The sequence below is a fragment of the Peromyscus eremicus genome, chromosome 4, assembly GCF_949786415.1.
Source record: "Peromyscus eremicus chromosome 4, PerEre_H2_v1, whole genome shotgun sequence".
In the NCBI taxonomy this organism is placed as follows: Eukaryota; Metazoa; Chordata; class Mammalia; order Rodentia; family Cricetidae; genus Peromyscus; species Peromyscus eremicus.
This window is the reverse complement of record NC_081419.1, coordinates 48836742-49096927: the sequence shown is the minus strand read 5'-3', so window position 1 is coordinate 49096927 and position 260186 is coordinate 48836742. Positions and strand designations below refer to the sequence as shown.

Below are 260186 nucleotides of genomic sequence, written 5' to 3'. Positions count from 1 at the left end.
TTTTTTTTTTCTAATCTACCAAAATGGATTTGTTTTTTCTTGATGGAAAATTATTTCAACGGCTTTCACTGCTAATTTGTTTGAACTTCAATGTCACTGACCTCCTTTTCATTATGAAACCTACTTCATTCCCTGGCGGAGTGTGGGGTTGGATGTCCCACCCAGTCAGCCTTGCTCATGCATGCCTCTTCCTCATCCAGTTTATTTCTGTATGTATGGAAGGTTGAAGCAAGAGCCCCAGTGGAGAGTGCAGCACAGGGCTGCTATGTATAGTTGAGTGAGTTGTCTAGTCCACAACCAGGACAACCATATGTGGGAGCCATAAAAGTTGAGGCTTCTTCCCCAAGCTTGTCTACACATTTACATGTCAGTATGAATAGAGACTTTTAAAATGCACATTCCTTGGCTTGGTTAGCCGATTAACAGGTCATTTAACTTTCTTTGCTTAAAACCAATATTCCACTTTAAAAAAAGAGAAAGAAAAAAGAAAAAAAAAGACCTGGGTGATGGTGGTACACACCTTTAATCCCAGCACTTGGGAGGTAGAGGCAGGTGGATCTCTGGGTTTGAGATCAGCCTGGGCTACAGATGCAGAGTTCCAGGACAGCCAGGGCTGTTACACAGAGAAACCCTGTCTAGAAAAACAAAATAAAACAAACAAACAACAAAAAACCAAGAACAACAAAATAAGAGATGAACCCTAAAGTGCATCTTTTTATTTTGGACAACACAACAGAACACAAATGAAGTCACTAATATATTGGTAAAGGAACACACACACACACACACACACACACACACACACACACACAACACATGCATAAGCTCACAACCCTGGCAAACATAGAGAAATGGGGTGAAATCTTTGGCTCATACAGTCAGCTGCCACGGAAGTTCCACCCAAGAGCCACAGCTCTGGCACCAAGGCAGTCAGTGGTGGTGCCTGGAGACATCAGCCATGCTCCTTCCAAGTGAATGCTATGGTCAGGCATGCTGGTGGCAAATGACCAAGCCCGTGTCATTGTGTCGGTCCAGCCTGTTCCACCAGGATACCTCATCTGCCAACAAGCCTCTCTGTCATGTATTGCGCTGTGGCAGAGGCCAGCACAATCTGCTTCCCTGTCTCCAAGCCCATAATACAGCAGTAGTGATTGACAAAGAGAAGGGCATCCCCTGAAGCCAAGCAAGGCCAAGTTTGCTGTCTTGCATGATAGATGACCCTGAGAATATCAGAAGTGACAGAAACAAGTAAAGGCAACCATGGAACTACAGTGTATTTGCCATCAAAATGAAGTTTCAGCTGCAGGCAGAGCATTCAGGTCTCAGACACAGACAGTCTACACCCTGACAGGTGATTTCCCACTTGGCCACACTTTGATCTCCTACTTGCCTGTGCTTAGAGGACAGTGTCCAGCTGTCCAAGAAGGACTTGGCTGTGTTCTTCTCCAAGTCTATCTTGGCTGTCTATTCTGTGTGCCCTGTGGGTGTGTTCAGACCTGTCCCCAAAGATGGCACCCGTATTGTCATAGTGAAATGTCCACTGTCATATCTAGGTAACCATTGTGGTAAGCACTTAACACTGCCCTAGGTGCCACCAGAAGCACAGAGTCCCGGTCCTAGCTCTAGAACTCCGTTTCCAGCAGGGAGCCTGTCACCGGCTTGTTTCTCTAGCAGTACCTCTGCACAGGCATGGGTCTGGATGCTGGCTTGATTGGTCCCTTCACTGCCTGCCCCTCCCACTCCCCTAGCCCCTGCCCCAGCTTTATACTCAAGGCCCCTGACGCTATACTGAGAAATCCACCTTTGGAGTCAAGGGCATCTACCCTAGTACTGTGTCCAATTAATGACAAAGTCTCAAAGGCTTCATGGTCCTCCAGTTACTTCATTCTCAAAATAGCTTTTAAACAAACTTTCCAGTGCAGAGGGTCCTAAGAAGATTCATCCATCCCCAAACCCCAGTTTTTTGTTTTGTTTTGTTTTGTTTTTGTTTTTTGTTTGTTTGTGTGTGTGTGTGTGTGTTTTGTTTTGTTTTTTTGTTTTTCGAGACAGGGTTTCTCTGTGTAGCTTTGCGCCTTTCCTGGAACTCGCTCTGTAGACCAGGCTGGCCTCGAACTCACAGAGATCCACGTGCCTCTGCCTCCCGAGTGCTGGGATTAAAGGCGTGCGCCACCACCGCCCGGCTCAAAGCCCAGTTTTGACAGCAGTCTGAGTACAGGCTCTCACCACCTTAGTCCACTACTTTGAGATAAGGCAACGCTGAGCAGAGTCTGAGACTGAGCCACTTGAACAAGAACAACATAGCTATAGGGAAGGAGCTTGAGGAAGCCCTACTCCAGGAACACCTCCAGGTTATTGGAGAGATCCGGCAGCTGCCCGAAACACAGATCAATAAGAATACCCAGAGTACCACCCTTCTGTGAGCCCGTGGGAGAGAGCAACTGAACAAACTTACTGTCAGGCCTCTCTCCAACCCTCCTCCCCCATACGCTAGGGAAATCTTTTCTTGGGTGAATGCCCTACAGACCATACCTCCTACCTGGGTCTCACCAACCAGGAGCACTGGTCTGTCAGAGCCTCACAGGGGCCTGGTAGGCTTCACAGCCACAGCCTGGACCTCTCATGCTGCTCTCAGGCTCCCCAGCCTCATTCAGAAATACAATTTTTCAGTGGCAAGCCTGGACAAAGCCTTTCACACATGGCTACAGAAGCCATTTGCTTTTAACAGAAGTGCTGGGGAGATCCGCATGTGATGACCGGAGAACTTACTTTATTAAAGCAATAAAGAACACCAGGAGTAGTGGCCCAGAGGCTGTGATCCCAGCACCGGTCTCGGCTACACAGTGAGTTCAGCTCAGCCTGGGCCAGCTACATGCGACCCTGTCTCAAAAAACAAAGCAAAACAAGGCATGGACTCCTTTCTCAAAAACACAAACAAAGCAAAAAACCACCACCACCACCACCACCACCACCACCACCACCAACAACAACAACAACAACAACAACAAAACCCATAGGCTGGAAATGAATCTCAGTGGTAGAATGTTTGAGTAACATGGACAAGGCCTTGCTCATCTCCAGCCCAGAGAGAAAAGGGGGGGGGGGGGAGGTGGGCATGGAGATATATTTGATTTATTTTATATGATCTGAGGTGTAGAGTTTTGAGGTTTATAAGGTTCTAGTGGGAGTCATTCCACTCCTAAAGTGGGCCTTTCGGTCTCTCGTGGTGCTGATATTTCTAAGTGTGGCTGCGAGCCTCAAGTCTGTAATTTATGTGAGCATATGGTGGAGCGTACAGACTGCTTTGCCTTAACCAAATGTGTGGTTACCCATACTATCCAAGCCTATACCTGAGCAGAAGAGCTAATTTCAACACAAATTCTTATAAGTAAAGAAATGTATTATTAACTAAGGGAAATCAGCAGGATTTTATCATTTAACAGATTCCATACCTGAACACTAAGAATATATGTTAATGTTTATTGATCCATTGGGCTACTGATTCCAATTTCCACTATAATAGCATAGAAACACAAGCCTGTAATCACAACACTTCCAGGGCAGAAGCAGACAGATCAGTGGCTTGAGGCAAGTTGGAGGCCAGTGTAGTATATGAAACCTTCTCTCTTTAAAGAAGCCAAAAGAATAGTAGGCAAGATGTTAGACTTTGGGACTAGAAAGGTTAAAAGTGGGTACAGCTTTTGTAGATAGAACCACTCAGTTCCCAGCACCCACATCAGGCAGCTCACAATAGCTTGTAACTCCAATTCCTGCTGACCCCATGCCTCTGGCCTCAGTGGGTACCTACACTCGTGCCCACACTCTGACACACATACATGTCATTTAAGATCTAGGAATTTAAAGTAAAATGACCCACATCTTAAGCTCTTAACCAGTTTAAAGCCCATGTACTTTAAAATTTAGTGTTATGTAGATGAGGTTCTCTTGTAACCAAGAGCTTGCTAAAATCTAAGTCTTTGGGCTTTCCACCTATATGAAAATAATAATAGTTTGTCCATCTGTTTAGAGAAAAATGTCTCAAAATGGAGAAAAGATTCTGTGGTGAAATTAGATTAGGAAATGCTGCATCAGAGTTAACCTGCTTGTGGGCTTCTTCCACAAACCTTACCACCACTGTGTATGGGAAGAGATAGACAGCTACAGTATGCAGCGTCTCCCCTGTGTCCTGTAATGAAAATTCAGAAATCTGACAGGACACTGAGGGAAGTAGCCGACCTTGCTGTGTAAGCCCCTTCTCGTGCCCAGGTAGAATGACTGTTATGTGGGTCATTAGTAACAAGACGGAACTCTAAAGGGACCGTGGGACCAAGAGTTTTAATTATCAGTGGGAGGAGGAAGAGGGTTTAAAAACCCAGTTCCCTTTTTACTGCTGCCGCAGCCTCCGCCCACCTTTGGGTGAGAAGCATAGCATAAAGCCTTCCTTGACTTAGGAATACCAAACGGATTGCCCAATGGTGGATTGCAGGCGTGGCTCAGGAGGAGGGATGTGCCTCGGATGCTTCAGGGGCCAGCTCTGATTTTCACTTTGAGAGGACGGTAGCACTTCTCAAGTTCCAAGAACGGGAAAGCAACCCCAGAGGAACTCAGAGAGGCCTCTGAGCAGACTCACAGGGCTCTTGAGGTACACAGGCATGGGTGTGAAAATTACCCAGTTTGCAGGTAGAGAGGTAGAGGGGATTCGCTGAGAAAACAAAACAAAACACAAAATTAGAAACAAATGTTGCTGCTTTGCTAGGCATGGTGATACCATCTGCAACCTCAACACTGTATACTTTTTCATTTGTTTGTTTGTTTTTGAGGCAAGATGGCATCCTGTAGTCCAAACTGGCCTTGAATTTGCAGCAACCCTCCCTTGTCAGCCGGGATTATATGCAGGAATTATCAGGCACAACTAAGAGTTCACGGTTAAGAGATCCTTTTACGTAACATAGAAAGATAATCCAGATTTTCTCTAGTGAATTTGTTTTATTACTGACAATAATCTTAGAAAATCTTCTAAGTCTTTTTACCTTAGACCATTTATGTTGCTTTAACAAAATTCCTGAGGCAGGTAATGAATAAAGATAATAGACTTGTTTAGCTCAGTTCTCATCCTGGGGCGGAGCGCAGCATCCGCTTGCCTTCGGGTATGAGCCTCATTGCAGATGGCGGGAGTGCTTTTCCAAGTACAGAGTGTGTTTGTGGAAGAGACTAGAGGTTACCTTGCTTAGCCTTTAATCCCAGCAAGAATCTCTGAGTTCGAGGCCAGCTTGGTCTACAGAGTGAGTTCCAGGATAGCCAGGGCAACACAAAGAAATCTTGTCTAGAAAAACAAAACAAAAAAGTCTACTCCTAAGGAAATTGATCCAGTCCCACCACACCCCCAGACCACCTGGTCAGGCGCTCTACAGCCTAGTGTGGAAAGTCGTAGCCCAGACTCTGGAAAGACCCTCTTCTACTCATGAGAGTGCAGCCCGTTGACCTAGATCTCTCTTGACATCCTTACATTGACAATCAAATCTCCATGTGCGTTTTGGAGGAGATAAATCATGCACGAATCACGGCAGCATCATAAATTAATGGAAATGTCATGTACAATTTTCCAATTAATGTCAGACGTGGGAAACCTGATCAAGTTTCTTTCCTTTGTCAGGTTTCAGAGCATATTGAACACTCTTGTCAGTGACTAATGCCATCCTCTCTGAATTAAGACACTCACTTAACAGTTGCTACAATGTGCTCTTGCGGCAGCTCGCTAAGGAGCTTACGCTGAGCTCTCCACCTTCCTTCCATGGGGCCAGATGAGTTAACACAGTGGGCAGCAGGGATTTTCCTGAAAAAGATCCCGCCGCTTCCATGGCTGGCACTAACTCAAGTGTGCGCAGAAGTGACTGTGAACCTCCTAAATATAGCCCACTGAATTCAAACTGAATGTATCCTCAGTTTAACTTCCCCATAATCTAAGCTCCCAAGTAGCCTTTGTTGCTCCAATGGTAGCAGAGACGCTTCTGTGAAAAAGGAGAGCTTTGCTGACAGCAGTTAAAATGCCTTCGTTGTGTAAATTTTAGCAGGAACATATGACCTGTGAATATATTGCCAGAATCCTCCCCTTACTAAGTGGGGGCTTTTTTTTTTTTTTTTTAAATGGGGTCTCATGACTTGGCCTTGGCAAACCTGGAACTTTCTCTACATATACCAAACTAACCTCTAGCTTGTAGCAATCCCTCTGCCTCTGCCTCTCAATTGCTGTTGTACACTACTGCATCTGGCTTAATGGAAGCTTCTGATGGATCTCTCTTTCCCGTTTGTAGCTGGCACATATTTTTTCACTTTGTCGTTTCTTCCAGCTTGGAATTCCTGTGTCATACTAAAGATGAGACACCCATCTTATGACCGCAAAATGACAGTATGAGGGCAAAATGTCATCTGCTCAGACAGAGGCACAGGAAGCTGCTGGCCTTATGTCACTGTTTACTTTCCAACTTCTTGAGATGAGGGGGAAAAAAACTGTCATATCTTCTGTTATTTGCTAATGAATGCCACCACAAATTGAAACATTTCTCATGATAGAGATTTTGGATTAAGGCTCTAGGAACAGAATTTCTTTAGTTACCTTCCATGGGACTTCTAACATTTAGAAACAAAATTGGTCTATGCAGTAAAAAAGTGCATTGTTTCCATAGGTCAATCTACTTCTCATTGACATTTTCCAGTTGAGAAATGTTTAAAATCTTAAAATTATACCTCAAATATTTGAGTTAAATTTAATTTAAATTTCATTGCAATTATATGGTTGCATAGGGTTGGGAATGTAGCTCAATTGAGCGTTTGTCTAAGGCACACAAAATCCCAGCTTCAATTCTGACTACTGAATTAAAAGTCTGGTAACACGGAAATTTCACTTAGGATGTAATACTGATTGACTGAAGATCACTTTTACAATAGCTTTTTATTTCATATATCTTCACTTTCCCTCTTATAAGCTAGAATTAATTATTTTAAAACATTTTTAATAATTTATATATTCTTATTTTATGTGCATTGGTGTTTTGCTTCCATGTACATCTGTAAGGAGGTGTCAGATCCCCTGGAACTGGGGTTACAGACAGTAGTGCACTGCCATGTGGGTGCTGGGAATTGAACCCAGGTCCTCTGGAAGAGCAGCCAGTGCTCTTACCTGCTGGGCCATCTTACCAGGCCCCCTAGAATTAATTATTAGACACAAATGACATAGATGAGTTTGTTGTAATTTCTTCATATGTCATAAATAATCTCTTACATTTTTGTCCCAATAAGGTATATAGATATAATGTGCATATGAAGACCTTGTAAAGTAAGATTTTACATCTGTCCAGTCACTACTTAAGCCATAGTACTTTGGGGTTCTCCGGATGATGCTTTAGAACTTGTCACGACTTTACTGAGAGCCTACCAGATAGCTTCTCCTGTGTCAGCCACATGGATAAATGAATTTCACCTGGCTTTTCTTGACTATAGGGTGCTCACTAAAATTCAATGTTCTAAAAAACATTTATGTATTTAATGTGTTGCATGTAGGTGCTTATATGTATTTTCACGTGCCACAACACACATGTGGAAGTCAAGACAACCTGCAAGAGTTAGTTCTCTCCTTCTGCCATGTGAGTTCTCAGGATTGGACTCAGGTTGTCAGGCTTGGTGGCAAGCACCTTTACCTGCTGAGCCATGTCCTAGGGCTTCAGTTGTTTTTATTTCCTATTTCATGTTATGCTTTTGGATATTCCCCTAAAATTCTTGTGCTTCAATTCATAGTACTAAAATCATTTCCCCCCACCCTTTGAAAGAGAGTCTTATTGTGTAGATTATGTAGACTGAGCCTAGATGTCTGCCAGTCTCTGCCTCCCGAGGGTTGGGATTAACATGATACACCACTACGCTCAGCCTAAGAGAGTGCTTTTAAACTGTTGTTCCTCATGAATGGCTGAGAGTCGTGGGTATGTTTAGGAAAGACGTGTGAAGACACTGTAGGTTTTTAATGGCCCAGGTTCAGGGAGTGTTAAATTTGGAAGGAAGACGGTTTAGAAATCTTACCTAGAAGCCACCTGGTTTACCAGCTCTAACAACTGAGACCCCAGACTCTGAAGGAGTGGTGCATGAGATGGCGAAGCAAGGACGTCTGTCCCGCAGATGGTGCAGAGGGAGGCGGTTGAGGGCTGGGGTGTGAGAGTCCGAAGCGGACGCCTAGCAATGCGTGGACTGAGAGAGGAGGATGCCAGTGACGAGCTCGTTTGCTATTTCAGTTAGAATTAACCTTTCCCGGACCAACCCAACACAGAAATACCTCGATTTAATAACGCCTTCCTTTCATTATTCATATTTTATCAATTGTTTAATAGAGTGGTGTGGAAATTGCAATGAAAGGTGATTACAAAGTAATTGATTCTTTAAACCCCATAACTTAACACTGACAAGGTATTCCTGCTCCCATTTCATTGCGGTTTCTTCAAAGTGACTTTTCTTTTAGTGCTGGGCTTCTCTTAGCCCATGGGAAATCAAAGATAAAGTCTGATTTCTAATGAGGTCACTGCAGGCATTTTGGTCAGGATAGTTTTGTGCTGTACAGGACTCTTCTACACACACTAGGATACTTGCAGCATCTCTGGTTCCTACACACTAACAGGGATTCTCCTACATCATTATGATAACCTGAAATTTCCTGAAACACCCTTTCCAGGAAAGGGGACCAAACCCTTCCCTTGTTTAAAATCATAGGTAATTGGAGAGACAAAACTGTCTTCCTTTACATGTGACATGATGTGCTAGGCAGGGTATTTGTTTCCAGTGCTGGGAGAGCGCAGAGGGGTCCCTCCCTGAATCTGATGGCTCCTGCAGGTATTGAGTGGAATTTTCAAATAAAAATATTCCAACAATGTCATTCCTGCTGAAAACATCTGAGAACTTTCTCTCTCGAGTTTACTTTTAAAACCTGAGTCATGTGCCTTTGAATCTGTTCAACAGAGGGAACATTCTTCCTTTGGGACAATCCCAGAGTCACCTGTAGCCAAGCCTCGCATAAGATGAGTAAACAAGGCGGACGATATTATTTTTAGGTGAAAGCACTTTTTTTTTTAAATTGATCGTTTATTGGTAACTCCCTCACTCATACACTAGCTTCCTTGAGCATCTGACAGAACGAGGCAGTCAAATGATTATTGCAGAATGAATGGACCTCTCAAGTCAAGGACTTTGCGAACTTTTTCTAGGAAAGAGCATGAGCGAATTAGGTTGGATTGACCCAGCCATGTCTGCTGCTTGGTCCATGTTGTTATAAAGTTCTGGGACGGTGGCTGAAAGCACTTCTGCAGAACACAAACTTAGGAACTGACACCTAGCAGTTTTGAGACTGTGGAAAGTGCTTGGCTCAGGTTTTAATAAGAACCACCAGTCAATTATTTCTCATACTCTTACTATCCCAAAGTTGTTACTGTTGTGTTAGGCACCATGGATCTAGAAATAAAATACAGTTCCTGCCTTTAAGCAGGCTATTACCTGTTGAGGGAGCTAGACAAGGAAGCCAGTTATTGGAACAAAAACATTCGAGTGCAAGCTAAAAGAATAATATCATGCTGGGCGGTGGTGGCGCACGCCTTTAATTCCAGCATTCAGGAGGCAGAGATAAGTGGATCTCAGTGAGTTCGAGGCCATCCTGGTCTACAGAGCAAGTTCCAGGACAGGCTCCAAAGCTACACAGAGAAACCCTGTCTCAAAAAACCAAATACATACATACATACATACATACATACATACATACATATATATATATTGTTCTGTTGTAGGTACACAAAGGAAGGACACCAGCCCAGCCTAATGGGAAGCGAGGGAAGCTTGCAGATGGAAGTTGATATATTAATCTAAGTTTTGAATATACAGTTTTAATGGACTTTGGGAAAGAATGGACAGTATTCTAGGCAGAAGCAGAGACACACTCAGAGATAGAAAGGATTGTAAACACGGTATACTTTATGGGTTTCAGGTTGTTTGATGTCTGGAAGAGACGGTGCCTGTTGGGGGAAACAGGAAATGACACCAGCAAACAGGCACGGTCACTCACTCATCGCAGCACTTTCTTGTGAATTTGGAGATGAAAGCTGGGTGGCTGTGATGAATTTAAAGAGTAGAAGTGATGCTTGCATTTTCAGTAGTTCCAGAAACAGAAAGCAGAGTGATCCAGAGGAGGACGAGACCAGAGACCGCAATGAAGAAGTTAGGACAGATCCGGGAAACGGTGAGGTTCTAAAAGGCAGGTATGGAGAACGAGTGGAGGATTGGAGACTCTAAACACTTGTAGCCATCGAAGTACAGTTACAAATCAGGAAAACAAATCCGTTCTCCTCAGGATCAGTATAGAGAATTTGAAAACCAGCCTGAGTGTACAAATTCTACACATGGAAAGGTCGTATTTTAACTTAGTAGAAAATGTATGGATTGTCTAAGAAAAGGTGTCATTTAGACATGTATGTTTGTTTTCTACCTAACAAATATCAACAACCTTGCAGTTTGGGCTATTTGAGTATATTTGTAGTTCTATAGGTCAGAAATCTAATCAAGGAGTTAGTGGTTCATTCCTCACTGGATCTTCCAGGTAATCATCCATTTCCATGAGTTTTCTAGTTTCTAAGAGCTCCCATCATCCCTTAGGCCTTGGCCCCTCCTCCCGCTCCAGCTCTGACAGCATTGCATTGGGCCAATCTTTCTGTTGTCACATTTCTGTGACCAAGGCCAGCATAGGAGCTCTACTTCTGTGGACTCATAATTAGTTTGCCCCTCCTCAGGTAATTCTGAACAATCTCCTCATCCTTAAATACAACTTTAACCACATCTGGAAAAATCCCTCATATCAAGTAAGATAACAAGTCCATAGGCCTGGGGTCTGAGGCGTTGACAGCTTAGTAGCACTGTTAGTTTGTAGCTTGAGTTTTCTCTCCTGGTTCACCAAGCCCTGGCAGTCTGACAGCCCACTTATAAAATTAACACACAGACACTTATATTATTTAAACTGTTTGGCCTAATGGCTCAGGCTTCTTGCTAACTGTTCTTATATCTTAAATTAACCCATTTCTATAAATCTATACCTTGCCACGTGGGTCGTGGCTTACCGGCATCTTCACATGTTGCTTGTCATGGTGGCAGCTGGCAGTGTCTCTCTGACTCAGCCTTCCACTTCCCCGAATTCTTCTCCTCAGTATCCTGCCTATACTTCCTCCTGCCTGGCTACTGGCCAATCAGTGTTTTATTTATTAACCAATCAGAGCAACACATTTGGCATACAGACCATCCCACAGCATTAGTTTGTCCACGAATAGGCTAAAACAATCACATCAGTTTAGCACCCTTCCTTACATTATAAAGAATAAATTGATGATGATTCAAGTTTCTTAACATAGATGTTAATAAAACTACCAAGACAAGAAAAAAATACTGAAAACCTTTTTTATGATAATACCCATAATAGTTAAAGTATCCTCAGCATATTAAAAAAAAATCTATATGAGATAAAAAAAACTAGTTAGAAAAAATGGACAAAAGATAAAACAGATGATCTAGAGAAGAAATAAATGAACCAATAAACAGAAGGGGAGTTAAATTTCAGCTCTCACAGAATATAATTAAGAATTCATACAGATACAGTAGGTCTTTAAATAATAACAAGAGGTTCATGAAATATATTCAGAATAATAGTTCCCTTGGGATTGAGGTATTAATTGGAAACATTAATATTACTGATAAATATTTTTGTTTCTCAAATGGAGTAATAAACTCAGAGATGTCCATTTTAATTTTAAATGGCATGAACATGTGTTATAGTTAGTTTGTCACATTGACGTAAAGCCAGAATCACCTGGAAAGAGAGTCTCAGTGAGAATCGTCTACGTCAGGCTGGACTGTGGGAGTGTCTGTGTTTGGTGGCTTATCTTGATTACAGTAATTGTGTCAGGAAGAGCTGCCCATTGCGGGCAGCAACATTCCCTGGGCAGGGGATCCTGGACTGCGTAGCAGTGGAAAAAGTGAGTTCCACTCTAGTATGCATGATTTGCTGTTGTCTGTGCTTGACTGTGGATGTAATGTAACCAGCTGCTTCCAGCTCCCTCCGCTTGGCCTTCCTCACCATGGTCTGATAGACTGTGAGTCTGTTACAACCTCCTCCTACCACCTTGAACTTCCCATATTGAACCATTGCTAAAATAAACCCTTCTCCCTTAAGTTGCTTTTGTCAGAATATTTTATCACAGCAACAAGAAGATAAACTGAGACAATATAAATATTTTATTTATTTTTCTTTATGTATTCAAAGTTTGATGTTTCTAAATGGAAAAACAGGCTTTAAAGCTCATTTTGAAACTACTTACTAGAAATAATTTAAGCATACAGAAAAGTTGCAGAAGGATGAAAAAGAAATCTCATAGATTTAATTGTGTAATAAAGTTCTTTTGGGGGGAAATAATCCATTCCTAGTTCATGTGTTGTACCCAGGTGACATATTTTTCTAGCCTCCTTTACTTTCAAGTACCAACATGAACTCTGTTAAGACTAAAGGGAGTTTTCTCTAGGAGCTCAGAGAAGCCAGAGACTAGCCTCACTGGACTCAGAGAGAGAGCTTTCGGAGTTTTATGGAGGTGAACTGGCTTGACGAGGGAGGCTGTATGAGGAAGGGAGGAAAGCCAGCTGATGGACATGGGGGAACTGGAGAAGATGAGCCGGAACGGTGACGATGCCACCATGGTTGAGAATCAAGGACACTACCACACAACAGCGGTCAAGGCCTCGTTCGGGTCTTCTTCATTTTAGGTTTCACAGATGCCACCCAAAGCTACAGGGTCATTTCCACCACGTTGCTCAGTTCAGTGCACACGGAGTTCACACCAATCAAAGTCAGGACAAATCACCGCCACCTTCACTTTCGAGTCTCGTCATCTCTGGATGTTGGTGGCAAGGATATACATCGAAAACTTTGAAGTTTCATTTCAAGATTATGAAAGCAGTACCATGTTTTGCTGCAGACATCAATTCCTCTGGTGTCTCTGGAAACAACAGAACTGGCGGCAAGCCTTTGTAACCGGAAGGTCCTGACGCACGAGGTTTTATACAGATGCAGTTTACCCTAACTGACTCCTCGCTCCTCACTGTCAGAGCTAATCATGTTGTTAAGGCCTGAACCCTGAACTTGCAGACACTTTCATTAGGCTTACAGCTTTCTATCTCATGAATTTATCCTCTCCAACTTTGAACTTCATGTTAAAGCCAAAATTGCTTCCTCCTACCAATGTTTCCATGCCCACATACTCCCTCTAACACGGCAAGTGACTCATTTGCAGAATTTATATTACTAAAAATTTAGTTTCAAACCTTCATCCAAATAGTGGTCCCTTGTTTTTTCTTTTTCTGTGTCTGTAGGTTCGTGTGTGTGTGTGTGTGTGTGTGTGTGTGTGTGTGTGTGTACATGTGTACATGTATGCACAAATATGTAGCAGCCTGAGGACAACCTCAGGAGTCATTCCTCAGGAATCACCCAGTTTGGTTTTTCCTTTTTTGTTGTTTCTTGTTTTTGTTTTTTTTGAGGCAAGGTCTCTCATTGGCCAAGGGCTGTCCCATTCAGTTAGGCTATCTCATCACAGGACCCACCCCACCCCCAGGGATCTATCTGTCTACACTTGCCCAGCGCTAGCTCACCACATGATTTTTTACATGGCACCCCATATCCAAGAAGAAATGTTGCATGGATAAAACAACTCTGTGAGGGGCTGACCTCTCATCATCTCAGGACCCAAGTTTCTGTGATAGGAACTACCTCTTCTGACGCTGGCACCCAGAAGACAAGCGTGTTCGCTTCCTCTGTAGCGGCTCCTCTAGTATTCCTTACTCGTGAATAACAGAAATGGTGTACAGAGCCAAGAGGGCCAGCTTCTTTGTCTGTTCCTCTTTCCCTTCTTCCTTTCTTTATCAAATGAAATCAAGGTGCTAGATGCTTACACGTTAGATTCATGGCAGTAAAGAGTCTGTCTGCTTCAAAGGCTTAGACAGATGAGGGTTTGGGGGGCGGGTGAATCCATAGCTTCTCCATCCTTTTTTGCCTTTTAACCAAGATTCCAACTCTTGCCTGTCTGATTCTCTCAACCACTAGATTATGGAAAACTAGATCTTTGAAATAAGAAAGGGAAGAAAAGTCTTCATATATACTCATTTTATTTGGGAATAAAATGGTGTCCCATAATTTAGAATTAGAGAAAGGGATGCTTTGTTGTAACAATGAAGGTTATTAAGGCTAGGAACAAGTTGGTCACAGCACTCTGTCTGTGCCTGTCATCACAGTAGCATTGCTGATTTTCCTCCAGTTGGTAACTGCTGGTCCGAATCCTTTCATGTGGACCCTTACACATGTAAGAATAAATATTAGAATATCTTCAAATCTGTTTGATAACAGGTCTATAAAAAGCAATAACCAGAGGAGGGGCAGACTATCTCAAAACTCTGAAAAGATCCATTCAAAGCTACTCTACTGAAAATGCACTGACTTATCCAAAGTAATAAAGAAGTATATATAAAATTTAATAGTCATCAGTATAAAAGGCCATAATACTTGAGACGTAAGACTGTGTTGATCATGTTAAGTTAAATTGATAACCCAAGCCAGGAAAGTGGCACAAGGCTAAACTCACACTTAGGATTCTTCTGTTTAATAAGTCTATAAATGTTTAACACGATGAATAAAAGCAATATGCATTACGGCAGCTTTGTTTGACTGCATTTGGGCAAACAAGAGCTCAAGGTTCCCTTGACGTCTTCCTCACTGTTCCAACACTGGTTCTGTCTCCTCTTGAGCCTGAATTCCTCCTGATGCCATGGCTATGTCTTCAGCCCAGGCTCTCATCTCATGCTGAGGCAGTGAGAGGAAAGAGAGCCAGGGTGAACACGAGGAGCTAACGTGACACCACGTCAGCGCCTGCCCTGACATATCGGAAAGGCCATGGCGTCCCTCCAGATCCAGAGAGACATACCTGAAGAAACGGAAAGGAAAAGGCAGACGCAGAGCAGCTGAGAGCATGAACTTTGACCTTTAGTGGATTTGGGTTTCGCTTCTGGCGGACTTTGGACAAGCTCACTAACCCTGCTTAGCTTCGGTTCCCTTCGGTAGTAAATGAAGATAACAGTGGTACTATCTTCTAGAGTTTATTATGTCACGTTCGATAACATAGGCAAACACTCCACAGACAGTGAGCATTCAGAAAGCCAGCTAATAATACATCACTGACACTATCAATATAAAAATATGTTTGTTTAAAAAACACAATGTAGCTTTAGTAGCGAGTGCTTCCACATCCTTTATTATTCAGTAATGACCTTGACCCCAAAAAGGCTGTGTTGGCATCAGCTTGTCAGCTGAGGAGAGTCGGGTGTTAGACAAAATGGTAATGTCTGTCTTTGATGTCCAGAGCCGTATCGTTTGGTCCCTCTCTATCTCTCTGTCTAGGTCTGTCCACCCCTGCCCCACCCCCGTTCTGTCTACCTCTCTCTTCACTATTTCTCCCTCCTCTCTTATTTTATTATTTCTTTCTTCATCCCTCCCTCCACTCCCCTCTCTTTTTTTATTTATTTATTTTTATGTGTGTATGACATGGGGGACACCCATTTGGCACAGCACACACGTAGAGGTCAGAGGACAAGCTCGGGTGTCAGTCCTCACCTTCCACCTTGTTCAAGGCACAGTCTCTTGCTCGCCACAGTCTGGCTGGTGCATTAGCTCCAGGAGACCCTCCTGACTCAGCCCCCATCCCAAAGTAGATGAGCTGGGATAAAATCTCACGCCACAGCATCCAGCTTTACATGCATTCTGAGGATCTGAACTCTTGCCCTTATGCTCCCTTTATCTACTGAGCCTCTTACAGACACTAGGGAGGTGTCCTGTCGCTGAGCTACACATGCTAGCAAAATCATACTTGTTGTTATGTTTAGTTTTTGTGGCAGGATCTCACTGCTTCGCCCATGCTGGTCTTAAACCGGTAGGTTCAAGAGATCCTCCTGCCTCAGCCTCCCAAGTAGCTGAGACTAAAAAGCACATTCTATTACACGCAGTACAAGATTTACTTTTCCCGTAATTTAGGAGGTTGAGATAAGAGGACTGCCATAAGACCAGCCTGGGCTACATAGCAAGTTGAAGCCAGCAAGGACTATATATAGGCAGACTCTGTTTCAAAAACAGAACAGACAAAGACGTGACTTTGTAGCTATGGAAAGCAAAGGATCATTCAGAATCAAAGACAGTTCCTGAGATTCTGAGAATATTAGTAGATTCTAGTAGTGGGCCCACATACAGAGAAGGGAAAAAGAAAAACAAAACAGTGTTGAGTCTTAGATATAGCAGTCATTGCAAGGACCGAGAGAAGCTGATGAGAAGCAAATGGATATTTGAGGTTGGATCCTACACAGAAGTCTGGGCTAGAGATACACATTTTGAACTAATTTCTATGGAGGTATATTCAAACCTAAGTATAGTTCTCAGGGTTGGTCCCAACTGTTTGGTTGTGTGTGTGTGTGTGTGTGTGTGTGTGTGTGTGTGTGTGTGACACTAAAGACTGAACCTGAAACATGCTAGGTCTGTGTTCTACCACTGAACTGTATCTTGAGCTCTCTTTTTACTTTTGACTTTGACACAAGGTATCACTAAGTTGCCAGCCTGGCTTTGAATTTATTTTGCAGTGCAGGCAGGCCTTGAAATTGCAGTTCTTCTTCCCTGACCTCTGGAGGAGTGGGGTTCCCATGCCTGGGTCACTAGACCCAGCTTCGGTAGTCCATTTTCAAAGCTTCTCAGGAGATTCTAATGTGTAGCGGAGGTAGAGAAACAATATCCAGAGGAGTGAAATAGTGTCACTATTTAGAGACTCAGAAGAGGAGAGGTGTTGTGAGAGCCAAACGTACATTTTAAGTTGTAATTTCTATGCCTTAGAGAACCATGAAACAAAAATGCCTCTGATCTACAAGCCCCTTGCCCAAGGACAGATAGTTCCTGAAATGCTGCAGGCTATTGTTTATTGGAGATAACAAGCCATATATTTTCACTCCCCTAAACAAGTTAGTTTGACCCATCTGCACCAGATGTTCTTGATCACATGTGGGCGGGAGATACATAGGTAAGAAATATGTCAGGATGTATACTTGCCCCTGATTGGACCTGATGGGAAATGCAATGGATTATGGGTTTTCCTTCTTAAGCCCTTGCCATACTTGATTCTGGGCCATTTCCCAGGAACCTGGGTATGGACCTGGCTGGAGCCCATCCACCTGGCCAGTATTTAATTAAAGCTTCCTTCATATTAGTTTTAAACTGTGGTAGTGGTCTTATTCTTGATCGGTGGGATTAACATTTTCTGGAGTCCCCCAGTGAGATTCAGACCACCCACCCAAGTGTTAAAGCTGGACCTTTACTACGGAACTCTGGGCTGAGGGGCTGCTTCAGGAGGATTGTGCCTTGAGATGCGTCAAGACTCTGAGGCTGCCTTCAGTTCCCGGACTATCAGAGTGAATTCCATGCTGAGAAATGCAGCAAGCATCTAGGGAGGCCTCCTGGTGAGTCATAGTCTGGTTTTATTCTGTGGGATCCTTATCTGGGACATGGAGGGGGTTCAACGGGACTCTGATATTCTCCAGTCCAGGGCATATAGCGAGATGTCGCCTGGCCATCTGGTTCTGGTTCTGGTTCTGGTTGGAAAGTTTTGTTTGTCTTGTTGCAAAGTTTTGTTCATCTATTTCTAGAGAAAGTTGTATCTGCTTGTTTTGTTGGTAACTTTTGTTTGTTGCGTTGTTTGTCTTGTTAGAAACTTTTGTCTGTTTCTCACTAGAGTTGTGGCTCCCTGTTTTGTTGGTAAGTTTTGTCTGTGTCTTCTGGTGTGTCCACAAGTTTTGTTGCAAGCATGGAGCTGAGACAGAAATGGATCGGATATTTTTTGCTGTCTCTGCTACCGACAGCAGCCAGTCACCTCCGCTGCCATGACTGCATTTATGGCCAGGGCTCAGAATTTATCTCTGGTCACTAGATTTTGGTTAGTAGGAGTTTAGGTGTCTTTTGGGTATGGATAACATTAAAATTGTTTTATGCTATTCTTCTTCATTGGAAAGCTGGCTCTAGAGTTGGATTATGGCTCTCCCTTCACTAGACCCAGGCGTATTTTAAAGTTTTCTCTGTGTCCTGTGTCAATCTGAGTCACCTGACAGAGTGAGGGTGGGGGAAGAAAAGCAGAACAGCCAAAAAATTAGACTTGGTTCATGCGAACATTCTGTACCTTGAGATTTATAAGCTTATTTTGTTGGATATGGTTTAAACAATCTGTAAAATCTGAAAAATTTTTTAAAAAAGTTAAAAGTAGTAATGCTGGGAGTTGATAGTTAAAAATCTATGAATGGATAATTTTAAAGGAACCATGTGGCATGATTCCATTTTGGATTCCCACCGTCTTTAGGCAGCCACGTGTCTGTCAACCATCTTTGCTAGGTTTGGAGAAGACAGATGTCATGTGATTTTACCACCATCGTGGTTAAAGGTGGAGTGGACCTACCAAGGGGGCAACAACCAGTCTCCAAGGTATTTTGGATTAGGATGGATTTTTGTATGATAACCCATGTCCTATCCTGAAAACAAGATTTATGAAAGATCGGATTTTTTTAAGAGTTACCCAGGTGATAATGGGTTTAAAGACATGAAGGGATCACAGGGAACAGCTAAGGTTTGCAAATGTGTGTCAGGGCTAGAGTTTCTACAGGGAGCCCAGTTGCAATGGTGGACCTTAGCAGTTTTGGAAATGCCAGTGCCATGTGATAGTCACCAGAAGCACCAGCCACAATGAAATGGAGCAGACTGAAATCTAGAAGGCAGACTATGTATATGCTGCCTAGGGTGAGGCCAAAGAGATGATCCAAGCACTTTCCCATCACACAGAGATTAAACAAACAAATAAACAAAAAAATGCATCTAGCTCACCCACGACTTGACCATTACCCCAGTTTTCTAAGGGTCCCCTAGAGAAGCCGTGGCCCCACTGACAACAGGAAGCAGTCTAGAGAACGTGATGCCCACATTCCCAAGAGGTGGGGTGAGTGGTTTCTGGTCATTTGGTGGATGTTTGTCGTTGTTTAGGGATGTTGGCTGCAAGTTGTTATTGGTCATGGTTAGGGAGGAAGCAAAGGAAGTTAGATAGGGGAACTTAAAAAACGGGGGAGGGTATAGGAAAGGGTAGAATATTGAATCTACTTTTAAAATAAAATTGAAAAGATAAAAGGATAGATTATTGAATATACTTTTAAACTTAAAAAAAAACAACTACTGGTCTCATATATTTCACATTGATATAGATTTTTGTATACTGACACAAATTTAAGATTATTTTTGTTATACTGTATGTATGTTTCTACTCTTGTTTAAGGTATTGTACCTTTGCAGCTCATTTAAAAATGTAATGTATAATTAAGAAATATCGGTTAGTAGTCATCTATAATAATCAAACTTGTAGTCATGTTAGGTCTGTTTTCAAGGGTAAGCCTAGATTTGTTTAGCTCAGATATGCTTAATAGATAATGGTCCCCAAACTTGTCAGAGATCTGATAAATGTGGCATTTAAAATGTTTAATGGAAAAAGCTTACTATGACAGACAGAGACTCCTAGATCTTACCAGTGACCCTGAGGTCTCCAAAGAAGATAACACCATGATGTCTCCACCTGGATGGTGGTAATGCTAACCACTGAGCAAGACTGCCCGAATGTGGCACCTGCCACCAGGCCCCAACCCAAACTGTGGACAAGCAAGACACTGGAGGGTTGATTGTTCCACTAGACCTACACAAAGCAAGGTCAGTTCCCTCATGTTCAGCCTCCACAGAAAAGCCTCTCACCTTCTGGGCCTAGCAGTCAAAGACTGATGCTGTCCTGGTACCTCTGCCCTCAATGTCACGGAGACCACAGGAACCTGAGATGACCATCTACATAATGGACTATTCTCTGTCATTTTAATTGATACACAGGCCATTTGATTTGGATTATATTTCATGCTATAATTGTCCTTCTCAGATCTCTGATGGTATTAACAGCTAGGCTAACTATAGCTTTGTCAGCTTAGCAGCAGCAGGCAACCAGGTTCTTCCCCAAGGCTGCAGCCACCTCATTAGCTCATTTCATAAGTAAAAATCTAGCCTTGCTTTTTCTAGAGCTACTAGGCATACTGTAGAGAAAAAGGTAGACAGATTTGTCTTGCTAACTGGCCTCATATTAAAAGATAAACAGGTTTATAACAGGCTTAATATTAAAAGATAAGCAGGTTTCAGATATAACTTTCCACTAAAGGAACATGATTTGAAATGACTGTTCTCAGTAACAACTGCTTGTGTCTCTGGTAAATGATTAAATGGAAAGAAAGCATGTTAAAGTCTATGCAAGTTTTGAGGGTCTAGGAAAATGTTCTAAGGTATATAAAGGTCTGAGGATATGAGAGTCTATGTAAATTCTGAGGGTCTAAGATATATAAAGGTCTGAGGATATGAAAGCTTAAGTAAGTTCTGTGGGTCTTAGAAAGTGATCTAAGATGTAAATGCAAGTTGCAAAGATACATAAATGATTTAAGGTATGGAAAATATTTCAGATTTCTTTCCCCTTCTATGATATTGTTATACTAGGATTTCAAAAGTTCAGAGTTTAACATTAGTAAAGTTCTGATAAGCTGGTAGAGCAGTGACTACTTACTGTTTAGTCACAAGCTCAAGATTTTAAGCCAGGCGGTGGTGGCGCACACCTTTAATCCCAGCACTTGGGAAGACAGAGCCAGGCAGATCTTTGTGAGTTCGAGGCCAGCCTGGTCTACAGAGCGAGATCCAGGAAAGGCGCAAAGCTACACAGAGAAACCCTGTCTCAAAAAACCAAAAAAAAAATTTAAAAATAAAGATTTTAAATTTCCTTTGGCTGTCTTCTAAATATAGACTTAAAGGTGTTTCTCATCAGGCCAAAGACATCTCTGTCCAACCTGTATCTAGCTCTCTGGACAGAGGAAAAAAATGTTCATGCTTTTTTAACCCAAATCTAGGTTGCTAGGACTCAAAAGTGTGAGTCTACTCCAGCTGTTTTACAGACACCTGTTACCTGCTTTTTCTAAAGTGTGGATTTCAGTACAGATTGGTTTTGCTAATATTTTTAAAACTTTCTTGCCTTTTTGTAAACTAAAAAAGTCGTGTAAGCTTCAGAGAATTAAAGGAGTCATAAGACTTGGATCTGCCTCTCACAGGTCAAAGGGACTCCAGATAAATACAACCTACTCACAGATAAGACAGACCTTACCTGTCTATTCTTAAGCATGGGATCTCTTTCTCTTTTTGTCTCCCTCCTAACCTTAGGGCTCCTCCCCTCCCCCCCAACTTCTTGGACTAACGGGCCTGAAAGTTCTAAATATGATTTTTCCTTTAAGTTCCTAAATTTTAACTTCTGTCTCTAGTCTGTATCTGTCTGAGCAGATTTCTACTTGACTGACAGACACCATCCCAGCATCAGCTACCGACTACAATCTGCTCTGGATGACTGCGAGCCCTGGACTTGCTGAAAACTGATCTGGACCAATCCAGCCAATGTGATTGCTCCCTGTCTCCACAGCTGGGTCAGTGAACCAGATGCTTCTGACGAATGTCCCATTGCCTGAATTCCCTCCTTGCCTTTGACTAGCCTTCCAGTCTTCCTGGGCCCTGACAACAACATCCTAGTTTCAGCAGGAAGTAGTAACAACAGAGAGTACATCACCCTTTGTCCCCTAACAGGCTGGAACGTCAGATCAAAAGGAAACTCTCTGGCATAGGGGGCAAAATAGCTACCTATTGTGCCTATTGGCATACCAGGAAGCCAAATAGACCCAGATCTATCAACAGGTAGATTCATCAGCTGAAATAGTTCTATAGGGCTATGATTAGGGCACTCAACCTTCTCTATGTAAAACAGAGAGTAGTTTTAAGAGAAAAATCGTTGTTTCTATACAAACTACTCAGAAATCACTAGAAATAATCTGGCTGTACTCAAAAAATCATTCCAAAACAGGAACCTGAGATGAAATAAATAAGTGGTCCCCATTCTCATTTTCAGGTTTCTTCTAGATAGTAACTCTGTCAGCCATCACGGGGCCTTTGGCCCTTCTGCTTCTGCTAATTGTTGGCTCTTGCATCATTGATGCCTTAACTAAGTAATTCCTGTCTGGGTACCATTAAGCTGATGGTTATCAGATCCCAATATTAACAGGTACCCACTACAGAGTCAAGGATTTGACTCAGGACACAACTCAAGGGGGGAATGTGAGAGCCAATGGTTAAATTTTACGTTTTAATTACTGTGCCTTAATGATCCATGAAACAAAAATGCCTCTGATCTGCAAGCCCCTTGCCCAAGGACAGATAGTTCCTGAAATGCTGCAGGCTGTTGTTTATGGGAGATAACAAGCCATATATTTTCACTCCCCTAAACAAGTTAGTTTGACCCATCTGCACCAGATGTGCTTGATCACGTGTGGGCAGGAGATACATAGGTAGGAAATATGTCAGGATGTATGCTGATTGTATGTATGCTGTATGATGATTGCCCCTGATTGGACCTGATGGGAAATGCAATGGATTATGGGTTTTCCTTCTTAAGCCCTTGCCATACTTGATTCTGGGCCATTTCCCAGGAACCTGGGTGTGGACCTGGCTGGAGCCCATCCACCTGGCCAGTATTTAATTAAAGTTTGCTTCAAATTTGGCTTTAAATTGTGGTAGTGGTCTTATTCTTGATCAGTGGGATTAACAGTGTCTGACAAGAGGAATCCCCAAGGACAATTGATCAGGTGTGAAGACCATAGAACACTTTGTCCCAGAGGCCAAAGACAGCAGTGGTTTTAAAAAGCAGGGAGCAGCCACCTTGACACTTGTAAGTCAAGGACTGAGTTAACTTTTAACTAAGCATGACAATGTATGTTAGAAAAAGCCAGGGTTGGGGATTTAGCTCAGTGGTAGAGCACTTGCCTAGCCAGCACAAGGCCCTGGGTTCGATCCTCAGCTCCCAAAAAAGAAAAAGAAAGAAAGAAAGAAAGAAAGAAAGAAAGAAAGAAAGAAAGAAAGAAAGAAAAAGCCCTAGAAAGGGGCTTTTCTAATCCTTCTTTATTGTGTATCTATGCATTCCACAAAATTGGGAGTCAAGATATTTTACAAGTCAAAAATCATCTAAAATAATAAAGGTAATATGATACGACCAAAAGTTGTATTTAAAATTCACTTCTTAAAAAGAAAAAAACAAAACCAACAAAAACATCTAAGCTGGGTGTGGTGGTACACACCTTTAATCCCAGGATTTGGGAGGCAGAGGCAACCAATTTCAATGAGTTTGAGGCCAGTCTAGTCTACATGAGTTCTAGGCCAGCCAGGGCCATATAGTGAGACCCTGCCTTAAAAGAGAGACAGAGAACAAAAATCTAAAGAATAAGCCATAAGTACAGGATATCTGAGCAATTAAAAACAGGGAAAAAGTTATCCATAATTCTATTGCACTAACACAAGCACTGTTATCCATTCATTTTTATTTAGTGACTTTCTACTCTGTTGCCCCCTCTGTGCTGAGGATATGGAAATAAATTCAACTGAAGTCTCTGACCTCCAGGGATTGGGACAAATAGGGGAGGTGGACATATAAACACTTATAAAACAGAGTGATAAGTGATGTAGTAAGAATTATAGACAGCATTCTGTGCTGCCTGAGGAAACAGGGATTTAATAATGCATACTAAGTGATAATATGAGGTGTACCTTGGCAAACAGGAAAATTGCTCATGCTTTAATGTGAGTGATAAAAACAAGACGGAAAATTGGTGGGTTATACTACGTAAAATTCCCAGCCAGGCATAGTGGCACACAGCTTTAATTCAGCCCTCGGGAAGCATAGGCATCGCAGATCTCCGTGAGTTTGAGGCCAGACTTGTCTACAGCGTGAGTTCCAGGACAGCCAGGGCTACATAGTGAGACCCCCATCTCAAAATAAATACATAAAATTCCCCCAAGATTTCCAAGGCAAAGAAGACTTGGAATGAATTTTGGATCATGGGTCAGCCAAAGAAAGGAGCTGGAAGACAAGGAGGAAAGTGAAATCCTATCTAACCTGTTTGGTAACTGTGTGACTCCGGTGTGGTTGGAGTGTGGGATTTCCAGGAGCCAAAGGTAGAACTGGAAAGACCAGCAAGTGAGGATAAGATAAAGAAGATAAGGGGAAATCACACAGTGCGAAAGTGGTTGAACTTTAGCCAGTCACTTCGGGGTAGCCACGGAAGAGTGTCTCCAGTGGAAAAGCACACTCAGATGAGTCTGGCCAGGACAGCTGTACTGACAGGGCTCAGAGTCAGGTCAGAGAGGAGGGAGAGAATAAAGGCTGGGACTGAGGCCATGGCAAGAGTGGGTGGATGGGTGGGAGGGGTTAAATTCAAAAGGCTCTTCAGTAGGTAGGCTGTGTGAAGGCACAGACCAGTGAGGCATTCAGGCTTGGCGAATGAGGCAGGAGGGAACCCGCACTGACTGACTTCCAGTTCTCTCTGGTTTGGGTCACTGGGTTCTTGACTTCATTCCTGCTTCTGGCCCCGGGTGAAGGCTAATATTGGTTGTCAATTTAACTAGATCTGGAGTCAAGTAAAACCCAAGCTCTGCTGGGAGCCCCTATAAGGAGACAATTAATCTCTCTGTCTCTCTCTGTCTCTCTCTCTGTCTCTCTCTCTGTCTCTCTGTCTCTCTCTCTCTCTCTCTCTCTCTCTCTCTCTCTCTCTTTCTCTCTCTCTCTTCCTCCTCCCCTCCCTCCCTGCCTGCCTGCCTGCCCGCCTGCCTTTCTTTTGAAACAGGGTCTGTGTAGCCCAGGCTGGTCTAGAACTCTTTATTCCTGAGGAATTTTCTTAATCAGATTTTTGAAGCAGGAGGACACACCCTAAATCCTGGACACACCTTCTGGTGGCAGCCCTTGTTAAAGGAGCCGGAAGAAGGAAGCTTTCCCTCTTGCCTGCTAGCCCTCAGTCTCACTGGCAAGTTCTTCTCTCCTGTCGCTGCGGCAGTGTTAAATAGTCATCTTCTGGGTTCCAGTGTAGACTGAAGACCAAGAGCCCTCCAGGAACTCTCTAGGACTCCAGCACCAAACTGGGACCACAGAGACACCCAGCCTCAGGGACTGAACACCTACAAGATTTTTCTCTTTTCCAGATTTTTCTTTTCTGTATGGTATTCCTTTGTATAAATGTTCCACAATGCATCTGCTGGTGGAGGGAGAGGAGGTGGGGATTGCTTAAAGTTGTCATGAACAGTGCTGCTTAGGAATGTTCTTGTATGCATCCTTTGAATAACATACATATTTCTGTTCAGTGTCTATCTAGACATAGGATTAATGGGCCACAGAAATGTTTGTGTTTGGCTTTGGCTGTTAAGGCCACCCATTTTCCAGAACACCCATCTCTACTTCCAGCAATGTATGGGAGCTGCCCATGCTCCAATACAGCAGAAAGTTCACCCTTTTCATTTTAAAGTTTAAATTAAGGTCATAATCACATTTAGCCTTAATTTACATTTTTCCTGTTAACTAAAGCCAGTAACATGTATATACTTTTTTTTGACTGTTTGATTATTCTCTTTAATGAAGGAATGCAGTTTTTGTCCATTTTTCTACTTATATTGTTTAGTTTTTCTTTTTTGATTTATAAATTTGGTTTTTTTCCCCCTATGCTGAATAAAAGTCTTTTGTCCGATATATGTGCAGGTGTCTTTTTCTATTCTTTGCTCTCATAGGCTTAAAGTGACTCTTACTGATCGGCGAGTCTGCTTTATATAATTCAGTCAGGTGGTTCCCTCTGCTTTGTGCAGTCGATGCTCAGTTTACTAAATATTTGCCTAAACCAGGCATGCTTGCTCACCCTTGTAATCCCAGCACTTGAGAGACTGAGGCAGGAAGATTGCCTGCTCTAGGAATGCAAAACCAGCCTGGTCTAGAAAGTACGGCCTAGGTCAGCCAGGACTAGATAATTACATAGCCTGTCTAAAACAAAGCAAAACACATAAAGAAATCTTTGCCTAACTTAGTCATGGCCATGACAATATTTTTACTGTATTTTCTTTTAAAAACTTTGTATTTATTATTTATTTTATTTTTTTAGACAGGGTATCTCTATGTAGCCCTGGCTTTCCTGGAACTTGCTATATAGACCAGGCTGGCCTTGAACTCATATTTTAACATTTAGAGATGCCCACAATCCATCTGGATGGTATGTTTCCATGTGGTTATCATCTCACACAACCTTCTTATTGAAATGATTATTTTCTCCCATAAGTTTTTCCAATTCATTAAACAGAACACAGTATTTTTCTTGTTTTTTGTTTTGTTTTGTTTTTCCTTTTCTTGGTTCTTCGGGCAGTAAGAATCAAGGTAGAATAGGCTATACCACAAGGGCAAAAGAGGGGCAAAAACGTCAGAGGCTGAATGCAATACAGGTTCCTTTATACATACGCAAAGTCAGTGCAAGTGGGCCACATTGTAGCAGGAAATGCTGTCCGTGCAGTGATGGAGAGATTCTGGCCACTTTCATCTCTTTACCTGTCAGTTATGTGAGCTCTCCTGCTAACAGAAGAAGAGGATGATGGTCCTTGGCCTGAGGGACACAGCATCATTCTCCCATGTTCAGTTGTCTGTATCTCGTAGCAGGCCCCATTTCGCTGACTGAAAGGAAGCACAGTGTTCTTCCCGTTTGGGAAACGAGACACACCCAGGCACTCACTGGCTCTCCCTCACTCATGATGAGCTAACCGTGTTTTCCATTCTGTGAATTGTGTCAATTGCCATTTGTCTTTTGTGCGAGTATGTCTAATGTCTACAAACGAAGATCCCTTTTCCAGATTTCTGGCTTTAAATTCTCTTTTGATTTACTGGTGCTGTAATCTTGAACTTGTTGCGAGCTTGCGAACTCGCTACATTTTTACCTATTGCCGTCTTTGCGGTGTTTCGGTGTTGTTTTATTTGGATGCATTTTTTATGAGCAGCGGCAAAGTATTGGATTTAATTTTTAACACAATCTGAGAGGCTTTTTCTATTAATAGGGAATCTAAATTTAATAACTAAATTTATCATGCTCGGTCTCCCGCTGCCGGTTTTGTCGCTGTTTTTGTGTGTGCCCTGCTGTTTCTTTTCACGTCGGTTGCGTCTTCTACAGATTTTGCTTTCCTTCCCTCTTATCTCCCGGGATTTTGGAAGGTGGACTTTCCTCTGATCTGCTAGCAAGTTCCTGAGAGCTTTACATAAATTCTTTCTTTGTTTATTTGATCATACCAAAAAAAAACCCAAATGACTTCTACCTCTTTGTAGAAAAGGAAGCACCATGTTTTGTCTTGTTTTCCCCCCATTAGCTTCTCATAACCCTTCTTTTTGCTGTTCTTTATTAATTAATCTTGGGTGGCAAATCCAAACAAACAAAAAAGAACCACAGCATTTTTTTTCTCTACATAAAGTAATTGCTGTTCCAGTAAAAAACAAAAAAACAAAAAAACAAAAACCATTTGTTAAATACTGAAAAATACAAAAGTCAGCAACAAAAGCCTACGATCACTGTGCCCCACTATGAAAACAGCTCTGTGGGGTCTACTTCCTTTCCATCTCTTTATTATGTACTTGTTATAGATAAAGACCATGACAGAGGGTCGAGAAAGATGACTCACTGACTAAGAACACTTGCTTGCCTTGCAGAAGACCCAGGTTCTGTTTCCAGAACTTGCATGGCAGTTCACAACCACCAATAATTTCAGTTTCAGGGGATACAATGCCTTCTTATGACCTCCTTGGGACCCAGGCTTGCATCTGGTGCATGCAAAGACATGCAGCAGAGCATTCATATGTATAAAATAAGTAAGTCTGAAAAATTTGAAGACTATGATAGATAGATAGATAGATAAATAGGTAGATGATACATAACCCCCACAACACACATACACAGAGACTTATTTGCTGTGTTATGCAGGCTAGTCTTCAAACTCATGGGATCAAGTAACTTAAAAAAAAAAGATAATTAAAAAATTATTTTAAAGAGGATCTCACTACGTAGCTCTCACCGCCCTAAAACTTTTTGTGTGGGCCAACCTGGCCTCAAACTCACAGAAATCTGCCTGCCTTTGCCTCGCCAGTACTAGGATTAAAGGTGTATACCACTACACCCAACTTTTTAAAAGAAGTCTTGATCCATATTGAAATTGCTCCCAAAAGAAACCCCACCATTATAAATATAACTTAGGGGTCTAAGAAATGGCTCACTGGTTAAGAGTTCTAGCTTTTCTTCTAGGGAACCTGGGATCAATTCTCAGCACCCACATAGTGACTCACAACCACCTGGAACTCTAGTTCAGGGGATCTGACATCCTCTTCTGGCCTTCAAAGGTACACAGACATATATGCAGGCAAAACACCCATATATAAACACCAAATAAAATAAAAAATAAATACAATCCCAATATATTAGCATTTAGTAAATTGCATATTGTATAAATATTGTATTATACTACATTATGATCATGTTGTTAGCATTTTAGACTTAACACCACCAAATCACCTCTCATTATTAGTGTTTTTATTAACTGTCTCCCAGCTAACATGTCTTAGACATTCCCATCAACACTTTCCAACTCCAATCTTCCAAATCATGAGTTCTTTTTATGATTCAGTGAGTCATCATGTTATGATTCATCAAATTATGTCAAACCCATGGGAGAATGTTCCTGATATGCTTTTTTGATCACCAATAAAACTAATGCTTTATTTAACTTAATTAGGAGGTTTCTTCTCTGTATTTTGAGTAGTTAAGTGACTTAGTTTCATGGAGGAACACTACATCTTACCACTCATGTCCTTGTCCTCTCTCAATCTTTCCTATTTTTATTGCATAGATGGAAGGGAAGGCAATAGATATTTTAAAGATGCATTTCTAGAGGAGATTTGAAAGTGTGGTAAGGCCTCTGAATAAAGTTTAAAAAAGGTAAGAAAAAAAACCTACAAAGATTGAAGATTTCAGGACTACATAAAACCAAAAAATGTAATGAAAAATAGGACCTTTGATCAGTGAGTGCAGTAGACCCAGACTCTAGTGGAGAAGTGAGAAATGTTGGATTTTGAAAAAAAGAAATGATCTAGATTGCACTGATATTTTTCAAGGTCCAGCTGAAATTTTTCCTCATTTAGGAAGCTTCAAATACGAGCCTCTGAAATCTCTCATTCACCTATCCACATCTCCCAACTGGCATCATGTGACCCATCTCTGCATTCCCAGGGCACTAGACAAAATACTTTGCCCTCGGCGGGTGCCCAGCAAATATTTCCTACAAGTGTTTATTAGTCTATAACTGTTTGCAAGACCAGGGACTACAGAGGGTATAAGTCATTTGCAAACAAGTGCCTTCACCAAGTGCCCACAGTGGACACCAGCCCCGTAGGAAAAACATTAGCTTGAGGACTCCAACATGGCAGCAGTTGAAGAAAATTCATTGTGTGTTTATTATTTTTAAGACATTGGTTTTTCCCTCTCCTCCCCACAAGAAAGCACCATTCATTTCCACTCATATTAATAAGAAGGCTGTTTTAATATTTCTTTCCATTTTCTTATTGAGTAATTATAACAACAGATTTATTTCCTGGGTGTGGAGAAAAAAAAAAAACAAAACAAAAAAAACGGAGAACCATGGTGTCAGGTTACGTTTTCTAATTCCTTCTCTTATTTTTTTTCTTTGAAATCCGCCATTAGATGAATTTTTAAAACTGAACTTACACTTCTAACCTGCACCACATCCAAGGACAAACTGTCGCTTGTGGCCCAGACACCTCTCTCCTACTTTATGAGCGTTTGGACTGCTTCTCTGAGAGAGGAGCAGGAGGATCAAGGCGGGGAGGGGTTCTCGGTAACATTTGACATTCCTGCATTAATCCAGAGTCTCTAAATATATCTGTGGTTACATACATGTCCCACTTTGGTCTCTGTTGCTGCGATGAACACCATGACCAAACTCAACTTGGGGAGGAAAAGAGTTTATTACCTCTCCGAAGTCAGAGTCCCTCACCAAGGGAAGCCGGAGTAGGAACTCAAGGCAGAAACCTGGAGGCCAGAACTGAAGCAGAAACATGGAGGAATACTGCTTTCTGACTTGCTTTCTTAAGTTGCTGAGCTACCTCTCCTATACAGTGCAGGATCCCCCAGCCCACGAATGGCACTGTCAATAGTGGGCTGGACCCTCCCACCCACATCCACCAGCAATTAAGAAGACAGCTCCCACAGACATGCCCACAGATCAATCTACTGGGATTTCCTCTTCTCACATATGTCTAGGTCTGTGTCAAGTTGACAAAAACTGGGACAATGTTTCTTGTCATCTTTGCTATGTATTAAGATGCAGTTGTTGAAGCAGGCACTGTGGTATACATACCTGTGGTCTCAGCTATTTCAGTCTGCGTCAGGAGGATCGAGTCCAAGAGTTCAAAGTTCAAAGCCAGCTAGGTAAAGATATCACCTTAAAAAAAAAAAAAAAAAAAAGACCTTTTTCCTGGAGATTGAACTCAGGACCTTGAACAGAGATGAGCTAGTATAAGACTTGGGGGATTCCTGCCCACCCCCACAGTGTGATGCATTTGTATTTTGGTTTAATCAACCAACTTTAGAATGAGCCTGAGTAACTAACAACAGGGGCATGAAGTTGATTTAATATATTTTCTCCTTTATTTTTCAGATGGACATGCTTTGTTAAACCATGTGGTGTCAGTTTGCTGTGCTTTGTATCTGCAAACACTATGTAGTCCTAGTGTCCTTGGAGGGCGGCTTACAGGGCACTCTATGGGAGGGGAACATACTGTTCTAACGTCGGTTATGATCTTTTAATATCAGATGAGGCGAATCCATTTGGAGAATCTTGTAGTTCCAGTTCTTCGTTGTGTATGAACTTTGGTTCTCTCAACTCCAGTGAACTGATAGATGGGGAAAAGCATTTCTATTGCTAGAAGGGTCAGAGAAGGTGTGACCCCGTATCAAACCAGGGCCGTGGGCATGTCAGGCAAGGGCTCTACCACTGAGCTACATCCTAGTCACTAACCCAACCCATCATGTGCAAACTCTGGAATAATCTTTTTTTGAAAAAATTCATATATTTCATTATATTATATGTATTATATATTATTTATTATTATTTTATATGTTTGGATATTTTGCCTGCATGTATGCCTGTGTACCATGTGTGCGTGGAGCCTGTGCAGGTCAAAAAAGGATGTTAGATTCCCTGGGATTGATGATTTATAGATGATTTCGGGTCCTGGGACTCAAACCCAGGTCCTCTTGAAGAGTAGCCAGTGCTCTTAACCATGGAGCCATCTCTCCATCCCCTTCTAGAACAATCTTTGTAAAGGATGTGGAAGCCTGAACCTTCAAGCAGGGGCTTTGTGAATCACACAGTGCAGGTAGAACAAACCCTCTCATATTTGAAATGGGTGTGCTTCAGAATTCAACATGAATAGAGTCCTTTGTATGATTGAGGCATCTTATTGAGATGGGAGAACAGGTGCGGTGGAATAATTCCTTTGAACACTGTGAATATTGGTCTCTGTGATTGGTTTAATAAAGAAGCTGACTGGCCAATAGCTGAACAGAATAAGGTTAGGTGGGAGAGCAGAACTGAGAATGCTGGGAGAGAAAGGCTGAGTTAGGAGTTGCCAACCAGACTCAGAATGAGTTGGATACACAAAATGAGACAGAGCGCCTCAGGGTACCACATAGATTAAGTTGTAAGAGCTAGTTAGTAACAAGTCTGAGCTATTGGCTGAGCATTTGTAATTAATATTAAGCCTCTATGTGGTTATTTTGGAGCTAGTGGTCGGGACAGGAAAACACCACCTACAAATGGTGCTCAACATCCAGAGCTACATACATCCATATAAAGTCTGAGAAAGCTTTTTTAAAAAAAGGTTCTAAATGCACAGAAATGGCACCAGATGCAACTTCCTAGTCTTGTGTCTCATACCTGATGCAGTACAGAGACACATCTCCTGGCAACCGCCAGCATGCCATTAGCTAAGCCACATAGTGGATTCCTGCAGTCTCTCACACAGGCCATAGTACAGAAAGGCATCTCCCAGCCACATGCTGCATGGCAGGTTTAGGGGTTTTGCTCATGCAGACAGAAAAGGTTACAGATACACAGTGAAGATAGATTTAGACAGAAAAAGATCTCTAATCGGGTTACAGTGTGTTTAAAAATATGTATAAGCTTGGGAGAGAAAAGAAAAAAATAGGGAAAGTCCTTAAAAAAGGAATACTGTAAAAAAAAAATAATAATAAGCCACATAAAGATGGGACATACACAAAGCATCTGGATCCTGTATGTTATTGTGTTGTCTTTGAATTTTTTGGCTAAGAGACACTGGATTATGAAAACTGCTAGATTTAACCAACCTATATATTTTAAAAAATCTTGACTTCAAAATTTAAGTCAAAAGATGTGTTACTTTGTGGAAGAGGTTATGCTTTTATTTCCATAGGAAATGAGAGGCTGTAGATTAATTCTGGGTTAAAGAAAATCAGGTTTGATCAAGGAATGCCCCCTGAAATCCTGACTGCAGACATAAAGGAATAAACTTAAAAGAACTATAAGACATGTGATATATATTTTACCTGCTCAAATACATAACAAAAAAATCATCTTTAGCTGACTTGTGTATAATGCAGTCTTTATATTGATGCAAATACGTATGTTACCTTTAAAATTTATGTATTTTCAGAACAAGGGGACCAAACATTGATGAAAACAGATGGCCCAAGTGATCCAGTGTTTCAAAATGCCCCTGTTACAGTCTCCTCAGAATTCTTTATCCAGAACAGCTTCAAGGCTGCTGGCTGAGATGATCCAGCCTCACAGAATACTCCAGCCAGGACTTGACCATAATCTTGAATTTTCTCAGCGTCCACCAAAGATAACAGCACCCATGATCAACAGGAAGCAGTCTAGAGAACTACATCCACATTCCCAAAAGATGGGTTATGAATATTTAGTAGCATTTAAGGGGGGTTGGTTACAAGTTGTTATTGGTAATGGTCAAGAAAAAAGCCAAACAAAGGGTATCAGATTCAAGGATCTCTTTCTGAAAAGAAAAAGGGGAGATATAGAAATGATAAGATGATACTTACCTGGCAGGGGAGATACCATGATCACGAAGGTGGTTTTCCCAGGGCGAGGCTTATCCATTGCACTCCGGATGTGCTGACCCCTTCGATTTCCCCAAATGCGGGAAACTCGACTGCATAATTTGTGGTAGTGGGGGACTGCGTTCGCGCTCTCCCCTGAAAAAAAAAAAAAAAGAAAAAAAAAAGAAATGATAAGATGAAAGGGTAGATTATTGAATCTTTTAAACTAAAAGTAGATTCTGGAAGTAGATACTAGTCTTAAATATTTTACATTGGTATAGACTTGGTTTATTGTTACAAATTTAAAGTTAATTTTATTATACTGTACGTTTCTACTCTTATTGTGCTTATATAACTCATTTAAAAATGTAATGTATAATTAAGAAATACAGATTAATAGTCATCTATAATAGTCAAACTTATAGTCATGTTAGGTATGTTTTCAAGGTCATACATAGACATATCTAGATAAATAGATGGTCTTCAAAGACTTACAAGATATGGCATTTAATGTGTCTAATAACCTAAGGCTTTTCATGGCAGTGAGACACATCTGCTCCTGCCATCACCAGTCTACTTCAGAGAATATGATGGGCATCGAAGAAACTCCGTATGGAGTTTGTTTTCTGTATGGCAAAAGCTAGCCATATGGGCAAAGAAACTGCCCTTGCCTCAATTGCTGACAGATACTTGTAGACTGAAGTTTATTGGTCTCATCCAGTCCCACGCAGGCAGCAGCTGTTTTTATAAAATAATCATTTAGAGGCTTAATATGAATTACAAACTGTTTGGTCTGTGGCTCAGGCTTACTGCTAGCTATTACGTCTTAAATTAACCCATTTCTATTAATCTATGTATCACCACGTGTCTCGTGGCATTACCTGTGTTCTATTACATCTTGCTCCCCTGGAAGCTTGCAGCATCTCTCTGATTTCTTCTCCCTGTATCTCTCTTGGATTTCCTGCCTGGCTGTATCTTTTGCTGCCATAGGCCAAAACAGCTTCTTTATTATCCAATAGTAGCAATATATATTCACAGTGTACAGAAAGACCATCCCACAGCAGATACTGTCCAAACTGGACCAGCAGGGCACTGAAGAAAGTGACTGCCAAATTTGCCAAGACAAGGTAGGACAGTCTTTCAGAATTCCCTGCTTCACAGGAAAGTCTGTCAGATATGCTAGGCCTGTAGGCCAGAGTTGGATGCCCCAATGTTGCAGAGGAACTTGGGGTGACTGTCCAGGTAGCCTGATGTCCCTGTCATTAGGTAACATTTCATCCTTCTGGGGTCTTTGATGGAGTTAAAGACTAAATAGTTAACTTACAGTTTTCCTTAGTTATGATAAAAAGCAAATTAGGTATATAAAACTTTGGACTCACCAAAATAGGATAGATAATAGAGTGTTTTCTCTATTTTTACCAAATACAAATAGACTGGATATTGTAACTGTAATTCTTACTTGATAACTCCTTTTTTTTGGGGGGGGGGTGAGTTGCTCTCTGTAGTTTTGGTGTCTGTCCTGGATCTTGTTCTGTAGACCAGGCTGGCCTCGAGTTCACAGAGATCCATATGGTTCAGCCTCCCGAGTGCTGGGATTAAAGGTGTGTGCCACCACCACTTGGCTTGATAACTCTTTTTGTTGCATATAATTTTTACTATGCTAAAGTTAAAACCTTCCTTTTTAATTATACAAAAGTGGGAAATGCTGTGGGATAATCCCTTTGTACACTGTGAATATTTGTTGCTATGATTGGTTCATTAAAAAAGCTGACTGGCCAATAGCTGAACAGAATACGGTTAGGCGAGAGAGCCAAACTGAGAATGCTGGAAAGGAGAAGGGCGGAATTAGGAGTCACCAGCCAGATGCAGAATGAGTCGGACTTACAAAATGGAATAGAGGTAAAGGCCATGGTTAAGTTGTAAGAGCTAGTTAGTAACAAGCCTGAGCTATCAGCCAAGCATTTGTAGTTAAGCCTCTGTGATTATTTTGGAGCTGGAGGTTGGGACAGGAAAACTCCACTTACAAACAGGAGTCCCAAAGGGCTCCAATCTTTGTATATAGCTGGATAAAGAAAAGAGCCAAAAGGTAAGCTAAGTCTGTGTGAAAGAAGATCTACTGACATTTACCTTCCCTTTGATAAGGAAGAAGGCTCAGTACATCTCATTTCCTTGATATTCATTATGTAATGCTTCATACATATATGTATGCCAATTTAAGGGGGGAAAATCAAACACACTTCTATATTTTCATCTAACTTAAATATGGCTTCATTGAGGCATTTAATGGCACAATGGCTCCCCATGATCCTCTCTAACCCATTCTGTGATAAAGGTAAACCTCTCCTTTTGGTTTCTCACTCCCATTTTGTTTTTTTCCTTTTTAGTTTAACCACTGTATTAGGCAGAGTTATTTAGAAGCACAGAACAGTTAGAATGAATATTCATTATAAAACTACTTATCAGATTACCTTCCACAGTTCTGGCTGAGTAGACCAACGACTGTCTGCATCCTGCAGAAGCTGAGAACCCTACAGCTAGCTGTTCATTCCATGAGACTAGATGCCTCAGTAATCCAAGTTTATCCAGAAGGCCTGCAGGATTACTGTTAGTCCTACATTGGACTACATGAAGCTGGCTCTGATTTCAGTGAAAGATGGTAGCATCAGTGGCAGCAAGAAGGTAGCACTCACCAGGGAGAAGTTAAGGGGGCAGGAAACAGCAGCACTACTCCGCACTCTTTATACAGGGATACCTACTCTTGGGGAGGGTCCACCTACTTCAAGTCATCCTTCCAAGAAATACCGTTACAGTCAGTGCCAGAGCCAATCAAGTTGACAGCCAAGGTTAACCATGACAATCACGTATTTATCTATGAACAATATAATATTTAGTCCCTAAGGTTTTGATGTTTTATAAATGAAGTCAAACTGAACTTATTTTTCTGTAACTGGTTTCTTTTTCTTTTGATTTTTAACTTTCATTTATTTTTCATTTTATGGATTTGTTTATTTTGGTTTTTGAGACAGCGTTTCACTAGGTAGCTCTGACTGTCCTCAAACACTCCCTGTGGACCAGGCTGGCCTTGAACTCACAGAAATTCATCTGCCTCTGACTTCCTAGTGCTGGGATTAAGGACAAGTGCCACCACCTGAGGCTCTTTTCTTTTTTCAAAGTTTTTTTTTTTTTTAATTTAAATTTCTTTGTATGTTTGGGGTGGGGCTGCATCAGATTCTCTGGTGCTGGATTTACGATCAGCTGCAAGCCACCCTGTGTGGGTGCTGGGGAACTGAACTTGGGTCCTCTGGAAGAGCCGTGTATTCTCTTACCACTGAGCCATCTCTCTAGCCCCTCTCTTCTTGAGCTGGCTCTGTGTTGCTGACTCCAGACTCCAGAGACCTTTCTACATCGGCCTTCTAAGTAGCTGTCACCTCTCACCTGCTCTTCTTAACCAGCGTCCCGTTTGTGAGCATTCCGATCTTTGTGTAGTGTCTCTGTGTGTGAATATTCGGTACTCCATCTGTTCTCTTGGGTTTGTTTGGTTGGTTGGTTTTGAGACAGGGTTTCCCTGGGTAGCCCTGGTTATCCTGGAACTGGATTTGTGGACCAGACTGGCTTGAGTACTTGGATTAAAGGCCACCACACCGGCTCCATTCTCTTGTTGGTGGACTTTTGGGTGGTTTTCTGTTTAGGGCTGCTGCAAACAATTACGAGGAGCACATTCTTATCTCCTGGTGCACAGGAGCAAGGATTCCTGTGGTATCTATTTGGAATGGAATTGCCAAGTCATCCTATCTTCAACTTTACTGGGTACTAATTTATGGACTCAAAAGGGCTGGTACTGCCAGATTTTGCCAATTAAAGCCCAGGATGCTCAGTTAAATTCAAATATCAAATAATCATAATACTTAATGTAAGGACAGTTCATTCAAAATTTTTATTTTATAAATGAAATAAAACTGACTTCATTTTTCCATAACTGGCTTCTTTTTCTTTTCTTTTCTTTCCTTTCTTTTGGTTTCTCTTTCCTTTCTTTCTTTTTTCTTTTTTTGACACAGTGTGTCTCTCCATAGCCCTGGCTGTCCTGGAACTCACTATGTAGACCAGGCTGGCTCAAACTCACAGAAAGTGGCAGCGCCTCTGCCTCCCGAGTGCTTTGCAGCCCTGACAAGGTCAGTGAACTTTATCAAACCGCAAACGTTAGTCAGTGAAGAGTGTGTGAGGGGGAGGGGCAGTACAACACTTCTCTTCCTGCCTCTGCTTGGTGGACAACCCGGATGATTATGAGGTTAGTCCAGGGAGCTCAAGGGCTTGCTGACTAGTTATGTGTAGAACACATTGGCTCAACAAATATATAACACTAACCGTATGCCAGGCAGGTGCCAGATTCTGGAAATAGAATTGTAAACATGACAGACCAGGGTCCTTGTCCTTACTGAGTCTTAGAACAATGCAAAGGAATGGAAGACAGAGGACCATGATGAATACGCTAAGGGATCAGTGGTCTGATGGCTGATGCTTAATAACCACCAGCTCTGATGGGGAGAAGAAGCGGGCTTGTGGCTTTTGTTTACTTTGCAGGTGGGAATAGCCCCACCATAGCTGATTTGAAACTGCAGCTCTGACACCGTGGACCACTTGGATGGGAACTGAGGCAAACAGTCAGTGCTCAGGGAGACATGAACGGCTCCTCTCTCCGACTGAATGAAATACTTCCAAAGGACATCATTCAATTTGGCTCATTTGTTGCTGGCTTGGGGAAAAGGGTTCAAATGGCACAGGAATTATTTTTTTCCATTTGAATTGGGGAGGAATCAAATATTAAGAGATATGAAATGTATTTTTTTACATCTCTAATATTGGATCCTTTTAAAATAATTTTACTTATTTTAAATACAAAAAGAAGAGTCTAATAGACATAGGTGTAAATTAGAGCCACTGTAGATGAGGGCTCAGGTCTCCACTTGCTGTGTATGGCCTTCCCTCAGGAGACCCTGGAGACCTCTCCTGCTATGCTCCCTCAGCTTTCTATTGAGCCTCATCACCCATTTGTTCCACAAAACCAACAGAACCCTTGGTCTGGGCTGGATACCGCTCTAGAGGCTCCAGGACTCAGCCAACGAAGTGCTCAGTGGCAGGGCTCCTTTTCTCTCTTTCCTGTTCTTTCTAGGAAGGGTCCATGCCTTCTCTTACTTGCTATACTAACACCCATGTTCATAAGCTCTCTCCCACTCTAGGAATATTTCAGCCAGGAAGATTGCCCGAAGAACCTACCGGTGATGTGTCCTTGCTCTTGAGATCTCTCTTTCCACCCTCAGTGGCAGACGTCCCCTTCAGTTTGAATTTGGGTTCTCCTGTCGTTTCTGTATTTTTTTTCCTGTCATGCAATCTATTTTGTTACTGTAGTCATCCATCAGACATTTTTTTTATGCCCATGTATTAACAAATGTGTGAGGTATATACATGGTGAACTTAACCATTTATACATTTTTACCTATTTGGCATATGTTAAATTATCACACACACACATTTTCAAGACAGATTCTTTTTTTTATTTTTTATTTTTTTTGGTTTTTCGAGACAGGGTTTCTTTGTGTAGCTTTGGAGCCTGTCCTGGATCTCACTCTGTAGACCAGGCTGGCCTTGAACTAACAGAGATCCACCTGCCTCTGCCTTCCCAGTGCTGGGATTAAAGGCGTGCGCCACCACCGCCCGGCCAAATTCTTTTTAAAAAATATTTATTTATTTATGTATATAAGTGCTCTATCTCTATGTATGACTTTATGCCAGAAGAGGGAATCAGATCTCACTCTAGATGGTTGTGAACCATCATGTGGGTTTTGAACTCAGTACCTCTTGAAGAGCAACCAAATTCTCTTAACCACTGAGCCATGTATCTCTCCAGCCCCCTCGACAGATTCTTGAATATGTGACCCAGCTGGCCTTGGACTCTTATTCCTCATGCTTCAGTTACCAAGGAGCTGGGGGTGTGAGTGGGCATCACTGTATACTGCTTATAAAATTACTCATTTATATAACTGTTGTCTAGAGACATTTTATGCTTAAATGACTTAAAAGTCATTTAATGAACTTTTCCTGAATATAAAAATATATAATTTGGAGGCTGGAGAGATGGCTCAGCGGTTAAGAGCACTAGCTTCTTCCAGAGGACCTAGGTTCAATTCCCAGTACCCACATGGCAGCTCACAATCATCTATAACACAGTTCCAGGAGATCAGACATCCTCACAGACAAAACACCAATGCACATAAAAGAAATAAAATAAAACATATGCAATTTGTTGTACACAATTTGGGGAAGGACAGAGGTAGAAACATCAATTATATAATCTCATAACCTACACTAGTTATTAACTTTTTGAGGTTATTCCTTCGTCATTTTTTTTAAAAATAAACTTACAAATAGAGATCATATCCACCTTTTACTTACTGTAACATTGTATGAAAATTCTATCATTACCTTTTGGTAGTTTTTGAAAGCATGAATTTAGATGATGCCTGGCATTCCATTTTTAAGCCAAGCTAGTTTTTCTGATTAGTTCCTTATTACTGGAAGAGGCTTGTGTAGAAGTTGGTGAGTGCTATCTTTATCATAAACTACAAGAAGGCAAGAAAGGAATATGTAATTGTCCTTCTCAGGCAGCATCCACAGCAAAGTATCACTGAAGTAACATGTTTATGTATGTGTGTTCCTCTAGTCACCATTAAAAAAACCCACACCACATAAGACCCTACTCAGTTGGCATGAAGGTCAATTACGGCTCTGGACAATGTAGTCCCGTCTACCCTGGTATTCAAAGCAATCCTCCTGACTCAACCTTTCAAGTCCTGGGATTAAAGACGTGAGGTACCTTGCCTGTCTGGCTTTTTTTTTTTTTTTTTTTTTAACAGTTTATGAGGAACTGAACTCTGAGCTGAAGTCCTGGAATTGGTAGGAGTTGCCCAGTGACTCTAACCTCATTGTTATAGATGGGAAGGTTGAAATAAAGATTTTCCTTTTTTGCTTGCTGACATTAATGTCAGGTCTCTTAACTTCCTTCCTGTCCTATGTCCTATGTCCTTTATGATACAATCTGCAGACTAAGCTTGCTCTTAAAACCCAGAAAGAGGGGCTGAGGTAGAGTGCTTGCCTAGCATGTGTGACGCTCTAGGCTTGATCCCCGGCATACAAAAGACGAAACAACCAGAAAGAGTGTACATTTATTAACATGTCTTATACGGTCATAGGTATGTAACCAAGACTATGGACGGCATATGTCCATACAAAGACTTGTACGTGAATGTTCATGGAAGTAGTATAGCAAAAAGGGAGAAACGCAAATGTCCATCAACAGTTGAAGGGATAAAGTGTGATACATTCACACAAGAAAATGCAACCATGTGGCTATTAAAATAATTATGTTGAGAGACACCAGACAGAAAAACTGTACACTTCATCTAAAATTCAAATTACTTTGTAGCACAGAAAACAGATCTATGCCTCCGCAGGGGTGGGGGTGGGTGAGTGGGGGTGGAGGAACCTCAAAGGGATAGGTAGAGGTGGGTTGGGAGGGCAACAGATGGTCACCACTGAGTGTACAGGGGGCTTCAGAGCTGTATGCATGCTCCAGCGGGGACCAGAGACATGCAGTTTACAGTGAGTCCATTCTTCTTCAATAAAGTTGTTCAATTTGTGACGGCCCTTAGGTTTCAAAAGCAGACTGTGACTAAAAACAGAAGAATCTGAAGCACAGGAACACTCCAGTGACTCCTGGAGATAACTGACAGCCAAGGCGCTATTCTAGGATGATAGTTTATCTGAAGAAAACATTACTATGAGAAATGCGAAGTCATAAAAATAAAAAATAGAAATGACATTTTTGTCCCCCTGGAAATCATGTCATTTCCTTATGCCCACACAGTTGCTCTATAGCTCAATCTTTTTAGTGTTCTGTTCAATTTGGTTGTTTAAGGAGAGCAATAACCTTGTTGTATTTTTCCTGGACTACTAGACTGTTCTTTTATGAACAAGATGGCCAATCGCTGGTGTGTGTACGTGGGTGTGTAGAAAGCTACGCTCTATCGATAAATTTTAGCAAATGCTGTAATTTGTTTTGTGAATTTGTCGTCCATACTCAACAGCGGCACTAGAAGCTGGAAATGTCTAGCAACCATACCTTCTTCAAGACGAACACTATAGTTTTTTTGTTTTGTTTCCCTTAATGTGAATTCAGTAGTCAAAATTTCCTATTTAGATTTTTCCACTTCTGTGCAAACAAAGAACAGCCTCTACCACACACATGGGCTACCCCCACCACCGGTAGGATGTTCTCCAGTGCTTTGGCAGATTGTTTTTAACGAAAGTTTTCTTTTCTTAGGTCTTTTATTCCGTCACGACCCGTTCTGCAGACGGGTAAGCGCACACCGGTCTTTTTTTTTTTTTTTTCTTTCTTTTTTCCCCCCTCCTGATGGGCAAGAGGCAAACTCTCAACTTTTCAGTTCCATTTTGAGACTCCCGGAGCCGGGCGAGAGCAGAGGCGTCTCTCGGGCAGGCTGGGTGTGGGGCGCGCGTCGGCGGAGCAGGCAGGCGCGCCGCGGCGAGGCAGGGGGAGGCAGGTGGCAGCGGGGGCGCGCCTCCCCTCCGGCCGGCCCCGCGCACGCGACTCGCCGCCCAGGCGCCGCGCCGCGGGCCCCGCGCCTCCCTGCGCGCTCGCGCCCTCCCCGCCCTCGCCCCGCCCGGGCAGGGCCCTCCCCCCTCCCCCCTGCCGGCCCCGCGGCCGCCGCCGCCGCCGCCGCCGCCGCCGCTACCGGAGGCGCTGGAGCCTCGCGATAGTGTTTGCCTTGGCGGCGCGTGACGCCGCCGCCGCCGCCGCCGCCCGTAACTGATGCAGAGGTTACCCCGCCGCCTCCACCGCCGCCGCCGCCGCCACCCACCGCCCGCCGCTGCCCGGGCGACGCCGGGGCCCGACGCACTGCAGAGGTGCCCACGGCAGGTTCCGCCCGCGGAAGTGGCCTCGGCCGGCGCGGTCCGCGCTCCGCCCGCGCTCCGGCCCCGCGGCCCCGGCCCCTCGCCTCCCCTCGGCGCTGCCCTCCCCGCCTGCCCTCCGCCCGGCGCGCTCCCCCGGCGGCGCGGCGCTCCCCTCCCAGCCCTCGCGCCCGCGCTCGCCCTCCTCAGCGCGGCCCCCGCCATGACGGAGGCGGGTGCCGGTGCCGCCGCCGCTGCCGCCGCCGCCGCCACCGCCGCCGCCGTCGCAGGGGGGGAGTCGGGCTCCCAGAAAGTAGCTTGATGAGTGTCCAAAGTAGCAGTGGAAGTTTGGAGGGGCCGCCATCTTGGTCCCGGCTCTCCACGTCTCCAACCCCGGGCTCGGCGGCGGCGGCCAGGTCCCTGCTGAATCACACGCCGCCATCCGGGAGGCCCAGGGAAGGTAAGCGCCGCCGCGCCCTCCCGCGGGCTCCCTCGGCCCGCGCCGAGCCCGGGCTGGGGTGGCGGGGGGTTGGCGGTTCGCGGGCGGGAGGCCTGCCCTGGCTCCTGGAGCCTCCCGGCCTCGGGGCTCGGGTGGGCTTGCCCTCGCGGTGCAGCCGTGGCGCGCGAGCCCCCTCCCCTAGCCCGCACTCCTCCCATAGAGGCGGTCCCCCCGCGCCGCGAGCCGGGCTTGCCCCGGGACCCGGAGGATGCCCCTCGCCCGCCGCCGGAATGCTCTGGGCTGACCCGGATCCCCAGCGCGGCCCCTAGAGCGATCCCAACGGCGAGAGCGACTCGTGGGCAAGGCTGCCCCGAGCCACCCCCTTCCAGATGGTTGCAACTTTCCTTCCTTCGCCATCGGCTCCTGCGCGTTTGTGCGTTATGCTCGCGGGTGCAAGAAGGCTCGCGTGCTTCTCTGCCCGGGGGGTTGGTTGTGGGTGTTTTGTGGGAAATTCCTGCGTGGAGGTTTCTGCAAAACACGGACCGAGATCGGTTGCAATTGTTTGCTAAGTTTTCTGGCTTCTTGCATGCAAGTGTTCTGCCACCAGATGTAGCAGTCACACAGCTAGAAAGGCACCCAGAGCTTTTGACTAAAATTTAAACTTGCTGCATTTAACTTTAAGTATACTACATAAAATGCAATTTCGGAGAACACTCATTGAGCAGGGAAGAATAAATGTGCATCGGATCTGTTTTAACGCGCTTTTGTCTGGAAAATGCGTAGCCGTATTCATTAGCTATTGGTAAATGGGTTGTTCGCTCTCAGTTGTCTCACACAAGGAGATTATCGGCACCTTAAAAAAAAAAAAAAAGAAAAGAAAAGAAAAGAAAACGTTTGGAAGTCCGGCAGTCTAGTGGATCCCGTAAAGAAATTCAGAGCTTCGATTTATGTAGGAGTCGACAGGAATAATGTATTTTGTAAATATTTCTAAATTTATTATCCGGTGCCTAGAAAATTGCTAATCAAATGTTTCATGCCCGGATCCAGTGGTTCAGGCATAGCATTCTTTGTCATTTTGTTCCCGTGAGCATGTGTGAAAGTGACAATAGGCTCAAAGATTGACATGAATATGCTCTAGAAAATTCACGGGAAGGTTTGATTTATGGCATCCATTAAACACGCCGACTACATTGACAGACATTTTCCCCTTTCATCTCACCCCGACACTGATTTTTCATTAGTAGAAGGTAAAAGCTTGTTTATTGAATGACTACAATTTACTACATCAGAGTTTTCCTTTCTGCACTTGAAAATTTGTAAGATGTTTATGTACGAATGTGCACTTGAATAGTTGTAAGTACGTGGTTTAAAGTGTCTTTTGTAAGTAGGGCGCTTGGTGCTTGTAGCATATTTCCACTTCGTAGTTTCATTAAGATACCTAATGATAGTGTGAGCTTTGGAAAGACTATCTTGGTTTCTAAAGTACTACACCTTTAAAAAAATAATTCCTCATTCATTTCTCACGTGTTTATTGAGCCATTACTATGAGCCAGGACCTGTATTAGATAATCTGCTGAGGGCATGGTGTTGGTTTAACAGTTGACATCTGTTATCAGTACTAGGAATTTGGCAGCCACCAAATTCAGATGGAGTTTCTGAGGAAGGTCAGCTCTAGCTAAACTTATATCTATTCTGCACCCACTCCTGACGTTGAGCAGTTTGGAGTGGTTGGACTTACTTAGCTCAAACTTTCAAATAACCAGCCTCCCTCCCCCAGCATTTTTTGTTTTTTGTTGTTGTTAACCTAAAATAGGGAGTATCAGTTAATACTTAAAAATCATAGGATATGGTTTTGTGAAAGTTAAAACTGACACCAGATTTGCCTTCCTTCTCTCCTTCCTTCTCTGTGGGACCTGCCGTAAAGTGGGCAGGTGCTCTGCCGCAGGGCTGTACCCTAGCCCTCAAAATGATTAGGTCATTGTGGGACATTTCTTTTTTACTAACCAGCATGTAAATTAAAACTGTGTTAATCCCCCCCCCCCCCCCAATCCATTTTGAGACTTGGCACCATATTCTTAGATTTTGCCAGTGTCAACATGAACCGTCTATAGGAAGGAGCCCCAAGGATTAGGATGGAGACGTTTATCATTGAGTGGAGTCCCAGTTTTTGTTATCACGAATGTTAGCACCTTTTCCAGGTATATATGTTAATATGCTGCATAAATTAAGTTTGAGAACTTTTGGCTTCAAGTGAGGACTAGTAAGAAATGCTGATGGAACTTGATTCAAAATATTGAGTGAATGTATTAAGAATAGTACAAGCTTTGTTTCTTGAAAACCTGAGCCAAATTAACTTTGAATCACAGAAAAATGTGAAGTTCAAAAGATGTTAGATACATGTATGTTTGTGAACTTTTTGTCAGTGATTTAATTTTTAAGTTTTGATTTCATGTGAATGAGTGTTTGCCTGTGTTTGTGTATATGTACCATATGCATGCCTAGTGCCAGAGGAGGTCAGAAGAGGCTTTGGATCCCCTCTGACTGGCGTTAGGGATGGTTGTGAGGTGCCATGTGGTGCTCTGCAGGAGCAGCAAGTGTTCTTAACTGCTCAGCTGTAGCCTGAGCCCCTGGTGCACTTCTTTTTAGCAAATTAAACTTTGAAAGTGGTAAAAGATGTGTCATATGTGTCTGTAGAAGTTATTTTGAAGTTTTGACATATTTGACTCGAAAAATCTAAAGAAGGTAATCTGATTATCTTTAATGTCGTCTATTTGGCTCTCTTCCTACCTTTCTTGCTGTAATTCCCAAAATCATATTCATACAGTTTTATTTCATTTGCAAAAACAATATAGATAAGTTTTGGAATCTGTTAACTCTTCCGGATTTTAATGATAGATGTGGGATACACTGTTTTCTTTGCTCTGAGTCCCAGAGTTTTTTCTTTATTAATTTGGAAGGTTAATTTGCAGGGTTTCTGTTGGATCTTTAGAACCCGTACTCACCAACCCATTTTGTTTTCTATAATACTGATTTGGGGGGGGGGCTGAGGAATTAAGATTTCAATCCCTGCACTGTGGTAGTGGAGGCAAGAGATCTTCGCCTCTGAGTGTTTTACTGTGTTTATGTATATGTATAAGAGTCTACATAATGAGTTCTAGGACAGTCAGAGCTACATAAAGAGACTCTGTCTCAAACAACAACAAGAGAAAAAGGGAAAAAAGAAGGGGGGGCACATTTCAAGTAAAGGTCAGCATTGAAATCTCGTAACCTAGTGTCTGACCAGCTAAATAAGCAGACTTTAGTTCTAGTCCTTGCCTTTTGCATGTTAACATGTGGTCACTCTTGGAATTCATTATTGCTAAGAATCAAAGATCGATTGAATCAGAGTACCTTTTCTTTCCTCATTGATCTCGCTAGTTATGAGTAACCTTACCTTTCTGTGAATAGTGGAAGTATTAGTGACGGGCAGCAGCAGTAAGTTACTGCTTTCAGACAGGCTTCTGTGTTTGAAGACTGCAGTCCTTAGAAGAAGAAAGTGTTTAACCTCGGATGCTTAAGTACCTGGAGGGAGATGTTAAGAGTAAGATGCGCACTTGTAATTCCTTGAAATCACTAGCTAGAGGACAGGGTTGATGTTAGGGTTCTAGCTCAAGAGTCAGTATGTGTGCCATTTACACATTAGCAGAGCAAGAGAAAAGAAAACCCAAGAGAGAGGTCTGGAATTCTGAGAGAGGCTCCATGTTTACAAACTTTTTGGTCTCAGGACCCCTTTATTCTGTTAAACATTACTAAGGATCCCAAAGATTCTTTTTATGTTAGTTATTTATTAATGTTTGCTGTATTAAAACTAATCATTTTAAAGGTCGTCATTAATTTTAAATGTAATAAGCCAGTTACATGCTAAGTGAAAATTTTGTGATAAAAGTTCTAAAATAAAAAAATTAGTATAGTGGTATTGCTTTATATTTTTTTTGTAGGATTTTTGGCTTACCGGAAGAGCAGCTGATTTTGCTTCTGCTTTGTGTCTGTTGGAATGTTTTGACTGAGATGTAGGAAGTGCCTAGCCTTTCCAGAATGACTCTTCTCTGATACTACACCAAGATCTGCAAGTGGCAGAGTTTTTTAAAAAGGCTACTGGCACTGGGCGGTGGTCTCACACCCCTTTAATCTCAGCACTTGGGAGGCAGAGGCAGGTGGATCTCTGTGAGCCTGGTCTATAAATCGAGTTCCAGGACAGTTAGAGCTGTTAAATAGAGAAACCCTGTCTTAAGAAAAAACAAAACAAAACAAAAAAAAGGCTACTGGCAATGTGGGAAGTAAGTACTTTGTACTCCATAAGTGTCTGTGAGGATCCCCAGAAAGTCATTGGACCCAGTATTCAGCCTCGTGAGGACTAAAGAGTGGGAGACACGATTTCCAAAACATTAACGGAAAATAAATTCATTCTCCCAGTTTAGAGCGCTGATTCAGCAAGTGAATGAGTTGACTGTAAATTTTGGACAAGAACATAAGACCCTGTAGCTCCTGTGCTGCCAAGCTTGTCCAACAGTAGGAAGAAGTATTTAACTGAGGAATTTAATGCAGACTACAGAGACATGGGGTGGGATGTGGAGGTAAATTCAGTAGACTCTTAGATTGGGTGCTTTTAGATTTAACAAGTTAGGGTTCCATCTAGTTTAAATATAGAAACATTCTGACATTCTTTTTTCTTTAAGAATCCCTAAATATAGTTAAACCATACTTATATATCCATGAATGTTTTGGATGTTCTCAAGTCAGTAATAGGAAACTATTGTTGGTTTTATTCTTCTGCATTTTGTTGTGATTTTCCTCTGAGGGTTTTCTGGAGTCGACAGGATCAGTCTTGTTGAAATGTTGTTAAGTTCCCTGTAAATATAATAAGCTTTGAAGACATTTAGAGAGCTGAGTACTGCTAATGATACAATTTAGTCGAGTGTAATACACTGAGCACAGGATTTTAGAATACTTTGGGGGGCCAGTTTTCAATTTTGAAAGAGAAATTATCAATATAGTCTAGTCTTTTGTTTGTAATTGCTTATATGATTTTAGAAGTAATATGCTTAAGCTTTTTTAATGTTTTTGAAGATATAGTCAGAAATGAGGAAAATGTTTAAATTGCTCTCTCTTGAATTAGTGTACATTAAATATAACCTGGATATAAAATAAAATCAGCAATTTTAATTTTATATTCTGAGGGTTGTACTTGTAATATTACTTATAGCAATTCTTTTTTTTTTTTTTTTTTTTTTTGGTTTTTCGAGACAGGGTTTCTCTGTGTAGCTTTGCGCCTTTTCTGGAACTCACTCTGTAGACCAGGCTGGCCTCGAACTCACAGAGATCCGCCTGGCTCTGCCTCCCGAGTGCTGGGATTAAAGGCGTGCGCCACCACCGCCCGGCTAGCAATTCATTTTTTAATCTTATATGGAACATAATCTCTTCTGTATCTTGAATTTTTAGGTGTTGGGAAGTTAGGCATAAATTCTCGTGTGTGGCTATCTGTGTGAATGTTTGCTCATTGAAGAGGTGGGGGCAGGTGTGCACACACCTGTGTGTACAGAAGTCAGGGTATCCAGTTTGTCAGTTAGTTACTGACCTTTTCAAGATGCCTAGCTTGTTTTGTGGATTCTGGGAGCTAAACTCTGGTCCCAACTGCATAGCCATCTCTTCAGCCCGTCTTCTAACTTTGCTGAGGCCAGTTTAGTAAATATAATGACTCTTCTAGCTTCAGACTTCACTTAAAGTTCATTTTTAAATACATGATTCATTGAATCAATACTTTAGATTGATAACATGAAAATTTTTAGTAGTGGTATATTTTTTATTTGTTTGTTTGTGGCTTTTGGTTTGTTTGTTTTGACAGGTTGTCATGTAACCCATACTGGCCCCAAAGTAGCTGTGTAGCCAAGGATGAGCCTTGAACTGGGTTACCAGTGTGCTGCTATTCCTGGCTAGTGTTCTAAGTGGGAGAAGCAGTGTGGTGTAGATGAGGTGACTGACGTCTAGTCTCGTATTTGCTGTTAATTAACTGTCACTTTGGACAAGTTGCTTATCTCGGTGCTTCAGTTTCATAAAATGAGGATCACAGTGCTGCACGGTACTGTGGAAGCAATTTAGTACGTATCTTTCATTTTTAGTTGAGGAATGCAGATAATTTGCCTAGGCTTTCACTGAAAGAGAGTTGAGACCAAAATTCAGATTTCTTTCTTTTAAGTTGGTAGTTTTTCTCTTACACTTTGCAACAGCTTTTTAAATATAAAACTAGGGTAGTGCAGACTGGGATAGTGCAGTGTTTGGGGGTGGGAATTAGAGGCACTGATATGGCTCTTCAAAAATTCTCCTGAAGAACAAATGTTGTGTTATAATACACATGCAGTCTCACCGCTGGGCTACATGGTGGGACCCTATCTCAGTAAAAACAAGAAACTTGAAAGATAAGGTGTGGGGTGAAAGTTCAAGGTCAAGCTGAGCCATGCAGTGAGAGCCTTAGCTTGTCAGGGTGGTGGGGCATTGTTGCTAACAAGTTCTTACTACTAAGGCTGTGAGCACTGCAAGTAGTATGGGATGTAGTCTTGTTTTTAAAAATGACATATATTAAAACACTTAGGAATATGCTAAAAGTTATGTAAGTAAATATGCGAGGAAGACAGTGAGTTGGTTGTGTCTCAGGAAGTATTTCTGGAGTGTTTCTCAGCCTGTTCCCTGGGTTTGCCTCCGAGTTAGAGGGTGGCATGAGTAATAATAAAATAATTAAAGTTTGAGTCTGCCCATACTAATTCATTTAACCTCATAACATAGTTCTGTTAAATTACTCTAGTTTTACAGGTGAGAACATTGACGCAGAAATGTAAAGGCATGTGCCCAGTCTGACCTGGGTAATCAGTGGCAGGCTGGGATTCGAAGTAAGGCTTTGGGTTATAATCACTAGGTATAGTGCCTAAAAGGTGGAAATTTGGTTCTGAGTAATTCCACTGGTTTCTCCCCTTCCCCATTTTAATTACAAATGCCATCTTTTTGCTATCCTTCAGTTTACAGGTAAACTCTTGTTAGTTTTTTTGGCATGACTTTTATACGTGCATGAAGATAAGATCAAAACTAATCTTACATGCCATTTTTTAAAAAAGGTAAATGTAGAGCCTTCATGGAAATGCTAGAATACATTAATGGAAAGTATCTTCGTGTTTGATAATCTAATTTGGAGTTCAATTTATCTTAATTTTTTTGCCTTATAAACCCACTAGGGCTCTAGCAGATAAACATTTGAACAAAGCATTTTCCTTGTAAAGGGAAGAGGAGCGATCCCTTTGTGAAGGTTGGGTGATCTGGCGGCTGAGGCTGTGGACGAAGCTGTAATGCTTTGTGGCAGATCTTTGACTTTTATAATATTTAGTATGGGCAGAGAAAAGCTTGACATGCAGTCTGGATCATCTATGCATTATTAAAAAAAACACATAGTTTTAATTCTAATTTTGCTTGGCAAATTATTGCCAAAATTCTTTGGCAAATCTAATGAGAGGCTGAGAGGTTGAATGGGTTGATAGAAAATGAAAGCCTGGGGTAGAAGTATCTATTGAGCAAATCCAGGTGGTAGGTTAATTTTTAAGTCTTCCAATGTGGCTTCATCATTAGGTCTGATATTTGGTGACTTTCAAAAAGGGAAATTATTCTTTTACTTAAATGTCATAGTCTCCAGATTCATTACAAAGCCAAATAGTTTTCTTAAATGACTTAAAATGTTTGTTTCTTATCATCTACACAGATTTCTAAATCTGTACCTTTCCTTAGAAACTAATTAGCTGGAGAAAACACCAAGCTGCCTGTAGCTTTAAGTTCTGTAGCTTGTGTGAAAAGTGCTGGTATTAAGTGCAATTTCATGGTTTCCTACTCACAGTGTGTGTGCTTCCCTTGTAGTGTCATTGGGGAAGGTCAGAGAGGTTTGTGTGAAGCTAATAATAACCATCCTGTCTTAGGAGACCAAAGGCATGTTAGTTTTTTTCCCCCCTATGAATAGTGTTTATCCCTTAAAATACTTTTTTTCTATAAAAAAGTGTTTTGGTAAATATCACTGTAATTGGTCAAGTTTGTATACTTTTTTTTTTTTTTTGAGACAGGCTTTCTCTGTGTAGTTTTGGTGCCTGTCCTGGATCTTGTTCTGTAGACCAGGCTGGCCTCGAACTCACAGAGATCCGCCTGGCTCTGCCTCCCGAGTGCTGGGATTAAAGGCGTGCACCACCACTGCCTGGCAAGTTTGTATACTCTTAAAAATGACTTAATTTACTTAAAGATACCAGTGCTTCTCAGTGTTCTGGGCTCTTGTAAATCATAGCGCATTTACTTCTGACAGTCACAGTAAGTGAGTACTGTTAATATCCCTGTTTACAGAGGTTCAGAGAAATGAAGAACGTGCGTCTCTCTGTCCTAGTACACAGAGAGAGAGGTTCAGCAGAGCTGGACTACACTGAATGAAGTACAGGGTCTTAATGGTCACGTGTCTGACAACAGTGCTACTTTGTTTCGTAGATGGACTAGAATAGACAACTGTTCTTGCCCAGCTAGTGTGTTAGTCATTATGCTTAGAGGTTTGTTTTGTTTTGAGACATGGTCTCATCTTGTAGCTCTTGACCCGCCTGGAACTTGCTACATAGATGAGTCTGGCCTTGAACTCAGAGAGATCTGCCCTCTGCCTCCAGAGCCCTGGGATTAAAGATATGTGCCTCTTAGTTTTTGTTTTGTTTATTTTAGAGGCTGGCTTTGACTTTGAATCCTTTGTGCTTTAGCAGTTAAGTACTAGGATTATAGGCATATGCCACATTCCCAGCTTCGTCTTTTTTTTTTTTTTTTTTTTTGTTACTTGTGTTCACAACGTAACAGCTTTATTTCTGCAACTGGGAATTGTGTGTGTGGAGGAGTATGGAATGACTCTGGAAGCAACTAGATTCAAGAGCTCAGATATTATCTGTGGGTCTTTCTGTTTCCATTTCTGGATTTTTCTAGCTTCTTGCTTCTGGAATCCCAGGCATTTACCTGTAGCTTAGCAACCACAAATGAAAGACATCTTTTCCATTGTAATGTCCACGTGTCAAATTTTGGTTACTGCTCATCTATTTGAATTGCCAATTCCTTAACCCTCTTAGGACCTAGGAGGCGAGACACACTGGAATGGTAGTCAGTGAGGTTTCAGATAGCATAAGAAAGCTGTTATAGTCATTCTCTTGAGATCACATGGATGGAATGAGGTAGTTTTCCTGAGGAAGATGATAATAAACAACTAGTTAGGGGTTTATTCGATTATTTCTTTTTTATCTTAATTGTCACTTTGTGGCTATTAAAGACAGTGATATAATGACAGGGCAAATTTAAAAATTTTTTTAGAAGACTGGCTGACTTTGGGTAAATTGGCAAATTCTTCATTGTCTGTTTTGTCTGTTAGCTTCTGTGCCAGCAGTGTATGAGATGGACCTGTGTTTCTAAGCTAGGACAGGGTTTAGTACATACCAGGTTTAAGGATTATTAACACAGGTCTTGCACTTAACCAGAATTGCCCACTCAAGACTGTGCAAGTATACAATTCAGTTTATCAGTACTCTGTTAGAGTTGCTCCAAGTATTTCTTACTGTTTTAGACTCCATTTTACAGTTTTAAAGGCTAATGAATGGCAACATATTACAAACTCCCAGCCCCTCCTGCCCTTCCCAGTATTCCTGCTTGACAACGTCATGGTCATTCACCACATAATGACTTGATCAAGGACAGGTCACAAGTGTATACAACCCCTTAAGATTGTGTTGCCTAGATCTCTTTATCTCTGTAACTGCTCTGATGTTTGTATGAGACTCAGATTGCCCAAGGTGTACATTCTTAGTACATGCCTTAATATTAAGTGGTATATGAATATATATACTTTTTGAACATTGATACTATGTGTAAAAAGTATTTTCATGTAGAAAGTTAATATAATGGTTTTAAACATATACTTTGTGTTGAATCTGGGTACCAGTTAAGGTTTTAATACTTATTGTATTTTCTTTTTTTTACTTAACATTTTTAAATAATTCTTACTTTATGTGCACTGTTATTTTTGTTTGCATGTATGTCTATATGAAGGTGTCAGATCCCCTGGAACTGGAGTCATAGACAGTTGTGAACTGCCATGTGGGTGCTGGGACTTGAACCCAGGTCCTTTGGAAGAGTAGCCAGTGCTCTTAGCCACTGAACCATCTCCCCAGCCCACTGTAATTTCTTAATTTAACTAATTTATAGTTTTTCTCCCCTTTTCCTCCCCTTCCGTCTAGGTGAGTCTTTGTAGTCTAGTCTGGCCTCGAGTTCATGATCCTCATGCCTCAGCCTCCCAAGTATTGGGATATAAGAGGTATGCACCAACCATGCCTAGCAGTTCCTGTAGTCTTTTGTTTGTTTGTTTGAATGGCGTGAGAATTGATGACATTTGAAACATGGTTATGCCATTCATTACTAAGCTCTAGAGCAATAACCCTTAAACACAGGAGGACTGCTATCTCTTATTCATACTCTACCAGCAGAGTGTTTGCTGGGCCTTAGAGCCTTAGTTTTGTAGGTGGTATGAAGGGCTTGGTGTGTGGACCCAGGTTTGTGTCTCCCCATCAGTTTTTACCGGTGTGACCTTGGGCAGATCATTATACTGTTGTGAATGGTGAATCTTTTCTTTTAAGAATTTTTGTTTATTGATGTATGTGTGTCTGGAGAATTAATCCAGCACCTTTTTACCAGGTAGGCAAGTACTCTACCAGAATTGGCATTTTTTTTTTCCCTTTTGGATTTTTGAAGGGTTTCTCTGTGTAGCTCTGGCTGTCCTGGAACTCACTCTGTAGACCAGGCTATTCTAAAATCCACTTGCCTCTGCCTCCTGAATTCTGAGACTAAAGGTGTACACCACCACTACCTGGCCAGACTTGGCACCGAGTCAGAGAAGGTGGTGGAGGGTAGAAAGGACAACGTCACCTGGGAAGTGAACTTGTGCCCAGTGCGCTAGAGACCTCTGATAGAGCTGAGTGTTGGGTGCCCTTACTTGGTGCTTGCTCATGGACAGAGGTGGGGCGGGGGAAGCGCGTGCGCGCCCGTGCGTTCCAGAGAACAACTTCTGGACAACTTTTCTTGCTTTCCATCCTGTGGAGGGAGGGTCCTTGCTTCTCCTGTGCAAGTGCTTAGTGAAATCCAGGCTGGTTGGCCCCTGAGCTTCAGGGCACTTCTGTCACTGATGCCCATATGTGCCATCAAATCTGACTTGTTATGTGAATCCTGGGCTTGAACATAGGTTGTTAGGCTTGTGTAACAAGCACCTTTATCTGCAGAGCCATATATATATATATAATTCGTTCATTCAGCAAGTAGTTTTCAATCTGGAGCCTAGTTCTGAGAAATAAAGATGCATCCGAGTCAGTCCTGTCCTTGAGGAACTTGGGTGCATCTTGTGAGGAAGACTGACTTGCAAGACCTTTAGAAAGTGGGCCGAATATTCTGAGTTAACAGCTTTGACTTATGTTCTGAACATGAATTAATGTGTAATTGTAGTATATGTTATAGCAAGCTATTAAATTTGTTGATCATTAGGTTGTTCAAAGTAAACTTAAGCAAAAGAGATGAGTAGGATGTAGGGCTGGCTGCTGGAGACTGCTAGAAGCTGGCGGTTGAGGAAGCACAGCTCCCTTACAGTGAGGCAGGCAAGTCCTGTAACGCGGCGTGGGGAGGAAGGTAATTGAACTTCTGACACAGAGGTCTGAACAAAGTGCCCTCTAGAGAAGGGAAGTTTAACTGCTATTAAGATTATCTTGTGCCAGACGGTGGTGGCCCACACCAGGAGGCAGAGCCAGGCAGGTCTCTGTGAGTTTGAGGTCAGCCTGGTCTACAAAGCTAGTTCCAGGACAGCCAGGGTTGTTAACACAGAGAAACCCTGTCTTGGAAAAAACAAAAAAACAAAAAAAAAGGTTATTTTGTTTCAGTAGATCTTTACCACTAGAGAGATGAATTTAAATGATAGATACTTGTATCAAAATCCCATTGTCAGTTTTTCTTAACATCTGTATTTCAGACATTAGAATAAATGGTAGTGATGTCACATCTTGCTATATCAGATGGAAACAATTCCTTCCTCGTGTTTTTCCTTTTAGATACTTGTATACTTTCCATTGTATAAAGCTTTATACCCTTATTAAATTTAGTGCCAATTTTTATGACATTTTTAAGTGTTTACGCCTTTAAAAGTTACTGACCTCTAAGTTCAAATACTCTTACTGTAATTCAGTTCACTTTGTTTCTAAAGTTATGTAGTGTGATACCTTTCAGATAAAGCATAATCTACAGAAATGCTCACAAAGTAATGCTCAGTGAGTTGTTATGAACTCTGACCTGTGTAACTGCTACTCACAAAAGAAAGAAAAGCCCCTTTCCACTAGGTACCGCTTTCTCTACTGTGCACTCACATAGTATACAATTCAAGTCTCGTTCGTCCCCACCAGTATTTGTGAGATTTATCTGTGTAAAGTCCTGGTGCTAGCTCATATTTATTTCTCAAGTATTTGCATTGAGAATACTCGGATTTTGTGTACTATTTGTGGTGCTGCTGGGCAGATGCACACGCTAAGCAGAGCGGGCTACTGCTGAACTACATCTGCAGCTCCCTAGTAGTATTTCTGTCTTTGTTTTCTTGAGATAGAGTCTCACTACCAGGCCGGCCTTGAACTCACAGAGATCTGCCTGCCTCTGCCCTCGAGTGCTGGGATTAAAGGCGTGCGCCACCACCGCCCGGCTTCCTAATTCATAGTGTCTTAACACGTTTGTGCTGTCCTGTTTGTGCACTGTTAGTGTCTGCTGAATGTGCACCTCCCAGCAAAGTCACTGGATGACAGACAGGCTGTGTGTTGGCCTGTAGACGCTCCTGCCGTTTTTTTTTCTAAAGTGTGTGCACTGTTTCACACTCCATGACTAGTACATGAGATCTCCCACTGTTCAGCATTCCCACCAACAACTGGGGTCGCCAGCCTTACACACTAACTATTCTGATGGAGTGGAGTGGTATTTCTTTGTGCTTTTAATTCCCATTAATTTTTTTTATTGTTAAACAGACTTCATTTTTAGAATAATTTGAGATTCACAAGAAAATTGAGCAGAGCTACAGAGATTTCCCATACACCTGATTCCCCACCACATGTACAGCCTCTCCCAGTATCCAGACTCACGGCAGAGCAGCACGCTTTTCATGATTGCCGAAACCTACACTGCACACAGTACATTTAGTTTGCTTTGATGTAGAAGGGTGCCACCTTTTCAGGAACCCCATTGGCTTGACCTCTTGGATATCTCTAGGAGTGTAAATTTGTCTTTTTTTTTTTTTTTTTTTGGTTTTGATTTTTTGAGACAGCCTTTCTCTGTGTAGCCCTGGCTGTCCTGGAACTCACTCTGTAGCCCAGGCTGGATTTGAACTCAGAGATCCTCCTGCCTCTGCCTCCCAAGTGCTGGGATTAAAGGCTAATTGTCATTTTCATTGTGTTTTTTTTTCCATTTTCATTGTGAGTTGTGTGTATGTATGTGTGTATGTATTTTTGCATGTATGTGGGGCACGTGGGGAGGCCAAAGTTGGTGGGAATCATCCTCTTCCACCTTACCCATTGTGACATTTCTCAGTAAAACCTAGAGTTCTCCATTATAGCTGCTCTTACTAGCCAGCTTGCTCTGGGAATCCCGTCTCCAGAGGTCTTCCAAGGCTGGAATTACAGGTTAGCCACTGGGGGTCTGACTCCATTCCCCAGGCTTGCACGCCGATCACCTCCCTCCATTCCCCAGGCTTGCACGCTGATCACCTCCAGCACCTTACTACTGGTGGTGTCCTTTCACAGGGCATTTGAATGGGACAGAGGATGTAACATCCTTGCTAGATCACTCATCCAATATGTTGGAGGCCCTGCATTTGATTTTGAGTGTACATGTACGTGTGTGTGTGTGTGTGTGTGTGTGTGTGTGTGTGTGTGTAGGATCTTGTATTTTGGAGAACTCTAAAACATTTATCTTTTGACGGTTTCATACATGTATTTGGAATGTATCATCCCAAACCCTGTCTTACCCCTTTCCATTCCATCTAAATCTAAAAACTCATTTAAAAAGTTTTACTTTTGTTAATATTTTATATTTATATTTATGTGTGTGCCTGCCCACCCAGCACACTTGTGAAGGTCCGAGGACAGCGTGTGGGAATAGATAGGTTCTTTACTTCTACCCATGTGAGTTCTCCTGCCTAAACTCAGGTCATCAGACGTGGTGGCGAAGCACCTTAGCCTGCTGAACCGTAATACATCCCCCCCCCCCCCCCCCCCCCCCGTTTGTGCCTTTGTTTTTATCTTTATGGTGTTTAAGAGGACTTTTTTCTAGATTTATAACAACATTTCCTGTTGTTTTAATGTACTCATTTGTAGCTGTAAAGTTTCAACAAATCAATTTGATTCACATAACAAATTCTAATATTTATTCATCTCTATTTTCTCTGATTTCTTTTGACCCATTGGTTGTTTAAGAGTATGTTAATTTCCAGCGGACTGCGAATCCCCCAAAGTGCTTTCTGTAACTGATTTCTAATTTAGTTCCACTGTGGTTGTGGAACATTTTTTGTTTACTCTCCGTTTGTTGGTGCTTGTTTATAGAATATATGGTCTGTTGAGAGTGTTTGTCCTGGTGGTTCTGTCAACTTGACACAAACTAGGGTCATCTGGGAAGAGGGAACCTCAGCTGAGAAAATGCCTCCTAAGATTGCCCACAGACAAGCTTGTAGGGTATTTTCTTGATTGATGAGTGCTGTGGAAGGGCCTAGCTCACTGTGGGCAGTGCTGCCCCTGGGCAGGTGGTTCAGGGGTGTATAAGAAAGTTGTGAGGAGCCCCAGCCACAAACTTGTCTGCCCTCAAATCGTAGCCAAAAATAAAGCATTGCCCCCCAACCCCATCTCCCAACCCCAGGGTCTAATGTAGCCCTGGCTGTCCTGAAACTTACTATGTAGATCAGGCTGGCCTCGAACTCACAGAGATCTGCCTGCCTTTGCCTCCTGAGTGCTGGGATTAAAGGCGTGCGCCATTATGCCCAGCTTCATTGCCCCGTAAGTTACTTCTTGGTAAGTATTTGGTGACAGTTCAGAGGAAAGTAACGAACACATACTTCTTCGTTGGTTTTTCTGCACATTCGTTTGTTAGTTGTCGGAGGTCCAGTGTTGGAGTCTTGCAGTTATTGCTGTTGGTTTTCATTCCTCCTTTTAATTCTGTGGGTTTTATCATATCTATCCTGGGGCTTCGTTACAAGGTGGATGCATATCAATTGTTAAATCTTCCAGCTAGAATGACTCTTTAATTGCTATAAGGTATTCCTTGCCGCTAACATTTAAATATTGTGAAGAGCTGTATGATCTGATAATAGTGTATTTTATGATTGTTTGCAAGGTGTGCCTTTTTCCGTCCAGTTACTTCCATCCTGTTTCTTCTTTGAGTTTAAAGTGTCTTCTGTCCAGTATTTCATCGGGTCTTGTTCTTTTTAGTCTGACATTGTCTTCCTCTTGCTTGTATTATTGAATCTATTCACATTCAGGGTTATTTGCATGTTTTTGGTTTATGTCTGCCATTTTTCTTTTCCTGTTTGTTGCGTGTCTTTTCTGTTAATTCTTTTCTTTACTGGTTTAGCATTAAATGAATGTGTTAATAATTTAAAGGTTTTCTTTAGTGATCGCTCTAGGATTTATATTGTACATTGTAGTGTATCAGAACCTTTAAATATATTCATTCTCCCCATATTTGTTATATGTATTAACCCCAACATGCATGGTTGCAATTATTCATATAGTTTCAGTGCTTTTTAAAGAAATCAAGATAATATATTTATTGTACTAGGTTTATTACTAAACATTTTTACTTACGTTCATTTCTTTTAATATATTCGATTTATTACTCTGTATCATCTCCATACTTCAATAAAGTTTGTCCCTATGTTACTTTTGTTTGTTCTAGTGTTTCTGAGGCAATCTTATGGATTCAGGCTATCTTCCTGGATCTCGCTCTGTAGACCAGGTTGGCCTCAAACTCACAAAGATCCGCCTGCCTCTGCCTCTAGAGTGCTGAGATTAAAGGCGCGCGCCACCACCGCTTGGTTAAACTCAGGCTATCTTGAACTCATGGTGTAGCCAAGATGACTTTGAACTGATTGATCTTCCTGCCTCTGTATCTCCCAAGTGATAGGATTACAGGCATGTGCCACCATGCGTGCCTTATTAACACTTTTATATGTCAAGGATCTAACAACATAATTGTGTGTGTCCATTTGCTATTTAACTCAGATGATGAAGTTATACTTCGGCATTGGTCTGTGTAATTAACCTTTCCCAGCCCTCATGCTTTTTCATGGCGGTGTGAGTTACCCCCTGGGTAGCCGGAACAGGCCCGTTCCTCTGCCAGCTCCAGTTGACTGCTCATACTCTCTAGGAAGTTTCCAGTTATTTTATACTTAAGGGTTTTAGTTTTTAAATAATTCTGTCTTTTTGTTGCTGTTTTTCATGTAAGGACGTGATGTTATAGAAAACCTTCCTTTAAGTCTTTAAACTTGGTTTCTTTTCTTAGAATAGCATGGCCGCATTGCTCTTTGTTTAATCTTAACCCAATACTTGGGTCGTCTCACCGTTGAGTAGAGCTTACACTTTCCCTTTTCATTGAATGCCTCATAGTTTTCTTATTGAAAATTGAACACTTTGCGTTTGAAAACTCTGTATTGATGTCTCAGCCGGGGAATTGTTGCTGTTTACCTGCTCATCTGTTGGGGTGCTTGGCTGGAGTGGTTGGTCTTCTGTGCAGTACAGCCCATGAAGTTGCTTCTTAGAGGTTGCTCTTCTGGATATGTGCACAGTCTTCATAACTGAGATGGCTGCTGTGCTGGCCCTGCTTTGCTTGATCGGCTCTTGAGCTCTTCATTTAGTTTTGAGCTAGGTTACTCTTGTTGCTGGCTTGCTCAGCTGTCAGCTTCTACTAATTACTCTGTTTTCATCAACATCTTAGGGCTTAAATTGCTCCACAGTCTGACCCAATTAAATTTAGGCCTTTTGCAGAAGTCAAGCACTGCCAGGCGTTTATATTCTAGCTGGGCTTACCCCAAGAGCACTCTCCACTACTCACTTTGCGGAGACTTACCACAGCTCTCTTGTTAAACAGACAGCTGCCCTTGAGTTTTGCACTCTGCTGCTACTGTCATTGAACTGCCAATCTCCTTTTACCTGCTCACTCTTAAGCTCTCCAAAGATCATTTTTAATAGTTCCCTTAGGGATGAACTTCCTGGTTTGTTTGAAATGAAGGGCACCCACATGTAGCACTGCAGTGTCTTCTGGTTCTATGCATCACCACCTCAAACCTGTGCCTTCCGTGAAGCCAGGAGTGGAAACAGGCAAGTGCCACCACTCCTTGAGGGTCAGGGCATGGATGGGCATGGTGATCGTTGTCCTCAGCCTACCTCTCAGAAAAAGAAAACAACCTCTGCCCTACCAGTGAGTGCTTGGAGCCCAAGATTGCTGCTCTGTGCTCTGCTGTATCTGGAGTAGAATTTCTGCCTTCCAAGCGGCGATTGGTTGGAGAAAGGAATCCCATTCTTCTGATCCTTGTCTGTCTAGACTTTGCCACGTGAAGCTGGCCAGAAAGAGCAAGGTGGTAAGAGACACCTACAGCCTTGCCCTCCTCCAGGGAGATTGTGCCACTAGACAGGAGCTGGGGACCTTCCTCATGGAGGACTTGACTGAGTCAAGAGGGTAGGAACAGAGGTGGCTTGCAGCAAGTGTGTCATAGATGCTTTTTCATCTCACCTTAGTCAAACAGGGCTTGTCACAGTTCTGCCACGTTTTAGAGAGAGGATGGACTGAATTTCTGAAGTCACATTGCTGTCTTCAGCCCTGTTGTTCTGATTGACTTTTTTGTGTTGTGATGTAGGAGTAGTTTTTATTTCTGTGGGGCTATCCCGTTGTACCTGCTTCATTTCCCCTGCTGTGTTCCACAGTGCTGCCTGCTGTATGCATGGAATGTACGTGGCGGTTGCTGCCCCGGGCTGCGCCGTTTGTTCTTGTGTGAGTACCGTACGTCTTAATGTAGCTTCACAGTGATCTTGATGGCTACGGAAACAGTCTTGCCTTCTAAAGCCACTGCCAGTTTTCTTCTCTGGTTATTTAGTTGAATATGAATCAAGATATGCTGCAGAGGGATTTTGTGGTTGTTTCTGATTAATAGACTTTTTTTTTTTTTTTTTTTTTTTTATTTTTCGAGACAGGGTTTCTCTGTGTAGCTTGGTGCCTTTCCTGGAACTCGTTTTGTAGACCAGGCTGGCCTCGAACTCACAGAGATCTGCCTGCCTCTGCCTCCCAAGTGCTGGGATTAAAGGCGTGCGCCACCACTGCCCGGCTGATTAGTAGGCTTTTAAAAAGTGACATGATGAAGCCAAAGAGGAGAGCAGAATTGACCTGCAACATTAGAGGTCCGAAATCTAGTCTTTTCTGCTTTGCCCATGTGTAGTTTTGAAACAGGTTCCTCCTTTATAGTTGAGGCTGGTCTTAAACTGGCTCAGGAAGATTTGACTGAATGAACTAGAAATGAAGATGACCCACAGAAGATGAGTCCAACCCTCAGGTGATATATGGAAAAGGGAACCTCGGGTATGTGAACTGAGTTGTGCCAACATTCTGAATGGATGTGGAAGCAAATTATCCTCTGTATTCATGGCTTTTTGTCACCTGTGCATGGTTTCTGCTGCACAAATCCAATAGGTCGTACAGTAAAAAACCCGAAAAATATTGGGGTAAATGCTGAAAGATTAGAGAGACAAAGGAACAAGCTATTAGAGAAACTTTTCACCTCACCAACTCCTCAGCCAATCCTGTCTCAACAAATCCTCTGAGTCCTCAGCTGAAAGGGGTCCAGCAGAAAAAGCGCTCCTCAGCCAAAACGTTCTGTCTGCTCACGCCTTATATACATTTCTCTGCCCAGCCATATTACTTCCCTTCCTAATGCTTCCTAACTAAGGGTGTGTGTGCTTCTCAAACACTGGCAGCAAAGACATGAGATCTCAAGTGCTGGGATTAAGGGCGTGTGATTCCCAAGTGCTGGGATTAAAGGTGTGTGCCACCACTGCCTGGTTCTGTTTCAGAACTGAATCAATCTCATGTAGTCCAGGGTGGCTTTGAACTCACAGAGGTCCAGACAAATCTCTGCCTCCCAAGTGCTACGATTAAAGGTGTGTGCTACCACTGCCTGGCCTCTGTGTTTAATCTAGTGGCTTGTTCTGTCCTCTGATCTTCGGCAAGCTTTATTAGGGTGCACAGTGTATCACCAGAGGCTTCAGAAGATTATAGTCCATCATGGCGGAGTGGCTGTGCATGTGCTGGTAGGGGAGTGTGGTGGCCGCTGCTCTACCAGGTGGGCCTGAAGACTCCATAGCTTTTTTCTGGAGTCTGAGCATATGAGCATTGGGGGACATTTCAGATTCATCCTTTAATAGCTCTTGTGGCAGCTGACAGGGATATAGCCTATTTGCCAATGATATCATATTTGTGAACTCTAAGCAGAGAACCTTGTGATAATTGTAAATGTGACAATAGGAAATTTTTATGGACTTCTGATTTTCTTCAGGATTGTATTGGTCAGTTTTGGTTCTTGGAAATTCTACAAAAAAGTAAAAGCAAAACAAATACCATCAACCTATTTGAGATTACAAATTAAACTTATAGACAGTTTTTAAAAGATAATGAGTATTTCAAATCATATATATATAGACATGTATACGTATCCCATTTCTGTTAATAATTTATAATGTCTCCATTATGATCACATAATTACTGTTATGCTTTTTAGGTGTCTTATGCCTTTCAATATGATTATACTTTTTAGACATTAATTTTGGTTTATTGATGATGTAAAAACAGATAATTTTTTGTTGACTTGATAACTAAGCAGCCTTGCTAATAATTCTTTTACTTTCAAGCTTATTTGCATTTCTGTCAGCATATATGGGCAGTTTGTGTTCTAGATTTACTTCACTGACCTAAAGTTAGTGTGCTATAATGGACCCCTTGTCTTGTGTTTTACAAGCTTTTAGTGTTTTACAATTCAGTGTTTTGGCATTTTTGATCTGTCACCTTTAGATAAAGGAAATTTCTTATTTATTTATTTATTTATTTATTTATCTATTTATTTATTATGTATACAGTGTTCTGCCTGCACATATGCCTATAGGCCAGAAGAGGGCATCAGATCTCATTACAGATGGTTGTGAGCCACCATGTGGGTGCTGGGAATTGAACTCAGGTCCTCTGGAAGAACAGCCCGTGCTCTTAACCTCTGAGCCATCTCTCCCGCCCCATTAGTCTTTTAAATGAGGTTATGTGCATTTTTTTTCTTTTTCTTTTTGCTCACTGTGACAAATACCTGAGAGAGAAACATTCTAAAGGAGATTCATTTGGCTCATGCAGAACTTGCATCCCAGTCTGGTGTGATGGGAGAGGCGGAGAGAGAAGGCACTGTCCTCTTTCCCTTCTGTTTCTTCAGGCCCCAGCCTCTGGGATGATGCCACTAATACTCAGGTGGGTTTTCCTGAGTTAGTCCTCTTGGTACTTAGTACCAAGTACTTAGTACCTTGATACTCTTAGGACAGCAGTACCTTCCTTAACTCCTAGGCACTTCTCAACCTGATCAGGCTGACAAGGTTAACTCCTATAGTGTGGAGTTGCTATTGCGCTCTATTAAAACAACCGTACATTACTGAAAGCAGTCTAGTTTTGAAATTATTACTGCTTATCTGCAAATTGCTGAATAACTTTGCTTATCTTTTAAAAAATATTTATGTATATCAGTGATCTGTCTTCACAAATACCAGAAGAAGGAATCATATCCCATTGCAGATGGTTGTGAGCCACCATGTGGTTGCTGGGAACTGAATTCAGGACCTCTAGAAGAGCAGCCAGTGAGTGATCTTAACTGCTGAGCCATCTCTCCAGCCCCAGTTGTGCTTATCTTTTATTAGGTATTTTGTATCTATTCATGAATAAAGTGGATTTGCAATTTTACTTTAATACAATTTTTTTTGCCAGATTTTGTGTTTCGGTAACACTTGTTCCATAAAAATTAATTGAGTAATGATTTTACTTTTACCCTTATTGCAAAGAGCTTGTCTATAAGAACTGTGTTATATTTTCCTATAGTTTTGTTAGTTTACTGGTCAAGCCCTACAGTTCAGGACATTCTCTGGAGGAGTTTAAAATAATGATGTCAATTTCTGTTAATGGCTTTAGACTCTTTTGAGTTTTAATTTTTGTGTCACTTTTGACATGAGTATTTTTTGGAATTTCTGCATTTTTTAAGGAAAATTCAAATGTGTCTTTGTCAAATTGTAGTTGTTGCTTTTTTTTAAAAAAAATATAGTGATGTCTTTTCTTGAAGTCGTATGTGATTGCTGTGTCCTGTTTCTTTCTGTGAGTAGATTGTTAGTGGCTATTAGTCTTACCCAGGAATCAACTTTCAGCTCTGTTTTTTTTCCCCTTCATTTTCTATTTGAGTTTTGTTCTGGTTTTAGTTGAGAAGTTTAATTTTCATTTTATTCTGTCCCTGCCTCCCCCCCCCCCCAGATTGATTTTATTCCATTTTTAAGAGTCTAGGTCTTAGGGGCCCAAAAGATGATCCAGCCAAGCCTAGCCACCTGCATTTGATCCCTGTGACTTAAGAAGACTTCCACATGTGTGCTATGGCACACTTCCTCCTGCCAAATAAATAATTGTAAAACATTTAGAAAAAGGATACAGCTATTCACATGGGCTTTGGCTGGGATCATGGGGCAGAATCAGCAAATACAAATCAGGGTCCTTCCCAGCTTCACATGATCAATCCCTGCCCTTCCTGCTGTGAATGGCACAGTTCATGCGGTAATTTAGCTTCCCGTAGATGGGGACACATAAACATTGATGATGTTTCAGAAGTGTTCCCAACAGCAACGGCCTCTGCTGCATTCAAGATGATACACTTGTTCATGGCTTTATCCTGATGCACATGCTGTGTACAGCCCATAGTCCGACTGTTCTTTGTTCTCTTCTTGGTCATCATGGAAGCCAGGGCCCAAAATAACCTGTTCCCATTTTTATCATCGCCCTTCTTTGAGGTTCTTTGGATTTAATTTGCTGCACTTTTTCTAAATTGGGGTAAATGTTTTCTGAATTCCCCCTCCCCATATATATTTGGGGTTTATAAAGTTGTTGAAGTGTATCCTTAATGCCTCCCTCAAGACACAGTTAACTTTTAAGCTCTGAAGTTCAATGCCTTTCTTTCCCAGATTTTGATGGTGTTGTGCTGGGTGGGTAGGCGTAAGACGAATTGCTAAATGGTCTTATTAATAAAAAACCCGGAGCCAGATTTTGAGGTGAAAACTGAGAGATCTGAGGAATAGGACAAGCCACAGTCAAACTCTCACCTCACCAACTCCTCAGCCTCCAGAGAGAGCTCTTCCTGTATAGCCATGTCTATATGCCTTTCCGTCCCTGCCCTCTTACTACCTCCCTCAGCCCAGTTCTATCACTTCCTGTCTGTCTGTACAGACCTTCAGACCTCTCTGGTTAACTACTGCTGGGATTAAAGGCGTGTGCCACCACTCCTGGCTCTGTTCCCACTGTGGCCTTGAACTCACAGAGATCCAGATGAGTCTGCCTCCCGAAAGCTAGGATTAAGGGCATGTGCTACCACTGCCTGACCTCTGTGTTTAATATAGTGGCTGGCTTTTTCCTCTCATCCCCAGACAGGCTTTATTGGGGTGCACAAATAAAATATCACCACAGGTAGGTGCTGTGGTTTTTGTGTTTTGTTTGTGTGGGTATTGCATTTTATTCAGTTGAAAGTGTTCTGTAATTTCCATTTATTTTTTAATGAAATACATTTTTGTGAATTATTTGAGAGTTATATAATATATTTTGATGGTATTCACTCACTCACCACCCTCACTCTTTCTCTTAATTCCCTGTGGTAGTTTGAATGTAATTGGCTCCCATAAGCTCATAGGGAGTGGCATTATTGGGAGGTGTGGCTTTATTGGAGTAGGTGTGGCCTTGTTGAAGGAAGTATATCACTGTGGGGGTGGGCTTTCAGTGTCACAGCCCACTTCCTGTTGCCTTCTGATCAAGATATAGCCAGCACCATGTCTGCCATGCTCCTCACATGATGCTAATGGACTGAACCTCTGGAGCTGTAAGTGAGCCACCCCAATGAAATGTTTTCCTTATAAGGGTTGCTGTGGTCATGGTGTTTCTTCACAGCAATAGAACCCCTAAGACACTCCCTAAACTTACCTCAGTCCCTTTCCACTTTTTGTGTCATCATTTGTTGGTGGTTCTTTAAATAACCCATCAGTTCCAATTTGTGCTGCCCATAAACTAATGATGTGGGGCCATCCATCCTCTGTAGTGTGGTTGACCTGTCAGGTCCACACTCTTTTCAAAAACTGACTCTTGGGAGCGTGTGAGCCCCTCTGTCCTCCAGGCTAGATGGTGACTGGCTTGATCTTGTGCAGGTCTTGTGCAGGCAACCACAGCTGCTGAGAGTTGGTGGGTGCGGTGGTTCTGTCATGTCCAGAAGACACTGTTTTGCTTGGACTCTCTGAAACCTCCGGCTCGTAGACTCTTACTTCTCCTTTCTCATCAGGGACAGTGTGTGTGTGTGTGTGTGTGTGTGTGTGTGTGTGTGTGTGTGGTATTGTCCTATTTGCGGTTGAGTACTGCACTGACATTCTGCACTTTGAACAGTTGTGAGTCTCTGCATTTACCATCCTCCACTACACAAAGAAATTTCTCTGGTTAGGTCTGAGAGCTGCACTGATCTATGGGTAGAGAGAGAAAAGTTTAGAAGCCAACTTGATAAAATGTTAATTTAGCAGATGATAGTAGGTTCACTTCTGGGGTCTCTGAGCTCCCCAACCATGGGGTCTTAGTCCGATACAGTACCAGGGATGTGTTTTCTCTTTTGGAGTGGGCTTTAAATCCAGTCAGAAATCAGGATTTTTTTGGGGGGGGTTTCTAGGACTCCCCTGAACAGCAGCTTGAGAGGTGGTATCTCACAATTGATCCTGGGCATTTTATTTAGCAACCTGTGGCTTTCTTGGAGGAATGTTTTACCCTGTATAGGGTAATTCCAATTGAACTCTTATATGAAGACACACATGCATACACCCCCCCCCCACTACCTTACTTATAAAATAATTCTTCACTGCCTAATATACGGGAGCTGACTTTTCATGCTTCCTCAGTGAGAAGATTGGTCCAGTTTATTAACCACTAAAGGTGGGAAGCTACCACTTGTTTTTATTTTTAATACACAAGTTGGTTTTCAAATTTTGAATAACTTTTTTTTTTTTTTTTTACCATTTTCTTCTTCCCTTTTATCTTTTGTTTAGATTGGTTTTAATTATGTACAGACTTTGAATAGTGTCAGCTTGTCAGTATTTAGCTATCCGGAGTTGTAGATTTAATTTGAGATAGAAATACTTTTAATATCTTGAAGACATAATTGTGAAGTCTTTTGTGGGGCAACCAAGTTATGCCAATAAAATTAATTTGTGAATAGTTCTTTATGAATTAGTTATAATGAAGCTGATTACAGTAAAATAATATTGAAGACAAACAACGAATCATGTCACCTTCTAATAGCCATAGATTGGGTTACTGTCTAAAGGTTCTTGATCGAATTTGTTTCTTTGAAAATGAATGTGATGCATTACAGTCTTCATTCCTCGTCTTGTGAGTCTTTTTCATCATTCAAGAAGATGTGAAAGTGATACAAAGTTTTCATAAAAGTGTTTATCAGTTTTCCCTTTGTGTGTGTTTGCTGGTTTTGAGATTGAATCCAGGGCCTCTCATAAGTTTTTATCAATTCTGAGCTGAGTGTGTGTGTGTGTGTGTGTGTGTGTGTGTTTGATGTCATTCTGTATGCTTGGCATGCATATACCATTATGCTAAATCTTCACCCTATTGTACATTTTAATTTAAGATATCTTCTAAATTTGTGTAAACTAAAAATGACTTTTAGGCCTAAAATTTCAGATTTAGTAGTTAGTGTAAAGCCTGTATTTGATAGGACTAGTCCAAACTTAATAACTGATGAAGTTTAATCGTAAAGACTGTGAATTACCTCAGTTTCTCTAGGTATTAAAAATAAGGTAGGATAGATGTATATTCCACCATCTATGTATGCACAGACATGTTCAGCACCCTTAGCTGTTAGGTTGGTGTGAATGCACCTGGAATCCCAGCACCCTGAGGCAGTGGTAGGAAGATTGCTGCAAGGTCCAGGCCAGCTGGCTCTTCACACTGTTCAAACAACAGAAAATGACAATCACAAAATCCTTCCGTTGAGATTTAACCTGATCAGAGTGGCTAGCGTCAGGAGAATCAGCTCGGCCTAGTGCCAGAGGCCTGTAATCCCAGCTACTCAGTGAGGTCAAGGCCAGTCTGAGCAACTTGGTGAGACCCTGACTCAAAAGTAAAAAGAGCTAGGGGTATAGCTTGATGGTGGGGTTCTTGGCCATCATTGGGACCCTGGGTTCAGCCCCAGCCCAGCAGAAGAAAGAAAATGAGACAAATACTGGAGAGTTTGAGGTAGACACTGCTTATGGGAATCTAAATAGTTCAACTGTTGTAGAAATCAGCATGGAATTTCCTCAAAAAACTTGAACTGCCGTGTGATCCTGCTGTAGCACTTGATTACACACTTGAAAGAGTAAAAACGTCAGCATGTAATAGATACCTATTGTCTTAGTTAGGGTTTCATTGTTGTGAAGAGACACCATGACCACGGCAGCTCTTACAGAGGAAAACATTTAATTGAGTGGCTTACAGTTCAGAGAGGTTCAGTCCATTATCATCATGGCAGGACACATGGTGCTGGAGAAGGAGCTGAGAGTTCTATATCTTATAGGCAACAGAAAGTGAACTGAGACACTGGTGTGGCTTGAGCATATATGAGACCTCAAAGCCTGGCTCCATAGTATCATACTTCTTCCCACAAGGCTACACACACTGCAGCAAAGCCACACCTCCTAATAGTGCCACCCTCTTTGGGGGCCATTCTCTCTCTCTCTCTCTCAGTCAGTCTCTCTCTCTCTCTCTCTCTCTCTCTCTCTCTCTCTCTCTCTCGTTGTTTTTTGTTTTTGTTTTTGTTTTTTTTTTGTTTTTTGAGACAGGTTTCTCTTTGTAGTTTTAGAGCCTGACCTGGAACTTATTATGTAGACCAGGCTGGTCTCGAACTCACAGAGATCCACCTACTTCTAACCCCTGAGTGCTGGGATCAAAGGCATGCGCCACCACCGCCCAGCTTTGAGGACCATTTTCTTTCAGACCACCACACCTACACATTCAGGTTTATTAGTAATTAACAGTATTCACAACAGACAGGATGCATGGGATCAGCCTAAATGTCTATCAGCCTATGGGTGAATGAGGATGTGCCATATATGCACAGTAGACTTTATTTCTGCGATAATGAATTAGGTTACCTTATTTGTAAGAAATGGGTGGATCTGGATAGCATCATATGAAGAAAAATGAGCAAGACTAAAATACCATATTTTATATATAAACTCCACATAAAAAACCTACACACAAATGTAAGTAAAAGGCTTGAAAGTAGAAGGGGCTTTTGGGGAGTAGATTGGGATAGTAGTAAGAGGATATAGAATGGCATATGAGCAAAGTATATACATGTACAAAAATGTCATAATGCAACATTATTTTGTGGGAAGTTGTACATCTTGGTGATTAAAGTCGCATAAGAAGCCACATAAAAAAAGTAAAACTGTAACTTTATTTTTTAAAAAGGCATTGTATTGAATCAGTGTTGTAGATAGTGAATTTATTTCTGTTGTGCATCTTACCCCTTGCTTTGGAATTAGATGTGAGTTGTTGAACCTTTGTGGGGTGGAGGAGGTGAGAATCATAGCCATAGTCTTGTGTTGTACCACTGAGCTACACTTTGGATCCTAAAAACAGTTTTTTGTTTTTTCGTTTTTTGTTTTTTTGAGACAAAGTCTCCACTAAGGCAGTGTATCCTCAAACTTTAAGGTGTCCCAGGATAACCTTGAACTTTTACCTTCCTGCCCGCCTCCTGGATGCTGGAACCACACATATGTACCACCATGCCTATGTTATGTGATGTTGGCGATGGAACCCTGGGCCTAAAACATGCTAGGCAAGCACTCAACTAATTGCGTATGTCCCCAGCCCCCAAACTAGTTTTTGTAGAGTTACTGCACCTGCTCTTTGTGTTACAGCGGGATGCAGCCATAGATAGTTTGCAGATAAGTAGATTTGCATGTATAAAAATGAAATCTCATTTATGGACATGGAAACTTGAGTTTCATAAATTAAACAAAATGGTTGTCCCCTCCCAAGGCTTACTGTTAGTAAGCAGACGTTTGTCTTTTAATAGTTAAAGAAAAATCAATAATAAAAATTGTTAACCTCATTTTGGTACAGCAGTGCAAAGTATGATAATTGTATTAACACCTTTAATTGTGATGAGAAATACATGACATGCAGCTTACTCTCTTAATCATTTTCAAGTTCAGTACTGCTAAGTGTGATCTTATTGTTGAACAGCTACTTCCAGATTGTTTTTATCTTGAGAAGCTGTAATTCTACTGTCAAACCCATGACTTCTCATTCTCCTTTATCCCCAGCCCTGGCACCACAGTGCACTTTCTGTCTCTGAGTTTGACTGTAGCAGGCTTTCTTGTCAGACTATTTTTGGATCACCAGCCCCTAAATAAGACAACACGGAGACTTACTATTCAGCATGGAGACTTCTTATTAATTATGAAAGCTGGGCTGTTGGCTTAGGCGTGTTCCCAACTAGCTCTTATAACTTAATCAACCCATTTTTTTAAAATCTACATTCTGTTGTGTGGCTTGGTTCCCTCATCTTAGTATCTATCTTCACAGTGTACATAAAGATTATACCTTACATTTGACTACTCTTACTTGAGTGGAATCATACACCATACAGTATTATCCTAGTGGCTTATTTTACTTAATGTAATATCTTCAAAGGTTTGTCATGTTGCAGCAAATGTCAGAATCTCCCTTTGGTTAGGATTAGTAGTGTCCCACAGTATGTTTATTTAGTCATCTGCCAATGACATTTACATTGCATTGCTCCCACCTCTTGTAGTAGTGCTATTGTGAGGTATACTTTAATAGAGTCTTTCTTTGTACTCTTTAGCCAGCATTTATTTCCTCGACTCCCTCCCCAGCCAGTCCCATTCTGCTCTTTCTTGTAGTTAAACTTGTTTGACTCCGTGTGTATATGGTATTGTCTTTCTTTGCCTGGCTTGTATCACTTAGCATAATGTCCTGTTGTAGATTTGTTCATGCTTGCTTGTTGGAAAGGATTTTTCTTTCTTTCTTTTCTATTTTTTTGAACTCACTTTGTAGCCCATGCTGGCCTTGAACTCACAGAGCTCTGCCTGCCTCTGCCTCCTGAGCACTAGAATTAAAGGTGTGCACCACCACCATCGGACTGGAGAGGATTTTTCTAGAAGGCTAAATAGTATTTCATTATATATACACACCAGATTGTCTTTATTCATTTGCCTGTTGAAGGATACTTAAGTTGATTCTGTATCTTGGCTGTTACGGACAATGTTGCAGTAAATTTGGGAATGTAGATTGGCTTCCATTCCTTTGGATATATATATGTGGAATTGCTGGACCAGAATATCTTCGTATACTTTTAGTCATATGTATTCATCTCCAAGGAAACGTCTATTTAAGATCTTGGCTTATTTTTTAGGTTATTAGCTGAGTATATTTTTAAAACAAAACAAAACAAAAAAACAACTTTATTTATTATTATTGCGTGTGGATGATGTGTGGGGGGGTGTGTATGCCCTGGTGTGTGAGTAGTTGGAGGATTGCTTTGTAGAATTGATTTTTCCATCTCCCTTTAGTGGATTCTGGGTATTATTGGGCTTGTGAAACATGTGCCTTTACCCACTGAACCATCTTGCTGGTCCAAGGCAACCATATTTTATTCGTTTTTATGTTGCTGTTGTTATTGTTTTGTTTTAGCCAGCCAGCATTTTGCACATACTGTTTTTGTCTTTCCTCTTTCAGCGTGTCTGCAAAGTACAGTTGGAGAGAGTAAGATGGGGTTTGATTTATTGTAAGCGCCAGGAGAGATGCTCAACATCCCATAATCTTCCTGTTCTTAATTACTGCTGTTTTCAGTGTTGAGGACCCAGCTGTGCAGGCCCTGTGCACACCAGGCAAATGCTTTACCGCTGAACTATAGCCCCAGTTCCTGTTTTTGAGACTGTCTCACTTTGTAGTTCAAGCTGAATTGGAACATAGGATCCACCTTCCTCTGTCTCTTCAGTTCTGGGGATTATAGGAGTGTGCCACCACATCTGGTTCCATAATTAAATTTTAAAGTACACAAATAACAAGTTGGAGTGAGGGGCTGTTTCTAATGTTACAAAAATAGATTCAGGATTAATTTTTTTTCCCTGTGTCATGGAGAATTATTCAGTCATCCCTTGCCTGTGTAGATAATCAAATAAGGTAGGTAAATGATAAATTTACAGAGTGTTAATGCATCATAGTATTTTACCCCACATGTTTCATAGTATTGATTATATATGATATGTCCAGCCAAAAATCATCTCAAGTTCTTTCTTCTGCTTTTTAAAATCTTCATTCATGTTGTAAGTTGCAGCAACGCCTTGTCCTTTTGGCTTATGTGTGGTAGCATCAGTCATTTAAGTAGCCCCAGGAGTGGGTAAGTTTGATATGTAGATGGCAGTGAACAGTTTTCCCATCTTATTTATTACTCTTGTTCTATGTGCTGTGCTATGCTGCGCTGCACGTGAATCTTTCCTCCTCATTATCTTGTGCTCTTTGCTGATAACAGTTGAATCATTAGATTCAGTAGTCTGCCTTTGAGTCTCCGTCCTTACTGCTGGATCAGCAGGGAAGTCCTGACAGAGAAACTCACTAGTGTCTTTCTCATTCACACCTGACCAAGAGAGAAATCCCAGGCTGAGGAGGTGGATCAGGTTGAGAAGTGCTGTCTCAGAAGCTGAGGGCTTTGGTCTGGGTTCCCGGCACTCATGTGAAAGGCTAGGTGCAGCAGTGTGTGCCTTCTAGCACCGGGGAGCTGGAGACAGGAGGATTGTGGGATTCCTGGCAACCAGTCAGTCAGCTCTAGATTCAGTGAGGTATCCTGTCTCCCCCACCTCAAGTGGTGAATTCTTGACTGAGGAAGACATGTTCATGCCTTCATACACGAGGACATGCATATCCATTATGCAGACACCCAGAAATCCTGAGAGTTCTCCAAACCATGTCTACCAACTTTCTTTTCAAATTGAGTCCATCACTTAGTTGTTTGTTTTGTCCCCTCGATGTCCTTCTGATTTGCTGTTGTCACAGCAAGTGTCCTTAGGGCCACACCTAGGTGTTTGCTGAAAGAACTCTTAGAGCTCAGCATGTACATTTCCATAGCTGAGGTTTCCCACATTTTGGCATGTTTTCATGAAGACCATTTTCATGGTCAGCTAATACTCCTTTGTATTGGGTGTATGATAATAGACTGCAGCCAGACAGCGTCTTTAGTTCTGAAGTTTGTGAGTATCTCACCAGAAAATACAGAAAGTTTTAAACTTTTTATTTTGTAAAATTTCATGTTTATGTCGGGAATGGTAAATTTGACAATAAATCCTAATAGACCCATCACATAGGCGTGATACCTATCAAGGTTTTGTTGTTGGGTTGTGTGGTTTGGTTTGAGACAGTCTGTCTATGTAGTTCTGGCTGACCCTTGTGTCTTCAGGTACCAGTAGCAGCACACACTAAGAGCACACAGATACTGACTTTGTCATGTGTCTGAGAGCATACAGATACAAAGGTAACGCGTATTTGTGGCTTGTTTTTTTGGTGAGAACTGCCACTTCTATTTTCTCATCAAAAACATTGTTCAGGTTTTATTTTTCAAAAATGATAAGCTTCTTTTTTTTGGTGGTGGGGCTTTGGAATTTGCCAACTTGACGAGTTTCTGAACATATGATTGCTAGTAACAAAAAATAGACCCAAACAGAATTGGATAGAATTTTTATGCATGTTCTTTCATTTAGCAGTAAGTTAGCATTCACAAAATTTATCATATCATGAACCTCCTTTTTTTTTTTTTTTTTTTGCACTTTGAAGTTATAAATATCGGGAGCTATTGTAATGTATAATCTTCATTGTTGGAAAAAAGGGGCGGGGGAAGAGTCTCTGACAGAAAAATAAGCCAGAATGCTCACTTCAGGTGCTAGAGCTTCCAAGTGGGATATGTTTACTTTAATTAAAGTGCATTTTTTGCATTTTTCATTATTAGCAATTTTGTGTTATTAAGGGTTCAAAGAGAACAAAATGAAATTGCTTGTTTTTAAAATAAAAATACATACTCTTCATTTGGCAAACAAATTGGCATTATGAAATAAATTTTGTCAGAAAATTATGACAGTTGAAAGAAAAAATATTTTTAAATGATTGTATAGGTGTGCCTGTACCTTTGAGGAGTGGGGTCTAGGAGACAAGGAAGTTTGGGGGGCTGTTTGTTATTGTTTAATAAGTAGCTGTTGCTTTGAGAGTGAGGAAAGACATGAAAGCAGAAAAGATGGATGGATAATGAGTGCTTGGTGTGAAGACAGGACCTGGCTGACTTCAGTCCCGAGGAGAGAATGTGATGTGAGCACCTGTGTTTTGAAGCTTCACTGGAGGACGTTCCTCCTCCAGCACACTTGTGCAGTCACTCCCCCATCTCTCCCTTTGTCTCTGTCTCTCTACTGTCTCTTTCTGTGTACAGACTTCTTCTGGAACCTTCCTTTGGAATTAAGGAGTTCTCAGTTGAATGTCATAACCTTTAATAAATGACTGTATTACTTAACCTCTTTTTCAATTCCCTTATTTTTAAAATGGGACTATATGTTAATGTAGAAATAAGATCTAGTATAAAGTGTGTATCTGTATATTCATGTATGAATGCATGAGAGGGAAAATTAAAATTGTAAGCCTGAGGCTAGAGAAAAAGGATCTTGGTTAATTATCTTACATGACATTAGAGAAATTAAGCATTAAAATCTATGCTATTCTACCCATTAGGAATTTCAGACCCCAGGGAGAAAGCTGGAAGGAGCATAAATCATGAGATAATATGTTATATGTGCTGGTGTACACCTGTATATTAACAAGTGAATAGGTGCATGTTGTTGAATGAGCCCTAAGTGACAGGTTTAGTCAACATACAAACTTGTTTTTACTGTAACATTTGTATATATTTTATATGATTATTTTCCTACTTTATATGTAAATATAAATTTATATATGCTTAAACATAGATAGACCTGGCCTAGACAGTTTTAGAGAGTGTGTGTTGTGTGTGCCATGCCATGGGTGTGGAGGTCAGAGATCGCTTCCAGTATAGGTTCTTACCTTTGTCCTTGTCTCCTGTTGTTTCTGTTGCGTGGTCTAGGCTAGCTGGCTCACAAGCTTCTGGGGATCCAAACTCAGGTCTTCAGGCTTGTGTCTCAATGCTGAACCATCTCCCCAGCCCCTGCATGTGTGTTTGTTTGATGAAAGAAAGATTAGTCATCAGACATTTTTTTATTAATAAAGGATAAAATTTAAATTTGTTTTTAAAAGTCATGATATTAGAGAAACAGCAATCTAATAATGTGTTGCCTCTGATTCAGTCTGTGCAGTTTATTTAGTCTTAGTATATGTTAATCTTTTTCTGGGAGGGCTACAAGAATAGTGTTCAAAATGATACAGCCTTAGACTTGGGGTGAGTCTAGAGTAGACTGTCTTCTCACTACTTATATAATTGAACATACACATTAGATTCTGTGCCTGTTAAGACTGTGTAATCATTTGGGCAAAATACTTGGTTGGTGTATATGTTTATGTCAGTGTGTATGGCTCAGAGATGGTTTGCTAGAACAGAATTAAGTTTACAAGCAGACTTTGCTTATATGAAATGTGATAGATGACCAGAGAGACCTTTCAAATCAGTGGGGAAGGTTGCATTAGTGAGAAAAGTGTGACCTTTTTCATTTTTTGGGGAAAAACTAGATAGAGTTCTAACAAATTATTAGAAAAGTATAGAGTATGTTTTTATTATTAAACTCATGTGAAAGGAAGTTGTTAGGAAATGAAGACTTTTGATTGAATTTTGTGGTACTCATTTAGCATGTTGTGGTTTAACTGCCCCAAAATGAGAATATTTGGTTTTAAAATAGGGAATCAAATTTCAGATTTAATGACAGAATAAATAATGTAATGCAGTGTCAATAAAAATGTACTTATTGGGGTTGGGGATTTAGCTCAGTGGTAGAGCGCTTTCTTAGCAAGTGCAAGGCCCTGAGTTTGGTCTTCAGCTCCGAAAAGAAAAAGAAAGAAAAAGTGTGTGTTTGTGTTTGCACAGACTATGCATCACCATTCCACAGTCGAGGAATCGGGCTATGGTGAGTAAGTACTGGACCAAAGCAAGATTGAAACCCAGCAGAGGAAACTCCCAGTCCTCTGTCTCCATGTCTGATGGCAGAGGGCTGAGATGGCTCTGGCCTTCCAGCCTTGCTGCACACACAGTGTTTCCCTCTTGGGCTGGCTCTGGTCCCTGTGTGTAGCTCACTCTCCTTAGTAGATATGCCGGAGCTCTGACACCTCAACATCTTGGGGTCTCTGGAGACACAATGCAGGTTTTACTTTACAGCTTCACACAGCGACCTCTCAAGGCTGCTTGCCCTCTTAAGTAGGGCCTTGATGCAGGTACTGCCCCACCACACATTGCCTGGCCACAGAAGCACTCCTTAACCTCAGGAAGATTCTACAACACCCCCCCCCCCCTTACTCATGTATCCATATAGGCGTGGTGGGTGTAGTTGCCCATGCCTTTAATCCTAGCACTTGGGAGGCAGAGACAGGTGGATCTCTCTGAGTTCGAGGATAGCCAGGACTATTATATAGAGAAACCCTGTCTCGAAAAAACAAAAACAACAACAACAAACCCCACAACCTGTTCAACTTGTATAATGCTACTTGTATGTGTGGTTTCAGGGCTGCCCATTGGGTAACCAGGTGGTATGCACTTCCCCGGGACAGACTGTTTCTCCTGCTTTCAGCATTCTTTATTTGTCTGTAGGTTTTTATCTAGGGCCTTGTGAGATTTACCTCATCCATGTAAGCATGTCTATTCATGTTGTCCTTGCTCAGCTTATGTTTAGGCAGCCATGTTTTGGATACTTCACAGGAGTAGCTTTCTGACATATCTAGGAGTCCTACAGCAAACTACCTCTCTCTGGCTTTTAGAGTCTTTCTAGTCCCTCTTCTGCGTGCACCCTGAGCCTTAGGTTGTGTTGTAGATGGGTCAGTTTGGACTATGCTCCAGAGCTTTGCATTTTGATCAGTTACGTTTTTCTGTGATGATCATTACCTGTTGCAAGGAGAAGGCTTTGTTTGTGTGTCTAGTTTTGGGTAGGTGGGAACCACACTTCTCTGGCTAGACCTCGGAGAATGACCAACATGGATGTTTTAAGACACTACTCAGAGTTCATCCTAAAGTATTAGAAAAATGTTGCTTCCTTGAATTCTTGTTCCCATACTTTCAAGTACATTCAGATTGAAAAAAAAAGGGGATAACTTAAATGGAATATTCTATTTTATTAATCTGTTTTCTTAGCTTTATCCTAGTTTTCCTTCTTTAATAAAAATGTCCCTCACCTTATCAGGCATTATATGAAAAATATTAATAGAAGAAAAACTAACTTATGTATAAACCATCAGGTATAATATAGAAAGTAACACAATTTAGAATGAATTAAAATGTTACAGTGATGTCCTAGCAGCAGCAGAATCTGTTGGAGAGGTTTTTAATGAACAGACATACTTTCTTGACTTTTTGGTAATGGATAGTAACCGTTGAAGACATGTTTTCTAAGTATTTCATTTTATTTTGACTATCAAAGAAGATGAAGTCTTAGACAACTAAAAATCACACAATGAAAAACCTTGTTAAAAACAAAGGTGGTGTAATTGTAAGCGATGCTGATTGGCCATAAGTCCACCTTCTGTGATACTCAGGGGAGTCGTGTTTTATGACTGCTGGTATTTACTGAGTCTGTAGGCGTGTATGAAAGGCAGGCAGAGAGGACAGTCGGGCACAGCGCAGTGCTCTAATGGGTTCAAGTCACGTGCTTCATTTTTGCTCTCTGAGTCTATTTTCATCATGTAGAATGCTGTTGATCTCTAATTTGGGTAGTCTCAGCTCTTGTTTTTATTTGAAAATTGGGGTTTACAATTCTAGATGGGAGAAATTTAGGCTAATACAAATAATGGGATGTAGCATAGATAGTCAGAGGATGTTGTTTTTTGTTGATGGTGCTTTTTTTGAGGCAGGGTCTTGCCATGTAGCTCAGCCTAGCCTTAACTCATATGTGGCCCTGGTTGGCCTTAATCTCTAATTGTAGTATATTCCTTAAGAATGTTGATGTCTTTAATATGGTCTTTTTTTTTTTTTTTTTACAGAGTATAAACACTTACTGTATAATAGCTCAATGGGTTGTGGTGTTACTTTTTGTTTTGAAAGTTTCACCCCTTGTAATTGATTACTGAACACTTGAGTGTTAAATGACAGCTTGGATTAGTTTGAAATCTTTGAAATGTGCTCTCAGATGATAGTCAGCAATCCTATGTATTTCTGCATTTTAAATATGCTTTAAAAGATCAAAGGAAGAATAAATATTGAAACTCCAATTTCAGTGTCTACAAATAGTGTTAAATCTTCCCAAAATATATAACTTTATTTCTTTTTGTGTTACAGTGACAGAGCTGAGTAGTTGTGGCAGAGACCAGACATTAGCATTCTCATCACTTCATACTGCTCTTAGCCTGTACGTTTTAGTGATACAGTTACAGTGTTACAGTAGCTGAGTGCCATGGCTGTTGCTGGTCTCTGCTATCTGTTTTCTTTATTACTAGTTCATGTCCATCAAAACAAGAGAAAATAGACTGAGTCTGTGTGCACACGTGCTGAAGCTACCCAAGCGTTGTACATGCGAAGTGTACTCTACCACAGAACTATTCGGCCCCTAAATGGAGTTTGTATTACTTTGTTGAATTAAATATCAAAAAAAAGCAAAACATTGTTCTTATTATGCAGTAACAGTACACTTGGAATAGAAGAATATCTGTTGGCATAACCAGGGTAAACATACTACAGCATTCCCAACTTTTGGGATTATAATTAGAAAATTTGAAATGAAGTCTCATCATAGCATAATTCCTTCCTAAAAATAAAAATGAAAAAAATATGAAGTTACCATCAAAACGAGTTTTCAATGGACTCATTTGTTAGCTAAGAAGAGTCATTTACTGATGTTGAGTTAATTAAATTGTTGGATCACAGAAATAAAAAAAATGTAGATGTCCAGAGACTTGTTTAAAACTTGTAGCTTTTTGGCAAGAATAATTGTGTTTAACACTTAAGGACATTTGGGGTGGCTTTGATAGTCAATTAAAAAGTGGCACAAGGTATGTAGTGGTTCTTCTGGTGCTTAAGGAGTTGACAGACGTTATTGATGCTACTCTTGTTATTTACTGGAGAACTCACTGACAAGTTTAAAGTGGCAGAAAAATTAACCTTGTGAGTATTCTTTGTGGAGTACTTACAGACAAGTATTTTCATTGTCTAGGAAACACCTAAGCACAAATGGAAGTGGAATTCACTAAGATGTACTATAGTGAATAATGATAAGTATGTGTGGAACAGATAAAAGTTGTGCAAATTCACAAAACTGATAAAAAATGTAAGATGTTCAAAGCCTATGGTTGTTAATGTGTTATTCATCAGCAAATAATTTGCAGAAAATATGTCAGTTACTGTCATGAATGCCATTCTCTCTCATGGAGTTAAAGTAACATTACCTCCACAGATACTTGTTAAGAACAAATGCTGAGTATCCTGACTGGCTTGGTGTTGGTAAAATGTTTTGTTTGTTTTTAAAGTTGTTTAAAGGCTGAGGTTGAAATTTTTATGATCAAAGAGGATGAACCATTATCAATTACTATTATCAAATACTATTTACTTTTGAAAACTGATTTTTTCTTCAGATTTACAGTTTTTAAATGAATATGACATAAAATTTAGAAGATAAAATAGTGTACACATGCTGGGTATGATGACGCATGCCTTGAATCCCAGCATGCAGGGCAGAGGCAGGCAGATCTCCGTGAGGTTGAGGACAGCCAGGGCTACACAAAGAAACTTTGTCTCAAAAAAACAAAACCAAAAACCAAAACCAAAGTGTGCAGGTAGTGAAGTATGTTGTACCCTGGTGTACACAGGTGCCATCAGAGAAGGCACAACACAGATCTGCATGGGTAGACTAGTTTCAGGGGCATTTTCAGATGGTGTGGCAAGCACAAAGGAGACTCCCATGGTTCAGAATCTCTTTAACTGTCCAGCCGAGTGGCTTGTACTGACCTTTGATTGGTTCTCTGCTGTGGTGACACTGCAAGGCAAGTGTCAGCAGAGCCACCCAGTAGAGCTCCACATTGTCTTCCAAGTAATGACTGTCTTCTACTAAAATCACACTCTGGATTCGCTAACAGTATTTGGCTGTAACTGTGTCAGTGAAAGTAACAGGACCTGGGTTGAGTTCCCAGCACCCACAGGACAACTCACATCCATCTGTAACTCCAGTTTCTGGAGATATGAGACCCTTTTCTGGCCTCTATGGACACCTGCATGGAAGTGGTGCACATACATACATTAGGTACATACACACATTAAAAAAAACAAGATCTAAGAATGTGATTGATAGTGAAGCTCCTGGGCTTCAGAATGGCCATTCTAACTATGGACGTTCATTGCTGGTCTGTATAGTTAGGGACTGGGTGAGTGAGTGGCTACATTAATCTAGCTGGATCATATTTTTATTTCTGAGTTTGTTACAACAAAGTGATTTTATGTTAAAAGATTAAAAACGTTTTTTTTTTTTAAGATAAATACATAGTTATTTCAGATTAGCATTTATGGGTGAGTATTTGCAAGAGATTTTGGGAATAGGAAACCCTAGTAATGAGGTATTCTGTTCTCCCAAAGAATCTGTTCTCCTTGCTAACAGACTTGTATTAAGATACTATTTACAATGGCTATTATTTAAGTTTTGTCCATGAAGTTTGTGGAAGCCTTTTCTCTTGTTATGTAAATGTATACATGATTTTGCCTGTTGGCCTACAGAGATCGAAATACTTAGGATATCTCTCCTTAAATAAAGTTGACAAATCTTGTTTGACAGCAGAGCTTCTCAAATACAGAGTGCTCACAGGGCCTTATTAAAATGCAGGTTCTGGTCTGGGCTACAGAAGGCCCTAACAGTTTATACTGATTGAAAGCATCTTAGCTGATATGGTTATGCGCTAGCTAACAAGTCTCCAGTGTTCTAGGTAGATTTTCAGGCACTGCCAGTGCATTCTCTCTCTTGCCTTTTTTTTAGAGACAGGGTTTCTCTCTGTGTAGCCTTGGCCATCCTGGAACTCCCTCTGTCGATAAGGCTGACTTCAAACTCAGAGATCCGCCTGCCTCTGCCTCCCTGAGTGCTGAGATTAATGGTGTGCACTACCACTGCCCGGCTTGCCAGTGTGTTCTCTAACTCCTGTCAGTGTTAGACCTGTGCTGGGGTGCTCATATATAGTCTTCCTTTTAGAAGTCTATGAAGGTGTTAGATAGAAACTGTTGAAGTGGGACAGCATTGGGTGAGCATTTTGGCTTACTGCCCCTCTCCAGGTGCACACTTCAAGGAGCACATAGGGAAGGTTTAGGTCCTAGAGGAAACTGTACATTTGCAGGAACAGTGAGAAATAAAACACCTTGTTAGTGCAGGCTGGTTCCGGACAGAGAGGGCCTGTTGTCTCCATCTTTCTAAGTGCTGGTGCAGTATCAACCGGTTGCCAGGCCAAGGAGAGGTGTGGACACTCAGGTGCTTTGGAAACATGCTCTGCTCCTGCTTCTCTCTTCACCTGAAATATCTCGCACTAACAAACCTCTAAAATTTTGATAGAGTTCAATGCATTAGTTTTTACAAGGTTAAATGTTTTAATTGTGATATTTATATATATATATATATATATAATATAAATAAAATGTAAATTTCCCCCTTTTTTCTGAGGTGTTGAGGATTGAACCAAGTATGCTAGGGGAGTTCTCCCGTTGTAGCTCACCCCTTAATGCAGTAGAACAGAATTGATATTGTGTAGGAATCTTTTCTTTTAATTATGTTTTTGAGATGAGATATGTAACTCATGCTGCCTAGAGCTCTCTCTGTAGCCTAGCTGGCCTTGAACTCATGATCTTGCTGCCTTACCCTCCTTGGTGTTTGGATTGTAGGTATGTGCCACAGCAGCTAGCTTGTTTAGGTCTCTTATTACTTCCCTACAGTAGGCCAAGTATTTTGTGGAACATCTTTATGTTTGTGTACATGCCTGCATGCATGAGTGAGTGTATACTGAATTGGGTGTACTGTGGACTATAGATAGTCAAAAGTGTGAATCTGCTGTAAGATGCTTTGTTAAATGGGGTGTACCTTTTAAAAAGTTGTAAAGTGGTAGTTTTTTTCTGTTTATAGCATTCATTTGTAAGTTTTTATTGTAGTCTCCTTATATGTAATGTATGTATATGTGTGTGTACACACAAGCACATGTGTTGTTTTTTCTTCATAGGTGCAATGGATGAGCTTCACAGTCTGGATCCCAGAAGACAAGAGTTATTGGAAGCTAGGTTCACTGGAGTTGCCACTGGGAGCACCGGGAGCACTGGGAGTTGCAGTGTTGGCGCGAAAGTGAGTGAACTTCATCTCATTTCATGTCCTTACTCTGTAGTAAGTGGTCTAGAGCATGCTTGACGGAGCTGTTGAGACAGCTGGATGGCCAGAGTTTAAACCCCAGGTCTCTTAGGTTGGAAGGAGAGAATCGAGTATTACAGGTTGTCCACTGGCCACCATAGTGGCCACACACACACACACACACACACACACACACACACACACACAAAATATAAAACACCGAAACTACAAAGTATCTTTTGTGCAGGAGCCCTATATACATGCTTAAGGACAGACTATTACTTTTTTATGATTTTTATAATGTGTAGAAGAAAAGTTAGTATTTAGAAACTTGATTTTATTTGCTGTGCAGAATATTTCTATATTAATGCAGTTGTGTTTGGCAGTTTTTGCTATTAATTTCTTGAACAAAAGGTCTTGCCTATGCTTGTATATATGGAAGTGTTGCCTTGCTTTTCCTGTAGCAGTTTCTAAATGTGAGGTTTTACATGGAAGTTTTCACTCCATTTTGAATTGATTTTTTGCACAGGCTGAGAGAAAGGAATCTAGTTTCTTTCTGCATGTGGATATGTGGTCCCCCCCCCCCCCAAAAAAAAAATCTGAATAGATTCTTTCTCTCCATCCTACATTTTTAGCACCTTTGTTGAAAATCACATGGCTATCCCCATGTGGGTTTCTGTGTCCTCTGGTTGGTTGATCTGTGTGTGTTAGTCTCAGTAGCGTGCTGTGTCTGGTACAGGTATGTAGTATAATTTGAAATCGGGTCTTGTGATACCTGCAGCCTTGTTCTTTTTGCTCAGGGTGTCTTTGGCTACTTGGTGTCATTAATATTTCTATGTGAGTTGTAAGATTTTCTTTTCTTTTTCTGTTTCTGTGAAGAATGTGCTTGGCTTTGCTGGAGGATTGTGTTTAATCTGTAAATTGTGTTTGATAATAGAGTGTTGTACAGTATTATGCTAGTCCTGGAGATCTATCTTGTAGTGTCTCCAATTTGTTTTTAATAATTTAAGGTTTTCATTGTAGATTTTTTCACCTTCTTGGTTAGATATTTATATCTGTCCACCATTTATCTATCTTCACACGCACATGCACACACACACACACACACACAATTTTTAAATTTTGTACCATGCTATAACATCATGAATGAGACTGTGTTCTTGATTTCCTTCTCAGTGTTTGATAAATAGAAAAGCTACTGGTTTTGTATGTTGAACATGTATCCTAATATTTTGCTCAAAGTCTATCAAATCAAAGTTTTCTGGAGGCTTTAGAGCCTCCTGAGTAGGGAACGTATTATCTGTAAAAGGAGTGATTTGAGTGAGTTCCTGACCTATTCATGTCTCCTTTGTTTCTTTCTCTTGTCTATGTCTCCGACCAGCACTTCAAGCACCATATTGAATAAGAGTGAAGAAGTGGAAGCCTGTTTTGTTATTGATTTTAGAGGAAGGACTTTCAGTTTTTCTTCATTCAGTGTAATGTTGGAAATAGATTTGTCATAAGCCTTTATAATGTTGCAGTATGATCCCTTTGCTGCTAGTTTCTTCAGTGTTGGTCATGAAAGGATATTGAACTTTGTCCAAAGGCCTTCTCCACATCTCTTGAGACTGCTATGATTCTGTCCCTGGGTCTATTCATATGCTGCATTACATCTTCTGATGTGTGTGTGTTGAGTCATCCTTCCTCCCTCACCAGGTAATTTCATGGTTCTTATTTTGAGGAACTGCCAAACTGTTTTATATCCTCATCAGCAGTGCACAAGGAGTGTAGTTTCTCCATCCTTATCAGCACTTGTTATTATCTCTTGTAGTCTAACATTCTGGTTGGTGTATAAAGAAGGCAATGCCATATAGTGTTCTGGTTTACATTTCCTTGTTGACCAGTGATGTTGAACTTTTTGCCACATACCTACTTACCATTTATATATTTTCTCTGATGGGGTATCTAGTCAAATCCTTTGCCTGTTTTTAAGTCAGGTTGCTTTTAAATCTGGAGTTACAAGGGATTTTTACGTGTGATGGGTAATAGACCCTTGTAAGAAAAATGATTTGCTGATTTTTCTCCCATTCTTTGGGTATCATATCTGAGAAACTTGCATAGTTCAGTGTCACATAGTATATACCTATGTTCTTTTTTCTAAGACATTGTTGAGGTGTGAGTCCCTCACAGGCTCATGTGTTAAACACCTGGTCCCTAGCTGGTGGTGCTGTTTGAGGGGGATTGAGGAGGCCTCAGGAGATGGGACTTACTTAGTTGGAGGAACAAGGTACTAGAGGGTGAGCCTTTGAAAGAGTTACCAGTTTCTCTGCCCTTTTCCCTCTCTGCTTCGCTCTGTCTCCTCTTCATGTTCCCTCTGGGATGCTATCAGCAAATGCATAGGGCCATATGATGAAACCTTTAAAGGTGTTTTACCTGGTCATTGTGTTGCAGCAACCATAAAATGAACCCAGAAAGATGTTTGCAGTTTTAGCCCCTACATTCAGGCCTTGGATCGTTTTGAACACACACTGTGCTTATCTAGTTGTTGATTCATGGACATAAATGTCCTCTGCTGATCTGAACTTTTGTTCTCAACATCGGACCACACTTCGGTGTAGTTTGTGGCACATTTGAAAACTGAAGTGTGCTTTGCCAACTTGGCTCTTGTTTAAGATTAATTTGGCTGTCCTGGGTCTCTTGCATTTCAGTCTGACTTTTAGAACCAGCTGGCCACCTTCTGAAAAAAGATAGCTGGAGTTCTGATCAGAGTTGCAGGTGAAGGTTTAGATTAGTTTAAGTATTGCAATGTTAGTAAGTTGTCTAGTCGTTACATTTGCTTAGTGTAACCAGTAGCTTTTTTCCCCACCCACTGGTACCCAAATAACTAGTCAGAGGCTTATTATTAATTACAAACTGTTTGGTCTGTGGCTCAGGCTTACTGCTAACTAGCTCTTTTATCTTAGATTAACCCATTTCTATTAATTATGTATCACCATGTGTCTCGTGGCTTTATCTGAATTCCATTACATCTTGCTTCTCCCTGTATCTTTCTTAGACTTCCCGCCTGGCTATAACCTGTCTTGCCATAGGCCAGAGCAGCTTCTTTATTAACCAATGAGCAACACATATTCACAGCATACAGAAAGACATCCCACAGCAGCCTAGGTCTTTGGTTTCCTTTCAGTGGTGTTTTGTGGCTTTGGTGTATAGCTCTCTGTGTCTTCCCTTCTTTTTCACAGTGTTGTGAAGGTAAAGAGTTTCATGTTTTTCTTTCTCTTCTAGTGGAATTGTCCTCCTCACTTTATTTTCAGGTGTTCATTGCTGTTGAATAAAAAGTACAATTGAGTTTTGTGTCTGGCTCTTGTGTCCTGCAACCTCATTGAACTTACTTATTAGTTCTGCTAGTTTTACCAAAAGCAATAAGCTTTAGGAGTTACTCAGTGTTTCTATGTGCACAATACTGTAGACAGAAGAGCACCTCATGACGGGTGTCAGATCTTGTTCCAAGACCCTGGGATTGACATCCTTCACTGTAGGACTGGCCGAAAGAGCAGACCTGCATCCTGTTTCCTTGTCAGTTGGGAGTGAGTCACTTTAGAGTCCCGTGCTCTTCTGCTCCTCCTCTCTTTGATCAACCGTTGCATCTGTTACCTCTGCCCCACAGCCACCCTCTTGAGAAAAAGAAAAGAGTGCTCTATACCAGATCATCCCAGCTGCTGTTTTATTTTACTGTTGAATTATCCCCAAAGGGATAGAGAGTTCGGAATGTGTGTGCACTTAAAATGTCATTTTCCTAGTTTGAAAGGCACATCTGATTGCATACTGTCTTTCTTAGAAATTTTTAAATGGTTTCACATAGTTTTTGAGTTTACTTAGTGTTCTTAATCTTTTTTGTTTTTTGCCTTATCTTATAGCCCAATCTTCTGCTTCTCCCCTCCGTTTTTTCCTTCACATTTATACTCTAGTCTAGTACACTGATTTCTTCCAGCAGGCCGTTTTTCCATCTTTTTTCTTTGGACTGGGCAGTTGACCTTGTTTGCCATGTCCTTGACCCCCTCTGTCATCAGATTTACCACTGGTAGATGACGCAGAATCTTGAGAATGGTCGAATACCTGCTTACCCAAAAGCAGATTAGGTGACCTATCTCCTTCTGTCGACACCTAGATGTACCTGAGCATACTTTATTACATCACATTGTCATTATTTTCTACTCGACTGCTACTATGTTGAGGTCAGAAAGACCTGCATATCTTAATTTGGGGGATGAAATAACTTTAAGAGTTCAAAACTGGGCTGGAGATGGCTCAGTAGTTAAGAGCACTGGCTGCTCTCCAGAGGATCTGGGTTCAATTCCCAGCACCCACGTGGCAGCTCATAACAGTGTATAATTCGAGTCATAGGGGCTCTGATGCCCTCTTCTGTCTCCCATGGGCAGGCATGCAAGCGATGCACAGACATACATGCAGGTAAAACATTCCTACATATAAAAAATAAAAATGATTTTTTTAATTAAAAAAATAGAAATCACAACAGTATGCCTGATTCTAATGCAGTTTTGGGAACAGTGGAGACTAAGTTTACTTAGGGTAGCTTTATTTTCTGTTTTTTATTTTCCTTCACTTGTCCTAGACATTAAAGCTAGGGCCTTGTACATGCTAGACAAGCACTCTGCCACTGAGCTGTATGCCCAGCCGAAGATTTGTTTTGAGACTTGAATTTATTCTAGAAAGTATTAGGGAAGCCTTCTAAACCTGCTCTTGTATTATTCTATTACCAGCAGCCAGAGCTAGCAAGGTTTCTGGAAATGAAAATAGAGCCACTGTTTGGTTTACTAATAATATTCCTTACCTCTAAGCTGATGATATCAGATAAGAATGAAAACTAAAGCCGTCTATTTCCTCTGTGTTTGTGTATAGGTAAACCAGGGTCTTGTGCATGGTAGGCCAGTTCTCGACAGTTGTCTGCCCAGCATCTCAGCATGTAGTTGAAAGTACTCATTATGTATCAGGTTTCATTTCGTATTCTTGGTTTACAGACAGAATTACATACCTGCTTCAGATACTTTATAGTCATTCTAATAATAGCCATAGCAGAATAGGTGTAGCTGTTAACTTGTTAAATATGTAAGCATATTTGGTTTTACACATTTATCATTTAATCTAGTTCATGGGAGTTATTTGGGTTGTTAAAATGTTTTGTAAATTAAACCTACATTTCAAAACATTCTGTTAAGATATGAAATGTTTTAACTAAGTTCATTAGCCTAACTGATGGATTTCTTTCTTCCTTTCTTTCTTTCTTTCTTTCTTTCTTTCTTTCTTTCTTTCTTTCTTTCTTTCTTTCTTTCTTTCTTTCTTTTGTTTGTTTTTTGAGACAAGGTTTCTCTGTGTAGCTTTGGAGCCTGTCCAAGAACTTGCTTTGTAGACCAGGCTGACCTCAGACTCACACTGTCTCCCCAGAGCTGGGATTAAAGGTGTGCGCCACCACCGCCCGGCTGATGGATATCTTTTCTTTTCTCCACCCCCCCCCCCCCCCCACCTCGAGACAGGCAGGCTTTCTCTGTGTAACTGCCCTGGCTGTCCTGGATCTTGCTTTGTAGACCAGGCTGGCCTTGAACTCACTGAGATCTGCCTGCCTCAGCTTCCCGAGTGCTGGGATTAAAGTCATGTGCCACTACTGCCCAGCAATTAATGGATATTTTGAAGTAGTATTTCAATGAACTGAAGACGTCTTAGGAAATGGGAGTATACAGCAGATTTTTTTCTTACATTCATAAGTGCAGAGTGAAGTCTAAGCACCTAAATTTAATGTTTAGAATTAATGGAAAACTAACAGAACTAAGAGCACAATAATAGATGGGTATTTGGCGGCTAGCTAAGAGCAGAATAATGGCAGTGCTGATGGAAATCGTGGGTGGGAACCAAAGCCTAGTGCTTTACAGTCTTGTTTAGAGCTAGTGCTAGTCAAAATACCTGGTTAAATGCTAAGGTGGACGAGTCATCTTGTCTGAGTCAGTGATTTTGTTTTCTTCTTTTGTCCACTCCAGATTTTTCGCTAAGCCGTTCTGAAGTGGTTTACATTTTGTACCAATTATTGACTTTTATTTACAGAAAAAGAAACCAGGTTTAGCTAGCTCAAGGACGTGAAGAGACTCGTAAGGCTGGTTCAGAGGCTGAGGAGATGAGACTGGACAGAAGGCAGGCAGCCCTGGCCATCCTGACCGCAGGAGCTGCTTTCCTGCTGAGTGTGGTGTTTGTAAGGGACCCCAGCCCATGAATAACACCTTTACCTCCACCCTGTGCTTATGTCCTTGTGAGATCCCGAGCTCTGGGACAGCTGTTCTCAACCTGTGGGTCGCCCCTTAGCAAGCTCCTGTCTCCAAAAATATTTACATTACCATTCATAACAGTAGCAGAATTACATTTCCGAAGTAGCAGTGAGATAACTTTATGGTTGGAGGTCACCACAGCATGGGTGTGAAAGGGTCACAGCGTCAGGAAGGTTGAGAACCACTGCTCTAGGGGAAGAGTTGATTAGTTTCATGTTTCTTTTGTGTTTTCTCTCTCGTTTTTTACTATAGGCATGGGTCAGTGTATATGAGAAGGATCTTCTTCAAAATGTCTGTAGTACATAGGCAGGTTAATTTATAGTCCTAAACAACAAAATAACCTTTGATGCTTGACTGACCCAAAATCAGAATGGAGGTTGAGTACCTAAGACAGGAAGTGTTAATTGTGTAAGACTAAGTTTTAAATTCAAACATTGAGATAGTGCTTTTCAGGGAAGCAACGACTTTTTATATTAGATTAGCATGGTTAAATGGGGGCATCTATTGGTGAAGTACAGCATTGCATTCAGTTCTTTCAAAACCCCCTTTACACACACATGTACACGCGCACGCACACCCTGAATTTTCATGTGGTCTTGTGTAGAAGCATTTTGATACCTTTCTGTACAGGGCCAAGGAAATATCTGTAGGTCATATGAATTCTGCCACAAATGCTTTTCTTAGCTCTGTCATTGTGGCACTCAAGGAGCCATTGACCAAATGTCATCCAGTTTGTGTGGCTGATTATAGTCTAATGAAACTTCGATAAAATAGGTGGTCGATTACAGTATGATGATTCTTAATATTTTTCTATGCCCTAATTTATGCTTACTAGATACATAGGGACTTAGTAAATAGTGTTCTACTTCTTAAATCTTAAGTGTGTGTGTGTGCATATCTGTGCTGTGCATGCATGTGGGGAGGAATTTGGGAGTTGATCTCTCTTTCTACCTACATGAGGACTTAAAATGTGGAGGCGTTTAAATGAGGAACTTAATTTTTAAGATTTGGTTTTAGCAGTCTCAGTTTAAAAACTGCATCCGCTAGTTTGAGTAGTATTCTTCAAAGTCTTGATAAGATTACCAGGGAAAGCTTTACAGAGTTACACAACAGTAACTGTCATGGAAGTGTAAATCAGAACTGTGATGGGGGTCTCACCCTCACAGAATGGCCCCTGCCCTCCCCCCACCCCACCCCACCCCCAAAAAGGCAAAACTAACATGCTGGCATGATGGGAACAGAAAGAAATTCTGAGTCACTGCCTGTGGGAATGCAAATTAGGATAGCCATTATGGAGAATCATAGGAATTCCTCAAAAAAAACTAAGTCTGCAGGGTGGACTGGTAGTCTTGCTTCTAGAATATACCCAAAAGGAAATGAAGTTAGTATATCAAAGAAATACCTGAATGCTGATGCTTATTATGGCACTGATAACCACTATAGGGAATCAACTAAGATGTGCATTGATAGATGAATAAAGAAAATATCACAGAGAGAGAGAGAGAGAGAGAGAGAGAGAGAGAGAGAGAGAGAGAGAAAACTATTTTTCAGTGATAAAAATGAAATCCCAGGACTAGAGGAATGTCTTAGTGCTTAAGAACCCTAGCTACTCTTCCAGAGGACTCAGGTTCAATTCTCAGCACATGCATGGCTACTCACAAGCATACGTAACTCTAGTTCTGGAAGACAGGGCAGCATCTTCCAGCCTCCATGGGGACTACACACACAATGCAGACATACATTCATTCACATAAAATGAAAATAAAATCTCAAAACAATTTAAATTTTATCAGAGCTGTTGATGGCTCCCTCAGTGGTTAAGAGCACTGGCTGCTTTTCCAGTGGGCCTGGGTTGGCTTCCCAGCACCCACATGGTGCCTCACAACTGCCTGTAATTCTAGTTCCAGGGAATCTGATGCTTTCCTCTGGACACTGTGGTGCACTTAAGACAAGCTGACACGTGTATATATGTGGTGATATATTGTGTTCCGTAATAAAGCTTGCCTGATGATCAGAGGACAGAGCCAGCCACTAGAGTAGACACAGAGGCCAGACAGTGGTGGCACACACCCTTAATCCTATCACTCAGGCAGGAGTCAGAGGTCTGTCTGGATCTTTGTGAGTTCAGGACCACACTGGAAACAGAGCCAGGCAGTGGTGGTACACGCCTTTAATCCCAGTACTGGGAAACAAACATGCCTTTAATCCCAGGAAGTGACAGCAGGGTGGAGAAAGGTATATAAGGCGTGAGGAAACAGGAACTAAGGCAGTTCAGCTGAGACCTTTTCAGGTGAGGACTCAGAGGCTTCAGTCTAAGGAAAACAGGATCGACTGAGGAGTTGGCAAGGTGAGGTTGGCTGTGGCTTGTTCTGCTTCTCTGATCTTTCAGCTTTCACCCCAGTATCTGATACCAGGTTTTTTATTGAAAGACCATCTAAGATTTGAACAACACATATACACAGAAATAAAATAAATAGGCATTTTAAAAGATAAACATTTGCCATGTATGCCCAAACTGGAAGGACCCTAGAGGGTACTGGTAGGTGAAGTACGCCCAGATGCAGAAGAACAAGCATTGCTTGTCCTCTGTGCTATGTGGGTGTAAGAAGAACTGTTCTCAACATAGAATTACTAAAATTAAGGAGGAGGAGAGGGAAGAGTGGGTAGTGGGAAGCTGGGGAGGAGAGTGAATGGGACAAGTTCTGATAGCCTAGTGAGGTAGGGTCTCTGACAGTCCGGTGAGAGTGACTCTGATTTGTAATCATCTCTTATACTTTGTATGGAACCCTAAGAAAGGAGGAGCTGGAACAGGTGATTAAGAATTGGAAGTGACAACTGCCCCGATTTGACTGTTGTGTATTGAAATTCTGCATTGTGCCCATAAACGTGTTACATTAAGTAAAAATTAAATATGAAAGTGATTAAAAGAAAAACAGGCCCTTACAGAAATGAGTTACCTTGGGGTTAGGAAAAGTACTTTTTTTTTTAACAGCTTTCCAAAATGTATTTTCCTAAGATTATTATAGAACAATAACTTACTTAAACTAGCATAATATTAAAACCAAAGAACAAAAGTATTAAGTAAATCACTTCATGGCACAGGGCACTGTGAACAAATGGGGGAAATGCATATTAATTCTGACACAGAAGGTACAGTTAAAATAAATGGTATTTATGAAGAAATTGCTAGTTTTACTATCCAGGGAATCTGTACTAAGACTGTTAACATTCAAATAATTGACCTTAAATAGGAATGCCTGGAACCAGATGCTGGGGCTTTTATCTGTAATCTGTAATCCAAGCACCTGAGAGGCCAAGGCAAGATTGTAATTATAATTATATCATCATAATCCAGATAATGGTGATGGAGCCATTGAAATAAATAGCAGAGCTCCATAGTAGTGCCCCAGTCTGTAGAGAATGGTTCGTTACATCTGCTTACACAGCTTATTTTGTTACATGACTCAGTACAGCCATGTTAGTGCCTTTCATATTAGAATAAAGATTAGTCTAAGGATTGTTACAGAAGAAAATCAGAAAGGATTGACAGATGAGGATACACTTGGTAAAGTCACTGATTACAAGGCATTCCAAAATTAGTAATATTTTTGCATATCAACAAATGGAAAGTAAGTTTTTGAAAAGATATCCTGTATGAGAACATAAAATTATAAGATACTTCAAAATAAATTTGACAAAAAGATACTTGACAATTTCCCCGAGGGCCGTAAAATGCAGAAAAATCAAAAAATGCCTGAAGTCGGGCAGTGGTGGCGCATGCCTTTAATCCCAGCACTCGGGAGGCAGAGCCAGGCGGATCTCTGTGAGTTCGAGGCTAGCCTGGTCTACAGAGCGAGATCCAGGAAAGGCACAAAGCTACACAGAGAAACCCTGTCTCGAAAAGCAAAACAAAACCAATGCCTGAATGAATGAGAGCTGCAGTACTTAGGAGTGGGAAGACTCAGTGTTAAAATGCTGTCACCTCTTGTAAGTTTATAGATCAGTGCAATATCAATTAAAGATTGCAGTATTCGGTGGGGGGGGTAAAAATTAATAAACCTCCAAAATTTGTATCAAAATGTAAATGTCAAGATGCCAAAGTATGAGAACATACTTGTGAATTCAAGGGTAGGTGGGGCTAAGTGACTTATCAAGATAGTATTTAAGGACAGTACAGAGCTGGGGGAGTTTTGCTATTAGGTGCTAAGAAATACGGTAAATTAAGACAGTGTGATACCAACACAGAAGTAGAAAGAAATTAACAAAACAAATGGAGTCCAATAACAGATCCATTACATAATGATTTCGTGTTGTGGAAGGCAAGGAGCTACCTGTTAAATCATCCAGCTTTCTACCTTTACAGAAGTATGTGGCTCTGCCTCATTTAATTTTGATAGTATGTAGTACTTCAATTTATGGTTGAATTAGTATTTCAATGCTTACATTTTTGCTGTAAATTTATTCATAGCTGAACTTAATGACTCCATTTTACATTCCCTTTTGTAAAGCTCTTTGTTTTCTCCACAGTTGACAGTTATTGATTGGATTAGTGTCATCATCCATGTACTTCTCAGTAGAGAGGTGCAGACATCATTTTAAAATACTAATATCCCCTCTTTCCTGTTCTGTAAACCTCTCCCTTGAAGTACTTCATTCATGTTTTCTAACCATGGCTGTTTGCTCTGTTCCTCTGGAATGTGTACCATCCTCAAATTGCTCTTCCAACCCTGAGTATTTATTTCTATCCATTTGTATATTCCCTGTATCCCATATTTTCTGTCTCTTGGGTTATGTCTTTGTTTTGGTTGGGCACATTCTCCAGTCACTTCCTTTGGAAAGGAACGTGGTGAATGTTTTGAAACCTTGCATATTTTCTTCCTGTAATTTTTTGTTCATTTATCTATGAGTAGAATTCTAGATTGGAAGTCATTTTCTCAAATTTTGAAGCATTGTTTGTGTTACTGCTTGTCACTCTGGTACCATTCTGATTTCTGATTCTTGTGAATGAATTACTTCTTCTCCTCTGAAGCATTTTAGGATCTTGTCTTTATCTCTAGCATTTAATCTTCATTACATGTGCCTTGAGCCTGCTTGGTTCAGCAAAAGCATCTTTCCAATTTAGAGGTTTCTTTCTTTACTTAAAAAAAAAAAAGATTTATTTTGTCTTTAATTGTTTCTATGTGTGTGGGTATGTGCACATTAATACTTACAGAGGCCAAAAGAGGGCACCAGGTCCCCTGGAGCTGGACTTAGAGGAGGTTGTGAGCTGCCTAACGTGTGCTGGGAGCTAAACTCAGATCCTCTGCCAGAGCAGTGTGTGCCGCTGAGCCGTCTCCACAGCTCTTCTTTCTAATTTAAAGTTCATGCTTTCCAGTTCTAGGGAGGTTTGACTCATCATCATCCCCATCTTTTTCTCCTCCTCCTCCTCCACCCCCCCCCCCACCCTTCCTTTCCTCCTTCTACCTCATTATTTGGACCAGAAACTTGCACATTTTAGTTTTCTTGTGACTGTTTTGGTCTCTTGGAGAAAGTTTCTTTAGCTTCTTAAAAAATACATTTATTTTATATGTATGGCTATTTTGCCTGTCTGTAAGTATACCATGTGCGCATGTCAGATTCCCTGAACTGCAGTTAGAGATGGTTGTAATTCACCCTGTGGGTGCTGGGAATGGAACTGGGTCCTCTGGGGAGCAGTCGGTGCTCTTAGCCGCTGCCATCTCCCCAGCCCTTCTTTCAGCCTTTTTGGTGCTGTTACTATTTTCACTTCCATTTTCATTTTAAGTTTTCAGTGTAGTTCCCCCCCCCCTTTTTTTTTAAATACGTATTTTCTGTTTTTTGCCTGGATGGACTCTTAACTGATTCTATTTTTCAGGGGAAAAATTTTTTTTGTTTTGTTTTATTTTTCGAGACAAGGTTTCTCTGTGTAGCCCTGGCTGTCCTGGAACTCACTCTGTAGACCAGATTGGCCTTGAACTCACAGAGATCCACTTGGCTTATTTTTGAAAATTTTTAATTTAATTGTGTGTGGTGTGTGTGTCTGTGTGTCTGTGTGTGTGTGTGTGTGTGTGTGTGTGTGTGTGTCTGTCTGTGTGTCTGTGGGGAAGGGAGGAGGTCAGAGGATAAAACTCAGGTTGTGCCGGGCGGTGGTGGCGCACGCCTTTAATCCCAGCACTCGGGAGGCAGAGGCAGGCGGATCTCTGTGAGTTCGAGGCCAGCCTGGGCTACCAAGTGAGTTCCAGGAAAGGCGCAAAGCTACACAGAGAAACCCTGTCTCGAAAAACCAAAAAAAAAAAAAAAAAAAAAAAAAACTCAGGTTGTGAGGCTTAGTGGCCAGCACCTTTACTCACCAAACCACCTCTCCAGCTCTCAAAATTTTCTTCTTTCTTCTTGGTCTCATGTGATTTGGAAGAGAATTTGTGAGCCTGAGTTTATGTCTTCACCGAGTTTGGGAATTTCCATTCTTTCTTTTCTCCCCCTGCTACTTCATCTCTCCTGTGACTAACTGCATGGAAGTTGGATTGCTTACTAGTGTCCAGAGGCTGCTACTTGAATGCCTGTCCATTACCTGTCTTGTGTTCAGCTGTCACACACATGTAGTGAGATGCTCCTGTAGAGTGGAGCTTTAGTTCTGGAGTTCAGCCTGTCTCTTCTGGTCTTTATTCTTCTGAAAGTTCCAGTCTGTTCATTTCTCACGAGCGTGTCTCACCTGTCATTTTGAGCATGTCTGTAGCCACTGTGAGGTGTTTGACTTGTTGATTCCAATGTCTGACAAAACAATGGTGTGCTCTGGAGAGTGTTGACTTTTTTTTTGGAAACTTATTGGGACAGGGTGACTGTTGCCGCAGGGTGCCCGGTTACTGCCTTGCTTCTCAGGTCCTGTAGACCTCTCTGGACTGCTTAGTTGGCTCTTAACCCAGGTCAGGTCAGCTAGAGGCATGGGCAGAATTGAGGTGCAAAAGTTTGAATTTTTTCTTTGTGGTTCTTTATTTTCTACATATTTCTCCTTACTTCATGGCTGCTGTGGTATCCAGAAACCATGTTTCCTACCCAGTGAAACTGTAGGTTTTGATCCAACTTGTAGCTAGCTGCTCTAGTGTGGTTCTTGTGTCCAGGAGTTCAGATTCAGGCCTATGTTATTTTTATTCGAATCCGTGTCTCGTGTACTGAGAGTTGTGACTTGGAGGACAGTGCAGATGGTAGAATTAGGATGTCCCAGAGTTGTTGACTGGTCCTTCTCAGTAAGCAGGTAATCAATCCTCTGTTGCTTCCTTCAGCGCTCAGAGGTTCAGCTCTTCATTGTGGTTGTCTGCACAGTAGTTCCTGATTCAGAAAGCAGTCGGTGGCCTAAAAATCACTTTCACTGGATATAAACTCTTGTGCTCATAGTTGCTTTCCTTAAACATTTTCATCTGGCATAATGCACATAAAGGTTTTGGAAAACTTCAGTTCGTTCTTCTGGGTTGATATCCATAGGCATGTCTTATGTTTCCTGGTTGTAAATTAAAATATTTTCAGGAAATACTCCTTAAATTATAATTTCTATTACTTTCACCTTTAGTAGTCTTTAATTTCTTTCCTTCTCTCTGTTAAATCTCCGTAGCTTCCCTAGTTGCTTTCTCTCAAATTCTTTTTATTCGGCCCATGAGATGGTTAAGTGGGTGAAGGTGCTTGGTGCCAACAAGCTCAGCAACCTGAGTTCAATCCCAGGAGCGCACATGGTGGACAGAGAGAACTGACTCTTGAAGGTTGTCCTTGACCTCCACACATTCACTGGCGGGTGCACATACACACACGAAGTCAGTCTAATAAACAGAAGTCTTCTGTATTGTAGTCCTTGTGATTTCGAAGTGTCCTCGTGACCCTAGGCTCTCTTAAAGCAGCCTCTGCTGTGTTAGTGCTTGTTCCTTACCCATTATTTCTGAAGCCTCCCTGAGTTCCCTCCGAGTCTCACTGTCTGACTGTAGTGTTCTTTCCTGTTGGAGACCGTTTTTGTGCTGTGTGTCTCAGTTGGAAGTCACCTAGTTTGGGGCGTTTCTGGCGCTTTTGTCAGTTTGGGCTCTTAGTACACCTTTGTTTTTCTTGTAATAACTTGGTAAGAATGACCCATTTTGTTTGCTTTTTGAGAAATCAGATGGCCTGACACTAAGGTGGTTGGTTCAGCATGGCTTTTCCCACAGAGTTCCCTCTGCTGTTGGTTTTGGGTTCACTTCAAAACTGAGGCGTTTTCCTGTGATTTCTAGGCTGTGCCTTTTCTAGGCTGTGTATTTCCGCACCTGTGTTGAAGTGTCTATGTTTTTGGAGGCCAGAGATCAGTGCTGATGCCTTCTTCCATCGCTACACACTTGATAAAATTCTTACTTTTTTTTTTTTTTTGGTTTTTCCAGACAAGATTTCTCTGTGTAGCTTTGCGCCTTTCCTGGAACTTGCTTTGTAGACAAGGCTAGCCTCAAACTCACAGAGATCCACCTGCCTCTGCCTCCTGAGTGCTGGGATTAAAGGCGTGTGCCACCACCGCCCGGCTCACAGGACCCTCATCACATCATCAGTCCTAATTATCAATCATAGGTTCTATGTCAAAACGCCAACAATATGTGAATTTTAGGATTAAGTTTCCAACCAATTCTTATTTTAATACGATGTTTTTGGGTGTTTTGCCTGCATATATGTCTGCTCATTACTTGCATGCCTGGTCCCTGCAAAGACCAGAAGAGTGAGTCTCCCCCAGAATTGGAGTTACAGATGGTTGTGAGCTACTTACTGTATGGGTGTTGGGAATTCAACCTGGTCTTCTGGATGAGCACCCAGTGCTCTTAACAGCTGAGTTGTCTCTCTAGCCTCCTACCAGGTCTCTCATTGAATCTGGAGCTCCTCCATTTGGCTCGACTGCTGGCCAGCAAGCCCGGGGCTGCTCCTGTCTGTCTCAGCAGTGTTGAGATGACAGGTGCATGCGGCCAGTGCTTCAGCACTGAGCTCAGGGCCTCCTGCTTGCACAGCAGACAGCCTCAGCACCTGAGCCATCTCTCCCCAGCCTTGCTGCTCTTTTATCTTTATCTTTTTTCTTTCTCTTTATTGCTCTTATACCTACTGTGCTCCTTTTAATTCCACACCTAGTAATGTCACTCCCTGTCCTTCCTTCCCTTTTACGGACAGGTCTTCCAGGATGCATTGAAGACGACTGTCCTTACCTTTTTTACTTGTGGATGGACTCCTTGTACTTAATAACCATTTCAAAGGGCAGGAGTCTCCCGGCTGCAGCGTCTGTCCTTCTGTCGTCTGCTGACTTACGGAATGGGGTTTTGCTGTTCGGTGACATCCCGTTTTCATTCTGCAGACAGCCTTTCTCTTTTTGCTATTTTCCATACAGGTGTTGTGGTGGTTTGTGCATTGTCCCCACTGGCTGTTTGGGGAGAATTTGTGGAAATTGCTGTCACTTGGCTTTATTGTTTGTGTCTGTAGAGTTTTGATAACTGTTTTTTGTGAATGTCTTCATGGGGTTTTACAGATGGTCAAAACTTTGCCACTACCTGCATTACTCCAGAATCAGAATTTCTAAGGACATATTTGCTCAATTTTAACTTTGTCCCAATACTCCTTGAATCTTAACCATTTCAGCTCCATTCTGTGTGATAGCCTTACAGGGTTCATAACAAGGAGCGGCTCACACTTGTCACCAGAAATTTATCAACAGATAATTAGATAATTAGGCCAGTTTGTAACTGAACAGTAAGATTTGTAACTACTCTTTTTTTTTGGGGGGGGGGCTTTTCGAGACAGGGTTTCTCTGCGTAGTTTTGGTGCTTGTCCTGGATCTCGCTCTGTAGACTAGGCTGGCCTCGAACTCACAGAGATCCACCTGGCTCTGCCTGCCGGGTGCTGGGATTAAAGGCATATGCCACCACCGCCCGGCTTGTAACTACTCTTACAAAGGAGAGGGACATCTGAGGATATCAATTGGTTTGCATTTGTGTAGTAACCTGTCATCATCATCTGGCCAAAATATTCCTGTAAGGATAGATCCAAGACACTGATATGAGTCCACAAAATGCAAAGCATTGCAGAAGCAAAGCAGATACCAGCCTACTGACAGAAAGCTTGTGGCTGACCATCACTGCTCAAAAATACATTGTCCAGAAAATGTGGAAACTTGAGCAAAGCAGTTAAGAGTTTCTTAAATCAAAATAGAACAAAAAAGGTGGTCTGTTTCTATGAAGAAAGAAAGTATGAGACATGGAATATGATCATTTTGACTGAGGCACATGGATGATGCTTCCTTTCATTGGCTGGTAACTTTAGTGATCTTGTATCCCAGCCATGGCCCAATTCTTTTGCTTTTGAATTGATGTAAAAAAAATCACCAATACAAATAAGATCCTCGAACAGCAGAATTTTGGTAGCTTGACAAGCCATTCCAAACGTTTGTGGCATTGAGAACATGGTATTTGTTGTATTTACCTTGCTTGGTTTCCTTGTTTGAAGAAATCATACTTGATTTTCATATATATATAAAGATTGACTTTATACCTTATAATATGTTTCTTTAACATGACTCCTAATTTTCACCTTTAAAAATCTTTCACAGGCCTCAACAAATAATGAAAGTTCTAATCACAGTTTTGGAAGCTTAGGATCTTTAAGTGACAAAGAATCAGAGGTAAGTGATTTTATTTGAAATGTGGTGCTGGGAAAGTAAAAATTGGAGTTGTGTTTTAAATGAGTATCCCTCCTTTCCCCTTAACAGCTGTGGTACTGAAAGTTAATTTAAAGTTTTCTTCTAGAATTTTCCATGTAGTTCCCCACCCCTCGGGGTGGTGATGGTAGGGAGTGGGGGTGGCCTCAGTGAGGCACAACAGTTTAGATTGAAGATTGTATTTGACATTAGAAAGAATATAGTTTTGATTCTGTAGCTTAATTTGCACATGAATAATACAAAGATGTTACCAATAGAAGACCAGCCATTCATGGTTTTATAAGATGAAGGTGGGTTTTGAAATGTGCTGCAGTTCAGTTTTAAATTTTTAGTATTTCTCATCTTAGTTTGATCTTTATAAGGGTTTGTGTACTTTCTTAGTTATAAAACTACATCTTCTTTATAGAATTTCTTGTGGAATCAAGCTGATGGGTTTCATTTTACATATTTAAAAAAATGTGATAAATCCCCTTTACTAGTACCCATTTACTGACCTCACCAAGAAAGAACGTGGTATTTGTAAGTGGACATTTAGGTCCACGGTATGGTCCATTCTGTGCATGATATACTTGATGGCGTCTTCTAAAAATGGTGGACACAAATGTGTTTGGGTTTAGTATTCATGTTTTGATACAATGACTTTTTGTGGGTCTAGCCTTTCAGGTTATACAATTCTGTCCATTTTAACCAATTTATGTGTGTATGTATTCGGCATGTATATGTTTGTGTTTTTCCTGTCAGTGTGACTCATTTGTACTTGATTTTTGTAGTCTGTTTCTGTCAGTAGGTCGTTAACACTCAGGAGTTCTTACTGCGTTTGGCTTCCTTGTTCAATGGAGAGAGAAACTCAGAGGTGGCATCTTTCTAGCTGTTTGTTATTGGCTTATCTAGGAACCTGTAGGTAGGCAGTTGTGTGCAGTTGTACAGGCACCCTACACTCCACAGGAGTGTGGCATAGGGTTCTCACTCATCAGGCTTTCCTTCCACAGAGACAACTGGCAGGCAGCTGAAAGGACTGTGCAAGTGACGGGACTTTATCCGCAGTAGGTTCCCTTGAGGTAAGCGTTAGTTGCCCTTGTAGCCTCAGTTATCCCAGTTGAGTTTTTCAGATTAGCACGTGTGTACTAAGACCTCCAAATAGGGTAGTTCTCATCCACGTGGAGTTCAAAAGTAAAAACAAACCCAAAACCAGCTTATCAAGAATAGTTCTACTTTGATTTCTTTTGGACTTTGGAATATTCTTGATATTTTTCGTAGAAAAATTTCACATGTCTTTTCATAATCTTGTGTTATGAAGAGTAATAAAATAACTAGGTGTTTTTCCTTTCTGTTAACTATATATATATTTTAATAGCAAAACATAGTAAAAGTTAGGTTCCCTATATAAGATCTTCATAGGGGATAAGTGTCTCATGTTTCCTTAGTTAACCAATATTCATAATGCAAGTTATAGATCAAATATTTGGATTATTTTAGAGGAATTAATCTATAATAAAATTTCCCTTGAAAGAATTCCATGGCTATATTTTTAGTTGCATTTTAAATAGCGGCATTACTTGTACATAGATTTATTTGTTTAGACATTTTGACATTTTAGGCAGCAATAGAAAATCTTGAAAAATCATTTGGCTTTTGCTGTCCTGTGTTTTGTATATGGGGTTTTTACAAATTGATAGTTAAGCTTAGTGGCACAGTATTTTGACATTTTCTCAGATTGTACATGTTCCCTAATGTTCAAAGAAGTGACTTATATTATTTGTTCTACATATTCATGTCAGAAGTTACTTATCTAAGGAAAATGAGTCTCAGGTTTTATCTCTGTAGCAGGAACCTTAATGAGTTTCCTTGAGATAATATTTCATGCATACCAAATATGAATGTTCATAGGTCATGATTGGGAGTAGTAAATGGTCGTGAGGTAGAAGTACTTTTTGTGCTAAATAGGCCGAGTAGTATAATTTAGGTAGTATCCCTTACGTCCTGACACCACTTTTCTCTTTTGGTAATCTGTTTCCTGATTGTTGTTTTTGAGATAGAACCAAGGCCTTGATACTCTGCTATTGAGCTACAGTCCTAGCACCCTAATATATTTTTAAAATAATAGTGTTTGTTTCTGCATACAAGTAGTACTGGAAGGTTTCTTTATGTTTTTAATTAGCTGTCCTCTCACCTAACCCTACCCAAAGCTCAGTTATTTTAACTTTTCCTCCTGACGTTTACTTAGAGATCTGAATAGAAATGTGTGCACATCCTGTTTTGGTCATCAGTTGACCATTCTCTGTTTGCTCTCTTACTACTTAGGACTTAACTCACTCTTGCCTCAGCTGTCTCCTGTCCACACACCAGATCAGAGTTTCTTCTGTCTTCTTACTATTAGAACTGAAAAATACCTCATAGTCAGTTCAAGTTAATTGAATCTACTTTAATTTACACTTCTAGTTCATCTATGTATTATTTAATATGTACCTATGACTTATTTTTATCTGTAGGATTACAGAATAAAAACATTTTTGTGGGGGTTGGAAAGTTGTCTCAATCAGTAAAGTGCACTGTGCAAAAACAGGGACCTGAGTGTGAATTCTTAGCACTCCCACACAAAACTGGGCGTGGTGGCATGCCTTTGACCCTTGTCTCAGGGAGACAGATCACTGGGATTTGTTGAGGCAGTCTAGCCCATCAGTGAGCTGCAGGTTCAGTTAGAGACCCTGGCTCAGAAAATCAGGCAGCGGAGGAGGAGGGAGACAACTGACATGGGCTTCTGGCCCTCTACATACTGTACATTCATTCACATGGACCCACACATGTCACACACGAATTCTTTCCTCTTGATAATGCAGGTACTTGGTAGATAGGGAGGTTCTCGTTTTCTTTTACATCATTCTAAGTCTGTTACACAGACTTCAAAAGCCAATGTGAGCATTTATTGGGTAGCAGTAATCTGCTCACCTAGCTCAAGCACAGAATAGGAAAATAAATAGGATATCATCTCTGCCTTCCAGTAAAATCAGCATTTGGGAGGGGCATACAGACATTTAAACAGTGTTTTCTGAACAGTGTGAGTGCAAGGTACAGTGAGAGCCAAGGGTAGGAAACTTTCAGTTCCATGGGCCTGTAAGGGAAGGTGGACAGAAAGAGATGAGGGGTGCCTTAGTATCCCAGAGGATAAGGCAGAATGTGAGGAGGCGGCAGGCTAAGGGATTGTGGTGTCATTGCTTCTGTGTGGAAGCATGGCCAGTTTAGTTACGGAGATATGGCAGTGGTTCTCGGGCCTAGGGCAGTTAAGACCACCAAAGACATTTTACCAAGCAGCTTAGCAGATTTCAGTGGCTTACAAACTTCTGGTATGAAATGATAGGAGAGGGGAACCCCTTTTAAAGGCCCTTGAATTTCATGGTGAAGATTTTGGTGATGGGAAAACCTTGAAGTGGAAGAAACAAGCAAAACAAATAAATAAATAAATAATTAGATGTATAGAAGGTTCCCCTGCTCTCAGGGTAGAGGATAAAATTTGAGGGAGATGAGACTTGAGTTGAGGGTGATGACTTTGTGAGGCAGTATGCCTTCTTTATAAAATGCCAATCCCTGGGAGAGGCTCTGATTACACTGTTCTCTGTGTTGACTGTTAGACTCCGCTCCCCACCCCACTCTTACAGTTCACTGAGAAGTTACTATGAGTCCCTAGGTGCTTAGGGCAATAGTTCTGCGGCATTTTTTTTTTAAAGCTCTTGCATCCCACTAGATTTAAAAAGAAAAATGAACAGAGTTTGATAATATTGAGAAAAAGAAGGAAAAGGAAGGAGCCTAGATGATTTAAAGTATTTTGCCTTTGAGATAGTCGAGCAAGAAGGAGAGTGAATAGATGGTAGTCAGTTGAGTTCTTGGTAACCTTGCGTTTGTCTTCCTGGGATGGACAACTGAGCTGGTACTGCAGGTAGCAGAGGACTAGAGGGAAAGACCTAGATGTCTCTGGCATGGGTAGTACTGGTGAAGGCTTAGGTACAGACAACCACATCTTAAAATGCAGTCTCAGGGCTCCTGTGGCTCCTGAAACTTGTTCCAGGGAGTTTTGGTAACTGTCCTATCACATCACTTTCTTTTTCTTTCATTTTCTTAGAGCTTGTGGAGAATTTCCAGACTGTATGACACATGGTGACATCACACTGATGATCTATGCATTATGCATTTGTATATCCTAGTGTGACAAAAGGTTGAAATTGTAACCTCCCAAATGAAAGCTGTCTGGGTTGTACTAGTTTTTCCCATTACTGTGATAGAATACTGATGAGAGAAACTGAAGGGAAGCAGTTTGCCTTGACTGTCAGGGCTTGTGGGGAATGCAGAAAATGGCAGACACACACAGAGTACAGGTGGGATAAGGTGGGCTGTGTGTTTTGATGAAGAGGAGGCAACTCAGCATGTTTTATTTTACTCATCTGAATGGAAGGAAGAGGCAGGTTTCTGGTATATGGCTGAAGGAGGAGGTGGGGTTATTGTATACAGCTGAACAAAGAGATGTTTAGCTAATCTTGGTAGGGTCTCTTAGGGGAGCAGTCTCAGGCTGTGTCACATTTAGTGCTCACAGTATCAGTGGACCAGAGCTGTTGGGGTCCTTGGCAACCCTAATCTCAGGTCAGCAACACACAGTCGCTGAGGGCTCCCTCCGCCCCCACTGGGTTTGTTTGACCCGTACTTCAGAAGCTCAGTTCATCGTGGTAGGAGGCATGGCAGTGACAGCAGCTTTGGTTGTGGTGGAAGGAGCATAGGGCAGCTGGTCACACGGTGTCTATGGTCAAGAAGCAGAGAGAGGTGAGTGCTGGTGCTCCATTGCTTCTGCCATTTTATTCAGTCAGAGACCATCTTCATTCCCAAAGATGTATCTTCTAAGTGGTCCTGACTCCCAAGTTAACATTCAAAATTAACCATCACAGTGTCCTCAACAATATTAAAGAGTTATAGAGGGATCCTGAGACCTAAAGGTTTGAAAGCTGTTCCTGTGAATGAGTTCACCTTAATAGTATGCTTACTGCTGAGAAATGTCAGCAGATAAGATGGATATTGTAGACCGAGATGAGCTACCTGTTCTGATAGGTAAGTAGTGGGGAGAAGAGTGAAGAGATTAGGAACAACTGTAAAAAGCCCCAGGATTTGACACATAGGCTCAGGTTCCATAGATGAAGGGGGTCAAGGTGCTAGAGCTTAGCTGGAAAAGAGTGACTGGAAAGGGATGAAGTAGTGACAGCAGATATTGACTGCTTTTGACAGACTCTTGATTGTGACAGAAGGGAAACAGTACCAGAGTCACAGTCTTGATGTGTATATAATACAGGAGGAAAGGACCCTAGCAGCATTGGGGAGGAGTCAAGGACTCAAGAGAGAAGATAGGAAACCACCACCCCCCAGGGGGGTGTGAATGAATAAAGTCCAGATGGTGGGTGGGCTTCAGTCATAGGCAGAGCTAGGAACAGAGGTAGATAGCCCAGGATATCCAGTAGCCTTTTTTCCTAACTCCCAGTGGAAACAGGCTTTCTGCACTCCCCCACACTCCTCCTCCCCCAATATTGGTACGTAAACCTAGAACCATGTGTGGTACTCTCCTGCTGAGTTTTTCTGTTTTAAAAGTAAAGTGTGAATGGGTTTTGGATTTGAGGGGTGGCTAAAATTTCACAAAAGCAATCATGCTACCTTCAGAGGTTAGAATTAAGGTGTGTACTTTATCTGCTGTTTGGCTTTGTCAAGGAGACTCTGTTTCCTAATTACCAGTAGTCCTATGGTCTTTCCATGATGTAAACATGCCTGCTTCGAGCTACCTGTTTGAAGTTCTCCAGGAGGAGTCTTCCTGTGTAAATAAGTTTTCCCTTGAGCTTTTTCTAAATTCTGTATGGTTGCTGTCCTCACCCCGCTTAGCTCAGTAAACCAAGATAAATCAAGTAATTTTTAGCTTATTTGGAGTTAATGATTACTAATACCATCACTATTCCCACTCTGTCTCTAATTTTGGGTGTCCTAGGATGCTTTTCTCTGCCTTGCTTATATCATTGAATTATATTATTTTCAATAATTAACATAGGAGAAACAGTAGTGTATCTGTGTTTCTTATGTGTACTTATATATAAAATGTACTCCACAATGTCCATGTTTATAAAGCAGACACGCAACCATATGATTCCACTTTGCCTCAAATTAATCTGTAATGCTCACCTTTTGTAATACTGCGTAAGCTAAACTAGAGTTGAACAGCAACATTCACAAATATGTTTTATTGCTAGAACTAGTTTACTCTTTATCTTCTTGGGTATTATTGAACTATACCCCTTTGTCTAGTGGTCTTGAACTGGTGTTTTCTGTTTTGGGAGCTTTGTGTTATTTAGCATTAAGGACATTAAGCTAAAGGTACACAGAATCTGAGGTGGTTGCTGTACTTGGAGCACTCTTTAGTTTACTCTGTTTAGTACACACTTTCAGCTCTCTCCCTCCCTCTGTCCTTCCCTTCCTCTCTTTCCTCCTCTGCCAGGTGATTGATGTATATATAGAGACAAGCCAGCAGCCACAGACAGGACCTCCTTTACCAGCCACCTTTTCTTTAATGCTCTAGTCTGAATACTTAGTAGAAAAAGGTGAGCCTCAAAATGAATTTTATCATAAATAAGTTGGCATTTTTTTATTTTTATTCCCATTTCCCCTAATACATTGTTTTGCTTTTACTTTGATTAAATGCTCAATTTAATGTGTGTGGGTGGTAGTGGCGCACACCTTTAATCCCATTTGGTGTATGGAGTGAATTCCAGGACAGCCAGGGATACACAGAGAAACTCATGCCTCGAAAAACCCAAACAAACAAACAAACACATTTTAAAGAAGTTAAATAAATAAAATAATAAACATGCTCAGTTTAAAATGGGCACAGATAGCTTCATGCCCTCATAAGTTCTCAGAAATGCTCTTTGTGTCCTGTGGCCCCAATTGTTTTCTGAGGGGTTTGAGTCAGAGAGATAGTGTGTGGTGTCCGTGGTGGTTCCTCTGTTTTTATCGTTTTACTAGTAGTAGTTCCTAAACCTGAACTCCTTCTGTGTCAGTTGTTTTCTAAGACAAGAAGTGAAGCAGCCTTGCTGTGTACAGTGAGCACTGTGTACAGTAACTGTTGTCTCAGCATGAACACTGTGCAAGAGAAGTGGGGTTTTGTGATAGTGATCAGTACGTATCACCTTATTCAGACTAATGTTAAAATGAATTATTGGCCCTAAAAATTCCTGCAAAATACCTGGAATTTCTTTGTAACTTTTCTTTTTATTAAAAAAGAAAAAAGTATCCCAGTACTTGGAGGCAGAGGCAGGTGAGTTCAAGGCCAGAGCTTGGTCTACAGAGCGAGTTCCAGAACAGCCAGGACTACACAGAGAAACCCTATCTCAAAAAACTGAGATGGGTGGTATTTTTCCATAACACCATGCAATAAAGGGTACGTTCTTCATAAGGATCAATATTTGATAGAAAATTCAAAGGGGGAGGGTGTTGCTAGTTTTCTGTCTTGCCCAAATATATACATGGTTAATTTCCTAAAGTGGGGGGGAGGGAGTGAAGGAAAAGTGAATTGTCATTGGTTATCTGCTTTTATTTCCATCAAAGTAGGAAGGGCATGCTATCAATCTCCTAGGATGTTATCCCTCTCCCCCACCCAGTTTTAGTACCCAGATTACCCACTTGGAAATTCTGAAGTACTCTTTTTAGGTAATGTTGATTTCTTCACACTCTAAAAACTTTGAAATAGTAGTTTTCTAGGCATTTATTTAGCAAGCAAACAAAAAGTGGTTAAATATTACCCTTTATGAAAATGTATTTGATATGTTTGGTTTACTGTTCTCAAGCAGAATAAACTTCCAAGCTTTTTGAGTACAAAACTGCCTGGAAGAGAAGAGTGGCATTGTTTTAATTTAAGTGGGATTGTTTTAAGTTCAGTCTCATATAGTGCTTGATATATTCTAGTAGGTGATCAGTAAATGTTTTTTGGAAGAGTAAGTTAACATCACTGTCAACCCACCTCCTTCACGAAAGGTCGTCATCCCTCTTTGTCAGCACATCCCTGCCACTCCTCACAGCTGCTCACACACATTACCTAGTGTTTAAGATGAGAACACTGTGTAAGTTCACCTAAATATACGATTGTCAGACTTTTAGGTGTCAAGATTGAGCTCTGTACTATAGTGCTTCCATGTTACTGAGAATCCCAAAGAACTTTTTTTAAAAAATTATTTATGTTGTTTTATGTGCATTGGTGTCTGGCCTGCATGTATGTCTCTGTGAGGGTTTAGGATCTTGGAGTTATGGATAGCTGTGAGCTGCCATGTGGGTGCTGGGAATTGAACCCACATCCTCTGGAAGAGCAATCAGTTTCTCTTAACTGCTGAGCCATCTCTCTAGCCCCCCAAAGAACTTCTTAAATATAGTTTACAACTATGAGTATTTACCATTTTAGGAATTAAAAAAAAATTGTAGGACTAAGATATGTACATAATCCATAAATTATCAGTAAAAATCATCCTATGTTTACACAGCCTCTGAAATGTTCCCTGTTAAATTCATGAGTAAAAGCTCAGTATGCCAGCTACAAATAATTCTTACGCACTTACCAGAGCAGGATTTGTGAGGCTTAACATTTTACACCGGATAATTGGGGAAGCAGAGGATACTGTCCTATATAATTGTGAGGATGTTCAGCAGAGTCCCTGCAGCTCCTCTGCATCTTGGTAGACAGAAATGCCTTCAGGTATTGCCAGATGCTGTCTGATAATGGGAGGGAAATTCTTTGATAGAGGACTACCCATTAACAGAGGGGAGGAAGTGAAGTATGTCTGTTAACCGTGGAGGTAAATTGTAACTATCTAAAATTAAAATTGCAAACATGTACACAAGCTCACAGAGTTGCACGCATGGTAAGTTAATGTTAGAAGTTCTAGTTCAGAAGCCTGTCTCACTGTAAAATGATGCTCTGGACTCTAGTAGTGTGGGGCTCTATCCTGATAGCTAAGGTAGTGTGAGACTTACCAGATAACCACCCTAATTAGTCTTCTGAAAAAATGGTATATCGAAGTACAGAAGCTTCAGGTTTGAGATCATTTGTAGCAGTTGTCGGATACACCAGTCCAAGTGACATCCAGAATAAGAGCACATCCCAAGTGTTCATTTCACACACGTGACTCTTGGATTGCATTTTAAGGGTTGGGGGTCAAGCTGACATGCTGAACATTTTGTTTTCAATATTTTATTCTTTAGTAGAGTTTTAAAAATACTAGAAAGATATATTTTTATGGCAACAAAATACAGTGAATATTTTACTAATGTTCTTTATTTCTCATGTCCTAAAATAACTGGGTAACCATGACATCTTACTGCCCAGTGAACTTGCTGTAGTCTAATTAGTTTTCTGCTATAACGGCACAGTCAGTTTCGGTCTTTAATTGTCCTAGAAGATTATAAGGAGTGGTAGTGTTATTCTATGTGTGTGGGTGCTTTGCCTGCTTGTGTCTCTGTGCACCACGCCATGCCTGGTGACAGGGGAGGCCAGAACAGGGTTTTGGATACCCTGAAACTGGAGTTCTAGGAAAAGATCCTGGGTTCTCGAATTCAGAGAGCAGCTCATGCTTGTAGTTGTCGAACCATCTGTAGCCTAAGAGTAAGTTTGTTGGTTGGTTTGGTTTGGTTTGGTTCTTGGCTTTTTTTGAGATAGGATTTCTCTGTGTAACAGTCCTGGCTGTCCTGGAACTCGATGTGTAGGCCAGGCTAGCCTTGAACTCAACTGAAATCAACCTGTCTCTGTCTCCCGGGTGCTGAGATTAAAGGCATGTGCCACCATCGCCCAGATGGAATGATACTCTTAATTTTAGAGATTATGAAATGTGTATTACACAGGAAATTCATAATTTACTACTTTAGACAGATAGCCTGATCTTTGTTCCAGTGATACATCAAAATCACTTCCAGAGTTTTTAAGGTGTTTTTGTAGAAATAGTTAAATTTGAAATAGAGACTGTTTAGAAATAAAAGCTTTGTAAATTATTGAAAATCATTGCCAATAGATATATGGAAGAACAGTTAAAAATAAGACTAATTATCCCCTCTCCTCCAAGAAAAATGAAATATATTATTGTAGGGAAAATATAGTGTGTGTTTGTATCTGTGTGTCTGTCAGTGGGAATTGAACTTAGAGCTTCTTGTGTCTCAGGCAGATGGTCTACTACTGAGCTCTACACTATATATATAATACTGTTTATTCATTGTGTATAGATCTTAAAATATTGGTAAGTGTTCTCATATATTAATATTAAGTATAGGTTGATACTGCCTTTGAGATTAAGTTTTGAATTGTGAATATACTACATTTGATCTTAGTCAATGGCTGAGAAGCAGTTCATATTCTATCACACAGGATTTATACTTAAAAGTATCAGAGCAGGTCTAGAGAGATGACTCACTGGTTAAGCACACTTGATACTTTGGCAAAGGACGCAGGTTCAGTTCTCAGCACCCAGATGGTGGCTCACAACCATCAGTAACTCCAGTTCCTGGTGATCTAACACCCTCTTTTGGCCTCTATATGCACAGCACACACATGATGAACGCCGGAAGATAGCCAGAAAGTAAATGAAGTTTTAAGAGAAATAAATCTTTTTTAAAGTAATATCACAGAGAAGTAAGTGTGTGTGTGTGTGTGTGTGTGTGTGTGTGTGTGTGTGTGTGTGTGTGTGTAGAACTTGTGTTTAAGGTATTGACTGTAATGTGTATGCAAGACAGTTACCACTTCATGTCTGTTACGATGGGACAGAAATTAAAACCACTGTTCTAATTTTGCAATTGTAATTACTCTCACAATGCCAAGACTGCAGGGTAAATTATCTCAAGTTATTGCTTCCCAAACCCACCCAACTCATACTAACAACTGTTCTCTATGCTGTTTGATTTTTGTGGCTTGAAAGCTGCTGACAAGATAATTCGGATAAGGGAGAAAGTTCAACTTTATTCTAATTTTATGCTGCATTCTCCTTAGTAAAGTCTTACAGGGAAAGCCAGAGAAAAGAAAACGTCAGTAAACAGTTATGCTACATAATGAAAAGAAAATAGCACACTAAATTACCAAATTACTGTTCACTAATACTGAAAATTTAGTATGTTCTTTTTAACATACAGGGATTCGGTTTTAAGTGGCCTAAGTAAAAGCTTAGGTTAGAACGGGAGGATAGTAAGTAAAATGATTGTTAGAACTCAGAGTAACAGTCATTATTTCAGTATTAGACTTCCTTTTGATGGTTGTGGATGCTGGGCATGTATGAAGAAAGTGAAAAGTGCAGGCTTTAAAAAATGAACTGTTTATACTGGAGTTGAGTGGTTACCCATTTCCTTCTTGCTGGTTTTCTCCCACTTTAATATTATGATACTATCATGTAATAGAAGCAGTACGTCATAGAATAGAATACACTCAAAGTTGCTAATGTGTTTATTTACTTAGAGCAGCAAGGAAAAACTTTTATTTGATGACTAGATTCCAAAACATTGACTATGTAAACTTTTATGGTAGGTTTTGGAGTTAGCAACATAACAGGTTTCCTTTGAGGGGTCAGAGTTTCTTGCACAGATTTCCAGGTAGTAGTGCATTATTACGTTTTGTCTCTTTCAGAGATGAACTATTCAAATTCCAGATCATTATAGCTGAAAATATCCTTGAATTAGAATGTCCATATTTCATAATAGATTTTACAAAAAATGTAAATAAAACATGAAGCAAGAACAATTTCACAACTAAATTTGGTATATTCTAATCTAGTTCTTAAAGCATAGAGAAAATAGAATATCTTTTTTTAAAAAAAAACTTTATTTAACATGTATGTATGTATGTATGTTTTGTGTGTATGTATGCCTGTACACCACATTGAAACCTGATGTCTGCAAAGGTAGAGGGAGTCAAATCCCCGGAACTGGAGTTACGGACAGCTGTGGGCCTCCATGTGAATGCTGGGAATTGAGTCCTGGTCCTGAAAGAGCAGTCAGTGCTCTTAACTGTAGATGAAATTCTAAACAGTTTTATAAAATAAGAAACACAGAGCCAGATGCAGAGTTAAAAGCCCAGAGATCAGAGAGCAGTAGCTAAGAGCTGAGACCACTTTCTTACCACCCGCTGCCGCTGCCGTCCTTCCCCTGAGAAAGAGGCCTACTTCCTGTGTGTCTGTCTTTTTATTGACTTTCTGTTCTGCCTTCTCATTGGTTGTAAATCCAACCACATGACCTCCTCGTCACTGCCTGTCTATACAGACCTCCAGGTCTTCTATGGTTGGTATTGAGATTAAGGGCATGTGTCTCCATGCTGGTGGTGTCCTTGAACACACAGAGATCTGCCTGTCATGTGATCAGGATTAAGGGCATGTGCTACCACTGCCAGACTTCTGCTAAGTGGTTTGCTATTAGCTCTGACCCCCAGGCACTTTTATTTATTAACATACAAATAAAATCACATTTCAGCACAAATAAAATATCACCATACTTAACAACTGAGCAGTTTCTCCAGCCCTGAAAGCAGAGTATTTTACACATTTGACATTGTTAGGGAGGGGGCATTAATTTGCATTGACTATTTTTGTAAGGATTGAGGTTTTGATATATACCATCAAGTAACAAGGATTTCTCCATCATTATCCTTTCTCATTAAACAAGTTAAACTTTGCCAAGCAATGTAGTTAACAATTGAACACTGGGTGCTGGATGGCCAGTAGTTAAGAGCCCTTGTTGCTCTCATGGAGGACCCAAGTTCAGTTCCCAGTGTCTGTACAGTAGTTTACAATGATCTTTCATTCCAGTTCCAGGGAATCGAATTCAATCTTGTGACCTCTGCAGGTACCAGGAATGTACATGGTGCACATACGTACATGCAGGCAAAACACCCATACACATAAACTAAAATCCAAAAACAAAGATTGAAAACTATTCTTTAGCAGCTGTAGGCAAAAATTTGTCATGATGTCTGTTCACGTTATAGTAGCCATCCTTGAATTTGGTGTGTGGGGTATAAATCATTCAGACAGGCAATGAATTGTACTTTTAAGATCAGTCATTGGCTCAATGAATATTTCACTAAAGATACTTAGTATAACTTTTCTTTGTGTTTTAAAGTGTTTCTAATTTCTTAAAGATTTAGTTGGAAAGAAATTAAATATATCCAGTCCTGTTAGCTATTAGTGATTTTATTAAAGTATTATCTGATGTGTGTTCCATGCTTAGTTAGGTTTCATGAACTCTAGCTAAATAGTAAGAGCAAAGTGCGGTACCTATTCCTCTCCATTGATTACTGTAACCCTTTGTGGATGCATTTATGCGGAAAACTTTATGCTCTCACCTGAGGCTTGTAGAGATAATCCATAATGATTTATGCCCCTCATTTTGCCACAGCACTAGGATTCTGTTTTCTTACCTTAAACTTTATTTGCATTGAAAAAAGACAGTTTTATATTTTAGCATAAACCAAGAAGCCACATGATTAACTATAAAAACTTTGTTTAATAAACACCTAAGTTTTAAATGAAAGTACAGCTTTAACTTAATTATATCACATCTAGAGTGCTTTAAAATTCACCTTTGAGCCGGGCGGTGGTGGCGCACGCCTTTAATCCCAGCACTCGGGAGGCAGAGCTAGGCGGATCTCTGTGAGTTCGAGGCCAGCCTGGGCTACCAAGTGAGTTCCAGGAAAGGTGCAAAGCTACACAGAGAAACCTTGTCTTGAAAAACCAAAAAAAAAAAAAAAAAAAGAAAAGAAAAAGAACCTAAAATTCACCCTTGTTTTTCGAGCAAATTTTCAACTGCTAGAAAATACTTTGTAAATTTATGCCTTATGAGTTCAGATGTCTTGGAACATTAAATGCCTGAGTAGTGTGTCTCAAACCTGGCGTTTGTGAAGCTAAACGGTTGACGAGTGCTGGTCTTTCCTTCATTTTTCTCCCAACCACTCTTCTACTGTGTGTTGTTCTTGGGCCTTTTATGACCATGCATTATTTTCATCTCACTACAACAGTCCAGCTTTGCCTTCTCTGTTCATCCTTCCTGAGGTCAGCTACGGAGTTAGTTGGTAAAGGTAGAGCAGACAAGAGAAATGGCAGCGTATTAAGCAAGGGCAATAAACACTTGAAAAGTTCTATAGAAAGTATTTGATCCAGGCAAATTTTACACCTTATGTAAATACACAGGTGGTGTCATTGATGTCTTTAGATTGCTTCAAGGAAACCATTGGGTGTAACGAGTAGTTTTTAAAGTCACAGTCTGCTCTTCAAAGGAGAATTGTAATGTATTAAAATAAGGTGCTGTGTCTGCAGTTGGGGTAGCAGTGGTATAGGTTGTATCTCTGTAAGCTAGAGCCTTAGCTCAGCTGTTTACGTCTGCGTTAGTAATTTCTAGAACACAACCTATTCTCTGCAGGCATCTGTGGAGCAGTTTGAAAACTGCAGATAGGTTCTGAACTTTGTCAATGATGAGCCACTGCGGTCATTAAATACTTGCTGGGTTTCTGCACATGTTCCTCCAAAATTCTCAATCCTCAGACAGGCCTGTGTACAAATGAATGACTCAGAATTGGCAGTGGTAGATTTGATTGTGGATTGTTGTTTGTTTAATACCAATATTGCTCACATTATTTAAATTTAAACTCAACAAACTATTCCACTTATATTTGCGTCAGGGTTGCTGGTGGCCTAAACTATGTTCTGTGTCTCTCTTTCTCTCTCTCTCTCTCACACACACATACACACACACACATATGCACACACATATATTTAAGTGTGTCCATAAATAGAAAATGTATTGCACACCCTATACCCAATTACATTACTTGCATTCTTATTAGGGCAGAAGTGCTAATCCTTTTACATTATGACACATAATTTAAGTTTTGAAACATAAAGTGCATGGACATATGGGATGATTAATAGGGTAGTCATTGACATAAAAGAATTGATTGGTGTGTTTTGACATCATTGTGTGCTAAGCATACTACAGGTACCGTGTTCCAAGTGTGTTCCTTATCCAGTCCCCACATTCCTATGATGCTGATGGTATTGCATTTTAGATTGATAAGAAAATTGATTCCTGGTGTAATACAACAGTGATTATTATAGTACATAATGGATCAAGGGTTTATTCACAAACCCATGGTACCTGCTCTGTTAGGACACTCCATTCCATACAACTTCCAGTATGTCCACAAAGGGAGAAGCTTTAGGGCATCCCAGGACAGAAGGTCTGCGTTTGGTAGCCATGTTCACTGTACAAGCTAACCTCAGTGTGTACCTGCTTTCCCAGTCTCTGTCTTCTTCTCACTGTATACAGTCCTTCCGAATCTTACCACTGTTTGCACTCTCCTGTGCATCACAGTTGAAATGTTTCCTGGACTTGTCTGGTTTTCATTTCTCCTTCCGTTGTCGGTCCTCAAACTCCCTTGCATTGAGATACACCTCCTGCTCTTCCTTACTGTGGTCATGACTCCACTACTCCACCTCCTTTAAGTGAAGTGACCTTTCCCCAGAGGTATAGTTCATTTCCCCCTGCTGAGAATTCTGTTTGGAGGGATGGGGAGAAAGCCTTTATAATAAGTACTACTTTATGTGTCTTTCAAAACGATCTTGAATATTCTAAAATTCTTACTGAGTGAACTGTGTAATGAATATTTTCCCAAATATGCTTGAGAATTTGTACATAATATACCACCCCACTTCAGCCCCTTGGTGATAGCTGGAGTGTTAACATTTTAATGGTTTGCAACGAAAGAAATCTGTTTGCCTCAGATGAATACTCCTTTCTCCTCAGCCCCCAATTGAAATGTAGCGTTCTCAGCCTGTCTAAACCATTGTTCCTTGGAGTGAACCATTTAGAACCTATTTTCTAACTAAAAAAAATGCTGATTCTAATATTACTTTCAAAATTAAATATTATGATTTTTTTGTTTGTTTAGTCAAAATCTAAAGATAGAATTCAGTAGGATCTTGGTGTGCTTTAAATTCAGTGTGATGTGAACTTACTCTGAAAAATCTTATTTTCTTAGGTGTTAGATACATTTGTTATAGGCTGGGTGAGGTGGCCCACACCTTTAATCCCAGCACCCAAGAGGCAGAGGCAGGAGGATCACTGTAAGTTCAAGGCCAGTCTGGTCTACATAGCAAGTTCCAGGCCAACCAAGGTTACATAGTGAGCACCCCCTCCCCATATATATTTGTTGGCATAGATTGTTGGGAGAAATATGAATAAATTATTATTGGGGAACTTGCTTTTATTTTAATACAGGGTTAAGATTCTTCATAAAGATGCTAAGAAAAATTTTAGTTTGTTGTACTCTAAAAGTAGTTTGTTCTACTCTAAAAGTAGTTTGACAGGATTTCCTTAAAAATCTATGGATTATAGAGTTAAAAAACTTAACAGACAATGTATGATGGGTAGATGTGTAGTAACGTTTAGAAATACCTTGTAGTTGATTTATTTAGTTTTGATTCAGGGCATGTAGCATGTCAAGTAAAGAACATGTAAAGACCATTTGGACTTTAGGATTGCACAAACTAAATTTGATTTGAATTCCTGATGTATAGCACTGGTAGTACAAACCTTGACTAAGTTATTAAGTAGTCGCTCATATATTTGTCTAGTAATAACTACATGCTAGACCCTGTAGTGAGAGGGTGAGGTGGGGAGAAGATAGAATGTTTACGTTACAGTCAGGAGTGGTGGTGCAAGTGTTTAATCCCAGCACTCAAGAGATAGAGACAGGTGGATCTCTGCTTGGGTTACATAGTAAGACTGTCTAAAAAAAAAAAAAGAGTATAAGCCACACTAAGATCATGATACAAGACACGTGATCAGAGTTGACCTATTGGCCATACTTTGCTCACAACTGGTTTAGAGCATATGGGTTCACTATAATTGTTCTTGAATAGTAATTGCCAGACATCCAGGTGAATGGTCTCTTAGTTTGGGGTGAATATGGCAGTTTGTGTTCTGTCCCTATTTTCTCATTGATATTTGCTTTTTATAGACTAAATATATATGAATAGTAGAAAAACAGGAAACAGTTAATTTTCCTCTTTTCTTCACTTAAGAATTTTAAAGGCTAATTATTCTCAGGTTTATCATTTTCCCTGAAGCCAAATTCTATAAATGTGAACTTTAGTTATATCTTCTAAATAAATTGCATGTCAGTGATTGCATTTGCATCCTGTGAGCATTGTAGAATGCTTTATTTGGCCTCAAATGTAAAGATAATTTTTACATTGACAGTAATAATTTTGCGTATTAAGACCATAATTTAAAATTTTGTTAACTTATTTTCCTTAGACACCAGAGAAGAAACAATCCGAGTCATCCAGGGGAAGAAAGAGAAAAGCAGAAAGTCAGAATGAAAGCAGCCAGGGTAAGCAGATGCCATCTTCCTTCAGAGACCGTCCACGTTACACTGTATTCCTCCACTTTTACAATCAGGACTGTAACTGGTGAACACATGGCTTTGTGGTTTGCATACTTTATATCTATTATGTGGTCTCTGCATTTATAATAGCTAAGCACTGTACTTCGCGTAGAAATAATAAAAGCATGAACCTGCAGGCCTTTGTACTGTAGGTAGTTAGCTCATGGTTACCATGTGGGGGCTTTGACGTTTCCATGTTGTTTACTTGGGCCTAGACTCTGGTAAGCATTTCTTTATCTCCTTTTATTTTTTCCTTTTTCCTGTGAATTACTATATTAAAATAGCTTCTTGTTTTTAAATACAAGCTTTATATTTCACTTTAAAGCAAGCAACCTATTCTCTTTATTAAGAAAATAATTACAAGAATAATTAGACTACCTGTTTTTTGTTATGCCCATTTCATCCTTTCTTTTATATCTGCCTTTTGTGATATAAACTTAAAAAGTTATTTTCATTAGACTATATATGATCTCTTTAAAAAATTCTCTCTGTATGAGTGTAGTGTATGTGCATGGGTGTTTCCAAATGAGTGTGCTTGTGCATTTGTACAGAAGAGAGTGTTGAGTGTCAGGATTCCTCTATCACTTCTGCCTATTTCTTTGAAGTGGGGTCTCTCCTTGAACCAGGGCTCATTTTTCTTGCTTGGGTTAGAAAGCAGCAAGCCTCAGTAATCCTCCTGTCCTGGCCTGCTTGGAGTGGGAGTTACAGGTGTGTGTAAGATGCCTGCCTTGTTGTGTGGGTGCTGGGAGCTGTCAGTTCTGGGGCCTGAACATCAATCCACGTGATCACACAGTAAGCCCAGACAACATGATCTCTTCTAACAGATATCAAACTGGTACTATTATTTAATTTGGGCCCTGAAAAGATATACAGTATGATGTATAATGATGGTTTTATACATGTCTTATGCATGTTTTGGAGCCAGTTTTTAGCCATACAATCTAGGCTTATGAACTGCCTTACCACTTACATATAGCACTGGAATCACAGTGGATTTGCAGCCATTGTCTGGGAAGTGGGAGGGCTTCGTCTTCGGCCTTTTTAAGGTGTCCAGTATATTTGATCTCACTTTGCAGCTGCTCCCTTTCTTTTTTGGAGCAGGCCATCCAACTTGTGGTTAGGGACATGTAACTTCATTAGAAAGGTACATTAACTCCTTTCAGCAACATACTCACAAGATCTTAAAAGTAAACCCCAAATAGGATGGGGCTTCCAAACTGTTTTAGCTAACTTGTTTTAAGAGTTTGTGTTTTGCCAGGTGGTGGTGGTGGAGGTGGTGCACACCTTTAATCCCAGCACTCGGGAGGCAGAGCCGGGCGGATCTCTGTGAGTTCAAGGCCAGCCTGGGCTACCAAGTGAGTTCCAGGAAAGGCGCAAAGCTACACAGAGAAACCCTGTCTCGAAAAATCAAAAAAAAAAAAAAAAAAAAAAAAAAAAAAAAAAGAGTTTGTGTTTTAAGGGCCAATGTGATGGCTCAGTGGTTAAAGGTACCTGCCACCAAGCCTGACAACTTGGGACTTACGCGGTAGAACAAGAGAACCAACTCTTGCAAGTTGACCTCTAGCCTCCACATGTGTACTGTGTCTGCCATCCCCCACCCCACGCAACCCCGAACACTAAATAAAGAACCCAGGCCTTTTATCTGTCTGGTCTGCTGTCCACAGAAGTACCTGGTCTTTTTCTAGGTGAAATGGTTGCCTAATTGGATCTCCTCATCTCTTCCTCACTGAGTGTTTGCTTTTTTTCTTTTCTTTCTTTTCTTTTTTCTTTTCTTTCTTTTTCCGGAGCTGAGGGTTGAACCCAGGGCCTTGGGCTTGCTAGGCAAGCGCTCTACCACTGAGCTAAATCCCCAACCCCTGAACATTTGCTTTAGAATGACACTGGCTTGTGTTTCCCACCCCAACTTTTCCTTAAAGTGAGCTTCATGCCTAGAAGCAAACCTGCCCTGTCACCTCATGACTGTTTTAATTATGTTTCCATTCCATGACCAGTAATACAGAGTAGAAGTACTGTTTCTTTAGGAAATCAGGCCTGTCTCTGAAACTGGTGGTGGGGGAACTTTTCTCCTTTGTCACAGTGGACTCGGAGGAATGGTTCCTGATTAAAATTAGACTTAGATGAGGGAAGAAGAAACGGGAGTCGGGCTATAGCGGAGCAGGCTCCTCTTGAAACTTGATGTCACATGTATGGAGAGGATGGAACATAAAAATTGGGGTTCAATTAGAGAAAAAGAATTAGGGAACTAGCTTCTTAGTAGGCAACCCAAGACATCCCTTCTTCATTAATAAGTAGTCCCTCTTTAGTCTTCAGGGATGTTAGCAGAGAGAAAAAGAACATTCCATGGGATGAAGTCACTGCAATCCAGTCTGACTTCTAAATAAATTGTATGAAACTGTTGACCAAAATTCCTGGATAGCATTTGTTGTCCCAGGTCCTTATTTAATTTTTAAAAAATCCTCTCAATTTTGTTTAAGGCTGTTGAACCTTAAGTACAGAGTTTGTTCACAATGCCCAGCACTCAAGCTGTGTTTGTTATACTGGTAAGATACTCTGTGGGTTACAGCGTAGTAGGAGGAGAGAACTGATTCCCACACGTTGTCCTTTAGCTGGCAAGTGGCAGATGTGCAGGTGCCACACATGCCATGCCCAGACACAAATTAAATAACAACAACAACAACAACAACAAAAAGAGTTAAGGAAACTAAATGAGCACATAATAAGAAGTCAGAATGGAATTGATGTATACTATATGCAAAGCTTTTGGCTGAATCACTAGATTTTCTATTTACTACTTGAAGAAATCATGTATTCTCCACAATTAAAATTCAAGAATGAATGCCTCCTTCCTAAGGGGCGGGGAAGATACCACCTTTCTTAATAATAAATTCTTTAAAACTAATGGAGACTGCATTTTAGGACAGAACATGTAAGGAATGGTGACTTGTGATGATCCTGCTTATCAATATGGTCATAAGAAGTTATTAAAGTGTAGACTCTTAAGCATAATATCCGGTTAAGTTGTAGCAAATACATTTTAGAAAATGTAGTGAGACCCTAACTCAAAAAAGAACACTGAAGAAAAGGAAAGTCAAAACATTTTACAAAATAACATTGACAGTAAGTATGTTGTTGTCTGCCCAGCAAATTAGATTTGGATTTGTATCACCCAAAGCTGTTTTTATTATTATTATTATCATCATCATCATCATCATCATCATCATCATCATCATCAAAGTGTGTGTTAGTTTGTCAGATATAAATTTACCATTTGCCTTTTCAGTTTATTGATTTTCTTTTCTGAGATTAATAGATAGTAAGAAATATTAATAATGTTTTAAAGACCAAGTTTCCTTTGCTGAGGGTGTGGCCAGGTGACTTGGTGGTAGCATATGCTTAGCATATCTGAAGCCCTGGGTTTAATCCCCAGCCAGGGAAAGGAAAAAGGGAGAAAGGTTGGGTGAGAAGGAAGTGGGAGATCCTTAATGTTATTTGTCTATTTTTCAGTAATTGGGACTTCCAGAAATTGGCATATGGCTATTAAAATGTGGTTTGATTAGATTTTATAAATGTTTAAAGATTATTACTGTTTTACCTTACTAAAATGCCACACACTTTTAAATTAAATAAATATGTTTTAATTTGTCACTTTTCTCTTTTTGATGTAATAAATGGTAGATATTCATGACTACCTTTTAAATCTATACTTTCTTTTTTTTAGGAAAAAGTATTGGGGGACGTGGCCACAAGATTAGTGACTATTTTGAAGTAAGTTTATTGAGGATTATTTCCAGTTCCTAATTCATCATAGTTCTTCTACAAGTTGAAAATCATTTCTTAGAAGTACAGAGTCGGCTTTTGAGAAGAATGTTAGTGTTGTGTAATATTCCTTTCGTAGGAATATTAAAGTTTCAGAGTACTTCACCTTCTTGCTTAAGCGACCCATGTTGTAGGTAAAGTTAGCTGCTAGTGTTCTGTTTGCAGAGGAGGAGACTAAATACAAGAGTCTGGCCGACTGAATTGGAGTAACACAGTAGACCTGCAGTCTTACTGCTTCATCTCCACACCGACTCTATCCTCTAATGGCAACACTGAGCTCTGGACGGGGATGAAATAAGTGGTAGAGATGTGACTCTGAAAAAAACAGCTGTGCTTTTAATCCTTCTTAATCTAGACCATTTCCTTCCTTCTACATACTTTTGGTTTCCAATTTCTAGTTGAAAATATTGATTTGCTTGTTAAAAACAACAAATGTTACTTCTTCAGTAGAAAAAAATGTCTTCACTTGAGAGTGAGAGTAGAATTGGCTGACTAGGACAACAGCTAAGTTTAGACAGCATAAAAAAAAAATCTCCCAAAGCTTTTTTTTTTTTTTGTAGGAGAGAGGATGCTTTTGGGGAGTTACAGAATCCAGTGTAAAACTGTTTATAACCCCAAATTATCCACTATCCTTTAGTTGACTTGAGCCACTCACAGTTAATATCATTAAGAACTTGTGCTGGGCTGGGCAGTAGTGGTGCTTGCCTCTAATCCCAGCACTCAGGAGACAGAGGCAGGTGGATCTCTGTGAGTTTGAGGCCAGCCTGGTCTACAGAGCAAGTTCCAGGACAGCCAGGGCTATACAGAGAAACCCTGTCTCAAAAGAAAAGAAAAGAAAAAGAAAAGAAAAGAAAAGAAAAAAAAAAACGTGCTGGAGGATAGAGATAAATTTAAATAAAAATAGTCACTAGAATGCCTACTATGTGATGGATTTATGATAAGAAGTGGTGCAACCTAGTGTCACGCCAGCATACTACCTGTCTGTCCATCAGGTTTCTTTGGGGCAAAAGGACTCTCACTTGGGGAGAGCCAGTAGTCCACGGGACAGTGTAGGAATTTGCAAAATTTGTGCAGCTTGCAGGCTCTTTTCTCTCTCATTGTATTGGTGATTCTTTGTGCGGTTTTTAGTTTTCCTTTGTCAGTCACACTTGCAGTAGCTGTCATTGTTCCTGGAAATTCTGCTCACTCTCAAATATTTTCCCCTAAGTTTCAGCAGGGAGCTAATGCTTTTCAAATCTCTTATCCAGAATTAACTAACTACAACTCCTAATCCTGGGAACTTTTCTGACTCAATGGAGACTGTTAGGTACATATGAGAAAACAACACTTGGGACATCAACCATGTCTCACAGTTCTGGAAAGGAGAGTAAGGCATGCATACACAGAACAGGGGGAAAGCCTCAGGAATACACATGGTGCCAACTATTGAGAGTAAGTTCCCTGGACACCAAGCACATAGAATCAATGATAGGATCTAGTATGAACTGATGGGGAAACCTGTAAGGTAAATGTGAGATGGATAGATCCATCTATACCATACACAGGAAGGAGCTTATACTGGTGGAGAAGGATGGTATAGTGGAATAGGAAAAGAGTACCTTATCAAAGCCTGCCTTTTACAGAGAGACTGAGACATGGGACCCTCTTGTAGAAAAACTTTATAAAAGCATATCTTACAGACATGAAAGAATTGTCTGAGTTTTGAATATTGTTGTCCTTAAAGCACTGTGCCCATGTCTATTACTTTTTAACTTTGTAACCACAAGTCACTGCCAGCTGATGTAAGTGATGCAGACCAGGATGTGTCTGGCTCGATACTTAGTTAAGCCTGCAAAATGCTGAACTCTGTGTCTAGAATAAGGTTATGCAGGGGGTGGCAAGGTGTATTTGGGGAAGAATAAAGGGGAACAATGGGGGCTTTCATAATGATTAAATGTAGTTCTTAAAATATGATGTATTTCTTAAAAGTCAAAAATGGGAGCCAATATTAAAGCTGTTCATGTAAGCCTGGTAGGAGAAATTCTGTTAAAATATAAGGAAAGATGGCTCCAGCTATTGAGGGCCATTTGAGTGCAGTCCACCTGGTGGTCAGAAGTTTTCCTTGCGCCAATGCCTCTTCCCCGCCTAAGGACCTGAATCAGAATGGAGGCTGGACCCCAGCATCAGATCACGACAATGAAGAAAAATTCTTGGGTTGTAGAAAGTTGTTTAGTAAACATACTAGCCAGTTCCCACTTCTGCCGTTCATATCAAACTTAAGTTAAAAATTGATGCACGCCTTTAATCCCAGCACTTAGGAGATAGAAGCAGGTGGATCCCTGTGAGTTCAAGGCCAGCCTGGTCTACAGAGTGAGTTCCAGGACAAGCCAGGGCTGTCACACAGAGAAACCTTGTCTTGAAAAAAAACAAAATAATAATAATAATAATAATAATAATAATAATAATAATAATAGATGAAGTAGACAATAAACTACTAAGAGGAACCAAGCATCAGTGTAATGTATTCTTCTGGTCTTGGTACAGGAGCATGAAGTAGGAGGAAAGCACTGTGGAGCAGATTGTTGACATCTGTGTGTAACGAAGGCGTGCATTCCATAAGAATGGAATTTGTAAAGATGTTTTGTTGTTAGAGGGAAAAGACTTGTCCTATATAATTATTTTATATACTGCACTGAATGTTTGTATATCTTAATAGATTGTTTGTGAACAATGATTCTAAGATGGTTGTGTTTACTAAATCATATGTAAATATTTTTAAATTTTTGGGGTTTAGAGACTTACTGGTTTCCTTTAAAGAAAAATTTATAGGGAAACTGCTAAGCTTTGGAGGAAAACAAACAAATATGTTCATTTTGGGGGCGATTTGTCTTTGAGTGGACCACGATAACAAATTATAGTCAGAAGACAAAGTAGTAGGCATTGTTATATGATATAATCTTAGGTTTTATATATGACCTTGCTCTTGCTTTTTCTGGACCCATTTAAATGACTTTGATTTTATCTGAAGCAAAGTATAATTAGGTCTAGGGATGCAGACCATCTGTGTGAGGCCCTGGGTTCATTTCTCTGTACCACAAATGAAATAAGGTATATTTGAATTACTTTCTTAGTGAGAAGTCTAAAATAGTAACTGTGCTTCCCCATTTCTTTTTCTCAGTACCAGGGTGGAAATGGCTCCAGTCCAGTAAGAGGCATACCTCCTGCAATCCGTTCTCCGCAGAACTCACACTCACATTCCACTCCTTCCTCGTCTGTAAGTTTTTCCTATTCAAGGTTGTAGTGCATTGTCTTTGTTTAGAGGTTACGTATATTGAATAAATTATAATGTGCTGTTTTTTGTTGTTAACTTTTATATAGTCATATTTATGTTTTAAAAGGGAAATCACCAGTGACAGGAGTTGAATCTTCTTTAATGATCTGATTCTTCTGGAACTTTTATTTTGAAAGTGAGTTTCTTAGCCAGGCATTGTGTTACAAGCCTGTAATCCCAGCACTTAAAAGAGATGGAAGCAAGATTAGCTGGAGAGATGGCTCAGTGGTTAAGAGCACTCTGGCTACCCTTCCACAAGACCCAGGTTTGATTCTTAACACTCACATAATGGCTTACAAACATCTGTAACTCTAGTCTCAGGGAATCTGAAACACTTTCTGGTCTCTACAGGCACCAGACACTCATGTGGTGTACAGACATACAGGCAGGTAAAACATCCATACACATTAAATAAATAAATAAATAAATAAATGAATGAATGAATGAGTGAGTGAGTGAGTGAAATATATATACATACATATATGTATGTATATAAGTTTTGTTTTTTGAGACAGGGTTTCTCTGTGCAGCTTTGGTGTCTGGAACTCACTCTGTAGCCCAGGCTGGCCTCGAACTCACAGAGATCCACCTGCCTCTGCCACCTGAGTGCTGGAATTAAAGGCGTGCACCACCACCGCCTGGCTAAATATATTTTAAAAAACAAAAATTCAATGTCATCAGCTGTAGAGGGAGTTGGAGGCTGTCCTGGGCTATTTGAGACCCTGTCTCAGTGAATTTTAAATGATGAGTTTCTTAGGCTGAAGCTTTCCTAAATTGACTATATGTATCCAGTAGTGTTGTTTTATTAAGAAAAAATTCTGTAGAGCCTGTGTGGTCTAAGGTAAGTATTCAGTTACTAATTTCTGATTTTTAACTTCGTTATTGATTAAATTTCTTAACATAAGAATAATCATGAATCATTTAGGGGAATTCTTAAGAAAAAGTCTATTCAGTTCAGCATAGGAGAAAGATGCTAAAATTAGCTTATAACTTTTAAAATTTGTTTCTAACATTTTAAGACAAAAGTTTTATGTGCATTGCTTTGCATCTTAGATTTTACTTTTCATTTACTTGGAAATTGATTATTTAACCAGAAAAATAAAGTTGGCTTTCAGTAATTTGAAGATTGAATTGTGAATTGGTAAAAACCAGCCTTTCTCTTACTTATTCAAGCACCTTTGTTGTTTTCCCTTTCCTCTTCTACTCCTTGTCTGCAGATGAACTTAGTTGTCTTACCCATTTTGTTCCCTGGGGTACCATTGCCATTTGCAAAGGAAGGCTTAAGACTGAACTTTGAAAGCTGAGATAGTATTGATACAGGTCACTACATAACTGTGAAACTCATGAACAGATGTGATTTCAGAGGACTTATGGCCATGGCTTACTAGTCTAGTATTAAAAAGTCTGTATTCAAGCTTTTATGCTTGGTTTCATTCCCTCCTCCGCCCCCTTTCTCCCACCTCTCTCACTTTTTTTTCTTTTCTCTTGCCTGTCTTGCCTGCCTGCCTTCCTTTCCTTAAGAGAGAGTCTCACTGTAGCCTTGCTTACCCTGGGCCTTACAGAGAGCTGCCTGCTTCTGCCACCCAAGTACTAGGATTAAAGACGTGAGCTACTATGCCCAGTGATTTCTTCTTTTAGTCAGGATAACCTATTTAATGTTATTTTATTTTATTTATTTAATTTTTGTTTTTGTTTTTCTTTTTTTTTTAAATTTTTCTATTATCAGCTTGATACAGTATAAATTCTTATCCTAATAGAGAAATGTTTCATTGAGGCTTGCCCAGTAATTGAGTAAAACCAAAACTTACTATAAGCCACAGTCATCCTAGGGTCCCCCTGCTATATAGCCTCCTTGGTTCTGTGGGTTGCAGTTTGATTGTTCTTTGATTTATATCTAGAATCCACTTATGAGTGAGTACATACCATGTTTGTCCTTCTGGGTTTGGGTCACCTCACTCAGGATATTTTCTAGTTCCATCCATTTGCCTGCAAATTTCACGCTGTCATTGTTTTTCTCTGCTGAGTAGTACTCCATTGTGTATATGTACCACATTTTCTTAATCCATTCTTCAGTTGACGGGCATCTAGGTTGTTTCCAGGTTCTGCCTATTACAAATAGGGCTGCTATGAACATAGTTGAGCATGTATCTTTGTGGTGTGATTGAGCATTCCTTGGGTATATGCCCAAGTGGTATGGCTGGGTCTTGAGGTAGATCGATTCCCAATTTTCTGAGAAACCGCCATGCCGATTTCCACAGTGGTTGTACAAATTTGCATTCCCACCAACAGTGGAGGAGTGTTCCCTTTGCTCTGCATCCTCTCCAACATAGACTGTCATTAGTGTTTTTGATCATAGCCATTCTGACAGGTATAAGATGGTATCTCAGAGTCGTTTTGATTTGCATTTCTCTGATGATTAAGGATGTTGAGCATTTCTTTAAATGTCTTTCAGCCATTTGTGGTTCTTCTTTTGAGAATTCTGTTTAGCTCTTTAGCCCATTTTTCAATTGGATTGTTCAGTATTTTGATGTCTAGTTTCTTGAGTTCTTTATATACTGTGGAGATCAGCCCTCTGTCAGATGTGGGGTTGGTGAAGGTCTTTTTTTCCCATTCTATTGGCTGTGTTTTTGTCTTATTGACCATGTCTTTTGCCCTACAAAAGCTTCTCAGTTTCAAGAGGTTCCATTTATTAATTGTTGTGCTCAGTGTCTGTGCTGCTGGTGCTATATTTAGGAAGTGATCTCCTGTGCCAATAGGTTCAAGAGTACTTCCTACTCCCTACTTCTATTAAGTTTAGTGTAACTGGATTTATGTTGAGGTCTTTGATCCACTTGGACTTGAGTTTTGTGTATGGTGACAGATATGGATCTATTTGTAATCTTTTACATATTGACATCCAGTTATGCCAGCACCATTTGTTGAAGATATTTTCTTTTTTCCATTGTATAGTTTTGGCTTCTTTGTCAAAAATCAGGTGTTCATATGTGCATGGATTAATGTCAGGGTCTTCAATTTGATTCCATTGGTCTGTATGTCAGTTTTTATACCAGTACCAAGCTGTTTTTATTACTGTAGCTCTATAGTAGAGTTTGAGGTCAGGGATGGTGATGCCTCCAGAGGTTGCTTTATTATACAGGATTCTTTTAGCTTTATTATACAGGATTCTTTAGATTTCTTCTTAGTCAGGATAACCTATTTAATATTTTTGTTTCAGAATGATTTGGTCATACTTTGTTTATAAAGCATTAAGGTTTTATGGATCTTTAGTATAGCCCCTTTTGGTCAAGGAATGTATGGTTGTTCACACTGGGCCTCATGCAGGAGGTACTCAAGAATGCTTGTTGGATAAATAAATGATGATTAAAATTTTTTATTAAAATTTTTTTATTCATCTTTATACACCAATCAAAGATTCCCTCTTCCCTCCTCCCGCCCCTCCAGCCTCCCCTTCCTGGTTAAAAGTTTTAAAAAGCTATTAAAAGATAAAAATCAGCCAGGCGGTGGTGGCGTGCACCTTTAACCTCAGCACTTGGGAGGCAGAGGCAGGCGGAGCTCTGAGAGTTCGAGGCCAGCTTGATCTACAGAGTTAGTTCCAAGATAGCCAGGGCTGCAAAGCTATACAGAGAAACCCTGTCTTGAAAAAACAAACAAAGAAACAAAAAAAAAGAGATAAAAATCTTCTTCAGAAATGTTAAGTAATTATTGCTGAGTAGAAATGGTTTTTTTGTTTGTTTGTTTGTTTTGGTTTTGGTTTTTGGTTTTTGGTTTTTGGTTTTTTACCTAAGGTAGAAATTTTTACCATATTTTTCAGGTCCGACCGAATAGCCCTTCTCCTACTGCATTAGCTTTCGGGGACCACCCTGTTCTACAACCAAAGCAGTTATCCTTTAAGATCACTCAGGTGAGTGAGAGCTTTAAAATTCTGCTGTGACTTTTAGAGACTTCGGACCATGTTTATTTTAACAATTAAAGTGTTTATGGTTTGTTCTGGATATAATTTTAAAGTAAAATTGAACATAAGAGCTAAATTACTAAACTAAAATGTTTGCAGGGCAGAGGGAACTGAAGCATCCATCTTAGAACCAGCTTGCACTTGGTTATACACTCGAGCAAATGTCTCAGGCAGTAAAAGAGCCAGAACAGTCACCATGTGCCAGTCTTGCTCACTGAATGGTTTCGAATTTAATATCCAAGAATAGATATGTAGTAGATATCTTCATGATGCTGTTGTGTTGATTTTAAGTGACTGATAAAGTTCATTTCAATGTCTGTATGTTTATACCATTTAGAAAAATCACTTAGATCAAAGTACTTTGATTATATTAATGTCATTGTCATTACTATTAACGTTCTGTTGCATGAATTTTGAACACAGATCACACGTTTTGGAGTGGTTTTTATTGTTTTTGCTTTGCTTTTTGGTGCAGAGGATTGAATTTGGGGCCCTGTGCAAGTAAAAAGCAGGTGCTCTACCACTAAACTGTACACCTAGCCCATACTGTCTGTTTGTATGTTTGTTTATTTTTCACGTGTGTCAGTTTCTGGCTAATACATTTTTCACACTTGAAATTGAGGAGTTAATCTGTCAGTTGGGCACCTTGGTTCTGCAACAGTGTATTTTCATTAGACTCCTGGTTCATATACAAATTGTTTTGCATGTATCAAACTTTCTTTGAGTTGGGTGTGGTGTTTCATGCCTTTAATCCCAGCACTCCCAAGATAGAGAGAGACAGATCTCTGAGTTCAAGGCCAGCTTGATCAAAACATATCTACCATATAAATATGGACAGTTTTTACCTGTCAGAAACAGTTTAAAAACTGATTTCACAAAGCAAAAGGATCGCTAGATCTTTGTATAGTGCAAAGCTTTGTGTATGAGCTTTAATCAATTGTACACAAGGTTTTCAGCATTTATTCTTTAGAAGTTCAAGCTTAAAACTACACTAAGATGGCTGCTTACATACCATAGACTTTTTCTTTGCTGTTTGAAGTTGTTGAAATCTGCCTTCACAATTTTTTTTATGTGTAATAGTGTATGTGATAGAGATAATAACATAGCTTTCTTTCATTTAGACTGATCTTACAATGCTGAAATTGGCAGCATTAGAAAGTAATAAAAATCAGGACCTGGAAAAGAAGGAGGGTCGGATAGATGATTTGCTCAGGGTAAGTAATGTGTCACGGAGGGGAAATTATGTGACTTATTTTGGCAACAGTAAAACTTGAGAAAATACTGAATATGACAAAGGGTTCTGTATTTTAAAACAATAAGCTTTTTCTGGTACTATAAGTATGTGATTGAAAGTCTACTTTAGGGGCTGGAGAGATGGCTCAGCTGTTAGCCTCTGTAAGCACCTTCACACCTGTGTACAAAGATGCAGACTCCTAATTAAAATAAAAATAAATGTTGAAAATAAGCACTTTTGCTGGGTGGTAGCACATGCCTTTAATCCCAGCGTTTGTGAGGCAGAGGCAGGTGGATCTTTGTGGGTTCAAGGCCAGCCTTGGCTATATATAGAGCTAGTTGCAGGACAGCTAGGGTTACACAGAGAAACCCTGTCTCGGGGAAGAAAAAAAAGAAAAAGAAGTAGATTTATAGACTTTTTTATTTGATCATCTACCCACCAGTCAGATATTCATTTACTCTGCCTGACATCTGATACCACTAAGGATGGAATTACTGCCATAGTCCTGTGAGATTTTTAATGGAAACTTTATTTTTAAAAATAAATTCAGGGACTGGTGAACCAGCTCAGTGGACAAGAGCACTGGCTGCTCTTGCACGGAGTCCCTGGCTTGGGTTCCCAGAACCCACACGGTGGCTCCCAGTCCTCTGTAGCTTCAGTTCTGGGGGATTTGAAGTGCTCTTGTGGCCTCCTTAGGCACTTCATGCATGTGGTGCACAGATATACATGCAGGTAAGACACTCACATACACATAAAATAAAACTACAAGTATGTCAATAAATAAATGTAAGCTATTTGGTAAGTGGTTTAGCAGGTAAGGGTGCTTGCTGTGCAAGCCTAGAGACCTAAGTTGGGTTCCCAGAGCCTGCATAAAGGTGGAAGGAGAGAACTAACTTCACAAAGTTATGAATTGCACACAAACACTCTGGCATGTTCATTCACACCCTCAGACACACATGCATCATTCACACACAATAAAATTTAAAAATGCACCAAAAAGTATACTTAGAATGTAAGTAAGGCATAAAGCAGGATTTCTTGTCCCTTGATACTCATTAAAATCACCATATGGAAGTACTAATTTTGAATTCTACTTTGTGGAGTTCTGATTAATTGATGTGATGTAGCTTGGATGTTGATAATTTAAAAAGCTTCTATTAACTATTGTGATTTAAACCAGCACTGAGAACCAGTGGCATCAAAACTTAATAAAACCAACATCTGTGATGCCATTATACCTTTGGAACGTTGCTCTGTCACACCCCTTACTGCTAACCACTCTTCTGGCATCAGTGATACATGTGTTTATTCTTCCTTTGTGTTTCTTTATAGTTGTATTACATATGTGTATATACGTGTGTGTGTGTGTGTGTCTCCATCTCCTTTGAGACGGTCTCTCATTGGCCTGAAGCTCACCAGTTAGACTAGACAGGCTGGCCACTGAGCTCCAGGAATCCTGTCTCCTTCCCAGTACTGGGATTACAAGCCCATACCGTTGGTTCTGGGGATCAAACTCATTTCCTTGGACTTGCAAGCACTTTGCTGACTGAGCCATCTTTCCAACCACTGTGTATACATTCTTTTTAACACTTTGTTGTTTGTTAAAATTATCCTATATGGATCCTTCACTCTCTTTGTTTTTACTGAACATTGTATGTGTTCATTCAGACCTACCTTGATAAGCGTAACTAGATGTTACTTTTCACTGCTGTGGCAAAATACCTGAGCAGATCAGCAAAGGAAGATTTCTTTTGGTTCACAGTTTTCACAAGTTTTAGTCTGTGGTCTCTTGGTTTCGTCTTCTGGGCTGTAGTAAGACGGGAGCATCGTGGTGGGAGGACACAGGGCAAAGCAGGATGTTCCTGTAACAGAGCACTGCTGCTTACTTCCTGGCAGCCAGGAAACAGAGAAACAAGCGGGGTCAGTTACGAGACATGTATTTCAAATTCAGCCCTCCTCCCAGGGATGTACTTCCTCTACAAGGACCCACTATTAAAGTCAGTGTATTAGTTAATCCTCTGATGAATTATAAGCTCTCATGATCCAGACACCTCTCAAGGCCCCATCAGCTGTCAGCCATCCTTTTAACACATGAGCCTTTGTAGGGGTGATTTTATAGACTCAAACTAACACTCTGGTTTGTTCCTTCCTTCCAATTTCTACACTAAGACGCTAAGGAAGTGTACCGTAATTTACATGACTCTTACAATTTTGGCTGGTGTTTAGTTTGTGATTTTTCTAATACAAAGAATTCTGCTAAGAAATTCTCAATACATGTCTTCTAGGACAAATGCAAGATATTCCTGTGTTGTAAGCGTAGGAAACAAGGCAGTAGAGGAAAGTGCAGAGCATGTACATCTTGTACGTTATAATCCCAAAATTTCCCCCAAACACCATTCTTCCTGATGGCACTGATGAACAGGTGTAACATGGTGTCTGGTGCTTTTGTTACACATCCTTATTTATTGATTGGTGTTCAGCATCTTTTTTTTTTTTTTCCGAGACAGGGTTTCTCTGTGTAGCTTTGTGCCTTTCCTGGAACTCACTTAGTAGCCCAAGTTGGCCTCGAACTCATAGAGATCTGCCTGGCTCTGCCTCCCGAGTGCTGGGATTAAAGGCGTGCCACCACTGCCCGGCATCTTTTTTAAAACATCTTTTAAAAATAATTATTAGTTATTTGTCTTGTTTTCTGTGAAATAAGTAGAGATACAGGGTCTCATCATAGCTTAGGTGAGGCTGCCCTTGAATTTCTTATACCTTTTGCCTCTACATCCCAAGTGCTAGGATTAGAGATGAATGCCATCACACCCAATTGCGTGCGTGCGTGCGTGCGTGCGTGCGTGCGTGCGTGCGTGCACTGAAGATCAAACCCAGGACCTTTGTTAGTTTTCAGTTTTTAGTTTTTTGTATGTTGGCTTCTTCCACTTTGTAAGATGTCTTTTCATTACATCATGCTGTCTTTTGATGATTATATATGTTTTTACATTACTAAATATCTTAGGTTTATAGTTTATACTTTGTGTATAGTAAATTATTATCAAAGATACCAAAAGAAGTAATTGTAAGAGCCTGAAGATATTCTTCAATGAAGAAGGGGCCATGAATTTGAAAGAGAGCAGAGAAAGGTAGAGGAAGGAAAGGGAAGGGAGAAATGTAATTATAATCTCAAACATTTTTTAAAAGTAAAAAAAAAATGAATCTTTTAGTACAGTTGTTGATCTCACTAGAATTGGTTTGTGGTATAGTGTGAAATAGGCTTTCATTTTAATTTCTTCCTATATTGATAACCAGCTATCCAGATGAATTAAAAATTCCTTCTTAGACTACAGACTCCACCATGAAGTCTTAGTTCCAAATGCAGTGCACCTCCTTCTGCCTGTGTCCCTTTGTTTTATTTTGTGTATTACTAAATCACCCCTGAGACGCTGGTTTAGTGTTTAGTACTGTAGTACTTGGTCACAGCATAACCTGCAGTATTTCACGTGAGATAGAAATGTACTTTTGGAAAGTACAGAAGCAGCAGCCACCTGGATGCAGTTGGCCCACAGTTTGATGAGAACTTGGCTCCTTCAAGTTGCGTCCTGTCTTCAGTACGTGATTTACTGCATCCTGAAGGTTACCTCTGGGGCCACAGTAGAAATCGTCACCGTCACAGGGCCTGTGTTCTAAGCAGAGACCAGGGAGTAGAAGTACAAAAAGCACAATTTTGTGTGCAGCCTTCTTGAATATTCTACTGAGTTTACTTAAATTTCTTTGTAAGAGAAGCTAACAGTTGTATTCATTTAGCTAGGTACATATCAGTCCAGAATAAAACATATTTTTTCATTATTATACAAGAAGGAGATTAGAGTGACTGTAATTACTGTGGCTTTATATTAAATCTTGATACGCACTATACATGGTGTATGCCCATAACTAGCTCTGGGGCCAGGAGGAGGGCAGCAGGATCCTAAGTTTAAAACTAGCCTGAGCTACACTTGCAGTGAAAGACTGTCTCAGACAGCTCTACAACTGTATGTATACAGAAAACCCTCTGTGTGCCTTGAACAAATGCCATTTCCTTCATTTTGGCGATCCAACAGCCTTAAAGAAGTTTTAAGGTCAGTTCAAGTTAAACACCCCTACTGACTCTCAAACCATGTTGAGCCTTTTTTTGAACTGTTTTAACAGTGAAGATCTGTTTGTGCTAGATCTCATTTTGTTGCCTTTGATACACAGTTTTATGAAGCATGTAGCTTTAGGTTGGCAATTTCTTTCTCCCAAATTTAAAAGTATTTTTGTTTAGTCTCTTAGTTTCTGTGTGACTGGCCTAGACCTGTGTATCTTCGTACCCAGCAGCAGCAGCATTGCTGGAGAAAGTGAAATTCCCAGGCTCTTCTCCAGACCTATTGATAGAGAAAATTTGGGAGGTAGAGTGTGTGAGCAGGGCCCCCAAGTAATTCTCTTCCTGTAATGGCAGGCTAGTCAGACTGTGGAGTTAGAGGTCTCCTCTGAGCATGTAGCTGCCTGCAGAGTGCACAGAATTGGTATCCTATTCAAGGAATGCTGGAAGTAGTTAATTGGGTCAACAAATTAATAGTATTGTCCCTGTTGAGTGCAGAAAGTGTTGTGAGAGATCAGGCAGTGTGAGAGAAGAAATTCTCATTCCCTCTTGAATGTGTTACACACATGATATGCCACATTTTACTTTTAGCTGAGGAGGTTATACTACTTCCATTTAGAAATAAGGAAATTGGGTGGGTGTTGGTGGCACACGCCTTTAGTCCCAGCACTCAGAAGGTAGAGGCATGCAGATCTTTTTGAGTTTGAGGCCAGCCTGGTCTATAGAGTAAGTTCCATCCAGGGCTACACAAAGAAACCCTGCCATGACGAGAGAGAGAGAGAGAGAGAGAGAGAGAGAGAGAGAGAGAGAGAGAGAGAGAGAGAGAGAGAAACTAAACTTAGATTCAAATTATGTAGCCACAATTATATACCTTAGAATATACATGTAAATGTCTAGAATGTATATATAAATTTTCCGTACTTTTTACTATGCAGTTAAATTAGTATTTAATAGTAAATAGACTCAGTATTTACCTTACCTGTGTAATTTACTCAAAACACTGAAAGCATTACTAAGATTTTCATATACACTGATTCTATACCTTTCATTTTCGACTCATGTTGTAGGCCAACTGTGATCTCAGGCGGCAAATAGATGATCAACAAAAATTACTTGAAAAATACAAAGAACGATTAAATAAGTGTATTTCAATGAGCAAGAAACTTCTTATTGAAAAGGTGAGTTAGCACTAAATTTTCCTTTCCCTCAGTACCTTGCTTTGCCTTGCATGCCTTTAAAATCTGAATGAATATAATTGATTTTCCCTCATTTTCAGAGTACACAAGAAAAATTGTCAAGCAGAGAGAAGAGTATGCAGGACCGGTTACGCCTTGGGCACTTCACAACAGTTCGACATGGCGCTTCTTTTACTGAACAGTGGACAGATGGTTTTGCATTTCAAAATCTTGTGAAGTTAGTAATGGTTACATTTTTTTAAATTTATTTTTAAGTGTGTGTGTGTGTGTGTGTGTGTGTGTGTGTGTGTGTGTGTGTGTGTGTAGAGGCCTGTGGACGCCAGAGGCATCAGAGCGGAAGTGACAGGCGGCTTTGAGCCACCAGCTGTGGATGCTGGGAATTGAACTTTGGTCCTTTGGAAGAGAATGTGTGTTCTTGAGCCCTGGGCAACCTCTCCAGCCCTGTTGTTGCATTTTTAAAAATTACTAGTTCGGATTTTCATTGCTTTAAAGAATTACAAATTTGGAATTATGTTTAGCATCTCCTTACTATTTGGACTCACAAAACTTAGCACATATGAAAAGCACTGATTGAGGACTTACTGTGTGTTGTTACAGGATGTTCACATTCATTGTTAATAACCCAAAGTGGTTAGAAAATGAGAAGAGAAATGAATAAATGAAAAGTTAGCCATGTTAATGAATAATCTCTGAACCAGTTGTGATCCCTGAATAACCAGGTATCCACTGTATATCTGTCCCATTAATATTTTACTTGCCACTAGGCCATTTATTTGTACTTACAGCCTCTTCTGAAATACATTTAAAATTTATTTTCTGATTGTTTTTGTTCGGGGTTCTGGGAATCTAACTGAAAGGCTCACATATAGTGGACAAGTGCTCCACTGCTGTGCTGCGTCCTTGTCCCTGTCCCTCAGTTTACTTCTCAGTAAGTAAGAGCACGTTAGATTACCCCTACATCCGAAGGGAAACAGTTAACATAGCATTCTTGGAGAATTTCTGTCTTGGTTCTTGATTCTTTCACTCTTGTCTCAGCTCTGCTCCCACACTCAGGCCGCAGGAAGGGAATGTGTACACACCAATCCTTCAGCCACAGAGTCAGAGCTCTGGTTCCCTGTTTGAAGGATGGGGTGGGGCAAAACGTTTGGCTTGCTTTAAATCTCAGTAGCATGACCATGTAGAGATATAGCATTTTCTTTGTAGACATGACAGGAGACCCAAAAGGAGCATTGTTACTATCAGAATAAACTTCTGTGTGTTGTAGGATGAGTGAACTGACCGTAAGTTCCTCTGTTGACTGTAGAAATGGCTCATCGGGTAAAGGCACTTGCACCTGATGACCTGAGCCTGTTCTTGGGACTCACACAGTAGAAGGAGAGCAGACTCTCGGAAGTACCTTCTGACCTCCACACATGCGCTCCCCCAACTTTCTGATGCAAGTTTTGCTCCGTAACTTAAATTGCTCTTGAACTTGCAACTCCTACCCTGACACACACACATTCTGAGATTACAGGTCTACAGCCAACCTGTAATTTTCTAATAGACATAATATCTGTTAATTTTTAGAATCTAAGCTCTTTGGAAAATTGTTTTAGAGTCTTCAATGGAAACTGCTAATAAATTTATATTTATTAATGTAATAAGTAAAATTTCCAAATTAATAATTTTCATGCTGTTTCTTTTCAGCTCCCCTCCCTCCATTAAGGTCAACTTTTATTTTATTTCAGAATGTCAACTGCATTCCCATAATTTCTTTTAAGAAAGTAGTACATCATATTAAAATTTCACTTTCCTTTTATAAGCTTATCTAGAAATATTAATCCTGAACGATAAAATGTTTGTTTAAAATCTACCCTAGACTTTCATTAGATGGGGCTTGATTTTTGCTTTGTTTTGTTTTTAGCTCATTTATGTAACAGTCTTAGTGTATACACTAGTATGGTTTGATCAGCATGCCTCCCTAATAGTAAAGATACATACACTAGACCAAACTAACCAAACTCATACTGATGCAGTATCTCTAGGAATGGTATTTGTTAGTAAGGACAAGGCTCCATGAGATTCTCTGTGGCCCCACACTTGTCCCTCATTTAAAGACTGCAGTGAGACCTGTAAGTTGTTTTGCTTCACCAGAGTGGGACACAACAGGCTAGAGAGATGTCTCTGCTGTTAAGAGCCCTGGGCTGCTCTTCCAGAGGACCTCAGGGTCAGAGCTTGGTTTAGGCACGCAGGTGACGGCTCATAACCTTTTGTCACTCCCGTTCCAGAGGAGCTGTTACCCTCAGCTGACCTACAGGCACCGGTTACACTTGTGATGCACATGCATGTATACGTACATACAGACAACACACTCGGTGGTGGTGGCACACACCTTTAATCCCAATACCCGGGAGGCAGAGGCAGGTGGATCTCCGTAAGTTCCAGGCCAGCCTGGGCTATACAGTGAGGTCCTGTCTAAAAATCAAATGAACAAACCACTCATCACATAATAAAATAATTAAGTAAATATTTAAAAATTTTTAAAAAATAGTGGGACCAAAAGAATACAGATTTAAATTATGTGATTGTTTCTTGTGATGTAATTTATTTTTAATTGCAGAAAGTAATGGGAGATTAATATGGCTTTGTTTGTTCATTTTTACACAGGCAACAAGAATGGGTGAATCAGCAAAGGGAAGATATTGAACGGCAAAGGAAACTTCTAGCCAAACGCAAACCTCCCACAGCTAATAATTCTCAGGCACCTGCTACCAATTCTGAACCAAAACAAAGGAAAAACAAGGCAGTCAATGGAGCAGAAAACGATCCCTTTGTTAGGCCAAATTTACCACAACTGTAAGCCTCTGTGTGAAACTTCTCTCTTAACATCATTAGCAGTGAGCAGTTATTCATAGTTGATACTGTAAAAACGAAAATAGTTATAGCCAGAAAAGATGGTAATTGAAAAGTTATCTCTGAGATAGAGCTCCAAGTCTGAATTTTTAAGTGGAGAGTGGAATCTACTCCTCTTGTGTATCTGAATCAGTTGGCTATACCAATCTAGTGTTCAAATTAATGTGCTTTTTTAGTACATTGCAGTTACTTTCCAAACCTATGAACTCAGTTCACAGGTAGTTACAGATAGTTGTTTCTTTTCTGTTTTGTTTTCTAAGTTTTCTGTGTCAATTACTTTTTTATATTCAAAGGACAGAGATGCTTAAAAAGTTATATGTTTATAGAAAATTCAGGAAGTTGTAGAGGAATTTATGTGCGTGAAGATGTAGGTACCCTTGTTGTTTTGTGTAGATACATTCCTGTCTCCTCTGTTGAAAGACAGTGCTGGACCCTCATCCCTGCCTTGTCAGTGATTCTAAAAGCAGCCAGCAGAACAAAGTCCTCATTGCATTACAGACACACGGTGAGACCGAACGGCATCACCACGCACATAATGGCCGTGTCTCGTGTTTCTGCACTGGTCCTACCCCTTCTTCTTGCAGGCTGTTCGTTCACTCCTCTTCATCTTTCTCTCACCTCCCTCCATTTTTGTTGAGCCCGTTGCTTTTGTCTTCATCTCCCTATGTTGCCAGGTTGCTCTTGAATTTCAGGGCTCAAGCTGTCCTTCTGCCTCAGGTTGCCAAAAATCTGGGGATACATGTAGAGACCACCCATGCCCAGCTTCTTCAAAATCATCTAATAGCATTTCTTCAAGTCATTCCTAATTTTCTGCTACAATTAGTCCAGTGACTGTTGTTTTTGAAGCACAGTGAAGAGCCATATTTGGCAACAGAGTAGCTGTCTTAGACTTTTGGCTTTTAACTCTGCTGTGTATAGACACCTGGTCCTCTGACTCCGCTGTGTAGACACCTGGTCTTCTGACTCCGCTGTGTAGACACCTGGTCCTCTGACTCCGCTGTGTAGATACCTGGTCCTCTGACTCCGCTGTGTAGACACCTGGTCCTCTGACTCCGCTGTGTAGACCACCTGGTCCTTTGACTCTGCTGTGTAGACACCTGGTCCTTTGACTCCGCTGTGTAGACACACCTGGTCCTTTGACTCCGCTGTGTAGACACCTGGTCCTCTGACTCCGCTGTGTAGACACCTGGTCCTTTGACTCTGCTGTGTAGAAACCTGGTCCTTTGACTCCACAGTGTAGACACCTGGTCCTTTGACTCTGCTGTGTAGACACCTGGGTTTTTATAGTTCTTCACATAAAGTTGTTAACCTCCTGATTTAAATTTATTTCTAGAGCTTTTCATTTGGCTTCTGTTGAATGCTATTGAAATGAGAACTGTTTGTTAATCATCTGTGGTTGTTTGTTTCCAGTATGTAGAAACAATGGTTTCTGTGTGTTGTCTCACATCTTAAAGCATTACAGAACTTATTTACTGGGTTTTTATCCTTTTGCTTTTCTTTGAGATTTTTTTTTTTTAGTATGTAGAGTTGTGAAGATACTTTTAGTTCTTCCTCTACAGTTAGGATACCTTTTCTTTTTCTTGCTCTTATTTACTTCCAGTATAGTTCTGAGGAGGAGGAGTCAAAGTGGGCATCCTGTCCTGTCCCTGATCTTAGGGAGAAATGTTCTTTTCAGGTTAAAAATGTTTTCCGTAGTCCTACTTGATTTGCGGGGACAGAGTAGTCTCATTTCCCTCGTATCGTGCTGTCATCTTAAAATTGTGAGCTTTTTTTTAAATCAGTGCTTGACTCCTGATGAAATATTCAGCAAACATGTACTGGATTATAATAATGAGTTAGGCTGCATGCCTCTCAACAATCTGACTAACAGTACAGCTTGTGCTTGAGCAGTGTCTTTAAAACATTGAGTGATAAGTTTCTTCTAATCTGAGTATTTGGTAGTTTCTGGTATTTCTGTTACCTAACTCTGATACTGTTAAACTATCATGAAGTGCTTTTTTAATCCCAACACCTAGGAGGCAGAGGCAAGTGGGTCTCTGAATCTGAAGCCAGCCTGGCTTGTCTGAGCTGTACAGTGAAATTCTCACTGACTCACTATGGAAGGTTATCAAGAGTTGTCTTACCAGGTTTAAATTGTTTACTTTCAAAGTAAAAAAATGAACATAAACCTACTGATAGCTTTATTTAGGAGCATTCTAAAGCTCCTAAATAGATAAACTTGTGTTTATCTATAATAAGTAATAGGAGCTATCTGCTTATTATCCATTATTAAAAATTTAATAACGAGTATAATTTATGTGGGAAGAAATTAGCTGTGTGTTTCCATAAATGTATGCATAAAAGATTTGGTAAGTAACATGACAAATTGACTTGCTTGAGGATAAATTTTTCATTATTTATTTATTGTTTTTCGAGGCAGGGTTTCTCTGTGTAGTTTTTGGTGTCTGTCCTGGAACTCGCTTTGGAGACCAGGCTGGCCTCGAACTCACAGAGATCCGCCTGCCTCTGCTTCCTGAGTGATGGGATTAAAGGCGTGTGCCACCACCGCCTGGCGAGGATAAATTTTTTAAATCATGTTAAAGCACATAATAAAAATAACTGATGATTTAAAGCTGTTGATGTTAACATTGTCTGCTTAGCTCTGTTATTCTGCATGAGATCCTGATTAATATCCCTTTGATCTAAATACATATATTTCCTTCTTTTTTTCTTTTTCTTTTTTTTTTTTTTTTTTGTTTTTGTTTTTTTTTTTTTTTTTTTTTTGGTTTTTCGAGACAGGGTTTCTCTGTGTAGCTTTGCGCCTTTCCTGGAACTCACTTTGTAGACCAGGCTCGTTCGAACTCAAAGAGATCCGCCTGCCTCTGCCTCCCGAGTGCTGGGATTAAAGGCGTGCGCCACCACCACCCTGCTCCTTCTCTTTTTAAAATACATTTTTATTTATGTGTGTGTGTGAGTATATACCACATGTATGTAGTAGGTGCTGGCAGATCTCAGAATAGGAGACTGCCACAGTGCTGGAGCTACAAGCAGTTGTGAGCTTTCCACCATGATGTTGGGAACTAAACTCTGGTCCTGTGGAGTAGTAGTACATGCTCCCAGTCACTAAGCTGTCTCTCCAGCACCATAGATTTCTTTAAAAACATTTTTCATTGATGCAAATGGACAGCAGACAATCTAAAAAGCTTACATTATGGTTATAAGACGTCCCTGGGATAGGAATCCTGAAATTGGCACCTATGGACACCTCAAACTATTTATATGCAAAATTCCCTGGAGAGAGTATTTACAGCTTTTGTCATTTTTGACAGCTGTAATCGTAAAATGTTAAAGTTAGAAGCCTGCAAACTTAAGACAATAATATCCATCCGTTCAGATTGAAGAAACTCTAGTATTAGTCTACATATGTAGGAGCTTTGGACATGATAGAATCTTGCTTCAAAAACCATGCTTTCTTTAACTTTGATTTTCAAATACCAGATTTTAGTTATATTTTATAATTACGGTTTTAAAAAAGTCAATGTTTTCATATATATAACTAGCTTTAAAAAATTACATACTTTGACAAAATTCTGAGCCATTTTGTGAAAAAGCCATACTTTTTAAGACTAGAAAACAATGTTAGTAAGTACACCTGTACGTGTGGTATATTTGCTTACCCAGAAGCTCTTTGCTATTTTTTCCCTCACTTTGTTCACCTGTAGCCTCGTGTTTCCTCCTCCTTCCATTGCCCCATCCACATGCGCCTTGCAACAATTCATGCTACAGTTTTGTTTTGTGAGAGGGTCCAGCTTTTAGCCCAGGCTGGTCTGTTACTCCTGATCTCCTTGCTGAGGCTGAGGCCCTCACAAATGATGCAGTTGTGAAGGCTTTGTAGTTACAGGAGTGTGCTCACAGCTCTTGCATAGTAGTTAGTTAATTACTCTAGCTGGAAATGTTAAATGTGTGCAGAAGAATATCTTAAAGACGTTCTATGACTTCTGTGTTTTAGGCTTCAAGTTATTAGTATTTTAACATTTGTATTTGGTTGATTTTTTTTCATGTTTTGTTTTTAATTTTTAAAAAGTACTAAGCATTAATCTCAATGTAGATTTAAACTCTCCCTTTTGGCAGGCTGACTCTGGCAGAATATCATGAGCAAGAGGAAATTTTCAAACTTAGACTAGGACATCTCAAAAAGGTACGTGCAGCCATGCTGGGTCTCTAGTTTGTTGTCAAGAGTGGAGAACTGCGTTCATTGCTTAATTCTTAGTTTATTCAATATTAACTGTTTAAATTTTTTTATCAAAATACATAAGCAGGACATTTATAACCTAAATGATCTAGTATGAAGTGATACAATTGAAAAATTGTTTGCTGTGTGTTGTTAAGTTTTTGTTACTGGATCACTTTGTACTTGTTGATAAGCTTTGAAACTGTATCAGTTTTTTGTTTTTATAGATCTGAGTTTGATGAAAGTCATTTCCAAATACTAGTAGAGATTGTTTTCCTTTCAAAATGAAGTTATGAACAGACCAAAAATTTTCTTCTTGCCGTTGTTTTCTTCTGCTTCCTGCTTTTCAGTTCATTGATTTTTTTTTAAGTATAGATAGATGTATAGACACAACTGAACTAAGTGAAGATAATGTCTATGACATCATCTCTGACAAATGGGATGGAGTAGGACTGAGGACCCCATATGGTAGATGCAGCTGCTCTTGAACTGCATATTAAGCCCTGTTGGAGATGTTTCCCATCTGCCACTTGGTTAGCATGCAGAAAACTCCAGTGACTGCTACCATGCCACATTTGCCTCTGCCACTGCTCAGAAAGCACCAGTCTAAATTACCTGAACAGTGAATCCCGAATGATTTTGGCCCTCTTTTGCTTCCCCAACATCCTCCTCTTCTACTGTGGTTGTTTAGTTTTCTCCTGCTCAGTGAGATGTATATACAGCTGCAGTGTGTTGCCCATAGTGGATGGAGCTGTAGATGGAGCTGTAGCAGTAATGCAGCTATTAATGAACTGTGAGGTAGGAGGGGATCTTTAGTACAGATGAGTCACAAGTATCTGTATGTCCACCTAAGCTGTGTTGTTAAATAGAGATATGTTTGATGCCCCATGTTAAAACTTACCAAGGGCAAGTCAGATGGCTCAGCAGGTAAAGGTGCTTGCCGCCGTGGCACCCCACGATCTACGTGCTAGAAGAAGCAGAATGACTCCGGCCGCTGTCCTTTTGACCTCCATACTTGTGCTGTGACATGTGTGGTGTGTACACACATGAACATAGAAATAAAAAATAAACTTCCTCAAGCATTTTAGTGCTTTCGTTTAAATACAGAAAAATTTAGCATGTGTTTTCTGGCCAGTCTTTATAATAAAGGAATACTGTGTGTTTGATCGCTTGTACCTTGGCCGAGGAAATCCTTAATTACAGTGCTACTGAGACTGTGTGGTAATTACTACAGAGAATTCTTAGGTGCTATGCTACTGAAGGTATACTTAGAGCTTTGTACACCTGGGGGTCACTATTCTCACATTTGGTAGCAAATTTAAATTACTCTTTCTAACAATGACATTCTTATATCTACTTTATTTTATTGGATAAAATAAAATTTTATAGTGGTTAAAGTCAGTATTCCTCTATGTATTTTTTAAAAATACACTTTTGAAAGCATTCAGAGAAGGGTTTATTATTTTGTTGGTTGATGATTGAGTTTGGGGTATCTTGAAAATATTTGGTCTCTCTGAACTATGCTTTATTTTTTCAAGTAATGTCTACCTCCATGTCTTGTTACTCGGTAGCATTTGTACACTGTTATAGACTACCTCACCTTTTGACCTACCCCCCAATCTTGCCCTCTTTCCCACTGTTTGATATTCTACATTTTTCATATTTACTCTTTCTTTTCTCTTCTTTTTTTTTTTTTTTTTTTTGGTTTGGTTTTTTGAGACAAAGTTTCTCTGTTTAGCTTTTGGATCCTGTCCTGGAACTCATTCTATAGATCAGGCTGGCCTCAAACTCAGAGATCACCTGCCTCTGCCTCCTGAGTACTAGGATTAAAGGTGTGCACCACCACCAGGCTACTCATTCTTTTCTAATAACTGTCTTCTCTCTGATCACTTTCTCTGCATTTCCCCAGTTTATGTATCAAATATGCTGTGAGTCTTAGATTTTTAACATCTACTTGACTAGTTCCCAACATAACTCTCCTTTTTTTGTTGTTCTCCACCATGAAATAGTGTGGGCAAAGTGTCAACTCACAATGCTGAGAGGCTTAAGTCCTTCCAGTTTTCTTCTCAGGGACGGTTTTAGATGAAAAGAGTGAATATGTCTATGAAGGCCGTTGCTGGCCGTGCATGGAGATAATGAAACTGAGCAATAATGTCCCCTAGAGAGTGACTAAGTAGGAGCCGCTGCTTCCACTGGGTGTTTGTGTTTAGTTGTCCAGTTAGACAGGAAGGAATAGCAGTAACTTCATTGTAGTAGAAAGAGTTCCTAAAGCACAGCTGGAAAGGAGGTCATTCCGTTTGTAAGAAAAAAGAGAGAAAGAGACTCAACACACAGAGGACAGGCTTGTTGACAAGAAAATTCTGTCTTAGCAGTTCCTAAGCTTCTGGGTTTGGTAGCTGGCAGAGCATACCTCAGCTGTGAGTGCGTAGTTTCTGCCATACGCTGGGTCTTTTCTGATCTGTGAGTACTTGGTGTTTGTGGAACGTGCTGAGCAAATAGCAGGTCAGATAAGGGCATGGATGAGAAGCCGGACATGTTCTTTCCTCCCTCCCTCTGTCCTTCTCTCTCTCCCTGTCTCTCCCTGAAATAAACTCTTAACATAAAGTAGGATTATTATATTATGTTCGTTGACCCTAAATTACAAGCATATTCCTTGTTAGGAAATCGGACACCATGAGAATTTAGAATAGAAGGTCCATTAGCTGCTTAAAATGGATAATTTGTGATGTGATGTAGTTCATGATCTATTTATATGCATTTCATATTCTAATGATTGAAGAGGTAAACAGTATAGAGAAGCTTATTCAGTATTAAATGAATTATAATGTTCTATTTATATCTATGCCACTCTGTAGTCGTAGAAAATACAGTTTTAAAGTGTGATAAAGTCAAGCAGGAACCTTCAAAGGTATGTGGCTTAAAGTAAATGAACCAAAATTGCCTCCAAAAATGAAATCATAAACTTAAGGGTTTAGTGTTAAGTTTGTCTTCTGGGATCAGGAGGGTCACTGTAGTATCTCTCAGTATAGCAATGATTCTTAACCAGGCATGGTGACACACTTGTGTGTCCCCAGAACATAGGTGACTGAAGTGGGGGGACTCACCACGCACCCTCTACACAGTGAGACTCGTGCACATCCCCCCCCAAACACACACACACACACACACACACACACACACACACACACAAAAAAAATCCCCGAATACTGAAGACTCTCCTGTTCTATGCGAGGCCTGGGTTCCAGCCTCAGCAATATGCACTGAAAAAGTTCTGTAATATTTATAAAGAGAAGACTTATGCCGTTGTTGCTCACATAAGCAGCTTATTTCTTTACCATGTCTGTGAAGGCATGATTCTCAGTCCCATGTCAACGGAATTACACAAGATGACCTTTTTTCCTTTTTCTTCTTTTTTTTCTGTTAAGACAAATTGCAATAATTCTTTCTTTCTTTTAAACAGGCTGTCTCTATATAGCCCTGGCTATCGTGGACTCACTATGTAAACTAGGCTGGCTTTGAACTCAGATCTCCCCACCTCTGCCTCCCGAGTGCTGGGAGTTGCCCAGCTTGTAATGACTCTTTCAAGTGAGCATCAGCTTTAGCTTTATGAGTGCCACGTGCTTTACATGGAGTAACATAGTCAGTGGGCCACCAGCCAGTTAGGTTCCCTCTGCCTCCTTTTCAGTGGCTATTCCCATAAGTTTATAATGTGAACAACGTGTGGATATAGTTGCTCTTTGTTCTCTAGTTTCTGTCTTGGTGTTTGGGACAGTGTCTCACTGTATACCCTGACTGGCCTGGAACTCGAAGATTTGCCTACCTCTGCCTCCCAAGTGCTGGGACTAAAGATGTGCATTATTACACCCATTGTTCTCTTCTTTTCAGATTTATAGTTTAGATATGTGGTTATTTGGAGAGAATGCTAGAAAGTTTGATGTCTCAGTATCAGATACTAAATAGTAAAGGAGGGATTGGGGAATGAGGTGTGAGTGTGTGTGTGTGTGTGTGTGTGTGTGTGTGTGTGTGTGTGTGTGTATAAGAGAGAGACAGAGACAGATTTATAAGACCTGGTTTAAGTGGCAGAAGTTTTATTGGGGAGACAAGACCAATCTGTAGTTGAAACAGGGCTAGGCAAGAATCCTCAGCAGACACAAAGGTATCAGCCTGGAGCAGTCAGCTGAGCAATTGATGGTCATCTCAGTCTCTACTGAAACAGAATCACATCCAACATGCCACCTGACACATTTCTTTCTCTCTTTCTCCTCTGCTCCTTGCGATGTGGCATTCATCTCTCCTTGTGCCTCGTTCTGAAGAGATAACAGTGTAGCAACAACTCTGCCACTGACATCCTGTTCTCTGACCGATCTTGGCACCTGCAAAGAGACAAGCAGTGACAGGCAGCAGCAGCATCAGTACTAACCTCCATGGTGAACTCTTTACAGGCCGAGAACAAGCTCACAGCTCTTTTCTCACTCCTCACAGTGGACCATGCAGCCAGTTGAAACGGACAAGACTGGATTGCCTACAAGCCTTTTGAACAGTGGAGAATGCAGGGCGTGGTTTTAGGTGAATTGACTCCACATATTCCTGACCAACTTTGGTATCTCTTTCAGCCTTTTAGAATACTCAATATCATCCAAGTTATCAAATCCTTAGTATGACCACGAAAATAAGTTCCATATGTGACATTTCTTCTCATTTTAGTTTTGAATGAAAATAATGAGCAGTATAATATGGACATCTTTATCTTTAGATCTGTGTGTTCACTTCTATATTTGTGGCTATAATCAAAAGAAATCTTTTGAAAATTCTCTTACTTAAGGTGAACCACAGACACATGATGTTTCTGTAAACTATGGCACAGGGTTCTACTCTTGCAGGAGTAGGAGTAGTTTTCAGGGGACATTGGTGGAAAATGCTCTGTGTTTGAAAAAGTCACAGTCAAGCCCAGGAAAAATGTCATGAGGCTTCTGGCTGTGTGTGGGCAAGAAAGGTGCTGAGAAGCGCATTGGGATTCCTAGTTGACATTTTGTCCTTACTATTTCTTCCTACTTAAACCTGAGTAGATTTTGAAGGATGGTTGCTGACGCATGGAACTAGCTGTAAATGGAAGCTCTGTTGTTTATGGTCCACCTCCTCCTTGCTGGAGATGTAGAAAAGTCTGGTTCTTAGAATCAGATCCCTGACTTGGTAGTAGATGATAGTCACTTACCAAAAGGAAAATTTAGAGGCAAAGTTTCCTTTCTTTGGTGTTTACTATATTAATTTACTTGCTTAAGCAGTAGGATTTAAACATTTTTGTGGGGCCAGGGATGTGCTCACTTGATAGAGTGTTTGCCTGGCATGTATGAATCTAGAGTTATAACCCTAGCATCTGGAGGTGCTAGTGTGTGCTAATTATCCAAGGAGGATTGGGAGTTCAGGATCACCCTTGACTACACACACACACACACACACACACACACACACTTGACTACACACACACACACACACACACACACACACACACACACACACACCACACGCGCGCGCGCTATTTTTTGTTGCTGTTTTAATATTGCAAGTCAAATTTTCCTCACTTAGCACAGAGTTGTTGAATCTAGAAGTCACTGTTTCATAAAGAATACTTACTTTCTTGGCTCCTGGCCATTTCCAGTCAAAATTATAAATCTGTGCTTTTATATGTACACACATGCTCAGTATGTTAAGGCTGACCCCTTCCCATTGTCGAGTAGGAAGTTAACTTTTCATACTGTTTTTTAAGGGTATATGATCCACCAGTCTCCTGAAAAGGGTTCAAAGGCCATGGAAAACTGGAAGAAAGGACTACACTGTACTGTGCCATCTACTGTACATGGGCATGCTAGACAATGTCAGCACCCTGCTTAGTATTTAAGGGATTCCCCTATAATACAAATACTAAATATTATACTTTAAATTTGCCAGGCATTGGGATTCTTACATTTATTTGCAGCTGCTTAGACAAGGTTTTGCTTTGTTTATGTAAAATGGAGAAGCTTGCATAGGAACAAACCCGTCTTGTTTAGCATTCATGCCCAGTTAAAAGTTTCAGTGTAGCTGGGCGGTGGTGGTGCACACCTTTAATCCCAGCACTTGGGAGGCAGAGGCAGGTGGATCACTGTGAGGCCAGCCTGGACTACAGAGTGAGTGCCAGGAAAGGCACAAAGCTACACAGAGAAACCCTGTCTCCAAGGGGAAAAAAAAACAAAGTTTCAGTTTCAGTGTATCTATTTGTACATTTGAAGAGAGAGTAAAACAGACCCACACCCTCACACACCCTCTCTGTGAAGAGGAAATGAGGAAAATGAAGTGGGGAAGAGGAAGACATCAGGAAAGAGAGCATTCCTGTCAGTGATGGCGATGTCCTGATCGGAAACAACCAGAACAGCCATGGGTAGTTAGAAAAGAAAATAACTGTGACTCCCAGGGCCTTCACGTCTTCTTCCTCCTTTCCCAGCTACACCGTCAAGTGTGACAGCTGAGATCAAATCAGACTTGCTCTGTACTGTACTAATTGTTCAGCTGTTGGTTCAAAGTTCCTTTGGTTCATGTCTCCTATATCTACATAAAAAGGATAAATTTGAAGTAAATAATTGATAGAGCTCTCCCTCTCCCTCTCTCTCTTCCCCCCCCCCCCTCTCTCTCTCTCTCTCTCTCTCCCTCCCTCCCTCCCTCCCTTCCTCCTTCCCTCCCTCCCTCTCGTGTGTGTGTGTGTGTGTGTGTGTGTGTGTGTGTGTGTGTGTGTGTGTGTGTGTGTGTGTTTAAAGAAGAGGTCATGAATTCAAGAGGGAATGGAAGGACACAGGAGTTGGAGGCAAGAGAGTAGACTGGACTGGACTGGATGTAACTCATGAACCAGGGAATATTATGTTGCCAAAAGAGACTAATTATGAATAAGATACATTTTTGTGCTGAAGATCTGTTAAGAGACAAATTGTTCTGTTGAAGTGGTCATGGGACTTATTTTTCATTAAAAATGTTGGAAAGTGCCAGATGGTGGTGGTGCACACCTTTAATCCCCACACTCAGGAGGCAGAGGCAGATAGATCTTGTGAGTTCGAGGACAGCCAGGGCTACATAGAGAAACCCTGTCTTGAAAAACCAATATATATTGGAAAGTAGTATTTTTACGGGTCATCTAATGAGGCGGCATTGAGGTCTTCTGCTGTTTATATGACTTGATCTTTGTGATGTATATTAGAGCGCTAACATTGTTTGAAGGTGCTGTAAACCACTGCAGTACGTATTATGAAATTGCCAGTTGTTTCCATTTTTGGCTTGAATAGAGAAGAGCTGTGTTCTTTTATTTTGTGTTTGATCATGAAACCCACTGCTCTTCAATGCAATCTGTTCTTATTGGTGTTCTTTCTATTCTGTAACTGCCTACAGAGAGTCTCTCTGCTTTAAGTAACTGGCTAGCTAGTGGTTGAACCCAGAATTAGAACTGTTTTTGAGATAGGATCTCACTGTGCAACCTTGTCTGGCCCAGAGCTTGCTCTGTAATCCAGACTGGCCTTGAACTCAGATTTCTGCCTCTGGAGTGCTGAAACTATGGGCGTGTGCCATAATGCCCAGTGAAACATAGTAGTTGGTTAGATTCTCTTATTTTATTAATTTGACGTGGGTTTTCTGTGAGTGTGAGGATACCATTCTATGATTAGCTGTGAAGTCGGATTATGCTCACTTCTGAGCACACTGAAAAAGATGAATGTCATTCTCAAGCAATAAGAAGATAGGTATAGGACAGACCTTTGGAAAGTGTCTGAGAATACCAGACTGGTGGCTTGAGCGACCAAGTGTAGTTTCTTTTTTCGGGTCTAGATCAGGGTTTAGTGCAGTTTGCTTTTAGAGAAGACCCTCTTCCTGGCTTCTACATGGTTTGTTTGGGGAATTAAGGCCCCAGTGTATGAATTTGAGGGAAAACTATTCACTCTATAACAATATACTTTTTCTCAGTGAAATTTGAGAGAAATTACTTAAAAGTCGCAGAATTGTGTTCCTCCTAGAGTATGTCCTTTGTTTTAAAGTCTAAGAATTACAAAGTTACCAGATGGGAAGTGTAAATATAGTTCATACTTTCTTTAGAAACTTTATCCACAGGTTACCTTTATTATATAGATAACTGAAGACTATAAAACAAGTGTTACTCTGTTCAGCAGTCTAGGTGAATCTTGTAATTCAATGGTTAAGACTAAATTTCTGGAAAGACACTGTTGAAATTGTATCTCCATGCAATAATTCCAAGTAAAATTGCAACAGGTGTTCTGGTTGCTGTTCTGATAGGCTTGATGTGCATGATCAGACCCTTTGAACGTTCACCAGCCAGTAGTCATGTGAAGAGAACTGTCAACCTCTTCTAGATTCTTTACCATGCTTTTTACCTATCTAAAGGGCTAGTTTTTTCTACTTTATATGACAAAATTAGGACAACCAGGCTAGCTGTGTTCTGAATCCATTGTTCCAAAGCTTTTCAATCTATTTCCTGTTTGTACAATGAGTTTTGATTGTTGAATGATGTTGCTCTTAGCACTTGGGGGTGTTTGGGGTACAGGGGGACCTAAAGCAGAAGGTTAAGTTTGAGGCCAACCTGAGATATATAATATTGTATCGTATACCTCCTAAAAATAACTGACTGAAGCCGTAGTAAATGATGAGATTTCACTTAAGAAAGCTTAGCTAAGGGGCTGGAGAGATAGCTCAGAGGTTAAGAGCACTAGCTGCTCTTCCAGAGGTCCTGAGTTCAATTCCCAGCACCCACATGGTGGCTCACAACCATCTGTAATGAGTTCTTGTGCCCTCTTCTGGTGTGCAGACATAATGCAGACAATATACTGTATACATAATAAATAAATAAATCTTAAAAAAAAAAAAAAAGAAAGAAAGAAAGCTTAGCTAAAAGTGTAGCTCAGTGTTAAAGTGCTTGCCTGGCATGCAAGAGGCCCTTTATGCTCCCCAGAACCAACAAGAAAGACTGTTTATCTTTTTGAAGAAAAAAAAAATCTCTCAAGAACTCAATATTTCTCAGAACTCCAGTTCTAGGGGATTCTATACCCTCACAGGCAAAACACCAGTACACATAAAGACATGAAAATGCATATATCAACAACTTTGTACTGAATGCTTTTGAAGTACGTCTTTAGGACTCGGCCTTCATCTGCTCTGGTAACTGAGGATCTGCCATTGCTGTTCATAAATGTGCTTGAATGTGTCTTGAAGATTATAGGGATTTATCCAACAATTGTGCTTGAATGTACTTGTATTCCAAATTTTATAAGGTTCTAGCTAGTCCCTTTAATCGTTATTTAAAAATACCTTTATTTACTTTGTGTTAGTAAATTTGTTCCTCTTAAATTAAGATTTGGGAATCCATCTTGTGTGATGACCAGCCAGCTTCATACTGCCTTGCAGTCACTCAGTTTAGACATTATCAAAATAGATTCTTTGGAGTACAGAGTAACTGTGGGCTTTTCATTAGGTGCAGCTTTTGGTAGAGGACGGGCCCTGCAATAGGCCTTTGCTCTTGTGTCTCTGAGGCGCCAAGAGAGCACTCTGGTCTTCCAACTCAGTGGTACTTTGTAATACACTGTTGTTTTCGTTGCTGTGAAAATGGATACATGGGTAAAATAAGCAGAGCTTGTTATAGTTTCCTCTCTGCATCTTCAGGAAGAAGCTGAAATCCAGGCAGAGCTGGAGCGTTTGGAAAGAGTCAGGAATCTTCACATACGAGAGCTCAAGAGAATAAACAATGAGGATAATTCACAGTAAGTCGCCATAGTTGTACATGACAGAAGTCCCCCTTCCTCTCCCATGGAAAACATAAACGTTTTCTTTGTCAGCCATCTCTGTACACATAGAAAAATTCCAGTGTGTTACTGGTGGATGTCTGTGGGGTCTGACCCCCAGCTACCTCCTCATCCTATCTCTCCTAGTCCCCTTCTGAATATCTGGGGGCTTTCTTGTTTTTCACACCAAATGCTCCCTAGACAGACAGACCGTCTGTCTCTGCTTCACTTCATTTCCCCTTTCATATCCTTTTCTTTAATTTTCCATGATGATTGTCATTGTCTGTCTGTTCTTTGATTATTGATCATCTGTCTCCTCCCCATAACCTGGAAGCTTTCTGAACAAGATCATTATTTTCCTCTCCTTGTATTAATCAAACCTAAGACAGTGCCTGGGACATGGTAGGCACCTAATAGATATTTCTTGACTGAATGTCAAAATTAATGGTACAGGAATGAAGGAGAAAGTATTACAAGTTATGTATCTAAAATCATACAATATAGGAAGAAATGGGAAAGAACTACAAATTGTAGTCTCTGGTTTAAATCTAATTATTAGAATGAGTGTCTTGGGAGGTACATTAATAAATAACCTGTGTTTACTGGATCTTCATTTATTAGAGTGTAGGAGAGAAATGTGTCTGTTGACACTTGATCTTGAAGGCAGTGATGTAATGTAAAGCTGCATGACTTCATATGTATTTTCTCTTGTGAAATGTGAACGCTTTGCTTACAGCGGGACCTTGTGATCATCTGTAGATGTGTAGTTCATAAACATCACTTTAGCATGTGAGAGAAATGAAATAATAGAGAACACCCTAAATTCTATCAGATTAAAGTCTTAATAAAACAAATGGGGTAAACTAACTGAAAATGAACTTTCTTTGAAAATTAAGTTTAATATTTGTGGCTGTGGTTTAAGAAGTTAAGAGAAAGTAAATTGTTACAGTTTTACAGTGTGCTCCAGTCTAAGCAGAAATCTGTTTTCTACAGTTTTCAGGAGAAACTTTGCTAACGTATATTCAACTAATTTTCAATAAATTAGACAAATGCGGTATATTTACACCTGGCATTTTAAAGCTGTTGCTGTCAGAGTATAAATTTTGGAAACTGTGTTTTTCTGGCAAGCCCTTCCATGTCTTACTGCTAACCTTGTACAGACAGTTTACCCAGTCTGAGCCCTCATCTGTAAACAGACACAGAGAGGCTTTGTTTTATAGGATTGCTTGAGAACTAAACAAATGAACTTATTATGTAGGTTGCTTAATATGTACAGGTACGATAAGCACTAACAAGTAATGATAGCATGTGTTAACTTTAATGTATAGCAGTTACAGTAAACACTAACTAGTAATGATAGTATGTATTACTTGAGAGTGATTTTTTAAAGTTTTTTTAAAAATTCTTACTTTCAAAATTGATGAACTAAGATAATAACCATAAACAAAAATCACTTGATAAATGATTGTTTTTTGTTTTTTGGAGACAGGGTTTCTCTGTGTAGCTTTGCGCCTTTCCTGGATCTCGCTCTGTAGACCAGGCTGGCCTCGAACTCACAGAGATCCGCCTGCCTCTGCCTCCCATGTGCTGGGATTAAAGGCATGTGCCACCACCGCCCGGCTAAATACAGTTATTTTTAAATACAAGTCAGTACTATAAAATATTGATCACTCATGACTCAATATAAATGTATATTTTTGCAAGAAAAGTGGTGTATGAGGAATAAGGGTTTCCTATAGAGCATAATTGAGGGTCTTTAAGAGGGTGCCGTTAGTGGCTAGCTGTTGTCGTTACACTTTGTAAGTGCTGAAGCTTAACCCAGGTGATATTTTGTAGAAAGATGGAGAGGGAATAGAAGCAACTGCTGACTGGTATGCGAAGTGAATAGCAGAGAAACAGAAACAGAGCTGGGAGCAGTCAAGAGTGGGCAGTGATGTACACAGAGCTCCTTGTATTCTTTTAATGTGCCTAAGTAGTCTTTTCTCCCTTCCTTTTGAAGGTTCAAAGATCATCCAACGTTAAATGAAAGATATTTATTACTTCATCTGCTTGGAAGAGGTGGCTTTAGTGAGGTGTATAAGGTAATGTTCTCTGTTCCTCATGCTGAGGGTGTGGTAAGAAAATCAGTGGGTTTTGTGTACTGGTTTTAGACTGACTGTGATCCTCAGTCTAAAATATGATGGTGGGTTCCGTTGTCTTTGGTCCAGGGTTGAAGGTCTGTTCTTAGCCCTTCGGAGTCCCCATGTCATCCTCTCGGCCATTCTGACTGTAATTGCTACTTACAGCACTCAGTCTCCCCGTTCTTGGAGGCCCTGCTCCTCCACTGTGTTGACGTCACAGGGTGACAATTTGGTCATAGAGTCACTTTACTCCTGTTTAGTTTGTCTCTCTCTTACTGTGACTAACACCAAGACACGTTGGAGAAGGAGCAGTTACTTACAGGGTACTTACAGGGTACAGCCCTACACTGAGGGGAGCCAAACAGGAACTCAGGCCAGAGCTGGAAGCAAGGACCATGGAGGAATGCTGCCTACAGGCTTGGTTCCTCTGGCTTGCGCTCACCCTTTATACATAGCCCAGGCCCACATGCTCGAGGGTGGGCTGCACTCTGGCCAGTCAACCAGGTCAGTCTCTTATTGCAGAGCCCTCAGATAACTGTGGGCTGTGGCAGATTGACAGCTGAAGCTCTGCTTAAGCTAGCAAGGTAGGGGTTCTGGAGACCTTTGAACAATCACGGAAGTTACTAAGTACTTCTTAAAGGGGTGTCTTTGCGTGTAAGTCACAAGGAAACTTAAGCTGTTAAGCTTTCTTTGACTGCATTTGCTGTGTCCAACATTTATGGGCTGGAGAGATGGCTCTGGAGTAAGGGCGTGCACTGCTCCCCGAAGGACCTGAGTTCAGTTCCCAGCACCCTTGGAAGATTCACATCTGCCTGTACCTCCAGCTCAGGGTGATCTACTGCCCTGGCCTCTGAAGATGCCTGCACTTATACACATAGATGAAGTTAAAAAATGTTTATAGTTTAGATCACATCGAGGTTACCTAAAATAAAATAAAAGGTTTCAAACACTTATTAATTATGTGAAGTTTAAAGTACTGATACTATTCCTGTTCTTTATGAAATAGGCTAGTGATTTGAGCCTTTTTTTTTGGGGGGGGGAAAATTGAATGAAGATTGTACACTGGATTATATTAAAGAGATAAATACTAAAGAATTAGCAGGATTTACTTTTTAAATATTATATGGGGAATAAGTCAGGTGGCTGGAGGTGCTGGTTAATGGTAGAGCACTCACTTAACACCTGGATTTAGATTCACATACAGTCTCACCCTAAAGGGAATAGATGTAATAGTAAATGCATAAACATTCATTATGCTTCTTCTCTTGAGTATAGATTGAACAGTTTCATAACAAAAGAAGTGTTTTTCAGTAGTTGGAGAATTGTTAAGAACCTATTAATCGGGGCTGGAGATAGCTCGGTAGTCAAGAGCACTGATGGTTCTTCTAGAGGACCTGGCTCAGATTCCCACCACCCACACCCATCTGTAACTCCGATTTCAGAGGCCCCAGTGCCGTCTTCTGGCCTCTACAGCACTGCATGCACAGGTGCACAGATAACGTAGAGGGATAACACCCATACACATAAAATAAAAATAACTGTAAAATGAAAAAGAATGTATTCATTTAGTTGCTAAGAAAAGATAGATAAAAATCTTATAACACACAGAACAGTGTCATAGCCATTTGTGTGGCTCCCTACTCCCTGTAAGATTTCCCATGTAAAGGAGCAGGCGATATTTAAAAGAATGCTGGCTTCATTGTTTTATCATGACTCAGCTTTTCTGCTTCATCACCATGACATTTCGGTCTTATTTAAGTATATCATAACTTGAACTACATATAGTATTAGAGATGATCACTAGTTTTTGCAAAAGTTATCACTAAAACTTAAGTCTGTTTAGGTGTTTGGTTGATGTACGTTGTGATCATGTTCTACCTTGAATTGTAGGCTTTTGACTTATATGAGCAAAGATACGCTGCTGTGAAGATCCACCAGCTTAATAAAAGCTGGAGAGATGAAAAAAAAGAAAACTACCACAAACATGCCTGCAGAGAGTATCGAATACACAAGGAACTGGATCACCCCAGAATAGTTAAACTCTATGATTACTTCTCCTTGGATACAGATACGTAAGTAAACAAAGATTGGACTCTTGAGGATGTGGGTTTGTTTCTGACCCTTCCCTGCAGGTGTTCTCCTCTCTCTGTCTGGTAGGTTCTCATTCCTGGGTGATGATTGCTCCCTCTCCCTGTAGGTTTTGTACAGTGCTGGAGTACTGTGAAGGCAATGACTTGGACTTCTACCTGAAGCAGCACAAGTTGATGTCTGAGAAGGAAGCTCGCTCTATTGTGATGCAGATAGTGAATGCCCTACGGTATCTCAATGAGATCAAACCTCCTATTATACATTACGACCTTAAGCCAGGTATTTCAGGAAACGTGTCTTAACAGGGTTGGGGTTTTTTGTTTTGTTTTAATTTTCTGGAGGTGTGGGGGCTATGTTTGCTTTTTTGCTTGTATTTTGTGACAGGGCTTCCCTGTGTAGACTGGGCTGGATGAACTCATCGAGGTTCACCTTCCTCTGCTCCTTGAGTGCTGGGATTAAAGGCGTGCACCAACATAACCAGTCCCCAGATGTATATTTGTTTACCAAACATTACTCTTAGTTGTAAAAATTATTCTTCCGTTCGTGTGTGAGTGTGTGTGTGTGTGTGTGTGTGTGTGTGTGTGTGTGTGTGTTACTAAAAATATTCTATTTTGGTTTTAGGAAATATCCTTCTGGTAGATGGAACAGCATGTGGAGAAATCAAAATCACTGATTTTGGTCTGTCCAAGATTATGGATGATGATAGCTATGGTGTAGACGGAATGGATCTGACTTCCCAAGGGGCAGGCACTTATTGGTAAATGATTCAGTAAAAATATCAAGACTACTTAGATTAGTCCTCAGTGTTTTTTGAAAATTTAGTTTTATTTTCAGATATTCCTTGAGATTACTTTGTTTGCTGAAGGCATTGATACTAAGCCTCTGAATTGAGGAGGAGAGTCCGGTGGCTAGTATTCTCTTCTCTGCATTCTTAAGTTGCAAGAATAATGACTGAGCATACACATACTACTTTAATATATAGGAGCTGGAGTGAAGCAGAATTCATGAGTTTTCTTCTATGATGTTGAGTGATAGTCATGATCTGAATAAGTACTTAAGATGTAGTGTCCCAGCTGTCACTAGTGAGAACTGTGAACTTCAGGCCTTCTCTGTAGAAGTTTTGTGATTTCTTTTTAATAGTTTTTTATACTAGATACAGAGTTTATTAATTGTAGACTGTAGATAAACTCGTCATATTTTTAGTCTTTAGATTTGACTCTCAAAAATCTCTTTATGTAGGTATAAATCTAGATGAAACCAATTCCTGAATGTAAAAAGTCATCCTGAATGTTATTAGTATGTAGATGACTTAGTTATGGTTACTATTTCCGCTGTGAAACACCAGGACCAAAAAGCAAGTAGGGGAGGAAAGGGTTTGTTTGGCTTACACTTGCACATTGTAGGCCATCACTGAAGACAATCAGGACAAGGACTCAAACCCTGAGGGAGCCTGTGTCAAGTTGACATGACATGAACCAGAATACTATGTGTTTACCAAAACCTTTGAGAGTGAATTCTCACACTGACGGCCAAGGGCACCAAAGTAGAAAATACAGACTAACGTTTCCAAAACTAACCTAATTCTCAAAATAGATGAGATTAGCAAGAAGTTAGATTTTATTGGGAAGAGAGCTACATAAAGCCATGGTTGAGGACCCAGGGCAGCCTTTACACCATTTGCTTGGGCCCATGTTGACCATTACCCTGAGTTGCTCAGATTCATGCTGAGTTCACTTTCCTGAAGAGGAATTAGTCTTTTGTGGTTATCTTTAAGGCACGTAAAAGTCATACCATGGCACCACCAAAAAATGTGATATTCATAAAAGTCAAGTTGCTGTTTTCCCATTGAAGAAAACTGTCACTCAAACTTGTAATCTCTAAAAGTTAATAGTCTTAATTAGAGGTCTTTTAGCCTTTTTTGAACAGGCTTTTTTTAACAACAAAAATTCTAGAGTCCTGTAGTAAATAAAAAGCTTTCTTCTCTGTAGAACACTCCTCGTTGATTTCTCTGTCACCCTGACTTCACTAATTTTGAACAGTGAGAGGAAATGGCCCTCTTACAGGTAAACCTGAGCAGGAAATCTTGTTTTAGGGGCTTGCAGGACAGTAGTGATATTCTTATATAGAGACATAGGACTTATTTCCAGGCCTGGGGTGGCAGTATCCACTGTTAATCCCAGCACTCGGGAGGCAGAGGCAGAAGAAGCCCTGTGAGTTGACAGCCTGCGTGATTTACAGAGTGAGGTCTAGGCCAGCCAAGGCCTAGTGAGACCTGTTTCCAAAACAACAATGAAAGGAATATATTGCCCAAAGAAACAGTGGTCCAAACAAATGGTTAGTTTTCAGTGTTGAGGTTATTTAGCTGTGTATTTGGAGACTGGGATGGCCCTTTGAGAACACACATGTTGCTTTTATAACATACTTCTCATCTGTAAAAACTTAACATCGTTGTCAGTGTCACTAAGGAGAAGTCAGTTTTGTTTCTTCCCCTTACTGGTGTCCAACGCAGTCAAACTTGTCACCTACAAAACTGTCCCTGTCATTGCCCCCTTGCTTATTTATATGTCCTTTGTGTGGTGAGAGGCCTGCACATTCAAGAGCCATGCTCCCTTCAGCCACACACGTAGACACCTTCCTTCAGCATAGAGGAGAGCAATATTTTTAAGTGAACCGTGGTTAACTGCATTACTCGTTTTTACTATTTTTAATTTCTCAAAGTTTGAGTTGTCTGCTGCTTGCATCTGTGATGGATTGTTTTCCTTTGGGAGCAGGGGGCGGGTTTCGAGACAGGGTTTCACTGTGTAACAGCACTAGCTGTCCTGGAACTCGCTTTGTAGACCAGGAGGCCTCGAACTCGCAGAGATCCCCTTCCTCTACCTCCTGAGTGCTGGGATTAAAGGTGTGCGCCACTACCACTCAGTGGATTGTTTTACTTATAACAAGATAACAAACTTATTTTTACCTTTCATATTTAAAAATTAGTGTTTGGATAGTTGGTATATTTCACACATTGGTAGTGCTTGAAACTGCACGATAAAGCTCCTTGTGCTTCTCAAGTGCAAGGAGAGCTAAATGCTTTTGTAGCTAAATGCTCCCTGACATGGGGAAGGAAGCCATGTTCTACATGCCCATGGAGGGCAACAGAGAAAGCTCATATTCAGAGGTGGGTGAGTTGGCCTTGACTAGCCAGTTTGGAAGAAGAAGAAAGGGAATAATAGTGATTGCAGATTTTGAAATTTATGTTAGGATTACGATAAGAAATATGGCCGGGCAGTGGTGGCTCACGCCTTTAATCCCAGCACTTGGGAGGCAGAGCCAGGTAGATCTCTGTGAGTTCGAGGCCAGCCTGGTCTACAAAGCAAGATCTAGGACAGCCACCAAAACTACACGGAGAAACCCTGTCTCGAAGGAAGGAAGGAAGGAAGGAAGGAAGGAAGGAAGGAAGGAAGGAAGGAAGAAGGAAGGAAGGGAAAAAATTAAAAAAACAACAACAAAAAGAAGTATGAGATCCTGTCTCGTTGGAATAAGTCTTCGCTTTGGATGGCTTAATGGAGAGAGCCTGTGGTGTGGTGTGTATTTTAGGAGAACTGCCTGGAGGTTAAACTGTTGGAGTAGGGTAGAAGAGTGTTCCTTCTGTTGTTAGAAACTTACTCAGATTATACTATCACAATAATGATAGTGCTTTCTTTGAATATAAATACAAAGTTGTATTTTGGTTCTGGAGTCAAATGAATTAAAACTTTGATGGTTTTCATTTTTGAAAACTGAGGTTATGTGTAAATAAAATAAACATTCTAAGATTTAGAAAGTTTTAAGCTAAACATTGCATCCTTTTCTTTGTTTTCCCCCTCCCATTACTTACAGGTATTTGCCTCCTGAGTGCTTTGTAGTTGGAAAAGAGCCGCCAAAGATTTCCAACAAGGTTGATGTGTGGTCAGTTGGAGTCATCTTCTTTCAGTGTCTCTATGGTAGAAAAGTAAGTTGTGTCACACCAGTTCAGCTGTGTAGAAATAAGTGAAGTCATTTTGGTCTTGTCTTTGACGTGCAACATTTCAGTAACTTAGAATCCGTTTAGATCCTTCCAAGGAAAGGCGTGCTTCTTGATTGCTTCTTTGGATCAGAATTATTTTAACAGTTGATTTGCTTGGTCTCTCCTCCTCCTTCCCTTTCCCTTCCCCAAACATTTTCTTTTGAGAACTCTGGAGTTAAGCACTTTGCAATGTCCTTCATTCCTTACACTATCTCTTAACTCCTACTGTCCCCTGCAAACATTTGGCCTGGGTACCAGTTCCTCCTGTACCTCCTCAGAGAAATGCCGTCAAAGTTAGTTTTCCCAAACCTCTGTGAATATTAAAACCAGAAATGCAGGTTGCCATGGATAACATCTAGTTTGCATCCCACCCAGTTTCCAACACTATGAGAAGAAAGATGGAACCTTCTAGAAACGTGCAGCATATAAAAACTGTCTTCGTTTGCTTTCTGTTGCTGAGATTAACATCATGACCAGAAGCAACTGGGCAGGGAAGACATTTGCAGGGCGGCCAATAGGTTATAATCCACCATCAAGGGAAGCGAAGGTCGTAACTCGGTAGGAACGAAGCAAGGCTCCACAGGAGCGCCTCTTACTGCCTTGTTCAACCTGCTCAGCTTGCTTCTAGTTCCCCCACGGACCACCTTTCCAGGGATGGCCCTCCCACACCGGTTACCAAGCAGTAAAATGCCCTGTAGATGTGCCCAGAGGCCAGTTCAGTGAGGGAACTCCCAGTTGAGGTTCCCCGTCAGCTCTAGCTTATGTTAAATTGAAAAAAAACTGACCAGCATAGAAACCAAACCGGGCTCTCCTGGCTCCACATCTAGAGCTGTTTCCCCCTCATTACTTGATTGACAGCCTGATTTGCTTCTCCATCACATGGGGTTTATCTGCTGAGGACTGATGGAAGAGACCTTTCAGCCTGTTCTTAGCTATATAACCTTGTTTCTCTGAGATCACATCCCAACTTTCAAGTAACTGAGAACAAAATGTTAAAATACAAATCATTTTTGTGGTGAGTCTTTGTTTTAAATATTTTATTTCAATATTTTGTTCTTTTTTTTTTTTTTAAGCCATTTGGTCACAATCAATCCCAACAAGACATTCTCCAGGAAAACACAATACTAAAAGCCACAGAAGTCCAGTTCCCTGTCAAACCAGTTGTAAGCAGTGAAGCCAAGGTATGAACCTCACATCCCTTTTGTGAAGTGTCTGCGTTATGGTTCTGGTGTGGTCACTGCCTCAGGAGCCGGAATGGCTCCTGCAGCAGGGGGCTGACTTGCTCTGGAAGCAGGAGCTGCTTTGGCCTTTGGATATGCTGTCTTCCTTGTTAAGCACTAAAATATGCTTCCTTATTCTGTGTGCACAGCAAGTCGATTTTCTCTGAAAACTGGGGGAGAAACCACAACATCTGGACCCTTCATTACTTTTAGGTCTTACTCAGTCTGCCCATCCTAATGCTGAGGTACTTCAGTGTATAAAAAGGGGGGCTGGAGAGGTGGCTTAGTGGTTAAGAGCACTGGCTGCTATTCTAGTGGACCCAGAATCAGTTCCAGCATCTAGACACTTCACCACCGCCTGTGACTCCAGTCTCAGGGGATCTGACACCCTCACACAGACATACATGCAGGCAAAGCACCAATGCACATGAAATAAAAATAAATTAGAAATAATTTCTAAGCAGAAAGGGAACTTTCCAACAGTACATCCAAAGGAAAGCAATAATTGAGGCTATAATGTGGCATCAAGCGGTATTGGTGGAAGGTTCAAATTTGAGTGAAAATTTCGTTTTTACCCCCCAAAGTTCTTACGGTTTGAACTTCCTATAAAATGTGATCTGTTGACAGTCTTAAGTGGGTCTGCCCTTCTGTAGGAGTTGGTGGGTTGGTGTCTAGAAGGTAGGTCATTTACATTACATTCTTTTCAAGGCCTTCATAAGACGCTGTTTGGCTTACCGAAAAGAAGATCGATTTGATGTGCACCAGCTGGCAAATGACCCCTACCTTCTGCCACACATGAGAAGATCCAATTCTTCAGGAAACCTGCACATGTCTGGACTGGCGGCAGCTCCTGCGCCTCCTCCGTCAAGTGTGATCACGTACTGACGCTCCAGGATTGGTTTCCAGATGCATACTTGAATTTGAGTGCATTTGAGTGTTGGGTAAGAAGTGTTTGTGAACTACAGCTCTCCGTGGAGTCTTGTGTGAGGGTGATCATGGACAGTGACTGAGTGCACACTCCTCCCTCTGCCCCGGAGCAGCACGGAACAGGAATGCCATGTTACAGCGGAAGAGGGGACACTGTAAATAACGTTTATAATACCTAAATATATTTGATTGTTACCAGAGTTCTAATATGAAGGGTAGTTTTTCATTATTTAAGAACACGTGGAAAAATTATTGGACATCTGTAACACGGAGCTACAGTGCCTGGTGCAGCGTCAGCTCTCGGCGGCTGATCTGCAGAAACCAAAGCAAGGACTGAGTGACAGCGGCCGTGCTGTTTATAAGAGTGTGAGAGTTAGGGTCTGTGGACAGTCGGACTTCCTCGTCGTCGCCTCTTTTGGCTTTTACCAAGTTGTACCTCGAATCACATGTCCGTTTTCCCCACTGGTTGTGTTCAAAGGGAGCTGTCATTTCTGGACACTTGACACCTTTAACACAAAGAGCTGCCTATTTCCAATCAGTTGAAGTCACTAAATTATAGTATTCCCAGGGCTTTCAGTGTTTTAGAATTAACAGGCATTTTTCTTCTGTTTCCCGGCCTCGTTCACTAAAACAGGAGACAGTGTGTAACCCAAAGCAGGCCAGTTCTATGCAGGATAATGATAAATTCCCTTCTGGCTCTGTTGTAAATTACTGTACAGATGTCGTATTACAATTACTGAGTTTCAGCAGCTTATTCTTGTACAAATGTTTAAAAATACGGCTTTTCTAATTGGATATTGTATTTTTTTTAAGTCTTCTTGAAGGCGCTTTAATTGCTGCTAAATGATACTGCTTTTTTGCTAAAAAAAAAAAAAAAAATTGAATGACCTCCTTGAAGGCACAAGTTGACTGTACATCATAGAGAGATATTAAAAGCAAGCATTCATTAACAATCAAGGCATGTAAAATGATCCATGTTGGGCATATTGAGTTCTTTAAATCAGTTTTTTAGGTTCTAGGGCTGTGGAACACATAGATACTAGATTTATAAATTGTTCATGGTTATTCTACATTTCTAGAAAGTTCTTAGCATCAAGGTGGGATGATGGTCCCATAGAATGTTTCTTGTGGGTTTGTACAGATTTGTTAAAATGTGAACAATTTCTAACTGCCTTGTGTGGTAGAAACCAATATTTTTCGGGATGCTGTATTTCATTCTTGTACGGATTTTTTTTTTCCTTTATTGTCACAGTCATAATGCTGAGACTTACATGTAAGTTGTCCATGGTGCAGAAAACACACTCTCCCTACCAGATACCCCTTAACATGTACAGTTAAACTGTGGCTCTTACCTGATGTTGCAAGCCATTTTGTTTGTTTGTTTGTGTTTTTTTTCCATTTGTACATAGACACATTGTCTGTTTAAGATGCTGCTGGAATTATAGAGAATGTAGCCAACCAGTAATAAACAATGACAGTTAAAATGTAAAGACTGTGAAAATTACATTCAAAGAGAGCTTTCAAGATTTTGGGTACTAACTTAGCTCCTTTACTTAAACAGCAGATGAGTAAATTCCTTAAGCATACTCCAGACAAGTATGAAGTGTTTCAAGCTGTTAAAGTCGTCAGTGCTAATCCTGGAGCACCTCCGGCTGTCAGGAGAACCTTCAGGGCAGCACCATCTCCTGTTTAGATCAGGATAAAAGTCCCTGAAGAACACTGCCACGGTCACCACATGCCAGCAGTCAGCCAGTGTTTACAGTTGCTGCTGTAAATCCATGATCTGAATTAAAATGCCCAGTTGTGTTGAACATTTTGGAGTGGTGAGCTTGGGTCACTGATTGCACCACATTTGTGAATGAATGAGAGCAAGTGTCGATTCTTAGAAGAGGCTGGAGCAGGAAGACTGCGTTTGAGGCCAGTCTGGGCTCTGTGGGAAGACCAGGACACATGTCACAAACAGAGGCCAGGGGAGAGAGGAGGAGGAGAAGCCATGAAAGGGAATTGCTCCCTGGAGCCCAGCTCAAGTGATCATTCCATAATCAAGAGTGTGTGTATGTGAGGGGAGGAGGGGAGGGATCACCACGCCTGAAGACCTGAGTGGGGGGAGGAGAGAATGCACGATGGCACACACACACACACACACACACACACACACACACACACACTAAATGTTTAGAAAAATTCAAATAAAAGTGTATCAGAGATGAATCAATTTCCCTATGTCTTCTAAAGCTTTTCCAAATGTGGATTTAAATAGCCTGCCAGTATTTGGGCTAAATGAACCAGTATCACTTTCGCAAGGAGCTGGTTGGTGCTTATTGCCAAATAATTTCCGTGTTACTCTGGCAGTTTCAACTCCTTCGTTTTGTTTGAAGCCTTGGTTGTTTCCTTGTCTTCTGGACTCAGGACCGACTGCAGGTAAAATGTGCAGTTCTCACCCTTGGAAGTAGCTGTACAAGTTGAGCCTGTAGTTCATTGGTAGGGTGCTGTACTTAGCTCATGTAGGTTCAATCCCCAGCATCCCTCCCCACCCACACACACAAAAACAGTAACAAATACATTAGCTTTAATAAATGTGTGGATGTTGAGAGGAAGTACGTGCAGAAGCTGCCGTGCTGATGTGGGGGCGGGAGGCGTGTGGTTGGTTTTTCCTAATGACCCCCCCCCCCCCTACTTTTCCTACAAAAGAACTTGAGTTTAAACGTGACCAAGCATTTATGCAAAAACCTCACTACAGGGAGCCGAAGTGGTGGGATCTCAAGCAAACGTCACTGCACAGTCCTGCTTCCACGTTTGTCTTGACCTATTAAATACACTCTTGATTACCATTATGCTGCTAGATGTGTTTTGGTGGAAATGTACATTTATGTCAATAGTTTAATGATTTAATTACATTGCTGTTGGGTGTGTGTGTGTGTGTGTGTGTATGTGTGCGCGCGCGCGCGCGTATACTCGATATAGGTGTAGTCTAAAAGCACAGTATATCAGGTCTTTCTCTGGTTTCAATTTAAATTTCCATGTTATTTGATCGCTACCCCCCCACCCCCACACACTAAATCTCAGTGTTCTAAATATTTAACCTAATTCCAGAACTGCTTTGGCAGCTCGTTTCTAATTGAATTCTTAGATTGTGGTTCATTCTGTGGTGGTTTTAGAGTGTGTGTAGCTTGTCCATTTTGATCTGAATTGGCTTTCCCACCCAAAACAGTTACCTTCCTCCCCCCACATTCACTCATTTATTTAGGGTCTGGTTGTTTAGCTCAGGCTGGCCTCAAAGTTGATGGCAGTCCTCCTCCCTCAGCCTCCAGAACGCTGGAATTAGAGGGAGATATCTGCTACTTCACCCCATTAAAAAATTCTTTTTTCAGTAGGAAAGATGAGTGTGTAAACCAGATTCAAAAATTGTTCTCATGAAACCATACCAAATATTGGGAGAAAGTTTCAAGTGAATAACAGTGTGCGGATCTCTCCTGAGTGCTCTTGTGCCTTCAGCTCTGGGGCGTGGACACTTGCACAGGCAGCAGCACTCTTAGGACAGGGACACAGCTCACCCGTCACCGTTTGGAAGCAAGCTGTGGACAGCTGTGGACAGCTGTTGTCTGGGTTCAGCTGCAAATGAGGATCCAAATCTGCAATGGTGCTGTCCGTGGAGTGGAGTTCACTTCTCAGAACTGTGCCCAGCACTTAGGAAATACCAGAATCAGATGCTTTTGAAAACTCAAAGATCATCACTTGCCTACTAAAGCAGTCCATTTTGGTTCTTGTGATAAGTTAAATTCCTTCAAGAAAAAAGAAGGTTCTCAATGCTTAAGTTTCAAGGAAGAGATGATTAGATTATCAGAAAAAGGAAGGTGCACAAACAGGGTTTGAAAGTGACCGGAAAACGGCGATTTGGAGGAGGAAAACCTCAGCCACTGAACTACAGGAGGATGTGCTTCGTTACTGTCTTTCTTCAGAAGCACTTCTGTGGAGCAGCTGTTTGAGGTAGGGCGGGTGGGGGATCTGCTCCCCAAAAGAGGAAGCCAGCGGGACAAAGCCACCAGAATGGAGGAAGAGAAGCTCCCGTGCCTGCAGCCTCAGTGTAGGGAGGTGTGGAGGCAGGAGCATTGTAAGTTGAAGGCCAGAGCCAGCCTGGGCTGTAAAGACTGCCTCAGTTAAAGTTTTTGGAATATCAAAATGTCACTTTTCACTGTTGACAGACAAATCCCAGAACAAGTGTGATTTTACTTATTTTTTTATTTATTTTTAATCATAAAAGAGCAAACCTAAAGTACTGGGATGTTGTCGGGGCACACTGTTGGTGGCGGTGAGTCGCTTGAGAGCTGCCTCTGTCCAGGCTCAGTTCAGGTAAGGTAAGAGCACGTTGCGGACCAGTGCTGTCTTGCTCTGTTCTCTTGCCTCCTACAGCCAGGTGAGGCCACCATGAGTAAGACCTGTGTGCTCCCCAAGACCTGTGTGCTCCCCCACAGAGAGCAGAAAGTGGCTGTGGGCTTCTCCCTGCCAGTGTTCTCTTAGTATTGAGAACTGTGGAACTGACTGGATCAGTAGCTCCCAGGAAGCCTGGAACTTCGGAGAAGCTGCACCAGCGTGTCCCTCCAAGTGTTATGACTGATGTGGACACCCCTGTGGGGTGCTCAGCACAGCCTTCTGTGTAGAATCCTGAGCACTGAGTGACTCCAGCAGTTTCAGACTTGTGTGTACCGCTTCAGGCTTTAGACGCTGGAAAAGCCATATGTGTTGGGCCAAACATAAGGAGCCTAGCATCCCGTGTGAGTTGTGTGGTGTGTATGTGTTAATTCATCCACTTAGCAGGAGATACGTAGTAGCCACCAAACTAAAGTTGCTAAAAATAAGTGTGGTAAGTGTTGACAGTCTTATTTTAGGTACTTCAAAATTTGGTTATTTTGTCTACTAATGACCAAATTTGCAACTTCTTTTTAAAAAAGGTATTGGGGGGGGAGAGGATGATGCAAGATGGGGTGGGGGTGGGGGTGTCTCCCTTTGGGAGGACAACTCTGACTTGGCCTTCCTTGTGGTTTGTTGTGTGACCATAGTCACCAACCTCTCTGGGAGGCCTCTACATCTATAATCTGTCTACTAATAGACCCTGCCTGGCAGGAACCTAGCACAGAAAGTGAATTAGCACAGGAAGCCATGCCCGTGCACAGGCGAGGCTTAGGGACCTCGGTGGAAGCCACTGGGAGGCCCTAGGAAGGGCTGGCAGACTGGGCAGCAGGCAGCACCTGGGTTTAATGTTGTCTTTGAATCCGTATCTCAGCATGACTTCAGTGTGAGGCCTGCCGGTGGCCGGGACAGCAGGCCCTCCTGTGATCCTCGCCTGCCCCAGCACACTCAGCTTTGGAGGCCCCACATCCCTGGGGGTGCAGCTGGGTGTGTTAGACTCTTTCCCGGGCTAATGCTATTCCTCACATTGTGCTTTATGGATCTCGAGCCACTATGGATACTAACACTGTTGGCTTCTGGACTAATGTATCAAAGAGCTTGTTAACTTTCTTTTTTCTGACAATTTTAGTTCTCCAGTAGGGATGTTTTCTTCAGTTTGTAAAGTCACAGACACATAGTTTCAACTCTGTCTCTAAAAGAAACTTCTTTGAAGACATTATCAGATCATACACATAAAGATGCAGAATTCCCGGGTAGTGACCAAGTCAGTGTAAGGAATGTAAACAGCATGGCAGGATTATCTTGTATGTGTCTCGACTCAATAGCATGTTTACCTTCAAATATATTATCCTTGCCTTTGGCCAGCAATGTTCAGGTTTCGTTTCTGGGAGAGGTGACGTCTGGGGGAAAGAACTATGCTAAAGTGTAACTTCCTTCGTATTTTGTTGGTTTTTTCTTTTTAATTCTAAAAAAGAGGTCTTAACCTTTTAGTAGTAAAGGGGCTGATTTATAAGGGTGATTTAGAGAAAATAAGTGACTTTCTGTCATGTGGCCTGTATGAAACATGCTCAGTCTGCTAAGTGACCGCAAAATGGCTTGTGAAGTTTATTGTTCCGTGGAGTTCATTGTCTACATTTAACTCCCAGATTTCTAGAAGAAGCCATACTCAGAATGGAAATCTGGAAAATATAAAGGCTCACCCTAGCGAAGTTCTTGGTTCTCCCTTGGTCAGAGAGAGGGGTACGTGTGCCTGGATTCCTTTAGTAGCCTGGCACTGAAGATGCCAAGGGGCGGTGATGTCTTGTTTTGAACATGTAACATGAAACCTTGCAAGGCTCGCTTGCTGGTTTCTCAGGCCAGCCATGCTGGCGTTAGCACTTTTTCCTTCTGGTTTGGAGGGTTTGGGGGAAACCACGATGGAAACATTGCTCCGCTCATTTGCCGTTACCACAGGATTAGAAGTTAAAGCTAAGCGGGGTCCTGGTCTCCGGAAGAAACAGTTCTGTGTGCATTCACCCCTTCTTGGTAACGCGCAGGGTACACTTCAGTAAAAACAGCGACAACTGGAGCCGTCGGCATGTGACTTTCTCCTGTATCGTCAAGTGTTAGGGGCTCCCCTCCCCCACTCCCAAGTTCGAAGTTTTTATGGTGTGGTTGTTTTTTCCATTGAATCAAAATGGTGTAATTGGATCGGATACGCTAGGGTTACAAGTCCCCTACCACCCCAGAAAGAAAAGCTCAGTTCTCATCCTATGCAAAAATCTACTCAGGCTTGCTAAGTCTCCTTGGCAGCTCTCCAGGCCAGCTGTCCTTGGTCTGGGGTCTTGACTGATGGCGGGGCGCTGGTGTTTATCACACTTGAGTACATTTGGTCATTCGGTGGTTCTGTTCCCACACTGACAGCCGCTGAAGGAGAGAAGCAAAGGGAGCACCTGGGTTCCCATGCCTCAGACCAGGAGTATCATCTGTGACTGCAGCTGAGTCAGAAGGCCCCAAAAAACTGCAGAGCACCACTGTGTCAGCTCCAGTGACCTGACAAATGACCGTTTCTGTTACATATAGTCTGTACCTTCTGAAAAGTCAAATTCAAATGCATGCACAGTCTATATATAGGATCATGACAAATGTATACATAGTCTCATGACTTCCCAGCTTTGGAGAGCGCATGAAACAGGAGTCTAAGAACTCAGTGGAAAACTGACCTAGAGGACCCTGTGGTCATCATTAACAGAGTAACTGTACATACTAGCAGAGTGCAGTGTGGTAGTTGACACATACAGGGCTGGTCCATCGGGGTGCATCTCCCTCTCTGCCATTTATGTCTGGGGCCTTAGAGCATCTAGGTCTTTGTAAACACATAATGGGCTCTTAGGAGCTTGGCATCCCTCCCCACTGTGGCCATCAACTCGCTCCTTCTGTCTGTTTTCGTGTCTAGGTGCCATCTCCATGCTAACACATCACTTGTCCTCTCGTGACTGCAAATTTGGGTGGACTTACTCTTTCAGCAGCCACACAAGAGACCATGATTGTGTCCTGTGTGTTTTATAATGTTCCATCCATCAAGGCCCAACCTAATCCCCAACTGTAGATGGAAATTCCTAGAGGCCTGTGCCTCAGAGTAGGGACCAGCTGAAACTGCCACCCAGGTCCACGCTGTTTGGTTTGGTTTGGTTTGTTAATTTATTGATGTATTTTTTTTTTAGGTATGAGTGCTCTGTCTGTTGAATGCCTGCATGCCAGAAGGGGGCATCAGATCCCACTACAGATGGTTGTGAGCCACCATGTGGTTGCAGGGAATTGAACTCAGGACCTCCGGAAGAGCAGCCAGTGCTCTTACCCACTGAGCCACCTCTCCATCCCCCAAGCTATGTTCTTTAAGAAATGATTCTCAGGAATAGGATGTTGAATTCTTAACTGTGTATGAGGCTCTGGACTTGATTAGAGCAAGCTAGAGTTACGTGCATTTTGTAGGTTTGAGCAGGAGGGATGTAGGTCTAGTCAGCTCATAGTGTGGCAGCAGGAGCTGAGCTGAGCTGGGCCTGGGGACCACAAAACTCTACTGGATCAAATGATAACCAGCACCAGTCTCTGTAAGCATCGTCATTTCAACACAAAAGTAATTATGTTTGCCATGGTGGCGCATGCCTTTAATACCAATACTCTGGAGACAGGTAGGCAGATCTCTGTGAGTTCGAGGCCAGCCTGGTCTACAAAGCGAGTTCCAGGACAGCCAGGGCTATTACACAGAGAAACCCTGTCTGTGGTGGGGGTGGGGGTGGGGGTGGGGGTGGGAGTATTACGTTCTCAGAAGTTTTCAAATGTGAGCCTCATCGTTTTATTTGTCTTGTGTTTGAGATACCTTAAGATCTCCAACACACTGTTTAGAAACCTTTGAAGTGGCATAAGTACCTCTGCCCAAGACTTCATTCATGATTCATTATGGAGAGAAAAATCACACCTGACTTTTGCAGAAAAGCGACTGTACTGCAAAATTTAAAGGATCCATTTCTATTTCTTAACCATTTATTTTGTGTGTGTACCGCCCCCTTGATAGGTAAATGAAAGAACTCAATCTTGGGGTGTCAGAGGCAGAATTACCCCACCCCGTGATCTTTGATCCTCTCAGTTACCTAAACAGCCACTCCGCTGGCTGGGGTGGACAGATGTGGGCTGAAGCATCCTCCTTTGCCCTCATTATGCCCCAGCTTGGTCTAGAGAAGGTCATGACCAAGATGCCCGCAGGAAACCTGAGTGTCCGGCCATCCTGTGTCCCAGTCATCTCTGCCTCCTCACCACTTGGAGCTGAACTCACAGCAGTTCACTAACAGATACCAGCCAGCAAAGCCAGATGTGGCCTCTGCCAGAGGTCACACAGCAGCCGCTCAGTATCTGGTGCTGTTTCTACCCTGAGGACTGAACGACACCAGCAAGAGGATCCAGGAGGGCTTGCCTCCCTGCCACCAGCCATCTGGTCGGAGACTGCGAAGCCTCGGGCATTTGAACACCACTCACCAGGCTTGTCTGGATTTCCACGTATTTCATTTCCCAAGTCAGAAAAGACTTCTTGCTAACGAGGTTTTTCAAACCTCCTTGATCTCTGCAAAAGACAAGATCCGCAGAACTGGGTGGCCTAAGCACCCTACGCCTGCGTTCAAGGCCTTGTAGAACAGTACCCCACCCCGTGCCCCATTCCATGCCCAGCGCTACCCAGCCACCCTCCCTCTTCATCTGCGAAGAATGTGTCGCCCCAGAACCGCGTGTGCTGTTCCCCTGCCGGTCTTGAATGACTCTCTTCCCTCTTCCTGCACCCGAGAGAACGTCTATCTGTAAACCTCGGATGGAGTGACTGCCTGCACAATCTGTCCCCAACCCATCACCTGGGTAGAAACTGCTAATTAATTGGCTGGGCGCGGTCGCCTGGAGTCCCAGCAAGCAGGCGGGGCACCCGAGAGCGGACCTGAGCAGAGGAGGCGGGATACTGCACCAGACTCGGTCCCAGCCACGTTCCTCCCAGCCTGGACCCTTTGGGACGGATAACCCCGGGGTCCCGGGATCCTCCACCCAGCCAAGCCTTAACGCTGGAAAGACTCGGGAGCCAGAGCACGCCTTCCACCTTTGCCGGCCACGCCCCGGGCCCTGCACGACCGGCCCGTAGACCCCGCAGCCTCCGACGGGGCGCAGCGTTTCCAAGTTCGCAGCGCCACCTGGTGGCCTGAGGTGCTCACTGCGTGTCCCCGGAGCCTTTCTGGGATGCCTTGTTGAGGCAGAACTGAGGCTTGGGCTAGCACAGCTCTACCTGGATTCAAACCCCCGGCCAAAGCTCCCCTACTGTGTGAACTGGAGTCTCCCTAGCCTCGGTTTGAGGCTCCTGAGAAGGAAGCCCGTGAGAATTCCGAGGAAAGCGCGCCTGGCGCAGTGCTTGGGGAGTCTGCCTCAGATCATCACGTCTCTCTAAATGTCCTCCTTTTTCTCACTAAAATAGAACAATTGTTTTTCAATATATATTTAAAATATGTGTATTAAATGCGAAAAAATAGTTTTCTTCCATGCACCACAGTTGGTAACACATCCATAGGACTAAGTCCAAAGCCTGAACACCCGGTAACCCGCGCGCGCGCGCGCGCGCGCGCGCGTGCTCTTCACCTTGTCACCTTGTCCTTTTCCTCTCCCTCTCACCCTCCCCTCTCTCCCTACTTAGTAAAGACATGCATTTGAAAACATGAACCTCCTTATCTCATGTTTTACACCTCTTTTGTTTTTTCGAGACAGGGTTTCTCTGTGTAGCTTTGCGCCTTTCCTGGAACTCACTCTGTAGCCCAGGCTGGCCTTGAACTCACAGAGATCCACCTGCCTCTGCCTCCCGAGTGCTGGGATTAAAGGCGTGCGCCACCACCGCCCGGCGCAACAAATGCTCTTAACCACTGAGCATCTCTCCAGTCCTGGGGAAGACATTTAAACAAGGACTAAGAGCTTCTTCCAGACTGGCCCAGTAAGCTGTGGATATGGGAGCACATGGTATCAGCCTGAGTGCAGGGGAAGCAGAGAATCTAAGTTATGTAACTTCTCAATAGCCAGAGGGGACTCGATCCCGGGACTGCTTCACCCAGCCTTTGGTACACTTATCACGGGCTAAGGTCCCTATGAACATCAGGCATTGGAGGGCAAAGGACAGCAGAGGGAATTGAGCAGGAGGGAGGCGTTTGATTCCCAGTTCCCTCGTCCTGATCGATTCAGCAGGAACCTTGGACTTGGTAAGGGGCTTTAGAAGCCTTACCGAACCCCATGGGGTGTGTGGTGTGTGTGTGTGAGCTATTGAAGAACTGAGAAGTTCTGGAAAATCTGCATGATTTAGACAGACATGTAAATTAGACTTGTAAAATGTTAAACCAAAGGGAATTGGAAGAATAAAGCAGACAGAGGTGTCAGAGTTCTCAACGACAGATGTGGCATGGCTCATAGGGAATCCACACGCTGTGCTCTGCACCTTCTGGAAGGCCTTATAGCCTGAGCAATGGAAGAAATAAATGATGAAGCAGTACAGGTGGACATTAAGCTTGACTTAATGGTGGCAGTTACCTCCAGAGTATGCAGTGTGGATTTCTCCTCTGCATGAAGTATCGTGGGGACAGAGGTTGTTCAGCCTGAGGTCCTTTTAGCAGCCAGGTGTGGCGGATGGCAGTGTAGCAAGGACCATGATGCTGGCTGGGAGCCTGTCAAAGACTAAGGAAGTGGAAAGAGCGGATGGCCCTGAGCCAGGCTGAGCGGCACTGGTGGCCCAGCTAGGACCACTGGAGGTGGGATGGGGGAGATGCACAGTGACCTCAGGGCAGCAGCCGCTCCCTAGGACAGGGAGGTCAGGTGGCTTCTGGAAGATGACTGTGGATTATGGAGCAAGGGGTGGGGCTAACGGGGTAGAGTCTCTCATCCAGGTTTTAATCCCCAACATTGCTCTTTTGACCGAACAACCGATACAAGTGCTGACATCTTTTCAGCTGTACTAGACCTTGCTAGCATTTCTATTTTAGTATCCCCTTAGCCATCCAAGGTCAACTTAGAACAGTGCTGTGCCTTCGAAGAGCCTGCTCACCCACTGGGAAAAGATTTCTTTACATAATGCTAAACCCTGAGTATCTTACAGATTTGCAAATGCATGTGGAAAGCCGCAGAGACAGACTTAAGGAGTTTTAAGTAAAGGCATTCTGTGTGAATGTGGAAGGGGACTCCCGGGAGCCATAAGGCTGTCGGGTGAAATGCCCAGTGCCAGGGAGGCCCCCAAAGCCTCACAAACCATAAGGCTGTTACACTCCTGTTGGTTACATGCCCGAACTAGGCCGTTAAGTCCTTATTGGCGACTACATGCTTTGGCGGAAGTATACTGAGAAATAAGGCTGTGACTGGGCTGGAAGCTCCCTCGATATTGAAAGGCACCATGAGGGCTGCTGGGAGAGTTGTCACCAACAGTCCTCCACGGCTATAGCTCCTAAACCGGACTAACATGCAGGGCGAGGCGTGCCCGCTGGTGTCAGTGGTGCGGCTGTTAGGGTGAAACCAACTCTGATTGGACTTGAGGCCTTCCTCACAGGAGGGAATTCCCATCAGGTATTGTAAGCCAAGCCAAAACCTGTGGTTGAAAGCCCAGAGGGGAAGCAATCGCTATTGTTTTATTACATCGATGTGGTGTGTACATCAGATCACCTTCTAAACAATGGTTTTACATCCATAGATAACTAACTACTCTGTCTGCCATAGCTGCTCATGGAGGGAAACGTATGCAAGGGGTGGTGTACTCCAGACTCAAGTGGTCCAACTCCTCCAAACAAGGGACTGTTCTGTGGCACAGTGGCCCATGGAGGAAAATAGCCAAACATTCATGTTGCCTTTCCCAGGACACAGGAAGCGCTGCAGAAGAGGGAACAGAAAGAATGTAAGGGTCACAGGAAGAGATAGAGTGTTACATAGCTATTATCACACAAACTGAAACACTCTCATAAGAATCAGGAAGTAAGTACAACCTGTAAGACTGAGGAAGTTCCTAAAACCTAGAAAATCCACAGGCCCCACCTCGAGGTTATAAAAAGTCAACAATTGCTGGGGAGAGATCGAGCCACCAAACTTGCTGCAAGTTGGGTAGAGTACCATGGTGGCAGCCTGTGTCACCCATTCAAGTGCCTCTGAATCACTCTCACATTCCTTAAGCAATCTCAATGAACTCATCTGTTCACTAAGCTGGACTTAGGTGTTTGCTGTGGGTGACCTATCTGGATGAACAGGGAAAGTCACAGTTGATGAAGAGGCCAAGGAAGAGACTATTTCCAGGTCTTGTGAATTTTCAGAAATAAGCTAAGAATTGCAGCTGTTTTTTACAGTGACCCCTTTTAATATGGGCAAAATAGAAAACGGACAAAAAATCAACAGGGTAAGGTGGCTCAGTGGATAAAGATGTTTGCCACTAAGTCTCATCACCAGCGTTCAATCTTCAGAACCCACTTAGTAGGAGAGAACCAACTCCCATAAGCTAGCCTCTGATGATCACATGTGTGCACACACGCACCCACACACACTGAAAGACAAAAGCATCCTAGACTGTCTTAACTCTTCTAGTGGGTGGTATGCGGAAGTTGGCCTTGAACTCCTGAACTTCCTGCCTCTATCACCCAAGTTCTGGGATTACAGGAATGTACCACCATGCCCAGCTAACTCTCCTAGTTGTGCCTGAGGCTGGGCTACTGTCCACAAAGCCCACTCTCCATTCATGACTGCCTGTGTGCTCAAACACTCAAGGCTCTGACCTGTGTGGTCTCAGCCACATTTCCCTCAGACCTGCTGTCCCTTCCCAGTGCCTCTGCACTCAAATGTCTTACTTTCCTCAAGCAAATGGTTACACTGCACGTCCATCTGGCTGTCCACTGACTTTTCTGTGACTTTATGTAGTGATGGCACCAATCGTAAACAAGAACCAAAGGCTCCATTTCTTAGCCTCCTTCAGTTCCATATGGCCACATAGCTCTGTGTCAGCAGATTTTATGATGCTGTGTGCAACTCTGATGGGATCCCATAAGCACAGGAATGCCATGCTTTTCTTCTGAGTACTGGTGGCTGGGTTTCCAACTGCCACCTGAGATCACGCACCATGACCTTGGTGGGTGGAAACACACACGGATGGAGCAAGACAGGGTTTCTCTGTGTAGCACTGGTGCCCTGGAACTCACTCTGTAGACCAGGCTGGCCTCAAACTCAGTTATCTACCTGCCTCTGCCTCCTGAGTGCTGAGATTAAAGGTGTGCGCCACCACCACATGACTGGAAACCTCATCTAAATGGGAGAAGGGAACTTTAGTGTTTAAATCGTTGCATTTGAGAATCTCTTAGGTAACTCAACCTAATCCAATGCCCTTCCTCATTACTGACCTGCTTTCTTGTGTGATCCTGAGCATTTGCTTAGTGACAGAACACTGTGTTCCCACCTCCTGTCCCCACCAGATGCTGTCATGGAGCTCTCCCACGGTGACTATAGCACTTAAACTGGGCCCTTTAACAAGCTTCCTGGCTCGTCACAGGAGTAGTACACTACCCAGCATATCTTAAATCAGGGCTTCTGGAACTCAGCGCAGGATTGACCATTGCCTACCAATTACTAGAACTTAGGAGGTCAGTGGCAAAGCATATATATATCCAGCATGCTCATGGCCCCAGGTTTCCAGTGCCAACTACGAGTCTGATGTTTTCCTGAAGAGTAGTCAAGTTCTGCACTTCAAGAAGTTACTGGGCCAGTCTGGGCCACCGCCCTCCCCATGGGTGCTTTTCCTCTCCCCCAGAGCCTGGGGCTTCACATGCTCTCACTGATATTTTCTCCGGAAGATGGTGCAGGGCTATCCTTTTTAAATGAAAACTCACTAAGGTTAAAGACCCCTTCATCGGAGGAACTACTGTTAATCATTTTCTATAGCTTGAAAACGGCTCACTTGCTTTGACTGCCTTTTAACAACTGCTGTATTTTTTCTTTAATGAGTGTGTGTACGTGCACGTGTAGACCAAAGGTCTATGTTGGATGTCTCCCTCAATCACTCTCCACCTTCTTTTTTGAGAAGGGTCTCTCACTGAACCTGGAGCTTGCCAGAGAACTTCAGGGATGGCCCAGTGCTGGGACTGGTGGACCTTCTTCATCATTCAACTTTAAGCATGTACGTGGCTAAGTGCATTCTGGGAGAGGGGCTGGGTTTTGGTTGGGTGTCAGCAATGGCCACAGCTGCAGTGTCTCTATGCTAGCACCAGGTCAACCACCAATGAACCGCTTCCATCTTCCAAAACGGGGCCAGCGGATGCATGTACATTAGTCAGGAAACCAACTCCACTTGATTTTGCATCTCTTGGGAACTAGGAAAGCACACCTTTAGAGATGTGAAGCACACGTGACGTGTGCACGTGCAGACAGAACACAGGAGAAAAGTAAAGCCATTGTAATTTATTGCTGTGACTGTGCTCTCCCGGGGTCGCTATACTGTTAAGTAGCTACAAAGTGCAGCACCTCCCTTCTCTCTCTTTAAATGCCATCTCACCGCAGGCATCTAAAGCAACAGCAGCAGCTACAAAATGGTGTCTGAGTACTTCTGAGTTCAGAACAAGATCTGTGTACAGGCGGAATAAAAAGATGCTCAATTCAGAGTGTGCTGTGTAACCGGAACAAAACATCTTCCAGGGGGAGTTCTGTGGAAACCTTAACTGAGATGCGACTCATAGAGACCAACAGTAAATTCTTGTTTCCTTTTACAGTTTAGTGAGGTGGTCTGTGTTCTTGCAAACAATTGACAAAGTACAAGAAATGTTGCGTGTGGGCACTAGGCATCAAATATTTCATTTCCTTACACAAGGAGAAACAGTGGGGCAGGAACCTAGTGGGCACCCTGCCATCTCTTTCCCAAAGATGGACATCCCAGGATGGCAGGAGGTGCCTGGCGCAAGCCACCCAGAACAACTCTTTTTGGTTGTTTACAATGCAAGCACATTCTCACACCCCTCCCTGGCTGATTCCACCCAACTTGGTGGGAGACAAGCCCTTGGCCTCTTGCGTAGTTTCCCCCAGAATTATGTACAGGATGCCTACAGATACGGTACAAACTAGTATGAAATCAATGGTGGTCTGCGGTTCCAGACATGATCCTGTGGTTAAATAAATAGACCACGTCGACTGTGAAGATTGATTCCAAGTTAAGAAGACTCAGAAGCATTTGCATCAGTAACTGCAGAAACCGGCTTCTCGATGGCTGGCGGGGAGTCGCCGACTCTGTCCTCAACAGTGGTGGGGACCTTGGAAGCGGGGGACATCATATCCACAGTGAGTGAGGAGGCAGCCTCTGCCTTTGCAGTAGTCATGACAGGGTCAGAAGGTGGGCCCGTGGCAGGCAGGGAAGACAGCGGCTCCCCTGCGCTGGCTGCAGAAGAGCCCTCTGGAACCAAGGGGAATGACGGGAGAAACTCAGACGGCATGGGGAGAGGTGCAATGCCAGGTAAGTTTCGGGGAGGCAGGGAGGGAAGAGGTGGCAGACCTAGGACAGAAACAGCAGAGGTCACATATCCTCCCGGCCCCCAGAGCGTCGCTATCAAGCACCTCTAGCTGAACCTCACTAGCCCCCGAAGCTACGACCTCTGCTGACCTCTACCTGGAGGCCAGGACCAAAGGCTTCCCATCCCCAAGCGCCATGTGCTGCGGCCCTGCACTTCGGGCCCTGCTGATGGAAGCAGCACCCCCATGGCGCTCGAGGGAGCTAGCTGGACGTGAGAGAGGAGGATCCTGCTTCCAGATGGGGTACAAGTGCAGTCCCAGCTCCTACAGCCAGCTAAAGGCAGGAGGCATGGAGGAGCAGCTGGGGAGGCCTGAGACTGACCACTACTTAAGCTGTTCTCAGGGGGTGATTCTGAGATTTTCAGAGCAGGAGAGCGAGGGGAAGACGGCCTGCACAGTGTATGTCCAGAGCAGCACTGGCAGGAGAGAGGCCACAGACTTCCTTCTTTCCTCTTCTCCGTAAAAAAGATGGCTACTGGTTAGGAGGAGCTGAAGTCCGCTAACTGATTCCTGCTCTTAGAGCCTGCAGCATTTAAAGACACACAAGCCCAGGAATACAGGCTCCAGGAGAGGCAGTGTGGAGTGGTGAGTGTGGCTGGGGTTCTCTGGGCCCCTTTTCTTCAGCCCTGGCTGAGGAGGCTGTGTCGAGCTGATGAGTATACAGATGTGAGAACTGCAAATGTGTCGGAAGTGTGACAGTGACAACCAGTATGTAGTGTGTGGGATGGAGCACTGCGGTGTCACGAATGGGCAGTCACCCGGTGGTCAGCAGGAGCAGATGGGTGCTGCTCTTTCCTTCTCACCTGACAGAAGGTCTGAGGACCACTTGGCAGCCAGTCCTGAGTCGCTACTACAGACCCTGTCAACAGACTAGTCAGCTGGCATGCTAGGGCAGACCTGACTGAGGACTTGGGAGGCTCAAACAGGAAGATAATCCAGTTGAGGCTAGCCTAGGCCAGCCACGCAGTGAGACCCCAGTCTCAGGGAAACAAACAAAAAGAACAGGCCTGGACTGCACAGAGAGGCCGCAGCATTCCCTGTGGGCTGCAGCCTTAAACAGGAAGTGGAAAGAGGGGGTTCGTGCACCTCTGGCAGGTGACCTGCACATCATCAGGCAGTGCACAGTGCCACCCCAGTGACCCCTTTGTGACAGTCTGTCTGGGGCCAATCCCGTCAGGGTGTAGAGAGAAGGGGGAGGCGGCAGCCTGAGCCAGAGACTTCTTTCTTTCCTCTTCATAAAAAAGGGAATACTGCCGGGCGGCGGTGGCGCACGCCTTTAATCCCAGCATTTGGGAGGCAGAGCCAGGCGGATCTCTGAGTTCGAGGCTAGCCTGGTCTACAGAGCAAGATCCAGGAAAGGCACAAAGCTACACAGAGAAACTCTGTCTTGAAAAAAAATCACAAAAAAAAGAAAAAAGAAAAAAAAAAAAGGTGAATACTGATTAGAAGGAGCTGACGTCTGCTAAGCTGATTTGCTCTGTCTGGAAAAGACTAAACTGAAGACCTCACTTTCCTGAATACAGTCTTTTTTTTTTTTTTTTAAAGATTTATTTATTTATTATGTATACAGAAGAGGGCGCCAGATCTCATTACAGATGGTTGTGAACCACCACGTGGGTGCTGGGAATTGAACTCAGGACCTCTGGAAGAGCAGTCGGTGCTCTTAACCTCTGAGCCATCTCTCCAGCCCTGAATACAGTCTTTATTAGCAATGTCCTAGGAGGGTAAGGCATGCAACGTACCCGGGTTCCCGAGCTCCGGCAAGCCGACCCCTGGCATGAGGTGCGGGGCGGGGAGGTTGAAGTTGGGGAGGTTGGGGAGGGTAGGCAGCCCTGCTGACAAAGGCATCAGACCTGGGCAGAGGTGAGACAGCACAAGGTCAGTCGTTTACAGGGAAGGAGACAGATCCATATGCTGATAGAGGTACTCACGGCTTCAAAATCCCAGCACATCAGAATAACACACACAACAACTACTGTCACATAACTCAACATGTTCTGGCATCTAGGTGATCAGGCTGTGCAACCAGCAAAGGTTAAAACAAGCAACAAATGCTCCTACGACCCTGGACAAGAGGGATGGTGCCCAGTGGTCCCAGTACCTGGAGAAAAAGCTCATTTACTGTAGCAACTACGTAGGCACACAACCGAACTTCTCTCTGATGGCGAATGTTTACCATCCCTGGCTTTCTTTCCTCTGTGTACTAACTGAGACTTACATTTGCAAAAGCAGGAACGAACATCCTGTCAACTCAAGCCCCACACACTAACAGCCAGCTCACCACACTGCCACACCATCCTGTGTGAGAACATGAAGACCACGGCTCACTACAACTGTAACTCTGGAATGTGAGGCCCTGACAACACGCACCCAACGCTGAAGGGACATCTCATCCTTATCAGCTCACAACAGGACTTGGTCTGCACCAGAAATACTGAGGAGAACCCACACCTTTCTACACTTGAGCTACTCAAGACCTAAATAAGGAGCCTTCTCAGTCAGGGCAACCACAGGAGCAGCCATCAGGAAGTTCTAACTGCACGTAGGAGGTGAGGTGGTGGAGTCCCAGGCTAACTGCACCTGTTTCCTGGTCTGCTGAGGAGAGCCCCACATGTTCTCCTGTCAGCTCTGCAGTGATAACAGGACGACTGAGAGAGAAAGAGTTTCGGGAGCAAATGCACTGCACACATCTCTAGCCTGCTGCTTACTTGGTAATGTAGTAGCTGGGTTCATTGGCGGCATGGAAGCAAGGGATGGGTTTACTTGTGCTGGCAATAACGGTACGGTCGGTGCACCTGCAATAAAGCACAGGAAAATAACCTGAAACCATTTTTACTGTCAGAAAATGAGCAGACCGGACACAGGAGGAATGAGCAGACCCGACACAGGAGGATGCTGTCTAGTCCTTCACCATGGCCAGGGCCCAAGCACTGGCTGTCCTTTGCTATGTATCACCCTTCAGTGCTCTCACCAATGGACAGCCCTGACAGACACCGTAGCCAGTCTGCTGAGGGGGAGAAACTGTCGCCTCCCCTGGAGAAGCTCGCGGACAGGACGTCTGTCTGACCTAAGATGCAAACACGAGGGTGTGGAGAGCCCTGTGCCCTGGGAAGCAGTGAAGGCTGGTCTGTGAGTGAGGACGATGGCGAGATGTCTCAGCAGACAAAAGGACACTCGGACTTCTCGAGGTGAAGAAGTGACTAGGCTTCCTTTAACCTCAGGCTCCACACAGGCCAACACATCCCGGTCTGTAGCAACTGTGGCTTGTGGTAATAGTCTCCATGTACAAGGGATCCTTGGGATGCCATCTGATAAGACCTGACCTCCGGCACTTACCACCTACTCAAGCGGGAGCTTTCTGACATCAAAACAATAGGTAATACATGTTGAACACCCTTGACTAAAAATCCAAAATCTGAGATAATCCCCAATAGGAAGCTTTTTGAGAGCCAACGTGATGCAAGTGGAAATTCCACACCCGACCTCACGTAAGGGACGGCAGTCACAACACATGCACGCTGACACCACAGTAGAGCATGCTCTTCCAGCTACGTGCGTGTTTGAAACAAACGCACTCATGTTCAGACTTAGCTCCCACCCCATGCTATCTCATCATCTGCTGGTTCACAGTGTTCCAGGTAGAGGCCCTCCGGCTGCCACGCTGGGCCAGGAGCTGTCTTACAGAGACACGTTCAAATAGGCAACGGGAGAGGACTGTGCCTAAGAGGGGAGCCAAGCAGACCAGCTTCTTGTTTACTGTGTGTGTGTGAAGTGCTTTCCTGAAGAAACTGGAGACGTGCAGAAAGGGAAAGAGGGGTAGGGAGGAGGAAAAGAGAGAAAATAAAGACGAAGAAAAAGACCGTCTAGCCAGAGCACTAGCAAGAGTTCTGGGAAACGCCTCTTTTCTGGACCACACTGCTCCTAGTGTCAGCTAAGTGGTCACATACAACAGCGATTTCTGTCTTCAATCTTGGCTTTAAGAAAATTGAAATAGGGGCTGGAGGGATGGCTCGGTGGTTAAGAGCACCTGTTGCTCTTGCAGAGGACCTGGGCTTGGCTCCCAGCACCCACACGGTGGCTCACAGCCATCACAGGATCTGTCGGTAGCGGCAGCCCAGGATGTACCGTGCAGAGGCTAGGGAAATGCCGCGTCTGTGTGGATGCACATCCTGGTTAGTGTGTTTTAACAGACAGCTCTCTGTGAACGCAGAGCACACTGGCCCTCCTTCTGAGGCCTCTATGAAAGCCTGCAGACAAAGCAGCCTGGTGCCGGCCGAGCACAGCTCTACATACCTGTACTGAGAACACTGCTGACAGCCGGTGCCGGCCGAGCACAGCTCTACATACCTGTACTGAGAACACTGCTGACAGCCGGTGCCGGCCGAGCACAGCTCTACATACCTGTACTGAGAACACTGCTGACAGCCGGTGGAGCTGAGCTAATAGACAGTCCAGACAGACTCTGTTCTATCCCTGCAGTTCCCGGTGCTGACAAAGACGGGGGACTAACTGAGGACAGCTGGACCTAGGAAAAAAAGGGGGAGGGTTACTTATAAAGTAGTTGAGAAACCAGCTGGAATCTTAGCCCCATGATTCCTTTCTCCAGTCTCGAGATTTGTGACTCCTCGATGTATGTGCTCCTCCCTCTCTGCCACCTTTCAGGAATCTGGTCTAGACACTTCCGAGTCCTGTATTCGCGTCACCTCTAACGCTCTCATGACTGCACTCTGCCCTCCCTGGCTGCTACGTGACACCGTGGTCTCCACATACTAACCCCTCTGGGCAGTAGGCCCCCGTCAGGGTGGAAGAGGTGGCAGAACCGAACACGGAACCCCGGGCTCTGGCCCTGGGCCTCGCAGGCCTGGGGAGGAAGGACAGGAGGGACTTCTCAGTGGCTGCACTTCCTCGGAACTGGGGAAGGTGAATTAAGCAATGTGGCAGGTCTGGAGAGACGGCTACAGGGCAGCGAGCACTCGCAGACAACCTAAGTTCGGTTCCCCACCCACACTGGGCAGTTCACAACTGCATGGGACTCCGGCTCCAAGGGCTCCAATATCCCCTTCTGGCCTCTTTGGGCATGCGCTCGTATGTACACACTCACAAATACACACGACACCTTTAACTCCAGCTGTTAAACTCTCTTCTGGACTCCTGCAGCACCTATACTTATGTGTGTACACACACACACACACACACACACACACACACACACACACACACACACGAACCCCTAACCCTGCCTTTACATTTTCTTTTCAGGTGTGTGATTTTTATGTGGCCATGTTGACAGGAGATGTAACCATACAGGATGTCTTCCTAAGAAGCAGTTAAAAGCCCTGCAAGCCACACGATCCCTTGACAATTTTATCACTTTCTACTGGGCTAAACTGCCCTCTGCGCTGATGATCTCAAATCTGCACAACTAATCCTGGGTTCTCTAAAGGCCAGCAGCACACACCTAACCTCCCTCCGTACAGGGACCTCAAATTCAACATGGTGCTTAATGCATAGCTCCTCACTGCCTGCCTCAACCAGTACCCCCACCACATGCTTCCACACACAGAAACGACCACACAGTAAAATGATCTCACCTCCGTAAACCCATCCTTAAGAGGAGTAATGGGTGTACCGGTCATCTGTCCTGGAAGGGAAATTTTCTTTCCTTCTTCAAATGGGCGTGTAGGTATTCGGTGCAAATAACCATAGCCAATGCCACATCCAAGGCTAAAAAACATTTGTTCTTAGTGTTATAAAACACAACTTGCATTTCCTTGAGGTTTTAAAACATGTAAGAGGATGCACTGCTTCCCCCTCCTTTCTTTTTGTTTTTGTTTTTTGAGACATGGTCTCATGTAGTCTGGACTCCTGATCCTCATCCTGTATCCCTCTGCATATCCACTCTGCCATCTCCCCAGAGGTCTCTAGGGTCCACCCCATATGTAACACTATGTCTATCCGGACATTACTCTTAGCTCCTATTTTTCTCCAAACATTTCTTACCAACCAACATGTGGCACGTTCACTGTTTACTGTGGGTCTCCCTCAGTAGACTATCAAGGCCGGAAAGGACAGAGCCCTTGCTTTTCATTGCCGGAACAGTCCTGGCTCTAGGCAGACAACTACTAATTCCCTGCCGTATAACACACCCTGCCTGTCCACTGAAGAGCTCTAAACGTGTCCACATGATGACACTATTTGCAGAGTCCAGCACAAGCCGCATATGTATATCTGATGCCAATTTCTTTTCATTTTTCCAGCTACTGTCATCAGAGGCATCCTTCTGAAAGACAGGAGCACCTGCTTCCTTCTAGTCTGCCTATCTCTTCCTCCTCCTCGGGGGGAAGTCCTGCTGTCTGTGTACTGCTGCTGGGACTCTGTGTGTGTGTGTGTGTGTGCGCACTGCTGCTGGGACTGTCTCTGTGTGTATGTGACCGTGTGTGTGTGCACTGCTGCTGGGACTGTGTGTGTGTGCACTGCTGGGACTGTGTGTGTGTGTGTGTGTGTGTGCACTGCTGCTGGGACTGTCTCTGTGTGTATGTGACCGTGTGTGTGTGCACTGCTGCTGGGACTGTGTGTGTGCACTGCTGGGACTGTGTGTGTGTGTGTGTGTGTGTGTGTGTGTGTGTGCACTGCTGCTGGGACTGTCTGTGTGTGTATGTGACTGTGTGTGTGTGACCGTGTATGTGTGTATGTGTGCGCACACCCTGCTGCTGGGACTATCAAGCAGCACTCCAGTCCGCCAACCCAACAGAGCAGCACATGGCCACAGCCAGCTGCTCAACTTCTACCCCAAGCCGACAGTCTTGAAAGTGACAGAGAACTGAAAAGAAGTTCCTTCTTTCATCATGGAAGGTGACTTAACTGAGATGCCTTAAGTTGTGCTCTTCTTGTACACCTGGGCCTTCGCTGCCTCTTCTACGCTAATCCATATGAATGCAGACTTACTGTGGGGACAGCTTTCCACACTTTGGAACCAATGAACATTTGCTTACATAGTATCACAGCCCAGGGCTCAAAGTAAGCCAAATCTAGACCAGGAGTTTAAGGCCTTTGACATTCTAGGGTTCCAATCTGTTTCCACACATCTCTTACTTCCCAAGGCACCTGGCACTTTTGGAGTTGCCATGCATGAAAACCTCTCTCTCTCTCCTCTGCTAAGGCACACATGTTATCTCTGTGGACCCCACTACTACCAAAAGCTGGTGGAGTGAGCAGCAGCCAACTTCTTCCTTATCCAAATATGATTGTTACCGTGATGCTTCATACTTCAAAATTACACCTCCAGTTTCTCTTATTGTCAAAGCTATAATTTTTACTCAAATTTAGAGGAAGAAAGATTAAGTCATCTATACTGATCAACAATAGCTTTTTGGGCATAATCACACTTTAAAGCAAGTTTTTGTTGTTGTTTGTTTTTTATTTTTGCTGGGTGATAGTCTTTGATGGGAGCAACAGGGTCAAGCTATGTGGTCCAGGTTAGTCTTGAACTCACAATCTTGCTACGTCAGTCTTCTGAGCACTGGGGTGGGCACCACCACACTGGCTTATAAGGTGCCTGCTAGTCAGAATAACTAGGTGATGACAGAGAAAAGAGCTGGCGGCAGCAGCAAGATCTGCTGCAAACTCAAGAGAGGCTTGAGATGAAGAGCAGCAGAGTAGCACACCTCCCTTCTGAGGAAGGAAGGGAGGAGGCGGAGAAACGGTGTAAAGGCAGAGCACGCCTGAGAAAATGGCCAAAAAGGGACTGCCGAAAGAGATGCCCGTAAGTGGTACTAACCACAGAAGAGGAAAGAGTCTTCAAAGAGAAGGAGTGACAGCCAGATGTTTACAAAAGAAGGGCTCTAAATATGAACACAGCAGCGTACAGTCAACGTCGCTGAACATGAACGAACGAGCAATGTCCTCCACAGCTGGTCTTCAATGTCTACAAATCCACTCCCTTTCCCTGCCTTGGCTCCATGCTCACCGAGCCCTTTTGTGGTATTAATCTGACCTGGGTACTCTTCCATTCTATGATGTTAGTTCTAACTGTCAACTTGACACAACCTATATCCCCTGCAAAGAGACTCAATGAGGGACTGTCCCCATCAGGTTGGCCTGTGGGTGTGTTTGTGGGGACTTTCTTGACTGTTAAACTGTTACCTGCTGTAGGAAGACCCTGCCCACTGTGGGCAGCACCATTCCTTGGCTTGGGTCCCAGACTGTGTAAGAATAGAGGAAGCTAGCTGAGCATTAAGCATGCGCATGCGCACATTCACTTTCTCTCTGCTATGGATGTGTGTGACTTGATGTCTCACTTTCCTGCTACTGTGACTTCCCCAGAGTGATAGACGTAACCTGATATTGTGAGATACAACAACTGCTATCTCCCCACAGGCTGCTCTTTGTCAGGGTATTCTATCACAGCAAGAGAAAGAAAACTAAAACACACCAGGAAAGGGGCACTCTGGTGTTGTGAAAAAAAATTTGCCACCAAATGTACACAGAAGCTTCTTTGCAAATTAGTTTATGAGGCAGTCCTAAAGTGGATTAAAAAAACAATTTAAAAAAATATGTAGTCTTATGCGGTCCAGGATGATTTTGAACTTATGGTCCTTCTGCCTCTACTTCCTGAGTGCTGGGATTAAAGGCATGTGAACAACATCTGGTTTTATGCAGTGCTGGGCACCAAAGCCAGGGTCTTGTGCTCCTTAGGCAAGAAATCTACCAGCCAAGCTCCATCAGCCCGAGGCGGATCAATTATGAATGCCTTGAGAAGATCTTCTATCTGGGTGTTTGCAAGTGGACAGTGTGAACGTGATAAAGGGCTGCCACAGGCAGGTCAGATGCAGAGAGATACCCTATCCCACTTTTCTTCAATTACAACAACTTAGAATTCTGGTGGTGAATTTAACTCAACATGTTTAAATTACCACATTTAACTCAAGATCCTTAGGTAGTGAAATAAAAATACTGTGAGCATATGGAGCCCATACGGAGTCCTTCCTTGTTCCATGTAGCAAGAAAACCTACAAATTGAGCAGGGGTGAGAACATGTGTACAGTTTCCAAACCCTGCCTAAGTTCTTCTGTAATTATGACTTACACTCGGGAATTCTCAAATTAGAAAGGAGTTAGCTCTTAGGTCAGGAAGAGAAAGCAAAACAAATAGGCTATAATATGGCTACTATGCTCCCTAGGCATGTGCTTTTAAAAAATGAATTATTAATTTAAATATTCTACATTATTTCTTTTTTTCCAATGAGTTTTAAAAGAAATCAAAATGTTACTTAAAAATAAAATTCTTTTTTTTAAAAAATTTATTTATTTATTATGTATACAGTGTTCTGCCTGCATGCCAGAAGAGGGCACCGGATCTCACTATAGATGGTTGTGAGCTATCTGTGGTTGCTGGGAATTGAACTCAGGACCTCTGGGAGAGCAGCCAGCTCTCCAGCCCTAAAAGCAGTTTTTTCAATGCGGTAAACAGGAAGTTGTACCACACCCGGCCGCTGAGATGAAGCAGTCCTATCGTCGTCACCCTGAGAACGGCCTTACCTGCCTTCCCCGCCCCACGCGGAGTTGGGTGTGATGATGACCTCTCGACAGTTGTCAGTGTCTGTGTTGTACACGTAGAGCTTCAGGGGCTTTGCTTCGTGTGTCTCAATAAGGCTGAACAGGTCTTCGGACTGCGAACCGTCAGGAGAAACACTTGAAGGTATTGTAGTCGAGAACAGTAGCTCTCAAAAGTTGGCTCCTATCAGAATCAGCCAAGACACTTCCTAGAACTCAGCTTCTGGGCCCCACCTTAGACACGACATCACTATTCAATACCAACTGGCCCAGCAGGGTCTACTTTAGTGTGCACAGTAATTCAAGCAAGCTCACTGGACGCCAGGGCTCAGGCCAGTTCCACAGCCCTCACCAGTGCCCTACTACGAACTCATCAAGTTCTGCAAATTTTGCGTTACTGCCTTCAGGTTATTCAGGAGCCTTATTTTTTGACTTTGTGTGTCCTCCCACTATCAAGAGAAAGGAAAAAGGGTCCAGGCAACACAGCTGAGCTGAGGGATCTCCGCAGCACTGTCCTAATGAGTGACAAGGTGAGACTTGCTGCAGGTACACTAGAGGAGTCTGTGCATCACAGAGAACCTGTGCAATGACCACAGAGAACCTGTGCAATGACCACATGATGAACCTGTGCAATGACCACAGAGAACCTGTGCAATGACCACATGATGCTTCCCTCACAGCTACACCTAAGGACACAACTTCCAGATGTATGTTCCCTTTAACACCCTCAGGCATCAAGTATCATAATCAGCAAAAACGGAAATTTTAACTCTAAATGCAAAGCATGTACATGTCTTGAACTCAAAGAGCAGAGAAGAAATGTGACGTAACTCATTACTAAGGAACACAGGAACTACCTTGAATGTTTCCTCCTAAGGCGTGTTCTACTTACCTCATTCATGACAGTATCAGCTCCAATGATGTAATCACTGTGAGGTCTCAGCCCTGCCAGTGCTGCTGGGGAGTTTGGTTCCACTTCCTAGGACAACACAGACACACCCAACTCAACACACAGAAAGCAATATCCCAAGTTTCATAGTGACAGTTCTTAATTATAGTGACTGAAGAATCCCCAATATCCCCACATTAGAGATAACGTAAATTTAAGAAACCAGAGAATATATGTATTTTAAATTTCCAACCACAAAATATATATAATATTTAATACTTAAAATATTTCTATCACTGTCTGCATTATTGACTCTTTGGCTTCTCTTTCTTGGATTAAAAAATAATTCATATCTAAAAAGCAATGCTGATTTTCAGGAACCAAAACCAGTAATATCTCTACAAAATAATCGACTACAATCCCTAATAATAATATCCGCCACACAACCCAATACCATCCCTAATACTATCCCTACACTTGCCCAACCTGGAGATGGCCAGTGCCCCTCCAGCTTTCTACCCTGTGTTGACACCCACAGGAGGAGTTCACGGCCAATACCTACCAGCACATGCCAAACGTTCTCGTTGGCACCATCAAAGCTGCAGAAACGGATGCTCACGCCCAGCAAGCCCTGGCCGCCCCACAAGTTGCTTGGTGTAACCGAGGTCTCCCGAAGCTCTAGGGTTTTGCTGCTATAGATGAGCATTTTTACAGGCTTTTCAACATTGGCTTTCAGTAGATCCTTGAGAGTGTCATTGTCTTTATTCTACAAACACAGAAATCAGTCTTTAACAAATAAAAATAATGCTGAGTTTAAGCATCTCATTAACAATCAGTATAAATACAAACTCATTAGGCAGAAGTTTTATTAACTTCAAATGTTTCTCCCCGTAGAATGCCAGAAAATGAAGAACTCAAGGGTAGGCCAGCTGACTCCTTTTCTAACAGCTGACCATGGAACACCAACCCAACACTAGAGTGACCCAGCAACTCAGTGACTGGAAACAAAACATGCCATGACAAGTTGCATCTCTTGTCATAAAGTTACAAAGACTGCTTTTAAAATCTAAAATACAGCTAGGTGGTGTGGTGCACGCGAGGCAGGCGGATCTCTGTGAGCTCCTGGTCTACAAAGTGAGTTCCAGGACAGCCAGGATTATTACCCAGAGAAACATTGTCTCGAAAAAACAAAACAAACACACAAACAAAAATCTCAAATATGTGCTGACTTTAAAATCTAACTTGGGACCCTCCTTCTAATATATGCTCTATTGTTTATTAGGGGTTAATTAAAGGGGAAGACGTGAAATAATGTTAATATTTCATATATAATCAAAGGCCACTATGTCAGAGACATTGACAAATTATGAGCAAAAACTTAATAAGACCATTATAAAAATAAGCCAGCCAAATAGATACTGTTATGAGAATTCCCTTTGTGGAAGTTACATAATTTCTTTTCCAAAGGACTGTATCAACAGTAAACTAAAGACAGTTTAGAAAAAGCAGTTTTTGGAGAACAACTCTTTCTGTTGTTCTGATAAATTTACATATCATGGGACTGAGATCAAGAAACCTGACAGGCAAGTGATACTTTCCTATCCATTTCTCACTAGCCTAGAAAAATCACACTTAAATATATGAAGAACAAATCTGGAGTGATTCTACTTCCCTAAGACGATGTGATACTTTAACGTTCATTAGCATCATTTTTTTAAAATTTTTTTATTTCATTAAGAGATTTTTCTATTCATTCTACTTGTCAACCACAGATTCCCGTCCTCCCTCCTCCCTCCTCAGCATCATTCTTTTAAAAATTAAATATGCAGGGCGGTGGTGCACGCCTTTTAATTCCAGCACTCAGAAGGCAGAGGCAAGTGGATCTCTGTGAGATCCAGGCCAGCCTGGTTTACAGAGTGAGTTCCAGGGCTACATAGTGAAACCCTGTCTTAAAAAAACAAAACGAAACGAAGAAACCCAAAATGTAAGTATATCATGATTGTGTGCACACCTGATTTTTTTTTTTTTGGTGGTGGTGGTGGTGGTGTGTGTGTCATGCTCCACATGGCAGGTAGAGGTCAGAAGAAACTCTGTGGAGTCAGTTTCCCCTCTACCTTTCCATTTGTTGCAGGGATTGAATTCAGGTCCCGAGACTCCTGTGGCAAGCATCTTTCTTTACCTAATGAGAAATCTCACTAGCCCCTAACACGATTTTTCTAAAACGTAGCTGATACACAGCCAACCCAGACATTTAGAATAATTCCACTGTGAAGAAAATCACCAAGTTCTACATACAAAACCACAAAAAGCTGAACTTACTAATCTCGAACCGTTAATCGAAACGATGAAGTCAAAGAAAGGCTCCAGGCCAGCTCGGTGTCCTGGGGAATTTTCCTGTACCTGTAAAAAGAATACTGGAAAGTGAAAACCAGAGGTAGGGCAGAGCGTGCAGAGTGGGAGGTACCCTCCCCAGACCAGCAGATGACATGTCAAACAATCACTACAGACAGAGAGGCACATTCCGGCCTTTGGTCCCTGGGCACCACTCACTTCAACATCAACAGGGGACAGTGTCAGGGCAGCCAGCCAGCCACCAGAGGATCGTGGAAGAGGAAGGAAGTGCACACGGGCCTCGAATCACAAACCTAACAGACTCAGTACTAAATGGAAGGTCTGAAGTGGATTAAAATTAACTACCACTTTTTCTAAATTCATAGTAACACTGATAACCAGCAATAGAAATATAACCAATAAAACCCAAAGTGAATTCAGTTAACTTTGCATCTGCTTTTCCAAGATATGTTCGTGTGTAACTTTGTTGTTGTTGTTGGGACAGGATCTTACTCTGTAGACCAGGGAGGCCGGCCTGTGCTAGGTCACACCTGGCAGCAACAGGAATTTTTATTCTGCTTGAGGTTATTTATTAACACTATCAAAACTACCCTACAAAGGAAGTCTGCACTAATATTTGTAGGCTGATTGTCTATAAGACTATGTAGTCCTTTTCTGGGTTTTGGAAACAGGGTCTTATGCTGTAGTCCAGGCTAGTCTGGAACTGCCAGCAATCTTCCTGCCTCAGCTCCCTAAGTTCTGGAGTTAAAGGTATGCCACCGTCCCTGGCTTTAGACCACATGGCTCTAAGGGCAATTCTGAGGCTATGCAAATTACAGTTCATACACATTCATATGCACATAAAGCTATAGATATTCCCACAGAGACACATGATTTTAATACTTTGAAAATGGAGCCAGGATTATTCCTAGAATATATTTCACTTAAGGCCAGTATCATTCAAACTTGTACTTTACTTCTTGGGTCAATGTTTTTTTATTTACTTTAGTATCTGTTGTAGAATATTAGTTTAAGATGTGTTACATTTTTTTGTGCTGTGGAACATTTGTTTTAACGATGCAAAGATGTGCTGCATTCTTTTATGCTGTATTTGTTTAACTCTGTGAAGCTGTGTTACTGTGCTTGTCTAAAACACCTGATTGGCATAAAAAAGAGCTGAATGGCCAATAGCCAGGCAGGAGAAAGGATTGGTGGGGCTGGCAGGCAGAGAATAAGTAGGAGGAAGAATCTGGGAAGAAAGATCAAGGAACAAGAAAAGGAGAGGAGGAGGACATCAGGGACCAGCCACCCAGCTACACAACCAGCAACAGAGTAAATATACACAAATAGAGAAAGATAAAAGCCCAGAGGCAAAAGGTAGACGGCATAATTTAAGAAAAGCTGGCTAGAAACAAGCCAAGCTAAGGCTGGGCATTCATAAGTAAGAATAAGCCTCCATGTGATTTATTTGGGAACTGGGTGGCGGGCCCCCAAAGAGTAAAGAGCCAAAGGGTAAAAAACAAAACAAACAAACAAAAAAACCCCAACAAATATCATTAGCCCTAAACAACAAAAAAAAGATGTTTTTCTTTTGCTCAGTAAGTAATGCTCCATTATAGAGATGGGCCAGTGTTTACTGTATTTAAACTTTATTCTGGTCCCCTGTAACTGTGGGATCAAGTCTGAGGGGCGTTAGAAGGACATAAGCAGAAACGGAGAATGCAGAATGCGCACCCAAGGTGTCAGCCTCTCATTCACAAAAGCCAGTGAGAGGAGTGGGTGGGAAGGCAGGGGGAGCAGGGGTCTAAATAGGACCCCAGTGAAGGAGAGGGCCCAGGGCAGGACACAGCAGTCTGTTTAGTTCTGGGCTCATCTCATCCTAAGAAGAGTTGTTTGAAAAAAAGCTGTGATTTTCACTTTCTCCATGGATGGGTCTTCTGCCTTTTCTAAATATTCAATTCTTTGTCCATCTCAGTGATCCCCCATTATAAGTCCTTTTTATAAATAATTATTAAAGAAAATAATTATTCAAGAGATATTAGTTTTGAGGGTGGGTTTCAAAAAATAAGATACAATTTTATTTTTATTTACATTTATATGTATACGTCTGTGTATGACATACACATGAGTACAGGTCCTGCAGGAGCCAGAAGAGAGCATCAGATTCCCTGAAGCTGGAGTTACTGAGGGGTTGTGAGCTGCCAGCTGTGGGTGTTGAACACTGGACTCAGTCCTCTCTGAGAACAGACTCTGTGCTCTTAACCACTGAGCCATCTCTAACTCCAAAGGTGTTACGCTAATAACAAACCTCAGAATATATTCCTCAATTTCCTTATGGCTGGTTCTCTTAAATGGAAGCTTTCCACTTGATGTGTTATCAAAACAGCTAAAAGCCAAAATATCAAACAGATTTCTCCTCAAATGGCAACTCTAAAGGGCAGAAGGGGACTTCCCGGAGCATGTGGACATGCTTGTAGTGTCAGTACTCGGGGAGCTGAGAAAAGAAAACCATTAGGTGGAGGCCGGGATGGGCTACACAGCAGAGAAATCCTGTCCTAAAAGAAAACATACCAAACAAACAAGTTATAGTCCAGTGTGGTGCTGAGGGTGAAGTCACAACTCCTAGTCCTGAAGCCCCAGTCACAAGTGGCTATCAATGAGATGTGAGATGGCCCAGGTATGGAAGAGATGAACCACCTGTCAGGATGAATTTCCTCTTTTAACTGGGTCCATATATAATCACATTATCTAAATATGAATTATCTAAATACAGCTTCTAGATTGCCACTGCTAGAACTTTATCTAGAATCCAACTAGTTTACAGATCAATCTTGGGCTTCTTCCCTGAAAAGTTTATCTTTTAGTTAAAAAGAGCCAAGGACAGTACTTTTGCAATATCATCAACTTCCAAAGGTGACCCCACAGTGATTGCTAGCATGCGTCCCCCACCGCCCTCACAATGTAAAGTTTAAAGTATTTGTTTGAAATGGAAAGCTTCCAATATCAGAAGTAGAAATAGCCTTCCTGCAACTCAAAAAGGATCCAATAGCTTAGTCTGAATTCTAAAAGAAATAAACAACCCTTTCTATCTTTCCATTTCATTTGCTACAAACATTGATTTCATCTGTTTTTAATGGACCTTGAAATTAATTTCTTTCTCAAATTTATTATACACCATTAGAGCCCAGCACAAATTAGGGCAGGTAGATATCTTAATTATTGCTAGGACACCAGCAGAGGGAGCTCTGGAATCCGGTTTCGGGATAGTCAAGTGGTATTGGAACTGTGCAAGGCTAGACTGTGCAGTATTATCCACTGACAAGAATCTCCTCAGCTCATCCCCCAGCATCAAGACTATTTCAATACTTTCTGTTCCTTGTAAGATCTCACTTGTTCATTTATCTCCTGCTTCTTTCAAACCCATCTTAACTAAAACAAAACAAAAAGTGATGTGCCCGATTCCATGGACCATTTGACACTTATTACAGGGCCAAATATCATACTACAGTAATTTAGGAGAAATAGGTTAAATTTGAAATTTAAGATTTTTAACAATGTGTAATGAAAAGATAAGAGTTTTAGAGTAGACTGAGGTAGTTGTTGGTGTTTTGCTTGTTTTAAGATAGGGTCTCACTTGGCTGACTAGCCTGGAAAAGACCAGTGCTGGGATTAGAGATGTGGGCTACTATCCCCGCTAGACTGACATAGTTTTCAGCCATGGATTTATCAATTAATGATTGTACGTGTGCGGTTAGTAAAGTCTGTTTACCTCTCTGGGACTCCATCCTCTTATCTGCAAGTGAAGGACGATGTTGTCTATTTATAAAAACACTGTAAAGTTGCACTGAGTTAAAGCTGATGAAACCCTCTGAGCTCCAGCCCATGACAGGAGCTGTCCACAACGGAAGCTCATCTCCCAACCAGCAGTTACCTGGTAAATCTTTGCAACCCACTAGTATCAGGATACTAGTTACTCTTTAACTATGGATTAAGTACCTGCTACTCTTTAAACAAACAAGTAGTCTTGTAAAGTGCTAGCTGAGGAGACTCATTTAATAAGGCTGTCTCTCAAAAATTAACTACAGATGGATGGCGGGTCAAAGGTCAAGCAAGAGAAAAACAATGACACTCACAGGAAAAGCACTGACTAGCTGAGACCTTCCAGAGTGCAAAGACTTCCAAAAGTGTGTACAGACAGCAGCATTCATCAACAGAGAAGGTGAGAACTGCACAAGCAGGAGCGCCTTCTCTTCAGAAGATGAGCACCTGAGAGAGGCCACAGCGCACACCCAACAGGGTCTGGATCTGAACCAAGTCTGAGCAGTCTTAACGAAAGGACAGTAAGGGCTGGGGAAATAGCTCTGCTGGCCAAGTCTTGCCCCACAAGCCTGGACCCCAGCACTATCCCAGCCTACCTAAAAACAGGGCAGCGGTGCAGGCCTGTCAAACCAGTGCCGGAGAGATACGGCTCTAACCAATCAGCCAAGGTAGACCTCCGCTTTCCACATGCATGCACACACGTGTGATCACACACACAAACATTATAAAACCACACATTAAGAAAGCATCCCCCACCCATTAGAACAGCTACAATTAAAAGACACACACACACACACACACACACATACACACACACACACACACTAGTGCTGGCAAGCAGGTGGAGAAGAGCTGCACACTGTGAGGATGTAAAGTGGGCCAGCCACTGTAGAGTCTGTGAAATCCTCAGAGTTAACCCAGTTCTAAGTACACAATGAAAGAAATGAAAATAGGTGAAATCCAGACAAACCCCTGAATAACGCCGATCGGGGGTGGCACACCCCTGTAATCCCAGCACTCAGGAGGATCTCTGTGAGTTCGAGGCCAGCCTGGTCTACAGAGTAAGTTCCAGGACAGCCAGGACAAAACAGAGAAATCCTGTCTTGAAAAACCAAAACTAAATAAATAAAAACTTTGAATAAAAATTTCCTAACAGTATTATCCAAAATCTTTAAAATGACTGCATAAACAAAATGTGGTCTGGCCACAAAAAGGAATGCAGTGCTGCAGTCAGTAATGCATACTATAACATGCATGAACCTTAAAAGCATTATGCTAACTCAAGCCAGTTCAAAGGAGCAGGTAGGGACTGGAGAGATGGCTCAGCAGTTAAGAGCACTGGTTGCTCTTCCAGAGGACCCGGGTTCAATCCCTAGCACCCACATGGCAGCTCACAACTGTCTGTATCTCCAGTTCCAGAAGATCTGACGCCAATGCATATAAAATAAAGTTAAAAAATTATTTAAAAGGAGTAGGTATTGCATCATCCCAAGTATGAAATTCCTGCACAGAGGAACCCACAAAGACAGGAAGGGGGTTAGTAGTTGCTCAAGGTTGAGAGCAGAGGACTAGGGAGTCTTTACTATCTGATATGGGTTTTTTCCCCAAGTCATAAAATGATCTCTGGAAACCGATGGTGAGGATGACTGTACTCCAGATATACTGAAAACCAGCAAAACATATACTTTAAGAGACTGGAGTTTATGGTAAGAAAACTGTATCTCAATAAAGATGCTTTTTAAAAGGCAGCTAATAGAGAAATGGATTTTAAGTAATTTTAGCTGACACTAAACACAAGAAACTAAATATGAAAATGACCTAACCTCGGTGATCAAGGAAATGCAAAGCAAGACCATGATGCAGCATCATTACGTACCTATCAGAACGCCCCAAACAAAAAAGATGGAGACACCAAGGTGACTGAGGGTGCACACCCAGAAAGCTGAACCACCGCTGGGGGGTTCTCAATAGCAATCTGACAGTATTTACTCATACTGAAAACATTCTTAAAGTGTGTTCCCGCAGAAACAGGTAGGCAAATATTCTCCAAAGGCACAGGATAATGTCCACAGCAGTGCTACTTGTAATAGTCCCAAACTGAATGTTACACAAATGCCTATCCACAGCGGATTGGCCGATTAAGGAAGTCTGGCATCTTTACAACAGTATTAAATATAATACTAAAACAAAGGACTACAGTAAACACAGCCTGGATAAAAAGCAGTATGCGAGGCAAAGAAGACCCACAGAAACGAGCAAATACTACATAAGGTTCAAGAACAGGCCAACTAACTGCCAATGCTACAAATCAGTGTGGTACAGAATTCCCTCTGGGGAGGGATGGGAGTGGAAGGGGAATGCTGTTCCAGAGTTGTTTGTAAACACTCACCAAGCTATATTCTTACATGGATTCTTTTAATGTTAACACCCTCAGGCATTCTCCCTCTATCTGGAAAGTAGAAATGAAATTACTATAATCTAAGAGCATGTCCGCACCCTACCTTCAGGGAAAATGTGAGAACCTTCAATTAGGTTCAAAAAAAAGAAAAGAAAAAAAAGAAAAAAAAGAAAGACAGACTCTGAGCAGTCAATGTAAAGGCTACAAAGAGAACAACAAACTTGCTCTGCTGTTCCTTCTTCACAAGAACACAAGGGCCACTCTTAGAGTTACATTTACATAATTTACATGTCTGCTCTCCAAGCCAGCAACAGAGTAACAGGCAAAGGCCAGGAAGATAAGCTGCTGTGGCCACACCTAGCCCTTACTGTGAGCTCAGTAAAAGGTGAAAGGTGAGTGTCTTGTGGGAAGTACAATACAAGGTTCTGGCTAGCTGTAGCTTGAGCCTTAGTCCTGATGGTGGTTCTCTGAATGGGTGTCCTCCAATACGGTAGCCACCAGTAACATCTTCCACAAAGCATTTGGCTAGTAAAACTAAGAGCTGCAATTTAAACTTTATTTAACTTATTTAAAGTAGTCACATGTGGCCAGAGGCTACTCTACTGGACAGCTCAAGTCTACACGGCAATTTCAACAAAGCACATATATTAGATGGTCATGAAGGTTGGCTCATTGACAGAGTGTTTGCCTCACATCTACCACAAACAAGACAGGAGAGGGCAGCATTGCGTTTAGTGCTACTTGTGATGCTAGGGGAATGTGTTAACACATTTTAAACACAGGATTTTCAATAAGCTGCTGTGAATCGCTTCATACAGACAGGATGGTTCCAACCATCTGAATTCTGAAAAGGCAAGACATGGAGACATTGATCAGTGCTTGCTAGGACGGAATGTTCTGGAGATTGTAAACGAGCCATTTCCATCACCTTAAAATCAGTGTGAATGGGGGGTGGAGAGATGGCTCAGAGGTTAAGAGCACTGGCTGTTCTTCCAGAGGTCCTGAGTTCAATTCCCAGCAACCACATGGTGGCTCACAACCATCTGTAATGAGATCTGGTGCCCTCTTCTGGCCTTTAGGCAGAACACTGTAAAATTAAACAAACAAACAAACAAACAAACAAAATCAGTGTGAATGGTGGTACATGCCTGTGTTCTCATGATGCATAGTGGAGAACAGGATGAGTTCAAGGTCATCTTCAGCTACACTATGAGCTCAGACCAGTCTTACACACACAAAACTCTGGGACGCACAAAACTCTGTCTTACAAACCAAAACAAAAGCAAAATAAAAAACAAACAAAACCCATAAAACATAATGTCTACAAGTTAGAATCTGAATCATTTATTTCTAAATAAATGTACCCTAAGTGCTGTCCGCTACTGTGGGGAAGTTTCTGTAGGCCAAAAAATCAACTTAGGTTGGTATTTCTTCCTATCACGATTTCTTTCAATCAAACAGACAACCAGAACAGCCAACATATTAAAAATTCATAACGTAATAAGGGCGTTTTCATGGCACATAATATTCTGCATTAGTGTGTTACTTTGAGCTGCAAAACGTTTAAATTTGAAAAACTTTAAATAGTGGCATTAGCTTTTTGTTCAATTAAGTTCCAGGTTACAAATGCAATTAACTTTCAACTTTTCTTTTTACATTTATTTGTTTTGTGTGTGACGGTGAGTGTGTGCATGCCATGGCATGTGTGACGGTGGGTGTGTGCATGCCATGGCATGTGTGACGGTGGGTGGACAATTGTGAGAGTCATTCTTCTCCGTCCACCATGTGGGTTTCACAGGCTGAACTCCAGTGGTCAGGCTTTGGAGTGGATGCCTCTCTCTACCCGCTGAGCCATCTCTCCGGGCCTAACTTTCCACTTTTCTCATCTGCTGATCTTCTACTAAAGTTTCCAAACTTACCCTCTTCAATCAACCACCAATCTCCCTCCCTGCCTGCACACAGACTTCATCTGTTGTGTTACTGATTCCCTCTAATAAAGCATCTGCACTAGTACAAGTCCTTTCCTCCTCACCGAGACTAAACACACGGCAGAACGACCTAAGGGAAGGGGTTCATCTAGCTCAGTTCAGGGGTGCCTGTCCATCATGACCTGGAGGGCGGAAGTGGGCAGAGCAGAGCATTTACAACATGGCGGCAGAGAAAAGAAATAGCAGAATGGACATGACCTCAGTGGCCTACTTCCTCCAGCTAGACTTGACCTCCAGCCTTTCAGCACTCCCACTAACCCCAGCTGGTGGCTACTCACTGGCTACCACAGAGCAACAGGACTGGGAGCCACAGGGGACTTTCTGGAGACAGCAGGTAAAGTGGGTACAGCTGTCATTTTATTATTGTATCACCTTCCTTGTTTAATTTTAAACTTTATTAAATAAAAGGTTGTAAATAAGAAAAAAAAAAATCACACAGAAATTAATCAGACCCAAGGACTATGTAACTAAATGAACAGTTAGAGTGGCCATTCAGAACAGAAGCTGTGGAGCTACACATTGGATTGCATAGCTTACTATCTAATATACAGTTACTTTTAATTTTATTATTTTGTGTATGGTGCTTTGCCTATGCTTGCAAAAGCCTGAAGACGGCGTTGTGTCTCCCAGCTGCTGTTGCTGACTTTTGTGAGCCTGTGAGCTGCCTGGTGGGTTCAGGGTCCTCTGGATGAGCAGTCGGTGCCCTTAACCTCTGAGCGTCTCTTCAGCCCCCTGAATATATTTGTATGCACTTATCCATCACCAAAAATGAAAACTCCACGAGGAGTAAGAACTAGATGAAACAACTAGCTTTATATCCTCCTTCATGACTCATGCTCATTACCCACACCCAGTCCTTCCTCGAATATCAGCTCTTCTTGTTCTCTTTCCTACACGATATACTGTACCCACATGTACGTTTGTTTACACAAATACATACATTACTGGCTAGGTCCTGCACGAGGGAGAACATGAAGTTTTTTTTTTCTTCTTTCTGAGATTGTGTGACCTCACTTAATATCACACATTCTAAGTCTATCCACTTTTCTGCAAATTCTAGGACTTCATTTTTAAGAGCTGAGTAGTATTCCATTTTATACACATATACCAAATTTTTATTAACCATCCATCCGTTGATAAACAAGTAGGTTGATTCCAATTCTTTGCTATAGTGAATAAAGCAGTAATAAACTATGGTACAATTTGGCGTTCTTTGGGTATCTGCCCAGGAGTGAAACAGCTGGGTCTATGTGGTCATTCTATTTTTAACTGTCTGAGAAATTTCCACAATGGCTATATTAATTTGCATCCCAACAGTAAAAAGGGTTCATTTCTCTCTACATCCTCTCCAACGTTTGTCGTCAGATTTATTGATGATGGCCATTCTGACTGGGGTGAGGCAGTATCTCAGAGTAGTTTTGATTTGCACTTCTCTGATGTCTGTGGATGCATGTGGATGCACTCATGCCTGATGAGGTCAGAGGGCAACTCGGGTCTTTCCTCTGGCACCTTCTGCCTTTCTTTTTGAGACAGGATCTCTCTCACTAACCCAGAACTCATCAAGTAGGCTACACTGGCTGGCTCAGCCTCCCCAGTGCATGGATTACAGGCATGCCTATGCTTTTTCTATGTGGGTGGTGAGGACTGAACTCAGGTCCTTGTGCTTGGTAACCACTTTGCTGAGCTACCTCCACAGCCCAGCTATAGCACAGACTCTTTCCCATAAGTCTCTTTGAATGACTGAACCGTCATGTCCCCTGGCTCTCAGTTTAAGCCCAGCATTCTCACTTCTGTCCTGACTTAAAAGCGGCAGAGATGCTAAATAAGACTAGAAAACACCTGAGTGTTCTCAAGAGGCTGATGCAGGGGGATTACCACAAGTTTGAGGCTGGCCTAGGCTATCTAATGAGTTCCAACCTGGGCTAAAAAGTGAGGCCCTAACTCAAAAATCAAAACTAAAAAAGACTAGAAAGTAAATTCCATGCACGTGGACCCTGGAGGACTCACTTCAGCTGTACACACGAACCCTTACACTACATGTGTGTGCTTACACGATCACAGCAATGCGGCATGCCAACAATGAAACCTAGATGCTCCGTGACTACACAACACATAACACACAGCAATGGTTTAGCAATGGGCTAGAAGGTGCTGGGCCTCACTCACCAACACACTCTCCTCTCGTGCTCCTCCAAATAACTCAAAGGGCATGTTCTGACACTGGTCCTATGATGTAATGCAGAACATGTAAAGCAATTTTAAATGGATTATTTATTAAGCTGCAGTAGTATGCCTGTAGTCCCAACTATTCAGAAGGCTGAGACTTTAGCTCACAAGTTCCAACACAAGCAGATCCCATCCCAAACGAGCAAAAAACAAACAAACAAACAAAAAAACGCAAAACCCAATTTTGATGACTGAAAAGAACTGGCATAAAATGGCAAAAGACCTGCCAATTACGTATGTCAGCTTTCTAGAAAAGATCTGGGATTGGGAAGCAAAATCTATCCAAATCCCTCAGCTCAAACACTGATTTAGATGTTTTCCTTGGAGAAGGTAAGCGTGCTTTGTGATTGGGCAAATCAGATGAACCTCCCTGTGCTTTCTCTAGCTGGGAAGAGAGGCAGCCAACCAGACGGTCTGTGAGGCTGAAAGGCATGAAGAACACCAAATCGCTGTGACCACCTGGGCTCTTAGGAACTTTAATGAATGTATCCAGTCATAGTGGGGCAGAGTAATGAGTTTCAACAGACAGACAATTTCTTCAAAAACGAATTCTTTAAAAGTAACAAGCACCAAATGTGTGTGTGCTTTAGGGACAGGAATTAAAGGGTAAGATTTGAGCCAAACTTATATTTATGAAAGAGTTCAGGTATGCACACACAGAATGGGTGTGGCAATCAGAGGACAACTCTCAGGAGTCATTTCCCTCCTAATGTCTTGAGGGACTGACTCAGGGATCAAGCTGAGGTTGACAGTTCTGTGCACAGGCATGGGTACCTAGCAAGCCACCCTGCTAGCCCCCGGACTGTTTTCTGTTTTTACAAGATTTAAGAGCATTCACTTGTTTTCAAGTCTTTTCATGTCTAACATGGGACATGGGGCTGAGTGACGAAGGCAGAGGGATGGGCACAGCTGTGGTCTCCTTTCAGATAAACAGGCAGTCTGAAGAGATTCACAGGACTGCTGAGCGAACAGCAGGGCTGAACCCAGTGCCCAAGGGTGGTCTTGGGTGGAATACTAGAATGGTCTCTCAATGTACCCATGTCCACTAGGTGACGTGGTTCCCTATTTCTGAAAACAGGTTTTGATGATCTCAAAGGGGCGGGCACAGGACAGAAAGGTTTTCAGACAAGTTTTAAACTCTTCATTACCATCTTCTGGGTGGGGGTTGGGTCAGTAGATAAAGTGCTTGCTGCGCAAAGCCTGAGTGCCCGAGTTCAGATCCAGGCACCCCAGTTAAAAAGCTGGGCTGGCCTGCACTTCCAGTGCTGAGGGGCAGAGCGAGGAGAGCCCTGGGGCTTGCTGGCCAGCCAATCTAGCCAATCAGTGAGCCCGGTTCAGTAGGAGATGCCATCTCAAAAGATAAGGTGGAGAGTGATGAGGATGTCACCCCCTCTGGTATGCTACGTCACCCCAAACTGGCCTTGACCTCCTAAGCCTCTTACCTTACCCTCCCAAGTGTTGGGCTTAGAGGTGTGCACCACTGTGCTGGAACTCAACTTGCCAGTGGACCAGGCCAAGCTTGAACACAGAGATCTGCCAGCTTCTGCCCCTAGAGTGCTGGGAATAAAGGCACACACTACCATAGAGTTCGCTTTAAAAAGTCCGTAAAGTTTAGTTATATTTTGTGTGCTCAAGTATGTGGGCCCGTAGGCACCCGGTGCACGTGTGACAGTCTGAGGACATTTCTCTTTTTCCACCATTTGGGTCCTAGGACTTAAACTCACGCTTGTCAAGTTGGGTGGTGAGAGCTTTTACTCACTGTCCATCCTGCCAACTCCAAGAACCTACTTTTATGTTTAAAGATTCATTTTATTTTTAGTTGTGTGTGGGGTGGGGTAGGGTAGGAGTGGTATGTGCACATGTCTGCACAGGCCAGAGGTATAACTCCTACAGTTCAGGTCAGTACTAGGCAGCTGTGAGCCACCCAGTCTGGGCACTGGGAACCGAACTTGGATCTTCTGCAGGAGCAGTATGTGATCTTAACCACTGAGCCATCTCTTCAGTCCAGGCACCCACGTCAAAATACAACTTTTTGAGAATATTCAGGGTGTTTGAGAACTTTTCCTTCAAAGCATAGCTTTCTAATTAATGCTTAAGTGTCACTTTATTTACCAAGAAATAAAGCTGCTGAATATTTAGGCTGGAAGACTAACATATCTTTATTTGTTTGTTCTTGTTTTCTAAACAGGGTCTCATTCTGTAACATTCAAGCTTGGTCTTGAACTTTTGGCAATCCTGCCTTACCTCACAAGTGCTGGATTATGGGTGTGACTGACCACGCCCTGCTCTAATATACATTTTGCCCACACTCTACTTGATTGTGTCATATCATTCAAAACCTTTGTGGCACATGGATAAGGGGCTGAGTAAAGCACAGGAAAATAAAAACACAAAGACAAATATTCTAGCAGTATTTACCTTTAGACACTACAATTACAGGTAACTTTGTTTTATATTGAAACTTGCTTAAATGTTCTCTAAAGGACAGGTAATCAGAAAACACAGCAACTTAGTAAAATGAATATCCGCATTTATAGAACATTAAAACTCTGTAATTTTGAAAATGTGTATTTTAAGTGAAACAAAAAAGCATTCAAGTTTCCCAGCATATCCTTTAAGAGTAAAAGACCAGCAAAGTCAACGCTCAACACCAGGAGGCGCTAGTTATCCACATGCTCCTAGGCCGCTCAATTCAGCGAGGCTCACTGCCCAGTTAAGTAACATACAGTATGTATCGTGTGCTTTCAATGGTTACACAAAGAAGCAAAAACCTGAGAAAAACAAACTAAGTGTGCAAAGAGATGCTTTTATAGGCATTAAACACACTGAATGGCCAGAAGAGAAACTGCGGAGTGGTTGGTCACCTCTGGAGTGGGGATGACAAGCTGAATATATAATAGGATCATAACTGCATTGAACCAAGGCCTAAGAGAACAGGAAGACAGAAATACATAATACCTAAGAAGAAAAGTGTCCTGCTTAAAGGAATTGCTGAATCTTTGAGACTGTCCTCTGTAGATTTGTACCGAAGAACAGAATGGTAAGTACTGAAAATAATCTTCCAATAGAAAGTTTACTTATCAATTATTCGGACTCCTGGAAGAACAGGAGGACAGCAGCAGAGCGTGGCATCCGAGCAGGAAACATGTTTATCTCTAGGGAACTTTTAATCACCAGGGAATTGACTATCAAAGAAAATGATATTAGATCAGTTTAGAACTTATCAAACGTGGGTGAGTTTATCACAAGATTTCCCTGCCACAGACACATTGGTTCCCAAGCTCAATATCCTGTAGTGGAATGCACTACCATGCATTTAAGCAGTAACAGATGCAAGGAAGAAAATATCTCTTGCTCCTCTGAATTTGAAAACACAGGTAAGGAAATGAGTGACAGAATTAGGGGAAGAAAGGGTTAAGGATTCAGAAACATCTGCTTCATGACACAATCACTAAAGATCCCTTTGATAAAGACTCTCTACAGAACTATTTCATGTTCTGCAGCATTTGTGTTCCAGATGCGGACTGGTAACTGAGGCTGCCCCTAATACTTCTAAAACTCGAGGAGGAGAGTAATAACACACCTATACTACTGACTATGTATCACAGAAATCCTCTGAAGTGTAGCTATAAAGAAAACATACTTCCGGCAGTGGTGGTGCGCACCTTTAATCCCAGCACTCAGAGAGGCAGGTGGATCTCTGTGAGTTCAAGGCCAAGGCTACACAGAGAAATTCTGTCTTGACAACAAAACCTCAACTAACCAATCAAAAAACCTCAAAACAAACAAACAAAAAAATCAAAAAAAAAAAAAAAAAACAAACCAAAAACAAACCAAAAACCAAAAAACACCACTAACAACAAAAAGAAATCTTTTGGAGCTGGAGAGATGGCTCAGCAGTTAAGAACAGTGGCTGCTCTTCCAGAGGACTTGGGTTCAATTCCCAGCACCCACATGGCAGCTCACAACTGTCTGTAACTCCAGTTCTAGAGGATCTGACACCCTCATGCAGACAAAACACCAAGGTGCATAAAATAAATAATTTATAAGAAAACATACTTCAACAGTCTTGCACAGGAATGAAGTCATTAAACTGGAGTTCTGTTGATGTGAAGATTTGTCTTTTACGACCCTAAAGACTTTTCCTACTCATTAACACTAATGTGTCTTACTGGGTTTCCCAAGTGTTTATTATTATAAAAATATCACAGTTCCCTAAGGGTTCATAGCCAGCCACAGTCAGCCACTCTGAGAATTGGCTAGTAACAGGATAATATACCTCACAGGAGACAACTCAAAACCAGAGCAGATAAAAAAGCTCTGTCATTAATTTTCCTTTGAATCCAAGATGGGGCAGTTCTCTATTTACCTATCAGTATGGCACTTAGGAGTTTGGTTAGCTGAAGGGAATTGGAAAATAATATGGCTTATGAACAAGCACCCTGGAAAAACATACTACTAAGAGCTGGGCTTCAAGAGGCTCTTTGAGTGGAACGGGGAGGCAGTTAGTTATATGCGACAATCCCGACAATGAGAAAGGTGACCCATCACAGCCCTGTCATTCAGATATTTGTGTTACTCTAGAATGTTATCTCAGAACATGGGACCCAGGGCTGAAAATAAAGGTAGCAATCACACTCTCAGGGAAGACTGTCTTGCCTGAGAAACTAACATCTTTTGACACTATATTGTCCCTAAATGGCGCTGCAGACCGAAGCCACTCTGTTCACAGTTCACTCACACAGGTGTCACCGCATTCCTGGCTCCACGAGGAAAAGACCACTCACAGGAGGGTGTGTTTTTGCACCCTGGTGTCTGGCGCTGCGTTCCCCTATCAACCCTGGTTATTTTGGAAACATTCTCCCCCATTCCTTTTTACTACACCGACATAAACCTTTATCTCCCTGATTATTTCATCTTAGAAAGAAGAACGGAAGTTCCTCTCCTCCAGGAAACGTAGAAGAGATCTGGAAGGGTCAGGAACGACCCGGAACGGAAAAGTCCTACCAAAAAAAAAAAAAAAAAAAAAAAAAAAAAATCAAGTAAATCCAAGTCCGTCAAATCTGGTTGGAGGCCGTTCGTTCGTCCTGTCGTGCCCAGGTGGCCTTTCCACGCATCCAGGGGGCGCCGAGGCGAACCGACACCTGCGGTGGCATCCCCGGTGGCTCGGTCACTCTCCCCGGGAACCCAGGTACCGGCTCCGGCCCCTTCTGGAGGCGGTGCCCCCTGCCCTTCCCAACTCTGAAGCTCAGACCAGGAAGCGGCGAGGCCGTGCGGAGGGACCGGGAGCCAGGGTGGCGGGTCCCCCGGCCGCGTCGCCGGCAGCCGCGCCCAGGACACTCCGCGGACTCGGGCCTGGCTGCCCCGACGTCCCCAGGGCCTCCGCCCCCGCAGCCCTTACCCGCAAGACGTGGTAGCCCTCCGTGCCGCCGCCTGGGATCTCGACGCTCTGCGAGGAGCCCATGGCGGCGGGCGATCCGTACGGCCCGGCCGGCTCAGCGCTGCTCCGCCTCGCGCACCGCCCGCTCCCCGACTCCGCGTAGCACTTGGGACGTGGCACTCGCAGCCGCCCGAGCCGGGCCGCACAGCCCGCCGGGAGATCGTCTCCCGGCAGCCAGGGCCGCTGCGACGCCGCAGACAGCGCCCCCTTCCGGGAGCCCGCGGGGACGGCCCGAGAGCGGGCGGGCGGGCGGGCGCCGGAGGGGCGGAACCTGGCCCCGCGCGCGAGAAAGCGGAAATACGGCTCCGAGCGCGACAGCCTTGGCTACGGGGCCCCGGCGTGGACAAGACTCGTCGCGATTCTGCGTTCCGCGAAGAAAAGTTCCTTGGTTGCGGCTCCTCCTGGTGGCCAGAGGCAGAAAGGGAAGGGAGCAAAGGTCAACGAAGCGCGCTGGGCGCTTGGTTTGTTTTAGGTCTGGTTTAGTAAGACTGTATAATATACCCAATAGTTCGCAGTGGCTTTCTGGGGCTGGAATGTCAGGTCCTTTCCATTCACTTTGATAAAGGGCGATGTTCCCTGAAATAACAGCTGTCCCGATTTTTGCTGTTGTTTTCCTCCTCTTCCTGATGGAACTACAGTCCCTGCGGCCAGAGCGGCCAGAGCGGGAAGCCAAGTGGCGTTTCCTTGGAATATTGCCTCTTGCCCTTTGATACCCCACTGCACCTCTCTTAAGTAGCTACGTTAGAGACACACATATCTCACAGATATGTTATTTGTTCCTTTCACCCCTTTCAGTGCTACTCGGGACACTGCTCCTCCCACCCCCAGATACTGCGGTCAGCTTGACTCTCGGTAAGGGTGCTCCATCCAAGTGTCAACTGTCTTCCGTGTTTCTCAATGTGAATTTCTATTAAGGGTGAAGTGTTCTAGCCCCAGATGTTTTTAATAGTTACCTTCACACACCATCAGTTAGATCATCCAGTTTAAAGTCTAGAAGAGCAAATGAATGGCATACAAAAAAACAACAACAACAACAAAAAAAAAAAACAGGGAAATACAGTACATGGACCTTGCTTCCACACAGCTGGCCAGTTCCCCATATGGTATCAGACTATATATATATATCTCTCTCTCTCGCAACCTCTTGGTTCTTTTTCTTTAGAGAACACTGACAAAACAACAGACGGGCTTGTTTAGGGTCTTCCAAAGATACACTGCTGGAATCTGCAAACTGTGGCTAATATCATACGTCTAAGAAAAACTGCTGGGCGGTGGTGGCGCATGCCTTTAATCCCAGAACTCGGGAGGCAGAGGCAGGCGGATCTCTGTGAGTTCGAGGCCAGCCTGGGCTACAGAGTGAGTTCCAGGAAAGGTGCAAAGCTACTCAGAGAAACCCTGTCTCGAAAAAAAAAAAAAAGAAAAAGAAAAAAGAAAAATTGATCCAAAACTATCATTCTCTCTCTCTCTCTCTCTCTCTCTCTCTCTCTCTCTCTCTCTCTCTCTCTCTCCCTCTCCCTCTCCCTCTCCCCCTCCCTCCCTCCCTCCCTCCCTCTCTCTCTCTCTCTCTTTCTCTCTCTCTCTCTCTCTCAAGTGCATGCATGTGTGTATGTGTGTGAGTGCATGTGTGTGTATGCACATGAACAACCACACATGTGCAGGGGCTACATGAGGTCATGTGTGTTCATCTTTCTTTCTTTCTTTTTTTTTTTTTTTTTTTGTTGTTGTTGTTGTTTTGAGACAGGGTTTCTCTGTGTAGCTTTGCACCTTTCCTGGAACTCACTCTGTTGCCCAGGCTGGCCTTGAACTCACAGAGATCCGCCTGCCTCTGCCTCCCAAGTGCTGGGATTAAAGGCGTGTGTCACCACTGCCTGGCCTCATCTTTCTTTCTGACTTATTTCCTTGAGATAGGGTGCTATGAATCTAGAGCTAGGTAGGTGGCCAACAAGCCCAGATCTTTCTGTCTCTGCCTCCCCAATGCTGGGGTTACAGACTCCTGCAGCAATAGACTGGCTTTTATGTGGGTGCTGGGGATCCAAACTCAGGTCCTCTTGTTTGTACAGCAAACACTTTCACCCACTGAGCTGTCTCCCAACCCCTAATCTAAAACTTTGGCAACTTAACATATCAGTACTTGACACATGAAAGTTTGAATGTACTTGGCCCCCAGAATCTCATAGGGAGTAGCACTATTAGGAGATGTAGCTTTGTTGGAGTGGGTGTGGCCTTGATGGAGGAAGTGTGTCACTGAAGGGGCGGGCTTTGAGGTTTCCTATGCTCAGGATACCGCCCAGTTTGTCAGTTGACTTCCTGTTGCCTGCAAGATGTAGGACTCTCAGCTATTCCTCCAGCACCACATCTGCCTGCATGCCACCATGCTCTCCACCATGATGATAACTGACTGAACCTCTGAAACTGTAAGTGAGCCCCTTCAATTAAATATTTTCCTTGTAAGAGTTGCCATGGTCATGGTGTCTCTTCACAGCAATAAAAGCCCTAACTAAGACAGAAGTTGGTAGCAGGGACTGTGATAGGCCTGACTATGTTTCTGTTTGGAGTAATATGGACTTTGGGACTATGGATTAGAAAAGCAGTTGAATGCTTTAAGTGCTGCTAAATAGGCCATACTAGTAGGAGCATGGAAGACAGTGGTATTTAATGTGATTTAATGAACTGTGGGGGTTTGCTCAAAAGATTACAGAGGAGAAGAATTTTAGTATGTTGCCTAGAGATCATTCTTGTGATATTTTGGTGAAATAGGTGACTGCCTTTGCCCTTATCCGAAGAGTCTGCCTGAGGCTAAAATGAAGAATTTTGGATTAATTACTTTGGCAGAGGAAATCTCAAAACAGCCTAGTATAGACTCTGTTTTGTGGTTATTAGTGTTAACTCTAATGAAGATGTATAATGAAAATGAGCAAGGTGAGCAAGAAAAAATATTTGAGGAGAAAAAGGGTATCAGAAAGGGAATGGAGCTAATTCCTGTGTTCAAGGGGATAAGCAGATTAAGAAATGGAATAAAGGGAGTGGTGACCTCAGGGCAAGATCCCACCCAGCCAAGTTTCCAATTTGTGAAAAAGAATTAAAGAAAAGCTTAGAGCCAGGTGTGGTGGGGCACACCTTTAATCCCAGCACTGGGAAGGCAGAAGCTGGCGGATCTCTGAGTTTGAGGCTAGCCTGGTCTACAGAGCAAGCTTCAGCACAGCCAAGCTTAGGCAGTGAAGGACAGAAAGATGGTGAAGATGTAATTGAATGAGGGGGCCATTGACAGCTTTGGCCACATGATTCTGGCTTTAGAGTTAAGGATAGAAGAAATGGATTATGGAATTTGCCTTTATGCCTAAAGAAAGCCGCTAAGGCCAGGCTTGTGTCAGGGGTGTCCCTGAATGGAGGCCTAGAGAGGCCATTGTGTGAAGCTATGAAGTGGAAGCCTGGATTGCCTTGGGGACCCCAAGATGTTAGAGATGCCAGAGTCATGAGATGCCTGCTGAGGAGAGCTGCTAACAGGGAGTAGAACCAGCCCAAGAGAAACAAGTGTGTTGCAGTCAACAAAGATAAAGAGTTGGAGATCTGGTAGACAAACTTTCTTTCCCATCACCAGCCCCAAATAACGACACAGAGACTTATTATTAATTATAAAAGCTTGGCCAGAGCTTAGGCTTGTTTTTTAAACTAGCTCTTATAACTTAAATTAACCCATATTTTAAATTAATCTACACTCTACCATGTGGCTTTTACTTCTATCCCATTCTGTGTGTCTGACTATGTCTGGCTGCTTCTCTGTCTTTCTTCTTCCCAGAGCCCTCTCTGTGTCTGGAAGTTCCACCTATATCTCCTCCCTAGCTATTGAACATTTAGCTGTTCATTAAACCAATCACAGCAATATATCTTCACACAGTGTACAAATATTCCACATCGTTTCCCCCTTATTGTCTAAATAAAAAGGAAAGATTTTAACTCTAACATAGTAAAACTGTATACAATAAGAACAATTATCAGGTAAGAATTATATTCACAATATCCAGTCCATTTGCATTTGGCATATTTGGAGAAAATACTCTATTATCTATTTTAATTGATGAATTTAAAGTTTTAGATTTATTCATTTTTTAAAAACTTTATTTTATGTGCATTGGTGTTTTGCCTGCATGTGTGTCTGTGAAGGTGCCAGACTCCCTGTAACTGGAGTTACAGATAGTTGTGAGCTGCCATGTGGTTGCTGGGAATTGAACCCAGGTCCTTTGGAGGAGCAATCAGTGCTCTCAACTGCTGAGCCATTTCTCCAGCCCCTAATTTAAAGTTTTATACCTAAATCATTTTCTATCATAACTTGTATTACCATCCTAAAACTGTCTTTTTATACCTCAAAACATTTTCTTAGATAAACAACTTAAGCTTTTATGTCTCTTAACTTGATTCACTTTATACCTCTTTTGTTAATTTTTTTAATTTGGTAACAGGGAAAATTGTAACTATAAATATCTAGTTTTCAATTCCCATCAGAGACTTGAGAAGGATAAAATACTACCTGAGTAACTAGGAAGGGCAAAGCAAGCAACTTCAAAAACTAAGAAACAACAGAGAAATCTAGCTTCCTGGACATTTACCCAAAATTCCTCTGAAATGTTGGGGCATCCATCTTTGGTCTACAGGCCTAGAATACCTGACAGACGTTTTTGTGTGTGAAGCAGGGAACTTCTGAAGGATTGTCCTACCTTGTCTTGGAAAAGTTCAGCAGTGGCATTCTTTTGTGTCCTGTTTGTCCAATTTGGACAGCATACTGTCAGCAGTTCAGGCAAGAGCAGTTTCTTGCCCAATAACTTTGCTACAATAAAAGCAAGCTCCATATGGATGTTCTTTGATGCCCACCATCCCTTCTTTAAGTAAATTGGTGCTACTAGGAGCAGATGTGTATCACTGTCATAAAAAGCCTTGTGTTATCAAAACATTTTAAATGCCATATTCTATACATCTTTGAAGTACTTGAAGACCATCTATATTTAAAATATATATCTTGACCTTAAAAACATACCTAACATGACTTTAAGTTTGATTGTTATAGATGACTAACTACTAACCTGTCTTTATTATCCTAAATAGCTTTCAAGGACTAAAATTTTACATTACATTTTTAAATGAGCTGTGTAGGTACAATACTTAAACAAGAGTAGAAACATATACACAGTATAACAAAAATAACCCTTAAATTTGTATCAATATACAAAAATCCTTATCAATGTAAAATATGAGACTAGTGATTGTTTAAAAGCAGACTCAACAATTTACCCTTTAACTCATCATTTCTATACTGTTTTTAGATGTAATTCTAAATTGTCATATTAAATAAGAAACACAGAGCCAAATAAAGAGTTAAAAGCCCAGAGATTGAGCAATAGCCAAGAGCTAAGACCACCTTATCTTACCACTTGCTGCTGTCCTTCCCCTGAGAGAGAGACCTTATTCCTGTGTCCTGTCTTTTTATTGCCTTTCTGTTCTGCCTTCTCAATGGCTGTAAACCCAACCACATGACTTCCTTGTCACTGCCTGTCTATACAGACCTCCAGGTCTCTATGGTTCATACTGAGATTAAAGGTTCCGGTCGCCGCTTGGCTGTGTCCTTGAACACACAGAGGTTCTGCCTGCCATGTGATTGGATTAAGGGCGTTTGCCACCACTGCCAGACTTCTGCTAAATGGCTTGCTCTTAGCTCTCATCTCCAGGCAACTTTATTAACATACAAATAAAATCACATTTCAGCACAAATAAAATATCACCATACTATTTTCCCTCCTTTTCCCGTCAGAAAGAGATCCCTGAATCTAATCTCATTTGTTCAGCTTTTTTTTCCTTCTGACCATGACCAGTAACAATTTGTAACCAACCCCCCTAAATGATGACAAACATCCATAATCCACTGAATGACCAAAAATCACCCACCCCACTTCTTGGGAATGTGGGCGTCCTAGTCTCTCGACTGCGTCCTGTGTCTGGGGTGACAGCATCTTTAGGGGACCCTGAGAAAATTGGGATAGTGGTCAAGTCCTGAGAGAGCTAGCTGTATTGTTTTTCATTTAGTCTCTGTGTGATGGGAAAGTGTAGAGCTTATCTAAAGTCTTGGCTGAGTAGTATGTGAGGCTGGACCATCTCAGCTAGCAGCTTTGAAGTTGTTCTGGATGCAGAATTTTGAGGAAACTGCAATAGAGGCATCCTGAGAGGCTGGATCATCTGGGCTACTTGTCTTCATTGGTATCTGGTCCTTTTTTCCCAAAAACACATAACTTTTAAAATCTGCATTAGCACAAGTCTGGAATGTGCACTGTGCACAAGTTAGCTAAAGATAATTTTTTTGTTCTATGTTTGAGCAGGTAAAAGGTGTCTTTCAACTTTATAAGTCCATTTGGACTGCATAACTAGTCATAAGGACTCTGTAGCTAAAAATATTTATCATGTCTCATCCAGTCTCAGAGCTTCCCATAGTAGAAGGATCAGCATATAGGTCACCTGTCCCATAGTCTTTCTTGTTTTGTTTTTTTCCCTTCATGTCTATAGCCAAGAGTTTCAGGAGGTCTCCTCCATCAAATCTGATCTTCATTAAATTTGAAGAGAACCATAACTTTTTGTTTCCTGTGGAAACAAAGGCATAACCTCTCCCACAATGCAACACATTGTCTGACTTCCATTTGGAAGTTAAGACATTTTAAAAATATATAGGTTGGTTTAATTTAGCAGTGTCAATAATTCAATGTCTCTTAGCAGCTATTGTTTTTTGTATATTAGCATTTTAAAAATTCAAAGTCAACAAAGTACCATACAGGATCCAGATACCCTGTATATCTCCTGTCCTTACATAGTTTATTTTTTTTAATATTACTTTACTCATTCTTTAAAGACTTTACTTTGTTATTTTTAAACTATTTTTTTTCTAATACTGTCTATACCCATTTTTTACTGTACCTGTTTAGAGGGTTTCTAGGTCTGAACTGATTTACTGTCAGCCTGCAGCCTTCTATGATCACATGAACCAAGCCTTAAACCCCCCGTGCGGCTCTACACTGGCCGCTGGCTCCCTCCCGCTCGGTCCGGTCTGAGGGCCCTGGTCTTATGCCCGCAGCAGCGGCTGGGAGCAGCGTTTACCTGCCCCAGCTCTGGGAATTTGCTGAGTCCATGCTGTTTCTGCTTAGCTCGCTGGCTGCTCAAGTGCTCCCTGTACAGCATCGTCTCTGTAAGCTGCAAGCACTGGGTTACTAGGAAGCTGGATCTGTTTTGTTTTGTTTTGTTTTAGATTTCTCACTCAGGCCCGATTTGGAAATACACGCCCGGAGGTTGGGTGCTATAAGCAGACTGACTTTCTTTTCCACCACTAGCCCCAAGTAACAACACAGAGACTTACTAATTATGAAAGCTTGGCCTTAGCTTAGGCTTGTTTTTTAACTAGCTCTTACAACTTAAATTAACCCATATTTTTATTAATCTACATTCTTCCATGTGGTTTTTACCTCTATCGCATTCTGTGTCTTTGGAGTTTGCCCAGCTGGTATCTGGTCTTGCTTTGTTCAGTATTTCTCACTATGCTCCCTTCCCTACATTTTGGAATGGTAATGTATATCCTGTGCCATTATATGTTGGATCTGTTTTTTGATTTTGATTTTATAGTGTATTAAAGTTAAGAGATTGCATGAATCTCAGACTTTGAACTTTGGACTTATAAACATTGTTGAGACTGTGATAGACTATGGGGGCATTTGAAGTTGGACTAAATGCATTTTGCATTATGATATTGTTACAAAGCTGATGGGGGCCAGGGAGTTGAATGTGGTAGTTCAAGTGTAATTGGCCCCCATAATCTCATAGGGAGTGGCATTATTAGGAGATGTGGCTTAGTTGGAGTGGGTATGGCCTTGTTGGAGGGGTATGTCACTGAAGGGGAGGGCTTTGAGGTTTCCTATGCTCAAGATACTGCCCAATGCGTCAGTTGACTTCCTGTTGCCTACAAGATCTAGGACTCTCAGCTATTCCTCCAGCACCACATCTGCCTGCATGCTGCCACACTACCCATCATGATGATAATGGACTGAACCTCTGAAACTGTAAGAGTGAGCCCCCTCAATAAATGCTTTCCTTATAAGAGTTGCCGTCGTCATGGTATCCCTTCACAGCAATAAAAAAAAAACCCCTAACTAAGGCAACACCCAAATTTATTGTGTCAGCTTAAAAATAGTAACAAAAGAAGAATCACAGCTGGGAACTGAGAACCAGTAGTTACTTGGTCCTTGAAGCTAAAGGTCTCAGCAGTCAGAGTAGTTCCACAATGACTGTCTCTCCTTGGGGGTTGACAACTAGTGGTCACTTGGTCCACAAGGCGGGGTGCCTCAGTAGTCCTAGTCTGCTGTCAGAAGCCTAGAAGGTTCCAAGAGAGCCGCTGGTCCCTAGTCCATGATGACAGCTTAGAAACCCTGGTTCCAATATCAGTGAAGGAATCATCATCATCATCATCATCAGCAGCAGCAGCAGCAGCAGTAGCAGCAGCAGCATCAGTATTATCAGGAGCAGCAGCAGCAGCAGCAGCACCATCATCAGTATTATCAGGAGCAGCAGCAGCAGCAGCAGCAGCAGCAGCAGCGCAAATCAACTCCACCGCCAGAGGGAAGTCCAAGTGAGCAGAAACTTCGATGATCTTCCTTCTGATAAACACTGGCTATCTTGACTTATTCTCATTCACTGTTCTCGGACCACAGTTATATTCTTCATTTCTGCTGACATCATGGGCATCACCATAGGCTTGCCTTTCACTTGGCTAAGAATACTGTTTGCTAGGGGTGGGGGGGGGGGGACGGCTAGGGATGTAGTTCAGTTGTAGAGCAGGGAGGGGGTGCTGTATGATGGTGTCCTTTCTCTTTAGGTCTCTAGTTTATGGCTGGGAATGTAGTGTTAGCCACGCATGTGTAAATCCCCTGGTTCAATCTCTTATTTTCCCAGGTAAGTAAATTTAAAATATTATCGATTTGAATTAAACACATGAACCGAATAACTCCACAATCCTGCCCCCTGACTCAGTTACTATGGCTACTATTTGTGCCTCATCAAAATATGTATTATGCCTTCAGTGGCAATTGGTAGCAGGTGAGGTACAGATCTGAGAATTTTAAAAATATATCCATTACTCCTGTTCCTGGTACCAGTTTGCCTTCTTCATGTAGTTGGGGAATATGCTCAAATGAAAAGCAAAGAATAAAATCCCAAGGACACTGCCAAAGCTAACGTCACTAAATACAACATGGTGGAGGAGAACACATGGGAAATTATTGTCCAGGTCAGTCACAGTCTGAGTCAGAATCTGCTGCAGGCAAGTTGGCATTTGGAAACATCACAGGCAGCAGACAAGCGAGGTTCAGCAGACATAAATATCTACAGGCTAAAACTATCAAACCCAGAAGCAATTTACTTCTGCGGAACCAGCGTTCATGTGGTTCATCTGGGCTTCGTTAATTCTGAGTTCGAATAAGTAAGTAGCTCATAATGGAGGGGCCACTTTTCATCATAGTGATGAGTGCAGCTCTATCTTCCAGCCCATAATCTGAGAAGGTCTGGCTCTCAGTGTGTGGATGGCAACCCTTCCTGAATAGATTGGCTAAGGGGTGGTTCCACACAGCAACCCCTTCCTAATGTGCAAAATTGTCATGTTATGTGCCACAGAAGCCCAGCCACCACTGCCCAGACTTCAGGGAAACTGATGACCTGCAGGCAATGCATAACTCCACTTAATAGGACTGTATGAAGTGGCCTTTTAGGAGTTCTGCCCCATAAAACACACAAGAGTGAGAGCTGGGCTTAGCCGATAAATGAATTGCTTTCTGAGAACTGGTAAATGCAGAGAGAAACACAGTGTTTGTGTATTTGCATATTAGAATGGCAGCTGTGGCTGATGTTTACCTGTGTGTTTAGCTGTGTGTTCAGTAGTGACAGAGGATTGACATAGAACAGCTTCTCGGTCAGCAGCATTGAAGGGATGCAGGTTTGTGCAAGTGTAATGTCAATTGGAAGTAGTAGAGTGTTGCCTCTCTACCCCAAGTGGGAATAGGAACTCTACAAAAATAGGAGAGCCCAAATGCCACAATGTCCACTTCAGTGGTGAGTTTCCAATGATTCTGAACACAGCAAGCGTGAGAACTTCCTACTAAAGTACTGCTTAATAAACCTGTGCTGTTTTAATGCTGGGAAGGATCCTGTGGGAAATGGAATGGTCACAGACTCAATACTGCTATTCTTGTGTGTAGTTGTGTAATTGTTTTTTACTCTTTACTCTTAGCTCTTGGGGGCACCACCCAGCTCCCAAATAAATACACAGAGGCTTAGTCCTTCTTATATAAATGCCTGGCCTTAGCTTGGCTTGTTTCTAACCAGTTTTTCTTAAATTACCTTATCTATCTTTTGCTTCTGGGCCTTTTACTTTTCTATATACTGTTCTTTACTTCTTACTCCGTGGCTTGCTGTACAGCTGGTGGCTGGCCCCTGGAGTCCTCCTCTCCTTCTCTTTCTCTCACTCCTCCCTTTTCTCTTTTTCTCCTTCTATTTATTCTCTCTGCCTTCCGGCCTCGCCTATCCTTTCTCCTGCCTTGCTATTGGCTGTTCAGATCTTTATTAGACCAATCAGGTGTTTTGGACAGGCAAAGTAACACAGCTTCACAGAGTTAAACAAATGCAACATAAAAGAATACAACACATCTTTGCATCTTTAAACAAATGTTCCACAACATAAGCAAATGTAACACATCTTCAAATAATATTCCACAACACTTGTGTCCCTTTAATATTGATAATATCTTAGTGTCAAAGTTATTTAGTTAATGAGGAAAAGTCTCAATGTGTATCTCAAGCTGATTTGGAAGTCACTACATAGCCCAGGCTGGCCTTGAACTCACAATTCTGCCTCAGCCTCCCAAAGTTAGAGGTGTGCTACCATGCTTGGCTTGTTTGTTTATTTTTTAATTGAACTATTACCTTGGAACTGTTTGTTTTGCTTGTTTGTTTTATTTTTTGTTGTTTTTTTTGGTTTGTTTGTTTTGAGACAGGATCTCACTGTATATCCCTGGCCATTCTAGAACTCACTCTGTAGACCAGGCTGGCCTCAAACTCACAGAGATCCGCTTGCCTCTGCCTCCTGAGTGCTGGGATTAAAGGAGTGCACCACCACCACTACTGTTCTTAGAGTCACAGAAAATTTTCAGACAGTGCATACAGTTCCCATATGCTCTGCACTCTGCGTTTCCAATTCTTAATATCTTACACCAACACGGTGCATTTGTCAAAACCAGGAAGCTCACATTTGCGTCAGGAACTAAAGTCTACACTCCCTTCTGATTTCACAGATTTTTCCACATTTTTCCCCCCTGCCTCACTGATTCAATCCACGATCCTACATCACAGTTATGTGCCACGCTTCCTGTTGTCTTCTCTGGCTTGTGACTATGTGTCAAGCTTTCCAGTTTTTCACGGCCATGACAGTTTCAAAAGCCTTGCTCAGGTTTTTTAAAGAATATATTCCATTTGGCCGTGCCTGCTGGACTGGGCTTATGGGTTCTGCAGAGTAACAACAGAGAAGGCCACTCTCACTGTCATGTCAGAATTCTGTGCTGTGGACATGGCTTACGGTTGGCCATGCTAACCTGCCCACTTTACAATGCTGTCTGCCTTTAAGTGGCCAGTAGTCAGACTCCCGGCCAGGTGCTTTGCAGGTTCTCGGTTTCTTATGCAAGGATTGAAATAAAGGCACACACAGATTATAGAGTAGCAATGAAACTTTATTTAAGAGCAAAGTCATGGTAAAAATCAGAAAGAAATATGCTGCCAAGAGTGACAGCAGCCACACAAGTGACAATTCTCAAAGCCTCTGGTTGCTTGAGGATTCTTATTATGGGGTTCACGAAAAGGACAAATTTGTTGCCAAGGGCTGTTGTCCCAGGTGGTTCTATGTTTTGATTGACATGCCCCTTCCCATGATGCATCTGATTTCAATTATATGCATGCCCAATTATGCATTTCAAAGATGATAAATAGGGGATTCTCCCTAAAAATTCATGTAGAGGGCAGTTTGTCTTAGTGCACTTGCATCCAAAACCAATTTAGGCTGGACTGACTTCCCAACCTCCTACCTGAATATTACTAAAGTAGGATTGAATAGAAACCATGTCTGATAGTCATTAAAGGGAAGAGGAACTTATTTCATTGTTTAGAATGGGGTGTGCATATAGCTTGATGCAGGTGGGTGTCCTATGTTTCAAGGACTTTGCTAGGAGAGGGGGGTGTGTGCATAGCACATCAGATAAGGGTCCTAAGCTGTCAAGTGCACTATAGAAGGGGATGTGTGTATCCCTCAAGCCAAGGGGAGTCCCAGGTTACTAAACTATTCCCTATGCTTGCCTGTCTAATTAATAGCAAGTTACTTGGCCAGACGGTGGTGGCACTCGGGAGGCAGAGGCAGGTGAATCTCTGTGAGTTTGAGGCCAGCCTGGTCTACAGAGCGAGTTCCAGGACAGGCTCCAATAGCTACACAGAGAAACCCTGTCTCGAAAAACTAATAAATAAATAAATAAATAAATAAATAAATAAATAAATAAATAAATAAATGCATGCAAGTTACTTTTACCTTTTCCCAAGGAAGCAAGTCACCATGTCTAGACATCCTTAGGAGTGAGAGGCATATGTGTTGGGAGAAGGGAAAATATATACATAAATTATTTACTTCTTCTGCAGGGTGGTTTGCTCCTTATCTGTCATTTATTTATTAAGTCATTTATTTATGTTAACATGGCCCCATGCATGTTTATTTTATACTTAGCACTGTTATTCTTGGCTGGTGGAATGAAAAATGGCAGGTCGTTTTGCTCAAGTTGTACCTGTGTCTCTGGCTAATCACTCCTCCCTTTAACTCCGGGGACCACTAAACTTTCTTCTAGCCTTATAATTTCATAGTTTTGCCTTTTCCAGACTGGACTCATACAACACAAAGCCTTTTAGGTCTGGTTTCTTTCATTTAGAAAAATTCATCTAAGATTCGTGTATGTTAAAAGACACAAGCTGTCTTTTAAAGTGGTTATCCTTGCGGCTGGACAGATGACTCAGCAGTTAAGAGCACTTGTTCTTGCAAGAGAACCCAAGTTCCACTTCCAGCACCACATGGTAGCTTACAGCCATCAGCAGCTCCAGTTCCAGGGGATCCAACACCCTCTTCTGACCTCAGGCACCAGGCATGCACATGGTGCACATATATACATGAAAGCAAAGCATTCACTCATATTAAACAACAACAACAAAAAAATTAAGTGGCTTTACCTGAACCAGGTGTGGTGGCGCACACCTGTAATCCCAGCACTACAGAGGCAGGCAGATCTTTGTGAGTTTGAAATCAGCCTGGCTTACACAGCAAGTTCCAGGTCATGTGGGGATACTAAGGAAAGTATCTCCAAAAAAGAAAAGGAAGGAAGGAAGGAAGGAAGGAAGGAAGGAAGGAAGGAGAGAAGGAAGGAAGGAAGGAAGGAGAGAAGGACGGAAGGAAGGAGGATACTGGATGAAATAGCTGTACTGATTTACATGTTCACTTGCAATAAATGAGCATCCCTGTCACTCTGCATCCTCAGCAACATCTGCTATTTATCACTCTGGTGTGTGTGTGTGTGTGTGTGTGTGTGTGTGTGTGTGTAATGTTGTTGCTGTTGTCAAGGGTCAAACCAAGGGCTTTGAGCATAGGCAGCTACTGTACCACTGAACTACATCCTCAGCTGCTTTTGGGGGGTTGACTATTCTATTAAGTGTGTAGTGGCAGCTAATTGTGGCTTAATTTTCATCTTCCTGATGATTCATGTGACTAAGCATCCTTTCACAGGTATATGCCATTCTTTATCTTCCCGTTGAAGTGTCTGTTCAGATCTTTTCCTATATTTAAATTAGGTTGTTTAATTTTATATTGTTAAGTTTTATTGGTCATTTGTATGTTCTGGATATGAGTTTTTACCAGGCATGTGATTTACAGGTATTTCCCCAGTGTTCATACTCCTAACAGTATCAATTACAAAACAAAGCTTCTAAATTTTGATAAAGTTCAATTTATCATATTTTGCCATTCTTATAAAAACTGATCACTAAACCAAGATCATGAAGATTTTTCTCCCCTTAGTTTTCTTTCTTTTATTTTTTGAGATAGGGTCTCACTAAATAGCCCTGGTTGACTTTTGAACTCATGAAAATCTACTGTCCCTGCCTCCCGAGTGCTGGGATTAAAGACCCTAATTGTACATTGCCTGTCTTGACATCCCATTGTTCTTATTACCATGTAAGTTTTTACCTAAAAGCTTTATCGTTCAAAGTAGACTGTCTGGCCTTCTGCAGATGAAAGAGTCTGCCTAACGCAGCCTTCCCAGATCTGCCTCTTTCAACTATCTCCTCCACTGAATCTTTCCAGCAACTTGGACTAATTGAAGGGAATGTTGCTTGCATTGATTATTACCTGTGGGTCCTTTGAAGATGAAAGGTACAGGCGGAGCCCAGTAATCAGTGCGGCAGGGACTCCAATGACCTGCTCCTGGTACTTAGCTTACTTGCTTGATGGGCTCTTTTGATTTTTTTCTCCCTTGATATCATGAAGAGTCGAAAATCCAGGAGCTGCACCAAATTTAGGGCTTGGAAGAAGTTGACAGTCACTATATGGTTTTGAGTGATGGAGAAAAGTGTATTTTGCTATCTTAGGCTGTTTATTCTTCCCTGACCCCGTTCTGTAAATGGGACAATGTGATCCTGTTGTTAAAGTACAGTGTGTACAGCACTGTTAAAGGTGATGCTGAAGTCCTCTTATCTAAAGGCCACGCAGTGTGTCAAGGGGCTTTCAGGGTCCAGAGGGCTGGAGAAGACATTATTTCTCAGGGTGCCTGAAAATCCCAAGGGCATTCTTTGTTTCCTGTCAAGATAAATTCTTCCCGTCCATGATGCTGTTAGCACATGACTTTCCCTTGGAAGACATACAGTGAGCAGATCTAGGGATATGCAAAATTCTCAGTTGGATAACTATGACTCAGGACATTTCTTTTTTTTTTTTGGTTTTTTCGAGACAGGGTTTCTCTGTGTAGCTTTGCGCCTTTCCTGGAACTCACTTGGTAGCCCAGGCTGGCCTCGAACTCACAGAGATCCGCCTGGCTCTGCCTCCCGAGTGCTGGGATTAAGGGCGTGCGCCACCACCGCCTGGCATTCAGGACATTTCTTAAGAAGTGTATTGTGAGCCAGCAAGATGGCTCAGCACATCAAGGTGCTTACTGCTAAGCCTGGCCACCTGAGTTTGACCCCTGGGACCCACATCATGGAGGGAGAGAACCAACTCCCCCAATTTGTCTCCTGATATCCTCTCATGTACTGTGATACCCGTGTGCCCCTCACCTCCCCCCAAAATAAATAAATAAATAAATAAATAAATAAATAAATAAATAAATATGTAATAAAAATAAAAAGAAAGTATATTGAAGTAGAACTGGGGGAAAGTGATGTTGTTAATAAGGAAACATTGAACCTGCTCTAGTGTGAGTAGACTATCATTTGCAAATGTTGAGGCATTATTAGTAGTGCTATCTTTACTGAAGAAACCAAACATCACAAATTCATTCCTCCACAGCCAGAATGAGTTGGGCAGAATTTGAGAGAGACGGCAGTAGTGTGGGACATGGGAAACTGGCCATTTCAACTCCTTTTTAAATGGTCTGCCTACTACCCAGTATTGTCAAATTTGGTTTCTCAAGAAGCACTCGCTGGGTAGTGGTGGTGCACACCTTTAATCCCAGCACTCGGGAGGCAGAAGCAGGTGGATCTCTGTGAGTTTGAGGCCAGCCTGGGCTACAGAGCGAGATCCAGGACAGGCACCAAAACCACACAGAGAAACTCTGTCTCAAAAAACAAAAACAAACAAACAAAAAAAAAAAAAAAAAAAAGCATTCAAAACTCAAAATCCTTGCCAGGTGGCAGTGGCACAGCACTTGAGAGGCAGAGCCACGCAGATCTTTGTGAGTTCAAGGCCAGCCTGGTCTACAGAGCAAGATCCAGGACAGGCACCAAAATTACTTGGAGAAACCCTGTCTTGAAGAAAAAAAAAAACCTTCAAAATCCTCATATGAAGCCCACCACTTTTATCAATGAATTAACATTGTTCTAAAGAGCCCATACTTGGTGGGCCAAAAGAACACAGACCAAACAACTGTATTTTGGAGATGCATTTGGAGGGAAGGCCGACCAGACATAACTACAAGCACTCAGGTTCTGGTCTCTGGTTTAGGGCTCTTCTCCATTACTGTTGCTTGAAAACGAAATTCCCCTGTTGGCTCCTGTGTCTGAACACTTGGTCCCCAACTAGTATCAGGAAGTGGAGCCTTGCTGGAGGAAGTATGTCACTGGGGGGCAGGCTTTGAGGTTTTATGGCCAGGCTCTACTTCCTGATCCCTTCCTGCTCCCTGTGTGTGGGTGAAATGTGGTCAGTCTGCTTCCTGACGGCCAGCCTGGCCACTCATTCCTGCTACTGTACTTTCTCTGCCACAACGGTCTGTCTCCCATCTGCACCCGAGAGCCAAAATAAACTCTTCTCAAACCGACTTTTTGTCGGGTCAGGGTATTTCTTATCACAGCCACATAAAAACAACTAATCCAGGCTCTGTGCTAATTACATTTTTTAAAAATCTATTTATTTATTATGTATACAGTGTTCTGTCGGCATGTATGCCTGGATGCCAGAAGAGGGTATTAGATCTCATTACAGATGGTTGTGAGCCACCACGTGGTTGCTGGGAATTGAACTCAGGACCTCTGGAAGAACAGCCAGTGCTCTTAACCTCTGAGCCATCTCTCCAGCTCGCTAATTACATTTGTAATAACAAATGCAATAACAGTTTCTTAAACTTGTTAGATACACTGGCAAATGATATTATCATTTATGATGCAATATCAAACTTTGTTTGATCCGGGCAAGGACCTTTGGCCTCATCTTTCAGGTGGAGGATGAGAGAGATTGTGACTTGATTCAATCATGGAAACTAACGTGTAGCAGAACCAGAAGCAGCACCGAATTCTGTCCCCAAGTCTGGAAGCCTCCTTCTCTGCCCTGACAACTGCAGCAGTAACTGTGACTTCTAACCATCAGGACATTGTTAATTCCAGTGGGCATTATTAAACTCACTTTACAGGATAAAGGCCCAGAGAGAGCAAGTGACTTACTCAAGAGCCCACAGCAAGCAAATAGCCAAATCCCAGTTGAGATCCAGGTACATTGACTCCAAAGTCCATGTTTTTTAGCTACCACAGGATGCCTCTTCTTGGCATGGAGACAGAGATAAATACTGTGTCTGTGTTTACACTTTCACCTATCCTGCCAAGCTGGCAGGAGGAGAATTGAGGCCAGGGCTTTGAAGGAACACTGAGACGACCCTGAAATTTTGTCTTGTTTTCATAGTCCTGCATGGAGCCAAGAGAGTCAGGACCTTACTGTTGGAATCCTTAAAAATCTCTGAGCTGGCTGGAAGACCCCCTGTCGTTACAAAATATATTTTAGAAAAGTTCATAGGTTTTCCATCTCAAGGATTGATGATAATATTGCTATGTTAATGTTTCTAAGAGATTGTTGGGAGATGGGAAGATTAAGCCTAAAGAAGCTAACTGTATCTATTCTGTAAGCTTCCACCAACTAAATGGCTAAGAATGTTATTATATAGCATCTGAGGCCAATAGCTGGGATGTCTCCACTTTGCTTTAACCCACCTACTTAAACTGTTATGTATTTCCAAAGTTCAAAACCGGCAGAAAAATTAACAGGGTACATAGTTGGTGGCAACAACAGGGACCAGTGGTGGCTGCAACTGTAGTGCATGAGTCATAGTTCAAAACGCTTGTTCCAAACATAATAGTCAAAATAAACACAGGCATCAATGTTTATAACACTATTCTTCACAGTTTCATTTTCTGAAGACAAAGGGCGGAAAGAAATGGATGCATACATGCTGGCTTCCTTGCCCTTAGCTAGATTTCACCACGCTTACATAGTTCAGCAACTCCTGCCTAGGGAATAATGCTGCCCACAGTGGGCTAGCTCTTCCACATCAATGAACTTAATTAGGACAATCCCTCGCAGACAGTCCTTCATTGAGACACTCTTCCCAGGTGATTCTAAGTTGTGTCAGGTTGACAAAGCTAACTATCACAGGAAGTAACGTCTGAGTAATGTCTTTTTTTTTAATTGCATATTTCATGCATTAAAGCTTTTGTAATTTATTTATTTATTCTATGTGTTTTTTACATCATGTATCTTGATCTCATTCATTTCCCTGTCCCTTGGCATCCACACTCCACCCCTGCACACCCCCAAATAAAACAAAATTTAAGAGAAAAAAAAAAGGAGAAAAAATAAAATAAGGGGAAAACTTAAAAAAAAAATCTCGTGGAAGCTGCAGTGTGACAGAGTGAGTCATGTCATGAATCCTTTGTCCATTTATCTTAACTTGTAAGTGTTCATTGCAAAGAGCCATTGATCTGGTTCAGACTCTGGTTTCTACTACCCTATGGATGCTGGGCCCTTGCTAGGGCTCCTCCTGGATATCCTGTTGTTGCCCTGTGTTGTGGAGATCCTGCAGGTTTGGGTCTGTGGGTCAGGTCCCTTTACTCGATCCAGCAGATCATAGAGAGGGTGGATAATGGGGCTGGCCAAGTCATAACCTTGGGTCTGGGCCTGGGCCGCCGTAGGGTTGGTCCACCAGATGTGAAATGGGGACAACTCTCTCATGCTTACAACTTTGGGGTTAGCTCACCCACACCTGCGCTAACAGGGTTGGCTCTTTTGTGCTGCCCTGGAGACTCAGCAGTTAAGAGCACTGGCTGCTCTTCCAGAGGACCCGGGTTCAATTCCCAGCACCCATGTGGCAGCTCACAATTGTCTGTAACTTCAGTTCCAGGGGACCTGATACCTTCACAACAATGCACATAAAATAAAGTTAAATAAATTTAAAAAAGTGTCTGAGTAATTCTTAAATAATATGCATTCTGTTATTTGTTAAAACACATAACTTTCCCCCCTTAGTACTGGGGATCAAGCTCAGGCCTCCTGTGCTCAGGTAAGTGCTCTCCCTCAGAGCCACCTCCCAGCCCCTTTCATTTCATTCTGACTTGCTGTACTATTAAAGTGTCCAAAAGATGGTTCGGGGAAGTGCAGCCTTCTTGGTTAGATGGTGAGAGAACCCCTTACTTAATGTGATGCTTGCTCGAGGTGCCTGCTCACTAGTCTGTCATGGTAAGATCATTTCCCACTAATCTTGCTTAAATTTTTGTTAAGAAAGCTGCCAAACTATTTCAAGTGAGTTTTTGATATATTCCTAGTTTTTTTTTTTTCATTAACTTGTGATAATATTTCTTTTTTTAAAAAAAGTTAATCTATTTTGCATTCTGAAAATAAGCCCTTGGGTCATGGTATTATTATTATTATTATCATTTTACTAAACATCTATATTTGATTTATAGTACAGTGTTTCATCTATTTAGAAAATTTAAAATCTGTAACTGAAATTGCTATGTAGTTCCTTTTTGAATTGATTGAATAGAGTGATGTCTCTCCTGTTGCATTGCCTCCCCTGATGGAAGCCATACATCTAATTGCTCGTGTGTCAGCAACTAGAGAGCAGGGACCAGGTCATGTTTGATTTTCTGTCTTTTGTATCAAGCACAATGCTTAAGGACATGGTAGGCACTTGATAAATCTGTGTTGAATGATGAGAAGAACAGTGTTTGGACATACTTCCCTACAATCCAATTTTATCCACTGTTCGACGTCTGCCATATATTATCTTCATAGCTCATGCTCCAGTCCCAGGAACTTGGTGCTGCTCATTTTACTAGTTCCCATGCAGAAATACTATTATTGAATTCAGTGGTTCCCGTGCAGAAATACTATCACTGAATTCAGCACTGTAGCTAAACAAATCAGTTAGAGATACCTGCACCAACGTGCCTATATCTCAAAGATGTTAAATCAGACAAAACAATAAGAGTATGGACACACTTTGGGCACCTCGGTTCTGTGTGTTAAACGCTCAGTTCTATCAGAAAGTGATGAGGTCTTTAAGAGGTGGAGTCTGATGAAGGGTTGAGGTCCTTGGAAGTGTGCCCTTGAACAGCAGTGTGAGGTGTTAGTCTCTTCTGTCCCTCATGTCTGGGCCGTGTTGTGTGCACTTCCGTTCTACTGGGGGTTTTGGCCACTCTCTGCTGCCAGATCACAGGTCCAAAATCAATGGGACCAATGACGGGTTGAACCTGTGAGCCCAAAGATACCTTTCCTTTGTGCTTTGATCCTCAGGCAGGCTGTGATAATACTAGAATGTTGACTGACAAAGCTTTAAAAACACAAACATAAAGCTGGGTGTGGTGGCACATGTTTGTAATGCTAGCACTTGGGAGGTGGAGGCAGGCGGATCTGAGTTGAAGGTTATCCTCCACTACCTAGCAAGTTTCAGACCAGAGATGCTGGGAAAAAAAAAAAAAAAAAAAGGTCAAACAACGTAACAACGTTAGGCACTAGTATTAGGTTTGTGCTGCTGTCTCTAAACTCTCCTGATTCCGTAGCCTTTTGGCACACTGTTCTGTACCAAGAGGCTAAAATCTATGTGAATGACACACATGTGGCTTCTGATTTGGTTTTACCAGTTCAAAGCATTGGCAGGGGACTGGAAAACAGCAGAGAGTGAGATACCATCTTTTTTCCTGTTCCTGGCAGCGCTTCAAGTCTGACACCACCAGGAAGAGGAGGCAGGAGAGGCCCCATGGCTACATCAGGGGTGCCATGCTGACCTCCCAACAGGAAGAAACCTGCCAAGTAGGTGCTCTGACCTCCGCCTCCTCTGCCCTTTGGCCTCCTGCCAATGCTTCCCTTTGTCCCAAACCAACCAGGAGCCAGAAGTCAGGGCGGACTGGCTAGGTAGTTTCTGAGCACTGAGGGAATTAACCTGGAGGCCAAACGGAGGAAATAGTACCAACTCCATTAGTCCACCTGCTTCTCTAGCTTCCTGAGCCTTTGGAACCAACGTCTGTACCAAATCCCTTTGTATGAAATACACTGAGTTGTTAGGACTTTCCTTATCAGGAAGTGGTGAATTCAGTCTAGTTTGTGGATACAATGTCTGTGGCCAAGAAATGATCATTTACACGAGAACAACAAATCTCATATTGGAGGTAATGTTTACCTCTGGGTGGAAGGGAACAGAATGGAGTGGGGGAACAAATCATACATGTACCATATGTTTCCAAACAACTCATTTTTAAAACTAGCAGGTAAATTTATTATTTTTATTAGGTTCTATGTTTATTAGTCTATGTTTTCTTTTGCTAGAACTATTTAATCATTATCTAAATCATGTGGGTATATAATATAAAAGAATGAAACCAGATTTAATTTTCTGTTGCCGTGATGAAATACCCCAGCAAAGGCAACTTGAGGGAGAAAGAGTTTACTCTGAATCGCAGTTTAAGTTACAGTCCACCATGGCAGGATGAGCGCTCACATGGTGTCCACAGTCAGGAAGCAGAGAGAGAAGAATGTAGCTGCTAAGCCCACTTCCCCTTTATGCAGTCCAGGACCTTAGGGAATGGTGCCACTCAGAGTGGGCAAGTCTTCCCACATCAGTTAACCTAATTAAGACACTCCCCACCCCCTGCAGGCAAGCTCAGGGGCACCTCTCATAGTTAATCCTAGATCTCATCAAGATGAGGACTGAGGTTAACTATTACCAAACCTGAGGGTGTGGATTCTGGCTCTGTAGTCAGTTTGTAGTTGAGACAAATTAAGGTACTGAATTTCTTGTAAGCTTTGTATCCTCATCCATACAGATGAGGGCAACAGTGTCCGCCTTACAGGACTGTTGTCACGATTAACGGGGATAACATATGCAGAATATCCCAGCCTACTGCTTAGGACCCAGCAAGCCCTCACCAAATCACAGAGGCCTCTTTGTGAATTTTAGGAACAGTAAGGCTTGGCCATATATACTGTTGCAGTAATGCTATGCTATGCTGCAAGGAGGTTGCTTTCTCTTTTATTTGAAAAACACCACACTAAGTTCCTTCTCTGAATACAAGAGTGGCAGATGTGCAATGCAAAGTGTTTTTAAAATATGAGAATATACAGGGATGAGAATTAAAATGTTGCTGTGATTCCGACATAACTTATAAATGAATATCAGCATTGAAGACTAGCCTAACACTGTCTATAGTTTGTAACATGTAATATATGGTGAACATTTTCCTCTGCTTATTGTTGTGGGACATCACTCTGGCTGTGCTAATATTCTAGTATCTAGACTAAGGTTGACTTATTTATTATTATATTGACTGGGATTTTTGGTATGTTTGTTTCTCTAATGTTTAATTGATATGATTAATGCTATAGTGGACATCTTCTGTGGGATGGTCTGTATGTCAAGTGTGTTGCTGATTGGTCAGTAAATAAATCACTGATTGGCCAGTGGCTAGGCAGGAAGTATAGGCAGGACAAGGAGGAGAATAAAGCTGGGAAGTGGAAGGCTAAGTCAGAGAGACACTGCCAGCCACCACAATGACAAACAGCATGTGAAGATGCCAGTAAGCCACGAGCCATGTGGCAAGGTATAGATTTATAGAAATGGATTAATTTAAGCTGTAAGAAAAGTTAGCAAGAAGCCTGCCACAGCCATACAGTTTGTAAGCAATATAAGTCTCTATGTTTACTTGGTCGGGTCTGAGCGGCTGTGGGACTGGCAGGTGAGAGAGATTTGTCCTGACTGTGGGCCAGGCAGGAAAACTCAAGCTACAGACATCTTTGTTTGATATATTCTTGTCTGATTTCTTTGGACAAAATATTTATGGAAGCCTTGGTTAAATATGGTTATGTATGTTTCATGACATACAATACAGAGAGAGAGAGAGAGAGAGAGAGAGAGAGAGAGAGAGAGAGAGAGGGAAATTCTGTGGTAAGGCATATCTAGCCATGGTGAGGTAATCTAGTTATGATGAGGAGTACGATTTTTCAAAAAAAAAAAAAAAGCTACTTTTAAATAGAGTAGCTACAACAGACATGGGTCTGCAACAGTGGATTAACCACCTTGATGAGTAAAGAAAGTCAGGGACATGCCACAGAGCAGGACCTGCATGGGCTGTTGGAAGCAAACTTTTAACAGGCTGCACACAGAGAGATTCTAATTCAGCTTTTTAAGTGTCAGTTTCTATCTAGAACCAACTAGATGTAGACACCAGCTGAAAATGATCTAGTAACCAGATCCGTGGGTTTTCTGGATGTAGGTCTCATGGTGACTTAGTTGGAAAGACATGGGGTACGAACAAGAGCCACATTTCTGGCTGACCTTGAGATGTGGCTTTCTGTGTCTTGTATGCTCACCCTGTACCTTCTAGTTTATGGGGTCTTAGGTCCACTCTCAACCGGAGTTTGAGAGAGAAGAAAGATAAGTATCAGCTACCAAATCCTTCCACTCACTTGTTAATTAATTTCTGCAATAAAAACCTACTGGCACCTGCCAGCTTCAGACTAAAATGGAGCCAATGAATTTGAAAAATAATTAAAGTTAATGAGCTGCTCTTCTGATAGGATCCGGAAAACTTAACAACCATAATTAGCGAGAAGTGCAAAGTGAGGAAGTGTCACTTGCTGATACACAGGACTTCTTGCAATCGTGTTGATGGAGAACCCTGCCCATATGTGAACGCCATGCTCCATTGAGTCAGAAGAGCGTGGCTGGGTTTACAAGCTGAGCGTGAACGAAGGCCAAGCACTAATCTGGAAAACGTTTCCCCTAGGCTGACATATGAGAGCTGTCTCCCTCGCTCCCAAACCATTGTGTCAGAATGTTGGTAAGAATTCACGCCAGTCTCCCCTGAACTCCATGAGCCCCAAAGCAGGCTACCTAACTCTGTACCTCTACATAATCAAAATAGGTTTTGAAATTAAGGTTATGGAGAAGCTAGATCCTAAATGGACAAAGGCTGTCTGGGAGTTCAGTTTGTCTGCATGGTTTCAGTGGAAATTTCTTGAAAGCCACTGAAGAGAGTCTGGCAATATGGGCTTAGGATTTGCCTTGCTGGGAGGAAGCCATGGGTCTGACCAGAGACTCATCTGTGTTCTAGGGTCTGCACTCTGTTGTGAGGTGATTAGATATAGGAGGTAGTGTGGCCTTTTTTCCTGCATCTTAACAGAAAGGAACTTATTTTAATTCATACTCAAATAATTCAACTATACATCAAAACCTTCAACTCACATTTATAACTAAAATACTTTTTTCTTTTCAAAATTTTATTTAGGCTTAAAAGTAGATGAGTGTTAAGATGAACTAAATCTTAATGCAGATAGAAGCTTGGCTTTGCATTAATTGAAAATTTGAAATACTGAAGAAAATTTTAAAGTTTTTATTTTGGAATCCAGCTGTCAATAGTACTTTAGAATATAACAGACTCCATCAAAGTGAGGTTTATTTTTATTTTGCTTATTTAATTAATTATCTTTCTTTTGGCTCTTGAAACAGGGTCTCTGTACTGTGGCGTGCGTGGCTGGGTCCTGGAAATCTGATGGGAAGTGGCGGAAAATTACAAAGGACAGACACGGGGCTGGAGAGGTGGCTTAGTGGTTAAGGGCACTTATTCTTGTCAAGGAAGGGCTCCATTCGATTCCCAGCACTCAGCTTCCTCAGGCACCAGACATGCATGTGGTGCACAGACATACATGCAAGCAAAATACTCATACACATAAAATAAAATAAATCTAATAAATAAATAAATAAACAAATAAATCTAATAAATAAATAAAAATAAAAAAGATACAAGTAAAGCTGGGGTCCAGTGGGCCATGCTCTTGGATGGGGGTGCTCTTGGACGGGGATGCTCTTGGATGGGGATGCTCTTGGAGGGAGATGCACCAGCAGCCTGGTTGCTCACTGTGTTTATTCTAGAGAATATGAACAAGGAGATGGGCTAGCTGGTCTCAGAATAGGGGCTCTGTAGAGGAGCAGTCTCAGGGGGCTCTAATCATGCCGTCAGATAGGATGAGGAGGCTCCAGTCAACACTATTTGCACATACTGTTTTTTTTGTTTTTAGCTAAATGTCAACTGTTTGTCAACATCCATACTTTCACCAAGAGAAGGACTTGCCATTTCCCTGAGCCTGACCGAGGGAAGACCCTGCCGTTCCCATGAGTCTGAGGCATCTGTGTCCTTGTCAGGGCCATCCTTATGTCATGAATGCTCATTCATATGGGAGTATACTCACTCCCCCCAACTCTAGGCTGACCTTAAACTTGAGGCAATCCTCCTGCCTCAGTCTCCCAAGTGTTAAGATTACAGGTAAGAGCCACTGCACCTGGATTCTAAGGTTTTAATTTATGAAATTAATCCTGATTGTACATACAGGCATGAGAAAACAAGAGAGTTCTGCCCACTAAGCTATGACCCAAAGCTCTTTTAGCATCTAGAGTTGGTTTTGTGTTTAGTAAAAGCACTCGGCCAAACTGACTGGGCAGAATTCCTTTTACCATGTATCACTCTGCTCTGTGTCTGAGCCCTTCTCTATTACAATAACTCTTCCTTTCACTCTGAATCATAGCATGATGGTTTTTTTTTTTTTTTTAGGACATTTTATCAACAATAAATCGCAAGTCCTCTGCTATGGACAATGCCATTACTCAGCTGAGGGACAAACAGATTCGTGACCAAGCTGGTTCACATGTAGACAGTGGATGTTTTCTTGCTGTATGCAATTTCAAAGGAATAAAAAGTCTCACACTCACAGCAGTGCACACCCAGACTGACTTCTGGGAATTTCTTCCTCCCTTGTGTCCTGGGATTTTCCAGGGGAGATCACAAGGCAAGATGCATGCTTTAAACAAACCTTGCGGGGAGTGTTGTATCAGAAATCAGGGCTCGGCCACTTTATGTTCCACCCTGTGATGCACGAGGCCCCACTCATCACAGCCAGCCTGGGGCAGTGGGGCCACCCCCTCATGCAGCAGCTCACTGTGGGACTATGATGACTGTGCCCAGTTCTCCTCTGACTCAGGAGTGGGCTTTGAGGCCTTGCCTTTGTGGCTTTCTCACCCACAAAACAGGTGACTGCTGAAAGAGAGGTGATGTGGCAGCAGCGGATAATTTACAGCCTTCTACTCAGTGAAATGACCTTTCTGGAGGGATGAGCTCTCACAAATGCACCATGAAGGCCACTGTCATAATTGTTTTATATTCTTAACTAACCGATGGCATAACCCCAAGGTAGATACTGTTATTACACCCTTACTTTCCATATGAGGCAACCAAGGCACGGAGCTTACCCTGTCATAGCTTATGTGAATGCGGGTAATTTGCTCAGTATTTATGCTCTCAGTGATTATGTGGTGTCCCTTCAATGCTACAGTAATGAAGAGCTGGAATAAAAGGATAAAAATGCATATGATTGTCTTAATTTACAGCTACTTCGCAAATGTATATGGAATAGTGTATGTTCTGAGTTTCCCAGAAACATTTTTTTCTTCAAGACAGGGTTTCTCTGTGTAGCTTTGGTGCCTGTTCTGGATCTCACTCTGTAGACCAGGCTGGCCTCGAACTCACAGAGAGCCTGGCTCTGCCTCCTGAGTGCTGCGCCACCAGCGCCCGGCTCCCAGAAACATTTTTTACTAATTGTTCAGAGGATGCAGTAGACAGAAATGCACCACAGTTTGTCCAAACTAACAAACAACAGAACTCATGCTGTCTTGTGAACCTGGGGTTGGGAGAGGAAGAGAAGACTAATGTTAGCTTGGCCATGAAGTAGGGAGGTAAAGTGTCAATCCAGAGCAGAAAGTTCCCGGCTCCAGTCACCTGAGATGGGTACACTAACGCAGCATTCGGGAGTCCTCATAGAGCTAACCTAATGTGAAGTCCAGGCCTTCCCGCGGCCACCCAGTCCTGAAATCATATTTGGAAATTATCGAGCCACAGCAGTGAATTACCTTGATGGAAATCAAGGATTCCAAAGTCTCAAGTCATTGTGTGGTTTTCAGCAAGCTGTGGTAGGGAAGTTAATTAAACCTAGGGATTGAATTTTTCTTTTGAAAAGAAGTGGCCATTGAGCGTTAATCAGCTGTAAAGAAGAGAGCAGAAAGCCAAGGGATCCATAAAAGAGCTCTGCCCCGTAAGCACAGTTACTTCACCTCTGACCTCCGTAGCTGAGAAAGGATTTGGCTCAGGCAATATTCTCTGGGAAGCTTGCAGCTTGAATTGCTGCCATGAGCAAATGAGTTTTCTCTACCGAGAATGAATTCTCCTGAACTGCTGAAACAAAGGTCCACATCCCGGGTGGCTATTATTTATTTGCTGGAGACACTGCGACATATCCCCTACTGTCTACCCTGGGTCTGGAAGCTGTGAGCCGTGGTACCTAGCCTCAGGTCTAACGCAACAAAATTCACAGAAAGGAGAAAGCGGTGGGGTGAGGGACATGAAATATGAACAATGCCTACAAATACGGGCCTCAAAGGAAGCAAGTCATAAAAATAAGCCCTTATTTACTGTCCTTCTCCCATCTTGAGGATGAGGCACGTGACTGAATTAATGATTTGGTATTGCACTCTGCAGAAGTGGTGTTTCTGGGCAGGCAGGGGAGGGGACTGGGTGCCAGTGACTCGGAGACCTTCCCGGAGTTAGCAGCAGTGGGCTCACATTCTGAAGTCTCCATCTCTCTCCAATCAATAATCGGGAGCTTCTGCATTAAGTTGTGCTAACATAGATCACTGTGAAGAAGGCCTCATGACCCACTGCCTCACATCCCACGGAACCTTGGTGCCTTAGCCTGTGGGAAAACCCAGAGTGAATAGGCTAGAAACTAGCTTCTCTCAATTCCCCCAGCTCCAAAGAAGCTAGAGCATGTTGCAACTGTGGATGCCATCTCCACTTCCAGTGTCATCAAATGAACTATGGGGAAGTCTTCCACTCCATCACTTCCCATTCATATGAGTACTGTGTGTTTCCTAACTATTCCAGCTGAAATATCCAAAGTCTTCCAGATGCTTCTAGTGTAGAGGTTCTCAACTTTCCTAATTCTGTGACCCTTTAACACAGTTCCTAATGCTGTGGTGACCCCAACCATAAAAATATTTCATTGCTACTTTGTAACTGTAATTTTGCTACTGTTATGAATGATAATGTAAATATTTGTTTTCTGGTGGTCTCAGGGCACCCCTATACAAGAGTTGATCGACTCCCATAGTAGTCTCGACCCACAGGTTGAAAACCATTGTTCTAGTGCCTTGAATGAACAAACCCAAATGCTATGTAGATACAATTTACTAAAGGGATTGCATATTTTGGAAAGCACAGTCCCCGACTCAGTGTACTAAAAAAAAAAAAAAAAAGTTGATTAAAAACAAAAAAACAACTAACCAACCAACCAAAACCAAAACCAACTTAAAATCATAAGAGTGGATGAGTATCAGGATTGAGGTTGTACATTTTGCAGATAGCCCCGCCCCTCCTAAGTTTCATGAGTTGGGGTGTCACCACATAGCTCAGGCTGGCCTCACATTCACAGTTTTTACATTTTAGTAATCTTCCTTGAGGAAATTAGGTTTATAGGAGCGATCAACAGAGAAATATTTATAATACAAAAGCCAAGATTTTGGTAAAATAAATCTTGGTATTTTCTTAGAATACTGTGTTTGAAATGGCTATGTACAGATACTTTTAGCAAAGAAAAGTGTTCTGACTATTGGGGGATTTTTTTGTTGTTGTTATTTTGTTTTTTTTTTTGGTTTGAGTATTATGTTTAGTGAAAAAGTACTATGGAATAGTTAATATGATGCAAGTTGGTTTCATAAGATGATTTCTAACATAATGATGCTTACATGAAAGTCTGAGGCCAGTGGGATGACTCAGTGGTTAAAGGTGCTTGTAGCGCACAGGAGTTCAATCCCCAAACCCATAAAAAGGTGGGAAGAGAGAAGCGATTCTTCAAAGTCTTCGTCGCCTGACTGCAATACAGCGTGTGTGTAGTATGTGTAATAATAATAGTAATAATAATAACAGTGTCTAGAAAGATGTATACAAATTATGAACGGGGTGCCGCAGAGAAGGCTTCAGGCTGAGTGTAGTGGCGCACGCCTTTAATCCCAGCATTTGGGAGGCAGAGGCAGAGGCAGGTGGATCTCTGTGAACTGGAGGCCAGCCTGGTCTAGAGAGACCCTGTTAGAGAGAGAGAGAGAGAGAGAGAGAGAGAGAGAGAGAGAGAGAGAGAGAGAGAGAGAACTCTGGCTGCTCTTCCAGAGAATCTGGGTTAGATTGGCTGGATGTCAGTCCCACATGACAGCTAACAACGGCTATAACGCCACTTCCAGGGGATTTGACGCCCTCTTCTGGCCTCCTTGAATACTGCAAACACGTGGTGCACAGACGTACAAGCAGGCAAAACACCCATACACATAAAATAAAAATAAATAAATCTTTAAAAATATTAACAATGATAAGATTCTAGAAACTTACATTTTAATATTTTTACTAATGTGCATTTATAGTTTTTGAGCAAAGTACATGAGTTACTTGATTAATAAAATAATTGCTATAATTAATAATACTGTAGTGGATAAATAAAATTTGTTAAGAAAGTATATCTTTTTTTTTCTTTTGGTTTTTTTGAGACAGGGTTTCTCTGTGTAGCCCTGGCTGTTCTGGAACTTCCTCTGTAGACCAGGCTGGCCTCAAACTCACAGAGCCTCTGCCTTCTGAGTGCTGGGATTAAAGGCGTGTGCCACCACTGCCCACTAAGAAAGTATATCTTAACTGTTCTCACATGTACACTCATGTAACCATATGAGGTGAGAGATTTATCAACCAACCTGATTGCAGTAATAATCTCATGAGAAACACACGTTTCACATCACCATGTGGACACCTTCCATATATACAGTGTTATTTGCCAATCGTGCTTCAAAAAGATGGAAAAATAATTGTACAACACAATGAAAGCATAGAATTTCTATTTCAAATGAGAAGGTCCACAAATACAATATGTTTCAGACTGAAAGCTTTCTTAAAGAATGCCTGGGACTGGAGAGATGGCTCAGCGGTTAAGAGCACTGGCTGCTCTTCCAGAGGTCCTGGGTTCAATTCTCAGCACCCATATGGCAGTTCACAACTGTCTGTTCCAGAGGATCTGATGGCCTCTTCTGGCCTCTGGGCACCAGGCAGACATACATGCTGGGCAAAATACCCATACCCGTAACACACAATAAATAATAAATATATTTTAAAAAGAAGACCTAAGCTCCATAGTTTACAAACAAGTGCACTGAAGCGGTGGAGAGGAAACGGATTTTTGTCTAGTCCAGAAGTTCAGTTCTCTTTCTAAATTCCCAGGGAGGGGCCAAACAGAGGTGTTTCCTAGAGCACCAGGGGATTTGTGTAACCTGGTGTGTGGACACAGTCATCTACTGACATCAAGAGATCTGGAAAATGCCCAGAATCGCTGTCTGCTCAACAGCTGGAAGAGAACTCTCAGAGCACAAGGAATTCCCCACAGCCCGCCTGGTGAGTGGTGCTTTTCCCACTTGCCAGGTGAAGTCCGCTCTAGAGAATGCTGTTATAAAGAACTCCCCATGGCCGGGTGTCGATGACCTCTTTCATGAGGAAGGCGACCAACTTGCACTACGTGTCGTTAAACAGGCCCCACAGCTCTGAGGAGACTCATAGACCAGCCTTCGTTCAGTACATGTTGGACTAAGTTAACAGATCAGCTGGGATCGATACAAAGGGAAAATACTAGAGAGTCTTGCTATTATGTGCTGCCCTTGGTGGCGCCGAGGCCCTGCTGGTTAAGCCTTGGGATCTGGGTGACATTTGGCATTGATTTCCACATCTTTATACGAGGCAGCTAGGCTGTGTGAAACCCTTTAGCCAGCCTGCGGTCCAGCTTCCCCAGCTGCTCTCCATTTTATCCTCACCTCTAGCCTCTCCGCCTCTTCCAGGGTCTTGGACCCCAATCTAGGAAGATTTAAAATCACTTTCTTCTAGTCTGGCCAAGGACCACCTTGCCACTTTGGGGCTGTGTAAAGGAATACTTCGGTTTAGTAGACGTACCTTCCGTTGGTGAGCCAATCTGGCATGTGCTTCTTTACACGGGGATTTCATCACTCGGGATTTTTCTCTTCTCCTTGCTTTTCAAGGAGCCCCGGGCTCGCAGACTCGGTCATTAAAAGTCTGGAGAACTCACCCAGATGATGCGCCCCAGCTGCGTCCGCTTGGATGCGGACGGGCGGTAGATAAGGGGAGAACACACACAGTCGGGCTGAAGTTGAGTCCGGTTCCTTGTGCGGGAATGGGCCCTCGAGGTCTAGCGTCTGTGATAGTCTATAGCGATTGTCACCTTAGACACGAATCCCCAGGCAACATTATGGGAGATTTTGTAGATTAGATTAATTGCGGTGGGTTGACCCATCCCAACTGCCAGACAAAAAGGAGAAAGCAAGCTTGAAGACCGGAATTCATTCCTCTCTCCTCCATCATGATGAACTGTACCCCGGATGTGTTAGTCCAAGCAAGCCCTTCCTTCCCTAAGCTTTCGTTGGGGGTTTTTAAAGGATTTTATTTTTTTAATTATGTGTATGCACGTATGTATGTAGCGTGTATGTATGTGTGTGGGGAGTACCCACACCTGGGTGCAGGTTTCTCCGAGGCCAGAGGAGGGTGTCAGGTGCCCTGGAGCTGGAGTTACAGGCAGCTGCAGACTAGGGTGATGGGAACTGAACTTAAGTCCTCTGAGAGCACCACATAACCACTGAGCCATCTCTCCGGCTACTTGTCGTGTATTTTCATTACAGTAACGATAAAAGTAACCAGCCCACATCCTTCCTGGGTGATCAGAAACTTCTCCTGCTCTGATTTTTATTCTCTGTCTTCTGTACAGTGCTGGACATTTCACCATCCACGGTAGCCAAGAGAGCTTCAACTCATTCTAGGCAGCAGAATAGACCAGCAGGAAACAATACTGAAACAGGCTAAAACTGAGACCTGTTGCCTAAGAGACACTCGTCTTCTTCAGGTGGCTTCATCCCTTCCTACTTTAATACAGAACACATTTCATTGCATTTTAACTTCTCTCTCTCTCTCTCTCTCTCTCTCTCTCTCTCTCTCTCTCTCTCTTTCGTGTGTGATATGTATGGGTATGTGTCTACAGCTGAGAGTGTGCAAGTGTGTGAATGAATGTGGAGGTTAGGGAACAGCTTTGGATGCCATTTCTCAGGGGCCTTCTACCTTTTTTTTTGAGATAGTGTTTATCACTGGCCTGGAGCTTCACCGAGTAAGCCAGACTGCCTGGCCAGTGAACTTGCAGGCATCTGCTCATCTCTGCCTCCCACCTCTGGGATTAGAGTCTCACACTGCCAGGGGTGACTTTTTAGATGGCTTCTGGGTATTGAATTTAGGTCTTCACACTTGTGAGGCAGGTGCTTTATGCCAGCTCAGTCATCTCCCCAGTCACTCCCCCACTTCCCTTTCTTGATGGACCAACCACCTTATTGTGGCCTTGAAGTCATTCCAATCAAGGGTATCTCAGATTTCCGTCAGAGCAAACTCTTTAATCCCCAAGAAAGCCAAATGAGGCTCTTCCTCCTCCCGCTACTGTCCTATTTATTATTTACTTTGAATGTATGTGTGTGTGTGTGTGTGTGTGTATGTGTGTGTGTGCACATGCCCATGGAGACCAGAAGAGGGCGCACTCTCTCCCTCCTCTTCATTCTCCCCCTCTTTCTCCTCCTTCTCACTATGCATCCTCAGTTGGCTAAGAGCTCCCTGTGTAAACCAGGCTGGCCTTGAACCCACAGAGCTCCATCTGCTGGGGTTAAAGCCATGCGCCACCATGCCTGTTCCCTACTGTTCTTTACAAATTCCAACTTTACTGATAAAGGCTGAGAGATGGAGAGGGAACTTGCCTTTCTTTCTACTTAACACCACAAAGACCTTCCCCTAATTTAATTACCTGACGTATAACTCAAACCCACATTGTTTTAACATTCTTAAAGTTGGGGACCACTTAACAGTTTTATAATTATTTTCCAATTTTTATTAGATTTATTTACTTGTATGTGTGTAAGGGTGAGTGCTCATGCCACAATATGTGGAGGTCAGAGGTCAGAAGACAACTTGCTGGAGTCAGTTCTTTCCTTCCACCACATGGGTCCTTGGGGTTGAACTCAGGTCCTTTGGCTTGGCAGCAAGAGCCTTTACCCACTAAATTATCTTGCCAGTTCCTTATACTTATTTTAGAAGAAAAAAATGAGATGGTGAGCAGAGTCCTTGCGGTCCCCGGGACTTGACCTAACCAGGGTAATAATAAAATGGAGAGAAGATGGACACACAGACACAGGGACAGGAAGAAGCTGGGTCAGGTGCACTGGGCTCTCTCACGGAAAGCTCAGCCTCCCGGGAGCTCAGTGTGTTCATCATAGAGTTAACAAGGAGGCGGGGCTATCACACACAGCTGACAAGGAGGCGGGGCTATTACACACAGCTGACAAGGAGGCGGGGCTATTACACACAGCTGACAAGGAGGCGGGGCTATTACACACAGCTGAACAAGGAGGTGGGGTTATTACACACAGCTGAACAAGGAGGTAATGATTACACACAGCTGAACAAGGAGGCGGGGCTATTACAGCTGACAAGGAGGTGGGGTTATCACACACAGCTGAACAAGGAGGTGATATTTTTAACTTTCTTCTTATTTATTCTATGCATCTTTTACATCATGTATCTTGATCCCATTCATTTCCCTGTCACTTTGCATCTACCCTCTGCCCCTGTACCCCCCACCAATAAACAAAATTTAAGAGAAAAGAGGAAAAACAAGGGGAAAATTAGAATTTTCATCATAGAAGCTGCAGTGTGACACAGTCAGTCACACAGTAAACCCTTTAGTCCACACATCTTTACTTGCAGGTGTAAAGTATGCAAAGAGTCACTGGTCTGGTTGGAGGCCTCTGTTTCTACTACCCTATTGATGCTGGGCCCTCACTGGGACTCCTCTTGGATATCCTGCTGTTGCCCTGTGTTGTGGAGGTCCTGCCGCTTTGGGTCTACAGGACCAGCCTCTTCACATGCTCCAGCAGATCATGGATGGGGTGGATGTTGGGGTGGGCCAAGTCATAACCCTGGGTCTGGGTCTGGGCAGCTGTAGGGTTGGTCTGCCAGCCAGTTCTCCCCTGTCCTCACCACCAGGGTGAGCTCTCCAGCATTGGCCGGAGTAATTCACCTCTTACAGCAATGATCAAGGCGTGGGACTGGTCTCCTGCTTTCATGCCCTCAGGGTTGGCTCTCCCGTACCTATATCCTTAGGGCCAGCTTTATTGTGTTGCCTAGGCAAGGAACAGGGACCACTTTTCCCAGTGCTGCAGCTGGTGAGGGGTAGGGACAGCCTTCCACTCTTACGACCCCGGGGCCAGCTCCTCTACCTGTCTCAGGTGTTGATGGGGGGGGGTAGGGCATCTCTCCTCCACCCATGCTACCACATGTCAGATGAGCAATAGGGACAGCTCTCCTTTCCTCATAACATCAGGGCTGGGTCACTGTCACCTCGGACCACCGGGCAGCTCTGCTGGGCTGCCTCGGTGAGGGGCAGGGCCTGTTTCCTGAGTGCTGCAGCTGGTAAGGGGGAGGGTCAGTGCTCTCATCTGCTGCAGGTGGTAAGGGGTAAGGGGAGGCATCTCTCATCCTCTAACACTACATATGACAGAGGGGTAGTAGGGACAGCTCTCCCATGCTCACCCACACCTCTGCCAACATGGTTGGTTCCATTGTGTTGCCCAGGCAAGGTGCAGGGTCTGCTCTCACAAGTTTTGTGGCTGGTGAGGGTCAGGGACAGCTCTCCTGTTCTTATGACCACAGGGCCAGTTCTCCCATCTGCCTCAGGGGTTGATGGGGCAACTGAGAGGAAGAGGGCATCTCTTCCCTGCCTATGCCACCACAAGACAGATGAGTAATGGCGACAGTTCTCCCATGCTCACAACTTCAGGGCTGGCTCACCCACAGCTGTGCTAACAGGGTTGACCCTATTGGACTGCCCTGGTGAGGTGCAGGGCCTGCTTTCCCAAGTACTGCAGCTAGTGGGGGTCAGGAAGAGCTCTTCCGAGTTTATGACCACCTACCCTAGCCATTAGTTGTGTTGGTTGCGGGGGAGAGGCAACTTTCCCCTGCCCATGCAGGAGGCAGGGTTATTACATACAGATAAACAAGGAGCCAGGGATTATAGTATTCTAGACCAAGGAGGCAGGTTTCACTAATCTAGGTAGGAGCAATCTGTAGGGGATCGGTCTTTAGGTTGTAAATATCCATGGGGAGAAAGCTATGGTGGACATTTTCTGCACACACTATCGAAATCCGCACACAGACCAGAGGAAGGCTTTACCATTCCTCTGAGCCTCACCCCAGCGAGGAAGGATTTGCCATTCTTCCATGGGTCTGAGGTTATGGTTGTTGACATGGCTGTTCTTGGGTGTAGCATTGTCCCTGTTCGGTTCTTTATCAACTTGACACAAGCTAGGGTCATCTGGGAAGAGGGAACTTCAGTTGAGAAAATGCCCCCATCAGATTGGCCTGTAGACAAGGTCGGGGGTGGGGTGGGGGATATTTTCTTCATTAGTTATTGGTGTGGGAGGGCCCTCTCCTTGTAACACGAATTCTAATAGGTCTTTTAATAAAAACCCGATCTAGATATTGGGGTAAATGCTGAAAGATCAGAGAGACAAAGGAACAAGCCACTGCCACGTCTTACCTCTAGGACTCCTCAGCCTGAAAACCCTCAGCCTCTAGCTGAATGAGCTTCCTCAGCAGAAAAGGATTCAGCCGAAAGAGCCTCTAGCTAAAAGGGACGCTTCTGGCAAAAAGCCTTTAGTTCCTGTCTCCTCACGCCCTATATACCTTTCTCCACCCAGCCATCACTTCCTGGGATTAAAGGCATGTGTGCTTCCCAGTACTGGGATTAAAGGTGTGTGCCACCACTGCCTGGTTCTCTTTTCTCTCCTAGACTGAGTCAGTCTCATGTAGTCCAGGGTGGCTTTGAACTCACAGAGATCCAGAGGGATCTCTGCCTCTCCAGTGCTAGGATTAAAGGTGTGTGCCACCACTGCCTGGCCTCTGTGTTTAATCTAGTGGCTCGTTCTGTTCTCTGACCTTCAGGTAAATTTTATTAGGGTACACAGTATCTCACCACATCTCCTGGCAGGTGGTTCTGGGTGGTAGAGGAGAACAAGCCAAGCAAGCCATAGGGAGCAAGCTGTAAGCAACCTTCCTTCATGGCTTCTGCTTCAGTTCCTGCCCTGAAGTGCTTGCCCTGACTTCCCTTAATGGTAGATTATGATGGGAAAGTGTGAGCCAAATAAACCCTTTCTTCCCCAAGTTGCTTTTGGTCAAATCCCAGCAATAGGAAGCAAGCAAATCCACTCCACTAGCAGGATGTTTTTCTGGAAACAATTCACAGAACACCAGGGCGTGATGGCATAGATACAGAGGTTGCTGAGGAAGCACATTTAACCTCCTAAGAGGTCTCCATGGTAGAGTGTGTGCTTCAGGCTGCTTTCCAGCCCTGTACCCTCTGACAGATTCCTGGCCAATAGTTTTCCGAGGACCCTATTCCCAGACAATTGGCTACAGGCTTGTGATTGGTATATCTTGACAAGAAAAGATGATCTGAACTTCTCAGAAGATGCTTTAGGAATGAGAGGGGAAATGCTCGCAGGTATGTTCCGGGGCCTGTGGATACTTTGCTGTGTTGCCCTATAGAAATGGAGCACAGGATTGGCCTTTGTATAGGTGAGCAAGGAAGCAGGCTAAGAGCAAGCCAGTGGGGTGGATGCCCAGCTCCTGAGGTGTGATGGGAAAGAGGAGGGAAGGGCTGGATGGCCATCCGTCTATACAGCCATATCACCCTGGGCTGTGCCTATGGAAGGCTATGCTCAGCCTACTTGTGATCTGTCCAGGCTTAGTCCCTGTAAGGTATGAGGAAACTCATCTTTTTTTTTTTTTAAAGATTTATTTATTCATTATGTAATACAGTGTTCTGTCTTCTTGTATGCCTGCAAACCAGAAGGAGGCACCAGATCTCATTAGGGATGGTTGTGAGCCACCATGTGGGTGCTGGGAATTGAACTCAGGACCTCTGGAAGAGCAGCCAATTCTCTTAATTGCTGAGCCATCTCTCCAGCCCGAGGAAACTTATCTTATCTGTGGTGACTGTCAACTCAGGACTCTACATCTGTCTGATGCAGCAGCAGAGCATGAGAGACCCCAAATAGCCATGGGGCAGGGTTTTTAAAGCAAGGGGGGGCTTGGGATCTACAGACTACATAGGAACAGATGTGAGTGGCAATCATGTTAGGAACTTTTAATTGGCTAGGGTTAGTTGGGGGTTACAGTTACCATTTTGGGGCAGGCCTGGACAAGTCCTAGGCTTTGTCCTTGAGCTGCCATGGAGGCTGGCTGGCCTAGCACGTACTGACTGTAGGGGCTGACTCAGTGGCCCAGGCTCTGTCCTTGACTCATGTACATAGTTCTAAGTTGGTGAGAGATCCCAGACAGTAAACAACTGGCTGAACCTTGAGCAGTCAGAGTACGTGCAGAAAGGGAGCTACTGCACGGACTATGTGTTTTGTTCATGGTCCTCCCAGAAACTGCTTGCTCAAGTCTCAGGAAACTGAAATTGAGGCTTGGTCTCTGAGAGAAGACTGAGCAGCCTGTTAGGGCATCTGCTTGGTCCTTTCAGTGACCATTACGGATGTAGTGGGGAGGTTTCCCCAAGTCTGTAGCTATCCTGAGGTATTCTACAGATTGGAGCAGGGCGCCAGAGGCAATGGCAGATAAAGGCTGAGTAGACAGCCTTGGGGAAAAGGCATGCTGAGTGTGCTGGGTTGTGTTGGACTGGACGGAACCATAGACAAAGAGAGCGGGAGAGAGCGGGAGAGAGCGGGAAAGAGCGCTGCTTCGGACACTCACAGCAGAGACTTCAGAACTCTCCATCAGACGCATGAGTTTTCTAACATTCCGGGGTTAGAGCAAAGCCTACCACTATCAATAGGCTGGAAATCGGTCAGTCCATGGGATGGCCGAAAGAGCTGTCTCAGTAGCGTGGGAGACCCTGGCATTCTGTCACCAGCCAAGTAGCCTGTCCGTGGTCTTTTAACTAAGTGGCTCATGACAACTGAGCCACCTGGGCTCCGGCCCTCTTTATTCGGTGAGCATCTATCTGATCCCCTTGAAGAGGTAGAAACACCCTGGAAAGGACATTGAGGTGACTGCAGATGAGGAAGGGGAGTCTGGACTTGCCAACCCTGTGCTTACGTAACTGATGGAAACCACTTTAACTACACTATTTATTCAACAAGTGTTACTGAGGATACAAGTTCCTGGAGGTGCGGTGGAAAGTATTAATAAGAACCCTCAGCAAGATAAGTAAATAATCATAATTGATAGTAAAAATCAACGATGAACAAGAACAGGACAGTATGAGAAAATGGTGGGGTGGGACAGAAGGACATGGTCTAGATGGGGTATCTGAGAAAGTTCCCCTTGAATCATTGACATTAAAGCTGAGACCTAAAAGATGAGGCAAGGGAACTTGAGAAAGTGGGACTATCCTGGGGTAAGGCTGTGAGAAGGGAAATACATAGGCAGGCCGCAACGAACTCAGAGAACAGGAGCTGGAAGTGATGACTGAAAGAGGGCCCAGGCCATGTGGAACCCCGAGAGCTGCTGGGTAGCAAATTACTCCAGAGCTTAAAACAATAAGCACTTACTATTCTGGAAATTTCTGTGGGTCAGGAGTGTAGAAGCAGCTTTGCTGAATGGTTTTAATCAGAACGTTTGGCACTGTACCAGAAACACAGCCAGACACATCTATGTCTTCTCACAATCTCAGAATTGATCGAATAGCAGCAAATTCGCAATTTCTTTTCTTTTGGTTTTTTTTCAAGACAAGGTTTCTCTGTGTAGTTTTGGTGCCTTTCCTGGATCTTGCTCTGTAGACCAGGCTGGCCTCGAACTCACAGAGATCCGCCTGCCTCTGCCTCCCCAGTGCTGAGATTAAAGGCGTGTGCCACGTGTGCCACCACCACCACCACCACCACCACCACCCAGGCACAAAGTTTAGCAATTTCAATGACAGTAGTTTGTCATATGATTCTTCCTACCTTGGTAATCTAGCTAAGGTGAATGCAAATTCTTTTATTCCAATCTTAATCACTAACGTAAACTCATATCATACAGTGTACAATGAACATATCTGTATATCTATATGTGTATATATGTTTGTTGAGTGGATAAAAGTTAAAGCAGCGGACAGAAAGTTTGTATTGATAATGAACTAGACCAGTGTCAGGAGGAGTTTCTAGAATCAAGGTTCAAGGGAGAAGCTGTAGAAGCCAGATATGGTGGTGCACGCCTTTAATCCCAGCACTCGGGAGGAAGAGGCAGGCAGATCTCTGAGTCTGAAGCTAGCCTGATTTACAGAGTGAGTTCCAGGACAGCCAGGTTTACAGAGAAACCCTGTCTCAAAACACCAAAGTGGCAGGTAGTGGTGGCACACGCCTTTAATCCCAGCACTCAGGAGGCAGAGGCAGGTGGATCTCTGTGAGTTCGAGGCCAGCCTGGTCTACAGAGCGAGTTCCAGGACAGCCAGGGCTACACAGAGAAACTTTGTCTTGAAAATTAAAAAAAAAAAAAAAAAGATCAAGGTGGAGTGTGTGTGTGTGTGCGTGCGTGTGTGCGTGCGTGCGTGCGTGCATGTGTGTGTGTGTGTGTGTGTCTCATTGTGAGGTGAAAGATCAAACTGGCTCCAGGGCAGAAAACAGCAGGTCCAGGTGAACACTGGACAGATGGACAGGTAGTCAAGTACGCCCTGTCAACAGCAGGGGACAGATCCAAGCCAAACCCCAGGGATAGTTGAGGAGTCCTCTGCTTGTCAGTTCTTGGGTGCACGCACTATGTGCCAGGTGATAGGTTGGTATGGGGCCATGGCATAGCAGGGTTAGGTGTCCGTCTCTTTCTGAGGCCCAGGTGAGGGAGTCGCACCCTTCCCTTGGTCTGGCCTGTCCGGTAAGTTCTTGAGCCTGGTTCTCCTGACATGATTTTGGTATACCCATGCTGGCTAGTTTTATGTCAACTTGACACAAGCTAGAGTCATCTAAGAGAAAGGGAGCCCCGATTGAGAAAATGCCTTCCTAAGACCTATCTGTAGGGCATTTTTAAAATTAGCAATTGATGGGGGAGGGCCCAGCCGTGGTGGGTGGTGCCATCCCTTGGCTGGTGGTCCTGGGCTTTATAAGACAGCAGGCCGAGCAAGCCAGTAAGCAGCACTCCCCTGTGGCTTCTGCATCAGCTCCTACCTCCAGGTTCCTACCCTGTTGGAGTTCCTGTCCTGACTTCCTTCAGTGATAACAGTGATGTGGAAGTGTAAGCCAAATAAACCCTTTCCTCCCCCACATGCTTTAGGTTATGGTGGTTCATCACAGCAGTAGTGACCCCAACTAGGACACCACCCACGTGCTCCTACAGTCATGGTGCATTCTAATAAACTTATAGGATGGCTCCCTTTCTGCGCCCAAGAATAATTCATTTATGAGTCTGTGCTGGGTGGGTAGTTCCTGACAGATGGTGTCATTTCTATGTCCACCTAGGGCTTGAAATCAGCTTTCTCCTTCACAATTGAGTCCAAAGCTTCGTACAAAATAGAGTCTTCCAGGGCAATGCACAGCCTGGAAAACCACTTGATACGACATGGAGTCACAGAGCAGCGCATAGCCTGATCTAACAGCAGGCTCCGTCTAAAGCCGTGGCTAGCAGGAAGGCCACCTTCTAAGGGGGCTCCTCAGATGATTGACAGGAGGAGCAGGCTTATGGGAGGCCTCAGTGCCTCTCAATCTGGGCATCTCCACAGACTGGGTAAGTGTCTTGGGGCTACTGAGGCTGGATTTCTCTAGAGCAGGTAAAGGACAGGAGAGAAAGGGACAATGACGGTGGGGGGGGCCCTATGCGCCCCATTTTATGAAGTGGCACCAAAGCTCACACTCAAGTCCACCCTGTTCTAGTTGTGACTTGAGTCACACTCAAGAGGGTGGAAATTGGCAGCTTTCACCATTTCAAGGGAGGAGGGTCAAGGAATGTGTAAATACCTCGGGGATAAGCCTCTGGGCAGAACTGAGGGCTGGCCTGAGGGCTGGCCTATAACGCTTCAGGAACTCAAGTGCAGGCACAGATAACGCTGAGCTTCAGCTAGCTTGGGAGAGGACACAGGGACAGACACTTGCCCCTTGAGCTCTGGTTCTCCCTCCCTGTTGACTTCAGATTCTTGCCTCCCTTGCCCACACGGCAGGCAGCACGTGACACTCTGACTCCTGAGCTTGCCATGCACAGAGACCAAGTTCTTGGTCTCATTTCCAAATTCCTGGGGCAAAGAATTGGATTGAGGAGACGTTGGCTAAAATCCTCCTCCTCTGGTCCGACCTGCAGAGGCCATGGCAGAACGGACGTGGTGTGTAATCATGGCTGTCAATGGCCTGCCCAGTGGGAGTGGGTGAGGAAGGAAGTCACCTGAGCAAGGGAGTACTGAGCAGAGTTAGTGTATGTTTCAACCTTTTGACTCTTGGTGTCGACATTTTACCCCTCACAGGCGCTATGTTTCTATAGTGGCTTTTTCCATCAACTGGGATGAATGAGATTTTGCTCATGGGGATTTTGAGAGGGAAGTAGGTCTTGCTTATTAAAACAGCCCCAAGAAAGGACTCATGATGCATTTTATTGGGATGCTTTTGGAGACTGTTAAATAAAATGGTTTGGTCATAAAACAGTTGGAGTTAGTCAGTGGAATAAAAATATGAAGGCTGTTTAGGTGAGGCAGCGAGTGTAAGTCCTATTCAAATTAGAAATAGGAGCCTGATCCTAGCAGTGAGACAGAGCAGCGACCAAGATCTCAATCAACACAGTACACTGGTTTCTCGGGGCAACCTGCCAGTGAAAGGTGGGGGCTTTTATTCTGGAGTAGCTGCTACAGAAAATGAGGGCTGGAGGACCACATCCTGATGCTGTCACTGGGTCTGCATTTAGAAAGGGACTTGTGTTTTACAGGCAGGCAAGTCAGGACCCTGAGGGGTTTTTTTTTTTTTTGTTTTGTTTTTTTTGTTTTTTTTTTTGAGTACCTTCACAGCTGCAGGGAGGTAACTTGAGAAGGGAATACCTGTGACATCAGACTCTGAAGCCACTTGGCCCTCTCTGGTCTCCCCAGGCTCCTGTGGGGTGATTTTAAGAAGCAGATATCACTGGGGAAGGTCTCATATGACAGCCTGAGATGCAATAGCAAAAGCAAGCTTTTCTTACTTGTGCAGTCTAAGGGTGAGTGGAGGAAGAAGCAGGGAGAAGGAGGATCCCAGGACCAGAATGATCTTTGGATGCCCGTTTTTGAACAAGGAGATATGCATAGTTTCAGCATATCTTCAGACAAAACATGTCTGAAGAAAACTGACTATGGCCAAGCTTGGAAAAGAAAAACAACAGAGGGAGAATATTGCCTTCAAGGTTTTTTGTTGTTGTTTTTTGTTTGTTTTGATTTTTCAAATAAGGGTTTTCTGGCTGTCCTATATCTCACTCTGTAGATCAGGCTGGCCTCAAACTCACAGGGATCCACCTGCCTCTGTCTCACGAGTGTTGTGCCCGCGTTGCAAGACCCCCAAGCAAGACCACTACAGAGCCAATATCCGATGCAAAACACAAAGGAGTTTATTGATAACAAGCAAGCCTGGGCTTGGTCTGTGTCCAACATCCAACACAGCAGGTGGAAGAGGACAGCCCCAGCACTCACTTGAAGGGGTTTATATAGGAAAGGTTTACATGCAGCTTGGGATTGGATGAGGGGGCTAAGGGTGAGGTAGTTCTTTGAAGTTACTGGCTGAACTATAAGCATGAGGTTACTGATGGCTAACAAGATTCAGGATATCTACAGAGACATAAATTTTTACTCCCTATGTCCTGCTTTTGTTGAACCCAGGATATACACATTCAGATTTATTGTTCCAGTCCTACTCTCCTCTAAGGTCAACTTCCGGTCAGTTGAGCCCATTACTCCCCATATCTTGTTTTGCCAAGTCTAGGATACATAGATTTATTGTCCCAGCCTTATAAGTTCAACTTCTGGTCACTTCTAAAACTGCTGGTCTGCAAATACCTTTGGGGTAAGGGGAGCGTCTCTCAAGATAGCTACTGGGTTTTCCCTTTCCCGAGCACTGGGATTAAAGGCATGGGCCATCACCACACAGCACCTTCAAGTGTTTAAATGTTATAAAAATGTGAAGTTGCTAAAGTTTGTGTCTGTTTGACCATGTACTTTTGAGGGACATGCCGTGGTGCATGTGTGGAGGGCAGAGACGAACTTTCTGGAGTTTGTTCTTTCCATTATTTGGGTCCCAGTCTTGGTGACAGGTGCTGTTACTTGCTAAGCCATCCACTTGGCCCTTAATTAAAAAAAACAAAAACAAAAACACATACTTTACATGAGCATATGTTAATCCTGTATAATAATGGGTTTCATTATGACAATTTCATACATGTGTACAATAATGTATTTAGGTCATATAACCCCTTACTTGTTCCTTTCCCCATTCACTAACTCCCTTTTCTTTCCCTAAGTAGTTTTCTCCTAGTTTTCCTTCCTTCCTTCCTTCCTTCCTTCCTTCCTTCCTTCCTTCCTTCCTTCCTCCTTCCCTCCCTCCCGCCCACCTTCCTTCCTTCCTTCCTTCCTTCCTTCCTTCCTTCTTTCCTGCCTGCCTTCTTGTCTTCCTGCCTGCTTGCCTGCCTGTCTGCCTTCCTTCCTTTTTTCCCTCCCTCCCTCCCTCCCTGCCTCCCTCCCTCCCTTTCTTCCTTTCTTCTTCCTCCTCCTCCTCCTCTTCTTCTGGGTGTGGGGGAACCCAATGAGTCCCATTTAGGTTGCTTACAGAAGCACAGGCAGGGATTTGCTTTCAGGAGTGTGGCACCTTACCGTTTATACCGCTGAAGAGAATGTCTCTCTTCCCCCCATCAGTTGTTAACTGCATATGATCCTCAAGGAGACGTGGGGCCCCATGAGCCTCTGCTTTTCCAAGGTAGGCTGTGGATGGGACCAATCCAGCTGCTCTGGATGCAGAGTGCAACAGGTAAACTACATCTGGAAGTCAGCGTTCCACACCACACTCCCTACTTTTTGTTGCTCAGGGTAAGAGATCTTTTAGTGGGCTTCATCTCCAGAAAATGAAGATTTTCTTGGAATTGAGCTATTGCAACAAATTCTGATCCAGGACCAGACTGCTGAGAGGTATGGAAGTAGATTCAGGTGTCTTTGATGGACAGATGGAGCTGGGTTTGTTCCGAGGTAGCTGGCGGGCGTTGACTTAGAGTTATCCTTGCAGACCATTGTGTTTTTGCAGAATAAACCGAATCTCGGAAATCTTCCCTTTAATTTCACTTGTTGTTCTAACAGCCCCCAGGAGCCAAGGCAACCCATCTAATTAAGCGTACTTGTACAGGCAGGTGTTCCCATTAGAGAAATAAAAATCAATGGAAGATTGTGTTAATTTTCACAGCCAACAATATTGGCCCACATTATTGGACTGTTATATACTTAGTTCGCTGTCTATTTATCTGTTGGTTACTTTGTCTTTTAATGATACCATCAAGTGTAATTATCAAGTAATCTTCAGGGCATAAAAAAGAGCTTCATTCAGCTCCTTGGTAATAACAGTCATTACTGTACTCTGCAAACAACTGGCTAGTCCCTTGAAGCATCCGAAGAGTTTCCCAATCCAGAGAACTGCAAATTACAGAGAAACTGTTCTATGCAACTGCAGTCATAATTTCAATGTAATTGGTAGAGCATGAATAACTATGAATCGTGGCACACACACAACCTATTTACAGGAAACTCATACAGTTATGTGTGGTTGTCTTAGTTAGGGTTTCTATTGCTGTTGTGAAACACCATGACCAAAAAGCAAGTTGGGGAGGAGAGGATTTATTTGGCTTACACTTCCAGTTGTAGTTCATCGTTGAAGGAAGCCAGGACAGGAACTCAAACAGAGCAGGAACCTGGAGGTGGGAGCTGATACTGAGGCCATGGAGGGTTGCTGCTTACTGACTTGCTTACAGTTTCAGAGGTTTAGTCCGTTCTCATCATGGTGGGGTGTAGGCGGAAGTTTCTGTGTCCAGCCAGCAACTTCCAAATACCTGGCAGCCGCTTCCCAAATAACTGACTTGGAGGTTTAATATTACTTATAATTGCTTGGTCAGTAGCTCAGGCTTATTACTAACTGGGTTTTGCACTTAAATTAACCCATAATTCTTATCTATGTTGAGCTACGTGGCTTGGTACCTTTTCTCAGTACAGTGTTCTTCTCTTGCTTTCTCTGCATCTGGTTCGTGACTCCACCCTTCCTCTTCCCAGAATTCTCCTAGTCTGCTTGCCCTGCCTACACTTCCTGCTTGGCTACTGGCCAATCAGAGTTTTATTAAACCAATTCCAGTGACAAATCTTTATGGTGTACGAGAGCATTATCCCACAGCAGTGGGGAGCATGGCAGCATGTAGGCAGACGTGGTGCTGGCAGCAGGAAGAAAGTGCCACTGGGTACTTGGGCTCTGCCCACCCCCAGGGATATACTTCCTCTAAGAAGGCCACACCTTCTCCAACAAGGTCACACCTCTGTTGATGGAAGTTTCTGTCCCACAAGCTGCTCCCAAATAACCACATAGAGGCTTAATATTAATTATAAATGCTCAACCAATAGCTCAGGCTTGTCACTAGCTAACTCTTACATTTTAAGCTAACCCATAATTCTTATCTACCCTCTGCCATGTGGCAGTACCTTCTTTTAACATGGGACGTTCATCTTGCTTCTTTCTGCATCTCTCTCGAGTCCTGATTCTGCCCTTCTTTCTCCCAGCATTCTCCGTTTGGGTCTCCCACCTAACTTCATCCTGTTTAGCTATGGGCCAATCAGCTTTTTTATTAAACCAATCACAGCGACACATATTCATACAGTGTAAAGGAATACTCCAAGTAATGCCACTTCCTCATGAGTAAGCATTCAAATGTATGAGCCTTTAGGGGCCATTCTTATTGAAACCACCACAGTGGTATGACCAGGAAGGCAAACCCAACACTGAATGCTGATCTAAATAAACATTACTTTTAGACACCGTTGTCATCAGAATGGATTGCCGTCTGTTTTGAGATGTTAGCGGGGAGTATAGTGAACCCGAACTTCAAAAATGCTTTTTTTGTTGTTGTTGTTCTAAATTGTGGTTTGATATGAAATGTTCCCTATAACACCAGGTAATGAGGCCTTGGATACCAGCTGATGGGCTTCTGGGAAGTGATTGCATCCTGAGGGTCTGACCTAGTGAAGGGATTAACCCCTTGAGAAGTACATAACATGACGGTGTTTTCAGGAGGTGATGAAAGTTAGGGTGTGTGACTTAGTTGAAGAAGTCAGTCACTGGTGAGAGGGTGTCCTGGAGGTGGGGGGGGCTGCTGTATCTTACCTCAGTTTCCTCTTATGTCCCCTGTTCTCTGCTTTCTGAATACAATGAGAAGAACTGCTCTGTCCTCCCCATCCTGATGGACGGAACCCTTTGAAACAGTGAGCGAAATAAGCAACTATTCCTTTAAAGTTCTCTTGGGTTTTTTCTTCACAGAGGCAAGAAAGGTAACACAATGCTGAATGCTGAGGAGAGTAGAGACCTTATTGCAGTATGGTTTCCTAGGGCAGAGGCTTATCAAAGATGACAGACATGAATTAATATGAGGACCCCCACACTCCCCACACCCACTACCATGCTAACTCTTAGATTTCAGTTTTCATTTGCAGATGTTAGGCCATTGTCTGAATTCTAAGATTGCCCAGTAGCCAAGTCAAGACTAGGTTTGTCTACAAGCAGCTCATAGGTGAGGCGATCTCAGAAGCATCAGGAGAGACGTAGAATGAGGAAGTGAGGTCAGAAGGTGCGGATGTGAATAAAATGTGTGGCTATTGGCAGGTGACTGCAGCTTGAGGCCACTGGGCATCTGGAGCCTGTGAGGAACTGGACGGTTATCCCCAGCAGAACTGAGGAGCCCGAAACATTCACCCACCTGTGTTTCATCCAGCAGCAGCTGGACATCCTCAGGAGATTCCCTTTCTGGGCTTGGCTGGGAGTGGACAGAATAGAAAAGAAGGCTCCTCGTCTATAAAATGATTGTTGTGGAGTGGGTGAGCTCACAGCAGTCAAACGCTAGGCTCCCAGTCAGTGGTCAGTTATAACTAACAAGCTTTTTCTTGCATGGAATTTCTAGCTTCCTTCCTGTACTTGTTTTCATGGCTTCCATCCGGCTCCCTGAAACCACCAACACCTTCAAAAGGCAGTCCTTGTCTTCTTCCCTTCCTCAAGTCACAGCCAAATAAAACACCCCTGGTCTCTTCAAACGCTCCCACGTGGTGGCTTTGCAAGCACCCTCCCATCCGGGCTCATTGTCAAACTCTCTCAATTGCCTGGCCATTCTTTCATCTCCAGGTGGCTGCCAGGCCCACACATGGTTCTCGAGATGTAGTTCCCACAGCGGGGAGGACAATGAGCCTAGTATCTTTCTGTGCTGGCCTGTGCACTCTGATGTATCTGGCCAGAGATCTCACCGAGTGTGGAGTCAGCCAAGCCACAAGGTCAAGTTCAGTCCTCTAGTTTTCTCTTTGCTTGAACTTCTTTAAGCCTCCTCCTTCTGTGTTAGAACAGTTGATGCTCTTCAACGTGTCTTGTTAGCATCAATTCTACTAGCATCCTATCCCATTAGGGAATGAACGAATGAATCTGTGTGTATTGATGCTCTTGTGTTCTTTTGAGACTGGGTCTCACTTTGAATCCCTGGCTAGCCTGGAACTCACATGTAGACATGCCGCTACCTCTCAAGTACTGGAGTTAGAGGTGTGTGCCATCACACCCAGCTTTCTCTTGTCACATGAATTGTTAGAAGGTCTTATTAATAAAAACAAACCCGGAGTATTGATTGGGGTGAACACTGAAAGATCAGAGAAACAGAACAAGCCACAGCCAACCTCACCTCACCAACTCCTCAGCTGATCCTGTTTCCTCAAACTGAAAGCCTCTGAGTCCTCATCTGAATGGATCTCAGCTGATCCGTTGCTAAAAGCTTAACAAGGCTCTAGTTCCTGATCCACATGCCTTATGTACCTTTCTGCTTCCTGCCATCACTTCCTGGGATTAAAGGCGTGTGTCACCATGACTGGCTGTTTCCAGTGTGACTTTGAACCCACAGAGATCTGGATGGATCTCTGCCTCCAGAATGCTAGGATTAAAGGTGTGTGCTACCACTGCCTAACCTCTATGTTTAATATTATAACTGTTCTGTTCTCTGACCCCCAGATAAGTTTATTAGGGTGCACAATATTTTGGGGAACACAATATCACCACAGTCTCTTCTTTTTAAAACACTGTTGAAATGGGATGTTGGCCGAGTACTTGTGGTGTCCAGGACTTGGTGATTGGGCACAAAGTTGCATCGGTTAACTCACATGCTAAAGAGAGCCATCAGCCATTGGGTAGAGTTTTGCCTCTGAAGTGGAGTTGTGGTTGCCAGGCTCTTGCGCTTCGTCCACCATTGAAGCCGTCATCCCCACCCATTTCATTAATGAGCCCTGCTTCAGCCACAGGGAGTGGAGGGCATTCTCCTCCTTCTGAGCTGAATGACAGAGAAGAATTCCAAGAGATCCACTCACAGACACAGGGGAAGCTTAACAGGGGGAGATGTCTGCTGCGGCCTAGACATGTGGATTTGTCCTGTACCTTCCTTCCTTCCTTCCTTCCTTCCTTCCTTCCTTCCTTCCTTCCTTCCTTCCTTCCTTCCTTCCTTTCTCTCTCTCTCTCTCTCTCTCTCTCTCTCTCTCTCTCTCTCTCCTTTTCTTTTTCTTTTTCTTTTTTTTTTTCTTTTTTGGTTTCTCGAGACAGGGTTTCTCTGTGTAGCTTTTGGAGCCTGTCCTGGAACTCACTCTGTAGCCCAGGCTGGCCTGGAACTCACAGAGATCCACCTGCCTCTGCCTCCCGAGTGCTGGGATTAAAGGCGTGCGCCACCACTGCCACCTGGCAAAATCATAAATCTGTCTTCACTTTTTTTTTTTTTCCTGGAGCTGAGGACCAAACCCAGGACCTTGCACTTGCTAGGCAAGTGTTCTACCACTGAGCTAAATCCCCAGCCCGTCCTGTACCTTTCTAAGAAAGAGGAATGGGAACAGCAGAGCCATGGCAAGGTCAAGAGAAGAGGGTGACTGCAGAGAGTCCCTGGCACTGGTTAACGTGACCAGGATCTAACAGGTCAAGTTCACTCTGATGAGGGTAAAATGCAGCTAAACAAGAGGAGTCCGGTAAGAGCCAGGAGGAGTTGGGGAAGCTGAGTCATGTGAGCAGCTGTGCACGGCAGGGGTGGTCCTTGCTTTGAACCCATGTATTCTACCAGAGAGTTAGGGTCTACAGCCACCAGAGAGAAAGCCACCACAGCACCTACTCAAGTACAGGGAAGGGGGAGGATGGTACCAAACGGTAGGCCATGTTCCAGCCTCCCGTGCCAGGAGAGATGAGAGGAGGGGTGTAGGAGTGGCCTTTACTCCAGTTTGCTTAATTCATAGCTGCTGGGTGATGGGTGATGCTTTCAACCCAACATCATGCTGGAACTTTAGATTTATTAGACATTTAGTAAATAGACATGACCAAAAGGTTGAAGAGACTACCCACAGTACTTTTAGGACACCCATTACCCTGTGGGCAGTGAGATAAATCTTAACACTTGGAGGGAAGGGGAACCATTCCAGGGTTCTATGAATTGACTTGAAACTTCTTCAGAAAATGATTATACCGTGTGACTTTTAGGATACCCTCTGTGATACTCACCTCGGCTGGTGTTGGTTTTAGCTTCCTATTGCTGCTAATAGACTCTCTTAACTGCTGCCAGCCAAGTCCTTCATCCTCTGACAGTTCTGCAGACCAGAAGTCTGGGTGGGCTTAGCTAGACCATCTAGGTTTAGTCTCACACTTGAGATGACATCTGGGCTGACTTCCCATTTGGATGCTCTTGGCTTCAGAGATTCACTTCCTACTTGTCTGGGATGTTGACAGAATCCAGCCCCTTGTAGCCTCAAGTCTAAGGCCTCTGTTTCCCTGCTGCTATTAGTCTAGGGATATCTTTGGCTACTGAGCCAATGATCAACCTTCTTGCCTAGTCCCCTCCATGTACAAAACAGCCACTGTGCCTTGACTTCTCCCTGTCTCCCTAAATCCTTCTGCTTTAGAGGACTTAGGGGTCTAGAGCAGGTTCATCTGGATGATCGAAACTAGTCTCCTTATTTTTGTGTATTTACTAGTGTGTGTGTGTGTGTGTGTGTGTGTATGCATGCTCACATGCATGTGTGCATGCACTGGGGACAGAGGTTGACACCAGGGTGTCTTCTGTTGCTCTCCACATTATTTCTTGAGACAAGGTTTCTCACTAAACCTGAAGTTCACAGATTGTCCGGACTGGTTGGCTAGCAAGCTCCCAGAAATTGGTGCTTCTCAGCCTGATCAACACCAAGGGCACTGATCTGCACCACCATCCTTAGCTTTTTATGTGGCTGAACTGGTCCCTCATGCATACACAGCAAGCATTTTACCCACGGGACCACCTTCCAGCTTCTAGTCTCCCTATTTGAAGGTAAACTGATAACTTGCTGGTTAGACTATGGACAGGTGCCTGGCCACCGACTACTCCTGGGGGACCAGAAGGACACCGTTCCTGTGAATATGCCTGCAGTAACAAAACAGAAGCCTGGCTCTCTGGGGACACTGAAAAGCAGAGCGTCCTAGTCAAGATTTCTATTGCTGTGAAGAGACACCATGATCACAGAAACTTTGATAAAGGAAAACATTTAATTGGGGTGGCTCACATTCTCAGAGGTCTAGTCCGTTATCGTCATGGTACAACATGGTAGCATGCAGGCAGACACAGTGCTGGAGAAGTAGCTGAGTGTCCCACATCTTGCAGGCCACAGGAAGTGAACTGAGACACTGGGCAGCATTCTGAGCATATATGAGACCTCAAAACCCACCTCCACAGTGACACACTTCGTCCAACAAGATCACACCCACTCCAACAAGGCCACACCTCCTAATAGTGCCACTCCCTTTGGGGGCCATTTTCTTTCAAACCACCGCACAGAGCGACACTGGGCTGCTCATTTCTAGACTTTTACATATGTAGGAAACAGACTTCTTTCAGCATTAGCTGGTTCCCACACCCCCACTCTCCAGTCCTGCACCTCAACCCGATGCTAATAGATATGTCCCTGGAGTCACAGCTTGATCGCAAACTGCAAATTCCTTTAGTGTTTTCTGGCTGAAATTCTCAAGAGGAAGATATTTCTTTGTAACTCCATCAGACTCAGAAGGTTTGTGTGCCCAGCCTGGAATTGTATTTCCTAGTCTACCTCACAAAGAGGCAAAAAGGTGTGTGTTGACAAACTAAAGGCCATAAGAAGGCCCTATTCTCATGTTCCCACCTTTCATTCCCGGTTAGCCCGCTGCCAGGCCATGGGAGGTGATGGAGTGATCTCACGGGAGGAGACCGGGATCCTAATACAGTACACATGTGTACCTTGGGGCCTCTGTCCTCGCCTGTAGACTGGCTGTCTGTGGTATCTGGCTCTCCTTCCTGAGGAAGGATCCTGATTGTGTTTCCCCCATGCCACACTTTCATCGAGATGTTTTAGGCAGGACCAATTTTCCAGAAAAGGCTGAGTAGCCGACACATCTTAACCAATGTAATAGACAGCCTTCGATGAGCTAAATCATGTCTCCACTCCTGCTGTGGAAGAAGTGATGTGCCCTGTCAACCCCGTGAGGCCTGTTCAGACTGCCAGTGGGTGGCTCGTTTGCCCACAAGGTGGCGCCCTTGGAGCCCAAGGAAGAGAACAGGGGTGGATGAGGTAGGAGGTGGGGCTTTTCTAGTAAGGCACAAAGGAAGGGTTCTTTTACTTTGTATCCCTGTTTGTTCCACCCTCCAACATCACCGCCACCCCCACCCCCAGTCCTTAAAAGTAGCACTGAACAAGGTGCCTTTCTAGTCTCCCTCCCAGGGGATGTCCGTGCCTACAGTAAAGAGAGGCTGGGGTTTTATCTCAGCCTAAGACCAGTTTCCTTTGCTCCAGGGGCTGTAACTGAAACCCGCCCGGCACCTCCCGTCCATCTCCTCCTTTCAGCCTCTGAGGCCAGGAGATTAAGAAGTTTGGGGACCGATCCCCTTTCTCTTCGTTCTGTGCCTCTGTCTCTGTCTCTCTTTCAGGTCTCTCCATTCTCCATTTACTTTGGAAGGAGGACAATGGGAGAGGAAAATGTCTACCGCTAATTAAGCAGGATTCCCCCGCAGGGGCAGCACAGTGCATGAGTGGCCGAGCCGGCAAGGCGGCCCTTTGGCCCTAGTGGGAAGTTTGCTGCCTTTGCTCCTACGGGATGAAAACAGAAGTTGTGTCAGTGAAGGACACAGCCATTTCCAGGGAGTTCAAAGACGTTCATACTTTAAATAAGGTTTTAAATGGGGGGGGGGGCAGTATGTGTAAGGGGCCTTGAATTTTGCCTTTGAGTTTCTGAAGGTAGTCTTATACGATGCAGGATTTCCACAGCTAAAATCTGTCCAGGTACTAGAGCCGCAACCTCAGCATCAGAACCCTGTTTCTCTGGGGCTGTCACCGGGGGAACTCGAGGTCCATTTAAGTTCTTTCTTTCTTTTTTTGGGGGGGGGGGGGGTTTGAGACAGGTTTTTTTGGAGACCAGGCTGTCCTCGAACTCAAAGAGATCCGCCTGGCTCTGCCTCCTGAGTGCTGGGATTAAAGGTGTGAGCCACCCCCCCACCCCCCCCACCCCACCTCTGACCCAGGTTGGGACAGGCTAAGTTCCGCCTAGTGTTCTTAGCCTTCCATGGTAGAACACGCTTCTGGGGTTCACAGTTCCCAAGAGTCACTTGATTCAGGCAGAGAAGGCATGAAGGCACCCTACCAGTTTCCTTTCGCTCTTTCCTTCCAGGGTGGGCACTTAAGAAGCCTAGTCACGGCCCTCTACCAAAGTGATAACCTCTTTGTCCCTTTTTTGTGTGCTTTTGTTCATCCCAGGTTGGGAGAAATCTCTCCAGTTTTTAGGGAGATTGACTAATACCACCAGGAAACAAAGATGTTGGCAATTCACTGTAGATTAGTTAGGAATGGGCTGAGCAGTCTGAGCGGTGTGGGGTAAAAGGCAAACCGGAGTTGTCTCCCAGCCTTTGGAATCACTGAGTCTTTCTCAGCAGTAAGCAGATCCTCTGGTGACCACTTAGGTTCCATAACCCCTGGACACTCTCAATTAGCATAGCTGTTCTGACTTTCAGAGCTGTCTACTTTCCTGTCCTGTCACCTTCATGACTCATGAAATGACAGGGCCATGGACACATCTCTCCTCCCTCAGCCTCCAGGCTCTCGCTGCTCCAGGTCCATTGGCCCCTCACTCCCAACCATGACCTCTCTGAG

The 260186-nt window shown here is 42.5% G+C and overlaps 2 protein-coding genes, 1 long non-coding RNA gene and 1 other non-coding gene across 4 annotated transcripts; 2 read left to right on the top strand and 2 right to left on the bottom strand.

The window, feature by feature from the left end:
* Positions 1–33226: 33226 nt before the first annotated feature.
* LOC131910189 (U1 spliceosomal RNA) lies at positions 33227–33390 on the top strand. Its single transcript, XR_009379045.1, has one exon. It is a non-coding gene; the product is annotated as a U1 spliceosomal RNA (small nuclear RNA).
* Positions 33391–42464: 9074 nt separating this feature from the next.
* Tlk1 (tousled like kinase 1) lies at positions 42465–163439 on the top strand. Its single transcript, XM_059260666.1, has 20 exons — positions 42465–42652; positions 82460–82578; positions 99469–99540; positions 116920–116995; positions 120768–120814; positions 124023–124118; positions 127987–128076; positions 129249–129341; positions 134531–134641; positions 134740–134876; positions 137306–137494; positions 141662–141728; positions 151446–151543; positions 153564–153645; positions 155575–155756; positions 155882–156051; positions 156394–156529; positions 159637–159748; positions 160876–160983; positions 161731–163439. Exons 1-20 carry the CDS (start codon positions 42514–42516, stop codon positions 161905–161907), a joined length of 2301 nt encoding a protein of 766 aa, XP_059116649.1. The 5' UTR covers positions 42465–42513; the 3' UTR covers positions 161908–163439.
* Positions 145830–155976, bottom strand: LOC131909219 (uncharacterized). The gene is made up of 2 exons (XR_009378799.1): positions 155931–155976; positions 145830–146134 (listed from the first exon to the last, which is right to left on the bottom strand). It is a non-coding gene; the product is annotated as an uncharacterized LOC131909219 (long non-coding RNA).
* Positions 163440–176802: 13363 nt separating the features above from the next.
* Gorasp2 (golgi reassembly stacking protein 2) lies at positions 176803–206788 on the bottom strand. Its single transcript, XM_059260665.1, has 10 exons — positions 206519–206788; positions 190675–190755; positions 188918–189121; positions 188359–188445; positions 187452–187582; positions 183507–183639; positions 182317–182440; positions 180624–180710; positions 179658–179768; positions 176803–177898 (listed from the first exon to the last, which is right to left on the bottom strand). Exons 1-10 carry the CDS (start codon positions 206579–206581, stop codon positions 177561–177563), a joined length of 1359 nt encoding a protein of 452 aa, XP_059116648.1. The 5' UTR covers positions 206582–206788; the 3' UTR covers positions 176803–177560.
* Between the last annotated feature and the right edge of the window lie 53398 nt (positions 206789–260186).

What these genes read in the sequence shown, in the direction of transcription:
- Tlk1 (XM_059260666.1), top strand. Translation starts at nt 42,514, where the DNA reads ATGAGTGTCCAAAGTAGCAGTGGAAGTTTGGAGGGGCCGCCATCTTGG. An exon ending in AACAATGAGGATAATTCACA is followed by an intron (nt 151,544 to 153,563) that starts GTAAGTCGCCAT and finishes TTCCTTTTGAAG; the next exon opens with GTTCAAAGATCATCCAACGT. An exon ending in ACATTACGACCTTAAGCCAG is followed by an intron (nt 156,052 to 156,393) that starts GTATTTCAGGAA and finishes TTTTGGTTTTAG; the next exon opens with GAAATATCCTTCTGGTAGAT.
- Gorasp2 (XM_059260665.1), bottom strand. Translation starts at nt 206,581, where the DNA reads ATGGGCTCCTCGCAGAGCGTCGAGATCCCAGGCGGCGGCACGGAGGGC. An exon ending in AGGGCTACCACGTCTTGCGG is followed by an intron (nt 190,756 to 206,518) that starts GTAAGGGCTGCG and finishes TTCTTTTTACAG; the next exon opens with GTACAGGAAAATTCCCCAGG. An exon ending in GCCGGAGCTCGGGAACCCGG is followed by an intron (nt 177,899 to 179,657) that starts GTACGTTGCATG and finishes TTTCTGTCCTAG; the next exon opens with GTCTGCCACCTCTTCCCTCC.